This window comes from Dromiciops gliroides, chromosome 2 (genome assembly GCF_019393635.1).
Source record: "Dromiciops gliroides isolate mDroGli1 chromosome 2, mDroGli1.pri, whole genome shotgun sequence".
Classification (NCBI taxonomy): Eukaryota; Metazoa; Chordata; class Mammalia; order Microbiotheria; family Microbiotheriidae; genus Dromiciops; species Dromiciops gliroides.
Genome location: NC_057862.1, coordinates 439317169 through 439596451, shown reverse-complemented (window position 1 = coordinate 439596451; position 279283 = coordinate 439317169). Strand labels below are relative to the sequence as shown.

At 41.2% G+C, this 279283-nt stretch overlaps 4 protein-coding genes and 1 pseudogene across 6 annotated transcripts; 2 read left to right on the top strand and 3 right to left on the bottom strand.

Annotated features, from left to right (window-relative positions):
• Positions 1-13390: 13390 nt before the first annotated feature.
• Positions 13391-46384, top strand: LOC122744096 (DEP domain-containing mTOR-interacting protein-like). Of its 2 annotated transcripts, none has more exons than XM_043989440.1 (9): positions 13391-13573; positions 26859-27037; positions 32617-32740; positions 36242-36420; positions 37243-37425; positions 38031-38171; positions 39066-39136; positions 41836-41940; positions 43568-46384. In XM_043989440.1, the coding sequence occupies exons 2-9, from the start codon at positions 27001-27003 to the stop codon at positions 43691-43693; spliced, it is 966 nt and encodes a 321-aa protein (XP_043845375.1). In that variant the 5' UTR covers positions 13391-13573; positions 26859-27000; the 3' UTR covers positions 43694-46384. The 2 variants fall into 2 exon arrangements, with proteins under 2 accessions (XP_043845375.1, XP_043845374.1); XM_043989439.1 differs by having other exon boundaries at positions 13392-13742.
• Positions 46385-51994: 5610 nt separating this feature from the next.
• COL20A1 (collagen type XX alpha 1 chain) lies at positions 51995-128051 on the top strand. The gene is made up of 38 exons (XM_043986075.1): positions 51995-52056; positions 53869-53962; positions 67550-67660; positions 68875-69018; positions 69883-70035; positions 72022-72177; positions 73196-73315; positions 75643-75807; positions 80566-80730; positions 81037-81194; positions 82190-82319; positions 83208-83374; positions 83739-83862; positions 84217-84356; positions 85637-85766; positions 86645-86787; positions 87276-87408; positions 92925-93067; positions 93496-93625; positions 99338-99376; positions 101200-101338; positions 101875-102017; positions 102793-102902; positions 105169-105327; positions 105489-105566; positions 106392-106478; positions 110003-110056; positions 113576-113671; positions 113833-113886; positions 114067-114120; positions 114336-114389; positions 117366-117437; positions 119399-119434; positions 120257-120323; positions 121145-121324; positions 124457-124534; positions 125006-125161; positions 126915-128051. Exons 2-38 carry the CDS (start codon positions 53881-53883, stop codon positions 126932-126934), a joined length of 4170 nt encoding a protein of 1389 aa, XP_043842010.1. The 5' UTR covers positions 51995-52056; positions 53869-53880; the 3' UTR covers positions 126935-128051.
• Positions 128052-135311: 7260 nt separating this feature from the next.
• On the bottom strand, positions 135312-135722 carry LOC122743843 (annotated as a pseudogene).
• Positions 135723-146802: 11080 nt separating this feature from the next.
• On the bottom strand, positions 146803-204648 carry CHRNA4 (cholinergic receptor nicotinic alpha 4 subunit). The gene is made up of 6 exons (XM_043982180.1): positions 203889-204648; positions 201991-202142; positions 192247-192291; positions 191993-192102; positions 158153-159533; positions 146803-148274 (listed from the first exon to the last, which is right to left on the bottom strand). Exons 1-6 carry the CDS (start codon positions 203971-203973, stop codon positions 148149-148151), a joined length of 1899 nt encoding a protein of 632 aa, XP_043838115.1. The 5' UTR covers positions 203974-204648; the 3' UTR covers positions 146803-148148.
• On the bottom strand, positions 189042-191003 carry LOC122740242 (eukaryotic translation initiation factor 3 subunit L-like). Of its 2 annotated transcripts, XM_043982183.1 has the most exons (2): positions 190633-190709; positions 189042-190552 (listed from the first exon to the last, which is right to left on the bottom strand). In XM_043982183.1, the coding sequence occupies exons 1-2, from the start codon at positions 190707-190709 to the stop codon at positions 189229-189231; spliced, it is 1401 nt and encodes a 466-aa protein (XP_043838118.1). In that variant the 3' UTR covers positions 189042-189228. The 2 variants fall into 2 exon arrangements, with proteins under 2 accessions (XP_043838118.1, XP_043838116.1); XM_043982181.1 differs by having other exon boundaries at positions 189042-191003.
• Positions 204649-279283: the final 74635 nt, after the last annotated feature.

The window sequence follows — 279283 nt, the reverse complement described above, 5'->3', positions numbered from 1 at the left end:
CTCTCTCTCTCTCTCTCTCTCTCTCTCTCACACACACACACACACACACACACACACACACACACACACACACTCACACACACACACACACACACACACATCTTGACATTCAATGCCCTTTAGAACTTGCTTTCTCCTACCATTTCAGGGATAGACCCTCTGCCCTTCCACACATTCTTGAATCCAGTGACTGGCTTTGATAAGACACGAAGCATTAATAAATACTTATTGACTGTTAACATTTTGTGCATTATGAGTAGCAATCTGAACACCTTGTTCAGGAGAGAACTGTTTGGGAAGAGTGCTGAATGAGAAGCCCCTCAAGGTTGTACACTGGAGCAGGAATGCTTAATACCTGGGAAGATGCAAGAAAACATTTGTGATTTGTGAGGATGCTTTTGTTTGAAACTACTGTGGGCATCTAAAAAGCATAAATTTTCATCCCCAAGTCCTAATACTGATATTTGGTGGTTAAATTTCAGTTTGCAATTAATTATTCTGTCTCTTTACCAACACCTTAAGGTAAACATTTCCCTATTGTTTTGGGTCTACTATTATCAAGGACATCAAAGATACTTGACTAAAGATAAAATACAACCTGAAAGCACCACTGGCCTGGGTTCTAAGCTTTGCCACTGTGAGAGTCGACCTCTGATGTATTATCTTTCTAGCTCTTGGTTCTTTCACCTGTAAAATGAAGGGCTTTGGATGTCCAGAGTCATCTTTTGAATCTAAGATTCTGTGCTTCAAATGCAATTCAAAAAACATTAAGCATGTGCTGTGTGAAAGGTTCCATGTTTTGCAGTGGGAATACAAAGATCCTAGGGAGTCTAATGAATAGAGTAAGGAGAATGTCACATACAAATTTATCATTTCAAGGGAGAATGCGGTAAATTAAAAGAATTCAGCAAAGTTCAGTGATATATGGGATGGGGGAATAAGTTTGAGAAGAATGAGATGTTTCAAGGGAAGGTTTCCTGAAGGACCTCATATCAAAATTGGGTTCTAACTTAAATTACTGAACACACATTTTAGAGAAAACAAATCATTGTGCGATTTAGATAGTGTATCTTAAAGGGATTCTTCTTTCAAAGTGTTGGTTAAGATATTTATTGTGGGGGGCAGCTAGGTGGTACAATGGATAAAGTACTGACCCTAGATTCAGGAGGAGGACCTGAGTTCAAATGCAGCCTCAGACACTTGACACTTACTAGCTGTGTGACCCTGGGCAAGTCACTTCATTTATTAACCATTTACCATGTACCAATCACTACTGGGAATACATAGAAAGATAAGATGCTGTTCTTGAGATTTACAGTCTAATGGGGAAGATAACATGCAAACAACTATAAACTATAAGTTGGAAGTAATCAACAGACAGCACTAGAATTAGGGATTGAGAAAGTGGAGTTCTTGTAGAAAGTGGAATTTTAGCTGAGACGTGAAGGAAGCCAGAAGGCAGAGATGAGAGAGAACATTCTAGGTATGGGGACAGCCCGTGAAAATGTCCAGAACCTTGAAATGGGGTATCTAGTTCAAAGAACAGCAAAGAAATCAATGTTAGTGTATCAAAGGCATAAGAAGACTGGAAAGGTAGGGTTATGAAGGGGATATATACTAGAGATGTTGCAGAAGTAAAATTGACAGGCCTTGGCAATAGATTGGATATGGGAGGTGAGAAAGTGAGGAGTTGAAGGTGATCGCTAAGTTGCTAGCCTGAGGAACTGGGAAGATATTGGTGCCCTTGACAGTCATAGGGAACTTTGGGAAAGGGGAGGGTTTAGGGGAGAAAATAATGTTCAGTTTTAGACATGTTGAGTCGATGTCAACGGGACATCCAGTTCAGGTTTTATAATAGAAATTTGAGAGGCTGAAAGTTAACAGAGAGGTAAGAGCCGGATAAGTAGATTTGGGAATTGTTAGCATAGAGATGATAATTGAATCCATGGGAACTGATTTATTTTCACCAAGTGAAACAATGAAGAGGAAGAAGAGGGCCAAGGACAAGAGTCAAGTGGGACACTCACAGTGTGTGTTACCTGGATCAAGCTTCAGTAAAGAAAACTGAGGAGTGGTCAGGTAGGCAGGAAGAATCACAAAAAACATGGGAAAGTTGTGTCAAAGGCTGCAGAGGTTAAAAAAAAATGGATGAAGATTGAGAAGGCTGTTATATTTGGCAATTAAGAGATGGTAACTTTGGAAAGAACAATTTGAATGATGAGTTTGGAAAGAGTTTACTGCTAGCCCTGACAGAATCAGTAGTTGTACATTTCCAAGGGATTTTATGTATAAGTTAGGACAGGTAGTATGAGTTCTTTCATGGATATGAGAAAACTGAGAGCCAGAGAAGGTTTACTCCCCAAGGTTCCATTTCTCTTTTTCCTTTTTTTTTTTTTTTTTTTTTTTGCAGGGCAATGAAAGTTAAGTGACTTGCCCAGGGTCACACAGCTAGTAAGTGTCAAGTGTCCGAGGCTGGATTTGACAGGGTTTCATCTCTTGTAAATGAGAGAGAGATAAAGAATTCTTACCAGTGTTTTGGTTTTTTTCTACTATACCAATACCCTTTTTGTGCATTCTGTTCTATTAGAGCAGAAAAGGACCTCTGTAGAAAACGTGTTTCCATTCCTTTTAATATCTAAATAGATGAAGAAACTACTGAAGTCCTACTCTAGTAGGTGCAGAGGTGACCCCTAGGGTCCTGAAAGCAGTGCCAGTGGAAGCTAAGCTCTGGCAGGTCCTTTCAAACTAGAAAGACTTCAGATAGGGTCCTGCTCTTGTTTCCTGAGGAGCAATTACCTAAGTTTGAAGAGGCTTATTATACTAGGTTTGATACAGGGTAATGGATTTTGGGAGGGGCGTGGCTCTCAGTACCTCAGACTACTCAGTTGTAGAAGGACTTACCTAATTTGCACTGATGTAGAGAGTACCCACACAGAAAATCACAAATACTTGAAGTATATAAGGAAACTCAGCCCCAGAGAGATGTTCCCCCCAATCCCTCGGGACAGTGAGGGTTAAGTGATTTGCCCAGGGTCACACAGCTAGTGTCAAGTGTCTGAGGCAGGATTTGAACTTGGGCCCTCCTGAATCCAGGGCTGGTGCTTTATCCACTGCACCACCTAGTTGCCCCCCAGAGAGGTTGTAACTTGACTATTCCCAGAGCTGACTTTTAAAAAATTGAATTATGTTGAGTGGCAGATGAAAGATGAAATGACTGAGGAAACAAATGTTTGAGCTTCTGAGCATATTTGTTAAGCAATGCCTGCTAATTACATAACAGTAAGGACCAAGTCTCCTCAGCTTGGTACTGGACCCTGAATATAAGAGGAGACAGATTGTTAAGTGTTAAAAATAATCCCAATAAAAATCTGATTTCTAAATTGAAGGAAAGATTAGGGATTTTCCAAGTTGGGACGGGGAGAGTAAAGAGGTGCAATTCCCTGAAATCAGAAAAAGGGGTGTTTCACTCCCTGCCAAATGTCATGGGAAAAAATGACTGGTACAGGGACAATTTTCAGATAAGACATATGGGTTGCTTGAGATGTATAATTGTAAGAAAATTCCTTACATCAGTCTTCAGATCCAAGTGGCTTTCAGTTCATCATACCCTAGAACTTTAGTTAAGGGTGTCTAAGCAATTGGTAGAGGCGGTCCAGCTTCTTAATAGTACAGGGCTAGGTTCAAACGATGCAATAAAGTTTTCTCACAAGACAGAAATTGCAACCAGACCCGTAATTGAGTAGAAAGGGAATTGAGCCAGCTCCAGAACTGAGTCACAAGATGGAGTCAGTGTGGTTCACTCAATTCCCACTAATACTTGCTGTTCTTAATTCTCTCAGATAAACCATTAGGTTGGGGCAACTAAGTGGCTTAGTGGATAGAGCACCAGCCCTGGAGTCAGGAGAACCTGAGTTCAAATCTGGCCTCAAACACTTGACACTTACTAGCTGTGTGACCCTGGACTTCATTTAACCCCAATTTCCTCAAAAATAAAAATAAAAAATAAAGTTAGGTTTCTAGTGCTCCTATTTAAAGGAATATAATGGTAGCCCACTCCTTTAGCTTCAACAAATATTTGTGTCTATTAATTTTCAGAGCATAGGCATTGAGGGAGATATAAAAATAAAGTAAGACATGGAGCTCAATAGTTAAAGGACATAACACACAACTAAAATACAAACTATATAATGCATACATAAGCCAAATGTTATTGATTGCAGGGGAAGAAGAAGGATCCTTACTCACTGAAGGAATGAGGAAAACTTCATGGAAAATGGCATTTGAACTGGGCCTTAAAAGAACGTGAAACATTTCAATAAGCAGAGAGAATGAGAGCGGGGGGGGGGGGGGGGGGGTGTTCCAAATATAGAGAACAACAAAGGAATAGTGGATAAACTCAAATGTGCATAGGGCAGGCGAAGGGGAATGAAATCAGTCTTGTTTTGATGGAGTGTTTGCTGTGGAGGGACATAGATAATAGGTGAGGGAATCAGAAGAGTTAAGTCCTGTGACCTTGAATGTCAAACAAAGAGGTTTGAACTTTATTTGAAAGATAATAGAGAGCTCTTGGTTTTTCCCATAAGGATTATTTGGCTGACCTGTCTTATTAATTATGGATCTTCTTGGTACCCTATAATGTTCTGGATCTTGTAATCAGAACAGTGTCATTTTACAAGCAGGAACATCTAGAGAGTCAACATGTATGGGGAAATTCATCTTCCACTTGGACCTCTGCAGGAGACCCTCCATGACAGACAGACAGACAGGGGCAAACATATGGGGCTAACATTTGGCTCCATGTTTTATGCCTTGCCTAACAATAATGAGGATCATGGGTCAGGGGAGCAGTTAAATCTGGTTTCATTCATCAAAAAATCTTAACATGTAAATGAAAGTCTCCTTGTTGCTAATGAGCCTTTAAGATTTTGTTTTCCTGTACTGCATCAACTATGGTTTTTTTGTTTGTAATCAGCAAACAGTGGAATCTTGTATTGTCTCTCTGTGCCTTTCTGTGATTACCCAAGAGGGAATCCTAATAATCCATGCAGGGAAAAAAATAAATGAATTAAATATGCTTATTGTTCATACTATTGAGTTAATACATGCATCCAGGATAGGAACTGTTGATGGACATTAAACTGGGCATAAAATTAAATGGAAGAAAAAAAGTGGGCTGTATTGCTTTTGGGAAATTTTGCAGTGTTTAATGTAACTACTCTAACACATCTTTTTAACACCAATATTCTCCCAGTGATTCTATATAATTGTGAACCTTGAAACTTCACAGTCTCTGAGGAATTAACATTTCAAGTGACCCAAGGAGCGGCAGAGAGATGCATGGTGGGCTTAAAAATAGACTATAGTATATTTCCATTGATGGCCTACATGCAAAAAAGGACATAAATCAGGAAACCTGATCAGAAAAGGAATTGGGTCAGTCACATAGCCAGAGTGAGAGATAACAGATGGATAATCTGAAATGCTCCATTGGTACTTAAAAAATGTAAAAGGACTTTAGAGAAAGCTCCAGGATGTTGCTCAGTTCTGCAGTGACTAATACATGATGGAACATGGACAAAAATTCTATTGGATAAGAAGGTATGAATGGGCTTCAGTTTGTATCAATAGATGAAATATTTTAATCAAGGTGATCATGGAACCATTAAATGATGTTACGAAGGGAAGGGAACAAGCATTTGTTTATTAAATGACTATGCTCCCGTCACTATGCTAAGTACTTTACGAATATCTCATTTGACCCTCACAACAACCCTGTGAGGTAGATACTATTACTCCCATTTTACATTGAAGAAACTGAGGCAGAAAGAGGTTAAATGACTTGCCTATCACCACAAAGCTAGTGTTTGAGGCTAGATATAAGTCTATGTCTTCTTGACTTCATGCTCTGTACTCTATCCATTGTGCCACATATCTACCTCTAGAGTTGAGAGTGCCATGATCAGGACTTTGCAAAATAAGATTCGTTTGGCAGTATTGTGAAGGGTAAATTGGAGTGGGAAGAGATTGAATTGAAAAAATCTTAGGAAGCTAATGTTATTGTGTGGCTAAGTAGTAATGAGGGCTTGTGTTCCAGTAGTCAGAGTTGAGGAAAAGGAGCTGAATTTGAGAATTTTGGAAGTAGACTTGACAAGACTTGACAACTGTTTGAATGTAGGAGGTAACAGAGGGAAAGTAAAAGTGAACAGTGAAGATTTTATCATAGTTAACTAGGTTAGTGGTGATGTCACCAGGCCCAAATAGGGACACCGGAAGAGGAAAGCAGGATTTGGAGAAGAGAGAGTTTTAAACCCAAGTTTGAAATACCAATGGGACATTGTGAGAGAGTCTTGCTGGCAGTTTGAGATATGAGTTTAAAGGTCATAATTGGGTATAGAAATTTAGTGTCATTCATCTGTGCAAAGGTAATTCTTGAAACTATGGAAGATAAAGGAGATTGCCAAAGGAGAAAAAAATACACACACACACACACACACACACACACACACACACACACAGAATGGGAATACCATTATTTTAGTGTTGGGCAAAAGAGAAATAGGCAGTAAAAGGAATAAAAAAAGTGTTAAAAGAGAGTAGAGATGTCATGGGAGTCTTGGATTCTGGGTTTCAGAATTAAAAGAAGGTATCTTAAAGTTAATTTAGTCTAACCCCCTCAATTTACAGATAATCCCATTCTTTTTTGGGAGAAGAATGTATCCAAAAGGAGGACCTGGTCATCAGTGTCAAAAGTGAAAGGCCCATACAGGAAATTATAAAAGACAAACACAATTTCAGCTATATGAAAAAAATTGCACAAAGAAAAGCATTTCATCCTGAATAATAAAATGCTTGTTGGGGGAAATCTTTTTATTAAGCATAAAGAAAAAATTAAGGGGCAACTAGGTGGCCCAGTGGATACAGTAGCAGTCCTAGATTAAGGAGGACCTGAGTTCAAATCTGGCCTCAGACAGTTGACGTTTACTAGCTGTGTGACCCTGAGCAACTCACTTAACCCTTATTGCCCTGCAAAAAAGAAAACAAACAAGCAAACAAAAAATTAACCATCTCTGATAAAAGTTTGGCATCCCAAATCCAAAAGAAGTTGACACAAATTTATAATGTTAACATCCATATTCCAACAGGTTGGTGAAAGGATATGAAGAGTGTTCTGTGGAGAAACAAACTATCAACAACTACTTGAAAAAGCATCGAAAATCTTTAACAGAGAAATGCACATTAAAGCACCTTTTAGTTATACCATCTTATACATTTGTAAAAGATGAAAAAATGTTAATACTGGTGGGGATGTGGGGAAATTAGCATGTTAATTCACTGCCAATAGAGGTGTGGATTGATTTGTTTTAGAAATTAATTTTGGAAACAACAGAACAATAAAATAAAAGTTACAAAAAATGTTTAATACACTTTGACCCAGCGATTTCTTATTTAGTTTTGACCCTAAAGATATTAGTGAAAGGAAGAAAAGACCTATCTATAAAAAAAAAAATTGCATCACAATATTTAGTAGGGGGAAAAGGAAACTGCTCAGTGATTAGGGATGAAAAGGTAAATTGTAATATATGAGTGGAATATTAACTTTGTAAAGAATGATCAATATAAAGGAAAAATAAGGGGGGAAAGTAAAGTAATTAAAGGGGTGGGGAGCAAGAACAAAAAAACAACATACAGTACCTGCAACTATGTAAATAACATCAAACCCCAGCACAATTTAGGACAAAATACAAGGGGGTATGTCTGCATTGTTCAAGTTTCTTTTAACAATTGGCTGTAGTAGGGTATGTCTATAAGATCATTTGAGGGCATTTTATTTTCCCTTCTCCTCTTTGTTAGTGATTGTCATTATTATAATCCTGCTTATATGGTGATTTTTTGATTCTTATTTCTATGTCTGAACCCTTATATTATCAGTTAAAATGTATCCGTGAAAACAATTTGGATACAGAATACAGAGGATTCAGGCTGAGAAAACTAACAAAAGTTGTTTAGACTTGGTGAGAAGTCTTGGTGGCTTTGGTTTCAGTAGAGTTGGTATGAGAACTTATGTCAGTCAGTATTCTGTGCCAGGCACTAAGCTAAGCCCTGTGGATATAAATAAGAAAGACAGTCCCTGCCGTCAAGGAGCAGATCTAAAGGGAGAAGACAGCATGAAGGGAAGCTGCAAAGAACAGAGCTGGGGTAAGACTGAAGGGAAGGCACTACACACTCTCTGTAAAGGTCCCAGGAACAGAGGGTACTAATGAGCTATGAGCACCACACCTGATATGATTTTCCAGGATGATGAAGTTACTAGAGGCATGATAGAAAAGTTCAGAGGAGGTGCAGCCAGGTGGAAAATGAAAAAGCTTCAGGCCTAGACGACTTTTTCCCAAGACGTTTAGTAATAAAAGGGAGTAAGAGATGGGAAGTGATCGCTTGAAGAATCTAACAGATTGTGGAATTTGGGAGCTGTTTGATTTGCTTTCCCAGGGCTTAACAGACCTACTATGTTTGAAAGCAGATGGGAAGAAGCCAGTAAAAAGCCAGGGGATGATAGGTGGAGCAAGGTCTATAATAGTCAAGGATACAGGTAAAGGTACTAGCCTCATTGAGGAGTAAAAACACCTCTTCTGAGATGGAGGAGAGAGAATAGATGAAAACATTGAAAAGTTTTGAGGTATGGAAGAAGAGGTTAGATGCATATTCCATTAGATTTTTAAAACTATTATTTTTGTGAACTTGACAAAGCTAATTAAAGAATATTTTAAGGTACAAAGAACAAAAAACTGCATTTGAAACTATAAATCATTATTTACAGCATGTTTTAAATACATAACATTTAATATGACTGTAACAAAACCGCCTTGTTTGTCTCCCTTTCTGAACTTCCTTCTGCTCTTTTCTGTGTATTTTTAAATGTTTCATTGATATTCTTCTCTTTTTTTACATCACTCACTATTCACTATCTCCTTGCCCACCCCCAAATAGAAGCTCTCCTTTGTAACAAATAATATAAGTATAGTCAAACCAAATTTACCTACTGACTGGCTGAAGGTGTATATCTCATTCTACATATTTACTCTATTGTCTTTCTCTGCCCAGAGGCGCTTCATCATCAATATGAAGTCAAGATTAGTCATTAAATTGTTTAGTTAATTCTTTTAAATTAGTTAAATTAGTTAAATTCTTTTAAAGTTGTTTTCTGTTACAAAATTGTAGCCATCATATAAACTCTTCTCTTGTTCACCTCATTGTTCATGCAAGTCCTCCCAGATTTCCATAAATCTGCCTATTTCATAATTTCTTATAGAATATTCTTTTATACTCATATACCCCTATTTATTGAGCCCTTTCCCAACTGATGGACACTTTTTCCACCCAGGTTTCGTTTGGGGTTTTGCTATTATACAATGCTGTAGTATCTTTGGGGCCCAAAATACAGTTTAATTCAGGGGAATGTAGTTCTAAATTGATTTCCATAATGGAATCAATTCACAGCTTTTCCAACAGCCTCTCCAACAAGTGTAATTTTCCTTCATAGTCAGCATTTTAAAATCTGATGGACGTGAAGTGGAATCTCAGGGGTGATTTAATTTGTCTTTCTCTTGTTAATGATTTGGAACATTTTTTAAAAACATGGTTGTTGATTGCTTGCATTTCTCTTTTAGAACTGCCTTGGAGAATCACTTATTCTTATATATTTATATGGGTGCCCTGTTTATCTTGAATACCAGATCTTTATCAGAGAAATTTGTTGTAGATTTTCCCCAGCTGTTCCCCTTCTAATTGTACTGATTTTGTTTGTGCAAAAGTGTTTCAATTTTATGTAATAAAAATTGTCCATTTTATCTTGACTGATCTCTGGCCTCCGTTTAGTGTTGTCTGGTATGTGGGAATGAGGGTACAACTGGGAGCTTGGACTGGAAAGGTTTGAAATATTTGATTTAGGGAATGGGATAAAGATCTCATAATGCAAAAATTCATTACCACTCTCTCATCTACCTGTTTGTAAATGTAGGTTTTTACATATATATTGTTTTCTTAAAGAGGAAGCCGGGAATGTTCACAGTGGGGTCTTACTGGAGACAATCCCTTCTCCCCAAGAGCCTTAGAGTCACATTAATCCAGAAAGGCAGTTGTTTCAAACCAGAGAAATGGGGTAATTGAGAAGGAAATGGTGCAAAATTAAAAGTGAAGCTCAAAGAAGGGGTGTATCACAATTATAATTGGAATTCACATGTAAATGACATCTCTTGATCTACAAAGCACTTTCCTCACCACACCCCCTATGGCTAGATAGTTCAATCACTAATGTCCCCTTTTTATAGATAAGGAAAAGAGGTTTAGAGAGATTAACTGAGTTGACTGTGGTCAAACAAGTATTAAGTATCATAGCCCGGATTGTAACTGATCCCCTGACTCCAAAGCCAACTCCTTCTGCTCCATCATGATGGCATACGAGGTTAGGCACCTAGTGCCAAATGTCATTTTGTCCAAACTGAAGGAGACGGTACCTCGACTTCCAAACCACAGGGCTGGGACCCCCAGATTGTAGGAAGCATATTCAGTAGACAGGGAAGCCCCAGTTCAGGTTTCCAGCTAGTTTACCCTACAAGAACATCTGTTGTATCCTGGGAGCATGTAGGCGTCAGTTAGGGTTTTTATTAAGCTTAGGGGCAGATGTGGTTTCTAAACTGTGTGAGTCCTCCAAACTGCATCACGGACTAAAGTTCCCCTGAGGGAAGCACCAAACCTGGGATCCTTCTGTAGCCATAAATAAAGCCTTGTGAGTTCATTTCCTGGAATTAAAATAGAATAATTGAGTTGATCTGAAATGAAATGTTCTGACAGAGATTAGCCATTAAATAATAAGAAATTAGTGAAATAAGACAATTGGTTCCTGTTGATTGTCCAGAGCCACTGTTAATTAAATCCTCTATTTTGGGTTCAGATAAATCCATTTAGGCCATTGCTGTTCTAGGATTGCAGTTATTTATTGGTTTCTGGTGCTGGGGTTGAGTCTCTCCCTCTCTGTGGCCAGGTTCAGTTCTATTATCCTCCAGTCATTACTTACTAAGAACCTACTATGTGCTCAGCTTTGCTGGGTACTGGGAAAGAAACTATACAAGTAGAAAGACACTTGTAGTCCTTGGCCTCAAGGAGCTTCTTTAGTTCAGTCCAGTTGGGAAAACACAAGAACTTGCTTGAAGCAGTGAATAAAAAATGAGACAGTGGAGGCTGACGGCTAACCTTAGAGTCAGGAAAACTAGGGTTCAAATATCACCTCAGCATTCCTTGGCCATGCCAGGATGGGCAAGTCCTTAGATCTTTCAGGGTTCCAGGTAATCATCTTCATTCATAGAAGGAGCTCCCTTTGTTTAAAAAAAAATCACAGGAGAAAGAAAAGAAAGAGGGAGAGGAGAGAGGGAGGAAAGAAACAGAGAGAACTTGTATATGTATGTATATGGTGAGCTGATTCACCAGAATATTTGCCCTGCTACTTACTGCCGGTGTGACCTTAACCTCTGTGGACTTGTTTCTTTGTGAAAAGTGGATTAGGTAAGGGGGGTAGGGGTGGGGGAAGGAAGAGAATTTGGAACACAAAGTTTTAAAAATTGATGTTAAAATTTGTTTTTACATGTAATTTGGGGAAAAAATAAAATAGAAAAATTAGATTACGGAAGGGGAACTGTATGGTTTCTAAAGTACCCTCCATCTCTGTGATTCTATCATAGACAGGTCAGATAGGACCAAATTATATACAGTCTCACAGGCCAAATTCAACTTGCTACCTTCAAAGGAGCTAATATGGTATAAAGAAAATAACATTAGAATCAGGATGGAGAGTATTTAAATTGATTAACTAAGGCAAGTTAACTCCTCACCATGGGCCCCATTTTCTCTTATGTAAAATGTTTGGGTAGGGCCAAACATAGCACTGTATGGTTTTATGCCCCTTACCCCTCACTTCATAAGAGAGAAAAGGAAGCACTTTCCTGAGCCAGTTCCCCTTTGCAAGTTCATGAATCTGGCTCTTTCTCTGACCAATTAGTAACTAATTACAGACTCTCCAAACAATGGTACTGGCCAATGTCATCTGTTCCTGTTCAAAGTTTTTCTGGTGCCAACTTTAACCCCAGGTCATATGTTCTTTTTTATACCCAACAGTGAATAGGCTTTTAAGATTGTCTACAGGACTGGGCAAAAAAGATTTGTACTCTAGCATACACACTTGCACACAATATGTTAGTAAGAGAACAGCAAATATACATATACATTTACTTGTACATACACACATATATTTATATAATGTTTGAGGCTAGCAAACTAAATATTTGTTAACCAAAATTATAAATAAAAATGTTTATTACTTTAAAAAAAAAGTAGCTTCCAGATTTAGTTTCTATTACTCCTGGAAATAACTGTTCACACTTCAGGCAGCAGCTACCTAGCTTTTGCACCCAGGCTTCTGAAGGGAGGAGAGAAGGGATGGCAAAGTCGCTGGCAGCCTTGAACCCGTAAAAAAAAAAAATTCTTAAGCATTGACAAAAGTTTTGAGTAAGTAAAGTTTGTCTTTCCTCAATATAGACCTCCCCCTGCAATAGTCTCCTATCCTCTCCCGCATTATGCTTCCCCCAATTCCTTTATCTATTATCTTTATCCTTTATCTTTATCTATCTCAGGTGTCAATGCATGAGAATAGCTTTGTGTGAGTGGGAGGTCGAGCATCTCAGTAGATCTCATTGGTTACTAAATTAAAGTGATGAAGCTCTAATCCTGAGCCTGGAGAGGAGAGGATTTTGAGACGTCTGATCTACAACCAATTTACAAGCCTTCTCTGGTCTGTACATATGTACATACATATGGGTGGTTGTGAATTAGTCACGGTATCTGACATTAAAGTGGGAAAGGGCCCTAGAACCCAAGTAGTAGGAACCCCTCATTTTAGAAGTCAGGAAACTGTCGTCCAGAAAGTAACTTTCCCAAGGTCACGCTAGTAAGTGGAGGAGCTGGGATTCGAACCCATTCGAGGGCGCAGACTGTGTAGAGGACATGGGTTCAAATTCTGACTGCCATTATGGGCGGGACCTTCGACATATAAATTGCAGTAACTCAGCCCCTGTTTCCGTATCCTTAAAAGGAGGTGGTTGGATTAGAGTCTCCCTAGAGTCCCTTCCAGCTACTTAAAAGCCGCTGACTTCTCACTTGCCACAGCCTGTGTGTTTTGGGGTTGGAAGAGTGGAGCAGAAGGCAGAGTGAAAGGGCAGCAGAAAGGGTTCTGGGGGAGCTCTAGGGGCGGGGTCCAGGTGGGACTGGGGACAGGGCGGGCCCCAGCTCCGGAGTTTGCAAATCAGAGAGCGGAAGACTCGGGGCTCCTCCTCAGCCCTGCCCCCTAGAAGAAAAACTTGAGCGGCCACTCGTCCGGGCACCTGCCCTTGAAGAGTAGGTTGGCGGAGTTGTATTTTTCTGGTCGGGTCCGGGGCCACTAGTCACCACCATAGCCGCTGCTGGCTCCGGACCACCCAGATCCACGAGAATCTGGGGGAATGACGGGGTAGGAGTGAGGAGCGGAGAGGTAAGGGCGCTGTGCTCCTTGGAGGTGGCCGCACCGAAGGCGGTATAGGAGTCCAGCCCTAGGGTCCGAGTGGAGCCAGGGGCATGGAGGGCGGGCCCAGTAACCTTCGGAAGAAGGCGGCGGAGCGGCAGCACCGGGCCGAGGTGATGCTGGCAGGGGAGCAGCTGAGGTAGGTAACTATAGCAGGGCGAAAGGTACAGAACTCATCCCTGCCTTACAGATGACCCCATAGGCTCACAGGACTTGGAGCCGGAAGGGACCTTAGAAATCCTCTAGTTAAGCATCCTCTTTCGATCCCCGCCCCTCATTTTACAAATGAGGAAACTGAGGCTCAGATTGGTAAAGTGACTTGTTATGGTCAGTTGCGAAACTAGTAAAGTAGTCAAGCTGGAACGCGATCCCTCCTCTTCCAGCTCCTTCTTTCTCAACAATACATCATCAAGAGAAAAGTAAAAGTGGATGAAAGAAAAGCTGCTAATGAATGCGTCGGAAGAGCCCTGATCTGACTCCTGGGAACCAACAGGATGGAAGGGGCTCAGCGGCTGAAGTGGGTTAGAGACAGGGGGCCGAAGAGAGTTGGATGGGGCTGGGGGAGGGCGGGGGCAGGCAGGCGGGGCGAGAGTAGAGGGATGTGTTTGGAACAAGAGCCAAATGAGAAGAATCTTTTTCTCTTAGTGTGGTGTTTCTGATCGTCTGTGTGTCCTGTGTGTTTCTAAACTGAGAGTATTGTACGGGTTGTCTAGGGAAAAGGCAAGTGACGGTGTCTCTCCTTCCGTGTGTCTCCGTCTCCGTCCCTGTATTTCTGTCTCTATCTCCCTTCCTCCCCTCCTTTCTCCCCCTTTCCTCTCCTTTTCTCTCCCCTCCCCCTCTCTTTCTCCCCGTCCTCCCTACTCGTGCGGTATCTCCCTCTCTTCCCCTCCCCCTCCTGCTCTCCCTCTCTCCCTTTCTGTCTCTCCCCAGGTCTCTTGGACCCTACCGAGCCAGACTGAACCATTTCCCTTCCTCCATTACAATGCTGTATATTGCAACTCTTTACCTCCTTTTCCAGACTGAATTAAGAATTCTTTTTCTGTAAGGGCTGGTGAAGCTTTCTCAGATTGGAGAAATGGACCTGTTGGAAAATGTTTAACATTTGGCACACGTTGAAGTTTAATTTGCATTATTAACATCACCTCATCATTTTCTTAAGTCTAGATAATCAACAAAATAATAACTCCACCCCTGATTTGTAGTATTTGCTGATTTTCTAGGTGTAAATATATACAACTGAAAATTTAAACAATTGGGCTGGAGTTAGAATATCCCTGTAATCCCTCAAGCAAGCTTGATTGAGAGGTCTTGAAAACATGAATTTGAATGTTAAGAGTAGAGAGCTTTCCTCCAGCCCACTGTTTCCAGCCCCTTCCTTTTCTTTCCTTTGGATTTGGAACCGGGAGGATGGCCCTCCTCTTTCTTTGCTTATCAATTATGAAGAGTCCAACACTGTAGAGAGAATTGGTCTATTATCCCCCTTCCCTAGAGAACTTCCAGTCCTATGAGTTATTTTTTCTTTTAACTTTTTACCCTTGAGTCTGTCCTTGGCTTTTTCCCATAACATTGGCTTCATGCCTACACCACAGGCCCAACACACACACACACACACACACACACACATACACACACCTCCTTTCACAGCACATACAAGAAAAATGAGAAATTTTGGTGCTAGAAGTCAGTCACTCAGTAAACATTTATTAAGTGCCTACTATGTGCCAGGTACCATGCCAAACACTGGAGGAACTGTGCTAAGCTAGAACACAGTGTAAAATGAAAAAGTCTGGGTCTGGTGTGAGATCTAAAGGGAAAAAAACCTTGTCTGTCCTCATAATGGTGCCCAGGGTGTGGTCAGGTTAGAGTGAAAACAACAGAGCTGGATTGGTTCTCTGTAGTAGGGAAGCTCTGAAGAGGAGGAGGAGGAGAGACTTGATGAAAGTCTGAAGTCATGGAGGGATTGTCTACTCAGGGGACTGAGAGATGCACTCTATCTTAGGGAGAGTTCTAGTACAAGTCAGAGGCCATGCTTGCTTCACTCAGCAGAGTAAATTTAGAGGACTCACAAGGAGAGATGTGGGCTAGGAATATAAACTTTTAAAGAAAGTTCTGAAAGACAGATTAGTAACCACTTACTGGGGAGTTTGAAGGGTTTTGAGAGTGGTCAGATAACTGTTTTTATTTAATGGAAAGAATCTGGAGTTTTAGTGGACAGCAAGTTCAACATGAATCAACTGTGACAAGGCAGCCAAGAAAGCTGATTTGATCTGAGACTTCATCAAGAGGAATAGAACAAAGAAAATGAGACTCACCATGTGCTTTACTTGAGTCAGACCATATGTGAACTATTGAGTTAAGTTTTGGATGCCATATTTTAAGAAAGATATTGATAAACTAAAACAGTTCCAAAGAAGGATGACTTTATAGATCAGTGAAAGGGTGTTTAGTCTGGAGAAATGAAGACCTATGGGTTAGGGGAGAGGAAATCTGATAGATTTCTTTTAAGTATTGGAAGGGCAATAATGGGAAAGATGTCTTAGATTTGTTTTGCCTCACCTCAGAGAACAAAACTGGGAGCAATAGGTGGTCATTATAGAGAAGTAGATTTCAGCTCTATAGGAGAGCTTCAGTTCCCCTTGACTTTCAGTAAATCTTCTATTCAATGTGAAAGGAAATGCATTTTTTTTTTACTTAATAGTATTTTAGTTTTTTTTTCAATTACATGGAAACATGGTTTTCAGCATTCATTTTTGTAAGATTTTGATTTCCAAATTTCCCCCCTTTTTCCCCTTCCCTCTCCCCAAGATAGAAAGCAATCTGACATAGGTTATATATCTATAATCATATTAAACATATTTCCACATTAGTCATGCTTTGAAAGAAGAATCAGAACAAAAGGGAAAAACCATAAGAAAGAAAAAACAAATAAAAAGTGAAAATAGTATGCTTCAATCTGCATTCAGATTCCATAGTTCTTTTCCTGGATGTGGAAAGCATTTTCCCATCATGAGTCTTTAAGCATCGTCTTGTCTCATTGTATAGCTGAGAAGAACTGTCTTTCACAGTTGATCATCACACAATGTTGCTGTTACTATGTACAATGTTCTCCTGGTTTTGCTCACTTTACTCTGCATCAGTCCACTTAAATCTTTGCAGGTTTTTTTCTGAAATCTTCCTGCTCATCATTTCTTATGTACAATAGTATTCCTTTACATTCATATACTACAACTTGTTCAGCCATTCCCTCAATTTCCAATTCTTTGCCACCCAAAAAGAGCTGCTATAAATATTTTTGTACATATGGGTCCTTTCCCCCTTTTTATGATCTCTTTGGGATACACACTTAGAAGTGGTATTGCTGGATCAAAAGGTTTGCACAGTCCCATAGCCCTGGGCTATGGTTCTAAATTGTTCTCCAGAATGTTTGGATCAGTTCAGAACTCCACCAACAATGCAATAGTGTTCCAATTTTCCTACATCTTCTTCAACATTTATTGTTTTGAAATGAAATATATTCTTGAGTTCATTGTGTATATTAATGCAAGAGATTAAAATAGATTGATTTTTCATAAAGAAAAGTAAGATTGGATATTGCAAAAAACTGTAAAATCATTGATTGTAAATCAATTCCCAAAAATCAAATAAAAATATTCTTGATATGCTTTTAACAGCCCTCTCATAACCAAGGTTGGGAATCCTTAGACTAATAATCTGTGAGATTTCTTCCAATTCTGAGATTCTGTGAGTAGATTGATGCAAAGGACCTGCATTCCTATCTCAACTCTGCCACTCAACTCTGCCATTTAATACACAATTTGCCATAGGAAAAGCACTTCATCTCCCTAGTACAGTGGAGAGAGTGCTTGCTTTGAGGTCACAAGACCTAGGTTCAGATCTCAGTCTTCCTCTTTGCTACTTGTTACCTTCAAGAAATCACTTAAACTTTCTGTGACTTCATCTGTGAAATGAGGAAGTTCTATTACACATCTTTTAAAGACCCCTTCTGACTCTAATTCTGGGATCCTAAAATCTGGGCTCTAGAGGATTGACATCCCCTTTTCCATCCAATCTCCTGATATCATGTCTGCAGGGACTCAGGGTCTGACACTAGTATAATTTTTTTTTTTTGTGGGGCTCTGGGGGTTAAGTGACTTGCCCAGGGTCACACAGCTAGTCAAGTGTCTGAGGCCGCATTTGAACTCAAGTACTACTGAATCCAGGGCCGATGCTTTATCCACTGCGCTACCTAGCTGCCCCCACTAGTATCATTTTTGAAATTGTTTTGGTTGGATGTGACCCAATGATACTTGCTCTGTGTCTTCAAATATTTGGAGGGCTATCATGTGAAAGAAACTGTGACCCATTTAGTCCCAAGGAGCAAATGAGTAGAATTTTCAAAAATGTAAATTTAGGCTTGAGATAAGGAAAGACTTCCTAAAAGCTACAGCTATCCAGAATAGAATGGGCCATCTTGAGAGGTGATAGATTGCCCCTCGTTGGAGATCTTCATCCAAAGTCTGGGTGAACACTTGTCAGATTTATTATGCTGAAACTTTTTGATTATGGATTAGAGTAGATGACTTATGAAAGATTCCTCCCAATTTTCAAATTCTGTGATTTTTCACAGGTTTATATAGGATTCAGAGGATATGGTAAGGTGAATAAATTATGGAAAGGAAGAATTTCTTGGGGGGGAGAGAGAAAACCTTGAAGCAATCTGTAAGTGTCTAAGGGGACTAAGTACTGGGTACTCAGTTCACTAGGGCACATCTAGACTGTTAGGTCTAGAAATGCCTGGAATTTCAGTGCATGAGAGCTTCCTGGGAGTGAGTGAAAACTCGGAAGACTTTCATTGCTCTATTTCTTGGTCCTCCCACCCTTCCTCCAGGTCACTGACATTCTTCTAGGTCATGTTAGCAAAGACCTGAAGGCCGTGGAAGTAAAGATCATGGTCTGGGTATCCACCCCTGAATGCAAGTATAAGGTAGTTCTGAGGTGGTGCTTCAAAAGAAATACCCAGAACTCCTGGTGGGTGAGGGTGACTTGTATATTCTATTGAGAGGATCAGCCCTGGGAAGATCCTATTCTCAGAAGTTCTAGAAGAGGTGGAAGGAGGGACATTGTAGTTATAGCATCTTTTTTTTTTTTTTTAATGAGGCAATTCGGGTAAAGTGACTTGCCTAGGGTCACACAGCTAGTTAAGTGTCAAGTGTCTGAGGCTTGATTTGAACTCAGGTCCTCCTGAATCCAGGGCCGGTGCTCTATCCACTTTGCCACCTAGCTGCCCCATAGCTATAGCATCTTATTGTTACCTAGTACCTTCACTGGTTTGGGAGCAAGGAGGCCCGGGTTCTAGCGGTGCCATTAACCAACTGTTTGGCCTTGAACAAGTCATTTCTCTCTCTGAACCTCACTTTCTTTTGTTTACAAAATTAAAGTGGATCAAGACTTTGGTTAAGAGAAAATGTTAAATTAAACTAAGCTAAGTCAAGCAGAGAAGGTTCAGAGGCACCTGAAAGAATCCTACAATTCTCTCTACTAGGCTCTGGCCGAGAGAAAGCCCAGAGGATTTGTAGGAAGAAGCTTTGATCCAAAGATGCCCAGGGGGCCATAAGTCTGAAGAAATCTGATTTGAGACACTCCAGATGTTCTGGATATAGTGCTAGAAATGCTAGGGAAGATAGGAATAAGTTACTGGGGAAATGGGGATAGGCAAAGAAAAAACAAAATGATTGCTTCTTGTAAAAGATAGAATTGTCTCCTTAGAAAACCCTTGAGGTTCAACTGAAGATTAATTGCAACAATTAGTAACTTCAGCAAAGTAGCAGGATATAAACTAAACCCACACAAACCATCATCCTGTCTATATATTACTGACAAAACCTAGCGGGAAGAGATCAAAAGTAAAATTCCATTCAGAATGAATACAGGGGGGCAGCTAGGTGGCACAGTGGATAAAGCACTGGCTCTGGATTCAGGAGGACCTGAGTTCAAATCCAGCCTCAGACACTTGACACTTACTAGCTGTGTGACCTTGGATAAGTCACTTAACCCTCACTGCCCTGCAAAAAAAAAAAAGAAAGAAAGAAAGAAAAGAAAAGATAGTTCCTTTCCCAGAATGAATACAGGATGCATAAAGGATTTGGGAATCCATCTACAAACACAAGGACTTTATGAATATAACTACTTGCTCGTGGCTGGATCATGCCAATATAAAGGGGTGGAGTATAGAGAACTGTAGGATTCAGGTGCCTCTGAATGTTCTCTGCTCATCCAGTCCAGAGACTAGACAGCTTCCAGTTTGTTACCTGGCTTTCTCTGGCTTCCCAGGTTGGGAAATTCCATAGGCTTTTTGACTGATTTTTTTTTATATGGTTCTAGTCCAGATGAAGGCACTTACTATAGCTTCTCGTTGGATTTCTTGATTATTATTCAGTCTGTTGCAGTTTTTAAATCTTTTCTGGGTACATGTGGGAGACTTGGGTTCTTCTGTGACCTTTCATGGAGCCAATGAAAAAACAATACCACGTAAATTATTTTACTTATTCAGTGCCATACTAACCAAACTACCAAAAGGTTACTTTATAGAGCTAGGAAAAAAAGAGCAACAAAATTCATCTGAAGGAACAAAAGATTAAGAAACTTAAGGGAAATAATGAAAAAAAAAGTGGGAAGAAAGGGTGTCTGGCAGTACCAGATGTCAAACAATACTACAAAGCAGTAATTATCAAAACTATTTGGTACTTGAGGCAGCTAGGTGGTGCAGTGGATAGCACCGGCCCTGGATTCAGGAGGACCTGAGTTTAAATCTGACCTCAGACACTTAACACTTACTAGCTGTGTGACTTTGGGCAAGTCGCTTAACCCCAATTCCCTCACAAAAAAAAAAAAAGAAAAAAAAAAGAAAAAACTATTTGGTACTGGTGAAAAAATTAAAAGTTGGCTAGTGAAACATCAGGCACACAAGATCTAAAAATGAATAAACAGAAAACAGAACGTTCAATAAATAAAAAAGACACAGATTACTAGGATAAAAACCCACTATTCCATTAAAACTTTTTGGAAAATTTGAAACCATCCTGACATAAGTGAAGTTCAGATGATCATTTCATTCTATATAGTACAAAAGTTCCAAATTGATGCATACCCTAAATACAAAAGACCACATCATAAACAAATTAGAGGAGTAAGGAGATACCTTTTACAACTATTGATAAAGAGTTCCCAACCAAACAAATTTTAGAGAGTACCACAGGAGGTAAAATAGACCCCTTTGGTTATATAACAATGAAAAATCTTTTGGCACAACCAAAATCAAGGCAGCTAGAAATACAAGGAAAATTGGAGAAGAAATTGTGAAAAGTTTCTCTGAAAAGGCCTGATGTCCAAGATAGATGGGGAACTTATTCAAAGAATGAGTCATTTCCCAGTAGGTAAATGGTTCTATGGTATAAACTGACAGTTCTCAACTGTCAAGAGCTATATAAAAATAATCCAAATCACTAATAATAAGAGAAATGTAAAGTAAGACAACTCTGAGGTTCTGACAGACAATTTTTGGAGTAAACGTTGGAGGACAGGTACCCTAATAAGGCAGTTAGGTGGTATAGTGGATAGAGCACTCAGTCTGGAGTTAGAAAGACTTGAATTCAAATTCAGCCTCAGACACTTACCACCTGTGTGACCCTGGGTAATTCACTTAACTTTGGTTTGCCTCAGTTTCATCATCTGTAAAATGGAGGTAATAATGGCACCCTCCCTTTCAGGGTTGTTGTGAGGATCAAGTAAGATAATAATTGTAAAAAATGCTTAGCACACTACATGGCACATAATGACACTTAATAAATGTCTGTTTCCTTCTTAATGCACTGTTGATAGATCTGAGAACTGTTCTGTCCTGGAAACAAATTTAGAACTATAACCTCAAAAGTTACTAAAATGCATACCATTTAGTTCAAGAATATCACTAGTAAATATAAAAAGGAAAACAACTACTCATCTACAAAAATATTCATAACAGCACTTTTAGTTATAGCACAGCACCGGAATGTAAAGGGGTGCCCATCATTTGGAAATGGTTAAACAAATTATGATTTATGAATATAATGGAATACTATTATGCCATGAGCAATGATGACAACTAGGTGGCCCTGGAGTCAGGAAGACTCCTCTTTGTGAGTACAAATCCAGCCTCAGATACTTACTAGCTGTGTGACCCTGGGCAAGTTACTTAACCCTGTTTGCCTCAGTTTCCTCATCTGTCAAATGAGCTACAGAAGGAAATGGCAAACCACTCCAGTATCTCTGGTAAGATAACTCCAAATGGGGTTATGGAGAGTCAGACAAGACAGAAAAATGACAACAAAAACATGAGCCATGACAAGTGATAGAAGTCAGAGAAACTTGGGAAGACATATAAACTAATGCAAAGTGAGAAGAATCAGAACAATTTATACAATGACTACTACGCTGTAAAAAGAAACAAGTTTGAAAGACTTAAGACCTCTTTTCAATGCAATGAATGACCAACCACAGATGCATAGGACTGATGATAAAGCATACCACTCACCTCTTGGAGGAAAGTTAATGGACTAGACATGCAGAACGAGACATATTTTCAGACAGAGCCAAGGTGTGGATTTATTTAGCTCAGCTTCATTTATTTGTTACAAAGAAGGGACTTTTGTAGGGTGGGGTAGTTGTGGAGGGGAGGGGAGATAATGATGCCTCCTAAAAAAATCAAAAGAAAGGAAAAAGTGTCATCAAAGACCTTTTCTTTTACATGACACATAGAGCAGAAGGAAGTTCAGTGGAGACAGATAAGTACACTCATATATATATGTATATACATATATACACACACACACATATAAGGGGCAGCTAGGTGGTACAGTGTATAAAGCACCAGCCTTGGATTCAGGAGGACCTGAGTTCAAATCTGGCCTCAGACACTGACATTTACTAGCTGTGTGACCCTGGGAAAGTCACTTAACCCTCACTGCCCTTCCCCCCAAAAAGAAAAAAAAGAAATGTATATAATTATATGTATGTATGTAATCTATCTACATATCAATATCAATATCTATATCTATATCTATCTGTGTGTGTGTGAGAGAGAGACAGAGAGAGAGAGAATGACCACCCTGAGCAAGTCGGCTGACTTCTCAATGCTCTATAATTCTCTATAAGTTGTAAAGAAGGTACTTGTATTGTTAGAGGAAATTTTCTAACCTAGGTATTCCCTATATCAATGAAATAACAAATCCAGTCCCTCTCTATCCCTTTAAAAAATACAAGTTGTACATAATAGAGATTTGCATTTTCAAGTATAATCCTCTTTTTCTATTCTTCTTTGTACATGGGATTGCCCATGTTTGTTGGTGTTTGTTAAGTTCAAAAGAATGAAAAAAAAATATTTTTAAATTTAAGTAGGTTAGATTAGATGATCTATTTCTTTCTTTCTTTTTTTGCAGGTTAGTGCGGGTTAAGTGACTTGCCCAGAGTCACACAGCTAGTAAGTGTCAAGTGTCTGAGGTCAGATTTGAACTCAGGTCTTCCTGAATCCAGGGCTGGTGCTTTATCCACTTTGCCACCTAGCTGCCCCTCCCCACCCACTAATTCTTTCTCCTCCTTTTCTGAGTCTCCTCCCCCTCATCTTCCCCTATCTTTTTCCTTTATATCTCCAATGAAGATGTCAGGTAAGGGGGGATCCTCTTACTTTGACTGGCAGCCTATTCCACTTTTGGATAGCTCCAGTTGTTTGGAAGTTCTTCCTTATGGGAGATCTAAATTTACTCCTCTGTAACTTCCATCTCTATTTGCTGGGACTAAATAGAACACGCCTAATCCCTCTTCCAGGTCAGAGCCTTTTATAATGGGTGATGGGTCCATTGATCTATCTCTGTACAGCCTATCCTAAATAGGAACCTTGCAAAAGTATAGAGCTGAGTCTTACAATTGATCTCTACTGACCAAGGAAGGTCAATGTTGTGTTGCCCCTGGGATATAATATGGCAGGAAAAAAAGCCCAGGGCACCAGAGTTTGCTTTAGGCAGAGGCCCTTGGGAGGCTGTCATGGTCATCTGCCTCGGGCACTCCTGCTTGGACTTTAGCTGAAAGAGCCCTCCTTATGATTACTATAGCTGTTCTCCCAGCTTGATGAATGCTTAGGAAAGTGCAGCTCAGAGTGGACTTTCCTCAATGCTGTGTCTAGAAGGACGGTGTTAATTCTGAATGTCCATTCTGTTGATTCTGAATCCTTTAGAGTTATTGCTCCCCTCCTTGGTCTGTTTACCTTTACTCCTAACCTGCTTTCTTCAACTTTAAGAATTACTAAATGCCTATTATATGAAGAGCACTGACCTAGGTGTTTTGGTGCCTAGACACAAACATGGGTAATGAAAAGGCACAGTAGTACCGGATGAGGCAAATAAGTGGCCCAGTGGCTAGAGTACTTGACTTGGAGTCAATAAGTCCTGAGTTAAAATCTTATCTTAGTCACTTTCTATGTATGGGACCCTCGGCAAGTCACTCAACCTCTCTGTCTTAATTTCCTCATCTGTAGAATAGGGATAATTATAAAACCTACCTTCCAGGATTGCTACAAGGATCAAATGAGATAACATTTTTATATACACATATATACATGTATGTATATGTGTGTATATGTGTATATATGTATACACACACACACACACACATATATATATATATATATACTTATGCATATATATTGCTTTGCAAAGCCTTAAAGCACCACAGAAATGCTAGTTATTATTCTACCCTACTCCAGTTATGAGAAATAGTAACTCTTCTCTCTGTATCTGTATCCATTAGGATACAGTACATATATTTTAGTGCTGTGCTTTCTCTGGGGTTTGGCGCCCCCTCCAACTCTTTTTTTTTTTTTTTAGTGAGGCAATTGGGGTTAAGTGACTTGCCCAGGGTCAGGTACTCCTGACTCCAGGGCCGGTGCTCTATCCACTGTGCCACCTAGCTGCCCCAACCCCCCTCCAACTCTTAATGGTCTAATAATGCTCCGAAGGATGGCCACCACTGGCAGTTTAGGGTCCTGGGCACAGCGTTGGCTAGATAGTGTTTCTGGTTCTCTCGTTTCTCTGCCTTCTTCTCTCCAGGTTCAGTCACTGGTGGCTGGACATTCAGACTGACCCTCATCTTATACTTGTCTGGGTTATCCTCACTGTGGGACACATATCTGTCACTCCTGAGGCTGGAAGGGAAGCATTGTGGAAAGGGGCAGATCCCTGAATGAGATCCTAGCATAGGAACCCATCTGTGATGTCTGAGACAATGGGGACTTCCCACATGTCCACTGGACTGTGGTGAGGTATTTGGGGTGAACAATAGCCGGGGCCCATACAGCAGGGAGGAAGGGAAGTCTCTGCAAAAACATCCGGGTATTTTTTCCTCTTTCTTCCCCGTTCTCCATGTACTGGGGGTGGGGAAATTCCCCCTTGCATCTGAGGACTATGGAATTTAAATGTGACCCTCCAGGCTACAACTTCAGGCCATAAGCCACACTGATGAGGGACAGAATTATGGAGCTAAAGGCTTGCTTTCCTACCCCGGTGACTCAGTTTGAGTTTTGGCCTCCTAGGGACCAGGTTCTGGGACTAGACCTTTTAATCTGTGACTGTCTGACAGTTTATATCACATTCCTCCCAATCCCCAAATAAAGAGAGGTACAATTTCTCTCAGACAAACTTGGATGCATTAATCAGGAGACAACATTGTGGGTGCTGGGAAGTCAGGAAGACCTGAGTTCAGATCCCCTATCTGTCACCATGTGACCCTGGGGAAGTTGCTTAACTTCTGGGACCCGAGGCAACTCCTAAGGACACAGATGTATTGGAGGCTTCGGGATTCTCCTTGCCAGTGAAATTATATTTCCTTTGCATTAAGCAAAATCCAGGACAAAATTATCCTTGGCTTTAGTTGGGATTGAGCTGGGAGACCTTCTAAGATCTAAGGGGAGACAGAGATTTTCTGTGTGAAGGAGAAAGACCTCTGTGGCTAGTGTTATTGACCAGAAACCTGTTTAAGCTGCCTCAGGGGAAGCATACAGTGTTGGTTGCACTGGACAAATGATTGCAGAGTCTTGTTTCAGGCCAAATAAAAACTCCAGAGCTCTCACCTGATGATGGGGAGCCAGTCAGGTAGAAACATGTCAAGGGTGTGGCCTGTGTGGCAATAGCCACACAGTGTGTGTGTGTGTGTGAGTGCCTCCATGTGCTGTGGATGTCATGTTCTAGTAGGGATCGAGGGATGTTGACTGTGCATAGATGGGATTTGAGGGGCTCAGATGAGGACATAATTATTCTTATTTTGAGGCTCTGGAGTAGTGACCACTTAGTATTATGGGAGAGATGGGGGATCTTAATGAAGGAGAAGCCGACAGGGGTGGGGAAAGGTGGGGAGGGAGAGTACTGAGCAGCTGTTCCCACAGGACCCTGTAAGTTACTTTGTCAAATGCTATGGCAAAATTATTCATGGCCACAGGGCCACTGAGCAACAGTTAGTGGAATATCTTTGCCAGTTGGGGCACCCTCCTTCAGCCTTGTCACAAATTGAGAATTCCCTTCTTCCTGTCACCTGTCATACATGCAGCAAACTTCAGGGAGATGGTGACTCCTTTTTAGACATACTTTGGTGCTGACTGAATGAATGCAAGAATCATAGATTTACCATTAATTAATTGCAATCATTCATTTTAATTAATACAATTACTCAAGCATTTGCCTAGCATCTCCATTGTGCTAAGTAGTATGCATATATTGGGGACACTATATTAATCTCAAAACTGCTTGCCTAACATTCTTTACATTGTCAGTAGATGAGGCCTCAGGGGAATATTACCTCATAAAGTATAGGCAGGAAGCCATGTGACTTTAATATGGCACTCACAATGTATTCCATAGTCAGATAGAAATGCCTTTTAAATTACTGCTGTATTTTCCCTGCTGTTTGGGGGTTATCTGTTTTTGTTTTTGTTTTTTAAGTACAGACTATTTCGAATTCACTGCCTGTTTTTTGATTATTCACACTGATTTTCTTCTTCATGATGCGATATCGCTGCAATCTTTATATTTCTGGGAAAACATGGGCCACCAAGTCTCAACTTTCAGTGGTTTGTCTGTAAAGTGGCCTAACTTTCTTTAAAGAGGGTGGGCAGAGAAAGTAGATCACTTCTATGGGCTCTCCTAGCTCTTCCTCTGTACTCCTTCATCTGTTTTAGGCTTCGACTTCATGATGGGAAGCTCATCAAAGATCGACGTTATCATCTTCGGACATATCCCAACTGTTTTGTGGCCAAGGAGCTCACGGATTGGTTGATAGATCACAAGGAAGCACCAGACAGAGAAACAGGCATTCGCCTTATGCAGAAACTGATGGACCACTACATCATTCATCATGGTATGTGCTCTCTCTTCCAACTTTCCTTACCTCCCTACTCTTCCATCTCATCTGTAGAGTCCGACAGCTTCATTTCTGAAGGGGCAGAGAAGTCCAGCTGTACATATAGTCAGAGTAGGTGGGGATCTATGTGCATTGGGAAGGGGATAGGTAGAAAATTTTGAAGAGCCTCTCCTCCCATCAGATAGTTCTCCCTCTATCTGACCTCACCTTTAATATCCAAAGTCTTATTTAATAATCTACTTCAGTGTCTCAGTCTACATCCTTCCCTCTGCGGTTGAGTTCCTTTGTATTTAAGATGTGGGGAGAACCTCTGCTATGATTGATTATTCTTTTTTTTCTTCTCTCTCTCTCTCTCTCTCTCTCTCTCTCTCTCTCTCTCTCTCTCTCTTCCTTTTCTTCAAAGGCCATGACATTTAAAAAATTCCTTCCTTCCAGACATTTTTTTCAATGTTCTTTTGCCTCCATGTCCAAAAATTTCCCCCACCCCCGTGTAGAAAAAAGACAATAGTTTAGTGTCAGCCTGTGTGTGGCTTTAGTCTTTGGAGCATGACCCACAGATAAGTGGTCAGTATTTCCCCCTCCCTACTGGCCTGCATCATCACTGGATTCCAGTTGTGTTTGAAGTTGTGACAGAAAAAGAGTCCTTTGGTAACAATGCCTTTTCCTGCTGGTGCCCTCTGGTACTTTGCTCTACTTCTCACCTGAAATTTCTAAAAAAAAAAAAAAAATGACCCCTCCTGACTCAGCTCCATGCCCAGGATCTGCCCAGGGAAGCTGCCCCTGATAAGTCATTTTGGAATCCAGATGACGATTTCATTCGTGTTGAGGTGTTGCTGGCTAATGATAGACTTAATAAGAGCAACCTGGAGAGGGTAATGCCTAACTTAAAAGAATGAAACCAGAAAGGATCATGTTATCACAGCTTTAGCATGGAGGGAGGCTTGAGGCCTCTAAGCCAATGCTTCCCCCATCTTTATAGATAAGGAAACTGGGGCCCTTGGAAATTAAGTGACTTGGCCAAGATCACACAGTGTGATCAGAGACAGTATTTGAACCCACTGATTATTTGAACAAAGGCATAAATGACATGTTTATCAAATACATAGGTAACAAAGCTTTGGGGGGGGTAGGAATAAAAGGAACTTGATAGACTAGAATCATGAGCCAAGTTGAATAAGATTAAATTTAATAAGGATATATATGTATGTATGAGAAAATAATGATTACTAATGGACTTCTTGGGGGACCCAGAGATAAGTCTTTTCTCCCCCAGAAAGTCCTGTTCTCCTTGATCTTGCCTGGGACAAACCAAAGGGAACAAAAGAAATGGAGATAGATGCTTTTGTCCAGTTCATCGAGGGACCATACCTACATAATGGACTTTGCCTTAGGAACTTGAGTAGGGTCTTCTTCCTGATATCATCTATAGAGTTCATTTTAATTTAGACCACCCTCAAGTCATGTCAACCAATGGAATTGAATGACGCTAACCAATTAGCTTTGATCAATGTATAATGACCCACCTCTATGGAAAGAGTGTAAAAATTGAAGAGGCTGAGAGCACTCTCTTTTGGCTCACCTTCTCCCTCTTAGGACAGGGTAGGTCTTCTAAACTATCCTTGGCTCTCACAAAGACAGGCTGGGTCTTCTGGGGCTTTTTTTCTGTCAGGCCAACTGACACGAGGTCAATCCTTTACTGGTATGTAATATTAATTAGTAATAAATGCTCACTGCCCAAACTGGTACAATATCAATTTATAAAAAACACAGTTTTAGCTTAAATTTTAAGAAAACACACACACACACACATATACATACACACATGCATATATAATATATATGTATACACTTGGATTAAAAAAATAGATCTCATAAATATAAGACGGGGAGGGTATGAACTAGACAATGGGTTCTATAACAAAAGATTGGGCTTTTCATCACACAATAGATTCAGGATAAGTCCTCTGACTTCAGAGAAAGTTTATGTTCCATACTGTATTGTTTTACATAGTTAATTCCGGCAATGGGCAGGGGAATATTTAGGAGTAGGGGGAATTCTTGACATGCCTCCTATGATATCATAGAGGTCAGACAATGCAAATGGTCTGCAATTTGCATCAGGGGGATAGATTGCCTGTTTTTTCTCTGCTAAGTCATGGCTGGGGTATGAGAGGGAAACACTAGGCCCTTGTCTGGTTTGTAAATTCATCTGGAGAATTCCACACTTGGTGGTGGTGGTGGTGGGTGGGGCAGGGAGATGAGAGAGGAGAGAGGAGAGAAAGAGGAGAGGGGAGAGAGACTGAGAGACAGAGAGAGAGAGAGAGAACACAATAGTGCGAGGCATATGTAAGGCAGTATGGGTATGATTATGGAGAGTTTGTGTATGAAAGACTGAATTTGAGTGTGTGTGTGTGTGTGTGTATGTGTAGGCCCACACAGCTTCACAAGCTTCTCTCTTCCTGGAGGTCTCCTGGGTGGTTCTCCTAAGCTGGGCTGTGTGGCCAGGCCATAATTATGGATGAATGATGAACAGATGCATTTGGATGGAACAAGAACCAGCTTTGACCCTTGCCCAGGTCTTGGATTGTGGTCCAGGAAGCCAAAGCCACAGAGGAATGAGGCTTGGCTTCTCATTCCTGCATCTTGGACTCTCTCATTTCCCTCATTCTCCAAATGCAAATGACACAGGACTAGGGAAACTGGTTGTCTTTAAATTTACTCTTTGCCCCTCCTTCCTGGGAATGAAAACTATGCCCTTAAAAAAAAACAAAAACAAAAAACTAAAGATCTTTTCAAAACCATTATTGTCACAGCCCCATTACTCCCTAGCTTGCCCCTCTCCCCCACAGAATCTTCCTATGGAACAAAGTTCATTTAGTCAAAACAAATAACAACATTAGCTACTTCAGATAATATATACCTCATTCAGCACCTATAATCCACCACCTTTCTCCTAAGAGACTGGAGGCTTGCTTTACCAACAGCCCTTTGAAGGTAAGATTTGGCACCACATTTACCTTATTTCTGAAGGCTGTCTTTGTTGCTTTGTTTATGTTAATGTGGTCATCAAGCCAATTTCTCTGGTTCTTGAGCCATTCTTAATGACTCTGTTTATTCAGGGAGGAGCTGTGGTAGAGAGGGTGTGACTTGACTACTGCATGGAAGTAGTTACTTTTATTTTTCCCTTCTTTTCCTTCTGGCTCACTATTCCCTGCCCACCCATTCCCTCTATCACCTTCCTCCTGGGTTCTAGGGCTGCTTTGCACAGCCTTCCCTCACTTAAATTCAATTCATTGTGAGTCATGTCATCATCTCCCCAATGTCATGGTCCTCTTCCAGAATGAAGAACAAACAGCAAACAGGTCTGACCAGCCCTTCCTGGGAAACACAAAAGTCTTATGTGCATATGTGGATGAATGGATGGATATCTAGACAGATTAGACCCCCTTTCAGGCAACATAATTTATTGAGATCCTACTGTGTATCCAGGCTACAAAGAAAGGAAAACAAAGGTTAACAACAAAAACAACAATAACAACAACAAAACCCATTTCCTGCCCTCAAGGAGCACATATTCTTTTTTGGGGATGGGGTGGGGCAATGAGGTTTAAGTGACTTGCCCAGGATCACACAGCTAGTAAGTGTCAAGTGTCTGAGGCCGGATTTAAACTTAGGTCCTCCTGAATCCAGGGCCAGTGCTTTTATCCACTGTGCCACCTACCTGTCCCAAGGAGCTCATATTCTAATGGAGAGAGACAACTATGCATAAACAAAATATATAGTGTAAACTGGAGGTTATCTTGGAGGGAATGCTTTAGCAGTGGGGAAGAGGAAAATGACCTTTGCAGAAGGAGGAACTTGACCTGAATCTTAAAGGAATCCAGTTCAAAGGTTGGTGTTGCTGGATCCCAAAGTGCATGTTGGGAAGTAAAGTGTAAGACTGGAAAGGTAGGAAGGGACAAAGTTGTAAAGGGCTTTCAAAGTCAAACAGATAATTTTATATTTGATTCTGTAGGTAATAAAGGGTCACTGGAGTTTTATTGAGTAGGGATTGGCATATACTAGATCTTTAGAAAGATTATTTTAGTATCTGAGTGGAGAATGGATTGGAATGGGGAAGGGAGATTACTTAGAAGGCATGAGGTGATGAGGGCTTGATCAAACTGTGTGACAGTTGAGAACCTTTGAGATGTGAAGGTAGAAATGACAGGATTTGGCATTGGATATATAGACTGAGTTTGAGAGAGAAATTGAGAATGATACCAAGTTTGTGGGCTGGGGTGACTGGGAGGATGGTAGTTCCCTCAACAGTAATGGAGAAGGCCAGAAAAGATAAGGGTTTGGGAGGAAAGATAATGAGCTCTGTTTTGGACATGGTGATTTTGAGGTGTCCAAATGGCATTTGGCAATATGAGACTTAAACTTTGCAGAGAGATGAGAGCTGGATATATAGATCTGGAAGCCATCTGCAGAGAGGTTAACTCTGAACACCATAGTATAGAGGGAGAATAGAAGGCCAAGAATAGAAGCTGGGGTTAGGGGCGCACCCGTGGTTAGGGGGCATTGGCTGGATGAAGAACTAGCAAAGGAGACTGAGTCTGATGAGTAAGGTTCGTATACTCATAAATAAAAAATTAAAAAAAAAAAAGAGACTGAAGAGGAATGGTGAACTAGGCAGGAGAAAAATCCAGAGAAAGGAGTGATACAAACCTAGAGAGGAGAGGATATCTGGGAGAAGGGACTGGTTACAGTGCCAAAAGCTTCAGAGAGATCAAGGTGAATAAACTGAGAAAAAGCCCATTGTATTGGTCAGTTATGAGACCATTAATGACCCAGGAGAGAGCAGTTTCAGTTGAATGATGAGGCTGGAAACCAAACTGCGGAGAGTTAAGACTGTGAGAGGAGAGGAAGTTTAAATACCAAGGATAGACTGCTTTCTCAAGTCGTTTAGGGCAAAAAGGGTTAGGGGGAGGAGAAATATAGAACAATAACCGGAGGGATGGTCAGATGAAGTGAGGGTTTGCATTTGTAGGTAGCAGACAGTGGAGGTTAGTGAGAACGGGAATGATAGAGGGGGCTATCTGCTGGAAATTATGAGAAGAGATGGGATCAAGGATGCATGTAGAGGGATTTGCCATGGCAAGGAAAAAGACAAGAGAAAGGGACGAAGGAGGAGAAAGTGGGGGAAGACATCAGTCCAGAGTTTTAGTACTATTTCTATGACTCACTGTCTTTCTGACTTTTTGCTTTTTGCCTTCTTTGCCAGTCCACTCCTGGTGGTAAGGGTTGTCCAAATGAGATCAGTACTTTCCTTGAACAAAGTATATCCTGTTCTGTGCCAAGGCCAGATTGTGGCCATGAAAAGGCCAGGGATAGAACACTGGTGAACAGCTGATCAGGGTCATTTGTCCATCTGGTTTCATAAACATCTGTTTACTTGCTTCTGTCAGTGGCTCCAGTGGTCTTTTGGTCTGTTTGGTAAGACACTATGAAGATTCTGTTCTGAGAGGGAGGGTGCTTCTTGGGTCCTATGGGTCTGGGATGCCTTGAGTGATGCTCATCCGCAACTTCCACAGTGTGTGATGAGCACTCAGACTACAAAGATGCCAAACTGCTCTACCGTTTCCGCAAGGACGATGGGACCTTCCCTTTAAACAAGGATGTCAAGGTGTTTCTTCGAGGCCAGAGTCTATATGAAGCGTATGTAGCAGGGTGGGAGAGGGGGTGGGGAACAGGGGAGATACTTGGGAGGGAGGGGCGGCAGGGCTGGATTGGGATGAATCTTAACTCTGCCATTTTCTCAATAGTGGCCCTGGGACCAGCATTGACAACAAAAGACTCCATTAGACTTTGTCCTATTTTTTTCTATACTCACCCCACTTTCCACAAACATTTGTCTACACGTGAGCACATTCTTGTCTGTGTACTTTTGGCATGTCTATTTAATATGTATGCATTTGAGCATGCCTTTGTTTAGAGTACACGTGAACATACTTGTGTGCAGTGTCAATGTGAATGCATCAGTGCCCTGTGAATATGTCAGTGTATGTCTGCCTTCAGAGTCCATGGGAATGTATGTATGTATGTATGAATGCATGTGCCAATATCTCTTTCTGCTGTGTTCACATGAGTATATTTATATGCATAGTATACAGGGGACCTTGTCAGCATTGCCTAGGCCAGTTCCTGCTTGTGTCATCTATCTTTTCCCCTACTTTCTTTTCTGGGAACTTGCTACTTCTATCATCCTATTTCTCTCTATCAATCTTATACACTAGCTCCTTTATTGATGCCTACAAACATGCCTACATCTGCCCCACTCTCAAAAAATGTGATCATGCTAGTCCCTGAAAATACCATTTATCTCTCTCCTTCCTTCCACAAATTCCTAGAAAAATAAGTTGTTTAGATTCATTGTTTCAATTTTCTCATCTCCCACTCACTTGTCTCTTTGTGATTCCATTGGTTCCCATGGGTTCAACTATCAAGTCTACACAAATGACTCTTAGATCTATATTTCCAGCCCCAGTCTCTCTCTTAAATTTCTGTACTGCCTCACTCTCTGCCTATTGGATTTTCCCAAATGAATGGCCCTCAGGCACCTCAAAATCAGTTTGTTAATCTGGTCCCAAAACTTGTTCCTCTTCCCAATGTTTCATATTTCCGTTGAGGGCACTATAATCCTTCCAGTCATGCAGTTGCAAAATGATTTAAATTCTACCTCCGCATTCTGTTCCATACACCTTTCTTTGATTTACATGACCAACTACCCTAGTTCTGGTCTGCATCTTGCCTAAACTCTGGCAAGATCCTCCTAATCGGTCTCACGGTCTCTTTCCTTTCTAATCCATCTTCCACACGGCTGGGAATGTAATATTCTAAAAGCCCACAACTGACCATGCCACTTCCCTACTTAAGAAACTTCAGTGGCTCCCTCTTGTCTCAAGGATAATATATAACCTTCCTTTGGCACTTCAAGTTCATCTCAGGCTAGCTCCATTTCAAGGTTACTTCCTTCATTTTACTTGCCTTTACACAGTATATGGATGGTTTCCAGGAAAACTGATCTATTTGATGTTCCTCATCTACCACGTGCCATCTCTCATATCCATGGCTTTGCGCAGTCTGATGACACATTGTGTCTGGAATTCTGTTCTTCTTTATCTCTGCCTCTTAGAACCAACCCTGTATTCCCTTTAAGATTTAGCTCAGGGGGCAGCTAGGTGGCGCAGTGAATAGAGCACCGGCCCTGGAGTCAGGAGGACCTGAGTTCAAGTCCGGCCTCAGACACTTGACACTTACTAGCTGTGTGACCCTGGGCAAGTCACTTAACCCCAATTGCCTCACTTAAAAAAAAAAAAAAGATTTAGCTCAAATGCCATACTCCACAAGAGGTCTTTCCTGATTTCTCTGGTTAGTGCTTTCCCTGACTCCAAATGACTTTAAAATTTTTTTTTTAATGTGTGTGTGTGTGCGTGCGCGCATGCATGCAATTGGGGTTAAGTGACTTATCCAGGGTCACACAGCTAGTAAATGTCAAGTATCTGAGGCCGGATTTGAACTCAGGTCCTTCTGAATCCAAGGCCAGTGCTCTATCTACTGGGTCACCTAACTCCCCCCACTAATGACTATCTAATCATAATTATTTTGTATATTTCTCTTTTTATCTATCTATCTATCTATCTATCTATCTATCTATCTATCTATCTATCTATCTATCTATCTATCTATCTATCTATCTATCTATCTATCTATCTATCTATCTATCTATCTATGTTGCTTTCCCTAAGTCGAGTGTAAGTTCTTTGATGCCTGGGACTTTTCCATTTTTTTCTTGGTATCCTGGCTTACAAGTGCTAAATTGATTCTTATCCAATTTAATTGAATGGACAAGGATGGTCTGGTGGATTTAGAGTCAGAGAATCTGGGTTCAAATCCTAGCTCTGTCACTTATATATGAGACTTCAAACAAATCACATCATCACTACTGGCCTCAGTTTCCTCATCTGTAAAATGAGGGTATTAGACCAGTTGGCTTCCAAAGTCTCTTCCAACCTTACATTTAGGGTACCTTGATCTGTAAAATGTAAAACTCTGACCCTATGTCTGCCTGCAATGTCCATGTGAGTAAATGGGCCGTATACATGTATGTATGTCTTTGAACAGCTGAACACTGAGTACTTACTTGTGTGTATCATGCATGGGAGTGTGGACTCACGCCTGCCTGTAGCCTCCATGTGAGCTGTGCCCGAGGGCAGTGTGCACGTGATTGCCTCTGTGTGAGTGTGTGTGCGCGTGTGAGTGAACCTGTCTTGCTTTACTTTACTCTAGTTTTCTGAATACTTTTAGAGAAACCGCTGGGCAGAGGATCCATAGGCCTGGGGCTCCCTCTGCTGACCATCTCTAAGAAGGCAGGTAGCTGTTACCTTGCTCCATCACTTTCCTGGGGATGCTAAAGTTCAGCCCCTCTGGTGGCTGGTCCTGGAGGCAAGTGTCCCAAGGCACCCACCTTGGCAGAGCTGGGATCGAGTCCTACCCTGGACCAATGAGACTGAGCCTTCTTCAGTGAAGTGCCTAGGCCCAGGACCTATAGTGCCCACCAGAGTGTTTGACCGAGCAGTCTCCTGCCTGTTTCTGTCCAGCTGGAAACACATGCACACATGCATACAAACACACACACACACACACACAATTAACAAACAAAAAACAGTGACATTCCACAATTTATACAGAGCTCTGTATTTTTCACAAACATTAATATAATTTTCTCCTCATAACAACTCTGTGAGGTAGACAGGATTTATTATTATTATTATTCCTATTTTATAGCTAGAGAAACTGATGATCCTTTCCCACAATTACATTATTTAGTAGCAGAGACGAAACTGGAGTCCAAGTCATCAGACTCCTAATATTTTTGCTCTAGCACATGACCTTCCCCAAGCTCTGGTCCCAGCTCTACTACAAATTGACTGTGTGGCTTTGGCCACCAATCACTGCTCCCCTTCTGTAGAATGAGGATTAGAATACCTGTCCCCATGCCCGGCTCACAGTGGATCTCCAAGGTTTCCCTGGACAGCCAAAGAACCAATAGATTGAAAGCATCATATATATTTCAAAGTACCATGAGAAGAATTAAGGAGGATCTGGGGTATATGTGGATGGTAGACATTTCCATTCCAAGGTGGCCTTTCTCCTTAGGTTGGTGAGTGCAGATGACTCCATCCTTAAAGTGCGAGAGGAAAAGTCTGTCAGGTACCAGCGAGCTTTTCTGGGCTGCGACATGGTAGACTGGCTCACTCAGGAGGGGGAAGCAGCCAGCAGGAAGGAGGCTGTGGAGCTGTGTCGGGCTCTCCTGGAACATGGGATCATTCAACATGGTGAGGGGGGAAGAGAGGATAAGGTACAAGGAGATGGGCGTGGAGGGGCAGTGTAGGGGCAACTTAGTAAAGACAGGGAAGTATAGCTCCCTTGCCCTGCACCCTCACCCTGCTTCTCATACAATGTAGGGCGGCTCCTACATTATAGAAGAGATGTAATACATATCCTCAAGGAATGCCATACTAATAGTGGGATTTCAGGCACCAAAAAACAATGAATCTTTTAGTAAGTCTTCATTGCCGGCTCCTGTGGGGCCACTTCTACCCTCTGTTACTCCTTGTAGCTGGGAAGACCAGGCTCTTACACATGGAACAAGACAAGACAAGAGAGTTTGTGATCCAGGGCTCACTGTGTGAGAAACCAGTGATCAGAACTGTAGGAGTCTATAGAAGGGGGAGGTCAGTGAGGGCAGGAAGTAGCGTTCTAGGGCAAACATAGGGTAATCAATATAAAGATAGAAGGAACTTTTGGGGCCCTCAAGTCTCACTTCCTCATTTTACAGATGAGGTAACTGAGGCAAACAGAGGGTAAGTGACTTGCCCAAGGCCACATAGCTAGTAAGTGTTTGAGGTAGAATTTAAACTTGGGCCCTCCTGGTTCCAAGTGCAGCACTCAGAAGAAGGACTCCTTCACAAGTGAGCAGAGCTGTTTGGTTGTGGGAAGAAATATTTTGGGAACAGGAGACTCCAGTGTTCTCATCATATTTCTTTGGTGGCCACAGAAGTGGCTTAGTCTGCAAGGGAAAGAAAGAGAGGTACCAGGTTGGGTGAGCCAGGGACCTTCTCTACCCTTTGTGACCCCTCCTCTCCCTCTCTGCCCAGTTTCTACCAAGCACCACTTCTTTGATAGCAATCTCCTCTACCAGTTCCGGATCAACTTCCGTAGGAGGCGGCGGCTCACTGAGCTTCTGACGGACAACCTCCGAACTGTTCCTGAGAGCCCTGATAGTCCCTTCTGTCTTCGAAAGCTCAACCCTGACCAGGGCAATACTAGCTTCCTCTCAGGTAACTGATCATGAATGTCCAATTCCTCAGGGGAGGGTTGTTAATTGACACATTGGCAGCAGTTCTCAATTCTTCATAAGATATCTTTTTGCTACCTAGCCAATAGGGCCATGCCACATAGGTCTCAGAGATGGGTAGACAGGTGATGCTTTTTTATATATGTATTTGAACACGAATATTGTAATACTAATATAGAAGCTGATGGAGTTTCAGATTATCTATAATTTTGTCATTTATTCAACGTAAAAATACTCAGGAATCCTCTACTCCTAGCCCCTGCTACCAGGTGTAGCTATCTCATCAAGGGAAAGTTTTGGATTGGGTTATTGTCAGGGTACATGGGATCCAGACTGTGCCCTGCTGGGAGCAGGCAAGCCTTTCTTTTTTTTTTTTAGTGAGACAATTGGGGTTAAGTGACTTGCCCAGGGTCACACAGCTAGTAAGTGTTAAGTGTCTGAGGCCGGATTTGAACTCAGGTACTCCTGACTCCAGGGCCGGTGCTCTATCCACTGTGCCACCTAGCTGCCCCTAGGCAAGCCTTTCTGAGGTTAGCTGCTTTCTCCTAACACCCTTCCAAACCAAGACCTCATCTTCTTTTCCTCCAGTTCAGCCTAACAAGGAGATAAAAGTGGTCTCAGCTGTTAGGAGAAGCAGTGTCTCCAGCCTAGCAGGGGGAGCTGGCCCCTACTACAACAGTCCACCTCTTCTGGGGCTCCCACCAGGCTCTGAGTGCAACCCCAAATCAGGTAAGACTCCCCATCCATCTCTTAGTCTACCTTAGCAGTTCAGTGGTGTGGTGTATGAGGAAGAGCCCCAGAGTCATGCACTTGCTGTGTGATCTTGGGCAAGTTGAACACATGCTCCACCAGCCGACCTTATGTCTGTGTCTCTTTCAAAGGGGATTTCCTAAGTACCATCCATCAAAGATTTAGTTCTTCAAAGTGTCACTAGGTGGCATGACTGGAGAGCCAGCACTCTGGGCCTGGAGCTGAGAGGTGTTGTCCATACTCTGGTAGTCATGAGATGCTCTAAGTGGGGTGAGGCAGATATGACCTTGCCTAACCCAGACAGTTACACAGACACAGTCATGAATAAACAAACACTAACATCACAGACTCCCAATTGTAGACATATACACTTACATACAATATCACACACTCTCATGCAAATGTCCAACTATAGAGCATTATATAGAGTGCTCTGTTGTTAGGGACCATGTTTTATCCTGCTACCCCAGAGGAGCTTGACACAGATTGGGTGTGAGTAAACAGATGAATGACATACTGCTTGTGCCCAAATTGTCAGTACTGTGATGGAGGCACAGGCTCTGCTAAAACTTGTGGTTCTTTTTCTTAAAATGAAAATCTCTGGGTCTTTGGGTCAGGATTCCTTTCCTCAGGTCTTCATGGGTACTTGGCTGTCATAGATTGAGTGTCCATTTTTCCATCCCAAACATAGGTCAATTTCTTAGTAGGGTAAGGAAATGTTTCCCCTATCTGAGATAAAAGTTGAGGATAAATTAATTAAAAGGCACGATCAGGGTTGGTGGGTTTCACTGGGGCAAAAGGATGGGGCCATTCCTTACTACTTTCTATGGGCATTCTTGAACTCTAACCCAACTACCCCTTCTTCTACATCAGTTCTGAAGAGACAGGTAACCAGTGAGGAGCTGTTGTCCCCAGGAGCCCCCTATGTGAAGAAGACTCTAACGGTAAGTGGAAAATTGTAACTAGAAATCTTAGCACCTAGAAAAAATTTGATTGGGAAGGTTGGGTTGCAGAGGATGGTCTGACCATGGGTGTAATCATGCTGGGAGCAGGGGTGGTCCGTTCTGGAGGAAATATGACTCATGATTTATTGGTTTTGGGGAGTAAAGGTAAGTTTTAGGACAGGAGAACCATGGAAAGAGAACTCTAGAGGTGGTAGCTTGGGGTCAGTCATGCTATGGACAGGTTGGTGTAAAGAGAGAAAGAAGTCTTATAGGTAGGGGTCCTGGGGAGAAATAAGAATTCCTTCTCAAATCATTACCCCCATCCACTGCCATCTTTATTCCCTGGCACAAAGTCAAGTTAGCATTAGATTTGAGTATGTGTCCCTGAAGTCCTGAAAGGCAGGAAGTTGAGTCTAGAATGAGGTTTTGTGGGAACATTCCACTATACCTGTCCTCTCTCCTCCTTTTCTCTCCTTTACATGCCCTGCTACCTATACCTTTAAAAAAAAAAACAAAAAACTTCCCCTCACTTGATTATAGGCAGGTGGGAAGCTGAACAATGTAATGGAAAAATATTGAACCAACAAAGAAAACTGGCTTCCAGTCTCAACCATCCACCATGTGACCTTGGGGAAGTCATTTCCCCAAGAACTCAGTTTTTTTTCATCTGTAAAATGAAGGAGCTGGATTTAATGAGTGATCTCTGAGCTCAATTTCAGCTCTAAAATTTCACCTCTCTATAACTTGGGTCAACTTGATTGAATAAGTTGTTGATTCCCCCTGTGTTGATGTTAACTTTGGAGGGATATAGCTAGTGGGGTCAAGGGGGTGTGTTGTGTAGTAGATCAGGTGCTGGAGCTGAAGTTAGCTGACCTGAATTTAAATTCTACTTTTGACAAATATTAGTTGTAGGGCAATGGATAAATCACTAAGCCTATCTTAACCTCAGTTTCCTTATCCATAAAAGGGTTATAAATAGCTTGTGCCACTACCTTGAACTCTCAAAGGGTTGTTGTGAAGAAATTGCTATGTAAATGTGAGTTTTCATATTACTTATCCTTAGCTCAATGCTGATCATGATTTTTATCAGTGACTTGTATAAAGGCATTGAGGGGACATTTGTCAGAGTATCTGAAGACATGAAGCTTGGGGAGATGGCTAACAAAATACTTTGATAGGTTAGAAAGAGGTTCAGGGGGAAATAAGACAAAATTTGATAGGAATGAATACAAGATTCTACCTTTGGGTTCAAAATATAAGCATCACAATTTAGGATGAGGGAGGCAAAGCTAGGTAATTGTTTCTTTGAAAAAGATCTGAGGGTTTTAGTGGAGCGCAAGCTCAGTATGAGTCAACAGGAAAACATGGTGGCCAAAAAGCTAATGCTATTTTAGACTGCATTAAGAGAAGTATTCAGAAAAGAGAGATAATAGTTCTGTTATTCATTGCCCTTGTCACCTGTATCTAGAATACTGTATTTAATTCTGGGTGTCACTTTTTAGGAAAGACATAAATAACTTGGAAAGTGACCAGAAGAGGGCAATTAGGATAATAAAGAGTCTGGAAAACAAACTATACAAGGATCAATTGAAAGAACCAAGGTTGTTGGGCTAAGAGAGAAGACTTAGAGAAAACACTGCAATCATCTTCAAATATGTGAAGGTCTATCAACTAGAAGGAATCATCATATTCTGCTTGGCCCTGTGGGACAGACAGAGCCAGGAATATTAAATAGAAGTTGCGGATAGGCAGATTTAGGCTTGATGTTCAGTGGAACCATGTTTAAGAAAAAGGAAATGTACAAGAAAAAATAATACATTAAAATTATTAGAGTTGTACTAAAATGGAATAGGCAGCCTCAGGATGTAGTGGATTCCCTTTCACTGGAGGTCTCTAAGCAGGGACTGGATCACGACCCTCTGGAGATATTTTAGGAAGGATTTTTAGTCATGGCTAGTCTATTTATTTATTTACTCATTATTTATTTGTTTGTTTGTTTGTTTTTGGTGAGGCAATTGGGGTTAAGTGACTTGCCCAGGGTCACACAGCTAGTAAGTGTCAAATGTCTGAGGTCAGATTTTAACTCAGGTCCTCCTGAATCCAGGGCTGGTGCTTTATCCACTGCGCCACCTAGCTGCCCTCATGTATAGTCTAGACTAGAAGGCTTCAGAGGTCCCTTTTGACACTTAGATTCCATCATTCTGTGTGCCAAACCTCAGGCTAAGCACCACAGGGCAGAGAGGAGGACGAGAAATGGGCCCTGCCCTCGGGGAGCTTGCAGACTAGCTGAAAAGGGACAAGATCCATGATCCAGTTGAGTGGCCTTGACCTCTGCTCTCCCCACCTTTCTCCTCCTGCCTCTTGGTTCCCCTTCAGTCTTGTGGTCTTTGTGCTTTGGGTAATGAGGTCTCATATCTTGTCACTCTGAGCTGGCAAGGGACTTTGAGGCTGGCAGCCCCCTAACATTGCATCACAGTCACAGAACCAAAAATCTAGACCTAGACAAGGCCATTAGAGGCCATGTGGTCCAACCCTCTCATTTTATAGATGAAGAAACAGAGGTCTAAGGAGGTAAAATGACTTGCCTGAGATCCATCAGATAAGATGGTAGAGTCAAGATTCCAACCTAGGTCCTTCAAATCCAGCCCTCTTTCAATTGCAGCACTATACAATAATAATCTTTTGCCTTCTTCTTCCAGATTGTAGGGGATGCTGTGGGTTGGGGGTTTGTAGTCCGAGGAGGAAGACCCTGTCATATCCAGGCTGTGGACCCTGGAGGTCCAGCTGCTGCTGCAGGCATGAAGGTACATCAAGAATGGGTCCTTGTGGCAGGCTTGAGCTTAATCCTATGCATTTCTTTTCCTATAATCTTGTCCCAAGGCCCTTGAGAGGTTGAGCTCAGGGATGGGTACTGTGAGCTTAGAATTGTGCTTGTGTGTAAAAGCTATTCATAATAGCAATTGAGTCAAATGCTGTCACAGGCTGGGGTCCCCCAAGGAAAAGCTAGGAGTCATGAAGTGCTTTTCTAGACTTCTTTTCCCTTTTTCTCTCTTTTCTTTTCCTCTCCTCTTTTCCCTTCCTTTCTCCTCTCCTCTCTTCCCTTCCCTTCTTTTCCCCATCTCTTCTCTCAAATCATTTATTTTCCTTTTCCCTCCCTTCCCTTTCCTTCCATTCCTCTCCCCTCCCATCCCACATCCATTCCTCTCTCTTCTTTTCCCTTCTTTTTGCTCTTCCCTACATTTTTCTCTCTCCATTTCCCCTCTTCAGAGTTAAGAGAGAGAAAGGGAAAAAGCAGAGAGAGAGAATGCTTGAAAGTACAACATGGTCAACCGGATGCAACAAGACAAGTTGCTCTTTGGACCAACTGACTACTAGTTCAGTATAAAGAAAAAAAAAAGGATTAGTCTAAAAATACCTTAAAACATTGGCTTCTTGGGATTAGTTGGAGGTAAGATGGAGTCCCACCTTTTCCATAGCTAACTGGGCCCATTCCTGGTAGGTCAGGCCCAAGTGCTTACCACATGAAAGGCAGTATTTCTTTCTTTCTTTTTTTTTTTTTTAGTGAGGCAATTGGGGTTAAGTGACTTGCCCAGGGTCACACAGCTAGTAAGTGTTAAGTGTCTGAGGCTGGATTTGAACTCAAGTACTCCTGACTCCAGGGCCGGTGCTCTATCCACCGCACCATCTAGCTGCCCCAAAGGCAGTATTTCATAGTGGAAAGGTCATAGGACTAGAAACCAGAACACCAGAGTCCAAGTTGTGGGTCTGTGACATAAAGCCATTTCTCTTTTAAGAACAGGTATACCCTCTTAACCCTTGACCTTGGGAAATGGTACACAAGACAGGATGATTCCAAGTCTTTCTTAGGATTCTGCTGAGCAGGGGCAGCTAGGTGGCACAGTGGATAGAGCACCAGCCCTGGAATCAGGAGAACCTGAGTTCAATTCTGGCCTCAGACACTTGACACTTACCAGCCATGTGACCCTGGGCAAGTCACTTAACCCCAATTGCCTCACAAAAAAAAAAGAAAAGAAAAAAGAAAAAAAAGAAAGATTCTGCTGAGCATATGGCCCAAGATCCTGTAGGGGAGGGTGAGCTTTCTGGGAGACAAGGTATATAGATCTCTTGTCTCAGTGCATAATGTCTGAGCTGAGAGTTTCCCTGATAGGAGAAGAAGCAGTCACCTAGTGAAGAAGTTTGAATGTGATGATTCTGGAGCCAAGGTATTCATCACATGATGTTTAAGCCAAATGAACAGACATGACCCCTTTCCCCTGCAGACCTGGTCTGGCCTTAGCAAGTACTCCAGGGATACACACCAGAAGAGCCAGATAGCTTTGATACTCAGACCTAGCTCTTTCCACTAGATATCATGGCCCCTCCCCTCCCCCCCCTTTGGTTTGTCCCAGGTTGTCTTTCTTTCCAATCCAGGTATGCCAGTTTGTGATCTCAGTGAATGGAATTTTGGTGTTACATCTGGACTACCAGACGGTCAGCAACCTCATTGTGACGGGGCCACGGACACTGATTATGGAGATTATGGAAGACATAGAGTGAAGAGAATTTGAGAGCCTCCCTTGGCAACCCTCCCCTGCTTCCCTCCCCAGTGCCTGACTCCCTTCACCAAACGGGATGGGACCATCAAAAACCCCAGACTGAAATGTATGTGGGGGAGGGGATGTAACTTTAGAGATAAACTCCAAAGCTCTGAGATTGGCCAAATTGCCCATTATACAATCATTTATTGAATATCTACCATTTGCAAAGCATGCTCTGTTTGGCATTATAATGGACATAAATGGGTAAGACATGCTCTTGTCCTCAAAGAGTTTGTAATCTAGTAGGGAGGATATTGTGTGTATATGCATGCATATGTATGTGTATACACATATATACATATACATACACACATACATATATGTGTGTATATATATACCACACATATACATATATGTGTGTATATATAAAATATGTGTGTGTATATTATATATAGTATATGTGTATAGGTATAGATATAGTAGAAGGCAGAACATGGTTAAAGATTGTAAGAGAGGAGCAGCTAGGTGGTGCAGTGGATAGAGCACGGGTCCTGGAGTCAGGAGCACCTGAGTTCAAATCCGGCCTCAAACACTTAACACTTACTAGCTGTGTGACCCTGGGCAAATCACTTAACCCCAATTGCCTCAAAAAAAAAAAAGATTGTAAGAGAGATCCAAACACACAGTTTGAAGGAGTCACAGAAGAGAAAGATCACTTTTGTTTAAAGGGATTGATCCAGGAGGCATTATAGACCAGGTAGCCTTTTTACCAGGAGTTTTCCAAAGAGATCCAGAGACACCTCTTGCCTTTGGAGAGGACGGTGTCCAGAGCTGGACCAGGTGTGGCACAAACTCCATTTCAATTGACATGAAAGATGGTGTGATGTAGTGGAGAGTACACAGGGCTAGAAACCTGACCACTAGGGTCCCAGTTCTGCCTCTGACCTCCATTCACTTGGCTCTGTAACCTGGCATTAGGTATTTCTCTCCTCGGAGCTTCAATTTCCTGGTCCCTGTGGGGAGGTTAATTCCACCCTGACTCCATCACAGGACTGTTGGGAGGCTCAGATGAGACAACATCTATAAATGTGCCTTGCAGAGGTAAAAGGGCTCTCTGTAAGAAGATGAGGACCACACAGCTGAAGCAAGGGTGAATTGGGGGATGGAGAGGGTCTGAAGTGTGTTCCCTGCCCCACTTCCTAAAGCCACAAAGACAGAACTTGGCCCCTTTGACCATCTGTCCCTGACTTTAGTCTGGCTCACCAGCTTCTGCCACCGTTCCATAGGAGGCAGAGCCTGGTTCTGAAGACAGGGGGCAAGACTTCATGGTCTCATGTCTGCCAACCCTCAGAGCTTGTGATCCCTAGAGTTCATGACTCATGTCTGAAAGGCTTCAATGACACTGTTTAGTGGCCTTTGGACTTTGGGTCTATGTGAACAGCTCCAGCAGATCTGGAGCATTCTTCACTGAGGTTAATCACATCTTGCACAAGCACAGCCAAATTAGAAACCTAGGGAAAGTGACAGGGAAAATAAGATTTTTTTTCACTAGACCAAGGGAGGCTCTGTGCCAGCAGAAGTGTTCTAACCCAAAGCTTCTTAAACTGTGGGTCATGACCCTAAATGGGGTCAACTGAACGTGGGGTTTGTGAAAAATTTGGCAACAATAAAAAGTTATGTATACCTGTTTTATAAACCTATATACCTGGGGTCAGGTACACATTTCTTGGGTGAAAAGGGGTCGAGAGTGGAAGAAGTTTAAGAAGTTCTGATGTAATCAAGAGATGGCCAGAGCCTAAGAGTCTAGGTCTAGCAAATCTCTCAGAAAGTGTTATTTCCCCTAATTTTGCTATTGATATTTTTTGCTTTGCTTCTTACATTGGGATCATTTTCTTATATACCCCTACACATGGAATCCTCCCTTGTCACAAAGGAAATCAGTTAAGCAAAATGAACCTGCAAAACAGCTATGTCTGATAGTGTGTGCCACATTCTTTGCCAGTGGTCCTCCACCTCTCTTCTAAGACAAGGCATGCATATTATATCCTCTGTTTTTGAATGGATTATTCATTGAAATGAATCTGAATTCAGTAGTCTTAGAATGTCGTTTTTATTTGCACTATGGTAGTATTGTGTTTATTGTTCCAGTAGTGCTGTTTCCTTCACTCTGCATCACTTCATCCTAGTTTTCCCATATTTTCTTGAATTACATTTCTTTATTCATTTCCTCCCTCCTTCCCTCCCTCCCTTCCTTCCTTCCTTCCTTCCTTCCTTCCTTCCTTCCTTCCTTCCTTCCTTCCTTCCTTCCTTCCTTCCTTCCTTCCTTCCTTCATTCCTTCCTTCCTTCCTCCATTTCCATCTCCTCTCCTTTCTTCCTTTTCCTTTTTTTTTTCTTTTTTGGACCAGACTTGTGACTTCTTCAGTATAGGAAACTCCTTATAAAGAAACTCTACCCATGCTGATCAGCACCTGTTCTGCATCTTACAATCCTAGGGCGTTGCCTGGGGGTGGGTGCTGGCAGGTTAATTAACTTGCTCAGGGCCACCACAGCCGGTATGTGTCCTAGGAATGACTTGAATTCAGCTTTTCCCGACACTAGGGCTAGCTTTTGGGGCACTACCCCACACTGCCTCTTGTTTCTTATGGTGTAATATTATTCTATTGCATTCACCTGCCACAATTTATTTAGTTATTAAACAATTGATAGTCACCTGTGTTGTTTACAACTCTTTTTTTGCTGCACAAAGTTATTAATATTTAATGACATGACACCCTTTCCCCCATCATTAACCTTTGTTTTATGTGCATGTGTATGTGTGTGTATACATATGTATGTATTAGTCTGGTTGTGGGATGACTGAATCAAAAAGATATGAACAATCAAGTAACTTCTGATAGTGCTCTGCAGACTTTCTTCTTTGGGGGGTGGGATGGCAGGATCAGCAATAAAGCAGTTCAATGTGAAAGCATCTTCCCCCCTCCCCCTAACTTCATGTTTCTCAGAATCAGTAGCTCTGATTCCACTTTTCTCCTTCCACATCCACTTTCCTCCTCCTAAAATTTTGACTCTAATTACTGTGGTGGTAGTGGGAGGAGCACTGGACTGGAGGTCAGGAGATCTGAGGATCCCAGCTCTTGGGTCTGCCATTTACTAGCTATAGGACCTTGGGTACGTGATTGAACCTCAGTATGTTCATCTGTAAAGTGGGGATAATATCTGCCTTCCAGCTCCACAGGACTGGTAGCAGGAAAATGGTTGTGAGATAATGGATCTGAACCTGCTGTATACTAGCCACAATGGATAAAGTTCTTTCTTTAGAAATCTTTAGAGTATGTAGGTACTACAAGTATTCTCCTTATTTTACAAATGAAGAAACAGACTCAGAAAGGTTAAATGACTTTCTGAACTTTATAGGAAGAGACAGAACTGGGACTCGAACACAGATCTTCTGACTTGAGACCAATGTGCTTTCCACTATAACAATGCCTCTATACAAATGTAAGGTGGCATTATTCTTATCCAGACAGCTAGGTGGTACAGGGAATGGAATACTGGGCCTGCAATTTGGAAGACCTGAGTTAAAGTCCAATCTCAAACACTAGTTATGTGACCTTGGGCAAGTCACTTAACTTCTGTTTGCCTTCATTTCATCAACTGTAAAATGGAGATCATAGCAGCACCTACCTCCACAATGTTCTCAATTTCCTCAACTTTAAATGAAGATAATAATAGCACCTACCTCAGAGGATTGTTGTAAAGATAAAATGAGATAACATTTGTAAAGGGCTTAGCACTGTCCTTGGTACATAGTAGGTGCTATATAACTGCCAGCTATTATTGTTGTTATTATTATATCAGAAACACCTGGGAAGCAGAGCTACCTGGAGTTAGTGGCTGGGGGTAAGGGGTTACCTGTCTTTTATGAACAGAGAAATCAGGCAAGGCAGGACTTTCTGTCCCTCAGTGTTTACTCTATCTTCTGGCTGGTGCTGAATACTCTGTTAAGAGGGGACAATATTTTTGAATAGAAGTGATAGGCAAAAGGACTGATGTAGGAGAATTTCAGGTGAGGAAAGCCCCCCTCCCAATTCAGGTCTGAACCTCCTATGCCATTTATAGCCTTAGAGAGATGTCTAGGACACTGACTGAGAAGTTAAGTGATTTGCCCAGAGTCACACAGCCAGTGTGTCAGAGGAGGAACTGAAACTCAGGTCTTCCTGGCTCACCACCCACCATACCATGCTGCTTTTCCATAGCGGTTAGGCATATACCTTATGTGCATGACCCACAGTTAGATGCAATGACTTAACATTCACATTGAGGGATAAGTGCACCTTTCTTCAGGGCAAGGAGGAGGGCATGGAGGACTTTAGAGCAAATCAAGAGGAATCCAGATGCCTGAAAAAAGGAAACATCAGGGTTGGTGGAAGGAGGGGAAGAAGAAGGGAAAAGAGGACAGAGCTCAGAATCAAACTTTGCTAACCTGCTAATTTTCCAAGGTATCTTCAGACTAACAATTTGGTTGATTCACTGAGTTTCCCACAATGCCTGATTTGGAAAATGACATCACCCCCAGACAACCAGTAGGGTCCACACTACACTACACATGTCCAGTACCTCCATGCAGCCTCTGAGACCAAGATGCAACAGAGTATGGTTTGATTTTCTGCTGCCTGTGCTATCTTGGCTAACCATTGGTCATGGTAAATGGAGAAATTTTGAATGCTGTAGATAAGTTCACTTACCTTGGCAGTATGCTCTCCAGACCTGTCCACATAGATGATGAGGTTGATGCAAGCATTGCCAGAGCTAGCTCAGTGTTTGGGAGGCTCTGAAAGAAAGTGTGGGAGAGAAGAGGTATCAGGCTGCCTGGCAAACTGAAGTATAATAGAGCCTTTGTGCTGACCACACTGTTGTATGCCTGTGAAACCTGGATGGTCTATCAGCTCCATGCCAGAAAACCTAACTACTTCCACTTGAATTGTCTCAGGAAGATCCTGAAGATTACCTGGAAAGATAAGGTACTGAATATTGAGGTCCTCTCTTGAGTGAACTGCCAAGCATTCAAACTCTATTGCAGAGAGTGCAACTCCAATGGACTGGCCTTATAGTTTGAATGCCAAACACACACTTGCAACCAAAAGACAGATAACTTACACAATGTAAACTCTCACATGGTGGTCAGAAGAAGTAGTACAAGGATACTTTCAAGGTATTTCTGAATGTAATATTGATTGTGAGAAACAGGAAATGCTGGCCCAAGACCACTCAACATGGCATGTCCACATCAACAAGGCACCATACTCCATGAACAAAGGAACCATGAGCTGCACAAATTCAGAGCTACTTCCATGCTAAATGTGTTAATGGATCACTTGTGCCTGATCAGTGGTAGTTTCTTCTGAGCTTGTATTGGTCTGATCAGCCACAGCCGAACACACCGTACCCAACATTGTGATGTCATTGGTTGTCTTTGAAAAGGAAGACCAAAACCAACAACAGATGTCCAGTACTGTGCTCAGGGCTGTGGAGATGACACAAGGTGGAGAAGATATCCTTTCTGCCTTAGAAGAGTTCAGTCTGCTTTCACTTACTGTCTCCAGGTCTTTGCTCAGTCTGTCACCCATTCGCCTCTGTCAGGTGGTATCCCTAGCTTCCTTCAAAGCTCAATTAAAGCACCATCTTCTATATGGGGCCTATACTGATTCCCTCTGTCCCAATTGCTTGTACTCTTTCTCCAAAACTATTTGTATATCTTTTGTATACAGAGAATATACAAAACTCTTTTCAGCATACCTTGCATTTCCTAACCTGTGTTCATATTGTCATCCTTCCCCAATAGAATGTAAGTTCTTTGAGGGCAGGGACTGATAAACATTTTTTTGTTTTTATGTCTTCAGTGCCTGGCACTTAGTGACCTTTTAAAAATACTTGTTGAATGAATAAATGAATGCTCAGTGAGAAGAAAATCTTCACATATTTGAGAAGCCAAACAATGGGGAACCAAGTCATGCTAAGATCCTAATGGTGAAACAGAAGTTAAGGCTCATAGATTTAGAACTCTAAGGAGGCTCAGAAATCATCTAGCTTCACTCTCTCATTTTGCGAATCAGAAAGATGATGCACAAAGGATTGTGCTAACTCACTCAAGTAGTAAGTGTCAGAGGTTGTGTTAGAACTCAGATGCTCAAACTCTGGATTCAAGCAGTTGGAATTAAAGAAAAAAAGGATGTAATTTTTATACCAAGGAGGACTTCCTGGAAGAGGAGGGAATAAAGCTTGGCCTTGTTTTAGGACACATTTTACAGATTTTTTTTCCTGTGTACAAATGTTTGGAGTTTTGGTTAAGGTTTTTATTCTTCTGTCTATAATATATTTTTACACTCGTATCTCTCTATGTCTTAACTCAAGAGCTCCATAAGGGCAGGATGATTCTGAAGAGCTCACCCTGTTTGATAATGTGATTAATAAAGGCCTTATATTAACAAAGACCTTGAGTTCCAACCTCTTGAAACTGTTGTTGCTTAAAGAGATTTAAAGGAAAAGGCAAAAGGACCTATTTGTATAAAACTATAGCACCGGGGCAGCTAGGTGGCATAGTGGATAAAGCACCGGCCCTGGATTCAGGACAACCTGAGTTCAAATCCAGTCTCAGACACTTGACACTTACTAGCTGTGTGACCCTGGGCAAGTCACTGAACCCCCATAGCCCTGTGCAAATAAAGCCCCGAAACCCTCAAAACAAAAAACTATAGCACCTCCTTTTTGTGGTGGCAAAGACTTGGAAATTGAGGGGATGCCCATCAGTTGGGGAATGGCTGAACAAGTTGTAGTATATGATGGTGATGGAATATTATTGTGATAAAAGAAATGATGAACAGAATGGTTTCAGAAAAACCTGGAGAGTCTTACAAGAACTGATATGAAGTGAATTGAGCAGAACCAGGAGAACAGTGTACACAATAAGCAATATTATACGATGATCAATTGTCGATGACTTAGCTATCATCAAAAATATAATAATCCAAGACAATCCCGAAGGACTCATGATGAAAAATTCTATCTGCCTCCAGAGAAAGAACTGATAGAGTCTGAATGCAGATCAAAACATACTCTTTTCTAAACTTATTTTTTCTTGGGGTTTTTTTTTGGTCTTTGGCTTTTCCCAAAACACAACTAATATAGAAATATATTTTGCATGACTGCACATGTATATTCAATCATTTCAGTAATGTCTGACTCTTTGTGACCACATTTGGAGTTTTCTTGGCAGAGAAACTGGAAGGGCCTGCTATTTCCTTCTTCAGTTCATTTTATAGATGAGGAAACTGAGACAAGCAGGGTTAAGTGAGTTGTCCAAGGTCACATAGCTAGTAAGTGTCTGAGGTCAGATTTGAATTTCTAATTCCAGTGCTGGTATTTTATCCACTGAGCCACCCAGCTGCCTACTGTATGTGTATAACCCACTCAAATTGCTTGATTTCTCAATGAGGTGGGAAAGAGGGAGGGAAGGAGAGAATTTGGAACTAAAAATTTTAAAAACCAATGTTCTGGAGCGGCTAGGTGACACAATGGATACTTACTAGCTGTGTGATCCTGGACAAGCCACATAACCCCAACTGCCTAAAAAAACCCCAAATGTTCAAATTTTTTTATGTGTAATTGGAAAAAATATCAAAAATCCCCCCAAAATGCTGTTGGCTTTTTGTTTTTTTGCTGTTGGCTTTTAAAATTTGAAATATTTTTCTCCATTCTCCTCAAATTGGGTATTGTTCTCAGACAACAATAGCCTCTACCTTCATCTCCAAAAGCTTCATATTTCATTTCATTTAAATTTTTTGTGGGGCAATGAGGGTTAAGTGACTTGCCCAGGGTCACACAGCTAGTAAGTGTCAAGTGTCTGAGGCTGGATTTGAACTCAGGTCCTCCTGAATCCAGGGCTGGTGCTTTATCCACTGAGCCACCTAGCTGCCCCTAAAGCTTCATATTTTAAAGACTTTCAGGGAAACAGAATCTGCCATTCTTTGCCTTAAATGGAAAGGGAAGAAGGAAAGAGAGAAGATGGGGGGGAGGAGAGGAAGAAAGAAGAGAGGAGAGGAGGAAGGGAGAAGAGAGGAGAAGAGGAAAGGAGACATAAAGAGGAGAAGGGAAGAGAAAGGCCTGGGAAAGAAAAGAAGGGGAGGGAAAATGAGAAGGGAGGGGGATGGGTATTCTATCTTGCTTCATCAATGATGTCATGGTCTTCAAAGGCCTTTCATAAGGTCCCCTGGGGCCAGACCAGTAGCAGTTTAAACTTGCCTCCTTTCTCAGACACCAGGAATGTAGATGGACACATCTTCCCTCTTGGACAAATCTGGAAGGAAGTTTCTTTGAAGGAGAAGGTCTGTAATGGAACCCAATACCCACATATTTTAGGGTCATTTGTCAGGGTGGTGGAGTTGGGTAGAGGGGGGTAAGGGAGTGCAGAGGTTGGGGGTAGGAGGAGATTAAATTCTGAGGGGCTGTCCAGCGCAGAATGAGAAGTCAGGGGGTGTGTAACTGTGGGTGAATATTCCAACTAAGATAGACACAGAGACCAAAAAATGTTCAGCAAGTTTGAAATAAAATTTAAATTTCTGGGAGTTTTTGAACTTCTAGGAGTAGAATTGTAGAAAAGACTTCCCAGGAAGGAAGCTGGCACTAGCAAGGCTGACTGATTATTGAACACCATATGGACCACAAGGAAAAGCATTGGACCCAGGGACTCAGGAGGCCTGAGTTCCAGTTTAAACTCTGTATGGTCTTTGTACCTGTTAGAACTTTTCTGAACTTCTACAATAGATATAATGACACTTACCTGACAGGTCCTTAGTGAGGATAAAATGAGATCATAGATATGTAAGCGCACTTAAGGGCAAAGCACTTCCTAAAGAAATCAAATGTTTAGTGCTTCACAATGGAATGGGAATCTGTAAACAGGCTTGGGGTGTGTAATTGGGGGGCTAAAATTCCCCAAAAGGCACAGTTCAATCCAATATCATACTGCTGGGCATTTCATAGATCAAGGCTCCTGAGGACATGTGCAGGGGATCCATGAGGGTGCTGACTTTGGTAACAGACTGCGATTAGCCAAAGAGATCCCTGGGGACAGTGAGTTGAGGGAAGCTGTGAATGGGGTCCATGAGGGTTCTGAATTCTCACAGTTAAATAGTTAGGGTTTGAAGTAACTGTAGTCCTTAGGATTAAGGGTCCTTGCTCTCACAGTTATAACAGCAACGTCACTCTGGGATACTTTCATACATGGATAATCAAGGCATCACAAATTTAAATTTCCCTCAAAGCTGGAGGCAGAAATTCCAAGGATGTCCATGAGCATAGATTCTATAAAAGTTGACTCACCGAGAATAGGCAGTATTGAAAACCGTGATTTTGTTGAGTGTTCCAATGGGTTGTCCTGTTTGCTTGTAACTGCTAAATCCTCTTCCCTCCCCTTCCCACCCAACAACTTCAGGATTTGTGTTCCCCTTTGTACATCTCCACTCCCAAGCAAGATCAGAGATTTACTTGTCCTGAGTGCATGACTATCAAAGGAAAAATTCTTCCCTTACCCACTGAATCCTCTCTAGCACCAAGGGATAGATGACCATAAATAGGACTTCCTGACAATTAGAAAACTGACCCCTTATGCTATTATTCCCCAGAGGCAAAAAAGAAAAAGCTGTATCTGGGAGATTACATCCTGATAGCTGGCTGGCCTCTTGGTATCTGTCTCTCTGTATGTTTGCATGGGGATAGGAAGACAAAGATACTAATAATTGGAGGGTGAGAGGAAGAGAAGAAAGAAATTGTTTTCATCCTGCCTAGAGACAGGAAGAGGAACCAGCCGATACTGAGATGACCCTGACAGTCTAGTTTCTACAACTGTAGCCTCCAAAAGGGTAAGAATACACCTAAGCACTGGTGTCTTTTAAGAATGGTTGGAGGCTGAAGGAATGGAGCAACTATCCCAGTTGGCCATGCTTCCTCAAGGAGATCGGTCTTTGGAACCAAATTCCCTTCTGATTTCTTCTCCTTAAACAAAGGACCCATTGGTCAGGATCCCCCCAAGACATGAAATTTGGAGGAGGTGATGGCTTCACATACCTGCAGGGGGATTTTTGGCTGAGAGATGACACAAAACATGTGCAGATGCTTTCTTCTGTCTCTTTTCCCAGGCCCAGAGTGCCATGACAGCCCAGGTATGCATCTGCATCTGGTTGGTCTGGGCCTCAGTGTTGGACCTCATTCATGGACAAGGACCCAGCCTAGGTAAGCAATAGAATCCTAGAATCAGAATCTCAGTATTAGAAGGAACCTTAGAAGCCATCTTAGGGCAGTTGGGGGTGCAGTAGAAAGAACATGGGAGGGAGCGGCTAGGTGGCGCAGTGGTTAAAGCACGGGCCCTGGATTCAGGAGTACCTGAGTTCAAATCTGGCCTCAGACACTTGACACTTACTAGCTGTGTGACCCTGGGCAAGTCACTTAACCCCCATTGCCCTGCAAAAAACCAAAAAAGAAAAAGCAAAGAAAAGAAAGAACATGGGGCCTGCAGTCAGGAGGACTTGGGTTCAAATCCAGCCTCAGATACTTCCTGGTTATGTGACCCTGGGCAAAAAAACTTAACCCCTAATGCCTCCAAAAAATGTCATCTCAATTAATTTTCCTTTCCTGAAGGAATCTCCTCCAGGCAGTTTGTTCCAGTTTATGCCTAAAAACGTCCAGTGACAGGGAGCTCAGTACATTCCAAAGCATCTCTTTTAGATGCTTGACCGTTAGCTCCTGCAGTTAGAAAAGTTTTTCCTCACATTAAGACAAAATTTGTCTTCTTTTAATTTCCACCCATCAGCCTCAATATTGCCTTTCAAAGATAAATGAAAAAAGTATTTTTCCCTGCTCTAGAAGATGTGACTTTTCTCTCTGGAGTAAGATTGCAAAGGTGTAAACTACGAGCCTCTGGGCTACCTCAGTCACCATCACACAGTCAGAGTTTTAAGTGTGGAAGGGACCTCAGAAGAATTTTAGTCTAACTCCTTCAACTTACAGATGGCAAAACTGAGGCCCAGGGGGCTGAAATCACTTGCCCAAGGTCACACATATAAGAGAGGTAGGTATCAAAGCTAGGATTCTAAATTCATTTCTCTTTTCACCACATCCTCATCCCTGGCACCCAATTCAATAGAGAATTAGCAAAAAGACTTGGTGGTATCTAACCCTGATCCAGTGTTGACTATACATTTTCAGAGCCAGTGGACTAGATACAGGTCCAGGATTGGATTCTGTGATAAATGTCAAATAATCAGGGCAGCCTAATTTTCATGGGTAGCCTTCAATGCATTTGGAATGGGGATGAGAGAATTGAGTTTTCACTGAAGTTGTTGTCTCCAGAGGTAGCGCATGGATGAATCCATGCATAATGTTTGCTTTATGAGCAGAACTTGACTGCCTGCTCACAAGTCAGGGCTCTGTCTGTCTGCCTAGGAACAGCACTGGGGTTGGATGCTGACTTCAGCCTGTCTACACAACAGTGCTAGTTAAATTTGATGTAAAGTTTAATTTTATCCAACGTCAAAAAGCCAGGATTGGATTTTCCAGCTGCAAGCTTCAAAATGGAAATTTAAGCTGAGGGTAAGGAAGGATGATTAAAATCAGTGCTAACACCACTGGTGAATGTAGTATTGCCTGGGAGGAGGGGAACTCAAAGAGAATTCGATTCCATGCAAGCTGCATTTATCAAACACTTCCTATAAACCTGACCCTATATAAGGCACAGTTTGGGAGACAGAGGTGTACAATGTGGACTATCTTTATTTTAAAAATGTTAATTTTTTAATGAATTTATATATCAGTGAACATTTCAATATGCAAAAAAATACAAAAAGAAGATTGTATAGGAAATGGAAAGCTTCTATTACATAAAATTTGTTTCTTCATATAATTTCTGTTATATACAATTACTAGGATATATATGAAGTTTAACATCCTAGGAACAAATTGCCTTTTTGTGACACCTTCTATGGATTTCCTTTTGTTTCATTCTGTGTATTTTTTAAAGATTTTATGTTTCTCTTTCTTCCTCCCTCCCTCCATGCTTCTTTCTTTCTCCCTCTCCTTCCAGTCTTTTTCTTTATTATTGCATATCTATTGCTACTCATTATCCACTCCCCCCCAAATTGAAGGTCTCTCATAACAAATATGCATAGGCAAGTAAAACAAATCAACATGCTCACCATGTTTGGTAGTACATTTCTCATTCTGCACCTCTAGTTCACCAGATAGGGGACATGCTTCATTATTAGGCTTCTGACATCATGATTGGTCACTGAACTGATCAGTCTTTCAAAGCTACTTTCCTTTATATTATTGTGTTCATTGTGTCAAATGTCCTCCTGGGTCTGTTCATTTCACTTGGCATCAGTTCATACAAATCTTCCCAAGTTTTTTTGAATCATCATGTTTGTCATTTTTATGGCACAATAATACTCCATTTCATGGATATACCACGATTTTATGACATTCCTTTTTATTCTCTTTTCTTTAGTAAAAAGAAACTCCTAAGTAAGAAATTATTGAAGAAAATATAATGTAATCCCCTAGCCATGGAGAAAGGATCATTAACCCCATTTTATAGGGAAACTGAAGCTTGGAGATGAAGTCTTTTAATGAAAGTCACACAGTTTGTAAGTAGCAAAATGGAGAACCAAATCTAAGTCTTCCTGACTTGAGAGGTTCAATAAATTGTCCCTTATCTCATATTTACTCTTCCAACTTCTGAACAAGAGGCAGGCTTTGACTCCAAGCTCAGAAGGTCAAACCGGATCCTCTTCTAGATGGTGTCACCAGGCTGGGGGTGGGGTAGGCATGGGGCAAGGAACAGAAGGCTTTTTAAAGAGATGAGCCCATATGCCCTGAGTACACAACTGGCCTTTTCAAAATTTTCACCTCAAATTCTCTCACTGAGGAAATTCTTGCCTTTTAATTTGAGGGCTCCCAAGGAGACGATCATATCCTGAGGAGAGAGAGAGTTCTCAGATTCTTCCATCTGTGAATCCCTCCATTGTCCCTTTTTCCTGCCTCTCTTCCCCTTGTGGCTGTCCTCTTGAGCACCCTCCCTTACATATCTATTTTCAAAGCAGTTAGAAGAAGCCTAGCTCTGTTCCTAGGTCAGGGTAGTCTAGGGAGCTAATGAATTTCATCCTTGTTTTTCCAAATAGCTAACCACATAGCACAAGGCTTCAAGGAGTTCCTGCTAAAAGTAAGGATGTTGACATGTCCTTAACTTTCCCTTCTAGGAATGGCTCCTTAAAACTGACACTGTCCTCAAGAAACCTGATCCTGAAGTGGAATATCCCAGGGTCTTGGGCATTGCTATTCTCTCTTTTCTAGGGAAGGAACCACAGGGTAGTTTCCCCCAACTCATGCTGAGTGTACCTATGCATCTTCTGCATATCATCTTTGTCTTCCCAGTCATGAGGACCTGAACCTTACCTTCGACTTTTTATGGGGAGAATGGACAAGGGGTGAGAAGAGGGAATTAGTTTTCCTTCTGGATACACCAAGTATGCTCCCTTGTATCCATAGTCTGTTATTCACTGTTTGTGAATTATTTATCTGGGAAGCTATTTCTTGATATTTTCTTTTTAAAAATAGATTTTATTGATATCATTTATTCTTATATCACCCACATTTCTCACTGAATCCCTCTATTTCTTCCTTTTTTCTTGCAAAAGCCATCCTTTATAATAATAGTTGGTTTTTGTTTTTGTGTTTGTTTGTTTTGTGGGGCAAGGCTGATTAAGTGACTTGTCCAGGGTCACACAGCCAGTAAGTGTCAAGTGTCCAAGGTCGGACTTGAACTCAGGTCCTCCTGAATCCAGGGCTGGCACTTTATCCACTGTGCCACCTAGCTGCCCAAGAACCATCCTTTATAAGAAAGAATTTTAAAAGGAAGAGAAAAAGTGAGCAAAACAAATCAATACACCTAAAAAGTCTGACATTATTTGCAGTGCTTCACATCTATAGACCTTTTCCCCCCACCTATGCAAAGAAGCAAGGGCAGATGTTTTCTCATATCTTTTCTTTCAGACTAAGCTTGGTCATTATAATTTCGTAATATTCAATTTTGATTCTTCTTCCTTTACATTGTTGAAGTTAATGTGTATATTTACCTTGTCCTGCTTATTTCACTTTGCATCAGTTCATATAAGTCTTACCATGCCTCTCCAATTCATCATGTTTATAATTTTCAAAGGCCATCTACTTAGTGTTCTGGTCTTTGCTACCACAAAAGTGCTACTATAATCATTTTGGAATATATAAAGGCTTTCTTTTTTTGTCACTGATCTTCTTGGTGTACATGCCTAGTGGTGGAATCTCTATGTGAAACCTGTGGATATTTTAGTCACCTTGTTTACATAATTCCTAATTGATTTTTAGAGTGGATGTGGCAGTTCACACAACTACCAAAAATGGCATGTCTTTCCATAGCCCCTCCAACAATGACTATTCCTATCTTTTGTCATCTTTGTAATTTTCCAGGTGTAAGTTGAAGCCTCAGGGTTGTTTTGATTTGCATTTGTCTTATGATTAATTACTAAGGTTGTTAATAGTTTTTCTATTCTTATTTTGAAAATTATTAGTTCATATCATTTCACTCCTTCTCTGGTGAGAGATGACTTTTGGATTTATATACTTCTGTCAGTTGTATATATATCTTGGATCTCAAACTCTCTTTTTTTTTGGTGGGACAATGAGGGTTAAGTAACTTGCCCAGGGTCACACAGCTAGTAAGTGCCAAGTGTCTGAGGCTGGATTTGAAGTCAGGTACTCCTGAATCCAGGACTGGCGTTTTATCCACTGTGCCACCTAGCTTCCCCTTAGATTTCAAAAATATTATCAGAGATTTTTGACAGAAAGGCTTTTCATCCCAGTAAATTTCTTTCCTTCTTATCCTAGATGAACTAATTTTGTTTGTGCAAAAATATTTCAATTTCATGTAATCAAAATTATATATATTATCTTTTGCTATTGCTTCTTTTGATTGTTTAAGAATTCACCCTTACCCATAGCTGATGAATTTCTAACTACAGGGTAGGCCAAAAGTCATGATGTTTTAATAACTTTTTGAAAATTATTTTATCTTTTTTTTACCATTTACAAGATTTGATTTCTTACACATAATGTAAATTAATTTCCTATATATACTGTATATGATACTATGGTACTGTAATTTAAAACAAAAAAGAGTCTTCTCCCTGGTACCACTCTTTTCTTCCCGACTCTTCAGGCAATGGAAGTTCAAGGGATAATAGGATTTAGAGTTTAAAATAACCTTTGAGGTCATCTAGTAGAACCTAATTTGACTAATAAGAGAATTAAGACTTTGAAATAGTATGTGATCATCCCAAGGTAGTTAGTGATAGAGTAAAAATTCAAACCCAAGTCCTCTGATTTCAAATCCTATATTATTTCCACTATAGTCAAGGAGAGAATTACAATAAATAGTTATTCAGTGAGGCAATATTATGTGCTAAATCCTGTGGTTGTCCTGTTGATTCAAAAGGAGTAACATCCCCTGTCCTCAGGGAGTTAAAAAACTAACTGAAGAAATGATATTCAGAAACATTTACAAAACACTTTTGGATAGCATATTATTAAATAGTTATTTTTTGTTTTGTTTTGTTGGTCACAATGGTAACTATGGAATATTGAAAGGCATCTACCTCGTAGTGTAATTCTCTCTAGGGATTCATAGCAAGGACACAGATAAGAGGCAAGTGGGAAGAATGGGAGAATGATGATATGCACCAGTGGAGGGAGTGCCAACACTGATAAGCTAATTGATCCATCAAAGGACTCATGTTTATACCTAAGTGTTCACATCACAGAGTGTGTACTGAAAATTCTTTAGGACTAAGAGAAGGGGCTATTTGTGGGGGCTAGGAAGGAGAGCAGGGAAGGTAGGTTATGAGTTGGGCTTTGAAGGATGAGTGGGATTTGGAGTATTTTCTCTTTCATTTGATAATTCTGAAATTTGGCTATAATATTCCTTGAAGTTTTCCTTTTGGGATCTCTTTCAGGAGGTGATTGATGGATTCTTTCAATGATGATTTTATCTTCTGATTCTACAATTTCAGGGCAGTTCTCCTCAATAATTTCCTGGAATTATTGGTGTCTAGACTCTTTTCTTATTTTATTTTATTTTTTTTTTAAATTTTTGGTGAGGCAATTGGGGTTAAGTGACTTTCCCAGGGTCACACAGTTAAGTGTCAAGTGTCTGAGGTCAGATTTGAACTCGGGTTCTCCTGCCTCCAGGGCCGGAGCTCTATCCATCGTGCCACCTAGCTGCCCTAGACTCTTTTCTTGATCATGGCTTTCCGGTAGTCCAATAATTCTTAGATTATCTCCCCTGGATCTGTTTTCCAGGTCAGTTGTTTTTCCAATGAGGTATTTCACATTTTCTTCTATCTTTTCAGTCTTTTGATTCTGCTTGACAGATTCTTCTTGTCTCATGGAGTCATTAGCTTCCATCTGCCCAATTTTAATTTTTAAGGCATTATTTTCCTCAGTAATCTTTTGTACCTCCTTTTCCATTTCGCCATTATTTTCTCCCATTTGGCCAACTGTATTTTGTAAGGAATTGTTTTCCTCAGTCAATTTTTGTACTTCTTTTTCCAACATAACTCTCATTTCTCTCCTTTCTTTTTCCATTTTTTTCCTCTACCTCTCTCATTTTTTTTTGGAGAGACAATTGGGGTTAAGTGACTTGCCCAGGGTCACACAGCTAGTAAGTGTCAAGTGTCTAAGGTCAGATTTGAACTCAGGTCCTCCTGACTCCAGGGCTGGTGCTCTATCCACTGTGCTACCTAGCTGCCCCTCTCATTTGGTTTTAAAAAGCCTTTTCAAGCTCTTCCAAGAAGGCTTTTTGGTTTTGAGACAAGATCATCTTCCCACTTGAGTTTTCACTTGTAGGCATTTTGACCAATTCATCTGAGTTTGAGTTTTGGTCTTCCCTTTCACCATAGAAACTGTCAATGGAAAGGGTCCTTTTTGGTTTCTTACTCATATCGTAGCCTATGTTTAAACTTATAAAGTTGAAGTCTGCTCCTGGCACACAGGGGTCACTGTTGTAAACTTCTTACCACTCTCAGATGCCCCACTCTCAGCTGTGTCGAGCTACAGCTGTACTGAGCTATCTTCACCTTTTGCCCAGGTGCGACAGACCTTTCCTGAAGTCTTCTAAATTATCTCAAGTAGGAGGATTGTGTCTTTCTGTCTTTTTGTAGATTCTGTAGTTCCAGAATCTGTTTAGAGGCTTAATTTAATGTTGTTTTTGAGGGAAACACGGGAAAGCTCAGGCAGTTTCCTGGCTTCTCTCGACCATCTTGGCTCCAGATGAGTGGGATTTGAATAAATCCAGGGGAAGAGAAAAGGTAATCCAGACTAGAGGAACAATTTGAGAAAGGCCACAATGATGAGGATAAGATGGTGAGAGAATAAAGAGCTGGGAGGGACTTAAGAAAACACTTAGTCCCTGTACAGGTTTACATAGGAGGAAACTGAGGCCCAGAGAAATTAGGGGACTTTTGCTGATGTTACCCAGGTCTTACAACCTTCAAGCCTTGCTCTTTCTACTAAATTTGTTCTTTACTTTCTTCAAATATAAGCCCTTCTACATGAAGACTTCCCTGATCCCCCACTAATGACTTCTCCCTTCCCAAACTTTCTTGGGTTTATTTTTGGCAAACTTTATCCCATGTAAGCTTATTGATGTGCATATTCTTGCCCCTAATAGAATATAACCTAATTGATGTCACAGATTGCTTCATCCCTAGCAACTGGCATAGTACCTGACACATTGTAGGCACTTAATAAATTCTTATTGCTTGATTGATCAAGGGAATGGCTGGGGGATGACTTCCCTTCAGCAAATATCCCAGGTTAAGATGTTGTGGGATGTAAGAGTGAACTATAGGCATGTAAAATTTTACAATCTAGCTGAATCAGAGAGAATTAGAAGCAAATCTCTACTCTCACCCACTGCCCATTACCTCAGAACTAGTTGCTGTTCTAGATTATCAGAGCAATTTTCCCCTCACACCCCATTACCACATATTGATCATGGAGGCTTCTATGCTGGCCTAATAGAATCTAATTCAGTTCAATAAACTTTTTTTGTTGTTGTTTTAGCACCTACTATGTGTAGGGCACTATGCCTGTTCTAAAAGTGAACCTGAGAGTAGATTTGACTGGTAAGAGCACTGTAAGCTTTAATGCTATAAGTGTTCTTAAAGATCATTTTGCAAATGAGGAAATTGAGGTCCAAAACAGGCCACCCAGGTAGTATCAGAGATGGGATTTGAATCCAGACCTCCTGAGTACAAAGCCAGCACTCTTCCCACTATACCACTTTTATTGCACCTTGATGTCTCCATTAGAAGTTGCTTGCCCCTATGTTGTGTCTATGTGTTTGTGCTAGGAAATCCACATCTGTGGCCTACCCTAGGGCCCCAGGACTGGGACAAGCTGCCAGCTGCTGTCTCAGCTCTTCCTGTCATAAATAATTTCTCATGCTCTGCCAGGCTTGGAGTCTCCTCTCTGCAGCTGGCCTGAACTAGCTTCCTTGGGGGGAAATTTACTCCAGCAACTGGAAGTGGTGCCCCTCAGGATGTCCATACCCCAGGTTTCCCATTTCATTTCTCACATTCAAGGACCATTTTCAACTATGGATGAAGTTATGGATTTATATGTTGCTTTGTGGGTCATTTTCCATATGAATCTGCCTTCTTCAGACTGGGGCTCTGTGATAATAAGGTTGAGTCTCTGTCCTACTCCCATCCCCCCCTCCACTTCCAACCCCCAGAATACACACCCATAGAGCTTTTGAGGGAAGAGCTATTTCCTCCCCTAAGACTTAAAACATTTCATAGCATCACCTTGTTTATTTACCTCTTCCCCAAATTGTCATGCCCTATATCTTTATAAGAAAATTTCAAAAATAATTTTCTTAGGTAATATTTTATTCAAATAAAATTAAGAATTTATTATAATTTTTATAGCTTAGAAATCTTCAACACAGCATAAAAATAACATACAAGTATTCATTTACTAATAAATTAATTTATGATGCTCATGTTTATAACCCCTACAAAATCCCATAATAATATTATTAATGTGATGAGTGTGCTTGTTTTTAAGCCCCAAGTTTCTCAAACTATGGTGTCATTGATGATATTGTTACTTGTTTTTCAACCACTAATATAGAAACCTAAAATTAAAAAAACCTCATTTGATGGTAACGATATATTGCAAATAGTGTATGGTATCACTTAATCTGACAAACAATAGGACCCTTTATTTTTTTAATCATAAAATATTTTATTTTCTAATTACATGTAAAAATAATTTTCGACATTTGTTTTTATAAGACTTTTAGTTCCAAATTTTTCTGCCTCCTTCCCTTCCCTCCCCCTTCCCGAAGACAGAAAGTGATCTGATATAGGTTATATATGTACAATCACATTAAACATATTTCTGTAATAGTCATGTTGTGAAAGAAGAATCAGAACAAAAGGGGAAAACTTCAAAAAAGAAAAAAAAACAACAAAAAATCAGAAACAGTATGGTTCAATCTGCATTCAGAATGTACAGTTCTTTTTTCTGGATGTGGAGAACATTTTCCATCATGAGTTCTTTGGAATTGTCTTGGATCATTGCACTTCTGAGAAGAGTCAAGTCTATCACAGTTGATAATCACACAATGTTGCTGTTGCTGTGTACAAAGTTCTCCTGGTTCTGATTACTTCACTCAGCATCAGTTCATGTAAGTCCTTCCAGGATTTTTTGAAATATACCTGCTCATCATTTATTATAGCACAATAGTATTCCATTACATTCATATACCATAACTTGTTCAGCCATTCCCCAATTGATGAGCATTTCCTCAATTTACAATTTTTTGCCACCACAAAGAGAGCTGCTATAAATATTTTTGTACATGTGGATCCTTTTCCCTTTTGCATGGTCTCTTTGGGATATAGACCTAATAGTGGTATTACTGGGTCAAAGGATATGCACAGTCCCATAGCCCTTTGGGCATAGTTCCAAACTGCTCTCCAGAATGGTTGGATTAGTTCACAACTCCACCAACAACCCTTTATTAACTCATAGCCCCCAAATAACATTTTCTGATTCAAATGTCTGTTTCAATTTACGGTCATAGGACAAGTATATTAACAATTCTTGTTCAGGTGGAGCAAGGCCGAATGTATCATAATCATCCATGGTAGATTAATTCCTTACCATTAATATTTAAAACTATGTATCAAACATAAAGTAAAAATTTCTTCTGTTGACAGGTCAAGTGATTAATAATCAAATCTTTACTCCCTTTTGTTTCACTTGACAGCTTTTTAAAATTAGAAAAGAAAATTATTGGTTTTAAAATGTATTGTTCATTGCTCTCTTTGGGTTTTTTTGGGAATGTAGTCACTTTATCTTTCTGGGTCAGATCATGAATTTCAGTCATGTTAATTAATTTATTTAGAATTTTACAAAAATATCCACCAAATATGGAGTTTGAGAAGGAAATCTCCGTTAAAAATTAGTTTGCTTTGGGGGCAGCTAGGTGTCGCAGTGGATAGAGCACCGGCCCTGGAGTCAGGAGTACCTGAATTCAAATCCGGCCTCAGACACTTAACACTTACTAGCTGTGTGACCCTGGGCAAGTCACTTAACCCCAACTGCCTCACTAATTAAAAAAATTAGTTTGCTTTACCTTCATTATTATTACTAAGAAAAATGATGACTTCCTTTTTTAGGTTAAACTTCCTTCAAAAGAACTGTAACTTGAGAAAGCCATCATGTTTCATAGTAGATAAAAAGTAGACATCAGTTGGGAAGTCCTGCCTCTGACACATATTGGTTGTATGGCCTTGGATAAGTCACTTGAGCTCTTAGTTCCCTCAGTAAACTCTGTAAAACTATATATTTCAAAACAAATGTTATTTTGCATTAGCAAAAGGAGTGTTCTCATTGGGAGTAAGATATACCAATGAATTCTTAGGTCTATCTCAAAAAAAGTAGTTCTTTAATCATATTTCTTTTTTCATTTTCTTTTTAAAAAATTTTTGCGGGGTAATGAGGGTTAAGTGACTTGCCCAGTGTCACATAGCTAGTAAGTGTCAAGTGTCTGAGACCAGATTTGAACACAGGTCATCCTGAATCCAGTGTTGGTGCTTTATCCACTGTGCCACCTAACTGCTCTTTAATCATATTTCTTAAAACATACCATTCCCTGTGAAGTATTCAACGAAGTACCAATTTGTAAAGTAATACTTGTAGATTTGTGTTTGTCCTAATAGCTATTGAGCTCCTTCAGTATTGAGTCCAATTCTTTTACATTATATAATTTTCATTAAAAATTTCATTGATTGGGGCAGCTAGGTGGCACAGTGGATAGAGCACTGGCCCTGGAGTCAGGAGGACCTGAGTTCAAATTTGACCTCAGACACATAACACTTACTACCTGTGTGACCCTGGGCAAGTCACTTAACCCCAATTGCCTCACTAAAAAAAAAAAAATTCATTGATTATTGTCAATCAATTTGGAAAGTAAAAAAACTGCATTAGCATCAGACCAACAACATAGCAGACATATGTAATCAAATGATTGCTCACTCTACTTTGCATCTGCTGCTCTCCCTGGTTTCAACTCCATGGAATTAGATACCCTTGCTATGGTTCCCTTGGACAATCTCCCCACATCCCATTTTCCTGCTTCCTTTTCTGTGTTGTCTTCCCCAATAGATTGTAAGCTCCTTGATGTCAGGGACTATCTTTCTTTTTCTTATTTGTATCCCTTAGCACAGTGTCTGGCACATAGTAGGTGCTTAATAAATATTAATTGAATTGAAAAAAATGAACATCTTTAAATGTGTTGCTTCATCCACTTCCAATGCAAAATAGGAAGATTTTGGTTTGTCAGTTAATTAGTTACATGTAAACAATTCTCCTTCCCACCCTATTATCAGTCTGTAGAACCCTGCAAAGCTGCTTTGCAAATGATCCACTAAACATCTTCCCTACTATATCAATAGCTTTATATGGTACTAACATTTCTCTTCTCAACTGAGGCTTTCTACACTTAGGAATTCTGTAAGAAACTTTTTAAGATGTGAGAAATCCGTTTGATGCCACAGACATTTAAAATTTTGTTTTTATATTAAAAGCTTGGAATTTTCTTTTAGAAAAATATTATCTCATCTTGCCAATATATTCTGCATGTACACTTTCAAGAGACTTCCAATTATTAGGTTTCATGCTATCTGCAGCTGAAATATTTGTACAAAGCAAACACAGCAGTCTTTCCACTTGATCAATAGCAGTAAATGTGAATGCCAATGAAAGAATGAGTAAAAATAATGAAAAACAATTTATTAAGTGCCTGTTATGTACAAAGGACTGTGCTAAGAAAAAGGGATGCAAATACAAAAGTATTACTGTCCCTACTCTCTAGGATTTTGCATTCTAATAGGGGATCTGAAGGAAGAGACAACAGAAATAGACACAGGGTGACCAGAGACAGGTATTTGCATCTGAGAATTCACAGAGATGGTGAGTAGAGTCAGAAGGCAGTTGACTAATATGCCAATCCTAGCAACAATGGCAATGTTGCCTTCCCAGAGGAGGGGGTGGGGTGAGTAATGACAAGAATATAGCTGTGGTGGAATGTAAAGCATTCCTGGGACTAGTTATATAGAGTGGATCATGTGAGCTTGGGCTCACATACTCACTAGTAAGGACAGTTGGTGGAGCCCCAAGGAGGAAGCATAAAATTGAGGAGTCACCCAGGTCTCCAGTGATCCAGCAGTACAGAGGCTGCATTGGTAAGGCATGTGACAACAATATGACTGGGGTGGAATATAAATAAAGTGGATGATATGTTCTGAATTTGAGGCTTTTTACATTGTTTTTTCATTTTCATTATTGAAACTATAGTTTTGCTTTTATTAGTTTCATATGCTCCATGGGATTTTCTTTTTGAACCATTTACATAGTCATCAATCCTTAAGACATGGATTTCATATTAAAACAATTAGAAACAAATAATTTAAGACTATAAATTTAAAATGTGTTGAAAATTAAAAATAATTAGCTATAACTTCTCAAGTAATTTTAAGCATTTAGAATTAGGGAGGGATTGGTTTATATTGTGTTTTTCAAAATGAATGATGTTGAGAAATATGAGTATTAAAGTACTTTTAACCTTACCAAGAAGATTGTTTAATTTGGAGTTTATGCATTTTACTTTCATATGTAGCAAGCATCAGGACAGCACAACTCATCTGTGCCCTGAGTCTGTTCTGACTAGTGATGGTAGCTGATAGTATTTTCCTTGAGATTTGACACATCTCACACCTACTCAGGTTTGACCTCATTTACTCAAACCATAGCAAATAACTGTCAGTCAGTCAGTAACCATTTATTAAGCACTTACTATGTTCCAGGCACTGTGCTAAGTGCTGGAGAAATACAGAAAAGCAAAAGAGATTTCCCGCCAAAAGGAGCTCACAACCTAATTGCTGCATTGCTTTCATTGTCAGAGTGAATTCATTATGTTAGTCTCAGTCTTGTTGGCTTTGATTTAAACTTGATTTTCACTGAAAAATGTGGAAGTATTTTATGCAAGGAGATGTATTAAAAATATCCAATAATTTGTCCATGCTTCTGTGTCTCTGTCCCTTCCTCACAAGATTTAGAAGTTTCTTAGTTTGGAAAACTCTGATGCAGACTGAGGTTACTTGAAATCAAGGCCTCATCTTTTCTTCATGAGCTCAGGGACTCTGACTTCTCCTACAGGGACTAGTCGACTGAGGCTGACTGTGCTGTCTGAAGACCGACTCCAGATGAAGTGGAAGGAATCAGAAGGAAATACCAATGGCTACAAAGTTCAAGTAAAGCCCATGGCAGGTACTAAAGGCATAATAGGAGTGGGAGGGTGTGTCTGGGGATATCAGGCCATTCAAGTGAATAGACTTGGGCTGGGGCATCCATATCTTCCTCTTTGCCCTTCTTGGCTAGGGGAAGCCCAGGGTCGAGATATCTATTGTCCTCAAGGCTGAGAAATTGGGACCTAGTTTTCCAAGCTTAATTTTTTTTTACATTTTCTTTAGATTGAATTCGTTTATTAATTTTCATTCAGCAAATTTTGTTTTCACTTGTATTAACAAAGCCCCAGGCTTGGTGTTGAGGGGGATACAAAGATGCCTAAGGCAGTCTTTGTCCTCAATGATCTCATAGTTTTAAATAAGATAGAGGTCATATCCTATATATGATATGATAAAGATGCTTAATAGTATTTGCACATAGCAAGTGCTTAATAAATATTTATCCAAGTGAGCTTTTGTAAGTCTTCAGAAGAATCTAGAATGTCATTGTCAGAAAAGACTTCAGAAGTCATCTAGTCCAGCACAGATCTGGTGCGTGAATTCTCCCTGAGGAGGGATAGATGATTTCTGGCCAGGGCTATCAAGGAAGGCTGAGTAGAGGATGTGGCTTCTACACTTGAATTATAGGAAGGATTTAAAATAGGTAGAGTTGTTGGGGGAAGACATTCAAGTCTTGGGGAAAGAATGAGTAAGATGCAAAGCCAGAAAAGCAGAGTTATGTTCACAGGATGGAAATCTGTCTGGTTTGGCTAAAGCATGGAGTACATGAAAGGAATTGTATGGGTAATCCACACCTAATCCAAAGCCCAGTGTATCTAATTTCTCTATATCCCTCATCTAACCATTCAGAAGTGTGTTCAGAGACATATTGTGAGTATTCTCTCTCTGGTTCTATTTGGAAGCAGGTTGCTGGGGGAATGAGGGAAATTAAAGACCTGGATGTCCTTTAAGTGGAAACCCCAAACCCCTGGATAATTAAGAGTAATGTGTTGGGGCAGCTAGGTGGTGCAGTAGATAAAGCACTGGCCCTGGATTCAGGAGGACCTGAGTTCAAATCCGACCTCATATACTTGACTTACTAGCTGTGTGATCCTGGGCAAGTCATTTAACCCTCATTGCCCCACAAAATAAATAAATAAATAAATAAATATATATATATATTTTTTTAAAAAGAGTAATGTATTCCCACCCCAACCAAGATGAAGCTTTTTACTATGACTACTGTTTCTCTTTAAGGGGACTCAGAACAGGAAGTAATGCTGACTACCAAGACACCTAAAGTCACTGTGGTTGGACTGAGCCCCACCAAAGAATACACACTCCAAATATTTGCACTTGGTGGCTCCCGTGACACCCTGCTGGCCAGGCGGAGGTTTGTGAGTAAGTTGTTCCTGCTGGGTAATATCGCCAGTGTCTTCCTCTGAGGTTTTCTCTTACCCAACAGCCTCAGAAATGAGCACAGACCCCAAAGAACCCTGGTACTGGACTAAGAAACCAGAATGAACTTAGACAGTCTGTACTCTGAGAGTCAGTGTGGTTTGTAGAAGGATTGAATGGAAAGAACCTTGAACTGGAAGTTGGTAGACCTCAGTTCTAAGCCCAGCTCTGTGTGGGCCTGTGAATTGCTGTGTGACTTTAGATATTATTCCCTTTCGATGAGCCTCATCTCATCATGAATGGAGTGATGGGCTTAGAATAGATGGTCTCTAAGGCCCTTTCCATCTCTAAAGTCTTGTGATGCCCATTGAAAAGCCTCTCCTTTTCTTAGGTGGGGTTTCCATAGGACTCTGACCATATTTGGGATAAGTAGACCCTCATTAGAGGGGAAGCAAGAGGATGAAGTGAAGTATTGAGGAAAGGCAGCAGAATCCCATGCAATAGACTTATTGCCTCTAACAATAGTTGTGAGATTATCATCACCATTTTAGAGATGAGAAAACTGAGGATAGAAGAGATTAGGTAGTTGGCTCAAAGTCAAGTCAAAGTCACACAGCAAATCTGTGCAAAAGGAATCAGCATCTATAGTTGTCCCTGATTCTCCCTCCTAGATTCTATTAATTGTATAACATTGGGTAATTCCATTCCTTTGAGTCTTAGATTCTTCATCAGTAAGGTGAGAATAACAGTAAGTATTCTTCCCACCTTACTGTAATATTGGATCAGAAAAGACACCGAATGTGACAGTTTTCCTTGTATTCCAGCCACTGGACTTTGACCCAGGGTAATGTTTCATATTAATTCTAGTTGAGGATTTGAAGAGCATGGGCAGGAATAACCGGAAGCCATCAGGGGAAACCCTGGAGCTCATTCCCCCTTCAGTGGGAAATCATGAATTTGAGCAGATTCCTGAGCTTGAAACAACTTCACCTACTTGGAATGGAGTCTCTCCCACTTTAGGTAGGTATAGACCCAGGGAGAGGGTTTGGAGGCATTGGGGCAAAGAAGAGCAGTATGGAGTCACTTAATTTGGGTTTCCTCAAGTTATTTCTTGGACTTCAACATTGCTTCATGGTAATATCATTGGTTGAATTCAGCCCACACCTAAATTATGAGTCATCTATGCTATGTTATCACCATCATCATCCTTGTTGTTGCTGTCAGTACCACCATCATTACTATCATCATCATTATTAGCTGACATTTATGTAGTGCTTTGTATAGATTATATACTTCAATCAGCTAGTTTATTGAGCACTTCTATATGACTGTTTGCAAGCTAGGGAATTTGGGGGTTACAAATGAGTAGAAATACATTCTCTTTGTATTTATGGATAATACAATTTAATTCATCTTATACTCAAAAGAAACACCAATTATATCCTACTTAGTTGTAGGAGTTCAGAGAAGGGACAGAGTAGTGGTGGAATAAAAGATCTTACAAGTCATAGAGAAGACCCAGGAGGCTCAAGCCCCCAGGTTCCAGTTTTTAGCCCTGCTTGTTTATCCTTAGATTTCTCCAAAGGATACTTCTTCTATGGATCCTTCTTCTCCCATACCTGTGCCATGTGGGGCAGGAAAAGTCATAGACAAAGCTGCTGAAGGTTTCCAGGGGAAGCATCCTTCAAAGCCAGCCCCTACTCCAAGTAACACATGGGAGATGGTCCCCTTGATGACAAAACTTGTAAAGCCCATCTAAGAACTAGTGGGTTCAGAAAGTCAGGGCAAAAAGTTGGGACTCATCCTCCCAGAGTTACAGGGCTGTATTTTCTTCAGCAAACCAGCAGCTCCCCAAGGAAAAAAGAGCTATATTTTACTACAAATCAGAACAGAGGGTAGTTAGTTTGATGAAGTAAGATGGAATATTAGGGAGGAAAGGAAAGAAGAGGTAAATGCTTATTATTTCTTAACTTCCTGGTCTTAAATCACTATATGGATTTGTTGGGTAGATTTGCACTTCCCCCATAATATTAAAGTATCCCTAATACCAGGAAGATAGACAGATAGATGATAGAAACACATGCAGATGTATACATATACAATACAAACACATCCACATACATGTACACACAATAGACATGTATTGTGTGTATATATATATAGATTGAGTAATATATACAGTATAATATGTGTACATACATATATGTACATATCTGGCAGTTAACTAGCATTTATTATAAACTAGCATTCATGTGCTAGACACTGTACTAAGTTCTGGGGAAACAAAAAAAGTCAAAGTACTTGCTCTCAAGGAGCTTACAGTCTATTGGAGAAAGAAAATGCAAACAACTATGTACTATAATATACAAACATATGTTATATATATGTACTATATACATAATGCATACATGTACGAATAATACATAACACAAAAATGAATACATGCATGCATTCATATATGCATACATGTCATGAAATGAGAGGTTCCCTAAGGTCTGGGGCTATATTTTCTCCAGCAGACAAGCAATTATACAAGATGAAAGAGCTATATTTTGCAACAAATCACAACAGAAGGCAATTGGATGAAATATAAACCTCTTTAGCCAGGTAACTGTTGTAATCAGTACCCTTCTCATATGAACAGCCTGAGATGCTTGAAAGGATAACCTGCACAGGAAAAGTTAAAAGGCATAGAGGCCCCACACTCAGGGGATTAGGAGCTGTCCAGGGTTCTGGGAGTACCCTACTCAAGCTCACCCTTGCAGGCCACATGGATACAAATGGAAAAATAGCTAGATTTGAAGCCAAAGGACTTTGTGAGTTTGAGTCCCAGCTCTGCTACTCATTACTTGTGTGGCCTTGGGAGAGCCACTTAGATTTCAGTTTCCTCACTGATCAAATGAAGAGGTTGGAGTGGATAATCCATAAAGTCCCTTACAACTCTAGATAAAGAATCCTTTGATTTCTCTGCTTCTGTCTTAGCTGTCTCTACCTCTTTCTTCCAAGGTCCTCAGTTCCATTGCGATACCTCCATTCCTGTGGATATAGTATTCCTGGTGGATGGGTCATGGAGTATTGGGCGAAGTAACTTCAGGCTCATCAGAGAATTCCTGGCCAACATCATTGCTCCTTTTCATATTGCCCAAGATAAAGTACGAATTGGTAGGTACAAGATTGTTCTTCTATTGGCCCTTCACATGTGCTTGGTGATAACGACTGTGGTTCCCTAACAATGATAACCAGGAGTTGGGCTCACTCATTGCAGGACTGATTCCTCTAGGTTTTGAAATTAAAAATATAAAAGAGCTTCCAATGACCATAAGTGATGAATTAAGTGGAAACAGACAACAGCTTAATGCTTTGGAGTGACATCAAATGTGCATCCTTCAACCAGAAGCACCCCTCTTCTTTAGCTTTCCCTGGGGAACTCTTTCATTAGCAAGAGGAAGCAGAGGCTGCACTGCTTTCTACATTAGTCTGGTCAATTAATCACATGGCAAAGTGCTGGAGACTTTCCCCCTCATGGAACACCAAAGAGTGCTTGTGCAAACAAAATGTTATTTCCCACCTTCATATCTGGTATTCTTAACCTGGTATATGTGAGCTATTCCCCCCCCCCCAAAAAATATTTGGGTAACTTTATCTCAATATACTTGATTTCCTTTTAAATTCTATATATTTTATACATTTTAAACCATTTTGAAGGAATCCATGGGCTTTACCAGATTGCCAAAGCAGTCCATGACATAAAAAAGGTTCACAACCCCTGCTCTATAGAAACACCCTTTTGACTAAGGGCAAGGGCCTTGCTTTGAACCTAGGGAAGTGGAAAATTTCCAGAAAGAAAAATGGATTCCAAATTGGAGATATGGTCAATCCATCTATTCTGTGCATCTAATCTAATCTAATCCATCTAATAGGACCTTCTATCTGGAAGGGAACTCAGTAGGTTTGCTATAGGAGAAATTGGTATTTACCACCTCCAAGAGAAATGCAGGAGTAAAAAAATATTAGGATCCTACTGAAGATGTCAGTACCACTGAAGATGGCAGGAGAAACTACTTAGGGAAGAAAATAGCACCAAGGGGAAGCAATTTTGTTGAAAAGTATATCTCCATCTCCTTTGTCATTGTGCATCCTTCAATTGCCATCACTTGTGGTTGCCTTCACCTTTTTCCAGGTTTGTCCCAATACAGTGGAGATCCTCGAACTGAATGGGACCTAAATTCATTCAGCACCAAGGATGAAGTTCTAGAGGCTGTGCGAAATCTCCGTTACAAGGGTGGTAACACTTTCACAGGTACCTTAGCAACATTTCTTTATCACTCACAATAAGAGCTATTCCTCTCCCCTTCTTCCTTGCATCCTATTAAATATCATTCCCTAAACATACCTTAACCTAGGCCTCTATCATCTGCAAATCTTGGCACTCCAAGAGGATCTCCTTTTGGAACGATCGTGTCATGAGTTCCGAGACCTTACTGCCTTTCCTCTGCCATCTTGGCTCCACCCTGGAAATTCCAGGACCTCCTTTTACCTATCAGACAAGTTGTTTGTTTAGAGCATGATACATCTACATATTCAATCATACGTTAGTTTGTGTATGTTCAAAAGTATTTAAAAAAAGAAAAGAAGTACTTTTAAGCTGTGTATATGTGTGTCCTTGTTTCTTTTATCAGATTGCTACCAGGGGCATAAGTGTTCACAGAGGGTGAGCCAGGTGTGTTGACCCACCAGGGCACAACAAGTCTATTATGTATTCATGCCTATGGCAGGGACCACAACTTTTTCTGCTATTTTCTCCCTGGAGCACCTAGTAAGGGGTGCCCAAAATAAAAGAGGTTCAGGACAAAGGTCTGACTATGGTTAAGCAAGCATGCATTAAATATATACTACTTTCAAGCCCATGTGCTAGGCACTGGGTCTGTAAGGATGAAAAATGTCAGAGGCTCAGCTCTTAAGGAGCTTACAATATAGTGCAGGGAGGGCTAGGTTATGATGCACACAAAAATATGACATAAGGTAGACTGCCATGGGACCAAAGTGCTCTAGAAAGATTTCAGAAAGAAAGGATCACTTTTAGTTGGAGGGATTAGGGAAATTTTGGGGGGAAAGTGGCACCTGATCTGAACCTTGAGGGAAGAGAACATTTTTTAAAGGCAAAGACAAGGAGAGAATGCATTCTAGGTTTACGAAATCTATATGAGGTAAAGTTGGAAAAGTCAGTTGGAACAAGGTTGTCGATTGCCTTAAATGCCAGGCTGAGGAGTTTGTATTTTATCCTAAAGGCAATAGGAAGTCACTAAAGGTTTCTGTTGTTGTTGCTGCTGCTTTTGATGTTGTTTTTGTTAAGTGGTAAAAGGGCATCATAAGACCAGTGCCTTAGGAAGATGATTTGGTAGCAACTGTATGAAGGTAGGCTTGGCAAGGGAAAAGATGGGAGTCAGAGAAGCCAATTAAAAGACTATTGCAGTAGTCCAGGCAAGAGATAATAAGGATCTACACCTGCATAGGGATTATGTAAGTGGATAGGAGGAATCTTATGTGAAAGATATTGGGGAAGAATTGACAAGACTTCACAAGTGATACAAGTCAAAAAGGATGTTATAGTTTCAAGCCAGGAGAACTTTGAAATAGGGGCAGGTTTAAGGGAAAGAGAAAGTATTTGTTTTTTTACCTACTGAATCTGAGATGCTGAGAGCACATCCAGTAATCACTTAGTGGGGCAAGCTCAGTCTTCTGGTAAGTCATTAGAACTGAATATATGGGGGGGGGCAGCTAAGTGGTGCAGTGGATAGGGCACTGGCCCTGGATTCAGGAGGACCTGAGTTCAAATCCAGCCTCAGACACTTAACTAGCTGTGTGACCCTAGGCAAGTCACTTAACCCCCAATTGCCTCACTTAAAAAAAAACAACAACTGAATATATGGGTTTGGAAGTTGTCTGATTAGAGAGGGTAATTCCACCCATGGGAGTAGCTTAGAATCCCAAGAGTGAGAGTATAGAGAGAAAAGAGGTGAGGGCTCCCAACAGAGCCTTGGAAGATCCTTAGGCTTAGGGGATAGGAGATGGACACCGAACTGGCAAAGACTTCAAGAAGGATCATTCAGATAGGTAGGAGAAGAACCGAGAGATCGTGTCTTGAGAAATGAAGAAGGGGAAAGCATCTAGGAGGGAGAGTATGGTTAAAGTCTTCTCATCACTACCAGACATTTAGAAACTTTTATTTAGAAACTTTTGTTTCAACCATTTAGGAAATATTATTTTTCTGATTATAAACTCTATCTAGAAGAGAAAAGAAGGGAAGCCATAATCCTTGACCATAGAGAACACAAATTAAAGTTAGAGAGGGGAGATAAACCCATCAGAATAGCATGTATGACCTGTGGAACCCTTGGTAAGTCATTTTAACCTTTCAGCCTCTGTTTCCTCCCCATTTAAAATGTGAAAATCTCCCTTCCAACTCTATCATCCTATAACCCTAAAGAAAAACTTAAAATTTTGATTTTAAGGGTTCTAGGAGTTCAGAGAATGAGGAAAACACTGTGGGCAGGAGCATTTGGGGTTGGTGTCATGGAAGAAGTGGTATTTACATCGGTTTGTGATTTTGCACTATCCTCCCTAAAGGTCTTGCACTGACTCATGTACTACAGCAGAACCTGAAGCTTGAAGCTGGGTCACGATCTGAGGCAGTTAAAGTGGTGATTCTTCTGACTGATGGCAAGTCCCAGGATGATGCCCAACTGGCTGCTCAAGTTCTCAAAGACCTAGGCATGGACATCTTTGCCATTGGTAAGATCCTCCTTAGAAACTGGCACTTGACTCTCCTTTTTGGAGACACCTTTCACCAGCCACATTATTAGAGTAGAGAGTATAGGTTGGAAAAAGACCTCTGACATTTTATGATAATCACTCTCCTACTTCCAGGGAATGCAAAGTTCAGATTATTAATGTTCTTTATTTTTCATGAAACCCAAGTTCCTGGGTTGTTTTAGAAATCTGGCCAATTGGCATCAAGAATTGAGAAGTGGGTGAAGGTTTTCCTTGGTCTCTCCTTTCTATCCTAACTGCATAGCATCTTCTGCCCCATGTAGGAGCCCACTCTCCCTAGTCCTCACCATTACTATCATGAATCTGATCTCAGGAAAGTCTCTGTCATTGTTGCATTAATGATAGTCATGTTCCTTCTCCAATAGGTCTCTGCATTTTAAGCCTTTTCTCTGGTTGTATGATGACAGGGATTTGTCCCAGTGGCAAGCAGATGGGAGGGAACACTTTATTTTCTCTGAGCTGCCTTCCAGCTCAAACATACAGTGACTGTGTGGGATAAAGTCACTCAATCAGTCAGTCAGTTCATCAGTCTATTATTCAATCAGTTAGTCAGCAAGCATTTATCAAACACTCTATGGGCTAAGGGCTATGTCAAGTGTTAGAAATACAAAGAAAGATTGGGGAGGGGGGTTTCTTGTCTTTGAAATAATCCTTTGAGTGTGTACCCACCTCTTTACCTCTTTTTAAGTTTGGTCTGGACCCAAGGTATACATTTGCCAGTGGTGCCCTGGTCATGCCTTGTATTCCTGCTCTAGACTGATCTGAATGTTGTTTTGAGAAGACACTGATCAGCAATTATCTTAATAAGACAAACAGAGACACAGAAACCTCTCCCCAGGCATCTCTGTACACAGTGCAAATCAAATGAAGGTGATTATAGTTATCAGTTGTGGCACAATTTGGCCTCTTAGTGTGACATCCTATTAGTATGACGTGGGTGTGGGGAAGTAGCTGGAGCCTCCAAGGAGTAGGGAATGAGGAAATGTTATTTTTAAAAGAATGTTTGGCTCTGTCCGTGTTTCACTGTCTTTGTCTCAGAATCTATTTCTGTAGCTCTATCTATCTTTGTCTATCTCTGTCTTTCACCCTCTGTGAGCATCTTTCTCTTCTCTTTTCACAAACATGCATACATACTGTTTGGAAATAAAGATTCCTGCTTTCTTTCCCCAAAACAAAACCAGAGAATGTTGTGAGCCTTTGGAGAACAAGGGATGGTATAATGTGCTCTGGCCTAGGGGTCACAAGAGATCAGAGTTCTGCTTCTGGCTTGGTATTTGGGCAGATTGCATAGATGGTCAAAGCAACTTCCAAAGATTCCTTTCTTGCCCAGTGGTACAATGGAAAGAGTTGTGGCTCTGCTAGCTAGCATGCAGGTCAGAGGATGTGGGTTCAAATCCTGCCTTTGACACTTTATATATGATTTTGGGAAAGTCACTTCATCTCCATTGGGACTCAGTTTCCTCATTCATAAAATGAAGGTTTTAGGGGTTTTTTAGATGATCTTTGATATGCCTCCAGATTTAGATATTTGATCCTCAGTTATCTAGGGTTTAGGGCATGTACAACAGGATGTAGCTCAATCCAGCATGTAGTGGGTTTTCACCACTGTTCTGCTGTCAATCCTGTGTCTCTGCTTGACAGTCCTGGACATTACCATTTCCTTTTCTCTGGCACTGGCAGAGGGTCAGGCATCCAGCTTGAGGTATCTAGGTGGTGCAACGGATAGAATTTCAGGTCTGGAGTCAGAAGACCTGAGGTCAAATACAGGGTCTAGACATTTACTAGCTGTGTGACCTTGGGTAAGTCACTTAACCTCTGCTTGCCTCAACTGTGAAATGGGGATAATAAGAGCACCTACCTTCCAAGTTTGTAGTGAGGATCACATGAGATAATATTTGTAAAGTACTTAGAACAGTGCTTGGCACATACTCAGAACTATATTAAATGCTAGCCATTATCATTATTTTTGTTAATAATAATAATTATCTGAGTAAACTCCATGGAGCTCAATTGTAAGCAAAAGGGGAGGCAAGTGTATGTAGTAGAGTAGAAAGGGCATTGGAATTAAAGCCAGAACACATGTATTTGAGTCTTCGCTTTGCTAGTTACTGTTTGATCTTGAGTTAAGGCACTTTGCCATTTGGGGCCTCCGTTTCCTCATCCATGAATCTGTGGGATAAGGTCATTCAGCCACTTAGTCAGTGAACAGGCAATTATTGAGTGCTTACCATATGCTAGGAACTCTGTTAAACACTAGGGATACAAAGAAAGGCAAAATACAATCCCACTCTCAAGGAGCTCACATTCTAATTGGGGAGACAACATGCAAATCACTGCCCATACAACATACTTACGGTATAAATCAAAGGTAATCTCAGGGGAAAGGCTTTTGGAAGGAGAAAGAAGGATCCAGAAAAGTCCTTTTGGAAAAGGTGGGATTTCAGCTAAATTTTTTGTTTGCTTTTTTGTGAGGCAATTGGGGTTGACTTGTCCAGGGTCACACAGCTAGTAAGTGTCAAGTGTCTGAGGCCAGATTTGAACTCAGGTCTCCTGACTCCAGGGCCGGTGCTTTGTCCACTGTGCCCCCTAGCTTCCCCTTTCAGCTGAATTTTGAATGAAGCCAGGGAATCCAGGATGCAAAGGTGAGGAGGGAAAGTATTCTAGGCATGAGGAATGAGGAGTGAGGAAATGGAGTGCTACGATGTGACAGGAATCCAAGGAGGCCAGCATAGCCGGAACATAGAGAATGTGGAGGGGAGTAAAGTGCAGGAATACAGGAAAGGCAATAAGGGGTTATGTTGTAAAGGGCTTTAAATACCAAGCAGCATTTTATATGTGATCCTTGATGTAATAGGGAGCTAATAGACAATGAGTAGGAAGGTGAAATGATCAGGCCTCCACTTTAGGAAAATCACTTTTGTAGCAAAGTCAAGGTTGGATTGGAGAGTGGGAGACCTGAGGCAGGGAGATGAATGAGAAAGCTATTGCAATAGTCCAGGTATGAAGTGATAATGGCCCATACTAGGGTGAAGGTTAAAGTAGATGGCATGAATAGAGAGAAGGGGACATATTCAAGAGATGTCATGATGGTAGAAATGACAATTTGTTATTCAGTCATTTCAGTCGTGTCTGACTCTTCATGACCCCATTTGGATCTTCTTGGCAAAGATACTGGAGTAGTTTGCCATTTCCTTCTTGAAGAAATGACAATACTTAATTTAAAATGACAATTAGATTATGTGGGGTGTGTGAGTGAAGAGGAGAGGATGACATCAAGATTGTGAGCCCAGTAAATGGGAGGATGTTGATGCCCTCGACAGTAATTGGCAAGTTGAGATGAAGGTAGGATTTTTTGGGAAAAGATAATACGTTCTGTTTTGTGCATATTAAGTTTGCAACACCTACAGAACAACTAGTCTGAGATGTCCAAGAGGCAGTTGGCAATGTGGGACTGGAGCTCAGGAGAGAGATTAGAGTTGGGCCTATAGATCTGGGAAACATCTGCATGGAGACGATATTTGAACCCATGGAGGCTGATGAAATCACTGAGCAAGACGGTATATAGAGAGGAGAGCCCAGGGCAGAGCCCTGTGGGACATATGCCCTTAAGACTTTCAAGCATTTTCTGATCAAGATGGTTATGCTAAACTGCAGTTCTACCTTGGAGAAGGATTCCTTATCTTCAGAATGCATCAAACTACTACTACACAAGACACTACTGTGTCCATATTCCTAGCATTAAGTGGAAAACAGAGATGCATAAGATGTGATATCTGCCCCCAGGAGTCTCACAAGCTAGTAGGGAACATGAGATACCTATGCAAACTAGTCTTCTGCAATTTTCCATCCTGCACAAAAGCATGTACACACCATTCCTTCCTGCATTCTGTGCTCTAAGAACTGTCATCAATCAACATTACAATTGCCTCTGTAAAGGGGGAGTCAAAGGAGTACCCAGTCGTTTCACTTACCCTCTCTAGGTCTTCCCAGACCAAAACACACCCTTCCTCAGCCACCACTCCCTTGTATATGTAGTCTCCTCTTGTTAGGAGGTAGGCTTCTTGAGGACAGGGACTGTCTTCCTTCCTTCCTTCCTTCCTTCCTTCCTTCCTTCCTTCCTTCCTTCCTTCCTTCCTTCCTTCCTTCCTTCCTTCCTTCCTTCTTTCCTTCTTTCCCATATTTTCATAAAAACATCAGTGTAAGGGGCAGCTAGGTGGCACAGTGGATAAAGCACTGGCCTTGGATTCAGGAGAGCCTGAGTTCAAATCCAGCCACAGACACTTGACACTAGCTGTGTGACCCTGGGTAAGTCACTTAACCTCATTGACCTGCCAAAAAAAATCAGTGTATAAGTAGGGCTGTCAGGGTGGTACACAGTGCTATCTCTGTGTGTTACAGGGGAGGAGAGATAACTTGGGAAAAGAAAATCAGAGAAAGCCTTAGAGGCAGTTAGATGGCACTGTGGATAGAGTGCTGGGCCTGGAGTCAGGAAGACCTGAGTTGGACAATGGCCTTAGACACTTACTATGTGACCCTGGGCAGATCACATACCCTGTTTGCCTCAGTTTTCTCATCTGTAAAGTGAGCTGGAGAAGGAAATGGCAAACCACTTCAAATGGAATCTCTAAGAGTCAGACATGACTGAAAATGACACAACAGAAGGAACAGGGTTCTTAGGTACATGCAGCACTTCCACCCCCAGATTTGCTCTTTGTGTAGGAGTGAAGAATGCTGATGAGTCTGAGCTCATGGACCTGGCCTCCCTACCCCTGGATGTCACAGTTCACAATGTCCAGGATTTCCCTCTCCTTGGCAACCTGACCAACAGACTCATCCGACTCCTTTGCTGGAAGATCCAAGAGAGAAGTAGGCGCAGGGACCTAGGTGAGGGCATACATTTGTCGACAGCTTTGCCCCCTTGTCCAAGCAGTGACCTCACTGTGGAAATGTGGTATCCACTAGACAGCAAGACATTGTATCAGTGGGTGATGGAGGGAACTTCTTTTTCAGTCCTTTTTCCCTGCCAGCTCCCAGTTCTAGAAATGACCTCCAGAGGGAGCTGAAGGAATTGTTAATGGAGAAACATTTTGGAGACCTGTTTTAGGGTGGGTTTTTTTCTGTGTTTGAGGAAGTAGCATATTGAAGGGAGTTAGCCCTCCCCTGCTTCCCCTCCCCTACACTCACCCACAGGTGTCCCGGCTAATAGATGGCTCCACCCAAGCCCTACGAATTTGATTGTATCGGAGGTGACAGCCACAGGGCTCCGCCTGGCCTGGACCCCTCCTCTGGAGCCTGCCAGGAAGTACAGGATCGTGTATCATCCCTCCAGAGGTGGCACACCCAGGGAGGTAAGAGGAGCCAAGAGAACAAGGATAATCAAAACCTGCAAATAATGCAAAAGATTCATCTGGGCCTTTGGTTGGAACCATTCACTCGTGGCAGAGCTCAAGTTCACATTTGCCTTCTTTTTGTCCCCCTCATGGTGGGATAAGGGGTGTCTGAACAAAGAAGACAGTGGTTAGAAGGGAAACCAGGAAGCAGGATAATCAAACATCTGGCTAAGCATGCCTAGTTCATCCACTCTTTGTTTCTATTCATTTGGTATAGCTAGAGTTAGTCCTAAAGTTCCCAGATTAGGGGTTAATTTGACTGATATAACCCTGGCTCTAATCTGTCCCCAGGGCCCTTACAATAGAATAGCCTCTAAATCTTGGCCTCTGAGTCCTACTCTTGAGCATAGATTAGTTTTCCAGGAGTTGGATTCTCATGAGTTTGGGGTTCTGATGAATTAAAGTTTGTAATTTTAAAAATGATGAGCAGGATGCTATCAGAAAAACCTGGAAAGACCTACATGAACTGATGCAGAATGAAATGTGCTGTATACAAAATAACAGCAATGCTGTAAGATGATCTGCTGTGAATGACTTGGTTATTTTCAGCAACGCAATGATCCAAGACAACTCTGAAGGACTTATGAAAATTGCAATCCATCTACAGAGAAAGAACTGATAGTATCTGAAAACAGATCGAAACATAATTTTTTGATAGCTCCTTAAATAAAGTTTGTAACATACACTAAAAAAAATCATAGGACATTAGAACTGGAGGGGTGTTTAGAGATTATCTTGTTCCAACTCCTCATTTAACACATTTTTAAGTTGGGGCCCAGAGATGTTCTATAACTTGCCCAAGGTCAATGAATAGGAGGCAGAGCTAGGGCTAGAATGTAAATGTCTTGGGCCCAGTGCAATAATTTTTGACTACGTGCTATATGGGAGGCCCTCTCCAGCCCCACTATTGCACTGGAGTCAGGTTGTTCTGTCCTCACCTCTTTCTCTTGCAGGTCACAGTGGAAGGGGCTACCTCATCTGCCCAGCTGCTGGATTTGACTTCCAACACAGAGTACTTGGTTACAGTGTTTCCTGTGTATAAGAATGGTGTTGGAGAGGGGCTCCGGGACATTGTGACTACATGTAGGTTAGGAGCAGCTCTGTGCTTAGGTCTTACCTTTGAATTTAAAGAATTGGACCCAGGGACCTTTGAATGTCAAGGAGCTCTTAGCTTCTTCTCCAGGCTTTGGGAGATTCATTATAATGCCAGATCTTATGAGAGGATCTAGTCCTATTCTAGAAGCCATATTGAGAGTTGTCAAGGGGGAAGGGCCTAGGACTGTGGATTGGGGGGGCTCCTGCTGACTGCTGACTTGCTCTGTTTGTTACCCTGGACAAGATGCAGCACCTTTCTGAGCTTCAGTTTCTCCACTTGAAATATCATAATTATGCAGGTGGACCTCAATTCATACAATAGAGAAAGCATCATGGTATGGTGCAAAGAGTAACCAGACTTGGGGTCAATAAACCTGGGTTCAAATACTGGGTATGATGCTAGCCATCTGTGTGGCTGTGGATAGCCCACATGATTCAGGCTAAGTTTCCTCATTTCTAAAATGGGGACGCTACTTGTATTGTTTCCCTCACAGGGAGGTTATTTGGAAAGGGCTTTCTAAAGCTTCAGATGCTATAGAAATTTAAGTTATTGCTGTCATGTAAAGAATGTTATTGCCATCTCCTCATCCCCGACCCCAATTCATCCCCTTTGTTTTGTTTTTTGTTTTTGTTTTGTTTTGTTTGTGGGGCAATGAGAGTTAAGTGACTTGCCCAGGGTCACACAGCTAGTAAGTGTCAAGTATCTGAGGCCGGCTTTGAAGTTAGGTCCTCCTGAATCCAGGGCTGGTGCTTTATCTACTGTGCCACCTAACTGCCCCCAATTCATTCCATTTGTAAGATTGATTTCCATTATGAGTTTTCTTAATGTGGGGCCCACCTGTCCTGCCTCTCTGACACTGTGCTCTCCTTGGACAGTACCATTGTCTCCACCAAGCTCACTGACCATTTCCAGCGTAACCCACAGTAGTATCCACTTGACCTGGCAGCCCACAAATAAAGCTACCCACTACTTGGTCCACTGCACTTCATCAGCTTCCCCTAGAGAGCAGGAGGTGGAGGAGGAAGAGGAAGGTGGTAAAGAGGTATGTGCCAACTTGTTCCTCAGGAACTCTCACTTGAAGTGCTTGCTAGGGTCCTGAGGTCAACCCAACCAGTAACTTTTTAGGGGTGCTCCAGACCAGCCCAATCTACAGGAGGATATTGTAGAAATGATGGTGGAGAGCTTCTTTTTATAAGACCTGAAACTAGTTTAACCCCCTTATTTTAGAAATGAGGAAAGTGAAACCCAGAATGAGAAAGTCACTTGCCCAAGGTCACACAACAAGTGAAAAGCAAATAATGGGAAAGATGGTAGTGGAGAATTGGGGAGTCCTAGGGTGAGGGTGATGAATACTCAGCTTGATCAAACCTCCCACCACAATAGTCTATTGGGGTCTTATGCTCTAGGTTCGAGTGGGGGATCCTGAAGTTCTGCTGGAAGGTCTGGCTCCCGGCACAGAGTATAGCATTGCTGTGTATGCCCTCTTTGGGGAGGATGTCAGTGAGCCTCAGAGCATCCGAGTCAAGACCTGTGAGTGACACCCTGATGATTCCTCTTTCATAAATCCCCTGTTTCTCCCTTTTTATTTCTCCTTTTGACTCCACCCCCCCTCCAAACTTTGGACAGCTCCCTGTCTTTCCTCCATCTTCTCCTTAAGAGGCATTATCCTCTTACAAAAGGAAAGTGGTCAAGGAATATATCATAGAGGAGCAGGGGAAGGATCAAAACAGAATATTTCCTTTCAGATTTGTCTCCTTCTTGGTCAAATAACCCCCACAATCTAACACAACCTTAGTATATTTACTTAGAAGACACATTCAAAGTTATATATTAGAACCCAAATCCTCACAGTCCCTGACTAAGTACATGATGCTGAATTTGTAGTGTCCTTGGAACTCCCCAAACACCTGAGCTTCTCTGAGGTCAGCCACAGCTCTGTGCGAGTTCACTGGGAGGCATCATCACGGGGGGTGCGCATGTACCATGTGTCCTATGTCTCACTGGAAGGGAACCAAGCTGGGGAGGTGAGTGTCTAACAGAAGAATATGATCTCAGTCATGGTAGGGCAAATACCAGAGGGTCCCATAGTACAACCTGAAGGCTTGGATTTCTTTCCTCATTTCCTCTGAGATGAGTGACACTCATTTTTTAATCTAGGTGAGTGACATAGAATGACAACTTAGTGGTCACCTTGGGATGATGGAATGAGAAGCCTGGAGTAGGGGGATGGGAAGGGAAGCAGTAGGAAACAGTACAGAGAAGGGAAGGGCCAAGATGCTGCTGATAGATACCTTAGAAACTAGAAAAGTTTTTAGCTTAAATGTAGTTGTGCCTTAGAAATGTGACTTACTAGTTCTAAGCTCCCTGGTTTCCAGTTCCTCTTATGATAATTTTTTAAATCATTCAAAGCTTCCAGCCTTCCTTCCCTTCTTCCCTCTGTCACACACTCTCACAGGAGATTCTGTGCTATTTCTAGTGTTTATTTACAAGGAAATGGAATAAATTCAGAAGTATCACCATGAGGTTATGTGTGATCAAAGTGCATGAAGGAAATCTACTTAGAAATACAGATAGCTCCTAAGCTTATGAGTGCTATATAATGTCTGGGTTCTTTCAAGTTTGTCTGGGGTTCAGTCCCTGTGGACTGTCTTCTAAGGAAGACACCTTCACATGACTCATGCATTTCAACTACTCTGCTCTATTTCTAGGACTGTCTTTGCTGTGGCCTGACTCCACTCAACTTTTGACTTTCTTTGTTAATCCTATTGTAGAGTTTTACAATCCATGCCAAGCACTCAACCAATCAGGAATTACCACCTGTGCTTGACTAATCCATAATCTTGGTCAGTATAGTTCCATGTACACCCTAACTAACTAGTTACAGCCACTGGGAAAGGGGAAAAGAGGTGAGTCATCATATATGCAGGTATAATCACAAGGGGCTTCAGTTGACCTAAAAAAGAAAAAAAATACTCCAAATATCAATGGAAACATACCAAGACAACTAGAGACTCTGCGCTGCAGGTTTTTTCCACAGAGGAATAATACAACTCCACAGTTATGGAGATGTACCCTCATCCATTATAAACTGTATTTTGTGAGCTCTTTTCTGCTGAAGGATGTCTGTGAACTTCAAAATACATCCTTTTGCCTGGTCTCCTGGGAATGGGCTGACTGATTTTGGGAGGGGTAGTAAATTTCATGGTCATCAGGTGAGGTGGATGCCCCATCCTCTCTGGGGGTGGGAGTGACTGTCTATAGCCTAGACTGCTGTAGAAGCCTAGAGCTTACCTTTACCTTGCAGATAGATGTCTCCAGGAATGCCTCTTCTGTCAAACTGACTGCATTATCCTCCTCCACCTCATATATTGTCAGTGTCACATCAATCCACAAAGAGGGTGATTCCTCCACACTCACTGGACGAGTGACCACACGTGAGTGAACAGAAAGTAGTGAGGTAGTGAGATCTCTCCAAGACAAAGGACAAAGCATGTCTCTGATACATCTCCATAAATAGATACAATAGAGCGAGGAAAAGAATGTTGAACTTGGTATGGGGTGAACTGGATTTATCTGTCATTAAACAGTTGAGTGATCACAGGTAAGTCATTTAATCTCTCTGAACCTCAGGTTCCTTGTCTTTAAAATTGGGATAATAAATGTTTACCCTTAAATCCCTATATAAATATAAGCAATTATTACAAGTTCCCTGCTGGCCTTGGGGAGAGAACTCCTTTCTGAGGATATAATCACAGAATTTCAGGAATCTAGATTCAGAGATGCTTAATAAATATTTGTTGAATGAAACCAAAATTTGGAAAGTCAGAAACAGAACATAAGATTATGGAACAAGATTCTAGAAAAACAAGGGTAATTCCTTGGAAAATAAGCTGTCTTTATCCCAGTCTGCATGATGGATTCTCCTGAAATTTTGGGAAAGACAGAAGAAAGGGATGACATGAAAGGGTATATGGAAAAGTTGTCATCTCACAGATCTACTTAACCCCTGCAGAGACAGAAGCCTCTTTTTGTCTCCTATCCCTATGCTGACTCCTATTCAAGGAATCTAATAATGATCATGAAATCAGTGAATTATGAAGATTGCTGCCAGGCCCTGGATTCCCAGGCTGCTGTCTGTTTGAGAGCTGTAGCATGAGTCGGGGCCAGATGTTAGGATACTGTTGAGCTCCCCAGCCATCTGTTGTGCCCCTACTCACAGGCAGCTGGAATCAGCAAAGAGGGGGCAGGACTAGTGGGCATCTTAATCACAATACTCAAGGTCAAGAGTTTTCCTCCTTTTTCTGCCCTTTAGGAAAAGTTCCAGCCCCAAGCCACTTAAAAGTAACTGAACTGCCAGGGGATGATGTCCGGCTGGAGTGGGCTGCTGCAGCAGCCTCTGGTGTGGTGGTTTATCAGATCAAATGGATGCCCTTAGGTGAAGGAAAAGCCTATGAGGTACAAGTATAAGAAGTGGGGTCCAGGTGGGGAGCATTTCAAGGAGTAGAGTCTGATAGATCTCTGTCTTACAAAGGAGACACAAGAGACCCCCCCCCCCCGCCACTAATTATCCCATGATGGGAAGACCCATTGACAAAGCTGGGAACTCTCTGGAGCTGGCCAGAGCCCTCCCTAAAGGCCAAGCCCAAGGACCAAGTATCCTTGAGTTAGACAACTGCTGCTCCTTCCCTGGAGAAAGAGTCAATAGAGTGGAGTCACCATCTTTCCCCGGCCTGGACCAAATTTCACCAGATTCTTTCAGTACACGTCTTCCTGCCCTGCACGGGAGGAATTCAGCCTTAAAAATTAGAAACCCCCAGAACCAACATCTCTTAATTGAATCAATCTCCTCAGTAGATAACACACAGATGAAATTAATCAGTCCCAGTATCTGGGAGAATGTAATCTTTATTTCTTATTCCCTCTTTTTTTTCCTCCCAACCCAGATTTCTGTCCCAGGGAACCTAGGCACTGCTACTTTGCCTGGTCTAGGGAAGCATGCAGAATATGAGATCTCCATCTTAGCCTATTACAGAGATGGGGCCCGCAGTGACACAGTGTCCCTCCGATATACTCCAAGTAAGTGATAAATTCCCCTTTTTGATCATTGAGGAGAGACTGCCCAAATAAAACTAGAGCCACAGCTCAGAGTCTATGGTGTATACCTACTTATATATAAAATATAACCAGAGGCATATTGAAGCCAGAATTAGCAAATGCTACAAATCAGGGCTTGATTGTTTTATTAATTATCCAGATTTAACAAAGTGATGGAGAAAATGTTAATAATGGAGATTACACTTAAAAGTCATCATGAATGCATTTTTTTTCAGAGAGCTGGTTGTTAAACATTTACCAGTGCACCCCAGAATATACCACCTACATTATGATTATGGTGTGTTGATCACCATTATATATTCCATTATACACTAGTGGAAAGAGAGTAGGGTCATGGATAACACAATATCTAGGAGAATGTAATCTCCATCACACACTCTCTTTTGATGGTTGTGTAATACTATAATAAACCAAGGTATGCTGGTAAATATTTAACAATTAGCTCTCGGAGGGAAAAAAGCCTATTCCTGACACATTTTAAAGTTTCGTCTGCATTATTAATAATCATTAGGACAATAAATTTATCCCTGATTTATATAACTTTTGGAGGGGGCAGGGCAATGAGGGTTAAGTGACTTATCCGGGGTCACACAGCTAGTAATTGTTAAGTGTCTGAGGCTGGATATGAACTCAGGTCCTCCCAAATCCAGGGCTGGTGTTTTATCCATTGCATCACCTAGCTGCCCCAATTTATATAACTTTTGAGGTGTAGATGCTCATGCTGAAAAAGAAACAACAGACTGACTTGAGCTGGCTCCAGAACACCCTTCAATTATGTCTGTTGGACTTTTTGATATCCTATATGATTCTCTTCCCCAACCCTGACTTCCCCTCCCCCCATCCTACTCCAACACTGCCTTAATCCCCAATGACTCAGATGGATACCAAATTGAGGTTATTCCCCACACAGGCAGACATTTGGAAAAGAAGGCTCTGGAGTTTTCTAGATTTGGTGGCAAGGTCAGTCTAAGGTTAAAATTATGCCCTAGCTCATCCACTAATGAAATACTATGCACAAATAATAAAGCTTTCATTGCATCTTGGCCAAAAGTTTTCTCATTTACTCACTGCTTGACCTTGAGAAAGTCCTTTCCCTTCTCTGGGCTTCCATTTCTTCTGTGAAATGAGGGGGTTCATTTAGATGATCTCTAGGGTCTCTTCCATCTCTGAAGTTCAATGTTTTCCAAAAGGATCTTGTATAGTTCAGGAGGCCAATAGGCTAATTGGCTCCAGGGCACTTAATTTATAGCATGGACTTTGTCTAATGAATATGACTGGTCTATGGTCAGATTTTCCACTTAACCTGAACAGTAGGCGAAGCTTTTTCTGAGCATATAAGTGCTTACTCACACAGGGCACTTAGGAAAATAAGAGGAATCACTCTGTCTGAAGACTGGTTCTTATGCTGGAGATGGCAGATGATGTTTAAAGACCTTATCCCCCCAAAGGTTCTCTTAATTAATATTTTCTGCCTAATGGTTTCACGGCCATAGAATGGATGTAGCATGTTTGTAATCTTGCATCCTCTGTACCCTTTCTCCCTTGGTCCCTGGAAGAAAAAATTGCACTGGCTTTTCAGGAAGATTCCTATGAGTGGGAGCCTAAAGGTACTGCTGGTATTGGGAAAATAGCCCTGATTTCAAGCCCATGACACACGGTTGTCTATAGATTACAGGGGCTAAGACGTATCATATTGTATAAGCTCAGGTGGGTGGCCCAGGAAGGAAATAATGGCAGAAGAGTCTCTGAAGAGGTTGTCCTAGGGTGGTTGGAGATGGTTGGAGATTTCTATATCTACCGCTGAGAATTTAGTGTCTTGTGATGTCACGGGACCCTCAAAGGACCAGGTTGATGTACTCATTCAACTAGCACCTACTATATACAAAGCTCTGGGCTAAGGACCAGGAGAGTTACAGAGAGGGAAAAGACACAATCCTAGCCTTCTGGAAACTTGTAATCTATATTAATATGTTGCTTACCAAAAGTCACATAGAGAGCTTGTTGCAGAGCTAGAATTAGCACCTAGGTCTAGACTCTGCTACTACTTTTATGTGTGACTTTAAATAAGTTATTTCTGAACCTCAATTCCCCTATTTGCAAAATGATTATCTCTAAGGTCCCTCCCAGATCTGACATTCTATGAGTCTATATGTCTGGTTGGGCGAAACAAGATACACACACACACACACACACACACACACACACACACGAGAGTTAAAGTAATATGCTTTTTTGTCTTGTTTTGTTTGTTTGTTTGTTTTTAGTGAGGCAATGGGGGTTAAGTGACTTGCCCAGGGTCACACAGCTAGTAAGTGTTAAGTGTCTGAGGCCAGATTTGAACTCAGGTACTCCTGACTACAGGGCCGGTGCTTTATTCACGGTGCCACCTAGCTGCCCCAAGTAATATGCTTTTGATCACTCAGTTTCAAAATCTCACAGCCACTCTTGACTCTTCCCTGTCCCTTACTCTCATGTCTAATACAATATTGCAAATATTGTTGATTCTACCTCCACAATATCTGTTCCCCACTCTTATGACCATCACCCTACTTCAGTCCCTCATCACCTCCTGCTTGTACATTAAATTAATTAATTCCCTAATTAAACTCCTGAGATGCAACAGAGTATGGATCGGTTCTTTGCTGCTTGTGCTAACTTAGATTTGACAATTAATGCCCCCCCGCCCCCGCAAGAGGTTCTCCACCATGCAGTACCACACCATCCATATGCAGAACTATCAGTTATAGGAAATGGAGAAATTTTGAATACCATGGATAAGTTCACTTACCTTGGCATTTTACTTTCCAAGGATGTACACATAGATGATGACGTTGATACACACACTGCCAGAGCTAGCTCAGTGTTTGGGAAGCTCTGAAAGAAAATAGGGGAGAGAAGAGTTGTTAGGCTGTCTACCAAGCTGAAGGTATATAGAACTGTTGTGCTGACCTCATTGTTGTATACCTGTGAAGCCTGGACAGCATACTAACACCATGCCAGGAAACTGAATCACTTCCATTTGAATTGTCTTAGGAAGATTCTGAAGATCACCTGGAAAAGATAAGGTACTGGATAGTAAGGTCTGTTCTCAAGGTGAACTGACAAGCATTCAAACTCTACTGCAAAGAATGCAACTCTGATGGGCTGGCCATGTTGTTCAAATGCAAACACACGCTTGCCTAAAAGACTTTTTTTAATGGAGAACTAACAAAAGGCGAGTGCTTAGATGGAGGTCAGAAGTGACGCAAAAACATTCTCAAGGTATTTCTGAAGAGCTTTGGAATCAAATGTGAAACATGGGAGACACTGACACGGGACTGCCCAGCATCACATGCCCTCATCAAAGAAAGAAGGTGCTGTGCTCTGTGAGCAGTAGCTCAAAAGAAACATGAGGCACAAATTTAGAGCCATCTCCACTCCAAATGTTCATTTGGACTATTTGTATCTGACCTGTGGTAGAACCTTCTAAGCTCACATTTGGTCTGATGAGTCAGTCAGCATAACTGGTCCTCTTCTATGACAAAAGACATTAACCACCCCATGAAATTCCTAATTTCCTCCTTTCCTATCCATTCTTCACTGTGTTATTGAAGTCATCTTCCTAAAGCACAAGTCTGACCATATCACTCTGCTCAAGAAGCTCTGGTGCCTCCCAGTCATTTCTAGGATCAAATACATGCTCCTTTGTTTGCCTCTTCACAGTTAGAATCAGGGTTGGGGTTAGAGTTAGACCTAGGCAAAATTATTGCTCAATGCTGCCCAGCCCTTCCTTTAAAATGTCTTAGATAAACTCATTTACTCAACAGTATGGATTAAGGGTGAGATCTTTCTCAGGGGTGTTTCCATTGAAAAAACAGGAGGTGGAAGAGGGAAATGCTTAATGAAAATGAGTGAATAATGGCAATCTAGGTCTTATTAAAAATTATTCATGGGGGCAGCTAGATGGTACAGTGGATAAAGTACTGGCCCTGGATTCAGGAGGACCTGAGTTCAAATTCGGCCTCAGCCACTTGACATTTACTAGCTGTGTGACCCTGGGCAAGTCACTTAATCCTCATTGCCCCACCAAAAAAAAACCAAAAAACCAAAAAAAATTATTCATGCACTCTGCACTCCAGCCAGACCAGCTCACCTCCTTACTTGCTGTTTCCTCAACTCAACATTCTGTCTCTGACTTCCATGTCTGGAATGGACTCCCTTCTTTCTTTTTTTTTTTTTTAACTTTTTAAAAGTGAGGCAATTGGGGTTAAGTGACTTGCCCAAGGTCACACAGCTTGTAAGTGTCAAGTGTCTGAGGCCGGATTTGAACTCAGGCCCTCCTGACTCCAGGGCTGGTGCTCTGTCTACTGCGCCACCTCACTGCCCCCTACTCCCTTCTTTCTTACCTTCACTTTGGGAATCCTTAGCTGCCTTCAATGCTCAGCTCATGGGCTGTTTCTATGGGAAACCTTCTTTGATCCCCATAATTTTTAATACTCCTCTCCCTCTCCCTCAATTTATCTTGAATATATTCATCAGGCAATATAATGTAATTATTAAAAAACTGGCCTCAAACTGGGAAGACTAGGGTTCCAGGTCTGCCTCTGGCACATACTGGCTTTGACTCTGGAAAAGACAACCTCTGTGCTCTGGGCAACTCTGTAAGTAGAATGTAAATTGCATAGGAAATGCAGACCTGAAAAGGCAATGCTATCATCTGGGAGTTAATGTACCAAAGAAATAATGAATTCAGTCTCTGTCCCATTTTTGTCTTCTTCCTTCTCTAAATAAAATGTAAGCTCTTTGAGGGCAAGGACTGTTTTATTTTTGTCTGATTCCCAAGTGTTTAGCACATGCCCTCCTTGTGGTGTTCAATAAGTGTTTGTGGGATTTGACTAAATCAGAACGTCACAACAATATATGCTTAAATGAAAGGGGGATCGCAATGGGTGGGAGTAATCAGGGAAGCACTCATTGAGAAGTGACTGAAGTTAAGCTCTAGTTTGTGGGATGGAAATAGGTAAGTAGGACAGCATTCTAGGTGGAAGGAACTGCATGAACAAGAAGGTACAGAGAAAGAAATAAGCTGCTCAGGGCAGCTAGGTGGCGCAGTGGATAGAGCACCAACCCTGGAGTCAGGAGGACCTGAGTTCAAATTTGGCCTCAGACACTTGACACTTACTAGCTGTGTGACTCTGGGAAAGTCACTTAATCCCAATTGTCTCACCAAAAAAAAAAAAAAAAAAGAAAGAAGGAAAGAAAGAAAAAGAAAGAAGCTGCTCAAAGGGTTGCCTAATAGATTTCCTTAAATCAAGGTACACCAGTTTTCTACCTCTCCCCTGGGACCCCCCACTATTCTACTTCCAGTGTAGTTCACATGTCACTGTCCCTTGTCCTTTTCATAAGATTGGTGAGATGACCCCATGTGTCTTAGTGACTCTTGCCACCTCTAGGCAGTCCCGTCTTCCTTTCCCAAAGTACTGTGTTCTCTGCTGCAGTGAGCAGGAATCCACCCCTGAACCTTGTGTTAGCCTCAGAGACTCCCAGCAGCCTTCGGATCCTCTGGACACCCCCTAACGACAACGTTCTGCACTATAGACTCACCTATGCCCTGGCCTCTGGCTCTGGCCCTGAGAAAACAGTAAGTTCAGGGCAGAATTGGGGAAGAATCATTCAACTGAGATTCTAGTAAGGTGGCCAGTACATTCCACTTTATAGAGGCTATCTTGTATATTGAGTCCTATGATAGGAGGTAGATGGGATCTAGTATGGGCTGGGCAAGAGAGGTGTGGGCTGGGGAAGGGATGTGGTGAGAAGTGGAGATAGGGCACTGCCCTCAAGGATAGGTGGAGCTAGTCTGTGGAAAGAGACACAGTCCTGCCCTAGGGGGTGGGCACAGGGGTTAGTCTATGAAAGAAAACGTAGCTCTACCTTTAGGGAGTCCTTAATCTGAAGGAAAAAGTGCATAACTGAACAAAGAGAACACTTTTCAATTAGTAATGATGAACAGAATGGAGACAGACATGTCCTTGCTTGCATGACAAAAATTCTTTCTGCTGGTCCCGGTAGATCATAGTTCCTGGCCCTGAGAACCACGTGACACTTCCTCTCCTGCTCCCTGGGACCAAGTACAAGGTTATGGTTTCAGCTGTCTACAGCCTGGGGGAGAGTAATGTTGTGTCTGCCATAGGAAGGACTGGTGAGTGCATCAACCTTACCCCCCCCCCCATTTCCAGGCACAGCTATCAATGGCTGATGAGCAGTAATTGATCTTGGCATTACACTGGTACAGTACTTTTAACTTCTTTCCAAACCTAATCATGTGTCAGGTCTCATTTGATCTTCCCAACAGTCCTGCGAAGTAGGGCAGGCCAGGAATTATTATCCCCATGTTAGAGATGAGGAAATCAAGGCTTCAAAATATTAAATGACTTTCTTTTGGTCCCCTAGCTGTTAAGTGGTGGATGCAGACTGATCTCTTGACTTTGGAGCCTAGGGCCCTCTCTATTATGCCAGACTTGAGTTTGCCTTTAGCATACTCTATTTCCTCTTGCTGAACCATTTCTTGCCCTTTTCCTGTCTCCTTCTGGACTCCCAATGCCCTAATCCTGCCAGAGTCCTTTCAGTGAGGGAGGAAAGACTTTGATAATCTCATGGTGTGGAGGACTAAATACTGTTTCCTTCCAAGGGTGTTTTCATTTTAAGAGGGAAACTAGAAGATCTTTACCATAAGGAATAAATCCTGGACATTTAGCAATTATGAAAAGGCCAAGGGGGAGAGATCATTAGGTATGTATATAAGGGGGAGGGCCCTTACTGTTGTTTTTTCAGTCTTTTCAGTCATGTCCAACTTTTCATGACCCCATTTGGGGTTTACTTGAAAAAGATACTGGAGTGGTTTGTCATTTCTTTCTTCAGCTCTTTTTAAAGTTGAGGAAACTGATGCCAGAAATGGTTAAGTGACTTGCCCAGGGTCACACAGCTAATTAAATGTCAGAGGCTAGATTTTGAACTCAGGTTCCTGACTCCAGGCCTAGTGTTCTATCCACTGAGCCACCTAGCTGTTCTTACTAGTGCCCCAATATTAATTCAAGCCAACTTCATTAAGCACCCTCTTATTTGCCAATTACTGTTCTTCTATTTATTTATTTAGTCATTTATTTATTTGTTTATCTATCTATCTATCTATCTATCTATTTATTTTCTGGGGCAGCTAGGTGGTGCAGTGGATAAAGCACTGGCCCTGGATTCAGGAGTACCTGAGTTCAAATCCGGCCTCAGACACTTGACACTAGCTGTGTGACTCTGGGCAAGTCACTTGACCCCAATTGCCTCACCAAAAGAAAAGAAAAAGAAAAAAAAATATTTATTTTGTGAGGCAATGAGGGTTAAGTGACTTGCCCAGAGTCACATAGCTAATACATGTCAAGTGTCTGAGGTCAGATTTGAACTCAGGTCCTCCTGAATCCAGGGCCAGTGCTTTATCCACTGCACCACCTGGCTGCCCCTGCCAATCACTGTTCTAACAAAGAAAAGAAAAAAATTGTTCTCTTTTAAGAAGCTGACAATCTAATGGAAGAGGTAAAATGTAAACTATGTCCAAATAAAATATAGACAGGATAAACTGGAGATAATCTCAGAGTAAAGGCACTAGCATGGCGGGGTGTAGACAAATCTTTCAGAAGCTGAGATTTTAGCAGCGAATCGAAGAAAGCCAGGGAATTCAGGAGACAGAAGCAAGAAGGGAGAGTATTTCAGGCAGCATGGAGGACAGTCAGTGAAAATGCACAGAGCCTGGAAATTGAGTGTCTTGTGGGAGGGAGGAACAGGAAGGACACCAGTGTCACTTGATAGCAGATTACTTTTATAAGAATACTAGGTAAAAAGGGACCAGGTTATGAAGGGTTTTAAAAGTCAAACAGAGGATTCCATATTTGATCCTGGGTATAATAAAGAGTCCCTGGAGTTTACTGAACAGAGGGGCGACATGATCAGACCTGCACTTTAGAAACATCACTTTGATAGCTGAGTGGAGGATAGACTAAAGTGGAGAGAGACTTGAGGCCAGAAGACCAAACAGCAGGCTACTGGATAGTCTAAGACTGAGAGCTGAGAGCCCAGACCAGGGTGGTGGAGGAGAAAAGAGGCTATATTACTATATGTAGGCAATCACCTAGTCAAACTACCCAGCCTCTCATCTTTACATGGGCCAGCTCTCTGTGTTATCTGACTATATCCTACCTCCATCTGATAATCCATTTTGGATGAACTCTAGCTTGTCAATGTCCTGTTTAAGTGTGAAGACCCATGTAATTATATTGACCAATTTTAGTCCCAAAGAGGAGATGAGAAAAGCATACCTCTTTTCAGAAGTGGAGAACTATATATGAGCATCATTGCATATACTGCCTGATTGGGTGATGTATTGGATAGTTTTGCTAAATTGCTTTTTTTAAAAAAAGCTTTTTTTTTAAACTTTTGTTACTAGGGATGGCTTGATGGATAAAGGTGAGGGAAGGGTTACATTTAGAAATGAAAGCATAAACACAAAAGCTATCAGTACAAATATTTTAAAAAATAAACACAATGACCAGGGAAAGGAATGAAAGGACCTTCATTCTGAACTATAGCGGCAGGAATAATGTGTCAGTCTGGATAACTGAGGTGGCATTGTAAATGCTAACATCACCTGGAAACTGATCTCTTCATTTCCTTACCCTGGCTCTCTCATCTAAATACCATTTTCCTTTAAAACAAAAAAACAAAAACCCCAAAACATTTTATTGATGTCTCTTCTCTTTTCATGAAAATTATTTCAACTTTGTTTAAATTGTTATTGTTCAGTAATTCAGTCATGTTGGACTCTTTGTGACCCCATGGCTCATAGCAGGTCAGTGCAGGGTTTTCTTGGCAAAGATTCTGGAGTGGTTTGTCATTTCCCTCTCTGTTGAATTAAGGCAAAACGAGGGTAAGTGACTTGCTCAGGGTCGCACAGCTAGTAAGTGTCTGAGGGTGGATTTGAACTCAGCTCTTCCTGACTCCAAGTCCAGTGCTCTATCCACTGAGTCATCTAGCTGCCTTCAAGGAAAAAAGAGGTTAAGTGACTTGCCCAGTCTCCTTATGTCAAAATACAAGAGTTAGGCAAAAAAAATTATGATGTAGTGATTGTAAACTCAGTGTGTACAATAGTCAGTGCTAGAAGTCCCCTGACATGAGTAGATAGGTACATTTTATTATCTGTTCTGTAGTACCTCCATTGATTTTCCTGATCATGCAGTCCAACTTTCTTCTAGTGATCTTTTAATTTACATTGTTATCATTATATAGATTGTTCTCTTAGTTCTCTTTATTTTACTCTGCATCAGATCATGCAACTATTCCCATGTTTCTCTGAATTTCTTAGATTTTCCACTTCTTACTGTACAAAAATATTTCATTACATTCATGTACTATAGATTTTTTTAGCCATTTCCAAGTCAATGGGCACTTATTTTGTTCAAAAAACATTTTCCAGAAGCCAGATACTGACAGACAGAAGCCCCATTCCGCAGAAGTAGCTGTTTGTTGTGTCCAAATTACCAGATGCTGCAGATCACAACCACAGTTCATGAGGAAAACTTAAGGTCTTGGGGATAGATTATATGGATGTCTGTGAAAATAATTGAGGAAATCAAATCTACAAATCACCCTTAACTTTTCAGGCACACCTGAGGTTTTATCTACAGCTTCCCTGGTCCCCAATTTTGCCAAGTTTGGTTTCTTGATAATTAAAAAGCAAAGAATAGCTTTCACTTGAAGTGGGACTGATTGGCCCCTTTTGACCTTCTTAATATGCTTCTATAGTTTCAGAGTTGAAAGAATCCTCAGATGTCCATCTAGTCTCCCTTCCCATCACATACAAGTATTGCCTCAATAGTATTTCTGAAGATTGGACATTCAGACTCAGCTCGAACACCCATAGAGATAGCAAATGTATTGCTTAATAATACAGCCCATGGCAGGGTGGCCCAGCTCTGCCTGGTAGGAAGTTCTTCCTTATATTGAGCAAAATCCTATCTCCCTATAACTTTCACTCTACCCTCTGGAGCCAAGCAGATCAAATCTAATTCCTCTTTCACTTGCCAGTCATTCCCATATTTTCCAGTCGTTTACATATTTAAGATAGTGACCAAGTCTCTCCTGCATCTTCTCTTCTTCAGGTTAAATCCCTCTAGTTCCTTTACCCATTTCTTATAAGACATCCAGTACCCTCTCCATGCTGGTTGCCATTTTTTAGCCAGTTTCCAGTTTGTCAGTGATCCCCTTAAAATGTAGTTCCCGGAACTGAGACCAATATGCCAGATTTGGTCTGACTAGGAAGACAGGGGAACTAGTTTTTGCTCATCTTATTCTAAATGCTATATTTCTACCAAGCAACATGGTATAGATAGGGGTAGCCTTACACATAGCCCAGCCCAGGGTTAGTATGCTTTCGCCCTTGCAGAGAAATTCTATCCCACATGAAATTTCTTTAACAGACCTTACTTTCCACAATGAGAGAGGAGGCTCAGAATGTGGATCGGGAGTAGACTGACTCTAGCTCATTCATACATGTGACTGAGATTAACAGCAGATTCAAGAGTGGGTTTTAAATTCCAGACGTGTCTGATCATTAATTGGTCTGTCTTATGAGATAGTCATCTGGCCATCACTCAGAGTGTTTGAACAGAGGCTGGATATGCATATAAGGAGGAAGTTGTGGAAGTGAGTGAAAGGAGTGTGGAGAAGGTATTTAATTAATATCTGAGTGACCTTGGCTTTGGTATGCTTCCCCATCATTGAAGTGAGGGGGTTGGACCAGGTTCTCTCTAAGGTTCCTTCTAGCTAGATTAGATTAAATCTCAGGTTCCTTCTATCATTCTGTAATCTCTAGTCCTATCTTTAGATTTGAGTTTTTGGTTTTTGTGTTTTTGTGGGGTAATGAGGGTTAAGTGACTTGCCCAAGGTCACACAGCTAGTAAGTGTCAAGGGTCTGAGGTCAGATTTGAACTCAGGTCCTCCTGAATTAAGGGCTTGTGCGTTATCCACTTCACCACCTAGCTGCCCCTGAGACTAAGTTTTAATTAGGTATGAATATTGCTTCCTGTCTTTTTCTAAACAGGTAGATGACTTTTATTTCCCCCAAAGTGGTCTTTTCGCTGTCTCTCTGCAATACCACCCCAGGTCTCCCTCTCTGTTTCCAGAAGAATGGATTTTGGCTATTCCAGGATGAATGGACTTGGAAGACTCATTCATTGGATGAAGTCTAAAAAAGTTGACAGTTCTCATTTGTGTGGAGGAAAGATGACTAATGACTAATATTTAGTTTTAGAATTTAGAAACAGGCTTAGGAAAAAAACACTCTTCTGGGCAGATATACTCAGGCTCTTAATGACCAGATCAGCAATGAGGTCAGCAGCCTAGGACCAACTGGTTAGTAGAGGAGGAAAAACTTGTAGACAATCTCCCATTTATGGATAACTGAGAGTGGTCTATATAGTGAATGAGTTTTATTTCAGAAAACATCCTGGACTCTTTAAAGGACTGCTAGTCATACCTGTGTATGATAGTATATATGTGTGTGTGTGTGTGTGTGTGTGTGTGTGTGTGTGTGTATGTGTGTGTGTGTATTCATATATTCTGGCTCTAATATTTGCTGTGTGACTACAGGAAAACAATTAAATCTCTCTGATCCTCAGTTTCCTCTATAAAATAATGATAACAGTTACATTTGCATACGAGGGCATATAAGGTTGGTAATTCCTAAACTCTAGGAACATGAGCTCTAAAATACTGTCTCAGTACCTCCTCATAACAATTCTTGGGCTGAAATACCTGGTTATCTGATTGGCTAAACTTGCTTCCTTCAGTCCTTTTTCTGTTTTTCTCTTAGCGGCTTGTCCAGCTCTCCGTGCCAACAGCTCTCTACCAGGTATGGAACCTGTTTATGTCCTGTTTCCTTGGAATGTGTACCAAGCTCTGATCTCTCAGACTCATCTTCCCTCCTGTTCTTGTTCCCGTATGCACAATGCAATCCCAGAATCTCTATCTCCTTTTCCTCCTCTTCTGTCTCTGTCTCTCTCCCTCTATCTGTCTCTTCTATGCTAAAGAATCTCTATCTCCTCCTCTTCTTCCTCTCTCATTTCCTCCCTCCTCTCCTCCCCTCTCCTCTGTCTGTTTCTGACTCTCTGTCTCTTTCTCTCTCTTACACACACACACACACACACACACACACACACACACACACAAATGCACTCACACACACATACACACATACACACCCCACCCTGTGTGGAATTTTCTTTCCAATCTTACTCTTGCTAAAGATGTTGCATATATAAGGGCTACTACAAATCAATAGAATGGTGGGGGTAGGAGTAGGAGGAAAGAGTATTTGGAAGAGGATCTTTTAAAACAAATTTACTCCTCTTCTAGGTTTGGAGATGACTGGCTATTACCTCTTTGCCTTCTGGAAGCTCTGATAAGCCAGAAACATGAATTCAGATTTCACCCTCTGCTTTATACCAATTAATATTTGAAATGAGGAGTGAGTCAGAATGCTTTGATGACTGGCTAAGACAGAGGGAAATCAGCCAGGTTGGTGTGATTGGCTCATAGTGAAAAGAAGAAACTTCTGAAAGTCCTGATAGGACTCTACTGAGTGAGAAAATAAGTGACATAAAGAGCCAGGAATGGAAACACAATTTTGATGGATCAGAAACTTCTATAATATATGAAACATAAGGTGGGACAGGCAGGGGTAAAATTGACTTTCCTTCCAAGCCTTACAGAGTCTACAGATATTTCACCTCTTTGACTGCATTTGGTACCATGTTAGGAAGGAAAAACTCGTTATGGATCTCTTTTTAACACACACACACACACACACACACACACACACACACACACACACACACACCAGCTTATTAAACTTCTGCTAGGGCACAGAAACAGATAATGTGTTTTTTGCACTGTAGGAATCTCATACTAGTAATTCTTTCTCTTCGGACTGCCTGGATGAGGAGAGGAAGGCACTAAGATGACTCTCTCTGAAGTGACTCTAGGCCCTTTCAATGCTTAGGGCCTATGGCACTGAGTAATGATGTCAGGGTAGGCCAAGGACTTGGCAACAGGTGCTGAGTGGCCCTATGCTCTGGATAGGGCTTGGCTCACATTCACAGGGCCTTGAAGTTGGCATCTTACTTAGCAAAACACTTGGAGAGGGGCAGCTTGTAGTAAGCAAGAAGACAAATAGAAGAGAACAGGGAGGCCTCCAGGGTAGGTCTGCACCTAGACAGATCTGGTACATGCTAAGATCATGCATATTAATACTATGCATGTTAACACCACTTGGGTCAAGGGAAAAAAAATCACAAAAAACTAAAGGAAAAGAATGAACCTGATAATGGGAAATTTCAAACCCTGCCACCTAGGGGATTCTCAATTTATCTCTCATTTCTCCCTATCACTCACTTTTTTTCTGTCCTCTTTCTCCTCCTCTTCCTCCTCCTCCTCATCTTCTTTTCCTTCTCCTTCTTCTCCTCCCTCTTTGTGTGTGTATGTATGAATGCATGCATGTATGATTATATGTATGTCTTTTTCCCCTCCATCCTCCTTTTCTCTCTCCCTCTTCTACACCTTGTTCTTTGCTCTATTGCCCATGCCCCCATCTCTCTCCCCATTTCTTTTGCCCTTCATGGTCTCTCTTAATCTTTATTTTTTCCCTTCTCCCTGATCATTTCCCAAATGTTCCAGGCTTTGACATGATGGAAGCTTTTGGCCTGGTGGAGAAGGAGTATGCATCCATCAAAGGGGTCTCAATGGAGCCCTCTGTCTTCAGTGGAACTCGGACCTATATGCTCTTCAGGGATGTGCAGCTGATGCGTCGAGCCAGGTAGGAGCAGGGCAGGCAAGGTAAGATGGTGGAGAGGGGGCTGGATTTGGAGCTCGTTAAGAGGATCTGTGTTTGAACCTGATTCTGCCATTTACTGCCTTTGTGATCCTGGGCAAGTTACTTAATCTCAATAAGCTTCAATCTTCTCATCTGTGAAGTGAGGGGATTGAACAAGAGGACCTTCTGAGGTTGTTTGCTGCTCTATATATGATTCTAAGATACCATAAGTCTGCTTGAAGGGGCTTCTGTATGGGCAATGCCAGAGGCCAAGAAAGGCCCCTACCTGGAAGGGCTGGGCCTTTCCCCTTTTCCCACTGAGAAGAACCCAAATGTGGAAGGTTCGGGTCAGTATATTTCCTGCAGTGACTCCTGAGCTTCAGAAAGACCTTTGTCTCCCTACTAGTCCCCCCCCCCCCATTTGCCTTCAAATAGTCTAGATATTCTGCCCTCCCCACTCCTGGGTTGCCAGTTCCCTGCTAGGAGCTGTCCCTAACACCCTTCCTGGGGTGGGTGTATCTGTCTTTGTGTTAATCTAGTGAAATCCATCCGGCTGCCCTCCCCCCAGAGCACACCATCAGCTTTCTCCTGCGTGTGCTTCCAGAGACACCCAGGGAGCCCTTTGCGCTGTGGCAGATCACTGATGAGACCTTTGAGCCCCTTCTTGGAGTCACCCTTGATGGTATTATTTTGGGATTCCTGGAGGGGCGGGGGCCCAAGCCTGTAGACAACCCTCCACCTAAATATTGTTCCCTCAGTCACTCTAAGCAATTAATCTGTGAATTGAAACTCATGAGAATGGAGCTACTTGCATGGCTGTGGAAAGCTGGGGCAGGTAATAATTTCCCATTTTAAGGGTCTGCCAAATAATATGTACAGCCAGCTCTTAAATTGTGTCAATATGCATTATCCACTGAAGGTTTTTGATTCCAGGCCAGTCTCTCCCTATCCTTCCCCACCCCATCACCCAAGGCAGACATCTGAGCAATCTCTTCCTTAACTCCAACCTCCCTCCCCCAATCCCACCTCTTTACACTACTATCCATCTAGCTTCAGTTAAAAGTCAAATAGATCAGTTGAAACTTTGCCTCCATGTCAAACATAATTAGGGAGGTGACACCATTATTTTTTAATGTGTTGTGCACTGTGCAACAAATATTTGTTACTTTTGAATCGGTCATTGTTTTGCAATATTACCCACTTGAATGAATAAAAGAATTGCCTGCAAACCTACTGTTTGCTTCTCTCCCCAGATTGCTTCCCAGCCCTCTTGCTCCATCCTTTACATAGTGTAACAATTGTGAGCACCTTCTCCACAATGAAAGTTCATTTTGAGGAACTAGTTTGGGAGTGGCTCATAGCTCCTTAATTCCATACCCGGTTATAGACTAAGGGTGAAAGGTGTGTCCAATTTGGGTCATCTGCTCTGTCATCATTTGTTTTTTTTCCCCCTACAGCTGGGAGAAAGTCCCTGACCTATTTCAATCGTGACCACAAGGCTGAGTTGCAAGAAGTCACATTTGATTTGCAGGAAGTGAAGAAGATATTTTATGGGAGCTTCCACAAGGTCCTAACTTTGAAGAGGGTCACAGCTTGGTCGCTGACCTGGGTTTTTAGCACAGGCCACTTGCTTCTTGGTCCTCTCCCATCCTGTTTCCTTGTTATGGGCCCAATTGTCTCTGACTCTGCCTTGCCTGAAACATTTCCTATACTGCATTTCTAGAGAGCTTTTTACTTTTTGTTCATATCTCTTTACATTTTATGCAAATCTTCTGTCTTCATTAGCTAAATGCTTTACTAAGTGGGGCATGGTGCGGAAGGGAGGATGACTTACCTATGATAATAATTGTAAGTGGTGAAGCCAGGGCTAGGATTGTGAACTCCAGAGAAGAAAGAACTGGGCTCTTGTCCTGGCTCTGTCATCCATCAGCTCTGGGATCTGCACCAAGCTGCTTCCCAGGCTGGGTCTGTTCTCCTTTTGTACAATAAGCAGTTTAGATTCGATCAGGGGTTCTTAATCATTTTTTGTGTCATGGCCTCTTGGGTCAGTCTGATGAAGCCTCTGGACCCCTTCTAAGAATATTTTTTTTAAATGGAAAGACATGCTGTTTCAATTAGAGGATATTAAAAAACAGATGTAATTTTTTTCCCCATCCAAGTTCAAAGACACCCTGAAATCCATTTGTGGCCCTGGATATGTAGAACCCAGGTTAAGAACCTCTGGGTTAAATGATCTCAAAGTTCCATTCTTTGATTCAATTAAATTCAATTTAACTATGTGTAAAGCATTTTTCTGGGTATTGGAGATACAAAATAACACAAAATTAAACAAAATGATGCAAATTAAAATAGTCTCTTCCCTTAAAGAGCTTATAGTCTACTGCAGGATATAATACATAAATAAATAAATATAGCATGAAGAAAACTGAGGACAGAGAAAGCACTAACTCAGATCAGAGAGAAGGCTTCAAGAGAAGATGGCACTTGAACTGAGCCTTGAACAAAGCTATGCATTCTGGGAGTTGTGAGGTCAAAATGAGGTGATGGGTATGGGGAACAGCTTTGCAAATGAGCAGTGGCTGGAAATGGAGTAATAAGTCTGTGTAGCAGCTAATAGTTAGGCTGGGCAAGAGAAGAGAGTTCATGAAATGAAAGGTAGTGGAAGCCAGATTGTGAAGGGTCTGAAAAGTCAAAATAAGGAGCTGGCATTTTATCCTAGAGTTCTCTCTAGGAGAAACAATTGGAGATTTGTGAGCTGAGGAGTGACATAGTCAGTCCTGTGCTTTTGGAAGATTGTTTTGGCTATTGTACAAAGGATGAATTCTGGAGAGGAGAGTGGCATCAAAGTGACCTATTCCAAGATTAATACAGTAGTACAGAAGAGAGATCATAAGGAGAAAATCTGAAAGAAGGTTGTTGCTTCATGAGTGGAGAGAAGAGGGGACGAGTGCAAGAGAATGGATTGACAAGACTTGACAACTGATTGGATACAGGCTGGGAGGGTGCAGTGAGAGAGAGGGATGAACTGAGGGTGACTCCAAGGTTATGAATCAGGATGACTAGGAGGAAGATGGTGCCATTGGCAGAAAAAGGGAAGTTTGGCAGGTGTCATTTAGACATGCCACATTTGAGATGCCTGCAGATTATTCAAAAAGAAATCCAGGAGGCAGAAGTGATGCAGCCCACCCCACTTCATATTGAACCCTGCCTTGCAAGAAAAACAATTAAGGAAATACATCTTAAAACATACTGTCTGACAGTATATTCAGTATTCAGCCCTAGTGGTCTAGAGACCCTTCTGAAGACAGGTATTTTGCTCTATATCAGTTCATACAAATCTTCCCTTGTTTCTCTGAATTCCTTCTATTTGTCACTTCTTTCTCCACAAAAATTTCCACATTACATTCATGCTACGGTAAAAGTTTTTTTTCAGCCATTCCCCAATCCGTGGGTACCTAATTTCACAGTCAAGACAGCTGGTAACCTTGGAGAGAGCAATTTCAATAGAATGATGACTTGAAAAGACAGATTGTAAAGGATTGAGAAGTGAGTGGGTTGGGAAGAAGTGGAGACATCCGGGGTAGATACTTCTTTCTATGAGTTTATCAGTAAAGAGAAGGTGTTGAGGGGATGGCTTTATGAGTATTATTGCCAGTCTGGAGTTGTCTCTAGCTTTGGTTGCTTCTCAGGTTCTCTTATGTTTCAAGGTAAAGGACTTCATCCTTTGGATCTGGTGGGTGGGTTTCGCCCATCAGAATTTCCATTTATATATTCAATTCCTCTGCCCTCTATAAAACACTAGGGCCAATGTTGCTTGGATCTTTTCTTGGCAGGTACATGTGGCAGTCAGTCGCACCAAGGTCAAGCTCTATGTTGATTGTCGGAAAGTCACAGAGAGGCTGATCAATGAGGCAGGGAGCCCATCAACTGCAGGATTTGTCATGTTGGGGAAACTAACCAAGACCAGAGGTCCCCGTAGTGGTTCGGCAACTGTAAGCTCAGAATCATTTCCTTCCTTGTTGGGGTTGTGGTCAGTGGATAGACAAACTTGACTAACTTCATGGCTTTGCCAGAACTCAGCCTGGTTGAGTCTAGGTTGGCCATTTTGTCCAATGCTGTCCTGATCACACTGTTACCTTTGCTGCGTTTCCAGTTTCAGCTCCAGACCCTGCAGATTGTTTGCAGTGATACCTGGGCTGAGGAGGACAGATGCTGTGACGTCCCTGCACTGGTATGATGATAACATGCCTTCATTCAGTGACCCATTCATTGACTCATTCATTCATCTCCCCATTTGTTTAGTAATTTAATAAACAATTAATAAGAACCCACTTTGTGCAAAGCTCAGTACAGTATATGAACAATAAATAAGTCATGGACCCTGTCCTCAAGGAGTCCATAGTCTACTAGAAAAAAAAATCAAATGCATAAATAACAAAGTGTGGTAAAGATCATAAGAAGGGTACAAATAAAGTGCTATACAGCATGACTAATGCAGAAATGTTTAATGTGATTGTACATATATAACCTATATCAGATTGCTTGCTTTCTTGGGGAGGGGGAGGGAAGAGAGGGAGGGAGAAAAATTTGAAACTAGAAATCTTATAAAAATAAATGTTGAAAACTAAAAAAAAAAAGACATACTTAAAATGTTAAAAAACAAAACAACCTCCCTCCTCAGAAAAAAAAATCCAAAACAACCCCCCACCCCCCCAAAAAAAACCAAATAAAGTGCTATAGGGACTCAGAGACTAGAAAATTCACGTCCAATTGAGAAGAGCAGTGGGAATCAGGGAAAGCTTCACAAGTGAGGTTGCCTTTGAACTAAGGAATGAGTACCATTGTGTTCTGGCTGGTAGGACTTGGTGACACTTATTAGTCAGGACAATTACTCCAGACAAGCAGGTACCCGCTACCACTGCTGGAGTGGGATGTCCTGGGCTAGAAAAGGTTCTTCTGGGCCCCTCAATTTACCGCCTGCATATATGGCGGTCTTCATTCACTAGGTTCTAGACAAATGTGTGTAAGTGGGCAATTATGTTTCCTTTCTTTTCAGAGAGACGCAGAAACCTGTCCTGCACTGACTTCTGCCTGCACTTGCTCTTCAGATCAGCCTGGCCCTCCAGGGCCTCCAGGGCCCCCTGTAAGCTCACCTTTCTTTTCCTTATTATATGACCAAAGACACCTGTCTGACCTAGAAGGACAATCGTAGGGGAAATTATGCTGTTGCCAAGCAGTGGGAACATCCAGAAATGGTCCCCCTCAATTCTATAAAAGCACCTGGCTGGTTCCCCAGAACTTGACCCCATTCTCGGGGATGGGTCTGACCACCTTGTAGTCATTAGGCCCTGTTCCCTGCCCCTGCTCTCACTCTTTTTACCTTCTCAGGGCCAGGTGGGCCTGAGATCACTGAGGATTTTACATTACAGGGCAGAAAGGTGAGTCAGGCCTTTCTGTCCTTTCTATGAAGCTGCTTTGGAAATATGGGTCAGATTCTGTCATGGTAAATATTGTTAACAAAGGTAGTCCGATGAAATTTGAACTCTCCGAGACCTGATCCAGTGGCCCACTAGAGAAAAAAAGCATAGAACTGGGAATCAGAGACCTGGGTTCTGGAATAGAATCTGCCACTGACAAGCTGTATGACAGAAAACAAGTCAGGTTAGCCTCCTGGACCTCAATATACCCAACTGTTACATGAAGCCTCTGAGGCACCTTCCCAGCCCTTCAATTCTATGATATGAGACATAGTAGATTGCATGTTGATCCAACAAAGAATGCTAGACACTTCATCATGCTGAGATTTGGTCAGGAAGAATTTTGACTGTGGAGCTACCTTGACCTCCTATCAGGTGTAAAATCACATTTATTCCAAAGTTTCAATCTTTCAGCATTTAAAATGGGCTCAGGTCAGGTATTAGCACAAGACCAATCTATCTCCTAGATTGAAATACATTTACTTCGGCCAAACAGCCCAATCTCTGAGCACATGTTTTGCTACATGATGACTGTGTAGTGACCCCATTACAATATCTACTGCAGGCCCAGGTTTTGGCCACCTTGACTTCATTGAGAATATTATTCCTTGTAATCACAACCGTATGAAGATTTCTAAAAAATTAATACATATTTGTTTTCTTTCCCCCTCATCTCCCTCTCCACATTGGAAAAAAAGAAAAGAAAAACAAAACCATTATAACACATAAGTATAACCAAGCAAAACAAATTCCCACATTAGCAATGTCCAAGAAATGTATTGTAAGATTATCTTTGCACAGATCAGAGCCTTAGGACTGGACACTTGGTGGGCATGGGGATAGGGAAGTGGAAGGTTGTTCTGGTTGGCAATGTATTACTTATTTCCTAGAGCCCTGGGGACCAGGCAGCCTTTCCAAGGCACTGTTTTCTTCAATCTTCCTTCATATAAAGGTTCATGTTAGGGGGAAATTAAGGTGCTTCCTTAGCTTTCCTTCCCTCTCTATTTGTGCAGAATCTGTGGCTTGTTAGCTGGGATTCTCTTTCTGGGCCTTGCTCCCTGGATAACTGGAATGCAGATAAGGCAGAGGGAGAGGGACTGGGCCTGTGATTTCATTGTTATAGGGAACTCTCCATAAGGATTACCTTACTTATAAGGTAAGTAAACTTTCTCCACCAATTAAGGTTAGCATCTGTACAGTTATCCCTTCCACATTGTGATTTTCCCCATCATGGTTCTGATATATCACTGGCTGATATAAGAAATTAGATGGGAATTTGGGGAGGAGTTTTGCAGAAGTTTGATAGCACATGAAGGCCAGCAAACGACACAGAGCCTATGATCAAATATTTTACCCAAATTTTAAAATAAAGTACTATAAAGACCCCATAAAAGAAAAAAAAACCCAGCCTTTTTTTCTGGTACAAAGGGAAAGTCAAAAAAATTTCTGTGGATTTTCCAGATCATGGTACACTGCACCCCTAGCCCCTGAAGTATGGAAGGGATAACTGTACTGGCATTAAGTTTTAGAGAGTTGCTTAAAGCTCCTAAATTAAGTATAGGAGCTACAAACTCTATTTTTTTGGTAGGGCAATGGGGGTTAAGTGACTTGCCCAGGGTCACACAGCTAGTAAGTGTTAAGTGTCTGAGGCTGGATTTGAACTCAGGTACTCCTGACTCCAGGGCCGGTGCTCTATCCACTGTGCCATCTAGCTGCCTGAGAGTTGCCTAAAGCACTGAGAAGTTAAGTGACTTGCCAAAGGTTTCATAGTCAGTATATATCAGAGACAGGACCTAAACCTAGGTCATCCTGGCTTTGAGGCCATCTCTATCCATTCTGTGACACAGAAAATGTAAGGAAAATTCTAGATGTCTGGTGGGGAGTGGATGAATTAATAATGATGGCCAAGTACACTTCTCCAGATTCAGCCCCAGTGGGCCTCACCCCTCTGTGAAAGGTCTCCAGAGATTATTTCTTCAATAAGGAGAGAGAGAGACAGAGAGAGAGAGAGAGAGAGAGAGAGAGAGAGAGAGAGAGAGAGAGAGAGAGAGAGAGAGAGAGAGAGAGAGAGAGGAGGTGGTGGTTAGGAGAGAAAGGAAATGATGGAAATGATGGAATGAAAGGAAATGATGGAAAAAGTCAGTAGTGACCCTAGTGATCAGGGCAGCTCTTTGGCTAGATGCCTAATGAGCAGAGCTCCTCATTAAACTCCCTCAATCCAAAAGCTCAGGACCAGCCACTGTTTTGTAATAACCCTAAGCACTTCTGCAGCACCTGGACTGGACAAGGGTAAGCTTCCAATCTGAGACTGGATTCTCCCAGGCAGAGTTAGGATCAATGGACTGCCATCCTGCTTCCCTGGGGGATTCTTGGTAGAAGTTCTGAATAGATTGTTCTCATCCTAAATCCAACTCTACTGTGACCTAGACAACCTCTAAACCCTAGGTTCCTTTAGGGATAATTCTTTGCTTGAAATGCCTGTTTCCAGGATTCATGATACAAAATAGTTCATAAAGCTTCATACTTTTTTTTTTTGGTGAGGCAATTGGGGTTAAGTGACTTGCCCAGGATCATACAGCTAGTAAGTGTCAAGTGTCTGAGGCCAGATTTGAACTCAAGTCCTCCTGACTCCAGGGCCAGTGCTCTATCCACTGCATCACCTAGCTGCCCCCTCATACATCTTTAAAAGCATAGAATGACAGATCTTTCCTTGGAGATCAGCGAGTCCAGCCTCCTTCCTTTTACAGAGAAGGAAACAGGATCAGTGAGGGGACTTGTACAAGGTCACACAGTGACAGAATTACTAGAACTCAGCTCTCTTGAGTTCAATGCAGGGCTCTTTCTCCTTCCTGATCCTTCCTCTTGTCTGGAAAATTTCACTCCAATTAATGGCCTTACTGGGACAAGACAAAATATGGTAAATAAACATTACCTTCCCTCCCCCTCAGCCCTGAAATGAGAAGCCTCTTTGTACTCCCCTGCCCTGGCCTGCCTGCTCCCACAAGACTTCTCACTGGCCTCTGTTGGGACTTGGGTGGTTTTTATCAGAAGGGATGATTTATGCCTAGAGGGGCTGATTATACAGGGAAGAATGAGGATGAGCTGTGATTTATTTCACTCCCCAAGGAAGGGTGGGTGACACACATAGGTTCTGGATTTGCTGGCAAGGCTGCTTTTTGTACTTCTCCAGGGCACCCCAGGGAGGAGAGGCATCCAGGGGGAGCAAGGGACTCCAGGACCTAGAGTAAGTAAACCATTAAACTCTGGCTTGTGGGATCCCCCGAATCTTTATGCAGAGGTTCTATCCAGTGCCAGACTGTCAGGGAAGCACCAGTCAGCAGAACGTGCTGCTGCAGGGGCTGGGGTGGGGGTGGGGAAGCCTCTCTTGGGAGAAGGAGGGAGGGAAGGGGAAGGAGACCCAGTTCCATTGCACTAATTAACTTTGACGATAACATTACTCCCAACACCCAGGGATGCAAAGCAGCCGAGCTTAAGGGATAAAGAATTAAAGAAGGATCAATCTCTCTGTTGGGGAAATTCTGTGCTCCCCACCTCATGATCATGCCCTCCCCTCTAGTGAATTCGCAAGTCTGTAGAAAACCAATCTAAACTTCAGAGCTTCCATGAATACTAATCATGACTAGGACAGACACAGGTTGGAAGCAGAGTCCTCTCTCCCCAGATCCCCTCATAATGATAAACTGGGGGGATCCGCCCATCCTGGTATACTGGAAGGGGAATGGCTCACATATGAGAGACTAAGGATGCCAGGAATAGCAGCTTCAGGGGAGGAAGAAGGGGAGGGGAAAAGGGTCAGCCACCAGTGGGGTCTAAAAAGGACCTGAGGTTCCTATATATACACTGATAACATACACTCTCAGCACTACATCCCCCAAATCAGGGATCCTGGGGTTAGTTTCTGGCAATAATGTCCCCCATTCCATCTTATTTTTCTGAGAAGAGGTCTGTTGGTTTTATTAGACTGCAAAAGGGATACATGCCAAAAAATATGAAGCACCCTTTGCTCTAAGGTTTCTCTTTGTTTATTGTCACAGACTTCATATCTGTGTATAAAGGCAGGAATGGGGAGAGGGTGGGACAAAGTGTGATTGATTTTCCGCAGGGCTCTGCATCTTCCTAGAGAATAGCCCCAGCCTTGTATTCCTTAGACATACTTTCTGATTCATGGTGCAGTGGGAAAAGAGGTAGATTTTTGGAGTCAGAAAGCCTAAATTAAAATCCTGGCTCTTCTACCTGTGGATGTCAGGCAATTTACCTTCTCCTATTCTCGGTTTCTTCATTTATAAAATGTTTTAGTTTTTTTGTTGGGCAATGAGAGTTAAGTGATTTGCCCAGGGTCACACAGCTAGTAAGTGTCAAGTGTCTGAGGCCAGATTTGAACTCAGGGCCTCCTGAATCCAGGGCCAGTTCTTTATCCACTGAGCCAACCTAGCTGTCCCCATTTATAAAATGAAGATGTAAGCCTTTAAATAACCTTCCAATGTGAAATGTGTGTTCCTTCTATTGGAACAATGATCCCTAAGATGGCTTTCCACTATAATCCTATGACCTCTTCAGGAGTAGTCCCTGCCTGGGGATGAGCCAGTATTTTATATCCATTCAGTTTTCCCAGGCCAACCAAAGCCTGGAAACTTCTGTGATTTCAATCCAACGCACATTTAGCAAATGCCTACTAAGCGTCCAGTGAGTTTCACTGTGAATAAGAAATAAATTTGCCCTGCTCTGGTCTTTCATCAGGTTCTGCTCCTCCCTTTAGAAAATAAGCTTTTGCCACAAGATATCAGCTCTTCTCCTCCCTCCTGGAGGAGTTGTACCAGTCAGCACCAATTCCATTTCCTGTCAATTCCTTGTTGAGAGAGAAGTAGGAAAATGATAGGGACGGCTAAGGAGCCTTAGCACCTCGGCCACCTCCCTGGAACTCAGCAGACCATAGGGAGTAGGATTATATGGTTTAGTTCAACCTCCTCATTTTATAGATGAGAAAACTGAGGCACAGAGAAGTTTAGTGACTTGCTCAAGGTCACACAGATGGTGAATGGCAAAGTTAGTGCTTTCTCTGCCTCTTGTCTTTTCCTATGAATTTAGACCTTCCTGGTATCAAGCCATAGAAGTCAGTCCAACCCTTGCTCCCCAAATAGGTAAACCAAATGAAACTCCAAGTCATCCAGGACCTCAGATTCTGGTCTCTTCGGTTAAAATTATGAAAGAGGAAACAGGCATTTATTAAACACCCACTGTGTGCCATGCACTGTGCCAAGTACTTTATGATTATTATCTCATTTGACCTTTTCCACAACCATAAGAGATGGGTACTATTATTATCCTCATTTTACAGTTGGGGAAACTGAGACAGACAGCTTAAATGGCTGATATGGGGTCACACAGCAGGTAAATAGCTATGGGTAGAATTTAAATTTAGGTTTTCCTGAATTCAAGCCCAGCACTCTATCCATTGCTGCCTCTAGTGAGGAGGTAATGATGATGATAAAAAAGATTTATGGGGCAGCTAGGTGGTGCAGTGGATAAAGCACTGGCCCTGGATTCTGGAGGACCTGAGTTCAAATCTGACCTCAGACACTTGACATTTACCAGCTATGCGGCCCTGGGCAAGTCACTTAACTCTCATTGCTCCACAAAATCAAGCAAACAAAAAAGATTTACATAGCACTCAATATGTGCCAGGCACTATGCTGAGAGCTTTACAATTATTATCTCATTTGATCCTCACAAGGCAGGTTCTGGATTATCCTGGAAGGTAGGTGCTATTATTGCCATCCTCATGTAACCCCTGTCCCAAATCCCGCTTATCCAAATCATAGCAAAACAAAAATCAGGAAAGTTATGCATAGGAGAACATATGCCAGAAAAAGCATGAGGGAGCTTTCCCATTAGAAGTGAAAAAACTCAGCTCAACCAAGGGAAAGTGTCCTTGATCTCACCCAAGGAGAAATTCCCCAAAGTCTTTAGAGTAGCAAGATGAGAATAAGGACACAATGAGACCACCGGTTCCTCTGTGGCTTCCCAGAGTCCTTTTCTTTTTTAAAATACAATTTTTATTTTGTTTTTTTCTTAATCATATGTAAACAAGAGTTTTAAAAATTCTTCTATAATTCCAAATTCTCTTATTCCTTCTCTTCCCTCTCCTTCTCCTTGAGAAGTCAAGCAATTATACATGGGAAGTTAAGTAATACATTTCCATATTAGCCATGTTGCAAAGGAAAATGCAGACCAAAAAAAAAACCACCCAAACAACTCAAGGATGATAAAGAAAGTCTATTTTAATATGCATTCAGACTCCATTAGTTCTTTCTCTGGAGGTGGATAGCATTTTTCAGCATAAGTCCTTCAGAAATTGGTCAGAATAATATTCTGACTCATCTTTTATAATCCAGAGTCTTTTTCCTCAGCAACCTAAAGTGGGGTCTGAACTCAAGTCTTCTTGACTCCAGGCCTGGCACTCTATACTTTGCATCACCTAGCTGCTTCTGGTGAAGAGTGAAAAATTTGTACTTACTTCCCTTCCATGTGGATCAGTGTTTTGGATGGAGGAAAAGGTTCACTTTGGATTCTAGTAGAATATAGCATCATAACATTATAGACATACTAGATTGAAAAGGATTTTGAAGCACTTAACTGAAGAGTTTGGCTTTTATTGGCTCACAGGGTGAAGGTTTTTGAGAGTCTATTGCAGAATCAGTGAGAAAGGATGGGGCTTCACCTTTCATATCCTCTCTGTCCTTAGGGAGAACCAGGTCCACCCGGACAGACTGGACCAGAGGGCCCTGGAGGTCAGCAGGGGTCACCAGGCACTCAGGGTCTCACTGTTCAGGGCCCTGTGGTAAGTAATCTTTCCTTCTCCCTTCCTTCCTCTTCCCTCAACCTCCTAAAAATTATCTATTTGTTCCCTTCCTATTTTCCAACCTGTTGACTATTTCTTTATACAAAATTAATGCCAAGGGAAGCCATAGGAAGGAGTCCTATTGTTTTGTTCCTGTACAGGGCCCACCAGGGGTCAAAGGTGAGAAGGGGGACATTGGACATCCAGGCTTACAGGTACCTTGTGCAGAATGGGTGCTTTGTCTAGGGGCTGGGATAGGGAAGATGGGAACCTTTCTTACTATCATGAAGTATATTTCCCAGAAGTTCCAGGACTTCTGGGACATTTGATCCTTAGGGAGTCCAGGGGCCCTGACCCTTCCTCTACACTCATATTCTGAGGGTTTCCTCCCACAGGGCCATCCTGGCCACCAAGGACCACCTGGGAGACATGGCCTCCAGGGTCCAAAGGTAAAAATGTTTTTGATACATAGAATGGTCCCTCAAAAGGTCCTCCCAAAACCAGGAACAGAAGTGTCAAAACATGTCTTATGTAGGTGCATGTGTGCCTGAATGTGCATTATGTGTGTGTGTATCTATGTCCAAGGATCCTCTCCACTCCTTAACAACCAGTTGCCCCTACTCAGTTTCAGGCTTAATCCTCAAACCCTGATTGTCATTTCCAGGGGATGAGGGGATTTGAAGGTACAGCTGGCTTTCCAGGACCTCCCGGCCCAAGGGTAAGAGGAAAGCTCTGACAGCTTCTTGTTTTCTTTTCCTTCCCTTCCTCTTCTTCCTCTCTTTGCCTTTTTCCTCCTGTTCCCCTTCCCTTCTTCTTCCCTTTTCCTTTCTCCTTCTCCTCCTCATTGCCCTTCTTTTGACTTTCCTGTTTTCCCCTTCTTCCCCTTCTCTCCATTGTCATCCCTCATTTTCCCTCCCTTCCTCTTTTCCCTTTCCATTCCCTTTCCCATCCTCTTCCTGGTCCCCTTCTCTCTTTTTCCTCTTTCCCTCTCACTTCCTCTTCCTCTGTATCTTTCCATCTCCCTCCCCTCCCTGTATGTATAATGTAATTGGAGTGGGAGGCAGAGTATAGTGGGGAGGAGGAAGAGGAAAAAGAATAAAGATGAGAGTCAAACTCCCTGGGGTCCTTGAGCCAAATGCCTTTCATGCTTCTGTCATAAGGATCACAGCACTGGGGGGAAGGTGGAGATGAAACCCCTGCTCAGTGAGTAGCAGCCTGTCACTCCTCGATTGGGGAACTTTGGTGGATGGGCTGTCAGTCTGTGCCCCCCAAGCTCCACACCTTCCCGTGATTTCCTTTCTCTATTGGATTTCTCTGGCTCCTTGCCTCCGGGATGCTGGGGGCACTGTGCAGAGAACTTTGAAACAAGAACAGAAGAATAGAACATCGGAACATCAGCAATGCCCCCAGGGTTATCCCCATAGCTCCTCCAGGCCAGGATCTAACCTTCTTAAGGGGGAGGGGGCTGTGGCAGAGGGTTTCAGGGAAGGAGAGATAGCTGTCTTCCATGATGTCATCTTCACTTTTAATTTCCTGTAGCAACCTAAGCAATTTGAGGCCTTTAAAAATCTAATCAGAATTTTTGTTGCTGTTCATTATTAGGCAATTTACTAGCATTGAAGTAATTATTAGACATTTCACCAGTGCATGGGGCCATGGGGGGAAGGGAAGAGTTGGAAGGAAGGGATGGGAGGAAGAGCAGAGGAGGATAAGGAGGGGGGGCAACCTTCATATAAAGCCCCAAGAATAATTTCCACCAGGATTTTCTGATGCCTACCACATACCAGTTTTAAGCTTGGCGATACAGCGGGAGAGTTGGAGCTAATATGGGTCTTGTTGTTAGGGAGCTCATAAGCTCTCTCTCTCTAACATAAGGGGGTACTAAGGAAGAGAAGACCCAGACAAACCCTACCTTCAGGTCTCTCAGTGTGCCTGAGAACATAAGATTCTCCAACATGGAAAAGGATCAGAGTCCCAGAGATGGACTGTGGCCATTTAGTGCAACCACTCTTATTTCATAGATGAAGAAACTGAGGCCCAGTGAGGTCAAGTGATTCACCCAAGGCTACATAGGTAGTAAGCATCAGATGTAGGATTTGAACTCAGGGCTTCTGCCTCAATTGTCCTAAAGCCAATACTCTTTCCATTACCCCATGCTGCTTCTGTAATTAGCAAACGAGCCATTTCATTGCTTTGGTGAACTCTCAGTACTCACAGAGTACTTCCTCTGCTGGTGAAAAAGGAAGTCCCCTCTTGGGCAGGTAGGTGGCACAGTGGATAGAGTGCCAGGCCTGGAGTCCTGAGTTCAAATCTGCCCTCAGACACTTGCTAGCTGTGTGACCCTGGGCAACTCACTTAACTCTATTTGCCTCAGTTTCCTCACCTGTAAAATGACCTGGAGAAAGGGCAGCTAGGTGGCGCAGTGGATAGAGCACCAGACCTGGAGTCAGGAGTACCTGAGTTCAAATCTGACCTCAGACACTTAACACTTACTAGCTGTGTGACTCTGGGCAAGTCACTTAACCCCAATTGCCTCACTAAAAAAAATGACCTGGAGGAGAAAATGGCAAACACTCCAGTATCTTTGCCAAGAAAACCTCAAATGGGGTCACAAAGAGTCAGACACTACTGAAAAACAACTAAACAACAACAACAACAAAACCACACTTTCTCATCCTGTGTAATTCTTGTCCAAGGTTTCCCATGAATCCCATGTAGAGAATCAATCCACTGAGCAGAAGTGTTTTCTCTTATTCTTTTAATACCCGAAGGGTACCATTTACATTGTGCTTTAAAGTTTGTGAAGCACTTACTTACGTATGTTAACACATTTGATTCTCACAACCTCCCTGGGAGGTAGGTGCTATGATTATACCCATTTTACAGATGAGGAACTGAGTAATTTGCCAAGGGTCACAAAGCTAATGAGCGTTTGAGGCAAGAAATAAACTCAGATCTTTGTTACTCCAGGTCCTGTGCTTTGGCCACTGTAGCACCCAGTTTCCCCTAATAGTTGGGTTGCCCATCCTCCATCCTCTATTCCCACTACACAATCTCTCCACATCCTTTTTTTCAAATGTATATGTCCTTGATTTCATGCCACTGTGGCACAAAAAGTGAGTTCTCTAGATCACTCAACTTTCATGGAGGAGATCACAATTGAGACAGGCCTTGAATAATGGGAAAATTTGGAGTATAGGGGAAAGGCATTACAGATAGGGAAAGTGGCATGGTAAAAGGCTAACAGATGGGAATAAACATGATGCTGACTTCACATGATAGAGCTGGCAGGGATCAGCCAGAGAGCATCCAGTCCACATCTCCCTACCCATATTACAGGTGAGGAAACTGAGGTTTATGTCCCACAGACAGTGAAGAGACTGACCTGGATGAAAGAAAAAGTTCATGTAAGAGAGAAATGCATAGATTAATATGGTTAGATCGTGGAGGACCTTGAATCCCTTGCTACAAAATCTAGGCTTCATGCTGTAGGCAGTGGGGGGTTCTTCTAGGTTCTTGAGCTAGGAAGGAGAACCCCATAAAGATTGAAGCCCTGGGAAGTTACCTTGGACAGTAATCTCTCCCTAAAGGCACAGTAGCATAGAGTGCTAGACTTAAAGTCGACAAGACTTAATCTTCCTGCGTTTGCTGGAAGTGTGGACTGAGATGTTGTGACATGTGCTCCCCTTTTCAGGGCTTTCAAGGAATAGCTGGCACCAGAGGCATCAATGGGGAGAAGGGCCCCCCTGGAGATGTGGGACCCACGGTGAGTATGGAGCTGATAAACCACCAGGCTTCTGAGGGAGAGGGCTGGGACTGGGGAGAATAGAATTGTGTGGATGTTGCTGAAATTCCATGGATTTACCTCTTTCTTGTGGGTTGTAGAAAAGAGACACATAAAGCAATTTGGGGGAAAAGAATCCTATTTTTAAGACCTAGATTATTTCTTTTTAAAAGATTTTTTTGGTAAAGAAAAACACCTCCAATATTAACAAAAGTTTGGAACTGTATATATCAAATTTATTTAAAGACCTGGGTAGGCTGGGCTCAGTCTTTGGGTTTAGAGCAATGATGATACATCAGCAAGACCCACTGCTATTCTGTATTTCATGATTGGACACAGGGGGCTGGGAGGAAGCAAACCTTGGCTTTGTCTCTTGGATTGTAATGCTGGATGGCTCTTCCTAAATCCTCTTACCCTGCAGCAATTCCCACTTACCCATGCTATGCAGGCACCAGAGGTCCCTAGCTCATGCAGTAAATGCCCAGCAGGGAGGGGAGATTTTGCCTAGTCAGTAGCTTGTCCAACCCTGGCAAAGTGCTGTGTGAATGACAAAGAAAAGACCTCTGAAGGCTGACTTCTCTCTGGATGTGCCTAGGGGAGGCAGAGGGTAGTTTGCACAGAAATGAACTCTTGGCCCTAGGTTTTACAAGAACCCATGTGTCCCGCACTCATGGTAAAGTTCTGACATTGAGTACCCAGTTGGAAAAGCAAATGCCAGAATGTCAGCGGTGCCCCTAAGCCCCCTAAAACTTTGAATTCTAACTGGGAGATGGGGGTCAGCCAAGGAAGGGGGGTCAGATGACCTGAGGAGGTTGTGTTATCCTTCCCGTTGTCCTTCCTGAAAGTTAGAAATGTCAATAGATACCCCTGCCCACCCTTCATAACCAGCCCATTCACTCAAAACACATATTTCAAGTGCCTACCAGGACCTTGTGAACACAAGGGCTCTGGGAGATATCAAGATAAGATTGACGTGAATGTTTGTAAATTTTATTTGAAGCTGTTTGTATTTCCAGTCTGTACAACGTGGAAGCGCTGAATCCCTAAGTTGATTCCCATCTGCATGAAGTAGGACAGCCTTTAATTTATTCTAAATTGATTTCTTTCAAATTCAAAGAAAGGCCCCTCATTCTGCTCTATGGAACTAAAGGGACAGGACTGTGACCCCCTTTTCATATCCTCTCTCAGCCTCTGTTCTTCCGCCTTGAAGAGGGTGTCATCTCTCAAGATTTCCCCCATGCTCTTTGCCTGTTCCTGACCAAAAAGAAAAGTCAGCTATTTTCTGCCAATCAAGCATTTCCTGATATCTTGAATTAGGCCAGAAGGTTGGCTTACTCAAGCCAAGGCAGGGACAGCAGCCAGGATGAGAGTAGTGTTGCAGACTCCAAGGCTCTCTCTGTGTATCTGTGCTCGCATATGTATGCACACAGCTGCCCCTTACTGAAGGCTGAAAACCTCTCCTCACATCCTCACGGACATCTACATAGCCCACATCCAAACATAAGGCACAGCAGGCTGCAGATTCCCAGCTTCTCCCTGGGTATTTACACACTCACAAGAGCAAACACAGGAATTGCTTATATTCTCTGTCTTTTGCTGTCTGCCTATGTTCTCATTCTCATTCTCTCTGTCTGTCTGTCCATCTGTCTCTCCCCATTCCCACCCAGGAAGCATTAGACCGAACCTAAAGAGACAGGGGAACAGCAGGCACTGGCTAAAGGGGGCAGGCATAAGGGGCCCTCAATAGGGGGCTTTTATATCCTCCAAAGAGCAAGAACTTAGGGTACGTCCAGAATGCCCCTGTGCTAGCCAGGGCCACAGCATCATAGCTGCAGTCACCTTGAGTGAGATTCGGATCCCAGACCCTTTTGGTTGAGTTTTCTTTCCAGATTCCTGAGAATTCTGATGATGACGTGTGTCTTTCTCTCTTCCTTCCTATTCAGGGACTCCCTGGGCCCAAAGGAGAACGAGGAGAGAAGGTGAGACCTTTTATTGTCATTTTTCCATTTCCGGTCAGCAATCCTGCAGAAGGCTCTGCCTGCCTTGTGATTCTGATTTTGTGCTGCATGCCGGTTCTCAGGGAAACAGGATCACTCAATGTCAGTCATTAGTATTGTTTGTAGTAATCATCACAACAACAATAATAAAGTATTCTACAGCTTACAGTAAAGTTTATAAAACACTTTACAATTTACAAAGCACTTTACATACATCATCTTGTTCATGTCCACCAGATACACCAGATACCAGAGATCTATGAGATAGGCAGCACTAATATCCTTAAGCCCATTTTATAGATGAAGAAACTAAAGCCCAGAAAGGGAAAGTGATTTTATCAAGAGTCACATGATTAGGGGCAGCTAGGTGGCACAGTGGATAAAGCACTGGCCCTGGATTCAGGAGTACCTGAGTTCAAATCTGGCCTCGGACACTTGACACTTACTAGCTGTGTAACCCTGGGCAAGTCACTTAACCCCCATTGCCCCTCAAAAAACAAACAAACAAAAACAAAAACAAAAATAGATGCCTATAAGAGTCACATGATTAGTAAGGATAAAAACTTAGACTTTTTGACTTCATGTGCAGTGCTGCTGCTCACCCCAGACTTCTATGTGTAATGCACACCACGCAATAGAAAGGCAGTTATTATCTGGTTATTTCTGCTATTCCTAACACGGCCTGTGGCACTGCCCATTTTAAACTTCATGGCTCACTAACTTAGCCTAACTTTCAAATTTTCTGCAGAATAAATTCTCATCATACTCTTCTGCCATACAAAAATAATAATGTTTGCTTCTCAGGGAGAACCTCAGTCTCTTGCCACCATTTACCAGTTGGTCAGCCAGGCTTGTGAGCAGTTGATTCAGAGTGAGTAATAATAACAAACAATAGCAAAATGACTACAAATCACTTTCATATCCTGCTTTAAGTTCTGCAAAGCCCTTATGTGATCTTATTTGATTCTTACAACAACCCTATGGGGGTATATGCTGTTATTATCCACATTTTATTGTTTGGGAAACTGAGACACAGACCAGGTAAATGATTTTTCCCCAGGGTCACACTCTCAGTAACTTGCACCCATTTGGGGACCTTCTCAAAATTCCAAATGATTAGGGTCTGACTGGGTCTCAATGACACTTTTCTTAGGGAAGTCTCACCCTTTGAATGAAGGGAGCCTGAAACCTTCTCCTACCCAGGATAGAAGGATGGAAAAAGCATGAAATTAAACCCTATGAGACTCTTCTTCCTCATCTATGCCCTGATCTTCTTGCCTCATAGCATCCTACCCCATAGCTACTCAAGCCAAAGAGCCATACCTTTGCCCAGTTCTCAACACATTTTGCCTTTAAATAGCACCTCCCTCCAAAATGAATATAAAGCCTTTCCTATCTGTTGTGCCTTTCCCATAGGGCAACAGGGTTCAGAGAGAATTGTTCTCCTCTTACAGATGGAGAAAGTGAGGCCCAGAGGGATTTGAGTAATTTCTTTATAGTGGTAGAATTAGAACATGACCCCAGAGATCGAAATTCCCATCCCTCCTCCCTCATTACTAAATATCCCTACTCTGTAGCCTTGTTCCTATGATCATACTGATCCATTCCTCCCCAGAATCTTTCCCTAGGATTCCAATCTATAGGCTCTCTTTCTTCCAGGTGATCAAGTGTTTTTCTCTTCTCCTCCCCTAGCTCATGTATTGAAATTTGATCCATTTCTTCATGAGAACACCAGGCCCCCAGTGCCTGTCTGGGAGGAGGAGTTGAAGTCAGGAGAGCCAGGCTTACCTGGTCTTCCTAGCCTTCCTGGCCAGAAAGGAGACAGAGGAGAGGATGGATTCCCTGGAGAGCCTGGGAGAGAGGGCTACCTAGGTAATTCTTTCTTTCTTTCTTTCTTTCTTTCTTTCTTTCTTTCTTTCTTTCTTTCTTTCTTTCTTTCTTTCTTTCTTTCTTTCTTTCTTTCTTTCTTTCTTCCTTCCTTCCTTCCTTCCTTCCTTCCTTCCTTCCTTCCTTCCTTCCTTCCTTCCTTCCTTCCTTCCTTCCTTCCTTCCTTCCTTCCTTCCTTCCTTCCTTCCTTCTTTCTTTCTTTCTTTCTTTCTTTCTTTCTTTCTTTCTTTCATTCATTCTTTCTTTCTTCCTTCCTTCCTTCCTTCCTTCCTTCCTTCCTTCCTTCCTTCCTTCCTTCCTTCCTTCCTTCCTTCCTTCCTTCCTTCCTTCCTTTCTTCCTTCCTTCCTTCCTTCCTTCCTTCCTTCCTTCCTTCCTTCCTTCCTTCCTTCCTTTCTTTTTTGTTTTTGTGGGGCAATAAGGGTTAAGTGACTTGCCCAGGGTCACACAGCTAGTAAGTGTCAAGTGTCTGAGGCCGGATTTGAACTCAGGTACTCCTGAATCCAGGGCCAATGCTCTATCCATTGTGCTACCTAGCTGCCCCCATACTCAGGTATTTTGGCTTGCATATTCTTTTTGAAAGAGGTCAGAGAATTTATGGGTTATTTGTGAGTTTAGAGGATTAAGGACTTGATTTGGGTGAAAATTATGGAAGTTAAATCTACTTATGAAAGGAAAAGTTTCCATAACAATTAGAACTGTCCTTGAATGTAAAGTGTTGTTTTAGGAGATCGTAGATTACCCACCCTGCAAAGACTGGATGCCCACTAATTGTGCCAGTTGGATTATATTATCCCTAAGGTCCCTTCAACTCTGACATTCTGTGATTGAGTGACAGGCACTATATGGGGCGCCAGAATCTTCAGGATACAACTCTTGTCTTCAGTGTGCTTCCATCCAACCTGGAATCAGGACTGGAATGGGACATGGTGGGGATGCTTTTCCCGGGAACATGCCAGAGGAAATAATATTAGAGCAGGAAGGGAACTCGGAGACCATCAGATGTAGACCTCTCATTTTGCAGCTGAAGAAACTGAAGCCCAGAGAAGGAACTTGCTTACCCAAGGTCACACAGCTTATTGGTAGCAGAGATTAAGCCTTTTCTAACACCCAGTTCAGTGTCCTTTCTCTACCATACTATGCCATATTGCCTTTTATTCAGCCCTATCTTAGGAATGGGAGGGAGTGGTGTTGGGGCGGGGGGGAGTTGTTGATGAGGAAAGTCAGGTTATAGAAGAGCCTGAATCTGCCTGTCACTGACCCCCACACTAAGTCTTCACCAACCCTCCAGCTAGTACCATTGACATATAGAGCTGTTCCTGCCTTGGACCAATGAGGAAATTGTCACATCTGCCTGCTGCCTCCCCAGCAAGCTTGTTGCATGGTAGCCCTTCAGAGAGCCACGTCCCTCTCTTACTCTGGGCCAGACCTTGGAAGCAGCTGCGTTTCTGGGAGGAGGGAGGAGAGAGGGGGGGCCCCATCAAGGAGGCTTGGTAGAGATGACCTTGGCAGGTGTCCGTCCTCCTGATTGGCTGGTGGCCACAGCAGCCAGTTTTCAATGCAGACGGAGGGTCGGAGATCAGATGCTGAGATGGATAGAGATGCGGATTCCAAGAGACACAAGCAATGAGATTAGGGCTGGAAACCTTGCAGGGGGCGGGGAGAGAGAAAACAAAGAAGATGAGAAAAAAGGTAGAAAGCTAGCCAAGGACAGACTTTGAACCTGAATGTATTTCCGTATGACTATTTGCAGGGAAGGCTGTTTTTTTTTCTCTCCCTCTGTCTTGTGCAGGAGTCCAAGTCTGTAGTTTAATTGGCAGGATTCAGCTTAGACATCACAGGGCAACTAGGATCTGTCACCACCCCTGGGGAAAGACACTGTTAAACTGTTCCTGACTTTTTTCTACTTGCACTATCACCTTTGGCCTCTTTCTCTTGTGGCACCCCCTCCCCCTTCTTCCAGCTGTTCTCCCCTGATCCTGAAGAAAACAGCTAGAGGAGGCAGGCATTAGGCAGCTGCCTATAGCAAAAGTGGGAGAAGGCAGCAACCCCCTCAATCCTGGTGCTTATTACTAGCAGAATCTGGGGGTGGGGAGAGGAGGCCCTGCGTCAGATAGAGATCAATGCAGTGAAGAGTGTTTGATCAAGAGCTGAAATGACTGTGGACCCCAGGGGACTTCCATCCCTGTCACTAGCTTGTACCATTAAGAACTGAAAGGAGACTGAGGCTAGCTAGATCAAGGTAAGGTGTACCTCACTTTAAACAAACTCAGTGGCCCCAAATCTGAAATAAAACAGCTCAGCAAGAAGATAATACTTAGATTTATAAAATTATTCACTCCAGGATTCCCCTGGTGTATACGAAATAGGATTTAATTACACAAATTAGATTTCCATAGCTTTTAAGTGGTGAATTGGCAACCTTATGTGTTCGGGGCAGGCAAGTATTTTTATACCTGAATCTCTCCCCAAGAGCCCCACGATTGATACCTTTCAGGATTTCCTGTATAACTGAAACCCAGAGCTTTGTATGACTGGGCTTAAGGCCATATATAGCATGTCTGGTCAAGGAGTCCAAAGTCTAATTTTCTCAAACTGTCTCTGATAGCTGGTTCTCAGCACTGGGTATTAGGCTCCAGCCTGGTCCTCTCTCTCTGTTGAGATGCAGGCAGGGCATAAGCTACAGAGAGACTTTTGAGCCCCCAGCCTCTGCTATGCAGTAGCTTTAATAAAAGTCAGTTTCAATGCAGATAGGTATCCCAGGGCACCTATTATTCTATTGTCTCAGTCATACCCAGTATCTGACTCCTCATCTCACTAAACAGTTCCCCAACACCAGAGTCTATGACTCCTCTTATTAGACCTAAAGGTCCCTGAGGAAAGTGACTATGTCTCTTCAGCCCACTTAAGTCCAAGAGACCCCCAAGGACAAAGCTGTGATTCACTTCAGATTACAAATTCATTGAGGATATGGGCCAAGTCTCCCCCATCAGAACATGAAATCCTTAATGTAGATGCCCTGTTTGGGGGTTGGGGTGGGTAGAGAATCCCCAGCAGAGGTTCCTCGATGCACAAAGAACCAAATTCCTACTTTATTCCAACTGATTCTTTCCTAACAGGTGAACTGGAAGTCAAAGGACAGAAGAAGGGTCCTGGTCTATCAGTGCAAGGGCCTCCTGGACTCTTTGGAAGAACAGGTGAAAATTCTTCTCCCCTGGGGCCATTAGCATGGCAGACTCCCTCAAAAGCTATGGGGAGTGTACAGCTACCACTAGCTCACATCCATGCTGTACTTTCCATTTCCTCTGCTTTCTCCTGATCTAGCAGTCATCCTCAGACTCACCAGCCCTCACCTCACCCTTGAAGCTTTGTCTGATCTCATCCTCCTATAGAAATCCTTTCTAGGATGGCCTAGAAAAGGCCAACTTACTTACTTCAGATGTATATATAATATACCAGGATTCAGCCTGGTAGGTCTAACCATTTCTGCAGTCAATTCATCAATACAGGACTATAAGCTGTATCTCCTGGTTTTTTCCTCTGATTCTCAGTGACTACCAGTTGAGTGCCACACAAGTCATGGACACTTACCAAATTAATGGGCTGGGTTCATTGATGAATAAATAAACCAATGAATTTCTGAGCTTTCTGATACTGCTTTATTCTAGGCCCATCAGGGGAAGATCTGCTAGAAAAACTGGGATCTCAGGGTTCTCCAGGACCAGGTGACCCCTCAAAATTTTCAGGGGTTGTGGGTCAAGCTGGAAAGTCTACCCCCTCAGGGGATTGTGAACCCTCAGGATGTCTCCTGGAGAATCTAAGAGGTGAGTTCAATCATCTGCTTGGAGGTATGGGGACTGAACTTTTCAGCCTCTGATTTTTCTCCCAGGGCATCCCGAGCTCAGCCTATCATCTAGCAATCCTCATCCAGGCTGAAGCAGATTGTCTTCCTCGATGATTCTGGGAGAGTGCCCAGTTGGTGAATCTAGCTGAATATACATGGAGTCTTTGGTCATCTTCAATCCACCTAGTTTCCCTTCCACTAAAAAGCCTACTGAGAAAGCCAGTGTCTGATTGTCCAAGAAGAAAACATCTTGGGGGAGATTAAAGAGAGCCCCTATAATTCCAAAGAGTGACGAATCTTGAAGAAAAGGAATAACATCTTGGGGGAGATTAAAGAGAGCCCCTATAATTACAAAGAGTGACCAACCTTGAAGAAAAGGAATAGTAGGAAAGAAGTCTGATGGGGGCATTAACCACTGTTTGTATAAACTTGCTTTAGTCATAAGACCTAGGTTATGGTTAAGCTTATAACACTATCTAGCTGTGTGACCCCAAGCGAATTATTTTACCTCTCTGAACTTTGGTTTCTTCTTCTGCAAAAGAGAGATAAAATGTGTACTGCTTACTTCTCAGGTCTGTTGTAAAGAAAATCTTTTGTATGTGGTGATATACTGAAAGGAATGAAACCAGAGGACCTGGATTCAAATCCTGATTCTGTTACTGAGTGACTTTATGTAGGTTATTAAACCTTTCTTGGAGGGGCAGCTAGGTGGCGCAGTGGATAGAGCACGGGCTCTGGAGTCAGGGGTACCTGAGTTCCAATCTGGCCTCAGACACTTACTAGCTGTGTGACCCTGGGCAAGTCACTTAACCCCAATTGCCTCACTAAAAAAAACAAAAAAAACAACCTTTCTTGGGCTCATCTGAAAATTAGGGTGTTGGATTGAATAGCTTCCAGTCATTTCTTTCTTTTTGTGGGGCAATGAGGGTTAAGTGACTTGCCCAGGGTCACACAGCTAGTGTCAAGTTTCTGAGGCTGAATTTGAACTCAGGTCCTCCTGAATCCAGGACTGGTGCTTTATCCACTGTGCCACCCAGCTGCCCCCTGAGGTCCTTTCAACCTCTAAATGCATGATTCCTTTAGAACTGTCAGTTATTACTGGTGTTATTATCATTATTATTATCATTATTGCTACTTCCTGCAGAAAGTTTCCCAGCTCATTCATTCATGATAATTTAGTTGTTTGGGTAGCTAGGTGATGCCTTGCCTAGAGTCAGGGAAACTCATCTTCTAGAATTCAAATCTGGCCTCATTCAATATTAGCTGCGTGACTTTGGGCAAGTCACTTAACCTAGTTTGCCTCCATTTCCTCATCTGTGAAATGAGCCAGAAAAGGAAATGGCAAACAACTCCAGTATCTTTCCAAGAAAACCTCAAATAGAGTCATGAAGAGTCAGACATGACTGAAAAACGATTGAACAACAACATAATTTAGTTCTCTTATCTAATGTTTTCATCTTTTTTAAGTCAAGGGACTATGACACATATAATATTGCACTTGGTTCATATGTTGGTTAGTTAAATTGACCTTTTTTTCCTCTTATATTTTTTGTGACTCATTAGGAAAAGGATAGGGAGTGGAAAGGGGGAAATGTATTGGGAAGTGTAGTTGATAGAAGAATAAAAATTAAACAATTTTTAGGAATTAGTAGGAAAAAACATTGCAGGGAGTTGGAATGATGCTGAGATTTAGTACATTTGCCTATGGTAACCCTGCTTCCTCTTGTTTCCAGATGCTGACTTGATCCCCTGATCCTGGCAAGGCTGGACCCCAAGCAGGTTCTCAGGGACCCCCAGTTTGGCTCCTGCTTGGCCTGCTTGTTCCATTCACCTTTGCCCTTCTCAACTGTGTAGGCTATTCCAGACTATACATTTTCCCCCACAGCTGTCTGATGCATCTACATGTAAGGGGTCTTTGATGGTTTGATGACAGCTATTCTGGTGGAATCTGGAAAGGTTGGGAGAAAAAGTCATGAGGGAACCTGAAGATGGAAATAGGAATGGAGGGTACAGAGACAGCAAGGATTTTTCCCCTCTCTTTATCCCTGGAGTTTGTTTGTTTTTTGTTGTTTTTGGCAGGGCAATGGGGGTTAAGTGACTTGCCCAGGGTCACACAGCTAGCTAAATGTCAAGTGTCTGAGGCTGGATTTGAACTGAGATCCTCCTGAATCCAAGGCCAGTGCTTTATCCACTGTGCCACCTAACTGCCCCAGCCCTGGAGTTTTTAGTAAGGTTCCTGGGTGCTAGTTATAGGAAAAGAGAAGGGATCTGAGTGGAGAGAGCACTGCTCCAGATTCACTTTCTATGACAACCTTACAACATTCCTGCAGTTGTAGCCTGTTTCTGTCTGCCCTGGGATCAGCATCCCTTATTCTCAGAGATTGTCTGTTCTTAGCTTCTGTTGGCTCTGGGCTGGGCAAAAACCCAGCCCCTGTCACTCAGTTGAGTCTAGTTTCAGTTATTTTTGTTGAAAGGCCTCACTGCTTTGTGCTACCTATCTTATGGTTGGTAACATTCCCGGGAGCCCATTGACATGGCTGGCTGGGCAGAGGGAAATGGAAGGAGTCAGGATACTTTGGTGATGGGAGTGTGGGAGACTTTCATGGTATGTTAGCACGGCATAAGGGTTAGGCTGACAGGGCAAGCATCTTGACATGTATAATTGGCTTATTTGGATTAAATGCTATAAGAACTGAAGGAACACTCAATGTGTGAAGGATTATGTATTAAAAACTATGTGATTTCAGGTCATCAAGAAAATACCTTGATACTTGACTGCCAGCTAGAGTGCTATGTGACCACCCATGGTTCCATCTCTCTTCCACAGCTACTTTTATCTGCAAGCTCCTTTCCCCTCTTCCCTCTTGGAAGGTGTCAACCCTTGTGATGGCCTTCAGCCTGGGCTGGGTCTACCTGGTACTTTAGGGGCAAATCCTCATCTAACTGATTTTAATAGAGAGGCAGCTCTGACCTAATAGAGAGAGCATCGGCCTAGGAACAAAGAGATGTAAGAATTTATTACTAGCTCTTCTACTAATCAGCTGCCTGGCCTTAGGCAAACCCCTCTCCCTGGGGGGGCAGTGGGGGTCATTTTCCTTACCTCTAATATGAGGGAGAAATACCCTAAATCAGTGGTATCACACTCAAGTAAAAATGGATATAAGGATTCCTTATATCCACATAAGGATCCCCATATCACACATAAAGATCCCTGCAGACTACATATGGACTTAGAAAAGCACATATTAGCATTATCTATGTTCTATTGTATTTTTTTAGTTAGGTAAATATTTTTCAATTACAGTTTAATATAGTTCGGGTAGCATTCAGGAGTGTTGCAGACAGTGGATGTGAGTTTGACAACTTTGCCCTAAATAATCATTAAAAGCACTTCCAGTTCTAAAACCCCATGATTCTATAACCCACAACCAGAAGTTTCAAGGCTGGTTGTCAGGCCTGAGTTTGGAAAGAATGGAGCACGCACACATGTGTGTGTTTATATGTCTGTGATAACGTGTATAAGTAACATTAGAGTCAGTGTGGCATAGTGTATAAAGGGCTGGACTTGGGTGTTTGGAAGACCTAGGTTCAAATCCTATCTCTTATTCCTTCTGGCTGTGTGACTCTGAGCAAGTCACAACCTCCCTGAGCCTCAGTTTTCTCATCTGTAAATCGAGGAGGTTGCGCCAGATGACTTCTAAGGTCCCTTCTAGTTTTAAACTTATTGTCCTATGAGCTTTCTTATCCATAAGCATTAAGAGTCAATTCTCCCTTTACTGTGAGAAAGACATAATCCCCAGCCTTGATTAATTTGATTTAACATCTCTGTTAAGGTGCCAGGAGATGACAGAATAAATGTCACATGACCTCAAAGTGCATAGTGCCTCACACTTAGTAGGTGCTTAGTAACTATTTCTAGATATTGGGGGAAAGGAAAGGAGCACACATTTCTTAAACAGCTCTAGTGTGCCAGGCACTGTGCTCAATGTTTTACAAATATTATTTTCTTTGATCCTCACAACAACCCTGGGGAGATAACTTATTATGATCCCCATTTTTACAGTCGAGAAGACTGGGGCAGACAGATGACTTGCCCTGGGTCACACAGCTAGTAAATGTCTGATGCTGGATTTGTACTCAGGTCTTTTTGGCTTGATAGTGCCCTATCCATTGGGCCACCTAGTGGCCTCCCATCTGTAGTTACGCATACTTTCCAAAGGTGTTTATAGAGTAGAATGCAATGACTGTCCATTTGTCCTTATTGTCCTCTCTTAACCTACAATGAACAAATATTTATTAGGTACCTCCTATACTCCGGGCCCTGCATTAAGAGCTGGAGATACAAAAACAAAAAGAAACAGTCTACCCTCAGGGATCTTACATTTTATTCCTTCTCTCCCTTGATTCCTCATATTGTAGAAGGTCAAATAATCTGGATTTTAATTCATGTTTGGAGTAGAGTGATGTCTCCCTCCATTCTCCCTCCATTCCCCAGGGTAGTATCTGCAGGGAGAGGCTGGAGTGACCTGGGAGGGTCTTTGATTGTGGATGGACAACCAGCAATGTAAAAAATCTATTGTTGGGGCAGCCAGGTGGCGCAATGGACAGAGCACCGGCCCTGGATTCAGGAGGACCTGAGTTCAAATCCAACCTGACACTTAACACTTACTAGCTGTGTGACCCTGGGCAAGTCACTTAACCCCAATTGCCTCACCGAAAAAACCAACTATTGTTATTCTCTTTATGTCCTGAAACATAAATGATGTTCCAGGTGAGGGGAGGTTCAGCAGGCAAAATGAGGACAAGGAGGAGTAAAAAAAAACCAAAAGGATGCGAAGGCAGACTAACTGCTCCTGGGTGATTAGACAAACCCAAGTCAGGATCTACAGAGAAGCTTGGTGCAGCTGCTTCTCGGGAGCCTTGTTAGATCAAGAGCAAACCCTCCTTACCCACTCTGCCTGCTTGGCTGTGTTTCCTGCCCATCCCCTCTGCCCAGGCCATGGATAGCTCTGACTGCAGCTGCAAGTTCCCTTGTGTGAACACCCCTCTGCAGCAGATTAACCAGAGTGGCGTGGTTCCCCTCCTGATTGACCCGAAGTTGTGACTCTGTGCCCTGCTCCACACAAGCCGGTTAAGTAACCAGCTAAGCATCCAGCAGGAATGCTGTGGCTTGGGGGCCACCTCACAAAGAATGGACAGGAGGCTGGAGCCAGGAGCACATGCCAAGGCTTCCACTTCCCAGATAACACGCTGACTTCTCAGAGCTCCTCCATGCTTCAGGGAACGGTGCTCAAGTGGAGTAATTGAGGATGCTGGGCCCCAACGAGTCATCTTGACATGTCTGATGGTGTGTGGGAAGCTGTTTTCTCTGATGTGTGCCACCTAGTGCTAATGAGCTCCCTTTCCAGGGGCCTGCAGCTCCAGAAGGAGAGAGCTAGGGAACGGAATGGATCTCAGGATCAACTGGGGCGGGGAGAAGGAAGAAGGAGAAAGTCTCCCCTGGAGTCCAAGTCAGGGTCAGAGATGGCAAATATTCTGTCCATTTCAGCCATCCTCTTCCTTTCTCATCTTCCCCGTGAGGAAAAGGCGTCCTTCCCTGTTCCCTTTCCCCACCCTCCTCCTCTCAATCTTAGTAGATAGAATACAAATATAGAGAATTTATTAAGCACTTACTTACTATGTGCCAGATACTGTTCTAAGCAATGAGTATACAAAACCAGGAAGATAATACAGTCCCTGTTCTCAAGGTGCTTACATTCTAATAGGGAAAAGCAAAATGTTAAAGCAGACCAGAGAGTGATTATGCCTGAGGTTCAACAAGTAATATCAGGAACAAGTAATATCAAGAAGTCATCAAAGATCCCTCAAGGTAAAGTCATCCTTAGGGGAAGAAGGCAGCTGATATGAGCACAAGCAGAAGAGTGAACAAAAAATGAAGTGTAAAAGATGAAAACCATCCAAAGAAAGACCTTTTGTGAAAGAGCACCTGGGTCCCTCTATGACTAGTTTTGTCTCTGAAAGGCAGTTAAGTTTTAAGGATCTTTGGAGGAATCTCAAGACTATCTTCTTCTTTGATACTAGCCACAAAGATTCCTAAGGTTGTATCAGTGTACCTGTGATACATTAGTCTAGGGTATTCCAACCTCTGGCCACTGAAATAAATTAAAAAAAAAAACAGGATTAGTAATTGATGGAGGAAGCATGATGTTTAAATACTCTAAGCCTCTCAATCTACTCATTTCCCATGAGCTACTCCTCCAGCTTACCTTAGTCACATACAGAGATGATCATACCCTTGATCTTGCCATCACTTACAAACATACAAATTCTATATTCAAGAATTTTGAAATCTCCTTATCCAACTGTTATGGGCCCCGAGCACTCCAGAAGTTCTCTAGGGTACATCAAGGAACCTTCTCCTTGAGAAACTAAACCAAAGGACAGACACACCTAAAGAGATAAGTGAAACCAGATCGGACTGAGGAAGCTCCAGGACCCTCACCCTTCATTGCAGTCTCCTCCACCCCTGGGAAGATAAGATTAGGTGTGGCTGCTGCCTTTGTGTCCAGAGGAGATGGCTTGAGAGATCTGCAGCCACCCCTCACCCAACTCCTCCAGTCATCACCAGGGGGGATGGTCCTCCCTCAATAGGGGAACTTTCCACAGTCAGACGACCGCTTCATCAGACCACCATCGGACCTCTATAAAAGTATCTGCCTGTCTCCTGCTTGAGGAGATTGGTATCTCAGAGCCATGCTCTGTACCATGCCTTCTCCCCATAAGAAGAAGTCCAAGGATTTCTCTCTTGGTTTCTCTTCCCTTCCCCAGCCCCTAAATAAACTATCTTATTCTAATTGCCTTTGTGTGCAAGAGGGTGTAATTCTTTTTTTGTTTTTGTTTTTTGTTTGTTTGTTTGTTTTTGCAGGGCAATGAGGATTAAGTGACTTGCCCAGGGTCACACAGCTAGTAAGTGTCAAGTGTCTGAAGCTGGATTTGAACTCAGGTCCTCCTGGATCCAGGACCAGTGCTTTATCCACTGTGCCACCTAGCTTCCCCTTGAGGGTGTAATTCTTTAAAGAGGAATTCCTAAGGACCCCAAACCCCTTACCCCATTTTCCCCATGACACAACCATAATTTATTAGCTTTTTTCTTCTCCCTCTGCCTTCCCTTATAAAGCTCTACTCTTCATCTGCATCTCTTGATCCCACAATTCTCTCCCAGGCCATCTCTCTTTCATTAACCACTCTCTCTTCTTTTCCCCATAGTGAACCTTTGATGAACTAATTCAACTCTCTACAATCCTGTCCTCTTGAATCTCTAATCCCTTTATACCATCACTGATTGCAATCAGCCAAGCATCAGCCTTGAGGTTCACTCCCACCATTTGCCACCATTGCTCTTACTCATGTACTGCTAAAACCTTATACATGTAACTGGAAAATAATAAAATACTTTTATTTTAAAAAGCCCTTATACATGTCCTACTAAACAAAGATGTTGAAAATAGTGTAACCATTCTTACAAGGGTTCACTATAAATTGATGTTACACAATCTCAACTGGTTCCTCACTGCTGCTAATCTATTTTACCTTATCAACTCACTATTCTACAGTGAATTGGCTCTTACAAATCTTTTTATCCATCCTCAAACCTCCTATGGCTTCCTCTCCCCTGACTCTTTCAGCTGAGAACCTTGCTATATTTTACAGAAAAAAATTAATCCATTCACTGTGAGTTCCCTTTTCTCCCCTCTTCCACATCTCCTATCACTCATATACATTTTGCCACTGTCCTGTCCTTCACTTCTGTCTCACATGATGAAGTAGCCTTACTCTTTACTAAGGCTAACCCCTCTACTTGTTCAAGCAATCCTGTTCCATCCTGTCTCCTCCAAGATTGCCCGCTCTGTCATCTCCACTCTTTGGCTTATTTTCAATATCTCACTGTCTACTAGCTCATTTCCTACTGCCTATAAAACCGTCACTTGGTTCTTTCAACCCCATTATCATCCTATATATCTTCTGTATTTTGTAACTAAACTCTTCAAAATGCTCTCTACAATAGGTATCTCCACTCTTTCTCCTCTCCTTCCTCTTAACCTTTTACAATATGGCTTCTAACCTTACCATTCATTCAAAACCATTCTCTCCAAAGTTACTACTGATCTCTTAGTTACCAAACCCAATGGCCATTTCTTGGTTCTCATTCTCTTTGACCTCTCTGCAGCCTGATACTTAAAAAAATTATTTTCAGTTCCAGTTCTCTTCTTCCTACCCATCCCCTACCTATCAAGAAGGCAAGAAATATAATACACATTATGTATATGAAATCATGCAAAACATTTCCACATTAGCAATGCTATGAAAGAAAAATAATATGAAAGAAAAGATATTTCAATCAGCACTGAGATCATCAGTTCTCTTTCTAGAGTGGATAACATTTTTCACCATGAATCCTTTAGAACTGTTGCATATCACTGTATTGATCAGAATAGCTAAGTCTTTCACAGTTGACTGTCTTTGCAACATTGCTGTTATGGTGTAAATGTTCTAGTTTTGTTTATTTCACTTTGCACCAATACATATGCTTTCCCAGGTTTTTCTGAAGCTATTCACATTATCATTTTTCCAATATCATAGAATTCCATCACAATCATAAGTCATACCATAATAGTGCCCACCTCCCAGGATTGTTGTGAGGCTCAGATAAGAATCTGTAGTGCTTAGCACAGTACCCAGCACATAGTAAGTGCTATATTACACATTACTCTCTGACAAATGCTATTTGATCTGTTGACACTGGCCTCTTCACTGTTCCATGAACAAGATACTCTACCTCTGGGTTCCAAGTATTGTCTCTGGCTACCCCCCATATATGGAATGCTCTCCCTCCTCTTCTCTGACTACTGACCCTCTTGGATTCGTTTAAGTCCCATTTAAAATCTCACCTTCTACAGAAAGCCTTCCCCAACACCTATTCATTATAGTGCCTTCTGTCTGTTAATTATTTCCTATTTATCCTGGATATTGCTTGCTTTGTGTATATTTGTTTGCATGTTGTCTCCCTCATTAGATTGTAAGTTCTTGAGGTCAGGGACTTTCTTTTGCCTCTTTTTGTATCCCCAGCACTTAGCACAGGGTCTGGCACATAGTATTTAATAAATATATATTGAATGAATGAATGAATGAATGAATGAATGAATGAATGACTGTAACCTTGAATAGCATAAAGATCAACAGCTGTGGAGTCAGAAGTCAGGAGTCCAAATTCCATCTCAGATACTTGTTACCTGTATAAAGTCAGACAAGTCCCTCACCCTCTCTGGGCCCTGGTTTCCTCATCTGGAAAATAAGGAGGTTGGACTAAATGGTTTCCTAAACCTCTCCCAGCTTTATATCTACCTTCCCATGAAAGCCAGCTGGGTTTGAAGTCCTTGGCCCCAGGAACTAGTTCTCTACATTGCAAAGATTAAGGAATCTGAATTTAAATTCCTATGGCATTAGGTAAGTCTCTAAAAGTCACTGGGCCAGGCAGCTAGGTGGTGCAGTGGATAAAGCACTGGCCCTGGATTCAAGAGGACCTGAGTTCAAATCCAGACTCAGACACTTAACACTTACTAGCTGTGTGACCCTGGGCAAGTCACTTAACCCTCATTGCCCTGCAAAAAAACCAAACAAACCAACAACAAAAAACCGAAGAAACCCCAAAACAAAAAAATTCCTATCATTTACATGAAGCATAAGTTCTATTAGAACTTCTATTCTAAATATAAATATATTGTCTCCAAGAATATTATTATAGGGGCAGCTAGGTGGCGCAGTGGATAGAGCACTGGCCCTGGAGTCAGGAGGACCTGCGTTCAAATTTGGCCTCAGACACTTGACACTTACTAGCTGTGTGACCCTGGCCAAGTCACTTAACTCCAATTGCCTCAACACCCTAAATAAATAAATAAATAAAACAAGTCAACAGGCCACAGTTTTCTTGTCTGTAAAATGAGGTGACTCCAAGATGTCCTCCAAGATCCCATTTGACTCTAAGTTTATAATCCTATCTTTAACAGTTCTTTATTTCATACTTTTTTTTTCATTTTTAATAAATATTTTATTTACTGACCAACAGAGTAGTTCTAAAACCGTAGCTTCTAGAAGAACCACTTGTTTTTGCCTGTCTTGTACCTCTCCTCAAACTTGACCTTGGCATCCCTTCTTGCTTTACATTTTAGTGCAGGGTCATGGAACACATCCTTGTTGACTACTGTTTTGTCCAGTGGGCTATCCACAGAGCATCTGGTGGGCATGAGGTGGTTGTAGTTATAAACTTTCATGAAGGACTTGATTTTCTATGTCTTGGCAATCTTCTTTTTGCCCATTGTTGCAGTCACCTTTTGAGGGTAGCGGTCAATGTCTGCCACCAAGGCATGGCTGTAGGGCCTGTTGGATGTCCCATCAACAATGTTCTTGACGATGGTGGCTTTACGCTCAGAGTACTGCCCAGCCAGAACTGGCACCACCTTCCTGGGTTTCATGAACTTGCCCATTTCCACACAAAATGGGATGCTCCTACAGCCAAAAGGAAGAAGGCACGCTTCCGCTCTCTTTATTTCATTCTTGCCCCATTTCTAGTCACTTCAAGAGCATGACACCTCAGCTTCACTTCTGAATATTCTACCAATTTCTATGTTGTTTTTTCTGTTTTGGAAGGGTTTCAAAATAAATGTAGCCTTGGGGTACCAATCTAACCCATGCTTTGATATCAAAGGGACAGGTGGGGAGGCAGTGCAGTGGATAGAGTGTTGGACTTGAGTCGGGAAGACTTCAGTGCAAATGCTGCCTCAGACACATGCCAGCTATGTGGCTCTGGGCAACTCACAACCTCTGTATGAGTTAGTCTCCTTATCTCTAAAATGAGGATACTAATAGTACCTACCTTACAGAGTTCTTGTGAGACTAAAATGAGAGGATATTTGTAAAGTTCTTTGTAAACCTTAATGAACTATATAAATATTAGCTGTTCTTAGTTTTTAATATTAGTAGAGAAGCAAGAATTTCTCTAAATGAGTCTCTATGGTGATTTGACAGTATAATGGAAAGACCACAGGACTTGTCATAAGAGGACTACATTGTTGGTGAGACACTCATATGACCTTGGGAAAATCTCATAAGATCTCTGAGCCTAAGATTTCTCATCTGTTAAATGGGGATAATAATATTGGACCTCACAAGGAAAGAATGCTTTGTAACTCTCACCAGGTTGTAGAAATTTAAGCTTTTCTTATAATATTTAAGGGTTTCTCAAAGTTGCCCAATGAACAGCCAGAAACTTCTCAGAGTAAAGGAGGAACTGGCGGGGGTTGAAAGAGTGATCAGGGATGAGGCTTAAGATGAGAAGGGAAAGGAAAGGAGAATGAGCTGAACTGTATTCAGAGCAAGGCTGTGCACAGCTTCACACAGTGTCAACTGTAACTATGGTTCAGGAATCCAGCTGCCTTAAATATCAAGTGAATACTGCACCCTATCCTCCAATCACCATCACCACAAAATGGAATCCCATCCCTCTGCTATGAATATTTCATTACTTCATTTGAAATGCAGATGAGATGGGGCAGAAATGCATTCTGGGCTTGCTGATGAGCTGCTGGCAGAAACACAATAACAATTCCAATTTTATATGCTCCTGTAGTATTTGTCACAGAACTAATATTAATCAGTCTATATATGACCAAGAGGCTCATGTACACTCCCATTGGCTTGTACTTCTGGGCATTTCTGTAGATGAAGTGAGTTTTACATAATTACAGAAGTACAATGCATATCTTATCAGGAATCTTCCCTAAGACATCCTTGAGAAGTCCTAATCCCGCCTTGAAGACTCCATAGTTTAATAAATTAAAACTAGAAAGGATCTAAGACAACATCTAGTTCAATCTCCTCATTTTACAAATCAAGAAAATGGAGCCTACCAGGCAGGTGTGTACTCTAATAGTCCCTGCTACTGGGGAGGCTGACCTGATGGATGGCTTGAGTTTAGGAGTTCTAAGATGAAGTAGGGCTAAAGCCTCGGGTGTCTGCACTAAGTACAGCACCAATATGGTGAAACCATGGGGCAAAGGGTCACCAGATTGTCCAACCAGTCTAAGTCAGAAAAATGGAGCAGATAAAAACTCAGTATTGGGATCAGACTTGTGAGTGGCTGCTATCCTTCTAGCCTATGTGAGATGGAGAGACCTAATGTCTTGCTGAAAAAAAAAATGAAGCTTACAGAGCTTAAGTGACTTGACTAAGGCCATAAAGATAATATATGACAAAAATGGAATCCCTGAATTCTTTCCCTTATATTAGAGTTCCTATAGTAGAAATTTCCTCCTTCCTAGAATAGCTTATTCCACTTTTTAAAGTCTTAATTGTTAGGGCATTTTTTTTGTTTGTTTGTTTTTTGTTTTTTTCTGCAGGGCAATGGGGGTTAAGTGACTTGCCCAGGGTCACACAGCTAGTAAGTGTCAAGTGTCTGAGGCCGGATTTGAACTCAGGTACTCCTGAATCCAGGGCCGGTGCTTTATCCACTGCGCCACCTAGCCACCCCCTGTTAGGGCATTTTTCAAACCCAAATACAGTGCTCTCTGAGTTCTACCCATTGCTCAGAGTTCCATTATCTGAAACCAAGCAGGGCCAATTTCTTCCCTTTAGTACATGATAGTCTTTCATATACTTGCAGTCAATGAACATGATACCATAGACTTCACCTAAACATTCTAAGTCCTGTCTACCAATTCTCATCTTGAAATAATTCCAAGGCCCCTCACCACCTGACCATCTTCCTCTGGCTTAACCTGCTTCTCACTTATCCCTCTCCTCCCCATTCATTTTTTAATGCTGTCTAGACTGTTCAACTGATGTTGGAGGATTTGTCTGTTGTAAGTGATGAGGCAATCAATGAGCATTTATCAAATACCTAGGACCTTGTGCTACACACTGTGGGAGAGAGAAGGATGAATAAGACACAGTCCCTTCTCTTGGCAATCTTACAGTCTACATCTGAAGCCAAGATTCCCACTCATGAAACAATGAGAAAATAAAACAGACAGATTATACAGAAATCTCATGCTAGGTAGTTTGTTTCAGCTAGTTAATCTTATAGCTGTTCAGATGGGTTAGAGATCCATGATTAGAATAAAATATTCCAGATAATTGGAGAGTAACATAGTCAAAACAACTGGGTTTTAGTCCTGGTTTTCTTATGAACTTGCTGTGTGATCCTGGCTCAGGTAGTTTCCCTTTCTGCTCTTCAATTATCCCTCCCCAATCTCAAATGAGAGGGTTATACTAGCAGATTTCTAAGATCTATTCCAGACCTATCTTCTCTTGATTTTATAAATCCTGTTTTTCTCATACACTTTCCCTACCCATACCCACACATGATCAGATAGGTAAATCTGGGCTTGGGTAGAGAGGGCACTAATTCTCTGGATGGAGGAAATATATGCATTTCCTGGGTCAGTTTAAAGAAATTTGGAGTTGACCAGTGAAGACTCATGAATGTAGGAATTAAAACAAAGACTTCTTTTCAGAGATATGAGTAAGACTAGGGACCTCCTCTTCCAGGACAACTTAAGGGAGAAACCAATGTGTGGGTCACAACACCATCACTCCAATACTTCTCCCACTCCTAGACTCTCCCCCAACCACTTCTCTGTAAGGAAACTTCTTTGTCTATTGAAGGCATGGCCAAGCTCCTTGAAGGCAGGGCCTGTCCAATTTTCTACTTTTATATCACCAACACTCAGCATATTTCTTTTTCGTTTGTTTGTTTGTTTTGTTTTGTTTTGTTTTGTTTGTTTGTTTGTTACTCAGCATAGTTCTTAAAAGATATTTGTTGAATGGATGAATGAATGAAAAATTGTTATGGATCTTCCTTCACCTAACTCCATAAGGCACTTATTGAACAAAGTTAATTCCATTGATCCCCAAGAAAGATATGAATCCTTTTCTAACTTCTATTTTTTCCTCTTATTTTTCAAGTAAGAATTGTTGTATAAATATGTCCCACCACTACCTCTCTCCAATTGTGCAAATTAAACAAAACAACCCTGAAAAGAAAAGCCCTCAATACATAGTTGTATAATCCAGCAAAACAAATTCCCACATTAGCTTCTCTCTCTCTCTCTCTCTCTCTCTCTCTCTCTCTCTCTCTCTCTCTCTCTCTCTCTGGTGGGGCAATGGGGGTTAAATGACTTGCCCAGGGTCACACAGCTAGTGTCAAGTATCTGAGGCCGGATTTGAACTCAGGTACTCCTGAATCCAGGGCCAATGCTTTATCCACTGAGCCACCTAGCTGCCCCCCAAAATCCATGTCTCTTTCTGCATTTTAAGTTCTTCATCTCTGTCAGGAGGTTAGTGGGGTGTTTCATCTTCATTCTTTTAGATTCATAGTTTGTCATGGTGTTAATGTTAATCAGAGTTGTGAATTCTTAGTTGTTTTTCTCTATAGTTGAAACTCAATTCTCAAGGAGTATCTGTCCCTCAAAATCACATAAATCACAGAATTGGAAGGGTCATCTAGTCTAGTCTAATCCTAATCACACTGAGCAGGAATTTTCCCAGTTCTGAGTCAGAGTATCTCTATCTTTGTTCAAGGCTAAAATGTCTCCTGAGCATAAGTCTTCTATAAAGCTCCCAGATGTGAATATTTGCTCTCTCCTCTAATTACCTTGTATCATGTTGATTTGTGTACACATTTGTACACAAGTAGAATTAAACTCCTTGAAAGCAGAGATTTTTTTCCTCTGGATTCCCAGGACCTAACATAGTACTTTGAAGATATTTATTTATGGAAATGAATTGAATTGAATCTCCAACAAGTGGCTATCTAGGCTCCATTCATTTTCCACCTGACTACAAGCTGCCATTCTTTAGATTTCTTCATCATGCCCCACCCCCAAACCTCATCTTCATCACTAAACTTCTTCATACTGCCAGACTTCATCAGCTTTGTCACTCAGACCTCATCAGCATCCTCAGTATCCTCTGCCTCTCTGATTGGACGGCAGAGCAAAGATGTTCCTCCCAAAGCCTCCATTTAAGGTGGGACCCAGAACACCATCTCTTCATTTTTCACCTAGCTACAGACTGCACTTCTTTTGATATCTTCATCATACCCCTTGCATGATTGCCCACTCCCTCCCTTTTCAGCTTCTTTTTGATTATTGTCTTTCCCCATTAGATTTTAAGTTCTTTAAGGGCAGGGATTGTCCCCATTCATTTGTTTTTTGTTTTTGTTTTTTTTTTTGGTGAGGCAATTGGGGTTAAGTGACTTGCCCAGGGTCACACAGCTAGTAAGTGTTAAGTGTCTGAGGCCAGACCCGAACTCAGGTCCTCCTGACTCCAGGGCCAGTGCTCTATCCACTGTGCCACCTAGCTGCCCCTTCATTTGTATTTGTATCCCCAGAGCTTTTGAAAGTTTCTGCAAATACATATAGTAGATAGTTTAATAATTGTTAATTGATGACTGACTCTAATTGAAGACATCCGGTAAAGGGCAACTCATTATCTCCTAAGACGGGTCATTCTACTTTTAGATACTTTGCCTCTCTGCAGCTTCTACCCTTTGCTTTCTTTTTACCCTTTGCTTTTAGTTCTTCCCTCCAGGGTTAAGTAAAATTAGTCTAATCTGTCTTTCAAATGACACCTATCCAAATATTTGGAGGAAGCTTTCATGTCCTGTGGAAAATCTTTTTTTTGGGATAAACATCTCCACTCTTATGGAATGATCTGTAGTCTTATCACCATCACAGCCCCCTCTTTCTAAGCAATTCTCTAGTTTGTTGATGTCCTTCCTATGTCCTTCTTATAAATATGGCACTCTAACTCCCTTCCATCCAAGAAGAGCCTGCTCTGGGCTTAGTTTGAGGGAGAAATCTGACCTTGTAGGATCCAAGGCAAAACTAATGTTAGCAGTGACTATCCAGGGTGTAGCAGCCTAAGCTCCAAGCCAGCTCCTAATGGAGGATGACAGCACTGTGCCAAGGCCATCTTTCAAGATTTCCCTTGGAAATGAAGCCAGGGCAAGGGAAATGGTGAAGAAATAATTTTGTTCTCCCATTCTTGGAAGCAATTAACCTGGGAAACAAAACTTATTGCAAAGAACATATTAGCTATTAAACACAGGATGGGATTTCAATGCTCCTGGAACAGGAGAAGACAATTAAATGAGGAACACTAGACACTTCTTTGCTCCTTCTTCCAGCTTCCAGTGCAAACAGGGCAATGGATAGGTGAGCAGGAGCTGCCAGCTAGGGGCAATGACAGACACCAAGACAATCCAAAACCTATTTTCTGATTCCCAAAGGAACAACCTCAGTAGAGTACAGGGGTCTCTTTAGGAGACTCTCAGCTGCTGCAAACATCTGGCAAGTTGGATGGCATTATGTAAACAGGATTGTGGGACTTAAGTCTCTGAAATCTAGCCTCTTATCTTCCCTCATTCTGTGATTGCATAAGTGCCTCCAGGCTCTGTGTAGTGGATCCCAGCCACTCATCCACATGCCTCTTGTCCCATATCATTATACACTGGTATGTCTTATCATCTAGTTTGACTTGGAAGGTGTTTGAGGTCCCTGATTCTTCTCCCTTTCCTAAAAATCTAAGAATAAGCATTTTGCTCTCAACTAACAGCTAGATATGATCCTGAAAAGATGAGTATAGATGGATTTTTAGCAAATAAAATACTATTATAAATGCATTTGTGGAATCCACGGCAGAGGTTATTAATTTTTGTTTGTTTGTTTCATGAGTGCTGTTGGCAGTGTGGTGAAGCCTATGGTAAGGTTTTGATGCCTTTATTCATAATTGAAGGAAATGGTAGATTTCAGTCAGAGGTTAGTGAAGATGCTGATGTAATATTTTCCTATCTAAGTTCACAGAGTCACTGAAATCTTTCCATGAAACCTGTTAGTAGGACACTGACTTCAGGTTAAGAACTTTTTTTTTTTTTTTGGTGGGGCAATGACGGTTAAGTGACTTGCCCAAAGTCACACAGCTAGTAAGTGTCAAGTGTCTGAGGCTGAATTTGAACTAAGGTCCCTGAATCCAGGGCCGGTGCTTTATCCACTGCACCACCTAGCTGCCCCTGGTTAAGAACCTTTGATAAGAAAAGCAAACTATTTGTCCAAACCCCTAACCCTGGCATTATTTCTTCATTTATGAATCTGAGTTCTCTTCTATCAGGTTTACTTTTAGAGAGAATCACTCACAAAAGGTACTCAGTAATTCATGTTAATGACAATAATGAAATGATCATGAATATTGATTCAGACTCCTTTCTGTCTGTCTTATGTGTGATCGAATATGGCAATTCCATGGAGAAGAACCCTTTGCCCAAAGTCAACAAGTATTCCATACACCCTTCCTTTTGTGACATCTCTTCCACCTCTCAGCCCAACTACCTTACCTATTCACGTCTATGCCACAAGTACTCCCATTATGTTCTCTCCTCCCATCACTAACTAGTTCAGCCCCTCCCAAGGTAAATATTAGCTAATTAGGTCAGCCTAAATGCTAATGGAAGACTACTCCTCAGCAAGGCAATATCTGGGCATTTATTCAGTGACCTGGAGATAATTCTCTTGCCCTCCTATTCTAATGCCTCAGAGGCTCCAATGATGGGACTATGTCAGGTCATTTGGGAGGGATAGTACAGTAAGGATGATTTGTGTGGCCCTTAAATTGACAGGAATAGGGAGTGCTGAGAGTGCTTGAGGTACATTCTGTTCACATCTTTACCATGTCCCTGTTAGTTCTTGAAGTTCATAAGGTAAGAAGAAATAATAGACAGACATGCCTTGGAATCAGTGTGGATAAATTTTCACATTTTTTGTGGCACTTGAGGGCTAGCCTCCAAGGGTAGGAAGATCTTTGGATTTTTCCTCTCTTTCCTACATGATTCTAGCCCCATTGTCTATCCCAAGGAGGACAAGACACAGGGAAATTGGAGATTCTTTATTTCATTCTCTTTTAAAATAGTTATCACTTGCTTCCTGTACAAGGAAGATTTGGATCGAAGTCCTTAGGAAGCTGAAACACCTTGAAGTTGTGATCTCTCTCAACTCTCCCACCCAGTGCCTATATTGTTTCTTCTCAGTAATATATTGGCACTAATATCTCTGAAAATGAAAGGGAGCTAGGAATTATAAAAAGTTATAAGAAATCTAATAATGATAAACATTCCATAATCCTCCAAACCCTTCCGGTATGTCTTCCACACTCTTGTTGTTGTTAAGTCATTGTTCAGTTGTGTCCAACCTTTCATAACCCCATTTGGGGTTTTTCTTGGCAAAGATACTAGAGTGGTTTGTCAGTTCCTTTTCCAGATCATTTTGAAGATGAGGAAACTGAGGCAAACAGGGTTAAGTCACTTACTTGACCAGGCTCGCACAGCTAGAAAGTGTCTGAGGCTAGATTTGAACTCAGGAAGATGAATCTTCATAACTCTGGGTCTGGCATTCTATCCAGTGTACCACATAGTTGCCTCTTCTACACTCACCACCCTACTAAAACCAATCTCTCCAAGATTACCTGTGGTGTCCTAATTACTAAATCCAATGACTTTTTCTCAGTTTTCATTATCTTTGGACTCTCTTCCTTTAGACACTTTTCCTTTTGCTCTATTATACTTTTTCTCTCTGCCTTTCTTTCTATCTTTTTGTCTCTCTCTGTCTCTCTCTTTCTCCTACCAACATTTTGCCTCGATTCATATTTAGTGATGTATATGTCTTATATATTCTATTAGATTATAGGCTCCTTGAAGGCCGGAACTGTGTAATGTGTTTTTTCTTCTTTTTTATCCTCAGCATTCACTGAAAATAGGTCTTTGGAAATATTATTTGCTTTATAAATGTTTACTTAGTTGCCTTTAATTTATTTTGATATCAATTTCCTTCCTGTCTCTCAATTTACTGTTATAGCTACAGATAGGCATAGAAGTAAAAATCTCAAAGTTAGAAGGGGCCTCAGAGGTTATCTAGGATAACTCCTAACTGCACAACAATCCTGTCTTTGACATCCCCATAAGGGGTATGTCATCCAGCTTCTATCTGAAGCCCTCTAGTAACAGAGAACTTACTGCCTCCCAAAACAGCCCATTCCACTTATTATTATTAAACTTTATATTGAGCTGAAATCTGTTTTCCTGTAACAAGCCCCATTGCTCCTAGTTCTGCTCTCTGGAGCCAAGCAAGATCATTCTAATCCCTGTTTCTTATGACAAGTTTTTAAATACTTGAAGCCAGCCACACACACACACACACACACACACACACACACACACACACACACACACCTGTTAACTTTTCCCATCTCCAGTATGAGATCAAATTGTGAGCTTCTTCAGGGCAAAGACTTTTTTTTGCCCTTCTTAGTATCCCCAACCATTAGTATTGTGCATGGTACATAGTGGGTGCCTAATAAATGCTTATTCACTGACTAAGAATGAATACCACAAGCTCCTTCCACCATTTTTTTATGTGACATGGTTTCCAGTTTTTCAATCAACCAGAATTCTTTTCTTTGGATGGACTCCAATTTATTGGTGTGATTTCTAAAACATAGTACCCAGAACTGAGCACAGAACTCCAGATGTGGTCTGGCTAGAGCAGAGGACAAAAGGGATACATAATTTTCTTCATTCTATATTCTATTCTTCTATTAATGAAGCTTGTTGTTGTTGTTCATTTTCATTTGTGTTTGATTCTTTGTGACCCTATTTAGGTTTTTCTTGGCAAAGGTATTAGAGTGGTTTTCTGTTTCCTTCTACAGTTCATTTTACAGATGAGGAAACTGAGGCAAACAGGGTCAAGTGAGTTGCCCAGAGTCATGCAGGTGGGGCTGGATTTAACCTCAGGAAGATGAGTCACACTATCTGGCACACCATCTAATTAAAAGTGATCTTTAAGCTTCATTAATAGGGCGGTTAAGTGCCACAGGAAATGGCAAACCACTCTAGTATCTTTTTGTTTGGTTTTTTGGGGTTTTTTGGCAGGGCAATGAGGGTTAAGTGACTTGCCCAGGGTCACACAGCTAATATGTGTCAAGTGTCTAAGGTCAGATTTTAACTCAGATCCTCCTGAATCCAGGGCCGGTGCTTTATTCTCTAGTATCTTTGCCAAAAAACCCCAAACAAAAAACAAACAGAATGGGGTCCTGAAGAGTTGGACATGACTGAAAAATGACTGAACAAAAAAGAGATTACTTTTACTTTGTTGGCTTCCAATGAGCTTACATTGAGCTTTTGTTGATTAAAACCCCCATTTTTCACATGAACTGCTACATAGCTACAAAATCCAAAGTTGTAGCCAGTTTAGGTAAATGAGGTTTTCATCTAATTTAAGGCCTTCCAATATAGAAAGATATTTTAATCTGATGCTGCATTAAGAGAGGAATAATGTGCTGGCCTATGAAGGCAAGAATTCCTCTGCCCTGGTGGAGCAATATCCAGCATATTGTGTTTTGTTCTGGTCACCACATTGTAGAGGAAATATTAACAAGCTGAAAAACACTAGAGGAAGACAACCAGGATAGTTGGCCTGAAATTCATTCCATATGAGAATCAGTTATAGGAAATGAATGGAATATTTAGACTAGAGAAGAGAAGACTAAGGTGGAATCAGACAGTTGTTGCCAAATATTTGAAATTGATCACATGAAAGAGTGATTAGGCTTATTTTTCATGGTCTTGGAGGGCAGCACTGCAAGTAATGGATATGTCTTTTGAAATGGCAAATTTAGGCTTTAATGTAAGAAAAATATCCTTCTTCCCAATTAAAGCTATTCAGGTACCTAAAAGTGGAATGGATTCCTTAAGGATATGGTGGGTTTCTTCTCTTTGGAGTCCTCAAGTAAATGCTGAATGACTAATTATCAGGTGTATTGTAGAGATGATTCTCATCCTGGTATGGGTAAGATCTTTCCAACTCTGACATTCTATGAGGTTAGAGGATAGACATGGGAAGGCTGGAAATTTATGTAGTGGGGAGGTTATGATTAACCCTAATCCTAATTCCTCAGACAATAGGGATTGCCAGTATGAGTGGCAACCATAAATTCCTTGCTGTTCTCATGACAGTTTTGGTGCCCTGGTAGTTAGAGCATCAAAACGGCCTTATATGGAGCTAAAACCAAGGTCTCTTCCCTTCTCTCGACAGATCAGTTTGGACTTTTTCCATGAATGCTGGAGAAGTCTTTTCCTAAGTGATGACATGTCTATAAAACTTTAATTCCCTGAAGTGTCTCAAGTACCACAATTGACTTTTGGTTAACCTATTCAGAAAAGGGACATTTTGTAGACTTTACTGAGCACCCAAGAGAAGCCATATCAGTGGTGTTAATTTTACTCCAACGGTACTGTGAAAGACAGTCCCAGGGGATGTGTCATTATAAATGGATGAAGTTTCTTCTTGACAAAGTCTGAAGCCTCTGCTTCAGATATTTCCCTTATTGAGTTAGTTTCTGTCTTCTAATGATGCCAAATCCTCAGTAGTTTCTATAAATGTGAAGCAATATCTAGTTTATTATTTTTATGAGAGGACAGAACACCCCTGCCGAAGTATCCACACCTTTGGAAAGCCATTCTTTCAATAACCTTTATTAAGAGCCTATCATGGGGTAGCAGGTAGAATGTAGAACGTGGAGTAAACCTGGGCTCAAATCCTCCCTTTGCCACTTATTAGCTTTGTAAGCCTGGGGAAGTCATTTAATGTCTATGTGCTTCAGGTGACTCCCTAGGACTTATCACATATAGGTTGCAATCTGCATTAGTAGAAGAATTCCTTACACTGAAGAAATCACAGATTCTATTTGCATGTATGGAGCACTATGCACAGCAGTGCTGGAGAAGATTTTTAAAAGTAGATAAGTCATGACCTCTTGGAGATGAGCGCCAATAAGGCGCAGGATGTAAAAGAAACAGACATCAGAAGCTCTGGGTTAGGTAGAGCTGTGATGGAGGGATAGGAGCCTCCTAATTCAATAGTCTGGATATGAGGTCTATGTCACCTTTCAGGACCTCATACACCCCACAATGACCAGGTTTAAGTTACCTGTATATGGAACCTCTAATATTTTTTTTTTCAGATTGAGGTGTTATTTATACAACAGTCTCCCCTTCATCAGACAGGTAGATCCATGGAGTCCTTTATAGGCTGAGGGATGGAATCAAGGATTTCTGGCCCATGACACCTGACCCACTTCAGCAGCTTCCTATCGGAAGCTAAACACACTGAAGTTTAGTCTCTGTCACTGAACAGCCCCCGCTCCTGCTGAAGCTTTCCTCCTCCCCTTCAGTTTACAATTGGCCCCATACCACATCCCAAAAGACAAGTAGAGAATTTGTTTACTGACAGAATGACTTAGATAAAGATATACAACCAAATCATCCTGTTATCATTCCCCAATGGGGTCCTCAATGTACACTGAACTTCAGTGCCAGAGGTTGAATACCATAATATTTCTGTTCTACTTAAGGGTCATGTCTTTGCCCACAGGTTGCAACAACATATATTCATATACTGGTATATCGATGATGACCATCATGCCAAAGATGATCTTTAATAAGATTTTTGTCCCCTTAAAATAGTCTTGCAAATCAAAAGAAAAGAAAAGCATCCACCCTCCCACATACTTTTTTACTATCCAAGGAGTAAGACTGGTTAGGGTATAAATGGAACCAGTACAAACCAAAATCTTCTCCTCCAGATAAGTAGGCTAGTGACTGACTATTTCCAAGACTGCTTCAGAATGGATACAGAAAATGGGGATAACTTGGGAGATGATGTGATCTCTGAAGATTCCCAGAGTTCTCAGCAATGAGTCATGCGCAGATATGTGATGAATTATTCATAGAGATACTTTCCATCTCACTGTCTCTCCAGGTAGATGAAAATTCCACATATATTCTAAATGTTTTTTTTTTCATTCTATTAGATCATTCCAGCCAGCCAGGGTGGAAGAAAGAGTCCCACAGTCCCCAGCAAGCAGACAATGACAAACATCCACAGAAAGATCCTGTCTATGACCATGGCAACATACTTCCAGTCTTCTTTCACCTAGAAATGGGACAGAACAGTGAGTTACTAACCATTCCCTCCAACATTCAGAAGCATTTCCTGTAAGATTCTGCTTGGGTAGAGAGAAGTTATTTTGGGATTTAATGAGAGATGGAAGGGATATGTAAGAAGTAATAGATAACCTTGACTCATGATAACTCTAGATAACCACAAACCCATTTTTGTGGGGGAATGTGCAGTCTGGGAGCCAGGTTAGTTTATGCCTAGCCTGCATATATCACTAAATCCTGGGAACATGCCCAGTACTTGAACAAAGAATAGAGAAATATTGTGTGGTAGACTTTGAGTCAAAACCCTTTTGTACATAAAGCAGAATAGCCGTGACTGCTCAGGGCCATCTTGAGACAATGTGTATCCTTAAATAAAGTTTATACAAGTGAGCCAACCATGAACATGCTCAGTTTGTCAGGCTATAAGAAGGCTTTGAATCTAGGAGCTCCTGCAAAGACACTTGTAGGTACATATACAGACACACATATACACACATTCTTTAAGCTCCACAGCTATGCAGTACACTTGCTTAGTTAAGCATTCTGTGGTCTTGACTGAGGAAGCATCAAGGACATGTCATCAGTTTCTCCCACTGCATCTGGGGCCATCTCCTGTCATCCTGATGTATATCGTGCCACTGGACCCAGATGGCTCCGGGGGAGAGAGCAATGCTGGGCACTTTGCACAGCCCTTCCTCACTTAAACCTAATTCACAGCAAGTCATGGCATCTGTCATGGTCCTCTTAGAGAATGAAGGACAAACAACAACAATAACAACCACAGCAGCCTCCATCCATGACTTTCTTTATTTCTTTCTTTTTTGCGGGGCAATGAGGGTTAAGTGATTTGCCCAAAGTCACACAGCTAGTAAGTGTCAAGTGTCTGAGGCCAGATTTGAACTCAGGTCCTCCTGAATCCAGGGCTGGTGCTTTATCCACTGCACCACCTAGCTGCCCCCATCCATGACTTTCTGTGTAGTTAGCAAAAAGGTATCCCTGAAAAAGTGTCAATTTTTTTCACAGACTATTGGCACAGAAAGGAACCTAAAAGAACATCTCACTTAGTCCCTCCATTTTACAGATAAAGAAATCCATATACAAAGAGAGGCTTCTTGTATGATCTCTGCAGTCACAGTATCTGTGGGCCTCAGTATCCTCATCTGTAAAACAAGGCATTGAATTAGATGACCTTTATGGTCTCTAACAGCTTCAAATCTTTGATCATGGCAGATTCAAGGTTGCACAGTTAGCTCCTGGGAGAATTGAGACTGGAAACCAAATTTCCCAAATCCCAGTTCAATGCACTTTCCACTGCATTGTAGGAGTTCCCACTTTTTTATTTAAATTCACTGTGATAGGAACAGGCAGAGAGATTTCTGATTAATAGGGAGGTGCACAAAAGCCTTAAAGGCTGGGAATGTGGGGGAATTGTGATGAGTTCAAATTCCTCAGCCAACTCTTTTTCTCCTGTTTGTATCTTGCCCTGGCTAATGAAGCTTCTGGGAGGGAGGGAGGGAATTCAAATTTATTAAATACCTTCTGTGTGCCAGGCATTGTTCTGTGTTTTATAAATATTATCTCATTTGATTCTCACTACCCCAAGAGGTAAGTACTATTATGATCCACATTTTATGGGTGAAGAAACTGAGGCAGACAGGGGTTAAGCGACTTGCTCAGAATCACACAGCTAGTGTGTGAGACCAGCTTTGAACTCAGTTCTTCATGATTCTAGGCCCAGTGCTCTACCCATTGTTCCACCTAGGTGCCTCCTAATCTGGGTTTTAAGTGGCCATGGTTAATTCTTGAGATGCCATACAGGTAGCATGTGAGGCATTTCTGGAGAGGGGGAGAGACAATAGTGAAACACAGAAGTGATACTGCTCTGAATCCAACTGCTTCAAAAAGTTTTCACTCTGGCCTTCACCTCACCATTTAAAGTCCCACAGTCTTTCTGCCCCTAGGCATAGCAGAGAATAGGTTATTGCTCTGTCTGTGACAAAACACAAAGAGATTTTTCTTTTCCTTCTAACTGTAAAAACTGTTATATTGGAATTGGCTATAACAGGTATAAGTCCATAGGATAGCATTGTATTTCATAGATGGGGCGAAGAAGGGTTAGTAACACTTCATGAGATCTTATAGAAAGCTAATAGGATCTTGTTAGTCTGTGTCTAAAACCCTGTGTAAAGATGAGTGAGGGTTTGTATGGGTGGGCTACAGGTTTGCTGATATACCTATATATATTCTGAGGGCATGGGTGGCTATGTCTGTCTATCTTGTATGTGGGAACCTACAAAAATTCTTGGATTTTTTTTGAGGGCTATTCAAAACTATCAGGTCTATTATCTCTGACTTGACCTAAATAGAGTAAATAAGCTGTCAAGAGGAAATATGAATGTCTCAAAAGTACCTTCTGGAAGTTTACTGTTTTGCTGTCTCTTCTTAGTAACTTTCCTCTTCTATCACTAGCTTCTCTCTCTGTCTCTGTCTCTCTGACTCTGTCTCTCTGTCTCTGTCTCTGTCTCTCTCTCTCTCAAACTGTTGACAATTCAGTTGACTTTAGATGATCCCGAGGGATTTTCCAAAGCAGGACACATTTTACTGGGGGTGGGGGGAGGGACAGATAATTCACAAATGGATGTTTTCCACGTATCTCCATCTTTATGTTTACAAATCCGGAGACTGCATAGGAGATAGTGGTCTTAGCTACTTTCTTTTTATTTTGTTTGTTTGCTTGTTTGTTTGTGTGGGGTTTTTTGGGGGGGAATAGGGCAATGAGGGTTAAGTGACTTGCCCAGGGTCACACAACTAGTAAGTGTCAAGTGTCTGAGGTCAAATTTGAACTCAGGTCCTTCTGAATACAGGGTAGGTGCTTTATCCACTGCACCACCTAGCTGCCCTGGTCTTAGTTACTTTCAAAATAGCACACTCCAATGTTTAATTCCTGTTCCTATAAAAATATTTGATGGTGTACATAGAACCCCTTTAAAATTGATGGAAAAGGAAAGAAAAGTAGAACCAGACTTCTGTTTTGGGGCTTTGTAAGTGTATTGAGGTACCAAACAGTCCTCCAATACGCTTTTCTACTCCCTCCACTTTCTTATATAATTGCTGGATTCCCAATGGTGTTAAAACAAATCGAAACAAATGTGTTTATTTAATCAGGGCCAGAGAAGCAACAAGGTAATTTATTAGTAAAGATGCTGTTTATAATCCCTCTATTCCCAGGGAAAGCCAGAAAAAGCCTGATTCCCCAGGGTATTATTTTTCCAATTTTCTTCTAATTGCCTTTTCCTTTTGTCCTCCAAACACCCCATTTCTCTCCTGAAGATGAAACACTGGAGCCAACCAAAGTGTTCTATGCTTCATCCCTGAATGTTGATCTGTGTGAAGTCTGCTGTACTCCTCAGGGACTTGTAACTCATCAAAGATGAAAAGCAGGTCACCTCAGCCCTGTGAAAGGGATCTGGAGATAAAGGGCTGTTTGGATGGCAGTGACATAGTGAGTCAAAAGAGAAAAAATGTTTTTTTTTGTGTGTGTGTGTTTTTATGTGTTTGTTTGTTTCCAGCCTCATTCCAGAGCACTTATTCTGACAGTACTTTATGTACTGATAAATGCCACATTTATCTCTTGATTTTCATTAAGATTTTGATGAAACTACTAAAGAAATGTGTTATTTCCCAAGGGGCACATTTTCTCAGATATGTGTTATGCCATGAGATAGGAAATCTTTCTTCTGTTTCAAGAATTCCCAGGGAAATCTCTCTCACTGACTGCATAAGGCATCTTTGGGCTTCAACCCTTGACATTTACTGACATGAGACATATTCTGGGGGTCCTCAAGGCAAGCTTTGTTCCTGAGTCTTCCCTCCCCATTATTCTCTGCTTTATTAGCCTATGGTTGGATTGATCTGATTTTCCTAGGGTTTATTTAGTTGTTTATTTTCCCACCCTTCATTTAAAGGGTTTGTTTTAGGATCAATTTCCAGCTAATGGTGTAGAAAAGCTCCCAATATAACTATCATAATTCTTCAGCTTGGCATTCAAAACCCTCTTCAGACTACACCACCTCAACCATCTGCACTCAGTTCTAACTCCTTCCCAATGTGTAACCTCTACTCAGATTAAGTTGGTCTCATTATCTTCTAGAAATGTCTTTCTTGTTCCTCTGTCCCTGCCTTTGGGTAGATTGATCTCTTACCCAAAATGTGTTTTCCATATCCACCTATTCAAATCCTACTCATCCTTTAAGGTCTACCATAACTTCCACATAATCCATGAATCTTTTTCTGCCTGCTCCAGCCTTTATTGATCCTGGAACTACAAAGCCCTTATAGTCTGAATTATATTATCTAACACATCATTATATTATCCGATAGTGTTCCACGTGTGACAAATCCCTTACCAAATTCCAACCTTTGACCATTCCTACCATCTACAGCCTTCTATCCTATTCAGGTGCTGCTGAATAGAACTGCAGGAAGTCAAGAAATTGAGCTGATATGGTCCACTACCTATCTATGTTACATAATCTTAATTGGATCCTCACTACAACTAGGAAATCTTCTATGTCTTCCTAATAGCTTCTCTCTTCTATTCACAACTATTCCAAACCTTTTCTTGCCTCCTTAAGTCTTTCATAGCACTGCTCTCCCCATTATCTAAAGTGAGGACATCAATTCATATTGAAAATACTTGAGGCCATTCAATGAGTGTTCCTTCTCCCTCTCTTATCTCATGTCATTCATAAACTTCCCAAGATATCTTCCTTCACTTCCCTCTCACGTGAAGAGGGGGATCTTCTTGCCAAGTCAAACCCCTCTTACATGCCTCCTAACTCCTTTTCCTTCCTGACCTCTCCCTTACATTGTCCCCTCTCATCATTCCAACATATTATTTAATTTCTCCCTATCTATTAGTTCATTCCTTAAGTCAACAAACACTTCTGTGTCTCCCCCATCCTTAAAAAACCCTCACTTGATCCATTCTTCTTCATTAGCTAGTAATCTATATCTCTCCTCTCCTTCATAGCTAAACCCTGTGAGAAAGTGGTCTACACTTGGTGCATCTAGTTCTCTGAATCCCTAAACCCTCCACAGTCTGGCTTCGAACCTTGTTGTGATTTGACTGAAACTTCTCTTTCCAAAGTCACCAATGACTTTTAAATTTTCAGATAATGGCCTTTTCTCAATCCTCATTCTTCTTGATCATTCAGCAGCCTTTGACATAGTCAGTCACTTTCTTCTCCAAGATATTCTCTTTGCTCTGGAATTTTGATGCTGCTTTCTATTGTTTTTCCCCTTACCTATCTGACCACTTCTTCTCTAACCAAAACCCTAACTCCTCAGCCTTCTTTGCTGCTTCTACATCTAAGTCACACCACCAACTCTGGATGTCCCTGTAGACTCTGTGCTGGGTCCTTGTCTTTTCCTTCCATATTATTTCCCTTAGTGATCCAGTCAGCTCCCATCAATTCAATTATCTGCTCTATGAAATAATTTCCAGATCTATATATCCAGCCCTAATCTTTCTCCCAAGTTCCAGTCTTGTATCACTAACTGCCTCTCTTGGGCATCTTGAACTGGATTTATCCTAGTCACCTCAAACTCAAAATACCAAAACCAAACTTGTTATAATTCCTATCCCCACCCCCACCCCCAATACCGTCTACTATTCTAAGCTTCCCAGTTACTGTCAAGAGTACCATCATCCTCTTAGGCTTGCAACCTCAGTGTTATCCTCAAGACTTCTCTCAAAGTCACTCCACATATTCAAAGTGTTGTCAATTCTTGTTATTTCTGCATTCACTACATCTCTCTATATGCCCCCTTCTCTTTGACACTGCCACTCACCATCATCTCATGCCTAAACTATTGCAGTTGCCTGCTGATTGGTCTCCCCACGGCAAGCATGTCCCCATTCCAGTTCATCCTTCACTCAGCTGCCAAAATGATTCTTCATAAAGTGCAGGTCTGACTGTGTCCCCTGTCTATTCAAGAGTTCCCTGTTACCTTTAGGAATAAGTATACAATCCTTATACAACCTAGTCCCTTCTAACCTTTCCAGTCTTAAACACTTTATGCCTCTCCAAGGACTCTCTGCTCCAGAGATACTGGATAACTTACTGTTCCTTGAATGAGATGCTCTCTCTCCCCTCACCTCTGCCTCTTGGCCTCCCTGGCTTCTTCCTTCAAGTCTTAGTTCAAATCTTAACTTATGGAGGAGGCCTCTCCTGTTTTCTACCCACCTTTCCATTTACATTGTACATACCTTCTATATACATAATTGTTTGAATGTTTTATCTCCAATTAAAGGTGAGCTCTTTGAGGACAAAGACTATGTATTCCCAGAATATAGCACAATTCCCGAATACCTGGCATATAATAAGTGATTAATAAATGTTTGTCACTGATTACTATCTGCTGCTACTTAGAATGCTTTCTCCTACTCCTCCAGTTTCATTCACCACTTCCACCTGTCAAGGAATAGGATCTGGATCTTTTTTGTTTGTTTGTTTTGTTTTGTTTTTAGTGAGGCAATTGGGGTTAAGTGACTTGCCCAGGGTCACACAGCTAGTGTAAGGGCTAAAATTCTAGCTATACTGTCTAAAATATCTAATGAGTGGTCAACAATAAATTATAAGCTTTAGCAAGAGTTAGACTTTTAAGCATTTATTAAGGAGAATAAGAATTTGGTAAAGAGAGAGAGAAAGGCCTAGATTCATTTATCTATTAAAGGGAGAGTGCATTTTTAGCTGCCTTCTCCTCAGAGTCCTTAGGAAAGAGAGTGAGCCAGCGCACCAGCCTCCCCCTTCTTCCTCCCACAAGCAAACATCACTTCTTGACGCCAAAGAAAAGACGCATGGTCCTGACCTCAAAGGCCCTCTCCTCATGTTGGAGCTTTCCTACAGTAAGTCTCCAGCAGGTGGCATCATTCCAATCATTACACTAGTACTTATTAAGTGTCTGAGGCCGGATTTGAACTCAGATACTCCTGACACCAGGGCCGGTGCTCTATCCGCTGTGCCACCTAGCTGCCCCCAGGATCCAGATCTTTGATTTCATTGATATATGGAATTCCTCGGGGAGGGAACTCCTTATACCAATACTGGTCAGCAGCTGCTGTGCAACTTATATTCTTAGAGTATTTCCAAGTATACTGAGAAGATAAGTGACTTGCTTAGGGTCAAACAACCAGCATGTCTCAGAGGCGGGATTGGAACCTATGTCTTCCTGGCTTCAAGGCCATCTCCCTATACACTATACCAGTAGTGTTCAACTCAAATAGAAACACTCAACCATACATAAGGCTTCTTATTGGCTGCATATGGACTTGATTTTGAAATTTAATATTATCTATGTTTTACTGTATTATTTTTATTTTGTTAAATATTTCCTAGTTATATTTTAATTGGGGTTGACGTGCACTTGGGAGTTTTGGGAGACAAATGCAGTCCATGGGTGGAGTGTTTGACACCTTTGCACTACACCATGCCATTTCTCACCAGCTAAGTAGACTGATTATTACCAACAACATCTATGTATGCTCAATCAGGAAGGAATGTCTTCCAGGAACTCATCCATATTCTCCCATTTCCAACCACATAGGGATATTTTGAAGACTTTTATAAGAAGACAAGTACCTTGCCTCAATAGGACAATTTCATAAACTGTGCTGCAGATTGTCTAGGGTTATCTGTATAGCCAATAACTTATTAGAGCTGGCTTTGTAAATGTCCTAACTTGATTTGTTCCGTCAGTATCCTTGGAATCCAAGGTTGAAAGTCCAGTGGGAACAACTGATTTTCCCTGGTGTCCCCATCATCAGCTATATCCTTCTCTTGAATAGCACCACCGATGGGTCTTGAAATAATCCTTACAGATCAAATTCCTTGACTTCACTTTAGCCTAGGGTAATAGGAAGGCCTGAGTGCTGAATGTAATGCCAGAAGACCAGGATATTAATATTGGCTCAGTCTCAGCAGTAATATAAACTTGTGAAAGTCCCTTGACCTTTAAGAACCCCAGTTTCTCTATCTGTAAAACAGGAGTGAAAATACTACTTATATTATTGACGTCATAGGGTAGTTTTAACAAAAGTGTTTTGTAAACCTAAAAGTACCTCATAAATGATGCTTTCCTTTCCCCATGTCATGATTATTGGTATCATCTTCCATGGCTCTGGAAATTCACACAGCTCTACTCACTTTGGCTCTCTCTATTATTGCAATCAATTAATCAATCAACATTTATTAAGTGCCTACATTGTGTGCCAGGAATTGTGTTAAATGCTGGAGATACAAAAAGATAAAAGAAAGTCCCTGCCCTCAAGGAATTTACATTCCAATGGGGGTGGTAACACGCAAACAAATATATACAAAGTAACCTAAGTGGCTCAATGGATAGAATGCCAGTGCCTGGAGTCTGGAAGAGTCATGTCCCTGAGTTCAAGTCTGGCCTCAGACAGTAACTAGCTGTGTGACCCTGGGCAAGTCATTTAATCCTGTTGGCTTCAGTTTCCTCACGTGTAAAATGAACTGGGGAAGGAAATGGCAAACCAGTCCAGTACCTTTGCCAAGAAAACTCCAAATGAAATCACAAAGAGTCAGACACAACTGAAAATGACTGAGCAACAACAAGTTATATACAAGATAAATAGGAGGGAGCGTGAAAGGTCAGCTTCCACTCCTTTAAGTTTCTTTCCATTCTGTAGCCTTCATCAACACAGCTCAAGACTTTGATCTTGAGACAGCAAGGTGGTACAATGGATAGAGCCCTGGGCCTGGAATCAGGAAGGCCTGAGTTTACATCCAATTTCAGATACTAACTGTATAACCTTGGGCAGGCCACTTAACCTTTGTCTGCCTTAGTTCCTTCAACTGTAAAATGGAGTTCAGAATAGTATCTACCTCCCAGTGTTGTTGTGAGGTTCAAATGAGATAATATTTACAAAGTATTGAGCATAGTTCCTGGTACATAGTAGGTCCTTTATAAATGCCAGTTTCTTTCCCTCCTCCCTTCCTTTGATCTGGGAAAAGTGTTTTGTCCAGAAGATTCTTCTTAGGGATTTGCAAACCCAGATTGGATAACTGACTGACAATTTTCCTTTTTATCTTGCCCAATTTTTCATAGGTAATACATGACAGACCCAGGGTCATTCTCATTCTTTGACCTTCAGTCACCCCCCTTTCATACTCTGATTATTGTTCTGGGATTGACATCAGTCACAAATATGAAGAGCAGTTGTATGTAGCTGGTTCTTGGCTGTATGTGGGTAGGTTAGCTGTCATACAAGTTAAATCCTACTCTGACTTTTCTCTGACCCCAACACAAGTGCAGAAGGCCTACCCCAGACCTCTTCAGGACCCTCTCCCTCCCACCATGTGAACTGAAGAAAATCAGACTCATTTAAAATTAATTGGACATGGGAAGGAAGTGGGGATGAAATTAAATCTATAGCAAACACACACACAAATCATTCAATACATTTCTTTTTTTGTTTGTTTTGTTTTTGTGGGGCAATGAGGGTTAAGTGACTTGCCTAGGGTCACACAGCTAGTAAGTGTCAAATGTCTGAGGCTGGATTTGAACTCAGGTCCTCCTGAATCCAGGTTCGGTGCTTTATCCACTACGCCACCTAGCTGCCCCCTACATTTCAAAAGTTTGTGTACATGATTTAGGGATTAGCTACTGTCTTTTTGACTCATCCATGCTATCCTTACCTGTAATCAGAGAGGAAAATAAAAAGCAGTCTGCATATCATATTTACTTAGGAACTTATCCCAGTGTGAACTTTGATTTCTGATACCCGCTATAGATTGGACTTAATAAACTCTTGTTGGTTGATCGACTGACTGAATGACTTACCGAAAAATCCGTGTCTTCCGCCTTCAAATGGTCTGCAATGTACTGCACTCCTTCTACTGCAAGCTTCAAGGCTGGTGACATGGGCAGGGCAGGCTGTTCTTTGGTGCTGTGGGGTTTGGTCACTGGATCTGAAATAGGTGCAGCCTTGGCCTTCTTGCATTTACACTTGCATGGGGAGGGCTTCTCCTCGGGTTGGACTTCATCTTTGTGGCTCCTCAAAGAGGCTGGGGAGCTGGCAGACTGTCCATTGTTTGCCTGGGAAGAGTCTTCTTGGAGAGAGCAATACTGAATGCTCCTTGACCTGCAGCGGATGCCTCCTTCCTCAGCTTTGCTGGAGCTATACATTTGCTGAACGCTTAGAGATCTGACTTTGGAGAAGCCAGAGGGATGGGTATTATTCAGAGGAGGTTGGGGAGTGGGTGAAGAGCAGGGACTAGGCTTCCCAGGTTCAGCATGCTGCAGCACAGTATACTGACCTGAGGGAGACTTGCAGACAGGCTGGGGTTTGACTGGATCCTCCAAGTGGACACAGAAAGAAGCTGCGGGTGACCGGTCTGGACTCTGGGGGCTGATGGAAGATGAAGTAACAAAGTTGGGCTCTGGCTGTGGCCAGAACCTTGGACCTCCTGCAAGTTTGTGCATGGACTCAACCAGCTTCCGGCAGTTGTCCTTCACCACACCAGGACGTTTCATGAAGAGTAAGCGGGGGATGATATCCAGGAACACCCTTCGGACCCATGCAGGCATGGTGTGTGTGCGAGGTGAGCGATGGTGGACATTGAGTACGAAGACAGTGATGATGATGGACAGTGTCACAAAGATCATGGTGAAAAGCAGGTACTCCCCAATCAGAGGGATGACCAAGGATGTGGATGGAATGATCTCAGTGATGAGGAGTAGGAACACAGTCAAGGATAACAGCACAGAAATGCACAATGTGATCTTCTCTCCACAATCTGATGGCAGGTAGAAAACCAAGACAGTCAAGCAGGAAATAAGAAGGCAGGGGATGATGAGGTTGATGGTGTAAAACAGGGGGAGCCTGCGGATGATGAAGGAGTAGGTAATGTCTGGGTAAATTTCTGTACAGCACTCATACTTCTTAATGTTATAGTTTCCGACAGCATTGATGATCACCCATTCGCCACTCTCCCAATAGTCCAACTGGTCCACGTGGCTGTGCATGCTCACCAAGTCAATCTTTGCCTTGTCATAGGTCCAGGAACCAAACTTCATGGTACAATTTTGCTGGTCAAAAGGGAAGAAGGTGACATCAATGCTGCAGGAGCTCTTATAGATGGCTGGGGGTGTCCATTTGATCCTCCCATCATAAAAGAGGTGGGCTTTGGTCAGGTGAGTCACTGCAAAATCACCATCTGCACTAGGGTAGAAAAAGATGAGAAGCCAATAAGAACATTAGGACTGTTGGTATCACTATGAGTACTGGCACCCTCTGGCCAGTCAAATCGCAATTCCTTCCTCAGTTCTAGGTTAGAGAGAAAACACATCCTATATGAGTATAAATATAGGCATAATTACACAAGTGTAATTCTTTGCAATAACAACAACAACAACAACAATAACAATAATATCAACAGTACTTGCCCTACAAGATTGTGAGGCTCAAATGGTATAATGTATATAAGGCACTCTTCAAACATTAAATACTTCATAAATATCAGTTTTTATTATTATTATAGAAAAATTATTCTCACCTTGTTCAAAGTAATTCAAATAAAACTAGTCCTGGATAAAGTCAATACTATTATTATTCTTTCATATTTAATGTTCTGTGGACAGCTGCACAGAAAGCTAAAATAACTGCTTTTTGGGGTCGGCGAATAAAAGAATCAGGATATAAATTCCTCTTCTGTAGGCACACTGAAGGAATCCATGGTACAACTCCTATAGCAGACAGGATGATGGGGATGATATGGAGCTCAGCCTGTTCTCAGATTATTTTGATTTTGTATACTGGGTCTGTTTTGAAAATTATTTATTCCATTTCATTTCAAATTTCTGAATTACTATTGTTATCATTGGTGTGATAGTGGGACATAGCTTTGTGCTTTTCAAAGCGTTTTATCCAGTTTGAACTTCACAGTATCCCTGCGAGAGAAGCAAGGCTATCCCTAGCCTGATTTTTTAGATGGGAAAGCTGAGACTTAAGGGTGGTTAGGTTACTTGCCCAAGGCCACAAAATCAGCCTGTAGCAATGACTAGGAAGTAGAACCCAGGTCTCAAGATTCCAATCCTCTTTCTTGTAGAACACCCTAACTTTCCAGTCTACAGCTATCTCTCCAAATAGAGTATATCCCAGTTATTATAAGAATTGGATAACATGATACTGGCTATGATACATAGATAACATGACATTCATGTAGGAATTAAAACTAAAAAAAAAAACACTTTCCTTATATCAACCCAGTGAGCTTGGTGCACAAGTTTTATAAATGTTATTAAAATGAGGAAGCTGAGATTCCAGAGCTTGGTGATTTGTTCAAAGTCCTGCAGCCAATAAGAGACAGGATTTGAACCTAGGTCTTCTGACCTCAACACACCAGAATGCCTCTCATGGATAACTTAATTTCAAAACTGAAGCATCAGCAAAGATAAAATTCAGTTGCCATTTTATAGCCAGCCAGGGCCCACAATGGAAAAATGTCTCTGTTATTCTATAATGGGACAGACCACATGACATAGTGGTGTCAGATTCACATAGAACTGGAGCCACTAATTCATCAACCATACATAAGGGTCCCTGTGGGTGGCATATGGACTTAGTCTGAAAATGTAATGTTGTCTATGTTTATTTATTTTGTTAAATATTTCCCAATTATATTTTAATCTGGTCCTGGCAGCACAAGGGAGTGTTGCTGGCTTGCAGCCAATGGGCTTCTTGTCTGACACCTCTTTTTACACTGTAGTGGATAGAGAGATGGCCTTGAAGCTAGGAAGACTGGCATTCAAGCCCCACCTCTTATCCATGCTGACTTTATGCAAGTCAATTAACCTCTCTCTCAGTGTTCCAGGTCAGCCATTGTTGTTCAGGCTGTCCAACTTTTTGTGACCCCATGGACCTCTGTCTATGGGGTTTTCTTGGCAAAGATACTGGAGTGGTTTGCCATTTCCCTCTCCAAGGGATCAGTGATCCAGGCCAGTGGTGTCAAACTCAAATAAAAACGAATCACTGAGGACCACGTATTGACTTAGAAAACTACAAATTAACATTATGTATTGTATCTAAAATATTTTATAACATTTCCCAGTTATATTTGGGGAAGGTATTGTTTTGGGAAGCAATGGGATTAACTGATTTGCCCAGGGTCACACAACTAGTAAGTGTCTGAGGTCAGATTTGAACTCAGGTTCTTCTGATTCCAGGGACAGTCCTCTATCCATTATGCCACTTAATTGCCCCCTCCCCCATTTACATTTTAATGTGCTTGCTACAACACTTGAGAGTTTTGCTTGTGGCCTATGAGTTTGACACCTCAGTCTAAGCAAATAAATCTCTGAGCATAAGTTTCAGAGTAGGTACTGACCTGCATCTGTAAAAGGAATTTCCTTATCCAGGAATTCCCTATTCCGGTAAAATCACAAGTCTAGTTTTGATCCCCTTTCTCTATTCTGTAATAAATTTCTGTCATGCCAGGGTCCTTCACTGATTATATTTATCATTGAACTCAGCTCTACTGACATCTAGACCTATGGTACTGCTAGATACTTTCAGGAACACCAATAGTCTAAACCTTGAGACCAGAAAGAATTTTAGCTCTGGGACTTGCCATCTTCAGAGCAGGATCCCCACTCTAGGTTCTGGATTCTCAGCTCCTCTTGCCAAGTCGATTCTATATCTAATCTATATTCACCGGACAGTGAAGGAAATACAAAGCAGTTATTAGGTGCTACTACTGTTAGACAAGGCAGGTCTCTGCATAATGGGACTAGAGTCTCCAGCAACCTCTAGTTTCTACCCTTAGCCTCCCAATCAGCCTGATTGAAGATTGTGCTGAGGCCAGTCTGTATGTATATAAAGCATAGAGGCTGAATTAGATGCACCTGGCCTCCAGGGGGCCCCACTTGAGACAAGCATAGAAGTAGAGACCCACCCAAAAAGGAACCAGATCCTTCCCAGAAGATAGCTCCCTTTAACCTATAATGCCTAACTGATACCTGAAGACATACACTAGTGAGATATAGTCATGGTTGTGCTGGAGCTAACTCAAATTGAGCTGGGAGTTAAATTTCCATTGTGAGCATCTATCTATACTTCAGAAATCAGCAAATGCTAAAAATCAAGACTTAGTTTATTTGACTTGGTTTATTGTTTTGTTGTTTGTTTAGATTTAAAAGAGCAATGGAGAAAATGTTAGTAATCAGTATTAAATTTTAAAGTCTGTCATCTATACAAGGTCCCCTCCCTCAACCAGCCAGTTCAACATTTACCAGCATACCATTGGATCTGGTCCATTGTTACCACCCCCTTTTCTTGCTTGACTATAAAAAGTCAGATGAGTTTTTGTTTCTATTCAGTCACCAAATTAAACAAACAAACAGACAGACAGACAGACAAAACTAAAACTAAGTTGTTTCTTTGGCAGGTCCACTTAATGGACTTTAATGAGGGATCAAGGAAAAATGTCTGACCTTTCGCAATGTTAAGTACACTACAAATTGATCCAAGTATGGGGTGAGCCAGTGAAACATAATCCACTGTGATGCGATCTAATGTAGTATCACCTGACGTGATCCTGTCTTGTGTGTGGAATATATCTGTTGTCATCCAACTGAGGACAACCCAACATGTTATATTCCAGCATAAACTAATCCAGACTGCAGTGATCCAGTGTACCAGAAATCTAATGAAGCAGGACCTGGCTCAGCAGAGAAAAGAGGCCATTCAAAGTTCTTGTGTCTTATTTATGGGGCCATTTTTGCATAGACAGTTTGCATCATGGTCAAATACACAGTAGTCTGTTTGAACCAACTGATCCCTCCTAAGAATACTGTTTTAAAATGCATAGAAGTACAGAAAGTACAGTGTTGCAAAAGAAAATAATTATACGGAAATAGAGTTTTCAATATATATTTTTAAAAATAGGTTTATGCACCCTAGGTATTAAGGGTGGGCCCCTGGACAGCTCAGATTGTAACTATATATGTATGTATGTATGTATGTATTTTTTGCAGGTCAATGAGGGTTAAGTGACTTGTCCAGGGTCACACAGCTAAATTTCCCACTAGTTAAAGGCTTTTTGTTTGTTTTTGCTTTTTGCAGGGCAACGAGGCTTAAGCGACTTGCCCAGGGTCATACATCTAGTAAGTGTCAAGTGACTGAGGCCGAATTTGAACTCAGGTCCTTCTGAATCCAGGGCTAGTGCTTTATCCACTGTGCTACCTACCTGCCCCAACATTGCTATACTTGATAAAATCCTGATATGACAGTAGATTGCCCCTTTCCCACTGACACCTGCTTTATACATATCTTTTAAACTGTGTGCTTCTCAGAAGGTTGAGATATTGATTATGATGTAATTAAAAGTGGTGTAGCTAGCAGTAGATGCTGATAGTGGATGTAAAGATTATCTAGGCTCCAGCTTCTTAAACTGTGGGTTGCAGCCCCACATGGGGTGGCTTAACTGAATGTGGGAGTCATGAAAAATTTGGTAACAGTAAAAGGTTTTGTATACCTATTTTATATACCTATATACAGGAGGTCATGTAAGAATTTCTTGGGTGAAAAGGGGTCATGAGTGAAAAAAATTAAGAAGCACTGCTCGAGGCAACATCCTGCAGCCAGATATTCTGTGGCTTGGAGTCACAGGGCCTGATAATGGATCACACGGTATCTTGTGTTATTCTTTAATTATTTCAGGTGTGCCTCATCTCCTTAGGAAGACTGTGAGCCTCTTGTGGGAAGGGACCAAATCATATTCTTTCTGTGTTCTCTCAGAGGCCTTCCCACAGTGCTCCATCAATTTTTGTTCAGGCTTTAGTCCTCACTGCACTCTGAGGATCTAGTCCATTTGAATCTAGCAAGCTGTTGGTCTCTGCCTTAAATATAAGAAAGTGCCTTTCTTTGGCAAGCTGACCATCTATATACCCCAGCTTTCTGTGTTGCCAGAGTATGAAGTGTCTAACAGCTGGGTTTTTCATTAAGAGATAGAGATTGGGCTGAAAGCCTAGAAAGGTTTACAGGCCACATAGGCATACGAAAGGCCAGGAATATAGTTACTTGGAGAAAAACAAAGACCTTGCCTCCTGGGTCTAGTTTTGTTTTAATGTCTCTTTTCCTCCTCGCACTCTTTTGAATGAGAGAGCAAAAGAGTTTTGGAATAGAGAAATTGAGGGTCTTCAAACCCAAGAGCCCTTGGAAGTTTGCTGGGGGGGAAAGCCTCTAGTGTTAACTGAAAACCATTTACCATGTAGATACTATGCCATGAGTTACATAGAGTAAAACCTAGGAGAAAGAGGCAGCCTTTGGTGACCATGTGGTTCAGGGAAAAGGACAATACATTTAAAGCTTGAATAGGGTCATAGAGGTTATCTCAGACTAAATCTCTAGACCTAGAAAGTTCAAGTGACTTACCTAAGATCACACAGCAAGTGGCAGAGTAGGGATTGAAACTCAGGTTCTCTGATTTCAAATGTAGCATGATTTCTACTGCACAATGCTGATGAAAAGATGGATGTAAGTCTGGGGATGGGGCAGTATTTAGCTAGAATCACTCTGGTTCTGTCAAAGAATTCCTCTAGATTACTGCAACATTCTCCTAACTGGCCTTCCTCCCTTCTCTACCAACTTCATTCCATCCTATACCCTGATGCCAATGTATTTTTCCTAAAGTGCAAGGGTAACCATGTGACTCCCCCACCCAACCAATTCCATTGGCTTCCTATTGCTTCTAGGAAAAATATAAACTTTTAGCTTTTAAAACCCTATGCCCTATCAGACCTTTGGAAAGGAAAACAGTTTTTGACCAAACAAGAGATAGAGTATATTATAAAATGCAAAATGGATGATTTTGATTATATTAAATTTAAAAATTTTTGTACAAACAGAAGCAATGCATCCAAAATTAGAAGGGAGACAGAAAGCTGGGAAACAATTTTTGAGGCCAGTACTTCTGATAAAGGCCTCATCTCTAAAATATATAGGGAATTAAATCAAATTTATAAGAATACAAGTCATTCCCCAATTGAGAAATGGTCAAAAGATATGAACAGGCAGTTTTCTGATGAAGAAACCAAAGCAATCTATTCCCATATGAAAAAATGCTCCAAATCTCTAATGATTAGAGAGATGCAAATTAAAACTCTGAGGTACCACCTGACACCTATCAGATTGGCTAAAATGACAAAAAAGGAAGATAATAAATGTTGGAGAAGCTGTGGGAAAATTGGAACACTAATGCATTGTTGGTGGAGCTGTGAACTGATCCAACCATTCTGGAGAGCAATTTGGAATTATGCCCAAAGGGCGATAAAGCTGTGCATACCCTTTGACCCAGCAATTCCACTTTTAGGGCTTTTTCCCAAAGAAATCATGGAAGGGGGAAAGGGACCCACATGTACAAAAATATTTATAGCTGCTCTTTACGTGGTAGCAAGGAATTGGAAGTTGAGGGGGTGCCCATCCATTGGGGAATAGCTGGACAAGTTGTGGTATATGAATACAATGGAATACTATTGTGCTGTAAGAAATGATGAGCAGGAGGAGTCAGAGAAACCTGGAGGGTCTTACATGAGCTGATGATGAGTGAGATGAGCAGAACCAGAAGAACATTGTACACAGTATCATCAACATTGAGTGTTGACCTACTGTGATGGACTATATTCTTCTCACCAATGCAATGGTACAGAAGAGTTCCAGGGAACTCATGATAGAAGAGGATCTCCAAATCCAAGAAAAAAAAAAGAACTGTGGAGTATAGATGCTGATTGAACCATACTATTTCTTTTGTTTTGGGTGCTGTTGTGTTTTTTTTTCTATTTTGAGGTTTTGCATCACTGCTCTGATTTTTTCTCTTGTAACAGGATTAATGCAGAAATAGGATTAATGTTATTATGTGTATATATATGTGTATATATATCTATATGTATATGTATATGATATATAGATATATAGATATAACCTATATCAAATTACCTGCTGTCTAGGGGAGGGGGAAGGGAGGGGAGGGAGGGAGAAAAATCTGAAATTGTAAAGCTTGTATAAACAAAAGTTGAGAACTATCTTTACATGTAACGGGAAAAATAAAATACCTTATATGTAAAAAAACCAAAAACCAAAACAAAACCCTATGCAACCTGACCCCAACTTAACCTGGAAGCCTAATCAGATATTATATCCCATCCTGAACTCTGTTTAAGATACAACTTCAACATCATCTTCTACCATCTTCTTTCCTGATCTCCCGAGCTGCTAATGCCTTCCCTCTCAAATTACTTTGTATTTAATCACTTTTTATTTAGGGCAGCTGGGTGGCCCAGTGGATAAAGTGCCAGAACTGGAGTCAGGAAGACTGTGTGACTCTGGGCAAGTCACTGAACCCTGTTTGCCTCTGTTTCCTTATCTGCAAAATAAGCTGGAGAAGGGAATGGCAAACCATTCCAGAATCTTTGCCAAGAAAATACCAAATGGGGTCACAAAGAGTCAGACATAACTGAAAAATGACTGAACAATAACAATTTTATATTTATGCTGTATATGTTTATATATGTACTTGCCTGCCCCATGAAAGTAAATTCCTTGTACTTGTATTCCTAGTGCCTAGCAAGCACTTGATTGATTGATTGATTGATTGGTTAAAGAACTTGGCCTGAGATAAGGAGTTTCCTTCTGGAGAGGAAATGCCCATTCTCATAGACTTTCCTGTGGGAGGAGGGAAATCAGTGAAGATTGTTGGAATTTTTCCCCTGCCCCCAGTCCATTGACTGCATATATAATAAGTTTCTGTCTGCTAAAAAACAAAAAACAAAACATAACAGAAAAGGTCTTCGGATTTTAAACTAAAAGAGCCATGGCAGAAATCACTTCTGTGAATCACAGGTAAGCAGCACCTCAACTAAGTCCAGTTCCTGAAGCCAGAAGCTAGATGCAGAGAGGGGCTCCACAATCTCATGGCCAGCAGAGCATACCTGGTGCCAACCACCAATGACCGACTGCTAAACCAGCTGAGCAGAGGATGCCAGCAGCTCCACAAACCTACCAGGGAGCAATGCCTGGCAGGTGACCTCCTTTGGCATCACAAATGTGGTCCTGTTTGCATGTATGCTGCCTTTTCTTGGCCAACATCCACTACCTAGTAATGACCTGGCTTTTATTATGCAAACATCAGAGATGCAGTAGATACAATCTAGTTACAGCTCGGTTTTCAGCAAACCTGAGAGGGAATCTCAAATAAAGGTACCAGTTCCTCACTCTAGATGGCACAATGTCATCGTTGCTTGGGCCCATAGGGGATGCTGAGTGGCTGGAGGTTGGAAGTGTTCTGAATGTATGGAGCCCTGTCCAAATTCATAGATATCCCACTCCTTCACTCTAGTCTATTGACCGTCCTCTCAGTCAACTCCCCAGAAGAAATCCAGGACTTCTGAGGACCATAGACCCAGAAAGGACACTGGAGAAAGTCTAGTACAATCTGCTCACTTTATAGGGATTTCTCTTTCTTTAAAAGATGGACTGGGGCAGCTAGATGGCACAGTGGTTAAAGCACCGGCCCTAGATTCAGGAATACCAGAATTCAAATCCGGCCTCAGATACTTGACACTTACTAGCTGTGTGACCCTGGGCAAGTCACTTAACCCCCATTGCCCCACCAAAAAAAAAAAAAAAGATGGACTGAAGAACTTTATTTTATGAACTCTCAGAGGCCTAATAACATCATTCATTCACATAATAATATGTTCACAACTGCATTCAGCATTGCAAATGATTAAGAATCAGTAGCCTTCTGCATATTGCCCAGTGGGTGGGTCTGGTAGACAATATTCCTTTACAATTACCCCAATCAGTGATGAGTCCCTTCCCCCCTCTTTTCATATCATACTTAGCTTGTACCCATCTATATTATACTTCTAATGCTATATATATATATATAAGCACACACATGTATCTGTATACATATAGTGTGTCTATTAAATATATAGATATATACATATATGTATATGTGTATATGCATTTGGGTATAAATATGCATATGTGTGTGTGTTTTATCCACCTACCAAATTGTAAGCTCCATAAGGGTAAAGACTTCATCTTATAATAGCTAAAAACTTGGTATTCCTCCCAGCATTTAATGAAATACTCTGCATCCAGTAAGTAATTTATTAAATATTTATTAAATGAATTAATTCCTTCCAAAGTAATGAATGTGAACAAGAGAGCCTTCAGGGCTCTGAGGAAGGCTATCAGAGCAATCAGAGGAGCCTTGGAAATTAGGATTCCTCTGGACTGAACCCTAATTTTGGTCAAATTTTGCCTAATTAGCTTGGCCTGGATGGAAACCTTGTACTACTCTGTATGTATCCTGTAGCTACCTATTTATGCAAATGTTACCTCCCTTATTACAATGTAAAGTCCTTAAAGGCAGGTTTATTTTCCTTTGTATCACTAGCACTTATCTCAGTGCCAGCACTTCCCTTAGTTCAGAGGAATATGAACTGGACCTGTGATTTCACTGGTATAGGGAACTCTTAAGTGAGGAAACTACAAATGCAAGTGATCACCTTAACTACAATTTATAAATTGTCCTAGAGATTTGCCTAGAGCATTGAGAGATTGACTTGCCTGGGGTCAGTATATGCTTGCATGTGCCTCTTGAACCCAGATCTTTCTGAATCCAAACCCAGGTCTGTATCCACAACACCACACTGCACATAGTAAGAACTTAATAAAATGCCTGTTGGTTGATTAATTGACTCTTAGACGGGCATAGGATGCAGGCCCAGGTAGCTCAATCTGTGGAGTGAATAGGGAACTAGCCTATGCTAGAGACTTACCCAAGGTCACACAGTTTGAAAATGTCTGAGCTGAGATACAGATTCCAGTCTTTCTAACTCTAAATTCAGCATTCATCTTTCTGATGCTGCTGAAAGTTGTCCAAGGCAGATATATTCACAGAGAGCATTAAGACTGAAAGTCTGTAAAGATGTGCCTTCTCCCTCCCCAACCCTTTCTTTTGCACCTCTCCAATAACTCACTCCCCCTATTCACTGATGAAGGAAGATGGAGGCATGGGGAGATCAAGGAAGAGATAAGATCCCCCACTTTGTAGGGGTCTGAAGTTTGAGATGATGTCTGATGCAGTAGAAAAAAACCGTGGTTGTGGAGGCAGGGACATGGGTTCTAATCCTGACTCAGTTATTTAACCACTTTTGTGTGATCTTGAGCAAATAATTTTATTTTTCTAATTTACAGTTTCCTCTTCTGTAAAAATGAGGACATTTGAAAAAATGACTTCACGTCCCTTCCAGATCTAAATCTATGGCCCCCTAATGGGAAAATGATAACAGATGCTAGAAAAAAAGGAATTAAACCCCTTCTTTCCTTCTGTTTTCTTTATTTTCTCTTTCTCTTTATAAGAGTTATCTTTGGAATGGGAAGGGAAGAACAAAAATGGCCAATAAAGAACCAAATAACAAGGCAAAATAGAAGATAGTAAGAGATCACTTAATTATTACTTAATTCCCTCAAAGACTGAAAACCAAGGAGTCCTGATGAACCATATCCAGGATACTGAAAGAATTGGAAAATGAACGACTGTCACTGATTTCTGAAAAAATCTAGAGAAGGGGAATGGTACCACAGAGCTGGAGACAGGGTAACTATATTACAGTTTTCCAAAAGGGGAAGGAGGTGGATTCTTCAAATTATAGGCTCCCAAGCTTGATATTGATTCGTGTTAATATTCTGGAATGGATTGTCTAAGGTATGGTTTGTGAACCCTCCTTATAAGAAAGAAAAGGAGGATCACTAAGAACCAGCATAGGTTCATCAGTATGGGTTAGAGAAAAGTATTTGCAATCAGAGAATTCAGGATTAAATTCTAAGTCTGTTGCTATGTTGAATTGAATCTATCTTGGTCTCAGTTTCCTCATCTGTAATATGAGGTGGTTGAACACTCCAACCCCTTGCAAGGTTTATTCCACTTCTAAATCTCTAATCTTCTTATCCTGTCCTTCCAGATGAATGACATTACCTTTCTTGGATAGGACTATTAAAATGGTAAGTCAAAGTAATGCCATGGACATCATGTATCTGAAGCTCAGAAAAGCTGCTCTAATCCAAAGTATCACAAGAATGATGAGTAGAATGTATATTGTTTGCAGGAAAGGATTATTTACTTTTATTTGTATCCCTAAAACCTAGCACAGTGCCTTGCACAGAACAGATAATTAATAAATGCTTATTGGACTGGATTAGATAATGAAACAGAAGAAAGGAGGAAGAGAGGAAGGCAAAAAGAAATAAAAAGAGAGAAAACACATATACAGAGTAGAACTCTGGAGTACATTGTTAAAGAAAAGGTTTATAACCATTTAGAGAAGGAACAATCATTATAAACTGTCACACCAGATTAACTTTATTTTCCCTTTTTACAGGGACTTTCCCCACCTAGTTATCTGATCAAGGTAAGAGCATAGACATAATATGCCTGGGTTTCTGTAAGACATTTGATGAATGTCTCATAGTGTCCTTGTGGAGAAAATGAAGAGATATAAACTACATCTAATAGTATAATTGGGTGGCTTCAGAATTCTGAATGAACAAACATTTTTTAAAAATGGTAGTTAATGGATCTATGTCACCTAGAAGGGAATTTTCTAATGGAGTGCTAAGGACCTTTGAGCTTGGATGTATTCTGTAAAACATTTTCCTAAATTGGATGAATAGATGGTGTAGTATCATTTTTAGATTGGTGGATAATGCAAAGATGGGTGGGATGTTGAATACATTGGATGAAATCATTGGGATTCAAAAAGTTCTTTAAAGATTAAAGCTAACAAAAGCAAATGTAATATCTTGCATATATCTTGCATTTAGGTGTTTTTAAAACTCTACTACAGGGGGCAGCTAGGTGGTGCAGTGGATGAAGCACCAGCCCTGAGTTCAGGAGGACCTGAGTTCAAATCTGACCTCAGACACTTGACACTTACTAGCTGTGTGACCTTGGGCAAGTCATTCATTGCACCCCCCCAAAAAAAACCAAAAACCAAAAAAAACCCTCTACTACACAAATAGGGAACATAGGGTGACATGTTAGAAGCAGTTTTGTGAACTGGGTACATTATGGCACATGAATATAATGGAATACTATTGTTCCAGAAGAAGTGACAAGATGGATGGTTTCAGAGAATCATGGGAAGACTTGTATGAAGTGATATAGAATGAAATGAATAGAACCAGGAGAATTATTCATACTATATGTAAAAATAATATTGTAAAACAACAACAACAATTTTGAAGGACTTAAGAACTCTGATCAATGCATGGATATGACCAGTGTGGAAATTTGTTTCACTTGACTAAGCCTTTTTGTTACAAAGGTTTTGTTTTTCCATCTTTTTCCTTTCTCATTAGGGGTATTGGAAGGGAGAGAAATAAATGCTTATTAACTGAAAAAACATTTAAACCTAAAAGTTCTAATAGACTGAAAGCTCAATATGAATTAATAGTTAGATACATTCATTTGGCATCAGCCAAAAGAACCAATGTAATGTTTGACTACATTAATAAAAATATAATTTCCAAAGTAAGATAGGTTATGGTCCTGATATCAAGTCTAATTCTGAACTCAGGAGCCCAATATAATTAGAAATCTAGAAACTAGAGCATATCCCTCTCCCTCCCCCTCCCCCTTCCCCCCTTCTCTCTCTCTCTCTCTCTCCCCCTCCCTCCCTCATTTAGACTATTACCTTTTCTCTGAAATTATCCTCAATTTGTCTTATTTGTACATAGTCATTTGTGAGTTGTCTCCCCATTAGGTTTTGAGTTCTCAGAGGCCAGGACTAATTTTTTTGCCTTTCTTTGCATCTCCAACACTTAGTATGTGCTTCATAAATGTTTGATGACTTGACTTGACTTTATCCATCTGTTAAATGAGGAGCTAGATGATATCCAACATCAATTCAAGCAGTGAGTCCATGAAACAAAGATTTCGTCCCAGTCAAGAGTTAGACTTTGGCTTTGAAATCTAGTTCTGCAATCCTCAGCTCCAAACCAAGCTCTTGTGCTCCCAGGAAGTGAATAATATTCATCAGCTTATACATGCTCATCTGTGATAGGGAAGGACTAAATAATGCTCATAATAAAATAATGTAGGTCCATATCATGTTTTAACTTTTTTTTTTTTTTTAGTGAGGCAATTGGGGTTAAGTGACTTGCCCAGGGTCACACAGTTAGTGTTAAGTGTCTGAGGCCGGACCTGAACTCAGGTACTCCTGACTCCAGGGCCAATGCTCTATCCACTGCTCCACCTAGCTGCCCCATGTTTTAACTTTTGCAAAGCACTTTCATATATCTAAGGAAGGATGTTCCCTTAGAATTTGCTTTTAGCTTTCTTCTCTTCTCTTTCTATACTTCCTTGGTAATCTCACATACTCCTACTTCTATATAAATGACCCCCAAATCTATATTCCCATTCCTGATCTCAGTTCTAAGCTCTAGACTCACATTTCTGACTATCTACAGCCCATAGGACATCTCCACCAGGATGTTCTCTTGGTGTCTCCAATTCAGTGTTTCTAAAACTAAGCTCATTATGACTCCCTCTGAGCCTGTCCTACTTCTGTCTTTACTATTTCTATCAGTGGCACCACTTTTCACCCATTCTTCCATGATAACCCTGGATTTATCAGTGACTCATCCCTCTCACCTTTCACATTCAATAAATTACCAGGTTCTAGGAATTTCATTTCCAGAACATCTTTTGTATTCATCACCCCCTCTGTATTATCACTGCCACCATTACTATTCCTCATTACTAGCCAACTGAACTCTTACAATCATCTTCCAATAGGTCTTCCCCTTTTCACTCTCTTCCTTATAGTCAGGGGTGTGCTAGGGCCAGCTCAAATTGGCTACAGAGAGCTATTGGTTAATTTTCCAGAGTGAGCATTTATACTTTAAAAATTTACAAATTAGGGTTTGATTTGTTGTTTAATTGATTGTCTAGACTTAAGAACATAATGGGGAAAATGTTGATACTGTAGGTAAAACTTAATTGTGTCAGGTGTATGTATGTATGTATATATATATATATATATATATATACACACACACACACACACATATTTTTTGAGAGCCATTTGGAATACATTTACTAGCACACTACTGCTACAGTTTATCCTTAATACTACTACTATCATACTTTACTCTTTTTAAAATGTAGATTTGATGATATTACTTATCCTTTTGTTTAGAAATCTTCAGTACTTTCTATTACTTTCCAAGTAAAGTCTAAACTCTTCAAAGCCTCCTACACACTCTCATGACCCTATTTCCAGATTTATTTCATATTAATCCCTTCCACAAACTCTACACTCCAGACAAACTAGATAGCTCTTTGTCCCCTAATTATATATTGAGCTATCATGTCTACTTGTCTGTTCAGGCAACTCTCAATTCCTGTAGTGTCCTTCTTTCCCATCTTTGTTGTGGAAACCAAAAGCCAAATCAAAATACATTTCTTCCAGGAAATCTTTATGGACTCCCATCCTACCCCATTCCACCCATTCCCCAACCCCACATTTCAATAACAATCACTTTCCATCTGAAACCTCATAAAACACTTTTCTGTAGCTTTCTTATATACTTAACATGTAATACTGTGTATTATAGCCATCCATGTGAGAGTCTCATACTCCTACTAGACTTTAGGCTCCACAAGAGAGCTTATCCAAACTTTGCATCTTCCTTGGCACTTAATTTTGTGCTTTCAACACAGTAGGAACTTAATAAAATATTTGGTGATTTACTCTGTTGGCTTAATTATTTCACTTGACTGGCAGAAAACATCACTGTAGCTTGTAGGACACTAAATATAATCCTCATTTGGCAGATGAGAAAACTGAGACTGATGTCAGTTTAGGTTGGCCTTGACTCTGGACTCCAAAAAACCCCAAGCCAAACCACAACAAAACAAAACAAAACAAAAACCCACTGGTCTCTAAGGGAAGCAAGGTTCTTAAGTTTTCATCATGCATATGCTACTGGTCCTTTTACCCTTCCTAATTCTCCTAATCTACCTTCTCCCATATTAGTTTAAATTACCTCTATTCCCAGCCATGATTTATTCCATCATCTGCAACTATAATTATTCACTAGCCTAAACCCTAGATTATTTTCTCTTCCCATCTCCAATATTAAACAATTTTCTATCTCCCAATCTTCAACCTATCCCCCCAAGTTCTTTGCTCTTGCTTCTGGACTGTTGAAAATCATGGGAGGAAATCTCAGAATGAAATTATTTCATATACTTTAAACTAAAGGTACAGCTCTTTAATGGGACCTTCCCTGCTACTTTTGTTGAAGATAATTTTCTTCTCTCTTCTGACTCCTAAAAGCACCACCAACCCTCATACTCAGTGCACATGACAGCCTCCTACTTCACAGAAAAGTATGAAGCCCTCCAACTGACATTCCCTCAATTCGCCTTCTCCATTTCTCAAAACATCTTCCCTCCAATCTAAGATGAAAGAAGGATGCCTTAATTCAGTTGTTAGAGTTCAAAAGGACCTCACAGATCATCTCTTCCATACACAAAGAGGAATTCTCCCTGAACAAACTGATGAGAAGTCATCATCCAGCCTCTTCCTGAAGATAGACAGGGATGATAGAATCAGAGAGAGGATTAGGAACTCACTATCTCTTCAAGTTTCCCATTAAACTTTGAGACAGATCTAAGAGTTTTCTTATAAGAAGCCAAAATCCAGGGCAGCTAGGTGGCACAGTGGATAAAGCACTGGCCCTGGATTCAGGAGGACCTGAGTTCAAATCTGGCCTCAGACACTTGACACTTAATAGCTGTGTGATTCTGGGCAAGTCACTTAACCCTCATTGCCCCACAAAAACAAACAAAAAGCCAAAATTGTTTCCCTGCAGCTTCTGCCCATTGCTCCCAATTCTGCTTTCTTTGACTCAGCAGAATGGTTCCTCTTTCTTGTGACAACCATTCAGATTCTTTGAATGAATGCATTCATGAATGAATGAATGAGAAAGGATTTTTGAAGAGCTAATCATATGTCAGACACTGAGCTAAGTAATGGGGATATACCAAACCAAAAACCAAGACAAACCCTGCCCTCAAGGAACTTACATTTTATTTTTTTTTTAAATAAAAGTATTTTGGGGCAGCTAGGTGGCACAGTGTATAGAGAACCGGCCCTGGATTCAGGAGGACCTGAGTTCAAATCTGGACTCAGACACTTGACACTTACTAGGTGTGTGACCCTGGGGAAGTCACTTAATCCTCATTGCCCCATAAAAAGGGGGAAAAATGTATTCTATTATTTTCAAGTTACATGTAGAGATAGTTTTCACCATTTGTTTTTATAAGATTTCCAATTTCAAATTTTTCTCCCTCCCTCCCCTCCTCACCCCCTCCCTAAGACAACAGGTAATCTGATATAGGTTATATATGTACAATAACATTAAACATATTTCTGCATTAGTCATGTTATAAGAGAAGAATCAGAGCAAAAAGGAAAAACCTCAAAAAAGAAAAACAACAACACCAAAAACAAAAGAAATAGTATGGTTCAATCAGCATCCATATTCCACAGGAACTTACATTTTACATATATAGGTGAGTGGTTGCCAGAGAGAGGTTGCTTTGTTCTGGAAAGTCACTGGAATGGTCAGTGGAGTCACAGGGAAATTGATTGACATGACCTTTCCAGGAATAACAATGTAGATTTGATGACTATTTCCAGGGGAAAGGTGGCAAGTAGGTAGTAAAGGGATCTTGGGTCAGTTAAATAAGATGAATTAATCAATCAGGAGAACAGAGCCCCCCATATGGGAGCTTGAGGACCTAGTCAGAGGTGAAAGGTAAAGCAAGATGGAATGGCTGGAAAAGAACCTGTGTGTAGGATGACAGATTCCACAGAAATATTAGATGAATAATCCAAAGAAATTTTAACGATAATCTCATCCAAGACCCTCATTTTACAGATGAGAAAACTGAGGCACAGAGAGAAGAACTGAATTGCCGAAGGTCACACAAGTCATGAGCAGCAAAGCCAGGGTTCAAATCCAAACTCAGACTTCAAATCCGACATTCTTTTTACTATATTATTACTTGAACACAACTATCATGTGCCCCCTGTCCCTCACCTCATGTATTCTCAACATAGCACATTGCTTTCTTTGTACATAATAAGCCTTTAGTACATAATTGTTGTCATTCTTTTCTCTAGGCTAAGCATCCTCAGGTATTTCAACTGATGTTTGTGCGACATAGTCTGTAGTTTCCTCACCACCTTCCTCTTGATTTTCTCCATTGTGTCAATGTTGTTTTTAAAATGCAGCTTCTGGAACCAAGCACATACTCCAGGCATGATATGACCAGGGCAAAGTACAATATGATTATGACTTGCTCATTCCAGACACCATTTAAAAAGAACATGCAGGCTATTCACCTCATCATTTCCCACTCAGCTGCTCATTATCACCAAAAACTTCTCATCCTGTAAGATAAAATCAGCTGTGTAACTCACATCCCCTCAGATCATTTTATATCCCAGCTGCAGAACCTTATCATACATCCTTGCTTCCTTGTGTATATTGCCTATCCCATTAGACTATAAGCTCCTTGAGAGTAGGTACTGTCTTTTGTCTTTGTTATTCATCTCTTAGCACAAGAAATGCTTAACAAATGTTTATGGGGTAGCCATGTGGCTCAGTGGACAGTGCTGGGCCCAGAGTTTGGAAAACCTGAATTCAAATCTGGCCTCAGACACTTAGTAGCTGTGTGATCCTGGGCAAGTTCATTTAACTCTGTCTGGCTCAGTTTCTCATCTGTAAAATGAACTGGAGAAGGAAATGGCAAATCACTCCAATACCTTTGCCAAGAAAACCCCAAACAGGGTCACAAAGAGTCAGACACAACTGAACAACAACAACAACAAATAAATGTGTACTGACTCTGACACTATGTGTCCCTTAATGCTGCCTTAAATCGCATTCCTTTTTTTTTGCTGCCATTCAACAGTGTTGATTGATATTGAGCTTGTAGTTTATTAGACCTCAGATTTCTTTTTTTTAATTGTTTATCTAGCTACAACTTTGCCTGTCTTGAAGAGTTGCGTGTGTGTATATGCATGTTCTTAAAATCCATGTATAGGTTATAGTATATATATATGCCTATTTTGTATATTCATTTTATGATTCTGGTGCATCAGTTTCTCAAGGTTTTATTGAATTCCATTTGTTACTCGACATGCTAGCTCTCCATTATTGTTTTATGTCACTTACATATTTAGTAAATATGTCACATCTACCTTCATGTCACTGCTTAAGAATATTGAACATAAATTTCTGAATACAGGACCATAGGCAGATACTAGGAGCACACTCTAATATCAACTCATTGACTCTTCTTGGGATCCTTGCCAAGGATAATCACTCTACCTATGTCCCTGATCCTATCTTTTCTGCCTCCTCTAGGGCCTTAATCTAGGAATCATACCTCTTCTCTTATTTATTTGGAACCTTATTTCTCCTGTAGTTATAATCTGTCTGTTTTCAAAATATGCTCCAGTTTCTCCCAGTCTGAGTGTGTTAGAATAATTAGATTCCAATGAGGGATTAGTTTTATAGAATCCTGAATTCACATAAAGTAAGAGCAAGAACAAATCATAGAGAATATACAGTCGAGCTCCCTGTATTTTAGATGAGAAGCTTAGAGAAGGAATGTGACTTGTCATTCTGCCTTCCCAATTATCATTCTATCTCTCTCTTATCCTTCACAATAAATACCCAAATTAATAGTTTCTATCTAACATCTCTACTTTCTTCTTTTTTTTTTCTGGGGCAATGGGGGTTAAGTGACTTGCCCAGGGTCACACAGCTAGTAAGTTTCAAGTGTCTGAGGTCGGATTTGAACTCAGGTCCTCCTGAATCCAAGGCCAGTGCTTTATCCACTGTGCCACCTAGCTGCCCCCTCTACTTTCTTAACATTTGCTATATCCTCAAACCTTTCAAATACTGGAAAATAGCTCTCATGTCCTCTTTGAGTCTTCTCTTCTTCAGGGTAAACACTCCCAATTCCTCCAAGTAACTATCATCTTGCATGACCTCAAGATGAAGATGGTTTGGCCACAGCTAAGCTATTAATTCTTCAGTGACCAATGACCCTTAGTAACTAACAGTCCTTCATGACTTTCCCATCTGAGATTCACACTGCAAGAGTGACTGAAGGAAATAGCCATGGATAGAGAAACTGATGAGGAGTTTAGTGTGGTAAAGACAATGGCTTCAGCTGTCTTTGACCTGTGTCCAAACAAGATGCTCCAAAAAAGATTGAAGATCTTAGATTCCTGGCTGAACAAATCTTGGCCCCAAACTCCAAGGCCAATGCTCTCCCAAGGAACCACCAAGAAGGAAGTAGGGAAAAGTTACCATTGAAGAAGATGGAAAATCAAAAGAGGCTTCCCTTTGGAGTGACCTTGGCCTATTTTTGCTTTAGAATCTTTTCTCAATGACTCCAGACCCATGTTGGATGCTGGAGCAAATTGCTAGAAGATTTAGGGACTGCAACTGGGAAAGAAAAAGAGAGAGAGTGGTAGAAAAGAGAAGATATGGGACTATGATCTTGCACAAAATTCCCATTTATGAGACAAGAGAAAGGACTACCAGAGAGGTATCAGATAAAATGGACATGGATGAACTTGAGACAACAACCACACACTGTTTCCAAAGATGGGGATGAGGGCCTAGCAAGATGCTAGGAAACCCCCACATCTCCAGATGAGTAGGTCTACTGTAAAGAAAAAAATCATATCTGTAACCCTAAAATTAAGTCCCCCAAAGGTTCACATCAAGGTATTTCCCTTGCCTCCCAAGGAGATCTCTCTGTGCTCAGGTCCCTTCCTTCAACTTGTGTCTAAGAATCACAGAATTTCAGATTTGGGGAGGAACTCAATTAGTTTAACATAACTAATATCTGAACAGAAATATTCTCTGGAACATAACCAACCAGTCATTCTGTCTCTGCTTGTAGATTTGTAGTGGAGCAGCATGGAACAAGGACAAGAACAATGGATTGAGGATCCAAAGACCTGGTTTCAAATCCTACCTTTCTCACTACCTATATGACCCTGGCAAGCCATTTAACCTTTCAGGGCCCAAGGTTCCTCATCAGCAAAATGCAGGAGGGGGCCCTCCAGCTCTAGACCTATGGTTCTCTGAAAAAGTACATGCAAGGTTTGAACAGCAATTCAATTTCTACATGAAACCTTTCCAATCTTCCTCTAGCTTCTAGTGTTACACCATTTGAAATTACATTATATTTAAATTATATATATTAAATATACACTTATAGAAGTCCATATGGGTCTCTGGATAGAATGCAAATTCTTAAAGGCACAGGGTTTCATTTTTGTCTTAGCGATGCCTAGCACAATGCAAGAGTAGACACAATAAATGTTTGTTGGTTGATACAATGTAAAAAAAATACTTTGCCAATAACAAGCTGTTAGGAAGTTGTTGTTTTTTTTTAAAGATGGAGTCTTAAATCTTGCCACTGTGACTTTCACACATTGTTCCTAGTTCTGCCCTCTGGAGCCATGGAGAACAAGTTTACTCACTCTTCCACATGACAACCCTTCAAATTTTTGAAGATCCCTACCACAACTTCCCTAAATTTTCTCCACTTTAGCCACATTTTCTTCCTTCAATCTTCACAGGACATAGTTTCCAGTGATCCTAGCTGCATTAGCAGACCCAATGACCCAAGACACAGGCTCACAACAAAAATCATCCCTACACTCTAGTCTTCCCCTCCACCCCCAATGACAAGGAGACCCCAACTCTAGACTGCAGAAGTTTGCTTGAGCAGTGGCAGATAACCAGTGTATCAGACAACAGATCTTCAGGAGAAAGTTTGCTGGAGGCCACAACTCTATAGCACCAGTACTTCAAAGCTCTGAACAGCTGGTGCTGAGCCACAGAACTGAGGAACAGAAGGAACGAAACAGGACACTCTGTTTGTGTGTTGGGTAGTGGGGGAAGGCCTCTATAGTCTTCCACTAAGCCTGAAGGAAAGAACACAGCAGTCATCTGGGGCCAGTTCTGAGCATTAGAAAATCACTTGGGGCAGACGAAAGGGGAAAGGGGAATCTACTTGTCTAACAGATGATAAAAGAGAAGGAAGAAACATATAACCAGATCAAGAGAGGAATAAAAGAACTAAAACAAAGCCTTAAAGGGAAAGGTATAACAAACAAGAAGAGGGGATCGAGGATGAGAAGAAAGCTAAAAGGAAAAGGGACACCTCAAAAAAAAAAGATTAAAGTAACTGAAGGAACATAATACTGTGTAACAGAAAAGGAGGAAAATCATCATTTGGGGGGAAAAACAGAATACAGCAATTTATCCAAGAAATAATTCATTATGACCAAGTAGAATTTATAACAAATGCAAGAATGATTAAACATTAGGAAAACAATCAACATAATTTATTGTTGTTATTTAGTCATTTTTCAGTCAAGTCCAACTCTTCATGTACCCTTCTGGGGCTTTCTTGGCAAGGATATAGAAGTGGTTTGTTATTCCCTTCTCCAGATCATTTTAGAGTCAAGGAAACTGAGGCAAACAGGTCTAAGTGATTTGCTTGGGGTCACACAGCTAGTAAGTGTCTGAGGCTGGATTTGAACTCAGGAAGAGGAGTCTTTCTGACTCCAGGCCTGGCACTCTATCCATTGCACCACCTAGCTGCCCAAATCAACATAATTAATCATATTAAAAACCAGAATGTCTAAAACCACACGACTATCTCAGTAGATGCAGAAAAAGGTTTTGACGAAGTACAATACTCTTATGCTAAAAACCTTCAATGTATAGATAAAGAGGGACCTTTAAAAATATCAAACAGTATATATCTAAAACAAAAACAAGCATATTATGCAGTGGGCATAAGCTAGAACCTTTACCAATAAATATGAGAACAAAACAAGGATGTCTGCTCTTTCTACTATTCTTTGATATAGTCTGGAAATGCTAGCAACAGCACTAAGAAAAGAAAAAGAACTAAAAGGCATAAAGATAGGAAAAGAGAAGATAAAACTACCCATCTTTGCTGATATAATGATGTATTTGGAAAATCCTAGAGAATTAGCAAACATAGAGACAAAAGTTTCAGCTAAATTGCAAGCTACAAAATAAATCCATAAAGATCAAAAGCATTTCTATACCATAACAAAACATCACAAGCAATAATGGAAAGAAATTCCATTCCAAACAACTACAAAATGCATAAAATATCTGAAGATCAACCTACTAAAGGACACAAAAGACTTTTATAGATTTAATTACAATGTGCTCCTTAAACAAATAAAGAACATTTTAAGTAGTTGGATGAATATTCAGTTCATGGCCATGCCATGCCAATATAATAAAAATTACCAATATTAATATAAACTTTTAATGTCATACTAATCAAATAACCAAATTGATATTTTGTAGAACTTGATCAAATAATAACATAATTCATTTGGAAAACAAAAGAACCAGAATATCAAGGGAAATGATGAGAAATAGGGACAAAAAGGGAATGGTGCTTTCAGGCCTCAAACTATATTATAAAACAGCAATCATCAAAATAATCTGGTATGTGTTTAAAAATAGAAAGACATGTTAATAGAACAGACAATACAAGGGAGAGTCAGAAACAATAGAACTCAATAATCCAGGGTAGAAAATACACGGTGAGCTAAAAGCTATGATGTTTTGATAACTTTTTGAAAATAATCTTTTCTTTTTTGCCATTTATGAGATTTGATTTTCATATGCAATATAAATTCATTTCCCACATATGCTGTATATGATGCTGTTGTGTTGTAAATTAAAAACAAAAAATAAAGGAATTATTAAATATTGAACCCCCTTTGTGACTTTTGGTTTGCCCTGTACAAATCACTTAGGAAAAAACTTCATTTGATAAAAATTGTTGGAACAACTTGAAAGCAGAAATAAGGCTTAGACCTAAGATACCACATTCTATAATATATTCTAAATGTATATAGGACCTTAATATTAAAGATAATGTTATAAAAATTAAAAAGAAATAGATCATATAACCTCTTATTGCTATGGGTAAGAGATGTATTCATAACCAAATGAGAGATGGAGGCAATTACAAAAGATAAAATAGATAACTGATTACTTGAATCTGAAAAGCTTCTGCACAGACAAAATGAATTCACCTATGAAAAGAAATGATGTGGTTGAATAGGGAAAAAATTTTTGTATGAAGGTTTCATATTGAAGATATGTAAATAATACATACATACATATGTGTGTCTGTATATATCTATATCTCTACATATCTATATTTAAATATACAGATAGATAATCTTTGCTAATAGATAAGTGGTCAAAGGATTTGAACTAAAGAATAATTCCAAAATATTCACAATCCTATTAAAGAATGCTCCAAACCACTAAAAATTATGTAAATGCAAATCAAAACAATCTTTAGATTTCACTTCACACCCTGTAAAATGGCAAAAATGATCCTCCCACCCCTGCAAAATCACAATATTCAATGGTGAAGGGGTTTTGGAAAGATAGGTACACAAATACAGTATTGGTAGAGCTGTGAAATGCTACAACCATTCTGGAAAATAATTGGTGATTAAATGTTCATGCCTTTTGAACCAGACACTCCATCACTGAGTTTGTAAACTATATACACTGAAATACTGATGGTAGCACTTTTTGTGATAGTTAAGAATTGAAAGCAAAGTTGACTCTTATCCAAGAGGAAATAGCTAAGCAAATTGTGGTACACAAATATAATAGAATATTACTGTTGTAAGAATTTAAGTGTGACAAATACAGAGATGTATGGAAAGAACTATATGAACTAATGCAGAGTGAAGTAAGCAGAGTGAAGAAAACAATACACATAGTAACCACAATAATGCAAATGGTAAGAACTACACACTGAACAATTAAAAGTAAATGTAGGGGCAGCTAGGTGGCGCAGTGGATAGAGCACTGGCCCTGGATTCAGGAGGACCTGAGTTCAAATTCAGCCTCAGACACTTAACACTTACTAGCTGTGTGACCCTGGGCAAGTCACTTAACCCCAATTGCCTCGCCAAAAAAAAGTAAATGTAACAAAATTATAAAGATCAAGCAGGTCTCAATTGATGAGATAGGAAAGGATAAGGGGCAGTTAGGTGGTGCAGTGGATAGAGCACCAGCCCTGGAGTCAGGAGTACCTGAGTTCGGGTCCGGCCTCAGACACTTAACACTTACTAGCTGTGTGACTCTGGGCAAGTCATTTAACCCTGATTGCCTCACACTGAAAAAAAAAAAAAGATGTGAAAGGATACCTCCAACCTACCCCTTCATGGAAGATAGAGGTTCACAGATTACATATGTTTTCAGACTTTTTCAATGTATTGATCAATTATAGTGATTTTTCACCTCTCTAAAAATATACTTTGTTAAATGGGATGGCTCTCTATAAGTGTGAGGGGGAGAGTTAATTGGGATAAATATGATGATGTAAGAAAGAAAAGATGTCAATAAAAGTATTTTTAAAGCATAAATTTTAATTATTAGTGTTTTGTTTGAGAGAACAACATCATAATGAAACTTTATAGGAGACATTTTCAAAGTATTAATTGAGCTTGATGGACAAGTCAATTTTATAGTTTTCAAAAGAATTTATATTGTTTCATTTTTGTGTTTCAGAATTTAGCATTTAACTTCTATCATATAATACTTACTGTCAAAAGGAGTCCTGAATGGCCTACTGAAATTATTTCTGTATATAGTAAATTCATAATTTTCTTTTCTTTAAGACATTTAAAAAATTATTTTAAAAAATAATCCCTACTCTACTATAATCTATTTATTTTATAGTTGGGCAAAGGTGGCCTAGAGAGGTTCATTCACTTGCCTGTTGGTGGCAGACATCGAACTCACATTCCATTGCCCTCTCCAGGGCTCTTTACACTGTCATATACATAACTATAACCACAGGAACTACACAGATGTGGAAAATTTTTGTCTTGCCTCCCACAACCACCAATAACTGGGCTGGCTTATTTTCATCACTAGTACCATTCTACCTTCCCTTGACTTATATTAGTTGTTTCTTAAAATCCACATTCTGTCTCCCATCTCCTCTGCCTCCTAGAACAGGACTTCTTAAACTTTTTCCACTCACAACCCCTTTTTATCCAAAATTACATGACCCCAGGTATATAAAATAGGTATACGTAACCTTTTGCTGTTGCCAATTTTTTTTGTGATCCCACATTCAGTTACATGACAGGTCACAACCCATAGTTTAAAAAGTTTTGCCCTAGAATGCCTAGCTTCCTTCAAAGGTCTGGTCAGGTGTTGCCTCCTTTGGAAAACTTTCTTGATTTTCCCCAATTATCAGTGCTTCCTTCCTACTGCAAATTATGCTGTATTTACTTATATGTGTATACTTTGTAACCCAAGGTAGAATAAAAGCCCTTGAAAGTCAGACTATTTCATTTTCAACCCCAGCATCCTATACATAGTAGGCACTCCATAAATATTCATTGAATTGAATTGAATCTCATTATATTTCCCTTCCAATACTCTGAGATTCAGTCAGACTAGATTACTTATACTTTCACTTTCCCAACTCCATGTTTTTGTTATTCCCTGTGTCTGGAATTGCATCCCTTATAGCCTTTCCCAGTCTTTAACCTGCTCTATGAAAGCTGCTCAAGTTTCATTCCAACCTTTTAGCACCAACCTTCATCCTCCCAGGCCTCCCCTAGCACTCAGTTAATGCCTCTTTTGTGCCCTTGTCATACAATGTTTTGTAATGTGGTATTGGTGTGCATGCCTTATCCTCCTCCTAGAGCATAAGGAGGTCATGTATTATGGAAAGTTCAATTCCCATTTATTTAAAGCAAGAGACAGAGAAATTGGGGACAAAAACTACTCTTTTTAGTCCTATAAAAACTGCTTAGTTTTAGAGCTTTGTTGTTTGTTCATTTGTGTTTTTTTTCATATGTGAAATGTTACAGCCTCAAAGCTTCCAAAACCAGACCCCACCTTCTCTTTCTGGCCTTATTTCTCCTTTTCCCTACACAACCCTATACTCCTACCAGAGTGGTTTCTTCACTTTCCCCTGAATATACATTGCATATTCCTACTGCCAGGCCTTTGTTAAGAGTTTGCCTGCCAGAAACACCTTCCCTCTTTTTTTTGTATTGTTACAAGTGCTATCTTCTTGGCGAAGCTTTCTCTGACTGCTATAGCCATAGAAATCTTTCCCATCTACAAAATTACTATCACGTCTATTATCTCTTTCCTAATACTTGACATTCCAAATAATATGCTTTGTACTCCTGAAGGGATATATTACCTTATATTACAGTTACATGGTAGCCTATCTTAGCTTCCCTTCTAGACTATAAGCTTGTTAAGGACAGGAACTGAGTCTTACTCATTTTGCAGCTAGGTGCTACAGAGCTTAAAGAACTGGGCCCGGAGTCAGAAACACTTGAGTTTAAGTCTAGCCTCAAGTACTCACTAGCTGTGTGATTCTGGTCAAGTCACTTAACTCCTGTCTGTCTCAGTTTTCTGCAACTATGAAATGGAGATCATAATAAGACCTGTCTCCCAGGGTTGTTGTGAAGATCAAATAAGATAATATTTGTAAAGTGTTAGCAAAGTACCTAGTACATAGAAGACTCTTAATAAATGTTTGTTCTTTTCCCTTCTCCCCTCTGTATCACCCTCAGCCCTTAAGTCTTGAATGATTTTTCTCTCATTTACATATCACTTAATGACTATATCTATATATACATACATACACACAAATGTATAATGAATTTCAGAGCCAAATAGAAATGACTTTTTTATTATCCATGACACCTTTCTCCCTCTGTTTTTTGTTTAATGACTGTAAGTTGACTATTCAGTTTTATGGCTGGAGGCACACAAGCCCACACAGATCACCTGCCATTTTCTTTGGAAATTAATGTCTAGGACTACAAACTGCCGTTTTCCCCTCAAGCCTCAGCTTGCCTAGATTTGGCTAGATTCCAGCCTCTGTTGCCAATTCTGAAGGATTCATTTTAATTGGCAAGACGCCTGCTGAGCTGCCTGTGTTCCATCCAGGCTGCAGAATGAAAATTGAGAGAATGGTCACTGGCAGAGACACCAATCCCTATAGGAAGTAGCTTTAGAGAGGAGCCAGGAGACTAGAAGTCCATAGCTAAACACTTCTGGTTCCCTTAGTGACAAAGGGGGTTTGGGAAAAGCCCAGGCTCTTCACATACTTCCTTGTTCTCTCGGATCTGGTAGGAACTATTTACAGATTCCCAAAGCTGCTTATCTCTCCAGCTCAGCCAAACCCAATAGAATCCTAATTCCTCCCCTAGAATATTAATTTACTTTTGATCTCCAACTGAATATTGACAATCACACATATTCTCCAGATCCAAACTGCCTCCCCTCTGGAACGGTCCTATCCCTGGTAGGAAATGGTAGATTTGGAAAGTCAAGATCCAGGTAATACAAAACCTAAATCAGTTTGGAGGCCAAAACATCAATAATAATACCCACCACTGGGGCGATCCCTTACCACATCTCAACTAAAATAATATTAAACCAACATAACATTCAACACTAATAGAATTTCTTTCTCAGCTGGGGGGAGTATAAAAATTCATTCAATCTATAGATAAACTCAATATTTCTTAATTAAATAGAATAATTTTTAGGTAAAACATATTCCCTTAGGACACTTTTCAGAGACCAGACCTTGTATTCGACTGTACTCTATGGACCTTTTATGGACAGATGGTTAGACACCAGAAGGGAAGGAATAAACCCATTGCTTTTATTTGTAAGCACTGCAGGAAAACTTTTGCTGGGCCCAGACAGCTGGTCTGGGTCCTGGAATTTGAGTATTAACATCTGGGTGGTGAATGCATTACATTTGATTTAGCTGGCACTAAGGAGTGACTAATCGGTGCCTTCCATATGGAGAAGAAAAAATTAAAATAAGCACTGCAGATTATCCCATAAGAACTATTCCCCATCCTCACACATATTGGGAAATGATCACTGAGGGTTAAGGTGAAAGGAACAGAAGATGGAGAGAAATTGGCTGATGCTTACAAGGCAAACCTCAGTTACCTGGAGGGAAGGGGAGGGAGGAGAAGAGAGTCTTGGAATAGTCAATCTCTTGAGAATTTAGGCAGATTCCAACTGAAAGGGGGAAAACAGATCTCTAAATTATCAGATTTTTTTTTCTCAACTTCCCAGGAGCCCTGAACAAACTGGGCAGAAAGGAAGCAACTTATTTATTTCCTTTGGGAACCTGGTTAGCTAGGAGTTTGTGATGACGTCTGCTGAGCTGTGTCTTTCTTCTGCCCTGGAGGAGAGACTTCAAACCCAACAGGAAGGAGGCAGGAAGGGTTGCTGAAGAGAGCAATAGCTCAGTCCCAACATCAGGGGCTCCTTATCACCTTTCCCCATGCATATTCCTGCACAGCTTTGGGGCTACCTTTTCCTTTCCCAGCAACAGACCAACATAATTGGTGCGATGAAATGAAATTGGGACTCACTACCTGCTCTGAGTATGATTCCCATGCTGATTATTGAAATGATAGAAATTTTTTAAAAGCCAGAAAGAGCACATGAGGCAAAAGATGAGGAAGTCATGCAATTTGCTAGTTAGTTAGCCTGAAATTATCTTTTCTATTCATTCAGGCACCCAACAAACATTTATTAAGTGCCAACTGTATGTAAGGGAAGGGTAGGGGCTGGGGATAAAAAGGCAAAAAGCAATAGTCTCTAGGATCTTCCATTTTGCTGTGGTCTCAGGCAGTCCTGAACACAGTTAAATCAACGTAGAATACATACAAAGAAAATATAAAGTAATTCGATGGTACAGGGCACTAAAAACTGTGAGGATAAGAAAAGGCCTAATGTAGGAGATGGCCCTTGAGCTGACCCTTTAAGGGAGCTAAGGATTCTAAAATACTTTCATGTCTGGGATATGCCTTTCACATCCAACTTGTCAGAAGGGGCTTCAAACCAGACTGAAGCCATTTAGATTTGTCTGTGGAGAACTGAGATGTCTAAATATGTGATCCAAGTAGGCTTCAGTTTATGTGTATTTTCACATTTCAAGAATTATCTATAAATTAAATCCCATTTTAGGGAAACCTCCTCTATTTTACCTAGGAATGAAGCCTTTAATAAAATGAACTAGTTAACAACACTAGCTAATTTATCTTTGATATAAATGTAGGTTCTCGTATGTTTCTCTTAAAAAAATTTTATTTATTTGTTTATTTACTTATTTACTTACTTTATTTATTTATTTGGTTTGTTTGTTTGTTTGTTTAGCAGGGCAATGAGGTTAAGTGACTTGGCCAGGATCACATGGCTAGTAAGTGTTAAGTGTCTGAGGTCGGATTTGAACTCAGGTCCTTCTGAATCCAAGGCCAATGCTTTATCCATTGCACCATCTAGCTGCCCCCTCATATGCTTCTTTACACAAAGTAAAGTCTACTTCTATTAAGCAATAAACTTGAATGGGGTAAGATAGACTAGTAGGTACAAATCACACTATTTTTGGTGGGGGTATGTGGGGGAACAGACAAAATGTCGCACATAACCAAATTCTGAAGATGTCTTTATTTCTTTTTTTTTTTTCTCTTCCTGGGATTTATTTAAACGTTCAAGCCCTTGGTTCAGAGAGACCCCAGCAAGGAGGGCCTGTTGGTCAGGATCCAAAGGTCAGGCCACTACACAGCAGCAAACGTGTTCTGCCACCTGGATGTCAGCACCTCAGGAATTCTGGACAAATGTGGCTAGAGGTGGTGTCCACTCAGGGCCTCTGGCCCATCTTCTTTAGGGTTCGGTTGAGCTCCTCAAATTTATGGATCTGTCGGATGAAGAAGTCTCCGTAGCGGCGGGCCACCTTGGTGTCAGCAATGTGGATCATGTCCTTGTCGATGTAGAAGTCCACCTCCGAGGCTGACTGGAACTCCCCGTCCAGGGCCGAGATGCCGCTCGTCCACACCAGGTTCTTCATCTTGTGCTTGAAGACCAGCAGCTGGATGCGGAACTCCTGCTCAGTGAGGTCCAGGAAGCCGGCCAGCTTGGCCACGGGCATGGTGGTGTAGAGCTTCAGGAAGCTGCGGATGGTGGAGAGCTGCGCCTGCTGCTGCACCTCGTCCGCAAACACCTTGAGTTGCTGCAGGAAGGGCTCCTTGTGGTAGTTGGGGTGCACGTTGTCGTAGTTGGGCACCACTGGGGACAGGAACTTGGGGCAGGCGTAGCTGAAGAGCTCCTCGTACACCTGTGGGTCCCCTTTCTGCATGCGCAGCATCTTGTCGCCGTACTTCTCCCGCAGCTGCAGGTGGATGCTCTCGTCGATGCGCATGGGGTACATGGTGAGGGCGATGGCCAGCAGCGCGTGCATCTGCTCGTTCTGCTTGTTGATCATCTCATACTTGTACGTTGTCCTCTGGAACATGCTCTTGGTCCTCTGGATGTAGAGCAGGATGTTGGCAAAGACACGGATGGCGTCCTGATACCGGCGCATCATCAAATAGGCAAAGCCCACATAGTAATAGGTGGTGACCTGGCACTCGGGCACCCGGGAATACATGCTCTTCTTGTTGAGCTCAATGTTCTCCAGCACCTTGATGGCCTGGTAGTAATCCCCCAAGAGGGAGTGCAGCCGGAGCAGCCCGACCAGGCTGAAGTAGCCGAGCATCTTGTAGAGGGAGTGCCGGCCATATTCGCCAGCCACGCTCTCGGGGTCACCCCCGCTGGTGTAGACCTCCAGCTGCCGGTTGATGTTGGATTTGTCTACCAGGGAGTGAAGCACATTCAGGACGCTGTGGACGTTCCAGATCTTGGGGTTAGAACGCAGGAAGTCGATCTCCTCTTCTGACTTTTTGGCTGTCTTGCATCGGTATTGGCTTAATGACTGGAACTGGTAGATGAATTCATCGATGATATCCCACAGCCACTGGTTGGGCAGCTCGAGGGGGGCAGGGCCATCAGCATTGAGGATGTAGTTGAAGAGGTTGCAGTAGTTGTAGTAGGACTCAAACCTCTGCTCCAAGGAAGGCCCACCACTGACTTTGGCATAGATGTGTCTGTAATACAGCTCCTTATACAGGATCAGGAAGACAGCATCATTGCCAACTTGTGGGGCGATGGCCTCCGCTTCTGGCCAGGGAGTGTTCTTGAAGAACCTTTCAGTGAGCTTGGTCCAGCTGTTCTCATAGATGTCCTGGATCTCGTAGACCTTCTGATCAATGACATCGCTGGACACCCGGCTGGCCTGAAGCTCATAGACTTTCTGGTCAATAAGGTCGGAGACAGTTTTGTGGAAATATTGGATAAAGTTCTTGATCACCTCAGGAATCACTTGGTAGGTCTGCTGCTCATACTGGCGTTCATAGGCCAGGTCCTGCTTTGGGTCTCCTGTGTGCATGTCATAGTCGCCGGGGTAAGCGTAGGGATCGTATGCACCCTCGTTGTCATAATCCTCGGACGGGTAGGACATGGCGGCGGATTAGAGACTCGGCTCAGAGAAGGAGCGAGCAATCGTGCTGCGAGCGCCGGCCGCCGGAGCCTGCGCAGGACCCCCGGAAGCTCAGATGTCTTTATTTCTGATGGAAAAGTCCCACAAAAGTCTTTTGGATTCAAGATCTTTCTAGATAGTTTCATAGGATTATAAACTTAGAACTTGAAGGAACCTTAGAGGTCATCTAGTTATTTTATGGGATACCTAGATGGTTCAGTGGATAGAGTGCTGTGTCTATAGTCTGAAAGACCAGAGTTCAAATCTGACCTCAGACATGTACTAGATGTGTGACCCTGCGAGAGTCACTCAACCCTTGCCTGTATAAAACTGGAGAAGAAAATGATGAACCACTCTCCAGTGTCTTTGCCAAGAAAGTCTTATGTACATTTGGTCCACAGGAAGAATGAGACATGACTGAATAACAACAACAATAAAGTCATTTCATGGATGAAGAAACTGAGATCCAGAGAAGTTAAATGACTTTTTCAGTTATACAAGCAACAAGTGTATGTGCTGCAACAGACTGATTTGCTAGAACCACAGATGCAAAGAGGCATTATGGCATAATGGTTAGAGAACTGGCCTCAAAACTAGGAAGACTTGGGTTCAAGTCCTGCCACTGGTATATATTGGCTTCGTTATTTAACTTCTCGATGTTCTAAGTAATTTGCTCCAACTACAAATTGCAGAGAAAGGGCCAGCCCTTTGTTGAGGGAATTTCTTCACGTGAAATTTCCCTCTACCAATGGAATCACAAGACTATTTTCTGTTCCCTATAGACTCAAAGAATGACATAGCTGAAACTGATGTCAGAGCTCAATACCTTATTATATTAATGAGAAAACTGAGATCCAGAGAGGGAAGATTACTTGCCCAATGCCACACAGAGACACAGCAGGGAAAATAACCCAGAGCTCTCATAGTCCAGGCCTCTTCCCAGAGCAACATGTAGCACCCTAAGACAAATGCAAATACAGAAACCACAAAAATACCTCTTCTAGCACTGGGAGGAGGGGTAGAGGGGAGGCATTATGGGGTAGAAACTCACTTGTTGTAGAGAACAATGTCAGGCCTCCAAATGAGCTCTGAAGGGATGCGGATTGAGGTCACATTTTCATAGTCCATTGGGTCCCAGCGAAGCTTGTAGTCTTGCCATTCCTATAAGCACCCATATGCCCCAGAATCAAACACAATAAAAGAACAAGATGGTTAGAAGTGGAGAAGCAGGGCTGGGGATAGGGGAAGGAGGCAAAGAGGGCAATGCATGGGGGAACCAAGGCTCAGCCCTTTTGACACACTCACCTGCTTCACCCACACATTAGTGGTCATCATTTGATTCTTTTCATCCTATTAAAAGAAAGGGGACATGAGAAAGAAGGTCATTATTTTTCTACAGAGCAGTGGAAGACCCTTAGTGAACCATTTGATTTTCTACTCCCTTCTTCCCCCATAAACTCAACAACACAAGGGCCACAAGCCTACTCTGGGACAGATGTAAAGAGAGGCTATATTACCACCTGTGGCCACACAACAGGCCCCCAGAGGACCCATAAGCAAACATCCATTAGGTGGTAGCAGGCTACCAGAGAAGAGGAGAGTGAGTTTAGGTGTTTTGTCCAGAAGAGATTCTATAAACCCTTCAAATAAAGGCCTCTGAGACAGACTTTGCCAAACCTACAGTAAACATGGACTTTGCTCCTTTATTTGGTAAATATTATATCATGAACCTAAAGTCTAGTCGAGAAATCTCTGTGTTAAACTTACAGGCCTTCCCTATTATCGAGTCACCTTCCTGAACCTTCCCACTCAAACCAGAGGAAAAAGGATTCTTTCCAAGCCTTCAGACCATGGTCTGTTCATGCTTCCAGATAAAGATCTGTCCTCCCTCTTCCACTCCTTCCCCTTGCCTTTGATTGTTGTTCCTTTTAAAAAAATTCTATCTTCTCTTTTTATGTCACCTTCCTTTCTGAATATATTCCTCCCCTGTTATCCTACCTAGCCATTCATGCCTCATTACAATTTTTTTTTGTGGGGCAATGAGGGTTAAGTGACTTGCCCAGGATCACACAGCTAGTGTCAAGTGTCTGAGCTCAGATTTGAACTCAGGTCCTTCTGAATCCAGGGCTGGTGCTTTATCCACTAGGCCATCTAGCTGCCCCCTCATAACAAAATTTAGAAGGATAATAAAATCAACTGAGCAAAACTGACCAACACATCAATTGAATCTGACATTGTATGCAACCTTCCACACCCACAGTACCCCACATCCATAGAGAGGGAAGTACATTTTCTCATTTGATCTTCCATATTAAGATTAGCGCTGAGACATGGACATACAGAGAATGAATTTGGATCCTGAGGAAAGGCAGGAGATGAAGCCTGGGAATCCAGATGGTACTTGGGAAGACCCTCTTTGTGTCTGAAATCTCTGGGGCTGAGAGTTACTACCACTGGCCACCAATGGATGCCTTCTACAAAGATGCAGTGGTAGGAATTCTAATTCCAGAAATTTGAGTCATGAAGAGGCAGTGGCAGAGTGCTGAAGGAGGTCCCATAGGGGGAACCACATGGCCCCACAAGAGAAACAAACCACAGGGACTGAGAAATAACAGCATCCAGGGTTGGTGGCAGGGTGTCAAGAGTTTCTGGATAGAGCCTCCAGGAGAGAAGAGTGAGCAATGACATAGCAAGAGAAGTGACAAGAGCCTGAGCCACAATGTGAAGGATCAAATAAGGATCTTGCCCTCCACTACTACAGTCATCTAGGTTCAACCTTGTGATTCTAACGAAACACTCTGCCTCATGCTTCTACTCTTGTTTGCTCCTGGAAGCCTAATCATTTGGGTTATCTCTTCTCCAACGTAGCCTACAGTTATACAGACCATGCAGGGGTAATTACAAAGGGTGAATGACTAGCAACTACAAGCACAAAATTCCTTTTTGGGGGAGGTCCCAAACCTTAGGGTAATCTCATAGGTCTGGTAGGATTCATAGTTACCCAGAGGAGGTGGCAGGAGTGGGGGATGGCTCAGCAGAAGATGAGAGGCCATCTGTGCAATTCTTTTGCCAAAGGGTGGTATTGAGTTTGGAGGACTACATAGGCCCCTAAAGGGAAGGGGAGTCATCTTGGTTGTTTATGTAATTCTGTAAGTCCTTTCAGTATCTTACATTTTCTATGGATTGAAGAAAATTGATTGATTGTCCTATATCTGACAAAATTAACAAGTGCTTATAAAGGATCTGAGAACTCTATGTACTCATAACTGTAGAGCCTGAGACATATTTTGATGTCTCTAGGGGGAACAAAATTATTAGGTTTCCAGAGGTAAATCTGGGTAGGGGCATGAACCAGAATGATTCATTAGAATCGAATTAGAGTCGAACTCAGTTTGTATAAAGCCAAGTCTTAACTTAGCTCAAAGCTGAGAAACTTATCAACTTCCAAAACTTTTGGTTGTCCTTTATTCTCAAGGAGGACCAATGACATCACAAAGGTGACTTGTGAGTGAATTGGATTTAAGTGAGGCAGAGCTGCACCAAGTCATTAGCTTGACACTCCTCCAGAGTCACCGAATTCTAGCGGCAAGACAAAAGTCAAGACAATTGGTGATGACCCGGGATGCAGTGGATGACCTTGGCCTTCCTAAATTAAGGCCTTTCCCAGGCCTCAGTTTATCAGGTCAGGGTGATTGGATACTCAATGACCCTCGCAATTACATTAGGTTAAAAAAGGAAGGCAGAAGAAATCTCTATTCCCCTAAAACAGCGAAAGGTCTAATTTTCCTATAACCAAAGGGCCTCCCCATTTATCAGGGGAAAGCTTAGGAGAAGAAAGGACTCATATGAGTAAACATTCCAGTGCCCTTATGGCATTAGGGGAATACTTGGACAACAACATACACTTAGTTTCTACTAGCAAAAGAAATCTTCATTCATGTCTTCACTGGGACATTTGGGATCTTTACTAAAAATCTGAATTCCAGTTCCCTTTGTCTCATCTGCGGTAAACAATGCTCTTCCACATAAAAGTCATGATTTCCTCTCCCCTCCTTTGTTCAGTTTCCTGTCACTGCTCTGAGTTTGACTTTCCATTGAAATACCCGCAATCCTGCTTGAATACCTCAAATCACTCAGAGAAAGGGAGATAGGTAGACTGATGGAAGACTAAAATGGTGCTGGAAGCTACATGTGAGGAATGAATATCCATGATACATTGCTTGAGGGAATGCACAGAGCCCACTTCTTGTATGCAAGATCCTTTCACATTCTGGACCTCACCCTCCAGCTGCTCATTCCTGGAGATTTCCTTTGCTCTAGTAAAAATGCATTCCCTGGCACAGATGGCAAAAAAATCAAATTCATTCTAGTGCCTAAAAACACATTGGTGATCCCGTAGCATAAACCTGGGTCTTTTAGCATACACTGAGACATTCACAGACTCAGACAAACACACAAATGAACATGCACATTTATACAGTCACTCATTTATAGTCACAAAACTCATACGCTAACATATGCTAACATGCTCACATTTACATATGCATATATTAACATTCATATGTTAGCACATACAACAGTTGTTTACACTCATAATAACATTCACATGCTGACACAGACACACATAGAACCATAGGTCTGTCCCCCTCATTTTACAGAGAGGGAAACATCTGGGGCCACTTTTAAACATCCTGCTGTATGTCTTGCCACCAGACCCAGACATCTCTGAAGGAGAGAGTGAGGTTGGTAACCTTGTACAGCCCTCCCTCATTTAAATCCAATTCACTGTAAGTCATGACATTGTCCTGGTGTCATGATAGTCTTCAAGATAAGGAAACTAAGGAACAGAAAGGTTTGGTGGATTGCCTATGATCACACAGTAAATCTGTGAGGTAGGATTTAAACTAGGTCTTTCCTACTTCAAGCTCATCATTTCATCCCCTATACTATTTGACTTCTCATTCACAATTAAATGCTCACTTACACTCATGCTAATGCTCACATGTTAACCCACAAACAGAATCACATGTTAACACATGCTAATACTCACACATACTCATTCACAAACACTCAAATGTTCATTCCCATATTAACTCATGTTCACATACATGCATACATTTACATAATATTACACACACTCACCAGCATATCCTCAGATATACTGTTTGCCCACCCCGGTTTTGTGCCCACTGTGTCACATCAAGGGGTGGTAAAATTAGCAGTAAATAACTGCATATATAAATAAAGTGAAGTCAGGCTGGGGAATTTTTAATGCAACTTAATTAAATTATTTACTGCCTGCAGGCTCTTTTCTGTCATAACAGGCATGGGTGTGACTGACAGAAAATGCTGGGGACACAATGTGGTTTCTGCCAACTGAAAATGCTGCAACAGACCCGAGGATTGGTGAGTAGGGCATAGCTCCCAGAGGGCTCTGATGTCAGGGATTCCAACTAGAGTAGAATGCTTATCCGTATCATTTTTCTCCTTCACAAATTTTACTGAATTACAGTGGCTGTAATGTTCATAACTGACAATGAGATAATTCCTCACCCCTCTCTGTGCCCTTTCTGCCCCTACCTAATCTTACCCCTGAGTTAATCCAGCCTCAAAGGCTCTTGGAAACAACAAAATCATAGGGTATCATGAAAAGCCCTAGATTTAGAATGGAGAGCCTAAGTTCTAGCTTGTGACTAAGTGGAGGTGAGATATTAAGTGAATCACAAACTCTCTGGGCCTCAATTTCCACATTGTAATATGGGTATGGTAACATTTGCACTACCTACTTGGCCTTCCATCAAAGTCCTTCTCTGATGCCTCATCATTACAAGTTTTGAAAGTCAATGCCAGTAAAATTTAAGTTTTGGAAGGTCCTACCTAGATATGTCAGGCCTATGATGTTGTCATCTGAAGACCAGCCTGACTAAGTTTGGAACACCTCACTGGAAGGATGATCACTGAGTGATAAACTGTTGGGGCCCTGACAATTCACAAAGATAATTTACTAAGGGAACTATCGACTGCATCAGTGGAGGGAACATACATAGTAGGGAAACCATAGATTGTAAAAATGCTGAAATAAATACCAACCTGGAAATGATGTGAAAATTAAATGAGAAAGTTCTTTGGAAAGTGCAAAGTGCATCTGCATAAAGTGTTAGCATATTGGGAGCCTTGGGTAGCAAGAATGAGGCAGCTGCCCTTTGCCAGAAGTCACTTTCTAGCCCAAGGTGGAGTCTACACATATCAAAACAGGCTTTATGAATAGGACACCAAGTTCACAGGCACCGATGTGGTACAGTGGAAAGAGATCAAATTTTGGACACAGAGGATTTGGGTTCAAAGGTTGCCTCTAACATGGTGTAACATTTGTCAAGTAATGTTGGGCTTCTAATCTCCCTGGGCCCCAGATTTCTCATATGTAAAATGAAGAGATTGGATGAGTTGGCCTCTAAACTTCCTCCCACACCAGATCTGCAATCCCATGGTCCATCTCCTAGCAGGGTAATCCAAGCAGGGGAATATTTTACAGAAACAATTCAAGGAGACTTTGAATTCCATGATGCTCTGATAGTACTAGATGGCCAGCTCTCCATTTTTGCCAGTGCAGAGTGACCATATAATATTTCATGTTTGCATATTGTTATATACTTCCCAAATCATATTCACATACATTAACCTGTTTGACCCTGGCAACAGCACAGGGAGGAGACAGTCTGATAATATAAGGCATAGAGAGCTGGCCTGAGACAGGAAGACCCACCTCTGATATACACTAGCAGTGTGACCCTAAGCAATTTACTTAATCTCTTAATGCCACCAGGAAGTTCTTTACAACTATAAATTGTAAAGCAGTTGCTATCTATATTGGTCAAGTGAGTCTCTGTACCCTGAGTTCCTGACACCAATGACATCACAAGTCTGATTTCCCTCATACTTGCCCCCACCCCCATAGCCAATAAAATGGCCTGGTGATATAGTCAGGGCACATAGTAATATTTCCACTTGAGAGAAATAACTGAGACCCAGAGAAATGAAGTGATTTGCCAAAAGGTATATGGGTAGGAAGAGAACAAAGATCAGAGAGCAGCTCCCACACTACTGTTTTCCCTAAGGATCTTCTAAGAGCCATAGGGTTTGGCAGGGAGGAAAGGGAGCCTAGCTGCATATTTTCCACTAATGACCAATATTGCACCACTTTTTTTTTTTTAACAGGCCAAACCTGAGGGGCCCCAGCTGCCAGGGCTGGACCTCTGGCAGACACTGACAGCCCTGGGAAGCTGTGGCAAGAGGGATTGCCACTCTCTGTGCTGTCTGAATATTAAATAGACAATTTCGCCTATTTAAAACAATATTTTTGTCATTGTAAATCTTTGACTCAGAATTTTATGAAGGAATCTTAGAGATCCTCTAGTTCAATCCCTTTATTTTTACAGATGAGGAAACTAAAGAATCTAGGTCCCTTGTTCTTAGGTGGTCTGAGGTGGAGAAATGGGAAGAGTGAGATGGTGGAGAGGGGTGGGGAGTCCTCTTCCAGTGACAGATCCCAGAGGAGGAGACAGACAACCAAAGGGGGCAGGAGAATGTGAGGAGATGGAAAAGGGGAAGAGACAGGGACAAAGAGATGTAGTAGGATAAGGGATAAGAAAAGGAAAGACAAGGAAGGGGAAGGTTAAAAGAAGAGAGAAGGGAAGTAGCTGTAGAAATTTGAGATAACATGTGATAAAGAGAATACTGCTAACAACTGGCCCATCTCCCTTGAGTGTGCAATCCTCTATTTTGCTGGGTGGAACTTGGGAAGGCAAAGACCTCATGCAAGCCTGTCCAGGCCACTAGAGGCAGCTAGCTGGCCTAGAGATTCTGTGCTTGATCCCTCTTCTCTGATCATTCCCTGGGAGGACAACACAGAGAGCGGCTAAGTGACCTTGGCCTAATGGAAGGGATTGATGCTGACATTGAGCAGGAATTCATTTTTCTTTCACACATCTAGGTAGCATTTCTCTGACTAGGTAGTGAGCTCAGAAAATGAGAGAGCACATAACATTTTTTGCCTAAACCTGGCTGCTCTCTCTCCTCTCTCTCTCTCTCTCTCTCTCTCTCTCTCTCTCTCTCTCTCTCTCTCTCTCTCTTTCTTTCTGTCTGTCTGTCACTCTCTCTGTTTATCTGGCTATCTGTCTCTGTCCCAGTCTTTCATTTTCTGTGCCTCCATGTCTCTGTCTCTCTCTGTCTGTGTCTCACTGTGTCTCTGTCTCTGTCTCTCTCACACACACATACATTCATGTACATACACACATCAGCCTCATTTACTTTGTTCATATACTACTTGTGTGACCTTGGACAAGTCATTTCACTTTCTCTAAGCCTCAGTTTCCTCATCTGTAAACTGAGAGGTGGGTACCTCTAAGGTATCTTCTATATGATGCTAGGCATTAGTCCATATGCCTCTGTATGTCTGTCTGTCTCCAATTAACTCCTATCCCACTCAAAAGTTCCTACTACTCATCTAAGACTTATTGTCTATTCTTTAGGCAGGGTACAAATCATGTCTCCTTGACTAGAATATAAATTCCTTGAGGGCAGAGGCCATGTCATCTCTTCCTAAATCCCATATAAAGCCCAACTTACAGAAAGTGCTCAATAAATACTAAATAAACTGAATTGCTGTCCTCTAAGTGTCAAAGAGACAATACAAGGCTATGCCCTTTTGATTCCTGCCTGCTGCAGCAAAACTCAATCAAGAAAAAGTTATATTTTCTAATCTCTCAAAGATGTGACCTTTGCCCCTGGGCACTGCCTAAACATAACCTTCATCTTCAAATCCTCAGTGACTGACTGGTACCTAAAAGGGAATACCCCCCGACAACCTATGATTGAGAAAGTAATATCTGGGACTGCTCCTCAACCCATGAAGATCCCATAATATGAATAACATCATTACAATGGCTTCCTTCCAGACCCCTTTTCTAGTTCCCACCCTAGCCTGAGCTGGGCTCAAACACAAAGCTCTAGGCTCCACAAGAAGAAGATCTTTTTGGAAAATCAAAATCCATCAAAACACTATTATTGATCTTTCCATACAGCTAATAGACTAAATTCTAATAGCAGGGCTGCTCTTAGGTCCAGCATTCTGAATTATTTAGATTTGCCACAATGGGCACTAATTTGAAAGCTACCTACAGGTAGGCCAGGGAGCCTGGCCTCAATTTATATGATTATGGACTTAGAGAAAGTCAGAGCTGAAAGGGGCCTTTAAACATAAACTGTTGGAACTGAAAGGGACCTTAGAACATAGACTGTCAGAGGTAGAAAAAAAATTAGACATGGTCTCCTCATAAAGGTCACAGGTTTTGCCATTGTTAGGGACTTTAGAAATCATCCAGCACAACCCCATAGTTTTAGAAATGAAAAAACCCCCAGAAGCCCAAAGTTTTCTATTCAATAAACACATTAAGCACTGTTCTAGGTGTCGTGTGCTCAAGGTTACAGGCAATGAAAAGAGCCAAAACTAGAAGCAGGTCTCCTGACTCCCAATCCAGTGGTAGAGGCAGGTGCTGCTGCCACACTGCATTTCAGAAATCTCAGTACAGAGATTTCTGTGTTCTAGGCTGTATACATTCACCATCCACTCAGATTGTCAACCCTAAAAGTGGGCCCACAAAATGGAGCTGATTAAACCTACCTTGAGAATTAGGAACTTCTTAGTATCTGTGACCTGGCCCATGCAATTTCAGCCCTTTGGTGTTCCATGAGGAACACAGCTGCCACCCATGACAGTAACAACTCTTAGTCATCTCTCCGTGACTTGCAAATAGTTTTTCTTTGTGTCTGGTCTATTCCATTAGCATGGATAATTGAGAACCAACTACAGTATCTATAGAGCTTAGGTCACTACTCAGTCACAATCTGGCACAGAATTTGCTGAGGGTTGTGTGTTCTCAGAGCAATGGAGTCTCTGCAAGCCTTGAAAGTAATAGCCCGCAACAGGCCAGTTACACATTCTTGTCACAGGCTTGCATTCATTTATGGCAGACCTAGGTTGCTATTCATATTATCCGAAGGAACTATTCTTGTCCCTCCCTGACAGGAGAAGGGATGGGTTGCACCACACTCCCCCCTGCTGCCTCCTATGGTCAGTGGCATGGATTTTTGAGATGGCTGGGGGTTAATGGTCAGTCTGTGGCTGAGTAAAAAAGAAACCCTAATTGGCCCAGGCAAGCATTGAACTAATGGTGACATAGGTGGCATCAATGCAGTGTGGCATTGCCCTTACATGACTATCTACAGTGGTACTTCTAGATTGGCCTTCTCCTGCATTGTAAGAGGCATAGTATAGTGGAAACTGCACTACACTTGGGGTCATGCAAAATCTGGGTTTGAATCCCACTTAGTACTTATGATACTTAGTGATGTGATGATGAAGGATTGCCTCCCACTTAAAGGATAGGTATGGTAGTCTGTGGTTTCAGCACCATGGATAGCCCCTAGTTGAGGAATTTCCTAAGGCAAGTGAACACATTTTCTGTGACTTCACAATGTTAGAATTTCCTAGACCTAGAGCACTGAGAGTTCAAGTGATTGGTTCAAAGTAATATAGCCGGGTTGTCCCAGAGGAGAGATTTCAAAGGTAGCTCTCTATCCACTCTTCAATGCCTACAATACCTACATCCCATGATTATTGTGATGATCAAATGAGAGTTATTTCTCAAGTGCTTTATAGATATTACCCATTATTGTTCCCTGGTTTCACCTACTCCTGCCCTGAGAAAAGGTGACTAGTGACCAGTTCTAGGAGTGAGTCACTATGAAACTGAACAGAACCTCACATTTAAAATCACACCTCAGTAAATGTTTCCACTCTGTTTTCTTAAGACACCATCCAATTAATGGGCCCACATTTTGAAGAGCCTCTAAATCTGGTACTTATCTGTGAGGGATGAAATGGCCCTATAGGACAAAAAGCCATTACAGGAATTTTTAGTTCCATAAACCCAACACTGCCAAATGTTTGCTGTCCAGACCCCAATCTTTCTTAGCAGTGACAGAACCTACCACATCAATGAGCTGAGCAATGGACAGTCCAAACCGGACAATGACCACATCAGAGATGTTGGCCACAGGCCGGGACCACTTGTTGTAGCCAGAGAAGAGTTTCTTCAGCAGTCTTTCCTCAGCATGGGCACGAGTCTCCACATGGCCAGATGCTGCAGAGACATGTAAAACAGAGCAAATCTGGGGTGAACAAACACCAAGAGGGGGCTGCCTATTGGAAGACAGCTTCAGATAAAGACAATTATTCTGCTATGGAGAGAAGTGGGGAATGCCTATTTACAAGCTGTGTGATCAAGAGCACATTAGCACAACCTATTTTATATGGCTTTTCAATTTGTAAATTATAAAATACCAAATGTGTTCTATTTTGTTCTCTTTTTTCCTTTAGGGGTGGTTGTGTGTGTGTGTGTGTGTGTGTGTGTGTGTGTGTGTGTGTGTGTGTGTGTTCAACTAGACTATTAGCCCCTCAAATGTTCAGGGACTGTTTTCTGAACACAGGCATTGACATGAAGTGGTGGGCTCACCATTGCACAGGAGTGGCTGGTGGGAGTAAAGTAAAGGTGTATTCCATTGAAATTAATTGAAGCCTCATGGGCTCATTTTAAGGTTAGTATTTCCTCTCTGCCCCTGGAAAAGAGAAGAATACAGAGAGATTTGCTTTACTCATTCCAGGCTAGTTGGGGAAGGCAATGAGAACTAAAGGGGGAAACTCAGGATCCCTGATGAACAGAAGATGTAAATTTCAAGAGGAACCTGCTTAGCTTCCAACATCATCATCATCCCTTGTATTTGTAAAGTACTTTCACATAACTTCATTTTATCCTCACAATGCTTACCCCCCAAAAAAATCAGGGCACACATTGTTATTCCCATTTCACAGAGACATTGTCTTGCCCAAGGTCATCAAGGCAATGATAGAGCTATGACTAAAACCTCCAAGTCCCTCATATCCACTTCAGCACTTATCTTCCCCACCATCATTAACACCATCCAACACTTTTAGAGCCCCTCCACCCAGAAGGAAGACGGAAGAGTCTCTATACTCCATTCACATTTCAGAGGACATGAGAAAAAAAGATATTCCTGGCAGTGCTGAAGGATCCCCTCTCCTCATAGTTCAGAGTCTATACAAGACATGGGCAAAGGGAAGAAAAGAGATACCAGGAGCTAAAGGGTAGGGATAGGTGGAAGGGAGTTGTCGACCTGGAGCCAGGAAGAAAGTCCATACTCCAGGCATGCCTAAGGAAGCTGGAGGGGGGCAGGGGAAGGGAAACAACAAGGAGGGGAATTGAGGGGAACTCCGTGACAGCAAGGGTGAGATGATGGCAGAGGATGTGGAAAAGGGAGAGAAGGGTTTGAGCAGTCATTGACAGTCATCCCTTCTTTCTGAGCAGAATGGGGAGAGTATTGAGAAGAGGGTATTTGGGAGTCACAATGGGGCAACAGATTGGGGATCAGGCGTAGGAGGCTTGGGAGGAGCTTATGTCAATATCCAACAAAGCCAGAGCTGGTATGAAAAAAAAAAACAAAACATTTTCCTCCTCCCTCCCTCTCCCCCTGTCTCCACCCCCCCCCAATCTCTTCCAAATGCCTTCAATCCCCCTACTTTAGCAAACGATTTAACCCCTTTTCTTCCCTTTCCCCTAGGTGCAAAACCAAAGGTCCAACAGCATTTCCTTCTCTCCTCCCACTCCCCAAAGCTGATGGCGGGGGTGGGGGGGGAGGAGGGGGGGCAAGGTTCCCTCTCTGTTATTTTGCAAAGACTAGCCAAGGTGGGATGGAACCTGAGACTGCAGGAGCGCTATGGTCCCACGGTGCTCCCAGAGTCTAGACTCCATCGGCTATTTCTTGGGGTCAGGTCTTGGGATGGGGGCACATCTAAGGGCCCGGAAACTTACCGGGCAGTAGAAGAACTCCCAGGAGCATCAGTCCCCTTAGCAGCAGCAGCAGCAGCGCCAACCCTCGGGGCCCCTGGAGCCGCATGGCGCACCGAGCTGAGGAGCCTCTAGACCTGGGCGTCTCTGGGCTCCCCCGCACCTCCCGTTGTCTGGATCTCCCCTGAGAGCAACTTCATGCCCCTTCGGCGCGATCCCAGGGCGCCCTCCACGGGGCAGTCTCCGAACACCCAGCCCAACTCCCCACCGCCCTGCAAAGCTCCGCCAGGAGCCAGCTGTCCCTCCCTCTGGCCAGCCGCCTCTTCCAGGGGCTGGCTGGCTCCCGTCGAGCAGCGGCAGCTCAGGAAGGAGGGAGGGAGGGAAAGAGGCAGGCAGGCGGAGGCTGACAGAGAGCGGGACAGAGGGAGAGGGAATGGCCCGCCAGGGCTGGGCGGAAAAGAGGTGGCCGGGACTGTGGCTCTGTGTGTTTAATCCGCCTGGACCTGCCCGCCTCCTGCAGGAGAGGAGGGGGGAGCTGCGGGGGAGGGAAGGGAGGAGGGGGAGAGAGAGGCCGCAGGGAAAGCTGGAGGAGGGCAGAGTAGCGGGCCTAGCTTTGCCGGCTGGCGGCGGGAGAAAGTTTCCCTCTCCTCCTCCTGGGGTATTGGGAGAGTTTCCGAGTAGAGCTTGGCTTTTCAGACCCGAAATCCTCAAGGCACTAGAACAGAATTTGGGGAAGCCTGACTGGAAGTGTCTTTCCCTGAAGACACTCCCTACCCAGTCCCTGACGCCACAGTCGAGCTGGAGAACTGACGGCTCTGGTGAAAGGCAGGGGAATGGTCTGGCTGACCTTTGGGATAAACGCTGGGGCCCGCCCAGTCCGCAAAAATATCAGCCAAAGAAGAAGCCTTAGATTGTCCCCTACTATTACATTTGGGGGGAGGGCATTGCTGTCGGACCTTTGGTTTTCAGTTGGGGGGAAGAAGGGATTAACCAGTTTTCTAAAGAAGGGGAATTAAAGGCATTTGGATTGGGGTAGAGGGGGACCGGAACAGGGGTGGGGGAAGGTAATTTATTTGTTACATTTTCAGCAAATATCCCAGGTCCAGTGCTGTCACTGCAGTTAACCTCTGTCGTTTCTAGGACGGATTTAGCAAACCTTTTACGGTCCATTGGTAGAAATAGGAAAGGGCCAAGCTGGTTGCCAGTCTGTCCACTGACAGCTCCTTAGAAGGGGGCGGGGAATGCCCAGTGAACAAAGAAGAGACCCATTCCCCTTGGTTTAAGGTGGAAGATTTGCAGTCTTTCTCAACAATAGTCCTATCTAGTGCAGGACCTAGCTCACTGGTCTTTGGCAGCAGCATCTCTACCTGGCCAGGGAGCTAAGCTTCTGAGAGCCACCTTTGCTAATGACAGTGTGAGCTCCAATCCAAAATCTGAGTTCCTTGGATCCATTCTCCAAAGCTTCAGACAGGAAACGACAGGAGTGGATGGAGTAAGAACACCAAGCAGTGTTGTTCCAATGCAGTTATGGGCACCTGATAATACAAACCCCTTCCCATTTATACTGAACTCTGAGAATTGGGAGTTCTTCAAATCTTTTCTGAATATCTCTGTGTGTATACACATTAAATACATACATTTATATATACACATATATGTAAATCAAAGGTCCTTTGGGAAGTCACAGAGTCTTGAGGGGTAGTTTGCTTGTAAGATTTGTTGGACCTTCTGGAGTACTCATTAAAATAGATCTTTCCAATTGTCTTACATCCAGAGTGTTGAATGTCTATGGTGGGATAATGGTCAGGGATCCAGTAAAGAAAATTTGCTGTTGAGTTTTTGTTGTTATTTGTTTCTAGGAAATGATGTTTAAAGATGAATCTACCTATTTCCAGAGAGTTTTGTCCCTCACCCCAGTTTTGAATAAAGGATCAAACTACAATGGGAAAAGGAAGGAAGGAAAGAAGGAAGACAAAAAGATTTATTAAGACCTACTATACCAGACACTGTGTAAGCACTATACAAATATTGTCTCATTGGATCCTCATAACAACCCTGAGATGTAGGGCAGCATGTAGCAGTCTGCAGAAGAGGGAAAGTTAGATACTGCTTATACAGAAAACAAGGAGGCCCACATTTCCTGGTCTCCCTGCACATCTTTCATTGACTTTAAAATAAGATTAATGTCCCCTAGACTAGAAGGATTCTCCATGGGGCAGGAAGAGAAGAATGGCTGGGATAATAATAAACATTTTCTTTTAGTATTTGGTACCTTCTGTCACTGATCACAGCAGAATTTCCAATACACCATGTTTTATGAATAATTTGAATCAGCCCTAGAGAAGTGGCAGTTTTAGAATGGGGAAGAAGAACAGCCTGGGTTATTACAGAAAGTTTCTGGTATGTTTGACTGTTGCCAGGCTCAACTTCTTGCATACCTGGTGCAAATTAATCATCCTGGGATTCAATTCCATTTTGTCACGTCCTTGCTCAAAAACATTGCCTATAGGATACAGACCAAACTCTTTACCTAGGCATCCAAGGTCTACCAAAATCTAGTTCCAACTTTATCTCCCACAATTCCATAACAAAATCTTTTATTCCATCAAATCCAGGCTCCTGACTATTCTCCAAATGTGGCATTGCTTATCACCACCTCCAAATTTTTGCTTATGTTTTTCCCCTGCTCTTTACTTCTCTTTATCTTACCTATCCTTTAATGCCTTTAGAGACAGCTGTCAAGTTATACCTCCTCTGAGAAGTATTTTCTGCCTGGCTTATTAGAAGAAACATAGGGTCCAAAATAACCTAGGTGGTGCAGTAGATAGAGCACTGAGCCTGGAGTCAGAAAGACTCATATTCATGAGTTCAAATCTGGCTTAAGATACTTACTAGTCTGTGTGATCCTGGATGAGTCACTTAATGCTATTTGTCTCAGTTTCCTCATCTATAAAATGAGTTAGAGAAGGAAATGGTAAACCAATCCAGTATCTTTGTCAAGAAAACTCCAAAGGGAGTCACAAAGAGTTGGACAAGACCAAACAACAACAGCAAAGTGTCCAAAATAAGACATCTGTAGCCATGCTATTACCTGCTCTGGTCAGACCTCACTAGGAATTCAATTCTTTTTAGAAAGGGTGTTGGAAACCTGGAGAGCACTGAGATAAAGGCAACTAACATTATGAAGATCTTAAGACCATGTCGTATAAGAGTTAGCTGAAGGAACTTGGAATGTTTAGTCTGAAGAAGAAAAGACCGAAGGGGGAGATAAACTTGTCTTCAAGGTTTTGAAGGCGTGTCATGTGGAAGACAAATTCTATTTGTTCCTCTTAGCTCTCAAGGACAGAACTAGGAATAATAGGTGGAAGCTACAGACAGACAAATTCAGGTTCTATGTAAGGAAAGACATTCTAACAGTGACAGTCATCTAAAGCTTGCATGGGTTGTCTCTGAAGGTTTTCAAGATAATTAGAGATATGTTTTGCTATGGTTTACCCTTACTGAAGATCTTCAACCAGAGATCTTGTCAGGGATGTTGTAGAAGGGATTCTCAGTTTGGCATGAGTTAGACTAGACCTATTAAGTTTCTTCCAAATTGGTCATGTGATTTAATGAATAATATGGGAGGGAGCTCCTCACCTCTCTTCTGATTTCTCTCTCAGAACCACAAAACTCATGTAAAATCCTGATGATAGACTAATTTGTGCCCATTGCACTATCCTATCTCCATCTTTCTTACCTCCAACTTTCCCATAATTTAACCTACTCAGGAACTGTTTCCAGATCCATAGCCCCACAGAGACACACATTCCCTTTTGAACAGCCCTCCCCAGCAGAAAACTCCCCTTCCCCCGAGTAACAGATGACATAAATCACCTCTTCTGCAGTAGAGACAAGGACATGGATGATATCAGGATGCATGAATTCACAACACAAAGGAAGAAGGAAACAGGTCTCCCCAGAGATTGTTCAGTTCTTAGTCCCTAAGAAAAAAGTTCGGAGAGAATTGGTGCTAAAGGATACTAAAATCCATTAGGGATCCTGAGCCTCAGGGAACATAAGTTGTGAGAATATTTGTGCTCCCAAGGACTCAAAGATGGAGAGTTGAGTACTTAATCCATAAATGGGATATATCCTGGCTGGGTCTGTTATCTTTACAATCTTGTAATTAGACTGGTGGCAATTCCCAAATCATTGTGATCACAGATCCACTTAAGTACTATTACCAGCGCCTTGCATTCAGTAGATGCCTAATATTTATTGAATTGTATAGAAAACACTTTCTACATCACTGAGAGGTGGCCAAGCCAATCAAAAATGTTTATTATATACTGCCCTCTCTCTTTAAATGCTTTGACCCTTGCCCCGCCACCATTCATATCCTGATAATCCTCAAACCTGGGTCATTCCTACAATATCCCTACTGCTGAATGTATGCAACGATGCCACCTAAATCCACTACATTCATGATATCTAAACTCAACTGGGTTTTTACTGCTGAATGGGACTTCTCCTAAATACCTCCTCCCCTACTTTTCACTTTGTCATATGCTTTTCATCATCTGTTCCAAGCCGTATCCTCTCCCCTCATGTACCCGCCTTGGTGATCATTCTCTCTCTTTCTCTTATCTTCACTCTCTCCTTTTTAATGGCTTATTCTCTGCTGCCTACAAACATACTGAAGGCTCTCCTTCCACCTTCAAATACCTTTATTTGACCTTATTGCCTATCTTATATTTCTCTTCCCTTTCACTGTCCAGTTCCTAGGAAAAAAAGTGTTTATTTGCAATTCCTACAATTCCTTACAGCCCACTCATTTTCCAAACCCTTATGATCAGTCTTCTAACCTCACCAGTATGCTGAAATTTCTTTGTCCAAGGTTGCCATATTTTAATGCTATATTCACAACCCTTTTCTTAGTCTGTATAATCCTTGACCTATCTACATATCGTGACATTGTCAGTCGCCCTCTTTTTCTGGATATTATTTCCTCCTTTGTGATACTACTTTTCCTGTTTTTTTTTCCTACCTGTCTGATCACCCCTTTTCAGTCTCCTTTGTTGCTTTATCCTCCATCCCACTCTTCCCCCTTAAGAGTGGTTAAACCCCAAGGCTTTGTACATTGGTGGCAGTTGGTCATTGATTGTTGTTCCTAGTGGCAAAGATGGAGGGTCCTTTTTTCATAACTTATTCCCAACAAACTGTGGTATATGATGGTGATGAAATATTATTATGCTATAAGAAATGACAAGCAGGATGACTCCAGAAAGGCCTGGAAAGACATGTATGAAATGATGTATAGTGAAGTGAGCAGAACCAAGAGAACATTGTGTGCAAAGACAGCAATATTGTTTGATGAAAAACTGTGAATGACTTGTCTTTTCTCAACAATACAATGATCCAAGACAATCCCAAAGGACTATCAATGAAACATACTATCCACCTCCAAAGAAAGAACTGATATTGATGGAACCGACTGAAACATACTATTTTTCACTTTCTTTCATTTTTTAATTGTTTTCTTGTACAAAATGACAAATGTGGTAATACTTTCCATAACCATACATGTATAACCCATATCTGATTGCTTGCCATGATTTATATAAAGTATAAATAAAATGTTTATTACATTTAAAAAAAATAGTTATTCCCCTTAACAATGGCTAGGAGGGATAGGATGGAAGCAGGAATAATTGTCTTGGGGGCACCTGGGCTATCTCCATCAGGATCTGAGAGGAGGTAGTGGTTGAGGTAGTTATATGACTAGTGGCATGCTAAATAGAGTGTGACTTGTCTGAATCCTGTCTCTTATACTTACAAACTATGTGGTACTGGGAAAATTACATTTTTTGCCTCATTCTCTTCATCTCTAAATTGAGGATAATAATAGCACTAGAGGGGCAGCTAGATGGTGCAGTGGATAAAGCACTGGCCCTGGATTCAGGAGGACCTGAGTTCAAATCTAGTCTCAGACACTTGACACTTACTAGCTGTGTGACCCTGGGCAAGTCACTTAACCCTCATTGCCCAACAAAAAATAAAAACAAAAACAACAAAATAATAGCACTAGATCTTCAAAATATTTCTTTCATAATACCCCCTTTTCTCTCCACCCACAGGACCACCACCATGGCTTAGGCCTTTAGCATCTGAACTATTATAATGCTTCTAATTTTTTCTCCCTGCTTTTTGATTTTTACCCTCTCCAGTCCATCCTCTTTACAATTGCAAAGATAACCATTCCAAAATATTGATCTAACCATGTCACTCCCCTGCCTTAAAGGAAAAAAAAACCTTTTAAGCGGCTCACTTCATAAACAACAAAATACAGATCTCTCAACATGGTGTGTAAGGACTTCATCACATTGCTTCAATCTTTCTTTTTCAGTTTTATTTCATATTTCATTTCTTCATATGCCAGCCAAACTGGACAACTAGCTCTTACTTAAATCTGAAGCACCATATTCTTTCTCTTTTTATTTGCCTGGGTTATCTTACATTCTTGGAATACATTCCTGAGTTAATAATTTATGAAATTATGAAGCATGCCCAGTCTTTGAGTACTCACTGAGAAAATCCTTGATGGCAACAGGAAGTTAGGCTGAAATCACACTGTAATAAGGCTCAGAGGGCATAGGGGCAAACAGTATAGAAAATACAGAAATAAGCAGTGAAAAGGGGGTACAGAGACAGACGGTGTGGGGATAGGGGAATAGAGTGGTGAAGGAAATCAGACAGTATGATGAAGAGGATGTGGACTGGGAGAGGTACAGATAATCACTCACTTAACCATGGAATAGAGTTGGGAGCACTCAGCAGGTTGAAACCAGATGGAGATAGAAAAGTGGGAATTTTGAAGTCTCCTTTTATAGGGCTTTTGGGGGGAACAGATTAACTCTTATGTGTGCCACCTTGGGGTTAGTTAATTAATATATCCAAATTATCTCAAAGTTATCCATACCTTTTGGTGTTCTGTTGGACTGGAACTTAACTGAGATTTACATATCATAGGACCAAACAGGCCTGACAGCAACCTAGGTGGTGTCTCCTGATTTAGCATGTATTACTAAAATGAGACTTGGGGTTAATATATGATATGATTTGTAAATTTGATCTTTGGGACCATCCATAACTACTTCTAGGTCCCTCTCTGCAACCTCACTTCCTACTTTATGCTGGCTATTTCCAAACTTACTTACTTACTATACTGACTAGAGGGGAAGTTAGGTGATAGAGTAGATAAAGTTCCAGGCCTGGAATCAGGAAGACTCATCTTCCTCAGATCAAATCTGGCCTCAGACACCTGTTAGTAGTGTGAGCCTGGGCAAGTCACTTAACCCTATTTGCCTCAGTTTCCTCATATGTCAAATGAATTGGAGAAGGAAATGGCAAACAACTCCAGTATCTTTGCCAAAAATACCCCAAGTGGGGTCATAAAGAGTTGACACAACTGAACAATAACAACAAGGGGCAGCAAGAGAGTGGCCAGGGACAAACCAATCCAATGATTTTAATACCAATAGAGAATGTTTTGTAGCATCTTTGCCAAATGATCATGGCTTACAACTCCACTGAATTGGCCACAACTACTAGAGTGCAGTGTGTGTGTGTGTGTGTGTGTGTGTGTGTGTGTGTGTGTGTGTGTGTGTGTGTGTGTGTGTAGGGATGGGGGCCAAAATTCCCACAATGAAAAACAGCATGGGATAGTAAAAAGAGACTAGATTTGGAGTCAGAGAGGATGAATTCAATTCCCAATGTTCCATTTACTACTTGTATGATGTCTCAGTCTTAATTTCCTCATCTGTTAAATCCAAAGATCCCCTATCAGTTGGACTTTTGGACTCTGGATAACAATTGCCTTTGTCCCATATGGTTCAGACCCACAAACTATGGTTACTATTATGCTCTAAGTTCTAACAGAAGGCCATAGGATTATAAGGTCACAGATTTAGAGCTGAAAGACATCTTAAAGTCCATCTACCCTAAATTTTACAGGTAAGGAAAATGAGGCCCAGAGAGGTTAAGTGACTTACCCAACGTCATGTGAAAAGTGACAGATGTAGGATTTAACTAAACCCAGGTTTTCTCATCCCAAAACTAGTGTTCTTTCCATTGTACCACATTGGCTCTCCAGGATAAGAGGAACTGATTCAGACCCTGGGAGTGAATGACTTGTTGATGATTAAATAGTGTGACAAAAGTTAAAAAGGAGGGTGGTATATCTAAAAGAACAAATCTTGAAAGAAACGATCAAGAACAGTACAGGGACCCCCAGATTCAGGTTATAGGGTAATCATTACTGTATTCTGATGCCTCTTTCATAACTTAATACATCTAGAAATGAATTTCTTATGAAGGATAGCCTTCAAAAATAGAGAAAATGGGGAAAGGAAGGCTGAAGAGGGAGAGCTTTAATAACACTAATGGATTTCTTAGAAGCAAGAGCAAATCTCATGTCGACCAAAAGCCCCAGTGGCTGGGCCATATAGAGAACAAGAACTATGTAAGCATAAAGGTCACAAAGGAGAGATTAGATTTGAGAGTATTCTAGGGAAGTAAAGGAGAAAGAAAGGAGGGAATAAAAACACTATTTTTAAAGGGTAGGAAAGGTTTGGCACTACATTCTTACTTGATATTGTAAAGGAAAGGAATAAATAAAACAAAAAAGACTGATGGTGGTGGTAGTGGTGATTATGATGATATTCAAGCAACTTAGAATCAAACAGGGTTATGGGGTTGAGGAACTGGTGGGAGAAGACTGGTATTAGATTAGAATAGGCAAAGCACATTTTAGAGGATAAATGCAAATTTAAAAGAGGAGAAAAATTATCAAATAATTTAATGGAAGTAAACTAGGACCTAACAATTATAACCCTAAATGTAAATGTTTTTAGCTTTTTCTTATCTTGCTGTTAAATTTATCCATGTCTCAGAAAGCAATATTCCTCAAAGCAGTATAAATCCAATAGAAAAAGAAAGAAAATAACTCAACAGATTTTTTCTGAGGTAGAGGATAGATTTGATTCATTTGTGGAAATTTATAAATGGAAATATTAGAGAAAGTATTTCTCAACACCTTTAAAAAACTTACCATGTACTAGGACATAAAAGAATCATAAAAAAGTTTGAAAAGGCAAAACGAATAACCCACCCTTCATAGACTAAAATGTATTAAGATAGCAATTAATAAAGGAAATATAATAAAACATCATATAATTAAATGAAGACTAATTAGTGGTATCTTGAATAATGAGTGGATCAAAGAACAAATTATAGAAACAGTATGTAAGTATATTGAAAAGATATTCTTAAGGATGATATAACACACTAAAACCTATGGATTGCAGCCCTAACAGTCCTCAAAGGAATACACACAGATACATAGAAAAAGAGAAGAATTGATCTTGTAATTTAAAAGATTAGAAAACAAATTAACAACTCTAAAACAAACACAAAAAATCTTCAAAATTAGAGGAGAAATAAAGAAACTTGAAAACAAAAAGACTGTAAAACCTACCAAAAAAAACTAAGCCATTTTTAAAAAGACTAACAAAATCAATAAACCATTAGCTGACCTTATGAGGAAAAGAGAGAAAAATTCAGTTACCAAAATAAGAAATAATCAAGGTAAATTCATATAGAACTGGAAAAAGAGTCTTATCAAAATATACAATAGGTGACTATGAACTTAGACTGAACCTCTGATTTTACTGGTATTGGGAATTCCTACAATCAATGCAGATCAGACCCTTTTCTGCAACTTAAGGACTTGGAGAGTTCCCTTGGAGACTGAGAAGTCATTTGCTCAGGGCCCAGGGATAGGTTTCCTTGAAGCCAGCTTTCTCTTTCTCTATGATACCAGGATGTCTCCTATATACAACTAAATGTCCATAAAATGAAAAATTCAAAGAAAATGTATGTGTATCTTTAAAATACATAAAATATCCATTTTAATAAAACAAGAAATAGAAGTCTTACTCTAATCTCAGAAAAAGAAATTGAGCACCCCATAAATGAATTTCTAAAGGGAAAAAATCCCTGGGCAAGATGAATTTCCGAGTGAATACTAGCAAACATTTAAGTTTTAATGTCTTGTATGGTACAACATAATTAGTACTCAAAGAATCAGAAATTGTTACAGTTTGATAGGACTTCAGTGATCATTTATTTCAACTCTCTCATTTGACTAATGAGGAAACAGAGGTTCCATGAGTGTGTAATGTAATTAAGGGCAAACTCAGGATTCAAATTCAAGTCCTGTGATTTTAGATCCAGTGCTCATTCCACTATACCATATTACTTTTCATATTCTTCCTTGTAGGTTTATTCAACTGTCTCATATTTGGTGTCCCACAGAATTTATCTCTACAGAGGAAGAAGCTGAGGCTTGACCAGAGTTGCATAGTTAGAGTCAGAGTCAGAACCTGAATTCAACTCTTTAGAATCTAAGACCAATGTTCATGCTACAAAATATTGCCTCTCCTCAGACTTCTCATTCCCTAAATTTATAAATACTCTTTGAGTTTTACTGTCTAGGAATCCCTGGTTTTTGCATTAAAGGTTAATAAAAGGAATTGGAAACTTTAGTTATTGTCTTAGAAAGGATTTCATTTGGGGCAGCTAGGTGGTGCAGTGGATCTCAAATCTGGCCTAACACACTTATTAGTTATCTGACCCTGGGAAAGTTCCTTAACCCTGATTGGCTCCTAAACAAATAAATATTTTCTTTAAATAAAATATTTCAATCTAGTTGATGATTAGAGAAAGAGAACACACACACACACGCCATTTAATTTCTAGTCCTGGACCAGTCACTAATAAGGTATATGACCTTTAGAGTTTGAAAACACCTTAAAGGTCATCTAGTCCAATTCCCCCATTTTACAGCTTAAGAGACCAAAGTGAATTGAGGTTAAGTGATTTGCCAAAGGTCACAGAGGCAATGAATTGCAGAATCCAGAAATAAACTGAGATCTCATAATTCCAAATCCATTACTCTTTCTGCTAGATCAAACTGCCTCTCCTAGATGTTATTGTTCAATCATTTCAGTCACATCTGACTCTTCATGACCCCTTTTTGGATTTTCTTGACATTTTACAGATGAGGAAACTGAGTCAAATTGGCTTAAGTGACTTGCCCAGGGTAACTAGAAAAAGAAGGGGTCACGTTTGCAAGTATGAACAGCTAATTGGATTGAAATATATTAAGTAAACATACATTTATTTGACTGACTCTTCAGGGTTCAAAGAGGTCTGGAGGCATGAGAATGAACTGGAAGATGCCAAAATATTCTTAAGAAAGTACAATTTTACCACAGAGGCTAGCAGTAAAAACACTTGAGGAGTTTCTGAACAAGCTCTCTGTCTTCAGTGTTTTCCCTTTCATTTATCTGAACAACAAAAATGACCTTGTTCCAATATTTCTCTCATTTAGAGCAAAATTGGAATGGAGCTGCCTGTGTTATTAGCTAATTTTCAGTGTTTGAATTCTGCCCCAGACAGTCTGGGGAAGGTGTGCTCTTGGCCAACAGGCCTATTTCTCTTTTATTTAAAATCCAAGCTTGGGGTTAGCCCAATCTGCAGGAGCCTCACAACTGAAAATTGCTGTATTTCATACCCACCTGACCCAGCTATGTTTGATTTTCTCCTGGATTCTTTTAATATACCAAGATTAATTTGATACGATTCATTAATTTATTTAAAAAAACCTGAGTTATTTACCAGGCATATCCCCTCCCTCTCCACCTGTTCCCTGCCTGAAAAGGGCTAGTCATGGAAACATAATATTTATAAGCCTGAATTAGACTATGTATTACTCCATTTTAACTGTAGCCCTCCCTCTAGCAGCTCCCAATAACCGATGCTTCAAAGAAATGCAAAATGCATGCCCATGATTCACCCAAATAATTAAACCAGGCTGTGGGCAAGAAGGAAGACACTTTCATGCTGCTTTAGCAATGCTTGCTCTGCCTGCAAGCAAATATGTGTGTGATGACTCTAGGTTTATAATTTCCACGGGGTCTACCTCAGCCTTCAGGGTCTGTGGGGAGGGAAAAGGAGGGGAGGGGTTGAGTAGATATAGTGCTTGTCTCACAGATTTCCCCACTTGACAGCTAGTCCCTGGTGAATAGCTTTACTGCTGACCTCAAATCCAGCCAATAGGTAAATGGAAAAATAATTTTCTATTTCTATAGAGGAACAGGTCTATCTAAAGGTGACTTTCTGTGTGTGTCTCTCTTTGTCTCTCTATGTTTCTGTCTCTGTCTCTGTCTCTGTCTCTTTCTCCTTCCCTCCCCAACACTAAGGACATTTCTCTGACAATGATTATTAGTGTAAACAAAGGGTTCTATTAAAAGTATGAAATAAGCAGCAACCAGAGTGGAAAACTCAGGCAAGATGAAAATGGAGTAGTTTTGCAGCAAGGGGACTCAGGAGGGAGCCCAGAGTAGGAAGCAGGGAAGAGTGGGGGGTGGGGACAGAGAAGCACCTACCTAGAGAACGGCTATGAACCAAATAGTCTGAAAATGAAAGAATATGCTTACAGGTAGTGTTCAGTTTGGGAAGGCAAGAAAATGAGTGAAAGGTGATTTAAGCAAGTATAAAATAGAATATAAAAAATGTGGGGTTGCCTCCCCTGATTCAATCAATGACCAGAATCAATGAGCTAAAGCAGACAGATAATCAAACTACAGGGCCTGCCCCTGGGATTGATTCCTTGTGGAATTAGTGCAGCCAGGTAAAATAAAAATCCCTGCAGATCATCCTTTCCCCAGACTCCAGTTTCTCTTCTTTTCTGCCACAGATAACTCACCTGGAAGTCCTACCTATATTAGATTTATCTCTATTGCAGCTCTGCCTTCTAGTTTGCAGGTCCAGAGTTATGGCACCAACAAACAGTGGAGATTAATATGTCCTGTGACCTCATATCTTTCATCATTCACCTACCCTTAGGGATGGCTGCATACACACACAGAGGGGTGATCATATAGCTGGTGAGATCTATATGGGAAGCTTTCTTTAGAGAATGGTTCAGAGCAGGAGGAGTGATGAGAAGGGCATTAAAATTGAAGTGTAGGCCAGAGGAGGGTTTCAAATGGCCCCTTTTCACCTCATTGATTTCTCTCTGCTCATTTGTTAGGTGACATAAAAGTGAATCTAGTGATTTCCACCTATTTGGGTTGGGGCAGGTCAATACTATATAGTCCTACTGATAGATGGTCCTGCTGGATGTGAAATGCTTCTCATGGATATATTCCATTATATAACAATAGGATTATAAAGATGCAGCCTGTCCCAAGGATTATGGTCTATGATAGCTGAATAGAATCCCTGACTCTATGGTTAAAAACAAAAACTCACCCAATATACTTCCAGTGGATGTCATTCCATGAATAGCCCCATTGAGCCAAGTGAATCATCTGAGATTCTTCTCTTCTTGTTTGGCAAGAATTGGTGTGTCACTACCACTATGTGCAATGACATCCATAACAACAAAAGAAACTGCTATGTAAATATAATGACCAAGAAGCTTGATCTTAGAGAGGACTTGAGAAAGTTCACCTGTCTCCCTTCATTGCAAATGTGGAAGATTAAGGCTACAGAATATTCCATATACTGTCAGACTCAGTTGGATGTATTTATTAGCTTGATCAAGCCATCTTTTTTTCTTTCTTTTCTGGTGTTTGTTATAAGGGATAACTGGATAGGAAACAGGAGGAAGACATATTCAGAAATGAAGGTGATATAAAAATAAAAGCTATCAGTAATATTTTAGAAATAAGGAAAAACTAGTGTGTGAGAATATCAATCTCTCATCATGAGTGGGTCAAATGAAGACTGTAGACAATATCAGTCATGGTGTAAGCACCAGCCAATCAGATCACCTGTAGTATTAGCCCATCAGTGCCATTTATGGGAAGTGCAGCTTCTTGGATGAATGGGGAATTTGGAAAGCTAAACCTGGCTTCTGACCAAGATGCTGAGCTTTCATGACTTCTGTTATGTAGAAACCTGGATCACTTATGAGGAAAGTAATACTGGCCCCCACCTGCCTGTCAGATAGGGCATGTGCTTAGAGGCAATGGCTCTAAATTCATCAGAAAAGGATTCACAAAACCCCAGGCAGCTTTATGCCAATGATGTTGAGGCAAGCTGATGGGTTTGTATTCTATTTAATACTGATATTCAATTGATTTTTTTTATATTCATCATCTTCAAATACTAACATTTCACGTCACTCCTCTGGAACCTAAAAGACAGTTCTCCATCTTGGCTCACCACACCCCCCCTTCTCCAAAGAAGATCATCTAGGATCCAATGCTGATAAACACCCCATTCCCCCACCACTCCAGTAGAGAACAACCACTTCAAAATAGGCAACAGAGTTAAGTTTCCTTGCACATCTAAGACTCTTCAAGGTAATCATTATGTAATAGATTTAGAGCCAGAGGTCACCTAACCCAACACCCTCATTTCAGAGATCCTCAAAATTGAGGGTCAGAGAGGTTAAGGGACTTGTCAAAGGTCTCACAGGTGGCAAGTGGAAGATACAAGAATCATTTTGCCTTCATTACTCACCAAAAAAAACAAATATTAATGCTGATCCCTTCCTAGAAAAGTGTTGATTTTATCTGGCTCAAGTGGAGCACTCATAACCACTCTCAGTAGGCAGGTGCAGGTGCTTTTATTTTTATTTTTTGAAAATGAGTCTCCCTACCTCTTACCCAGGCTGTAATGACAGCACACTCATGGCCTGCTCCAAAAACTAATTGGCAGGGAAGCTTTCACCTGTTCCACATTTCTGACCCCAGCCCTTAGGCAGCCCAGTAGCCATCTGCTCCCCAAGGCTCACCATATTGGTATAGAGATTTAGTACAGAGATTTGATCTGCATTAGGCCTATGGAAGCTCAAAAATCCAGACTCAAGCAATTCACCAACCTTAGCCTCCCCAGGAGCTGAGACTGCAAGCCAGCAGCACCACTGCTACTTTTATCGAAATACACATTGAGTCCCCTCCTCTTCTCTTCCTCCCTTACTTTCTCACCAACCCTGAGTAAAAGTATTGCCATGGTCACTCTGAGGGGTCTTCCAAGAAGAGCAATCAATCAAAATATATTTTATAATAGATTTCTCTGTGTTAAGTGTTTGGTACACAAAGAAAAGAGAAGTCTTTTTATCTATTCTTTAGAGGGCTTCTCCCTACAACATACCCAAGTGGGGTTTCCACCTGAGCAAAGTTCTTATGCCAGGGACTCCATGTCTCAAGTCAATATACCATCCTTCTCTACCACTCCCAACCTCCAGTAACTTGGACAGCCAGGATCACCTGTCATAGAAACTCCCATCTATTTTGATCTCCAGCCTCACCAAGGGAGGTGTTAACCTGGGGCCCTTCCTTTATATTTTTTCTTAGGACTCTCTCTAAGCTGTTCCTGGTGGTGTCTGTGGCTCTGCATGTATCACTGCTTGCAAGTGAGGACCTCTTGACATCTCTCTGCTTTTACATGCCAGGGGGCTGCCCAATACCCTTATCAGCAGTCCAAGCATGGGATTGAGGGATGTTGTTCTTCTGCCTGCTGCCCTTTCTGGGTTGAAAGTCATTGCACCGCATCCTGCTTGACTTCAACAATTAGTCTAGGAGGAGTTCTTACTGATTTGCATGAATGGAACACAGCATTTGAATCAGGTAATTGCTTTTACTGTCTATACACATTAAACATGGCTTCCTACACGCCTCCAAATCCTACTCAACAGCCCAAAGTGAAAGCAGCCCAAAGAGGTGTTTTTCATTTCTTTGTACTTAGCTATTCTTTGGAGGATCTTGCCCTGTGAAATAGCCGAAGGTACCTGAGGCTTAGTTCAGCCATCTGTGGAAGGTTCTTGTAGCTTCAGAGTGTTATAGCACTCAGGCCAGGCCTAATTCAACCTAGCCTGGTGCTTCAGGTTTGGAATTAGAATGAAACAAGGACCCCACGGGCCATCTAATGGTTAACAAAATGAGGATTCCTTAGCCATACCATGAAAGGATATCCATCAAGGACAGAGCATTGATACATCTGAGCCCAGCATCCCTGACTCTCAGGTGGCTATGCTAGTGTGCTGGTCATACCTGAGGAGGAAACCCTACCTCTTAATGCACTGGCTTTTTGAATCTGTACTTTCTTAAGTTAATTAAATCATGAGGACACTTTCAATTCCTTCTACAGAAAAACTAGTCTAGCCTAACTGGCAGCTATTGCTTTTACCTCAGGAATGTCAAGTCAATCATATCATCCTGGCATGTCACAAAGACTTCCAGAGCATATAGTACCATAGGACCAGAAAGAAGTGATTTAACAAAAATAACAACTGACATTTATATGGTGCTTTAAGATTTGTAAAACACGTTACATTATTGTATTTGATCCTCACAACAACATTATGAAGCAAGTGCTATTTTTACTCCTAATTTACAGAAAAGACCGCTGAGGTTAAGAGACATTAAGTGTTTTGCCCAGGGTCACATAACTCACAAATATTGAGGCGGGCTTTAAACCTGGATATTCTTGGCTTCAAGAGCTCTTGGAAAGAGCACTTTCCACTATTCCATAGAACCTATACCTCAATTCAATTTAATAAACTCTTTAAAATTCCTACTGTAAGCTGAACACTGTTCTTGGGGCAAAAGAAGATACCTAGTTTGGATTAGATATGGCCCTGGCCCTCCTGAAATATATAATGAAATAAGGTATAGATTTAGGGTTAGAGGGGACATTATATATTGTCTCTAGTTCAACCTATTCATTAAGATGTGTTATCACTACTTTAATATTTCTCATATACAAATAAGCATAATACAAAACAACGCATAGCTGAGGTGAAAACAAAGTGTTATATGAGGTCGGGGGTCAGGGAGAGAAAGGTCATTACTGACAGGAGCATCTGGAGAAGGATGTTATTTTAGAGGATATGGTATTTGAATTGGTCTTTAACAGGCTTTGCAGACATTAAAGCCTATATAAATGTCAGCTGCTTACTTATTGAAAGGACGAGGTGTTTAAAAGACAGGGGAAGGATTGCATTTCCAACACGGGCAACAGCTTAAACCAAGACACTTAGGCGAGGAAACATGGGACCTCTGCAGGATGTGGTGAGTCTTCCAAACTGAGTGGAAATCTCTTGCCTCCCAGGCCAGTATTTGCATTGCAGTATGCCGCCTCCTGGAAATTCACTCATTTCCATTTTGATGCTGCTGAAGTTGAGTTGCTCTCAAGTTTACTCCGTGAGCTATGTGGTACTCAAATTCCTGGCACATCTTCCTCAGCTAATTTTCTTTTTAAAATAGTTTTATAGATGCCTTTGTTCTTTCTATTGCAGTCATTTTCTAGTCTAATCAGCCCTACTTCCCTCATGCTACCATCACTTAACTCTCCTTTGTAACAAAGAGAAACAAAAATAAAACCAATAGACACAATGCATAAGCAACACTTTACACTAATAGTTTCCGATCTCTTTACTAAAACAAAGGAAATGTGTCTCATCTTATGTTCTCTCTAACCAAGATAGATCATGACATGGAATCTAGGCTCAGCTGCCTTTTTTTTTTTTTTTTTTTTTGGCGGTGCAATGGAGGTTAAATGACTTGCCCAGAGTCACACAGTTAGTGTCGAATGTCTGAGGCCGAATTTGAACTCAGGTACTCCTGAATCCAGGGCTTGTGCTTTATCCACTGCGCCACCTAGCTGCCTCGCCTCAGCTGCCTTTTAATGTCATGTTTATGAGATTGTAGTCATTATGTATATTCCTATTCTAGTTGTTTACCTCATACCACACCAGTACATAGAAGTTTTTCCACATTTCTTTGAGTACTTTATATTATTTTTGACACAATAGTATTCTATTATATTCACATACCAAAATTTGTTCAGCTATTCTCAGTTGATGTATGCCCACTTTGTTTCCAGTTTTCTGCCAATACACACACACACACACACATGCTGCTATAAATATTTTGCTACACATGGAATCTTTCTTTCTGTCTTTGATGTCCTCAGATACTTACTAACCATGTGACCCTGGGCAAATCACTTGACTTCAGTCTGCCTTAGTTTCCTCATCTGTGAAATGGGGCTAATACGAACTCCAAATCCCAAGGTTATTATAGGGCTAAAATGAGATATTATTTGTAAAGCACTGTTATGTAAGTGCTAGTTGTTCAGTATATAGTTATTTGTGGGATTACTGGGTCAAAAGGCCTAAAAGATTTGATGATTTGTCCATCCAGCCATCTTTCCCAACACACCTCAGATCCCATCTTTTCCCATTCTGGACTATTTGAATTCTTGTCATTTTCTTTCTTCCTCATCCTCTCATCTTTTCCCAGCTTGTCTCATTAACTGAACTGGACTGAGTAGAGACACCAGCATCCAAACAACAAAGTGCAATAAAAAGTCTCATTCTGCAGAATCAGGTTCATGAAAATGTCGCTGGATAAAGTGAAGCAACCTCTGGAAACAGACAACCATGACACATTAAATTAAGATTTCAGTAAACTGATTTTGCCTGAGGCAAGAAGCTCACCTCTGTCCCGGATAGGATAAAACCCTATTAAATTTCTAAGGAAAGAATGGATTAGAGATAGCAAGGTAGAGTACCCAAAATATTTGTGTTGGAGCCAGGAGATTTGACCTAGAGTCCCAACTCTGGGACTTAGTAACTATGTGACCCTGAAAAAGTAATTGAACATCAACGTCCCTCTGTTTTCCCATTCCCCAAAGTGAGAGTAATAATATCTATTACCTCACAGATTAATTATGAGTAAAGTACTTGTGAGTAATATTTTATATTAAATATGGGTAATTGTCATTTATTATTAATATTCTTGACTAAATAAGTGGCACAGGCAGGTTTGGGAATACCTTTGAACCAGGGAATGCCTAAAGGTTTAAATATATTTTCTCCCCAGGGCCTCCTGATTAAGGTAACCCCTGGCCAGCCTGCTCAGTTAGGACAAAGGGAAACAATTCTATCCAAAGATGCTAAAAAGCAGTTTCCTAATCCCTAGGGCTTGATAAAGTGAATGAATAGCCCCATCCACCCTAGTCCTATCCAAAGCATGGTTTTGGAGAGGTTTCTTGTTGGTTTCCTGCTGCATGCAGAGATTTGTTCTCTGGGACAAACACTTTCATTTCCAAACTTTTTATAGCAAGCATTGTGAAAAAGGAGAACAGGAGCTTAAAAAAAATAACCTAAGAGGAAAGTTGCTTTGTTACTTTCACTAACATCACCTCTTGGCCTCAGGGCACGGACTCCAGGCAGCTTCTATTTTGTTTTATCACAAGGCAGAATGGCCCTGCTGAGCCGGAGCAGCAGTCAGATGTAAACACTGCCTGGTCCCACTATTCCTTTTGCTGACATGGTCGGCAGAAACTGATGCAACGGGCTCTCTCCTCCTAGGTGCCCATGGTGCAGGAGCCAAGTGAGTGTCAGGGAAGAAAAGACAGTCCTCAGGGACCTTTGTGAAGAACCACATGCCAACAAGCCAGAGGTACAGAAGAGACCATTGTCCCCAGCTCGTTTTATCCGACCTCTAATGATTTCTCATGTAAGGCTAGTGGGGATGACAGCATATCCCTCCTGCCAGGGACTCAGGAATGATGGTCCCCTGAATAATGGGAATTTCCTGATTATCTCAAAGGCTTCTTTGGATCAATATAGCTCCTGACCAGTTTGCCCTGGAATGGGAATCACCATTCCCCAGTAATAATGTGGGCCTGAGGGGGTAAATTCTCTGGGCCTAGGAATTGCCCCTGAAGGATGCCTTCCTGGTTTGATTTTAATCATTTACTCTCTATTCACTGACACACTGAGCCAGGCTCAGACTGTGGCTCTCACTTGTACCTCAAAGAAGAACACAGTGGATTTATTGCTTTTCTTTTGGACAGTGTTAAGTCTCACTCCAGTGCAAAGGCTGATTTTATGGAATTCTCCTTCCATGCTCCAGTCACAATGCCTAGTCACAGAAGAAATCTCTTGGAGCCCTAGCTTTAGCCTGGAATGAGGAGACACAACAGCAAAGGGTCTAAGCGAAGGGGTCATCAATAATGTTCAGTGGAGCCTATTGCCCTGATTTTATAAACTGGATATTTTTCAATTCAATAATTCAATTTTAAAAGCTGAATATTCATTCATTGGAGACCTGGTTGGTCTTTATTTTTGTATCCCTGGGACTCAGATCAGTGTCTTGTCCATTGTAGGTGTGTAGGATCTGTCAATGCTCAGATCAAGCACCACCTCCTACAGAAAGCCCTCCCTGATTTATCTTTGTGCTCTGGATTTGCTTTCCCAATTACCTTGTATTTCCACTTTACATAGTTCTACTGGTAAATGTTATTCTCCCCTGCAGAATAAAAACTACTTGAGGGCAGGAACTATTCCACTTTTGCCTTTGTATCCCCAATACCTAGTAGAATGTCTGGCATATAATAGGAAGTTAATAAAGTCTTCTTGCTTTATTGCTGAATGGATGTTTATGGAAATAAAACTTCATTAATTCTGCAGTCAAAGGACTTGGGTTCAAATCTCACCTCTGATACTTGCCTTCTGCATGACCTTGGGCAAGTTTCCCAATCTCCCTGAGCCTCAGTTTCCTCATTGGTAAGAAGAGAAATGTTGAACTAGATGGCCTCTGAGGTCCCTTCCAGCTCTAAGTCTGTTAATGGAAGATGCTGACCATATTAGTTCCACCTTCACAGACTAATGATCTGGGCCACCAGGAAAATTAGGAAAATTTTGTCATTCAAGGGACTTCTTTAAAGGATACCTCTTCCACTCCTCCCCACAAGTGGAGAAGCTCTATCCTAGGGGGAGGGATCCTTTGCTATATTTTGCTTAGGGGTCTGGAATCCAAATCTAGATAAATTGGGGAAAAACAGCCTCTGGGTGGGGATGTGGTTTGCCAAGGGAGAGTCATCCAATCCTCTGACTGTTTCCAGGGGGAGATTACAGAGAAAAATTACTTAGGATTCTGGGTCCTTGGTCTTGGTGGGGATGCAGGGAAGGTAAGAACCATGTGCTTTGTTTCTGACTTCCTGTTATGTCATTCTCATATTAATTCAAATTCTCTTACTAATAGGCTCAGGAAGGAAAGTGAAAGTAAAATGTATTCAGGCAAGATAGTGGGGAAAGGCAAAAAGTAAGTTAGTTAGGGTCTTATAAGCTAGCTGATATGTGCTGTGGATAAGGGGAGGAAAAACAGAAGCTCTCACCATAAGAGAATAAAAGGATGCAAGGGAGCATCACCAGGCACTGGCCTTCCCTGGCTCAGGAGGACCCTTGGGGCTCAGAGTCCATCATTCTAACTCTAAGCATATGGGATGAAGGTGATACTTGGCCAGTGGACCCTAGAGCAGAGTTAACTTCAAGAGTTAAGTTGTATCTTTGGTGTTATTTGAAGGGATCCTGAAAAGGTACCTAATGCTCCAAAGTATCTCTTTGAATTCTCTCCCTTGAGCCCTGATTGGTGAATGTCTCCAATGTGGCCCACCATGCCAGGTCAGCTGTTCCAGTCATGTTTCACTCTACTATCCACCCATTTTCTCATCAAGCTGCTTTGTTGCCTCGCATGTGCTCTCCCCTAACACTCCCCTCCCCTTACTTCCATTTCTAGAACTATTATCAAAGCATCATTGCCTCTGTTACTAGAAAGGTTTGTCTCCTCCCTTGTGTCTTCAACTCACCATCCCTATACTCTACAAACCAACATTTTTGTTGTTGTTCAGTCATTTCAGTCATGTATGATTCTTTGGGAGCCCATTTGGGGTTGTTTTCTTTGGCAGGGATACTGCAATGATTTGTATTCCCAGTTCCTAGCAGAGTGCTTGACCCATACTAAACACCTGATGAATGCTTTTCATTGATTCCTCCCCCTCCCCCCCCCCCACTCATGTTCTGGCATATTTTGTGAAATCTTCCCTTTGAGTTTCATTCCTTGAGACTCAGATATTATCTTTTTCAAAATGAAGTTACCCCTGGAGGAATAATACATTAAGCCACTATAGTATCTAATTTACAAGATATTATCCAAGGTAGGAACTGGAGATATGATTATCTCCATTTTATAGCTGGGAAACTGTGTGGTTCAAAGAAAGGAAGTTACTTGCTTAAGGTCATATGACTATTAAGAAGTGGAACTAGAATTTGAACACTTGTGTTCTGGCTCCACATCATAGAATTTCAGGGTTGAGAGTATGCTCAGAGCTCATCTAATCAAAACTATGCCTGTAGTGGAACAGTCAATCAAGTAATTATTCAAAAATATTTTAATATCGTCAGTGATGGGGAACTCACTGTCTACTCTGGCAGTACATTTTGCTTTGATTTCTTGGCAACTTCAAACTATTGTGCTTTGGACAAGCAGAAGAAGGTCTATACCTCTTCCATATTTGTTGTTCAGTCATTTTACAGTCATGTCCAATTCTTCATGGCCCCATTTGGGGTTCTCTTGGCAAAGATACTAGAGTGGTTTGCCATTTCCTTCTCCAGTTTATTTTACAGATGAGAAAACTGAGGCAAACAGGGTTAAGTTTCTTGCCCAGAGTCACACAGCTAGTAAGTTTCTGAGGCCAGATTTGAACTCAGGAAGATGAGTCTTCTGACTCCAGGTGTGTATTCTAACTACAACACCACCCAACTGCTCCAGTTACAGTCTTCAAATACTTGAAACAAGCCATTGTATTCCTGCTTAAGTCCCTTCCCTATCATCATCCTGTTAACACTCCTCTGGATAGACTCTTGATTACCTATGTTGGTTCTGTTAACATCCTACTGTCTCCCAACCCAATGCAATAAACATTTGTTAAGTACCTACTATGTGTTAGGTACCATGCTAAGCACTGGGAATACAATCAACAAAATGAAAGACAGTTCTTGCCCTCAAAGAACTTAAAATCTAAAGGTAAAGACAAGACACAAAAGAAGGCAGGAATGAGGTGGGGAGAGAAACCAGAGGGTATCTTGTTCCATGGAATTGAAACCAGGCAGAGCAACAAATGCAAAGCAGAATGAGTTGAGAGTCATTTCTGCCCTCTAGAAATGAAAGCATTGGGGGGAATTTGGTACTCCACCTTTCAGCCATCCAATCAAAGGGGAGAGAAGCTGAAAGAGGTGGTGTTAGTCAAGACTTGAATTAGAAGTATGGGAACAGTTCAGAAGTGATGAGCTTTTCCAGGGAGGGGCATCTTATTAATTGAGAGTTAATTAACTTCCATCATTAGTGGGAATTAATTTTTCAAATTCTTCTTCCAGTGAACTGAGGTAGGACTCTGAGCAAAAGGCTATTTTACTTGTCTTCAGAGGGTAGAACTAGGATCAACAGATGGAAAGCGCTAAAACATAGTATCATAAGACTATATAAAAAGCTGTGGATCTCCATTGCCTCCACTTCTGCTCTCACTCCTCAACACTTTACTATCTGGCTTCTGACCTGAATTAAAACTGTTCTCTTCAAAGCTGCCAATGACTTCTTGTTTGTTAGGCAATAGGAGTTAAGTGACTTGACCAGGGTCACAGACCTATTAAGACCTATTAAAATCCCTTTGGGGTTTTGTGGGTTTTTTTTCCAATGAGTTTTGTTTTGTTTTGTGGGGCAATGAGAATTAAGTGACTTACCCAGGTCACACAGCTAGTAAGTGTGAAGTGTCTGAGGTCGGATTTGAACTCAGGTCATCCTGAATCCAGGGCCAGTGCTTTATCCATTGTGCCACCCAGCTGCCCCCTCCAGTGATTTTTTAATCACTAAATCAGAGGCTCTTTTCTCAGTTCCTATCTTTGACCTCTCTTCAGTATTTGATACTGCTGATCCCTCTCTTTTCTTCGATGCTTTTTCCTCTGTGTGTTTTTATGGCATTACTCTCTCTTGGTTTTCTGCCCACCCATATGTCTACTTCTCACTTTCTTTTGCTGGTTTATGATTGATATAATTCTCTTAAACTGCGATTATTTTCCCAGCTTCTTCTTTTCTTTCTCTACTCTATCTCACTCAGTGACTTCAACAGGGACCATGAGTTTAATTATGATCCCTGTGCAGATGCCTCCAACATGCAGAGGGCTAGATCTAACCCTAGTCTGTCTCCTAAGCTTTAGCTGCATATCTCCAATGGTCCATTGAATATTTCAAACCTGATACTCCCAAAGCATCTTGAATTTAATATATACAAAACTGCACTTATTATCTCCTCCCCACAAGCCACTCATCTTCCAAACTCCCCTACTCCTGGCCATCATACCACCATCCTTCCAGTCAACCATGTTTGCAATTTTGACCCTATCCTTGACTCCTCACTTGCCTTCATAACACACTGCCAATAATTTGCCAGATCTTATTTGTTTTGCATCCACAACATCTCTCCCGTGTGTCCCTTTGTCTTTCTTCACACAGCCACTAGCCTAGTCCAAGTATTGATCACATTTGGACTATTTCAATAGCTTCCTAATTGATTTCCATGCTTCAAGTTTCTATCCTCCCCAGTGAACCCCACACCCAACTGCTCAAGGAATTTTCCTAAAATGCAAGTCTTACCTTCCATAATACAACCATTTGCAACCTACTTTCAGAACTCTGCTCCTAATGAACATTTTGCTCAGGGAATCTAGAGACATTTAAGTATAGTGCAAATCAAGAAGTGAAGGAAATAGTAAACTCTTGTAAGGTGAAAGTCAAGTTCACAGTTGTTCAACTTTGACTTGGGAGTAAAGGTTCCAGCATTTTTTCTCCTTCAGATTGCTGTCCACTGTATCACTCTCCCTGGGAGACTTTAAGTCTTCACTGTATCACAAAAAAATCATATAGGATTGGAGGATTGGGGTATTAGTAGAGATCTTTAGAACATGTATCCTATCCACTTTCCTCCTGCTGCCATTTCGAAGTTGAGAAAACTAAGGTTCCATAAAGGTTGATATATGACTTGACTTTCAAAAAAATTCAATATCTATGGACCACGCAGAGCAGAATTTTTAGGTATTAAAATATGTGCATTTGTAAAAAGTCATCTTAAAAGTGGGGATTGTTATCCTCCCCTCTAGCCCCATCCCTGTCCCAAAGGCATTGTCTTTCTAGCCTGACCCTAGCTACCCTTTACTTGGAGAGATGAGGGCTGACAGCCCAGGACCTATCTCTTTCTCTCCCTCCTATCAATAGCTGATGTCAGAACTCAGAGCATTTAGATCTGGGAGCAGAAGGCCAAGGACTAAGGACATAGAGCTGAATTCTGACTATAAGAGATTCTCTACTTCCATGTAGGAACAGGGTGAGCAAATGTCATTATATAGAATTAAATATGAAGTTACTGAAACAAGGATGATTTTCCTCTCCCTCTTGTGATCTGGACTGGATATTATACAAACAGCCTCTTTCTCTGGAGCAGAATATCCCTGAACTCATGGGAGCTTTTCCCAGGAGACCAAGTTCCAGCACAGTGACAAAAGTCTTCAGTTCCTCCTACTTTCTCCTGTTTCCTGGAGGGAAAGGTCCAGCAAATACCCAAGACATTTTGCAGAGGGGTTTGTTTGTTTGTTTTTTCTTTTAGTGAAGAAGGGTTATCAGAATCCCAGAATCTCTTAAATAATTTATTGGACGGCTACTGTTTGCCCAAAGTTATGGAAGAGATATAAGAATGCAAATATCCTACACACAGACCCCCCCCCCATTTCTTAATGCATCATTTCTATACTTCTATTCTGCCCTTATCACCTTCTACCTTATATCATATTTATGTGGGTGCATGTCATCCCCTCTATAAGATTTTAAGGTTCTTGAGGATAGAAAGTCTCATTTCATTTTTGTGCTTGGCACCCGGTCATTCAAGAAATAGAATAAACATGTGTTGAATTGAACATAGAAATAATTAGCAAACAACAAAACAAGATAAGGTGCAATGAAGGGACAAATGCATGGTATGAGCAACAAACAATATAAAAACTTATCAAGAAGGCAATCCATGAGAACAGGAACAAGGAGCGAAGACTTATTGGAGAAAATTGAGTGGAATCTAGCACATTTAGTGTCAAGGAGAGTGGTTTGACGGGATTAGAATAAATGTGGTATAATAGATGAATAACAGATAGATAACACATGGCCTGGGGGTCAAGAAGGGCTAAATTCAAATCCCACCCTACAAAAGCTTACTATCTATGTGACTCTGGGCAAATTGCTTAATCTCTCTTTGCTTCAGTGAGTAATTTGCAAAATGAGGGAAAGTGGACTGGATGGCCCCTATGGCCCCTTTCAGTTCAACCTCTATGATTCTTTATTAGGGAGGAATAAGGGATAAAGCTGCGTGGGGTGAGATGACCATACTTCAGAGAGACTTGAAAACTAGGAATAGGGATTAGAGTTTAACGTGGTAAGTAATGGGAGGCTGCTATAGACATCCTAGCCGGGAGTGCTTACCCGTGCTCCCAGAGGCTCTTGCTGCAGATGAGTGCTGATGTGCTGCCAAAGGCCCTAGACTGCTCACTCACTCTCAGGGAAGGCCAGGGCTGAGGCACTTTATTAAAAAACAAATCAGACCAGATGCCAAGAAGACATTATTTTAATTTCTCAATCATTTTACCAATGCAAGTTGCTCATTTCCATGAAGCAATGATCCCTGAGGCATGCTGTCACCTGACAAGAACAGGAAGGGGGGTGGAGTGGGGTGGGATGGTGAGGGTTGCAAAGTAAAGCCTGGGAAGGGAGATGGCTAAGAATCTTTTCAGGATGCTGTGTGCATATCCCAGGGCTACCATCTGAGTTAGCATCCAGAAGTGATTAAAAAACAACACCATCAGTGGGCAGAGGCCCAAATCCTAAACCCTGGCTCTCTGTGGCTGGAAATCACCCCAGAGCTGGTATCTTTGTAAACCTTCTCCCTAAAGCTAGAAAGCCCACGTGACTGGGCTTGTTTCTGAAGCTGCAGGCTCCAGCTGGATGTGTGTGTGTCTGTGGGGGGGAAATTGGGGGGATGGTCGGGAAGGAAAGAGAATGAATCTTCCTGCAGAATTTCAGAGCATTTCAATTGAAAAAGGAGTAGTGAGAGGGGGAGGGGGAAAAGCTTAGGAGAGGGAGATGGATAACTCAGGATAAACTTCAAATTCCCTGGTGCCACAAGCAATTTCTACATTTGCGCAACTTGTGATTGGGGAAGCTTGAGTTTGTGTGCCATAGTGTTTGCAGACACATCAACCTGTAGTGCTTACTTAGAGGGATGTGTGTCTCTGCACCTTGATCCATAATTTGGAGGCTGAGTTAAGGGTGAGTGATGCCCTGCTGAGTTTATCCACAGGCACAGTGTGTCCATGGGGCTTAAAAATGTCCCCAGGGCTCTCCATAATCCCAAGACCCTGAAGACTCCTCTCAGCCTCTTCTCAGGAGAGACTTAAGTAGAGAAATATGATCCCTACTTCTTATACTTAGCCTGCCTGTAAATCTTCCTGGTATGAGTGGGGAGGGATAAGTTGTGCTTTTGTTTATTTTATGGAGACTCAGTTTCCCCATCAGATAAAGGATCACAGTGTAGTGGTATGTGCACTTCCCCCTGCCCCCACCTTGGGTTCTCTTTCTCTGTAGGCACTCTCATACTACCAGTGTGCACCAAGGTTGAAAGGCTGAATCCTCAGAAGAATGACTGCTTTAACTTCTTTCAGGATTCTAGGGGTATCCTTTGCCAGTGATTATACTCTGGTAGCTCTTGAGCCCTCACTGGCATGCTTCCCATTTACAAATCAATGCAATTAGGATAATTATGGGACAATGTGTTTAAATGTTCTCTTATTCTTAGGGATCATAGGCTCATACATATAAAGCTAGAAGAGACCTCGGTGCCCATATAGCCCAATCCTTCATTCTACAAATGATGAAACAATTGTCCTTCCTAAATTTGCTGATGGACATAGGGTTTTTGGAATGGGTTGTTCCTGCTGCTAAGTTAAGCTTCTTTGCAGCTAAGCTGAGAAGTTCCCCTAAAAAGCTACTCCACAGCTGGGCCAGGTCACCATGCTACTGCAAGACTTTGCTATTTCACAAGGGACAGAGACCTTTAGCCTGGGCTTTACAGCGATGTTTCCCAGTTCTACTCTTTTGGATGGGCTCTGACATAGCTTGTAGCAGATGGCAATGCAAAGAGTCATTTGCCTGTCTTTTGCCAACCACGTCTTCCAGGTAACATGTGATAGTGAAGAGCAGTACTGTGCTGAGGATTATCTGACTCTTCTCTCAAACTCACTTAACTCTAGCCTTTGCCCAGTTTCTTGAACAGAAGTCATTTGGTCACATGGTGGAAGAAATACTTGTTCATAACCCCAAAGTTGTTCACTCGCATTTGTCATGCAAGCCCCCTTTCAGGTTCCCCAAAAGTCCCAAGACTCTAAAGTGTCCAAATAATTTTATTTACTTAATTTTCTTGCAACATCAGCCCTTAACTAATAAACAAACCCTGCCTAAGGGAGGGTATTGGGGAAGAGAAATAAAAGGAAATCCCACTTGAACCAAAGCCCCTGACCCTTTTGCCTTAGGCTCCAAAACCAGTTTCTAGAAGTTGTTCCTATTATGCCACTTTCATCATTAGCTGAATTTCCAGAAATTAATAATGGGGTAGACTTAATAGGAGAGGGAAGGAGAGCCCAGGGAGAAGGCAGACATTGCCTAGAGAAAGAGTCTAAAATTCTCAGGATCTGGGGTGACTGATGCTCTCAGGTTTTTTTGTTTTGTTTTGTTTTTTAGTGAGGCAATTGCGGTTAAGTGACTTGCCCAGGGTCACACAGCTAGTAAGTGTTAAGTGTCTGAGGCCAGATTGGAACTCAGGTACTCCTGACTCCAGGGCCAGTGCTCTATCCACTGCACCATCTAGCTGCCCCTGCTCTCAGTTTTAAACCAGGCCCAGCATATACTCTCTAAAAATAGTACTCAAGAAGCCAGCACAGGACATTACTGGGGAGGACAGACTTGGGTTAGGGTCATAGTGGGAGAACCTGGGAAGTAGGAGCTTTTTTATAAGCCGGATGAAAGAAACCTTCACTATTTAGCATTAGGAATCACAGAATTTTATGAGAAATCCTAGAATTTTAGAGTTTGAAGGAACCTTAGAGATCAAGACATGGAGTCTTCATAGGACAGAAGAGGTACATCTGATTCCTCCTTAGCAAATTTAAAAGATATAAAAGTAATGACCTATCTCTGAATGAGACTTTCTTTGCTTTGAGGGTCCCTCCTAAACTCTCCTTTCCTTTTCCTCCTGTGGTAAAAAATGAAAGTTTTTAACTAAAATTTAAGAGTTGGCTAACAATAACTGAAGGACCACCAGTTTTTGAAGGACCGACCTTTGGGGGGTGGGGAGACCATGACAAACAGCCGTGCGCCTGCTGATGCTCGGGAGAGCGTGACCAAGCACTCCACTTCCCGGGTGCAAGCTTAAAAAGGAGGAGAGAACAGAAGTGGTCTCTTGCTCTTGACACACACACACTGGCTCAGGTTTGACGGCGTGTTTGGGTGATCGGCCCTGGTCCTCGGTGGCAGCACGTGCTTGACGCTGTTCTCAGCCTGAGAGGTAGCTTTGGGATTCGGTGAGTTTTATAAAAGAATATAGAATAAGCTTAGATCTAAGACTATTTATTTGTATTTCTACTTTCCTATTTCCCTAATCAACATCACCTGTTTGTTGGCTAATTAATTCCCAAACAATAAAAGCTAAGTAATCCATCTCTAATTAAAGCTCAGAGGTTTCTTTCTCTTACTGGTCTGGGAGATATATAAGGGAAAGGTTAAAGGGGAGTTTAGTGCTCTTATATCCAATTTTAAATCTCACACTCCTCACCATACATATAGAGTAGCTGTCCCTCCACTGCCTAGAGAAAAGAATTCCTCTGCATTCAGCACAAATTGAACCTCTCTTCCTTAATGTCCCATGGAGTAGTCAGTGTGGTCCAGGAGAAGGTAGCACTGGATTCGCAGTCAGGAGAACAAAGTTCATGGTACACCTCTACTACAGACTATGTGTGTGGCCTTTAAGAAAAATCACTTAATCTCTCGATTTCTTCATCATGAAAATGAGGGGGTTGGACTAGATGACCTCAGGATCCCCTTCCAGTTCTAAATCAGTTAGTTAGCCAATGAGAGACTATGAAGGCAGAGGCACAAATCTTGTCCTCAGCATTGACTCTATTTCATTTTACCTCCATCCCATTTCTCTGTCCTTAAGCAGTCAGGGAGAGAGAGATGACAAGTTGCCCAATATACCAGAAACCATATAATCTAATGGAAAGAATACTTTCTCTGAAATTTACTTCCCATGTGACCTTAGGCAAGTCACCTGGCTTCAGTTCTCTCATTTGCAAAATGATAGTGGATTAGATGGCTTCTGAAGTCTCTTCCTTTTTTTTTTTTTTTTTTTGCAGGGCAATGAAGGTTAAGTGACTTGCCCAGGGTCACACAGCTAATGTCAAGTGTCTGAGGCAGGATTTGAACTCAGGTCCTCCTGAATCCAGAGCCAGCGGCACTGTGCCACCTAGCTGCCCCCCGAAGTCTCTTACAACTCTAGATCTATTATTTATGGTCCCAGGATGGATGTACACTGATTGTTTCAGCATTGATTCTTTAATTCCTGCCACTACCACCTATCTACTATGCAGACCAGAACAGCTACCCTGTTGTTATTGTTCAGTAATTTTCCATGATGTCCTAGTTTTTGTGACTCTGATTAGGGATTTCTTGGCAAAGATAATGGAGTGATTTGCCATTCCTTCTCCAGTTCATTTTATAGATGAGGAAACTGAGGTCAACAGAGTTAAGTGATTTGCTCCAGGTCACATGATTAGTGTCTGAGGCCAGATTTGAAAATGAGTCTTCCTGACTCCAGGCCTGACACTCTATCCACTGAGCCACCTAGCTGGCCTAGATGCTCCTAGTGGGTATGATTGGAAAGTCAGTGGAGTTTGTCTGGGCATCCATCATACCCATTTCAGCCAAGCACCCTGAGTGCTCCATATTTCCTGGCTTATAATAGTGCTCCCTCCATTCACTCCATCCATGTTTTTCCTCTCTAGAAGTCCCCTATTTTGAACTTTTCTACTTTCCTGTAGCTCCCCACCCCAACTCTACCATACGAGCTTACCTATTTCCTCCCTATTAGAATCTTACTATCTTTCAAGACCAAGCTCAAGTCCTGTTTACATGATCCTACAGCTCCCAGTAAACTCTCCCTTATGAAATTAGCACCCACAGTCTTAAAGCCCCCACCAATCATTTGGTGTTTATTGGTTATATGGGTTGCATCTTTGTTGAATTTCCTTACTATAGATTATAAACTCATTGTAAACAGAGACCATGCCTTTTCCTCTTCAATCTCCATGGAACAGAGTTTATTATTCCTGCTCAATAAACACCAACTGAGTAGCATTGAAACCTGTAAGGGCTAAAATTCTAGCTAGTCTGTCTAAAATATCTAATGAGTGGTCACTGATAAATTATAAGCTTTAGCAAGAATTTAGACTTTTAAGCATTTATTAAGGAGAATAAGAATTTGGTGGAGAGAGAAAGGCCTAGATTCATCTATCTATTAAAGTGAGAGAGCATTTCTTGCTCCACTCTCCACCAGAGTCCTGACGAAAAAGAACGAGAGTGCCAGCCTCGACCCTTCTTCCTCCCACAAGCAAACGTCATTTCCTGACGCCAAAGAAAGGCTGCATGGCTTGCCCTCAGACGCCTTCTCCTCATGGCGGAGCTTTCCTACAGTAGCTCTCCAGCAGTGGCGTCATTCCAATTGTTACAAACACAAACCTGTAAAACGTCCATACTCTTTGACCCAGAGATACAATCACTAGACATATTCTTCAAGGATATTAACATCAGGAAAAAATACCATACACACAAAAATATTTAAGCAGCATTTATAAATAAAATAGATGCCTGTAGAATGAGTAGTGGCTGAGCAAACTGTGTTATATGAATGTAACAGAATATTACTGTGCCATAAGAAATTATGACCATGAAGAATGTAGGGAAGCTTGGGACAACTTATATGAAGTGAAGCAAAATGAGGTGAGCAGAATCAGAACACCATATATAATGACTACAACAGTGTAAATTTGAAAATAAAATAACTGAACACCATGTAATTCTAATGACTAAGCCTAGTTCCAGAAAACAGGTAAGAAAAGGTACTTTCCTCCCTTCTTTTATGGAGGTGCTAGATTATTGATATGAAACATTGTATATGCTGTCAGACTTGCTTGATATGTTGGATTATCCTCCTGAACTGCTTTTTTTCCTCTTTCTCTTTAATTCTTTGTTATAAGTGATAGCTCTCTGAATGAGGAAAGGGAGGGCTATATTTGGAAGTGAACTAATATAAATCAATATACATATCAATAAATAATTTAAAAGTAAAAGTCAGTAAACATTGATTAAGCACCTACTATGTTCCAGGTGTTGTGTTATATACTGGGTATCCAAAGAAATGTTAAATATATTTTCTACTCATGGTCTAATGAGGGAGACAACATGCAAACAACTATGTATAAACAGGATAAATTGGAAAAAATCAACATCGGGCAAGACAGTAGGGTAAAAGGAGTTGGGAAAGACTTCTTGTAGAAGGTAAGATTTTAGATGGGATATAAATGAAGCCATGAGGTCTAGATGAAGAAGAAGAACATTCCAGGCATAGGAGGCATCCAGAGAAAATGCCCAGAGTAGGTGGAGTTGTGTTTGAGAAGAACAAGGAGGCCAGCGTCACTGGATCAAAGAATATCGGGGATATGGGGTAAGAAAGGTAGGAAGGGGGAAGGTTATGAAGAGTTTAGAATGTCATTCAGGGGATTCCATTTTAGATACTCTAGATTATAGGGAGCCATTTGAGTTTATGAAGGTGGGGCAGAGGGGATATAGGGTCAGACCCATGCTTTAGGAATATCAGTTTGACAATTTTGTGGAGAATGGACTGGAATTTCCATCCTGGCATGAGGTAATGAGGGTCTGCACCAAAGTGGTGGCAGTGTTAGAGAAGAGAAGGGGGCATATACAAGAGATGCTACAAAAGTAAAATTGATGGGCCTTGGCAAGATTGGATATAGGGGGTTAGAGGGATTGGGGAGCCAAGGATGACTAGGTTGCCAGCCTGGAAGACTAGTAAAATGCTGGTGCCCTTGACAAAAGAAAATTCTAATCTGTACTACATCATTTGGCACAGAATCATAATCTCATATGTTGTTCTCTAATTGCTTCCTCTGATAGTTACACTATCAGATTATTTTTGCCCATCATCCCCTCCTGTCTTCCCACTGCCCTGAGTACAACACAGGGCTGGCCAGGGATATAATAGTCCGTCAATAAATAGGATCAAAGGATTTATGAAGCAAGAGGATTTTAGAGGTCATCTTGTCTGCCCTTTCACTTCATTTATTTATTCATACTTTCTGTATACCAGAGTCACTTCCTCATACTCTCTAGCTTATAGCATTCTTCCTTGTGACAAAATAATTTCAGGGGAAGATACTAACAACAGAGGTCATCAGAGAAGACCTGCTGCAGGAGGTGGCACTTGAGCTGAGGTTTATTATAAGGGAAGCTAGGGATTTTAAGTAGCAGAAGCAAGGAGGGAGGGCTTTCCAGGGATAGAAGACAGCCTGCACAAAGGTGCGGCTGTAGAAGATAGACTGCTGTGTGGTGAACACCAAATAGACCTGTTTGACTAAAACATGAAGTTGTGAGGGGGAGTACTCCAAAAAAAATCTAGAAAGATAGGTTGAAGCCACGTTATGAAGGACTTTAAATGACAAACAGGCACTTGTATTTTATCCTAGTCAATAGGAATAACTTAAGCTTCTTTAGCAGGGGAGTGACATGACCAGAGAACTATGTTTTGTTTTGTTTTTAGTGAGGCAATTGGGGTTAAGTGACTTGCCCAGGGTCACACAGCTAGTAAGTGTTAAGTGTCTGAGGCTGGATTTGAACTCAGGTCCTTTTGAATCCAGGGACAGTGCTCTATCCACTAAGCCACCTGGTTGCCCCTGAGAACTATGTTTTAATGTCACTTTGGCAGGTGTGTGGGGAGAAATTAAAAATTAGAAAACTTTGGGGCAGCTAGGTGGTGCAGTGGATAGAGCACCAGCCCTGGAGTCAGGAGAACCTGAGTTCAAATACGACCTCAGACACTTAACAATTACTAGCTGTGTGACCCTGGGCAAGTCACTTAACCCCAATTGCCTCACCAAAAAAAAAATTAGAAAACTTTTATAGTAGCCTGGGTGAAATGTGATGAAGGCCTGAACTAGGATGGTGGTTGTGTGAATGTAGAGAAGGGAACACAAGAGACGCATTGTGGATGTAGAATTAATAAGACATGGTGACTGATTTGACATGTAGTGTATAGGAAAGAGAAGAGTAGAGGCTGACCCCAAGGTTTAGAAGCTGAGTGGGTAGAAAGATGATGGTAACCTCCACAGAGGCAGAGAAGTTAGGAAAAGAGGTGGGTTTGAGGAAGAGAGATAGTAGGATTATTCAAAACAATTCAAAGCAATACAGACTTTAGTTCTCTTGGAACAAGTAGAAAAACAACTACTAGTGAGCAAACCACTGAAGCCATGATGGTTCGACTGTTAGCAAGGCCACTGGTTTAAGTCAGCAGCTCTAGACCTAAGGCTCTTCTTTCTCAGATGAGTATTTCCTGACTCCCTCACCATGCGGTGTGAATAATAGGTCACAGTCCATTAGGCATCTCTGGCCACTTAAACAACTGAAGCCAAATGATTAGCTTTGTTGCTCCTGCCTTCACAGCAATTCTGGTTAGTACATTAACAACTAGTGCCTTTAGCAAAAAGAATGACCCTCATTCTCCAGAGGTATGAGAGGGAAGCATCCTTGGATATTCAGGCATTAAGTCTTTTAAAAAATTTCTTACAACTTCAATTTTGGACACAGTCATGTGCAGATTCAATGGACTTCGTGGCTGCCTGGATCTCAAATACAAGCACAGATACAGTACAGGAACCAAGAGCAGCTAGATAGCTGGGGGGCCATTAAAGAGTCAATGGTTGGATGGGGCATTCATTATTCAATATTTTGAACTCATCTTTCCCCTCCTCTCACTCATTTCCTTGCCTTCTTTCTTTCCCTCTTGTATCTTCCTCTCGTCTTCTTTTCTCTCCTTTTTTCCATTCCTCTGCTCTCTTCTTTCTCCTAATCTCATATCTTCTCTCTCAACCCTATATATTTTTTTCCTTTCCCATTCCTTTCTTTCTCTTATTGGCTCTTTCTATATCTCCATTAACTCTCTATTTCCTCTCTCCTATTCTCTCCTCCTTTTCTTTTCTCTGCTTTATCTTTCTTCTCTCCCATTATCCATTTACCTCCCCTCCTTTCTCCTCTCTACCTCCATTACTCTCTCTCCTATATAGAAGACATCTACCTTCTTCCTCCTTTGCCCCCTTCCTTTTCTCTTTATTTTTTTAATTTAAAAAAAATTTTTTAGTGAGGCAATTGGGGTTAAGTGACTTGCCCAGGGTCACACAGCTAGGAAGTGTTAAGTGTCTGAGACCAAATTTGAACTCAGGTACTCCTGACTCCAGGGCCGGTGCTCTATCCACTATGCCACCTAGCTGCCCCTCCCTTCCTTTTCTCTTCATCATCTCACCTTCCCCATCCTTATGTCTTATTTTTTCATATTTCTTTTTTATGTCTCCTTTCCTCCTTCCTTTCCTTTCCCTTCCTTTCCTCCATTTTTATTTTTCTTTCCAAATCATCACCTCTGTCACAAAAGTTTGAAATGTACAAAACATTATTTCACATTTAAGTTAAAATAATTTGAGTAAATAAGGTCATGGGTTACTTGGGATTTTTTAGCCATGTGGCTCTGGTTGAATTCCAAATACAAATAGGAATAAAATCATTTTTTATTCATCTATCCCTTTGGTATTACCTGAACCCCTTCTCCCTACCCCACCCCCATCAACATGGAACATGGAGAACTGACTTTGACTAGAATTCTGAGACTGAATATTCAAATCTCAATGTCTTTCATAGAATCATAGAGCTTTAGAGCTTGAAGGAACCTTAGAGTTCATCTCATTCATCTGTAATAATGAGCTTAGAGAACTGGCCTTTTCTGTTATTAACACAAAGAGGTTTTTCTCAGTGAAACAATCAATAGGGCAGTGACCCCTTTTCCTCCAAGACGGATGACTTCTCAGTAGCAGATAGGCTGTCCAGGGGAAAAGAACCTGGCTAACAAAGAAACATGCAAGAAACAACCTGCAAGTAGACAATTATGGAATGGGGTTTATCAATGGGATCTCCACAGACATGTAGCTCACTCACTTCATAAACATCTTCTTATTTGAGCCTTGTTACAGCCCTGTGAGGTAGATCAGATAGGTGTAGGCCTCAAGGCCCAGTGGAAAGAGTGCTGTTTTTGGAAAGTCTTGGGTTTGAGTCCTAGTTATATAACCTCAAGCAAATCATATAACTCCCCGGGCCTTACTTTACTCCTCTATTTAAAAAAGAGTTGAACTATGATTTCCAAGGTTCCATCCAACTTTCAATTCTAAAGTCTTATTGTTATTCCTCTTTCACCAATGAAGAATTTGAGAATCAGAAAAGTTAAATGATTTGTCCATAAATTGCATAATAACATAAATTGCAATAATAACAATAAATAATATTTCTGGAGTGCTTTGAGATACTTTACGTAGTAGGTTGCAGGTCCAGGATTAGCCAAGAATTTGGATTCCTAGTTTTATGCCGTCTCCACTCTACCACACTAAACATTACAGGTTATAGATTTAGGGCTAGAAGGGACCTTAGAGATCATACAATCCAACTCCATTTTATTTTTGAAATTATTTTCATTTTACTTTTTATTCTGAACTTAAACATTAAAAAGAACATCTCCATACTATGGGAAAGGGAAGAGAATAAGCATTTATATAGCACCTACTATGTTCCAGGTACTGTGCTAAGCCCTGGACGAATACTATTTCATTTGATCCTAATAACAATCCTGGAAGGTAAGTGCCATTATGATCCCCATTCTACAGTCAAGGAAACTGAAGCAAACAAAAATTCAATAACATGCCTAGGGTCACACAGCTAGAAAGGATTTGAGGACAAATTTGAACTCAGGTCTTCCTGACTCCAGGCTTACTGCTCTATCTACTGTACCACCTAGGTGCCATCAAAAAGCATGAAAAAGCAGAACATAAAAAAGAGAATTCAATATTGAACCCTGAATCTACATCACACACTACTTGCTTTAAAAAATTATATAGTAAATTCTATACTTTATTTTTCAAAACCATATTTCTTGTCTGCTTCCTTCTGAACTTCTGAAAACTCTTCTGTGTATTAAGAAAATGTCTTAATGATCCCCTTTGGGGCATCACTATTGCTAAATCCCCCTCTTCTCATAACTCTCTTCCTCCAAATAACCAAGAATAAGAGGGAGAAAGCTCTTACATAAAATAAGCATATTCTTTACAATTTTATTGTCCTTGAATAAATTGTTCTTCTCCTCCTTCTCCTCCTCCTCCTCCTCCTCCTCTTCCTCCTCCTCCTTTTTTTTTTTTTGGTGGTGGTGGTGGGGAATGAGGGTTAAGTGACTTGCCCAGGGTCACACAGCTAGTGTCTGGAGGTGAGATTTGAACTCAGGTCCTCCTAAATCCAGGGCCTGTGCTTTATCAATTGTGCCACCTAGCTGCCCCTCTCCTAGTTCTCCTCACTTTGTTCCACCTATAACTTCCTGAGATCATGTCTTTGAACATTTCTTCCAGCGGAATAATATTCTATTACATTCACGTTCAACAATTTGTCCAGTCATTTCCCAGTTTTCTAAAGTAATCTAAGGTGTCCCTTATACCCTTAGACTCTATTTCTTTTCTTTTCTTCCTCCTTCCCCCACCTCCATTCAGGATCACCTTTGCTTTATTTGTTCCTGTCTTACCCTGGTACTATCCTCCCTCTTAACCCTCCACTCCAATCTCTGCCCATTTCTCTGTTGAGAATGATGTATTTCTTGACTAAACTGATAATATGTGTTCAGCCCTCCTTTGTTCATTTCAGATAAGAGTAATAAATTATGACCCAGAGAAATGAACTCACTGTCCCAAGGTGACACAGAGAGCAACAGAGCCAGGATTCAAACATAGGTCCTCTGACCCCAAATCTAGCCAGCTCTCTTTTCATTGAACTGCATTGCCTCTTGTCTTACAGTTATCCTTGAATTAGCAAGAAGGCAAATGTCTCTAATCATCTCTTTTGTTGTTGTGTTCCACAGCTTCAGATATATATCAAGTTCCAAGGAGATAATTCCACTATCAATTTCTCTTCCTGCTACAGGAAGACTGTGAAACTAACCCCCCTTTTCATGAAAAGGGACTAGGAGACACTAGAGGAGAGATAGTCTTCCCACTTAGCACAGGAGATCGTTTGAAAATCCAATTCTGTTTCCTTGTTGACAAAGACATGTCCACAAATAGCCCATCATGTCTCTAGTTCAAAAGCAGTAATGTCAGTTTTAAAAAGAAGTGGGAGCCAATAAAAGATCATGCCAAGCCCATTCCTCTCAGAGGCTACCTGGGAATGGGCCCAGGAAGCTTCATGAATATTCAGTGTGGCTTTGATGGATTGCCTTTGAGTATTTCTAATTATCTCTAATTAGACTAACAAAGCTTCCTTTGCAGACTTCAATAATTCACACTTTCAGAGTCTCTCTCTCTCTCTCTCTCTCTCTCTCTCTCTCTCTCTCTCTCTCTCTCTCTCCAATTTGCTGTATCTCATTCATAGAGTATTCCTGTCCCAGTATAAAAAAAAAACTGGATAAAGAATGCCCAAACATTTTCTATCCTTCAAGGGCAGATATAAAGATTAATTCCTGTTTAAAAGCAAGGGTATATCTTAGATTCCATTTCAGTGTATGATTGATAATTAGCCTTCTCAGAAGCACATGACACATCTCTATGTCTTGTGCCCAGTTCCCAGGGCAGCCCTGGATGCTCTCCCAGACCTAGTGTATAGATAATTACTCTGACACCAGTTTTCAAAATTTAAATACATTTCTTAGGTATTAAAAACACAAATTGTTATCCCATGAGTTATAAAGTCCTCCACATGTTGAATTAATTCATTTTTGTTCAATCCCTGCTACTGTCAGTATTGATTTTTATTTTATTATTTCCTATTTCAAACTATTCTTTTTTATTAAAAAAAAACCAAGTCCAGATTCTGTCTAGAAACACCCCCATCCTCAGATCATCATGCACAGCTCATTAGTTCCAACCAGTCTGGCTACAATTATGTAACTGCAGATCACTGTGACTTGGGGAACACTCAGCAAGTTTTCCCAATTTAAGGAATGAGATGGGCCTTACAGTTGTGAAAGCATTTTCTTAAAACCACAAAGGAATTCAGTGATAGCTGCAAGCCTCGACAGAAAGAGGCAGAGATGAAGTTTCCACAAAATAGAAGAAACTGCATTCTTCTTTGTGTGACTGTAGAAAGCGTCCATTGTCTTGGAGTGGCATGGCAGCTTGAATTCTCTTCCTCACTGTTTTTTCCCTATCCCTGCCAGTGACAGCAGGTTCTGAGTCCAATTCACCCCAGCTCTCAGTCTGAAGAATTTAAGCAGCTTCAGTGAGAGTAACTTGGATAGGAATTGGCTGGTCAGATCATGTGTTAAATGCCTAAGATCTCTAAATTCCCTTATAGCTCTGACATTCTGTAATCACATGGTTCTCAGCCACAGAAGATCTGCCTTCATGCTTAAGTCACTGATCTTTGGGCCTAAGAAGTTTCAGTGTGCCTACAAAAACTTAGAGGAACATTTGGACTTTGGGTTGTTGCTATCTGACATGGAGTCCCATGCTTTCCTAGACATGCCTGGCCTAGCTAATGAGCTGGATAAACCTTGATCTAACATCAGAGCCATTTCTAGACTAAGCAGTGATCCACTGTAACAGATGAGAATGCAGCCTGTTTGAAGACTCACTTTCTGTGTGTCTCCCACTGAAGTCGGGAGTGAAGGTGAGAGAGGGAGACTATGAAGAGAAAAAGCCAGGACAAAAGGTATGGTGAAAAGAAAGTAGCAATCCACAAAACTACCACCTTTGTATTCTCAGTTCATCTTAATTTCAAGGATCACACACAGAATGACTGACCTGGAAGGGATATCAAATATCATCATCTTTATTTTTATGGATGAGGAAACTGAGGCCTAGAGAAGGTAAGTGATTTGCCCTAGGTCACACATCAAATTAGTTGAAGAACTGGGACTACTAGGATTCCAGATCTCTTAACTTCCAATACAGTGCTCTGTCCAAGGTGCTGCCCTAAATGCTTTGGATGACAACTCAAGGTCCCTGGTGGTTCTTTGCTCTGTGACTTCAATTACATGTCCTAGAGGACACAAGGACCAAGGACATTTCCTGGGTTTCTGCTGTAATATCTGGGGGAGGGAGGGTGCAGTCAAGGACTCGATTTAAATGCGTAGCTTTGGTTTAGAGATCTTGGCAAAAGGAAAACAATTTTCTTTATTTTGAAGAGAAGCAGTCCTAAGACAATAAAAGCAATCATGGAATTATAGCAAAACCCCCCCAAAACCAAAAAACCTCATGGTCTGGGAGGGAGTGATCTACTTCACTCTAAGCTGTTAAGAGCAGATATAACCTTACAACTAAATGGCTGTATGTGTGTTTGTGTTTGTGTGTGTGTGAGAGAGAGACAGACAGACAGACAGACAGAGAGGAGGAGTTGTAGTTTTTGTTTTTGTTTTTGTTTTTTGTTGGGTTTTTTTGCAGGGCAATGGGGGTTAAGTGACTTGCCCAGGGTCACACAGCTAGTAAGTGTCAAATGTCTGAGGCCGGATTTGAACTCAGGTACTCCTGAATCCAGGGCCACTGCTGTATCCACTGCGCCACCTAGCCGCCCCCAGTAGTTGTAGTAGTAGTAGTAGTAGTAATAGCAGCAGCAGTAGCAGTAGTAGTAGTAGTAGTAATAGCAGCAGCAGTAGTAGTAGTAGTAGCAGCAGCAGTAGTAGTAGTAGTAGCAGCAGCAGCAGCAGCAGCAGTGAAAAGAGACAGATAGAGACTGACAAAGAGAAAGACAGATAGATGCACAGAGAGCACTTCCAGTGAAGAACTTTTCCCTACCAGTGCAGCTTAGCACCTTCTTTGAAACATTGGACATTTGTCCAAGGCCATCAAGAGGGAAAGTGACAACCAACATGTGCCAGAGGTAGGGCTTTTGTCCAGGTCTTTCCCACTCACTGACCAGATCTCTATAAAATAACCCATGATATCTCTGGATTCAAAAAGTTTTCAATCTGTACTGGTATAGAATTTTCTATACCAATGTATGTGGAGGGGGCAGGAGACAGGAAGGAAGAATGAAATCTCTTGAAATCACTTAGTTGGAGATACACAAATACTAGATGGATGATAGAGACAGAATTGTTTAAGCACATATTTATACACTAAACACTTACATATCTACCATTATTTGGTTTGCTTCAAAGAATATGCTATAAGTATACAACTTTAGAGATGGAAGAGAATGTATATGGAGCAGTAGATAGAGCATCAGGTCTGAAGTCAGGAAAATCAGGGTCCAAATCCAGCCTCAGACACTTAACCAGCTGTGTGACTCTGGGTAAGTCACTTAAATCTCTGTCTTCCTCAGTTTCCTCAGTTATAAAATGGGGATAATAATAACCCTTACATGCTAGGGTTGTTATGAGAATAAAATGAGATGATATTTGTAAAGCACTTAAAGTATTAGTAAATGTTCCTTACTATTATTATTAAAAGAACCTGAAGAGAAGAAAAATGATTTCTTCAAAGTCACACAGCTGAAAGTAAAAACAAAGCCATCCCTGTTTATCCAAGTTCCCCACCGAAATCTGTATTTGTATGTTTTCTTTTCCTTTTATCAATCCTGATTTTAACTTCCTCTTTACTTCTTCCACTTTGTTAAAAAAACTGAAATGGAAAACAGTCCTAATATAGTATTGCATGAATATGTGTATATAGATAGATATAGATATATATACACACACATATGTATGTATGTATGTATCAGGACACACATTCCTGAGCCATTTTACCAGTATGTAGGTGAAGACTATACTTGAACTGCTTACATCATTCCTCTAATGGAAACCTTCACTGGTCCTCCATTACCTAGCCTATAAAGTTCAAATTCCTTTACCTGGTATTCAATGTCTTCCACAATTTGCCACCCTATATTTTTAGACATATCTTATGCCACTCACGTTCCATACAATTCATAATTTGGTTCAATTTTACTCTTCCCCTCTGAACACATGCTCATCTTCCTGCCTCTGCTTTTGCCCATGCTGTGCCCTATATCCTATTCCCCCCTTTTGTCAAATTCTTACCCAAAATAATTCAAATTCCACTTCTGGGAAGGCTTTCTGGATTCTAAACAATGGATGATACTTTCCCCCCTCAGACCTCACTTCTTTGTACCTCTGTGTAATGTACTTACTGCAGTATATTGGTATACTGGTAAGTGTTTAACAAGTCACTCTGGGGGAAAAAGTATGCCAAAACACTTTAAAATTTAATCTGCATCACTAACATTTTCTCCATCACCTTCTTAAGTCTAGTCAATTAACAAAACAATAAGTCAAGCACTGATTCATAGCATTTGCCAGGTGCCTCATAGGTCTTTGCTCTGTGACATCAGTTACATGCCCTAAAGGACACAGGGGGAAAGGATATTTCCTAGGTTTCTGCTGTAATATGGGGGTGGGGGAGTGCAATCAAAGACTTGATTTATATGCTTACAAAACTGAACAATTGGCTCTTTTTGAGCTCGTCCAAGCTGGCTTCAGCCCAGTCCTGGATAGCTATTCATGTTTTGTTTCTTGCCTCTCAAGTAAATTGCAAATTACATAAGATCTGAGACTATACCTCAACTAAACTTTGGTACTCAGGACACTGTACTGCACATTCAGGTGAATGAGTGAATAGAACAAATGGTTAAACATTACTAGCTATAAAAGATCAAATGAGGAAAAGAGACAAACAGTATAATCATAGGACCATAGATTTAGAAGCAGAAAATATCATAGAAGTCACCCAGGTCAATCTCCTCATTTTACAGGTGAGAAACTGAGGTCTAGAGAGGAAGAGTGGCTTGCCAGGTAATAGGATTCAAATCTAAGTCTTCTAACTCAAAAGAATGCTCTCAACACTCTAAATTCCCTGTCCTCTTACTGCAAAATTCAGTCCCTTTCAGAGAACCATGAGATCTATAAAATGATGTAGATTAAGGAAAACAGAACCAATAGAACAATATACATAATGAATACAACAATATAAATGATAATAATGCTACAAGGCAGCCAAACTGATGAATTGTAATAAGAACTCCCAGTCCCAGGGACCTGATAACCAAGCACCTCTCTCTCATCTCAGTAGAGAGGTGGGGGACAATGAATATGGAATGCCAGCAGATGCAGTAGCCATGTCCATTAGTTTTGCTTAGTATTGTTGCAAAATAGGGCTCAATGGGGGAGAGATGATGAGAAATCACTATGGTGTAAAATAAAAAGCAAAAGCAATAATAAAACTATGGGGGGAACAAATCTTCATCAAAAACAGTGAGCCTCAGCCCAGTTGTCTGCAGCCCTTGCCTCCCAAAGCTACTCCCCACAAGGCTTTCATCACTGATTCTGACCCACTATACACAAGTCTCTGGTTGTTTCTCTGGAGATAATGGGATACTGCTTTCTTTAATCCTCCCTTTGTAGAACCCCTAGACAGAAAGAAGATTCCATTGAATCAAACAGGCACATCGCAACTGATATTTTCTTATATCCTCTATGTTTCCTGCTTCCCTGATACTGCTTCTTCAATTGACTCAAATCTTTTTTTTTCATTGCAAAGTGTGAATGATTATTTCACTCAATTTTGAGATTTAATGAAATGAGCAGGATTAAGATTAGTGGTGAACATGAGCCTTAGGGGAAGGCTTTTCAGTAAGAATGAAAAAGCTCTTGTACCATAAGTCAGATATTGGCCACATTTCTCCATTCTGACCCAGCTTAGCACACAGTCCTGGAGCCATGGTGGTGCACAGTGGTCAGAATTCCTCACACAGGTAAACCCCATGTGCTAAACCCTGGACAGTGACCATGAAGAGGATGATTTGTGATAGTAGAAAGAGGATTGGACAGGCAGTCCAGAGATCTGATTTCTAGTTGATTCAGTTCAACAAATATCTATTAAATGCCTAGTAGATACAATACCCTGTGCTAAATGCTATGCATAGAAAGACACAAATGAAACACTCTGCCCTCAAGGAGGTCATAGACTACTAGTAATATAATATGTACACAAGGAAGTAAATATAAGATTTTTAACAAGGAGAGAACACCAAGAAGTAGGAAGATCAGGGAAGGTTTATGAGGAAGCTGAATTGAGGCTAGAATGCATTCCAGGCATGGAGGATGGTCTACAAAGGTAGTACATAGTATGTGTGGAAACCCTATCTCTAACACTGACTACCTATGTGGCCTTGACAAGCCATCTAACGTCCATGGACCTCAGTTTCCTGATCTTTAAAATGGGCTAGAAGAAGAATACTAGATGGCCTCTAAGTTCTCTTACTCCTTTAGAGCTGTGATCCTATAATTCTATGATCCTGGGTTGAATTTAGAGAACACATAGTAGCCTAAATTTGCTGGAGCATAGAAGGCATGAATAGGAATAATGGGGAGAAGCCTGGAAAGGTAGGGTGAAGCCATAGTGTGCAGATCCTTCAGTGCCAGGCTAAGGAGTTTTTATTTTATCTTAGAGGCAAGAGCAAACCTTTAAGATTTTTTAGGCAAGGTCAGACAGACAAAATTAATTCACTAGGTATTTATTAAGCACCTATTATATGCTAGACATTTATCACTGGAAATAAAGGGAGAAGCAAAAAAAAATAATCCCTGCTCTCATGGAGCTCATGGTCTACAGACAACATGCAAACAATTATATATGAACAAGATACATACAGGATATATTGGGGAAAATAAGTAGAGAAAAGTCCCTAACATTAAGGGGGAGATTGGGAAAAGCTTCTTGCAAAAAGTGGGACTTTATCTGAGACTTGAAGGAAGTCAGAAAAGCCAGGAGGTAGAGACAAGAAGGGGGAGAATTCCAGAGATGGGGGAGAACCAATGAAATGCACAGAGAAGGAAAAGAGAGTGTTGTGTTCTAAGAACAGGAAGGAGGTCAGTGGCACTGGATAATAGAGTATACAGAGGGAAGGGAAGGGAAGTATAAGATGAAATTCTCACCTTATGAGACACCTGAGGACCCATGCCAAGTAGCCTCTGTATTAGGCATCCCCCAAACCCTTACTTGGCCAGACTCAAACCCATGCCCAAACTTTGCCCAATACCTTGTGCCACCCAGAGTGATCTCTGCTGGGCTTGCACATTGTCAGTCTTCTTCCAGTGACCTGAAATCAAACAGGACAGGGAAAGGAAAAGGTATCCATCCAGCTTCCCATGTGCATGTCATTTTCATACTCCTCCCTGACTTTTTCCTTAGCCCGTCTTCTCCCAAATAAGTAAAAGATAACTGGCTTAAAACAAAAACAAAAAAGGTCACAGACTTCAATTTTTTTATTTTTATTTTTTGGTGAGGAAATTGAGGATAAGTGACTTGTTCAGGGTCACACAGCTAGTAAGTGTTAAGTGGCTGAGGCCGGATTTGAACTCAGGTCCTCCTGAATAGAGGGCTGGGGCTCTATCCACTGCACCACCTAGCTGCCCCACAGACTTCAATTTTTAAAACCCTACCTAAAATGAAGCCATTTCCTTTTTCATCATATCTTATTATCAGGTGAACTGTTCCTGATAATAGAAATTATCCTGGCCAATGGCTTAAGATAGGATCATTCCCACAATATGGATCCAACTGCTCCTGGGCACCATTAGGATTACTAGTGCCTAGTCTCCTTTGCACAATCTGGTCTCATTGCTTAATAATTCCTAAGCTTCCAGCACCATGCAGAGAAACCATCCTAAACACACTTAGTCAGGTGCCTGCTGCTCAGACAAGCTACCACCTGCCACTTGCGTCCCACTCATTGGATTTGTATCAATGCACAAACTTGCACAAATGTGTCATTCACTGGAACATAAATTAAGTCTTGCCTTTCCAATCTAATCTGATTTTCTTTTCTCTACTCTATAGTTCAGTCATTCCTACCTACTTGCTGTTCTTCACATGAAACACTCAATTTCTATCTCTGTGCCTGTGCCCAGAACACTATACCTAGTGTTCACCCTCCTCACCTCATCTTAGAATCCCTTGTTTCCTTCATAAAGACCCCCATCTTCTACACAAAACCTTCCTTGATTCCCCTAGCTGCTAGGGCCCTCCCTCCCAAAGCTATCTTGTATTTATTTTGTATGTATTGTATATAATTACACATGTATGTATATGTAATATATATGACAGGTTATTTATGTATATATGTATATGAGAGGGAATATATACACATTTGTGTAGATAAAGATAGAGAATATATATACACGCAGATATACATACAGATATATCAATATGATATAGATATGAGCACAGAAACAGACACAGACATAGACACTGACACAGACATAGACACTGACACAGACACAGAAATAGATACAGATACAGATACAGATATAGATATAGATATAATACCCTTTCCACCATATGAATTTAAGCTCCTTGAGAGAAGGAACTATTTCAGTTTTATGCTTGTGTCTCATGTACCTGGCATAGTGCCGGGCACAGAGTAGTTTTTTGGTAAATGTTTTTTTTATAGATTGATAGATTTTGATAGATTAGTTTTGTATTGCTTTCTTTCTTCATTTGTCAAGTAGGCAATGAAGGAACTTTTCTTATGCTATAAGCTGAATAACCTTTGGATACATTTGGATACACATGACTATCAAAGTACCTATGAGTTGTTTAGTGAAATGATGGAAAAATTTACTCATTACAAGTACATTTAACACTCAAAATTATTCTTCATTGAATAAATCCAAAGTCTTTGCAAAAGTGGAGGACTTGAAAAATTGTCTGCAATAAGATATCTCTGACATCAAAGAGTTCTGTTAAGCAAAATGTTTGAAATTGTATCAGTATATTCCAAATTAAATGTTCAGGTTTAAAAACCAAAGGAAAACTAAATGTTCCAGATTCACAACTTTTGGCAGAATTCAACTGAGATGTGTTGTGTCTTCCAGAAGCAATAAAATCTATAAAAGAAAGGAAAGAAGAGAATTACTTGATGTGGAGCTAGAAGGGATCTTACAAGCAATCTAGTTTACCACCCTCATTTTATTGATAAGAGTTGGGGCCCAGGGGCTCACCTAAGATCGTACATATAAGGAGTAGGCAGAGGATTTGAACTAAGATCCACTGCCCTGTCCCTTCAAACACTGGCTATAAGAAAGGAGGGAGAGTAGAAAAGGATAGAGAGGGGGAGATGGAAGTAATAATAGCAATAACACAAGGTGTCCTAAACATTTTTAACAACTTAAAACTTCACTAAGGTTTTTGAGAAATCCTATATATTATAGTTCTCTAAGGTCATCTGATCCTCAAAACAACCTTATTAAGTAAGCATTTACCAAATGTTTTTCTTTCCACTTTACAAGAGAAGAAACTGGGGCTCAGAGACATTGTCATATCTAAAATCACAAAATTAGAAACTGAGCTTCAGTAAATTGCCCAAGGTCACACAACCAATGTTGGGCAATATCAAAGGTGGAATTCTGATCTGATCAGAGTGTCTCCTGATGCCTACCTCTACAAAGCAGGGTGGGGGGGTGGGGAGAGGAGGCTGAAGTCCAGTATGCCTGGATGGTTTGACCTCTGCATGAACAGACTTGTCCTTTCTCTGCAGTAATGACAGGTTGGTCAGCTCATCAAAACCCTTCATACTCAAATTCACATCTAAATCACACTTGCTTCTAAATGAAACACCTCAGCAAAGAGCCATGAGGAAAGACAGAGACAGAGGGGACACCAGTTAATTAAAGCTTCTTCACTTCCCCTTCCCAGAGCTTCATTAGTTGAAATGCTCCCTCTTCTCATGTTTATCTCTTGTCTATCTCCTATAGAGATGTTTGCAGAAGCTGAGCTGCATTCAGATATAATTATGAGTGTGTAAAATCCTTTCTCTCCTCTAAGGCCCTGAAAATATAGCTATGAGGGAAAGATTGCGTCTGGCATGCAGACTAGGGTTTTCTTCTGTTTTTAACTCGATGCTGACTTAAATACAATTCTTATGCCTATGGCGCTGGCTCCTGTACACTCCAGGAAGACTATCGGGTGGCAAGCCACCAGTGGACAGGAGAACTCTAATTTCTAAGTGCTGTACTATATATGCAAAGAAATTGGTCTATTGCCATACAGTGGGAAATCTCATTAAACATTATTCCTTGGCAATATTCAGGACTTGGCAATAGGCACAATCACCTGTTTCTGTGTTTCCTTCCTGCCTTGGAGGGTTTTCAAATTGTAGGAGCATCTTGCTTTTCCTCTGGGGTTTTAAGAAATGAGTGGAAAGTCCAAGTGACAAACATGTCCTCATCCTCAATGTTGTTCTCCTTCCTCTGTGATAATATCCCAGCAGCGAAACTAACAGCTCAAATTAGATTCAAAGAGTCTCCAAGCTGGAGGTCACCTTAGAAGTTAACTAGTCCAACCCATATTTGAACAAGAATCCTCTCTAAAATATCCACAATAATCCCCACTACTTTCTCCTGGAAGACCTTCAGCGAAGAACTCACTAATTTCTTAGGCAGTTTCTTCTACTTTGGGACAGTTCTCATGGTTAGCTTTTTCTCTCATCAAACTGATATCTGCCTCTCACACTTCTGCTTTCTAAGTCAAGTAGAATGAGTCCAATCCCTATTCCATATGAAAGTTCTTCAAAGCTGTCACATCCCCTCTACACCTCTTCTTTAGGCTAAATATGTTCAGGTCCTTCAGCTCATCCTACTATAACATGATCACCAAACTTCAGCATCCTCATTACACTTCTCTGGTGCCTTCTCACCTGTCAATGTTTTTTACCAAAATCTGGCATTGAAAATTGGATGCAACATTCCAGGCCCCATATTCAGTATGATATATTTTTCAATGCAGCCATAAGCCAAATAAGCTTCTTTGACTCCCATGTGACACCATGGGCTTATGTTGAGACTACATTTCATTACAAATCTTATCTCCTTTTTCCATGTGGGTACATCTACACCATCCTGTACTTGGAAATTGATTGTTAAAATGTAAGTATACTATTCTGCCTTCTAGGATCAAATAAAAGTAGGCTAATTTCTCTCCAATCCCATTTTTCAGAATGGTGGGATGTAGTTCATTTGATCTTGGAGACCTGAACTCATTAAAAGGAGCTAGCACTCTTGGGGCAGATAGATGGTTCAGTGGAAAGAGCACTGGGCCTGGAGTTAGGAAGACCTGAGTTCAAATTCAGTCTTAGACACTTACTATATGACCCTGGGCAGGCCACTTTACCTCTTTTTGCCTTAATCCATTGGAAAAAGAAATGGCCAACTACTCTAATATCTTTGCCAAGAAAATCCCATGGACAGTATTGCTGTGCTATGGTCCATGGGCTCTTTATCATTTTTTCACTTTCTTGTGGGTGCTAGCTCCATGCTTACTATTCTTGGTCTTTTTTCCCAGTCTGAATTTTTCTCCTTGAAATAGAAAACAGAGGCAAAATAAAAGTAGAGTATTTCTGGGTTTTCCCATCATCCTTGACCATAATTCCACCCACCTTAAATAGGTGGCCTTTTCCTTCTGTGACCTTGACAATCCAGTGATGCCTTTTTTCTTATTTCTTTTGATGGTGATGCTGGGCTTATCATTTTTCAAATCCAAACCATTTTTGTTAACAATTTTTCCCTCCCACTGAGCTCTATGCTCCTCTATATGGAAGTACTAATTTAAAATGTCATTGGTCTTAGCCTCATAAGGAACTTATTGGAGGTGGGGAAGGGAGAGGAAAATATGTTGGTATTTTGATAAATCTATGAATGCTTATTTATAATCATCATAATAATATGTAGCTCCAAGGATCCAGCCCTTAGAAAGGACTTGAAAAAGTTCAAAGAGAGAAAATGACTCATGACCCTAAAATGAAGAAATTATTAGATTTCTAGCTAAAAAATAGGAAAAGGTGTAATTGGACCATGGGGGTATCTATCAGCTTAGTTCATCCAATAGTAAAGTGTTAAAGTCAGGTCTACTTGATAATTCATACTGATAAAAATAAAGCAAGGAGCAGTGGAGGCAGGATGTATGGCAGGCCCACTCTGTTGACCTGAGTCTTATGGCCTGAAGACCATATGGTATAGCTAGAAGAGGGAATATTTTTTTTCACCATTAACAGCTGAATTAAACAAGAGAAATAGCTTTGGAGCCCAGATGTGACAGAATTATCTTTCACTAAGAGTTTATGGAATAGAGGCTTTTCCAAATCATGGTCAATGGGTTACGGTCAATAGATACCAATATGAACACCCAAGGGCATCAGGAGGAGTGAAAATCTTACTTAGAGTTAATTATTCCATATGCCATATTGAGAAGCATATTTCAGAATTGTGAGTATTAGGGAGCCTTGGAAATCTAATTCTATTTCCATGGAACTAGAACTTGATAACTAGCAAGGTTCAGATGGAAGAGAACACTTTTAAGCAGAGGGAGCTAAGGAGAGTAGGCAAATGGTCTGTGTAGTAACAGGATCAAATAATAAGGAATATTGTCGAATATGAATTGTTATCCTTTTCATTATGTTACTGTTCCCTGCATTTTCTCATCCTAATCCACTTAACACACATTTTCTTTTCCTCCATAAGACTAAAGTCCGGGGGGTGGGGCGGGAGAGAAAGAAACTGCCCAATCCAATGAAGATGGTAAAGTGGGATTATTCTCAGTCATTTATATACCCATCAAGGACTGAGTTGTGAAATCTAAACACCCCTGAGTTACTAGAGCATCTTTATGAAGTTGGCAACTGGTAGTTAGGGCTTGATAGATTGTGATAGAAACACCAAAGATCAAGTGAGCTTTTGAGAAATGTTTGGTAGGGTATAGCTAATCGAGAAAGACAGTAGACATTTGACCAAGATTAGTTTATAAAAATGAATTTCTATAGGTTTCTAAGATCTGCTTAGGTCTACAGTCTGTTGTTTATAAATAACAAGAAAATTATAATAAATTGGAAACACTCACCACCCATTTCAAAAACAAAACACCTCCCCACCTTTTACTAATCTCTGGAGACAAAAGATTTTGATTTCAACTCATTCCAGTCCATACTGCTAAATCAATATAGCCCTTAATCTAGGGAAGCTATAAAAGGTGTGTGTGTGTGTGTGTGTGTGTGTGTGTGTGTGTGTGAGAGAGAGAGAGAGAGAGAGAGAGAGAGAGAGAGAGAGAGAGAGAGAGAGAGAGAGAGAGAGAACTAGCCAAATACTCTGCTATTGGGGCAGCTAGGTGGCCCAGTGGATAAAGCACCAGCCCTGGAGTCAGGAGGACCTGAGTTCAAATCTAACTTCAGACACTTGACACTTACTAGCTGTGTGACTCTAGGCAAATCACTTAACCCTCATTGCCTTGCAAAAAAGAGGTAGTTACAGGGAAGCCCACGTGCCCACAAGGGCTTTGTCCTAAGACCACTGTGGCATCCAGGGACTCCTGGGTTCAAATCAACATCTGTGCAAACAACTTCATTTGTAGTCTTTTTATCATTAGAATTCGGGTCAATGACATTGAGCAAATAAAAGTTGCATAAGTCTGTTATGACAATAACAAATTGGTGGTTGCATTATGTCCATCCCTCATCTATAAAATTGGATGCAGAACAAACAGAACCCAGTGTAGCAGAGGGTTTTTTGTTTTGTTTTTGTTTTTTCAGGGCAATGAGGATTAAGTGACTTGTCCAGGGTTACTCAGCTAGTAAGTATCAAGTGTCTGAGGCCAGATTTGAACTCAGGCCCTCCTGAATCCAGGGTTAGTGCTTTATCCACTGCACCTTCTAGCTGCCCCCAATAACAGAGTATTTGGCTAGCTCAATTTCACAGGTGGCCTGCTAGGACCGCACAGGGCCAGCTTCCACTGTCCACCAGAATCCTACTTTGCATGAGAATGGGATACCTGGGAATCTCAAAGGAGAAAAACACTCACTAACCTAGGATTCATTTCAAAATTGGTAGTCTTGGGGCATCCATTTCCAGAAAGGTGTGAAGAAGCTATGTATGCTCTTCCCCAGTGGTCTCCAGGCCTCATGTTGTTCCTATCTAATCCATCAATCACTTCAAGGTCAGTGTTATCACTCTAGTGGAGAATGGGTGGTTGAGTTGTGAGAGTAACAAACAGCAGATGTAGTCTGGATTACTAAAAAGGACGTTGGCCTCTATCCTATTCTGGGGCTGCTAGAAGGAGGGGTACAGAATCATCCTTATATCACTGTCTCCCCAGATTGAATAACTCTCATCTGAAGACTCAGGACACATAACCATGAGGTCAATGAGAAGGACTGGCAGTTGGATGTGGCTTGAGATGATTTGTATTGGATGCATTTTATATCATGTAATCTGATGCCTTATTCATATTTTGATCCTTTCCATTTTAAATGGATTGCTTTTGTTCTCAGCTCACTTTGAGATTATGCAAAAAATTCCCAGGGTGGCAATTTAGTACCATGTTATATTATTATGAGTTAGGTGATTCAGTGGATAAAGTGCTGGACCTAGAGCCAGGAACATTTGAGTTCAAGTCTGGATTCAGACATTTATAAGTTGTATGACTCTGGGCAAGGCACTTGACTTCTGTCTGCTGCTGTTTCTTTATCTGTAAAATAGAAATAATAATAGAACTTAACCCCAGGATTATTGTCAGGCTAAAATGAGATCATATTTCTCAAGTACTCTGCAAACCTTAAAATTTAAAGACTTATTTAACTAAAATACTGTTTTTGTTGTTGTCATTATATGAATTTGCTCAAGTACCATTTAAATACTTATTCTTTTTATTACATCTACTCTATTAGCTATACTTGCTGAAATTGGTATGGTGTTTGCTGCCCAACAATTCCAGGAGAAAAGCAAGGAGTAGAACAGAGGTCTGTACACAATATTCATAAATCTGACCAAAGCCTCTGACGCTGTCAGGATGAGAGCTTGTGAAAAATCATGGCAAAATTTGGTTTCCTGGAGAAGTTCATCAATATTGTCCATCAGTTCCATGACAGCATGCTCGAATAGGTTCTATATAATGGATGATGCTCTTGTGCTTTCCTGGTCACCAGTGGAATGAAGCAGGGCTGTGTGCCTGCTCCCGTGCTTTTTAGCATAATGCTTTTAGTAATGTCAGATGCCTTTACCAAGCACGAAAATGGCATTAAGGGCAGCTACCACACTGATGGTAAATTATTTAACTTGAAAAGGCTACAAACCAAGATTAAAGTGGAGTGACAGTTGGTGCTCAGCTTTTTTTCACAGATGATTGTGCATTCAGTGAAGCCTCTGAGGATGAGATGCAACAGAGTATGAATTGATTCTCTGCCACTTGCTCTAATTTTGGCCTGACAATTAACACCAACAAAACAGAGATTCTCTACCAGCCAGCACTGTGCCATCCATATGAGGAACCCTTGGTTACAGCAAATGGAGCAATTCTGAATGCTGTGTATAAGTTCACTTACCTTTGTAGTATATTTTCTAGGGATGTACACATAGATTATGAGGTTGATGCATGCATTGCCAAAGCTAGCTCAGTGTTTGGGAGGTTTGGAAGGAAAGTGTGAGAGAGAAGAGTTATAAGGCTGCTTACCAAACTGAAGGTCTACAGAGTTGTGCTGACCTCACTGTTGTATGCCTGTGAAACCTGGACAGTATACCAGCACCAAGCCAGGAAACTGAATCACTTGTTTTAGGAAGATTCTGAAGATCATCTGAAAAGATAAGGTACCAGACAGTAAGATCTGTTCTCAAGCTGAACTAACAAGCATTCAAATTCTACTGCAGAGAGTGCAACTTTGATGGGCTGGCCACGCTGTCCAAATGCCAAATGAATATTTACCTAAAAGACTATTTTATGGAGAATTCACACAAGGCAAGTGCTCACATGGAGGTCAGAAGAAGTGATACAATGACACTCTCAAGGTCTTTCTAAAGAACTTTGGAATCAATTGTGAGTCATGAGAGACACTGGCATAGAATTACCTAGCATGGCATACCAGAATCAAAGAAGGTGCTATGCTCTCTGAACAAAGTAGAATTGCAGTCGCTCAAAAGAAATGTGAGATGAACAAATTTAGAGCCATCTCTACTGCAAATATTCATATGGATTATCTGTGCCTGACCTGTGGCAGAGCATTCTGAGTTTGTATTGGTCTCATCAGCCACAGTTGGACACATTGTATGTTGACCCCAATAAAGTGATATTTTGGTCTCTTTGAGAATGAAGGACAACTAACTATAATCTTTCTTATATCATAGGTGGGAAAATAGGTATATGGCAAAATAGTGGCATTTGTTGGTAGGGCCAGGTACTATTCTTCAGGTAGAATTTAACAAGGGCCAGTCTCAGAAGGATTCCCTGCAATGTCACTCTCAAACATTTCTTTAAGCTTTTTGTTATCTCCCTCACAAGGATCTTCCTTCCCCAAGTTTTCCCCTTATAGTTCCCCTTCCCAGAATCTTTCCCAGCATTCCACCAATATCCTTCCCAAGGGCTCTACCAGGCCCTCTGAAATGTAAACACACATATATGCACCTATGCACACACACACATGAATGTACTCACCCCACAAATGCATGCACACACCCATGTCCAGGCACACAGGAGCATCCACTCCATTGCCTCTGAGGGATGTTCTGACTTTCCTTGCTTTGTGACTCCAGAGCTTTGCTCATCTACACTGGAATGTCTTTGGACAGTTGAATCACAATAACATAAGGAAACAGTGAGGTTTTGAGCTCATTAGAATACATAGAAGTCAAGGGCTATGTTCCTGGTATGTACACATGATAAATACAGAAATATGGGTCAAGAGAGTGAATTTGCTCACTTCATTTAGCTTTTGTTCTTGTTTGACTTCATTGGCAAACCAGTAAAACAGGACACAGTACACATGTGTATACACACACACACACACACATGTCAGGGATTGCAAGTGAATCCCACAAGGTGACAGAACATAAACTTAGAGCTGAAAAAGTACTTTAGAATCCAATCCTATCATTTTATTTTTTGTTTGTTTGTTTTTGTGTGTTTTTTTGGTGTGGCAACTGGGGTTAAGTGACTTGCCCAGGGTCACACAGCTAGTAAGTGTTAAGTCAATCCTATCATTTTAAAGACAAGGGAACTAAGACCCAGAGAGATTAGATGACTTGTCCATGTTCACATAAGTAGTAAATGCTGAGATATATCCAACACCACATAAGTCAAAGTGATAATAGTAATTATCATAATGATAAAAATAGCCCACATTTGTGAGTTCTTTAGAATTTTAAAGTGCTTGGATTCCTTGACTTCTTTCAAGGCAGCTGAAATCCCACATTCTATAAGATATCTTTCTACACCCCCATTCTTGCACCCAATGCCTTCATTGTAAGATTTCTATCTATTTATAATGTATATATCTTGTATGTATATATTTTATATGTTTTCTCCCCCATTAGAATGTAAGCTCCTTGAAGGCAGTATTACTGCCTTTCTTGGTATTCGCCCAAGGTTGACACATAGTAAGCATTTAATAAATATCAATTGATTCATTATTTAATTTGATCCTTAGAACTGCTATGTGCAATAGGCATAGTAGGTACTTTATTTCCCCATTTTGGAGATAAGAAACTACTGTTCAGATAGCTAAATCACTTGATCAAGGTCATAAAGTAAGTAAGGGTTACAACTGGGACTTCAACTCAGGTCTTTTTTTAAAAATTTTTAAATTTTTGTTGGTTTTGGGGTTTGTTTGGGTTTTTTTTTTTTGGCGGGGCAATGCAGACTAAGTGACTTGCCGAAGGGTCACACAGCTAGTAAGTGTCAAATGTCTGGGTCCAGATTTGAACTCATGTCCTCCTGAATCCAGGGCCAGTGCTTTATCCACTGCACCACTTTGCTGCCCCCTAACTCATGTCTTCTGAATTCTACCCCATTGCTCTTGCCAATGGTCCAGGATGCTACTTCCTGTTGTCAATGAGATCTTCTCCCTCTCTCCTGCCCCTCTCTCTTTGTGTCTCTCTCTGTATCTCTCCATATTTTTTGGTCTCTCTCTCTCTCAACAGCCTTATGGACTTAGTCTGTTGGGCAGTCTCTGCCACACTACCAAATATATCTTATTGAAAGGGGGAAAATATGAGAGATTTGAAAATCTAGATGTGGACTTTGGGGTGGAAGACTTTCCATTTAACATTCTCCTGAGATGAAGGGTCAATGAGTTAGAAACTTATGGAGAAAATAATAAGCAAAGTGAAGAATTTTTTTTTATCCTGGAATAAAGCAAAGCACCAGGCAACAGCTAATTACTCGGGACTTCTTTTCATTGTAGCTCAAAATGTGATAAATAAAAGGGAATTCATTCTGGGTGCAGTGCCCTTTCAAGAGACCTGTGAAAAGAAAGCAGGTGGTGATTTCAAAGGTTTATGTGCGTATTTGTGAGAGCATCACTGTCACTGCCAGGTCTGGGAGGGCACTGGATAGAATTGGCCTTAATTTCATATGGAAAAAAGAAAGACAAAGAAAACCTAAACTAGCTAATTATTATCATCATTTAAGATTTTGCTAATCACTGAGAGAGTGCTAAGGCTAAATGCCCTCCAGTGCTGGTATTAGAAGCCAAGAAGGAAAATCCTGACTATTTTTCCTCTTAAGACCTTGCTGGTTAACATGTCTGACTAAAGATAAGTGTGGTCTGGAAACTGGACAGAATCCCTCTAAGGTTCTGAGCTGAGAGGTTGGGGAAGATAGATCAGGAAAGAGGACTGCTCAAGGAAGCCATTGGGTTCTTCTTCAAGGTTCTGAGATTCCACAGAAATGATGTTCTAAAAAAAATTAAAGTGAGAGGGATAATTTATGGGGCAGAGAAAATGCATACCTGAAAGGCATTGCTTCTGCAAAAGCATTCTGCTCTGCCTGAGGTTCTAAACACACAGAATATTTGGTTGTATAGTGAATGCTCCAATCCTTTATCATTCTTCTGTCTCACTTGGACCTTTTCTTACCTAGGTAACAAGGGAGAATAAATAAGTAATGGGTGAGGCTGATCTGTGATGGAAACTAGTGGGAAATGGGGTGAAGGGGATTAAGAGCCAGAGGAAAGTGAATGGTGGCAAACCAGGTGAAGAGAAAGACCCTGGATGTTTTGGTCTCATTCATTATGAATGGGCAATAGGACAGTGAAAAAAAATCAAGACATCAATTGAGAATCACTCTCACCTTGCCAGAGAACATAATGGACCAGGTAGCCATACTACAAAGCTGGGATGCCAGTAGAATTGAAAGGCTATTACTCTCTGGTGTTTCCTGGTGTCTAGTTTAGAGAATGTAGTGGCAAAGCGGATGACATAAAAGTTATCTATCTTTGGTCAGAGTTGAAGAGAGGAAAAGGGAGATTCTAGAGAGTCAGATTCAATATACTGGGAATATAATAAACATATTTCCCTAGGCTTCTTGTATGGAGACTACAAACCAAGAGGGTGAAAAAAACCAACAACACTGTGACTACCACCATCCCCAGGGTATTTTGGCCCTTCATATCATAAGGGCCTCTGACACAATGGCCATATATTTCTCTGCTCTCTTTTATAAAATATAGGAACATGATTGAGCTTTGTGGAGCAGAGACAGACATTCTATCCAGAAAATCAATGTGCATTCAGTTATAAATGGCCTTAGTGCCTGTGAAGGGTAGGGATGGGGGGGGGGAGGGTGTGCCTGTGGGCTATATGTCTATCTCACAGTTCTTCATTCCTTTAGGCTCCAAATGCCCTGATGAATTTCATTTACTATCAGGAAAGATCAACAATGGTTCATATAAGGCATGAGCATCCAGCGAGACTCCTCCTTCCAGAACTGTCAGATGGAACCATTGTCATCAAATAAATGATGCTGAGCTAAGCTAAGCTTCCATAAACCACAATCTCCTTCACTATTAGTCTGAGTGGCTGAGAGAGAGATTTTATTTTTGCTCAGGATATACATTAGCCACTTCTGAGAAGGCTGATCATACTAAAGTTCTTTCTAAAGATCACTCATCTTACACCTCTAAGAGATCAAGTCTTAGCTCCCCACTTGTGCCATTTTGCTTAACTTCTTTTTCTTCATCAACAAATGTTGGACTCCCTCTGCCCTCCCCAACCACCAATAGAACATAATTTATTCAATGACGAAAACTATTTTTCATTTGGTCTTTGTATCTCCCATACCCAGCATAGAACCTTGAACATTGCAGGCAGTCTATCATGTTGGTTTGGATTGGTGGAAATTATAATGCTTACCCATCCTTCCTTCTAGGACTACTCTGAGGCTTGACCATATGAAGTAGCATTCTTCTCTGAAGTTCAGAGTCAGAGTGCTCTAAAAACCTGAGTTAGAATATACATTTCTTGTTTTTCTTCAGGGCAATGAGGGTTAAGTGACTTGCCCAGGGTCACACAGCTAGTAAGCGTCAAGTATCTGAGGCTAGGTTTGAACTGAGGTCTTCCTGAATCAAGGGTCAGTGCTTTATCCACTGTGCCACCTAGCTGCTCCTAGAATATACATTTCTTGAGGGCAGGGACTATATAATCGTCTGTATTCCCTGTGCTTAGCATGTGGTACATAGTTGGGCTCCTGGTAAGTATTTATTGATTGATTGGTTTCTTAGCTTCTAAATGATATTATCTATAAGACCATGCTCTTCTATGTGTATATTCACCTTTCACTGACTCCTAGATCCATATTTCTAGGTGATATGCATTCTTTTCTATTATTCCAGAGCCTGGGGCAACTTCTAACTGGTCTCACCTCGTTAGATCATAGATTTAAGGTTGAAAAGATCCTCAAAATTCATCCCGCAGATGAAGAAACTGAAGCCCAGAGTGGTTAAGTGACTTGTGCAGGGTCATTTAGTTTTGAGGCGGGATTTGAACCTTGGAGTCTTCCTGGCTCTAAGGCCCATGTTTTCTATACTACACTGCCTCCCCTTGGAAGGTGAACCTGCAAAGTGTTTCCATTGACTCAAGGTGGTATGAACACAGGATAGAGATTTTGGGAAAATGGAAAGAATGTCCTGGCATACATATTTAAGCTATCTTTCTGGCCTCTGAAATAGATTTTTTTTTTTGCTCAGGGCAATGGGGGTTAAGTGACTTGCCCAGGGTCACACAGCTAGTAAGTGTTAAGTGTCTGAGGCCAGATTTGAACTCAGGTACTCCTGACTCCAGGGCCGGTGCTCTATCCACTGTGCCACCTAGCTGCCCCTGAAATAGATTTTTAAAAAAGCTCCCTCCCTGAAAGAAAGCACAGCAGTATCCAAGCAAATGATGTTAGGGAATTTCATCTTTTTAACCTCTGGAAATGACAGAAAAATCCCATTGAGAAAACTCAATTCTCACCTTTTAGAGGACTCATTTCTCTATTTTACTCACACTTATGCTGGAGGTAGTGGTCATACCAGTATGAGAGGAAGATAAGATGGCAACTGGATAAACAGTCAAAGCCAGCTCATCCACCAAAATCCAGAGCAGTAAGTCAGACAAAAACAGATTTGAGTGACTACTATGTGCCAGACACTGTGTTAAACACTTGGGATATAAAGAAAGACAAAAGATAGTCTCTGACCTCAAGGACCCTGAAATGGAGAAATGGCTGATCTGGGTCTCTTTAACTGGAGGTTCTTGAAGGAGGGGCGCCAGGGACAGAGGGTACTGACAAGATGTGAGTTCCAGGACTGAAATGATATTGCAGGATACAGAGGTTCCTAGGACACAATGGAGAAATAGTCCAAAGGAGTGCAGCCATGTGGAGAATAAAGAAGTAGGCCTTGAAAAAGAAGAAGGAAGAAGATGAGGAAGAAGAGGAGGAGGAGGAGGAGGAGGAGGAGGAGGAAGAAGAAGAAGAAGAAGAAGAAGAAGAAGAAGAAGAAGAAGAAGAAGACCGCTTCCATGTAGTCAAGAGAGCTCCTTCCATAAGGACAGGAACTGTGGCATTTTTTTTTAATTTTTCCATCCCCAGCAACACAAGCCAACAATGCACAGGGAGAGATGGTAGATAGAGAACTTACAGCAGTCAGGAAGAGCTAAGTTCAAGACCTATCTCTAAGGTATGCTAGCTGCATGACCTTGGACAAGAATGTACATCCATGTATCCAGGCAGCGCTCCCTAAAGCTATAAATTAGAAAACAGTTGTTGATCTTCATTGTTAGAGGGAGTTTCCTTGATTGCTTTCTTGGAGTTCCCAATACTAATGAAATCACAGGTATGGACAAGAAAAGAGATCCCTTAACACCAGTGCCTTACACAGAGTAGGAGTTTAATAAACGGTTATTGAGTTGAACTGGACTGAATTGAACAGTCCTTGGGCTTCATTTAATAATCAAGACCATTAGAAATAAAAATAGTACCTGGCAGCATGAAGTCTCTCTCCTGGGACTTGGTGCTTTCAGAAGAGACTGAGCAATCAGTTTGCCAAAGGCAGAAATCATTTGTAGCAATAGATCAGGAATTATATCTTTGAATCTCTTCTTTTCAGGTAAGCTGCTCTCACTGATCCTGCCATCCTGTGTTCAATCTCCCAGCATCCCTTTCTGCTTTTGTAATGCTTTAAGTTCATGTCTTATCCATAAGTCAGCAGGTGCTGACAGGTTAGAAAGAAGAGAAAAGCATCATTAACATGAGCATCCTTTATTTTACTTAAGATACATAGTCTGCCACCTTATGGAGTCTTTGAGGCAGTTGACACAAAAACTGCAAGGTGGTGTATTTAATGATGTGCAAAGGAAGCAGAAGGAGGAGATGCTATCAGGCACCAGAATTAAGCAGACTTGAAGGACGGGTGATATACCTAGCTCTAAGTCTTTCATGACCAAAGGGGAACACACTAGGTTCCATAATTTCAGTTTATTTTCAAGGAAACCATATTGTGTTGCCTCTTCCCAGAAGTGAAACTCTTTTCTGGTCTACCAACACTAACACAGAAACCATCTGTCACTCTCCTCAATGTCCATCCCCCCAAAACCCCTACTTGTGAAGGTTTCTGCAGTCCACAGCAGTTCAAAGACTAGACTTCTAGGTTTCCTAATACTTATTCAGTGGGCTCTAGCAATGACTTACCAGTAGCATCTCCTCTGCCACAGGAGAACTACTGAACTGCAGGTCTTTTTAAATATATGCCAGATTTACCTCTCCTCTTCACAAGATTACATTAAAAGATCTTTCTGCAATATGTATTCAGTCTGTTACACCTAGTGCTCTGACATTCTTCCTTTGCAAACTGTCTATCTATAAACCATCAGAAAGTGATTGTTAAATACTTATTTAGAAGGTACATTACTGAACTAAGAAGACCCTGTCAAAGCCACCTAAGTTTCTGCGACAGAAATGCTGATGCTTAGAAACAGGCCAAACAGGCAGGACCATGATTGCTGCATTCCTAAATCTGAAATGAAAACAAAAAAGAGAAATTCTAAAAAATAATGAAGTTCCAGCATACATATCTTTCACATTTGTCAATGACTTCTCATTAGTGTGAAGCATTCTGGGCTTCACTTCCAGGCTGGGACGTAGCAGTCTCACTAGAAGGTCAATGCCTGGTTTCAAATCCCCCTCTTTAGAGGATTTTAGAAACAAACTCTCAAGTATTCAGAAAACACAAGACAAAAAGGTAAGTGTCCTAGATAATGGAAGTTATCTTTCTCTACCCAGGTTTCTTCTGTTACTGCTGGGTATCCCCTGAACTCCAAATTATCTATAAATCAGGACCTTTCCAAAAACCTCAATTTCATTGGTGATTATAATGATGACAATGATAATTTTGTGGTGCTTTAAGGTTCACCAAGTTCTTTATAGTCATCACTGAAACTTTACAAGAACCTTGTAAGGCAGGTGCTACAGATATTCTTATTCCCATTCTACAGATGAGGAAAATAAAGGACAAAGAGGCTCTAAGGGATATATCAATGGTTATATTGCTAACAAGTGTCAGAGATCGAGTTGAATCCAGGACCTACTGATACCAGGAAGAGCATTATTATCATATGTCCTTCTCCTCCCAAGGGGAAAAGGCAACCTTAGGGTCAAAAAAGAAATAATTCCACTGAAGATCAAATTTGTGGAAACGGGAAAACAGTTGGATACTAATTACTCCTTTTTCTGCTTCTGTTCTCCAGCCCCTGATAACCCAGTAGCCTGGTTTCCCTAGCTTCCTTCAGTACCCATGGTTTATTAGTTGCTTAGATGCCCTGTTATTAAATGGTAGCCCAGTCCCCCGTTCCCTTCCATCTCTATGATTAGCTGCATATGGTTTTTGATGAATATTTACATGATGATGGGAATAGCTATCAGGAATAATTAGGGTTTCTATTTCCTGGGAGGAGGATTGAGATTAAAGAGAGAGAATATCAGGGCACTGGCCTCTTGGGAACATGCAAATAGTACTGCCTCTTGTATTTCTAGTGAAAGCTGTAGTCATTCTTAGATTTACTGGAAAGCACAACTTGTGGAGGACTCTGGGATACTAAAGATTCCAAGAGCCTGGTGGTTAAACATTTACCAGCATACCTCAGTATTGTTCTATAAATAGTGCTTGAACTCAGCAGGAGTGCAGTAGGAGGTTCAGGGTGAGCTGAAAGCGAGTTTGGGTTTTGATACAGCCTTTGCTAGAGCCAAGGAGATTGTCCATTTTCCTCTTTCCCTATTCCCTTGTCCTTGACCTTTAATAAAAACCTGATTTGTTTGTGGAAAAGAGACTGTTAAGCTCCTTTCTTATTGGCCTGGGAGAAATCATTAAAAAGGGCAGTTTGGAGGGGAGGAAGCTTTGGATCTAGAGGTCCCTCATTATTTTCTGAACCCCAGTATTACAGTGAGCCACCCAATTAATTCTCCCCATATTAAATTTGGCCCCTACAAGGAACTGAAGTCAACAGAATACTGGAGGACTTTTGACTGGAGAATAATAAAAGTAATAATAACTGCATTTATATAACACTTTAAAGTTTTTTAAAATAAGTTTTTATCAAGCACCTGTTCTGTGCCATGCCACACACTTTACATATATCTTACAATGACCCTAGTGGGATAGGTGCTGTTATCATTCCAATTTTACAGACATGGAAACTGAGACAAACCATACCTAAGTGAGTTGCCCAGGATCATATAGTTACTAAATGTCTGAGGACAGATTTGAGAACTCAAGTCTTCCTGATTCCAAGGCCAGAGCTCCATTTATGGAGCCACCTAGCTGCCAAGTGCTTTACATTCAATAGTTCACTTGGGTCTCACAGATCTTCCTGAGGGCCTTTCAAATCACAAGTGCTACACTCACCAGAATTTTCTGCTTTGAGGTAACCCAGGCTGCTGTGAATTAGGGAGGCACCCAATGGTGAGGATGGGAATGGGGGGCAGAAAAGGGTAGTGGTGGTGCTAAATCCAGACTACCTTATGTTATTTTTTGATCCAATTCTGTAATTTCATCAGTGTTGGGAGTTCCTGGTGAGCAAACTACCTCTGACAATGGAGATCAGCAACTCAATGATAGCTTAGTCTTAGAGAGTTGCCTAGGACACTGAGCTGTTAAGGGATTGGCTCATGAAAACACAGGTAGTTTATGTCAGAAACAATACTTGAATCCAGGTGTTCCTGATTCCAAAGACAACCTGTGAGTGATCCATTATACCTCTGCTGCCTGTTGAGGGGACTCATACACACAAACACACACACACACCTCTTACCCTCATCTCTCCTCACAGCCTCACTCACCTTCACTCAGGTTAAACTTTTGACTGCCCCCTCTTCCTTCCATACCCAACCGTATCTGGCTGTTTTGTCTTGGCCTCTTTCCTCCTTCTAGGTGGCCCTTGAGGTGAGTTTTAACCAGATTTCATCTGCAATGAGGTGGGGGAATGATAACACACATATCTTCAAAGGGAGAGAAGTCAGCTTATCAAATGAATGCAATGGTTGTCCTGAGCCAGAGGCCCCAGAAAAATATCCTCTCCATCATTAGTAACATCAGCCAAAGGAAGGACACAGGGAACGTACTAGATGAGCATCCTTCTACTCCACCTCACAGGACTGACCAGGGCTAATGGTTTCAATGACTTCGACATTATATTTGCTGGTTTGGGGATTTCCAGAGAAACTTCACTTTCTATCTGGCCCTTTTCACCAGTCTTCATTATTTTTAAAATAATGATAATTCAGGGCTGGAAAAAATTGGTTGAAGGTCAAAGTGATTGCCAGCACACTTTCAGTGGGAAGATGGAATAATAAACACTCAATTAAGATTAATGGACTTTCTCTTGGTCTTTATTTTCTCTCCTTTAAAAAAATCAATCCCCACTAAGGCAGAAGAACAGAGTTTCCCAAAATAGGACTGAGCAGATACCACTGTGTTCATAATATTAATAGCTAAAACGATTCAAGAATGACCTCCAACCTCAATGCTTCATAAATTCTGCAGGTGATACTGGCCAACAGGACCAAAGAAGGGTTCAAAGGGAATGGAAAGCAGGGAGGGAGGGACAGAAAAGCTCCCACCAAGTCTGGACAGTCACTGAGGGCAGGCACAGGCAAGTGAAAGTAGGTCATCTTTCAAGAGAAAATTTATTTTTAATGTCTAATTGATGCTCTTTTCCTTTTCTCTATCACTATCACTTTCCAATGATTCACTGCCTCCCCTGCAATCCTACTTTGTGATAAATAAGGGCCAGCAAAACAAATGAATATATTAGACATATACATATAATTCCACACCCATAGTACACCACTTCTACTGAGAGGCAGTGGTAATGCTCCACCTAGTTCTCTAAAGTCATATCTAGACATTGAATTAATTAAAATTCAGAATTATTTCAATGGTCTTTTCCTTTATACATTATCATTTTTATGAAAATTGTTCTTCTCATATTGTTTCCTTCACTCTTCATCAGGTCATATCATACAAGTATTCTCAAACTTCTCTTAGATCTTTATACCATTGCATTACAAGAAGAGGCAGTTTTCAGGAACAAAAGAGTAGGACTGCAATAGCCTTTCAGGACAAAGTCCTAAAATTAGTGTTTTCGCCAAACTTGGGAGAACCCAATGGGAAATAAGAACTATTTATCACCTATTAGAGGTAATAAATAAAGGATTCCTCCTCAAGCGTAATTCCAATCAAGGTTGAGATTTTAAGGACAAATTTCTTGAAGAAATACTTAATGGGCAGAAATGAATAAATCTAAAAATGTACCTTGCAATTCCCACAAGGATCCACAGTCAGAATGCTTCCACTTGGTAAGCTGACCACTCTTCCCTTAAAGACACAGATTCTCATTCCCCTACCTCACATCACCAGACCATACCATAGAAAACATACTGGGATCACTCAGATTTAAGGAGAAATCACAGGGGAACCAACATGTATAGTTCTACAAATGCTTCAAGAAATGCATGTAATGCCACCAGAAATGATGCCACAGGACTTGACACACTTATGGTGACATTTGGGTAAGAAGTTCAGTGGAGTATCAATCATTCAATTGAACATTCATGAAATTCCTGCTACATACTAGGTAGTCCACAAGTATTCAAAACATCACCAAAGAGTGACTGGGGTTCTATAAATATAATACTCAATAAGCTACTAAATGAAGCTGGAGGAAATCTCATAACCATGACAAATGGGTACATTACAAATCCATGTTATCTAACCTCAACTGGTCCCTCACTGCAGCAAGACAGTACTTTTGTTCCTCTCTGATTCTTTATCTCACTCCCCAAAGAAGCTATTCCAAACCTTCTCTTCCCTCCTAAAGTCTCCCCATATTCCCTTCTCCCTCTCTTAGCTTAGGACTTCACCTCTTTAATGAAAAAAATAGAGGCTGTTTGATATGAACTACCTCCTCCCATCCTTTTAATCTCAAAACTCCTTGACATAACTTTTCACTCGTTCCTCCTTTCTCCCTTTCTCTGAAAAGGAGGTGGCCCTTCTCTTTGCCAAGGCCAACCTCTCTACACACGTGATTGATTTTATTCCATCCTCTCTCTACAAGATTGCATCTTCTATCATCCTTCCTCTCTTAAGAATCTTCAAACTATCAACTGGTTCCTTTCCTACTGCCATCAAACATTCCCAAGTCTCCCAACCCTTTAAAAATACTATCCCCTCAAGTATTAAAAAAGAAATGATAAATGGGATGCTTCCAGAAAAACCTAGGAAGATTTACATGAACTGAGGCAAAGTAAAATGAACAGAACCAGGAGAACATTGTACACAGTAACACCAATATTGTAAGATGATCAACTGTGAATGACTTAGCTTTTCTCAACAATACAAAGAAGGACATATGATGAAAAATGCTACCCACCTCCAGAGAAAGAACTAATGGGTCTGAATATAAATTTAAGCATACTTTACATTTTTCTTTATTATTCTTGGAGATCTTTTTTTTATCTGCATTTTCTTCCATGACTGCACATGTGTAAACATTATTAAATGGCTTGCCTTCTTGGAGGGCAGGGAGGAAGGGACAGAGAGAATTTGGAACTCAAAATCTTGAAAAATGATTTCTCTTTTATGTTATGTTACTCCATTTTCACCAGTTACATGTAAAATAATTTAAACTCTCATTTTCAAAAATTGTGAGTTCCAAATTTTCTTTCCCTCCACTACCTTTGCATTTTGATATAAATTATAGATGTTCAGTCATGCAAAACATATTACCACATTAGTTATGTTGTGAAAGAAGACACAGATCCAAAGGAAAAAAACAAGAAAAAATACAGAAAGTGAAAAATAATATGCTTTGATCTGCATTCAGACTTCATCAGATCTTTCTCTGGAAGTGGATGACATTTTTCATAGTTGATCATCATATAGTATTTCTGGTACTGTATATAATGTTCTCCTGGTTTTGCTCACTCCACTTTGAATCAGTTCATATAAATCTTTCCAGGTTTTTCTGAAATCTGCCTAATATAGCACAGTAATATTCCATTATGATCATATACTACAACTTGTTCATCCATTCCCCAAATGATGGGCATCACCTCAGTTTCCAGTTCTTTGCCATGACAAAAAGAGCTGCTGTAAATATTTTTGTACAAATAGGTCCTTCTCCACCACCTTTAAAAAATCTCTTTGTGATACATACCTAGTAGTGGTATCACTGTATCAAAGGGTATGCAGTTATGCCCTTTGGGCATAGTTCCAAATTGTTCTTTAGAATGGTTATATCAGTTCACAACTCCACCAACAGTGTATTTGTGTTCCAATTTTTCCATATCCACTCCAATAATTATTATTTTCCTTTTCCTTTTCTGTCATATTAGTCAATTTGATTGGTGTGAGATGATATCTCAGAGTTGTTTTAATTTGCATTTCTCTAATCAGTAGTAATTTAGAGTATTTTTCATATGGCTATAGATAGCTTTGAATTCTTCATCTGAAAACTTCCTGTTCACATCCTTTGACCATTTATCAATTGGGGAATGACATGTATTTTTATAAATTTTAATCAATTCTCCATATATTTGAGAAATGAAGTCTTAATCAGAGACCCTTGCTATAAAATGTTTCCTGGATTTCTGTTTTCCTTCTGTTCGGAATCAGCACTATCTTCTGGGAGTTGCTGAGGACTAGAGGAGATTGACAAACTTTGCTGCAAAGGAGACTAGAAGAGCAATGGGTTGAGAGAGTCCCAATTTCATTAGGGGACACATTATAGTTAGAATCTGGTGGAACCCTACCCAGGACATAGCTATAAGTGACTGAAACTATTCAGGTTTCTGAGGGCAAAATTTGATTATGGTTAAGGGAGCTGGTATTTCCTGTGAGGCTTGATATGGCTTCCATTTGTTCTTGTTGTTTTCATTATTCAGTTGTTTTTAAGTCATATCCAACTCTCTATGATCACATTTGGGGTTTTCTTGGCAAAGATACTAGAGTGGTTTTCCAATTTCTTCTCCAGATGATTTTATAGGTGAGGAAACTGAGGCAAACAGGGTTAAGTAACTTGCCCAGGGTCACACAGCTAGTAAGTGTCTGAGGCCAGATTTGGATTCATGAAGATAAGTCTTCCTGATTCCAGGCCCAGCATTCTATCCACTTCACTACACAAATATATTCATTCTTTGAGCCATGTGAACCTTCTACTTATGAGGAAAATTCACAGAATTTCCTAGCTGGGAAAACCTTAGAGGCTCTCTAATCTAATCTTTATCTGAAGAAGAATCCCCGTACAATTTACCAAACATGTTGGTCACAGAATATTAGGTAGTGTCAGGTAGCGAAATTCCCAGGCTATTTGGATGAGGGATATAAAAGAGAGATAGACAGAAAGACAGTGACAGAAACAGAGACATAGAGGTGAGCATGACTGCCTAAAGCATGACTCCAGTACCCTTTGCATTATGGAAGAATCTCTGATACAAGAGTAACATTGGTTTATCATACCTTCAAAGAAAGAAACAATATCCATTATCTCTGATAATCTTTCATTCTCCCTTTATATGAAGTGTTTACTTTGAGGGATAATAGCCATTTGTCAGAACTAATTCATTAACTCATTAACTAATTGGCAACCATTTATCAGAAGGTTGGTTCCTACGGCCCCTAATCCTGCCTTCCCACAGGGAATAGCTATAAATCTAACTACTTTTCATTTTGAAGTGGACAATGAGAATTCAACATTTCTTGACAATGGAAGATAAGAACCAAGCACATTATTTAAAACAACTTCTTGTAGTTAAGATCATTAACCTGAGACTTTCTGGCTGCTAAAAGTTGATCCACATGGGAAATTCCTACTTCAGTGGTCCAAGGGCAGAGCCTTGTCTTCCCAAGACCAGACACTCCATTTTATCAGATAACATAGAGGAGATCAGACTCTCAGCCACCTAGTCACACTAAGCAAACTCTTTAGAGACTGACTTAGGAACCAGGATGTCAGTTTATTAATTTTCTTTTTTTCTGGGGCAATGAGGGTTAAGTGACTTGCCCAGGGTCACACAGTTAGTAAGTGTCAAGTATCTGAGGCCATATTTGAACTCTGGTCCTCCTGAATTCAGGGCCAGTGCTTTATCCACCATGTCACCTAGCTGCTGCCCCCCCCACCAGTTTATTAATTTTATATGAAAAACATGTTTGTCAGGAGAAACAGGATGGGCATTTTTATAGGGCATGGGCCTCTGATGGGCAAATCCACTCAGAAGACCAAATTACAGATCAAGGTTCTTAGTGAGCATAGAACCAGAAAAAGTACACTGGTTGTTGTCAAGTGAATATTTTAGATCAAGTAAATAAAACTTCCAGTTCTTTTGTTCACTGCCCCAGGGAACCTCCCCCTTGGACAAGGAAGGGAAGGAACTATGATATAGTGTCAAGGGGGTTAGGACCAGGTTCAGGTCTGGGCTTTGATGTATCTCAGTCCTATGACTACATGCAAGTCATTTAGCTTTCCTGAGCATCAGTTGCCTCATCTATAAAATGGAAATGATAATACTTGTATTACCTACCTCACAGAGAAGTTGGGAAGAAAGTACATTTTGGATATCTAAGTAATTTTTCCCCTTTGACATTTGGATCTGTCACTTTGACATTTGAATTTTGTCACTGTGTAGAAACTCACTCATCTTGTGATCTTAAAGAGTTTTCTTGGGCCACTGAGAGGTTAAGTGATTTGCCCACATCACAAAGATGTCAGTGGCAGGACTTTGCCCTGAGTTTTCCTGACAACTAGGTCAGCTCTCTGTACACTATTCTATGTTCCCTCTCTAGTTATTATTACTATTCTTTCATATCCAACTTTTCTTTTTTAATATTCTTTCTCAGCCACTAAGAACATTTGACATTATAATGAGACCTCCTAAAATTAATTAAATCACAGCTTATCTATCCTTAGTTATAATTTTTAATGATCTTTGGGAGGCATCCTAGTTTTATCAAGCAAATTTACAAATCATCACGTGGGGGATCAGTAGCTAAATTTGTAGCTCATTGTTTAGGACAGTCTGTTGACTGGAGAGACCTCCACAGACATCTAATCATAACCATTTTGCTTTGATCTTTTGTAGTTTCGATTTCAGAGGGTGATATTTCTTACCTTTCCCCCTAACTTCTGATGGAGTCCTTTATTTAGATTTGGTAGCCTTTAGGACACTAGGGGTACTTCTCTGATTCTTGTTTTTCTGACCCTTGAAATGGGCCCAATTCCTTATCTCTTCTCTCTCTCTCTCTCTCTCTCTCTCTCTCTCTCTCTCTCTCTCTCTCTCTCTCAGGAGCAAAGTACAGCCCCTAGCCCCTAGTCCAACACCCCACAATCCCTGGTCTTGCCCATACCACTGCCGTGCTAGGTGCGAAGGCAGCAAGACTGGGAATTTTAATTTATCATCCACCCTGTGCTACCCTGTGGCTAACCAATCGCTATTAACTTTTGCTTTTCTTAGCCATTTACTCCTAGATGCATAGGAGTAAATTACCTGCAATCCTTACTTCATATTCTCTTATCTTCATCCTCCTTAACACTTTACCTCCCATGTTCTACTCCAATTCTGTCCTCCCCTTCCATTATGACCTTTGACATTTTCATTCCATAATGAACATATGTATATCTTTTCACACTCCTTCCTTCTATTTGTACTCACAGAGACCTGGCTTCCCCCATATGACACTGTATACCTGACCATACTCTTCAGTACTGTTCTTATCATATCCCCACTTCCCAGTCAGACTGGTCCTGGAGGGGAGTCAGAATATTCCTCACTCCATAATTCTACTTCAATACCCTCTCTTTGCCTCCATCACTCAGCAACCTTTTTTCCTTTGAAGTTCCTTTGAAGTTCACTCTATTAACATTTTTTAGTTAATATAAATTATGATGGCTGCTATATATTGGTTCTCTGATGATTCTCCTTTTCTTAAGAAATTCAGCATCTTGATCACTGTCTTTCTCTCTTCTCCAATGCCTGCTCTTATACCAGAGAACTTCAACAATCATGTAAATAGTCTGTCAAACGTTTTAGCCTTCCAGTTCCTCAGTCTTTTTGTTATCCTGTTACCCACTCTTCCATTCCACCCCAGGCATTCACAGGAATGGCTATACCCTGGATTTTATCATCACTCATAAGTGTTCTACTTCCATGATTTTCAAAAAAAGAAAATTTGGATATTTCTTTATGTGATCATTCTCTAATATCATTCCATCTCTTCCTGTGCTTCATCCATCCTAAACCTAGTTGCCATTCTCATTTGTTACCTGCAATTTCTCCACTTCTAAATATTTTCTTAGTTCTCATCTTAGTACTTATACTGAGTATATTATACCATTGACCACATAACCTATATTGTCTCTCCTCTTCATTTTTGTGACACTACTCTCTCTTGGTTCTCCTATTCGTTTGACCACTCTTTCTCAGCTTTCATCAACTGTCTCACCATCCATACAATGTCTTCTAACTGGGATTATTTTCTGATGCTCTATGGTGGTTTCTCTTCTCCTTCTTCTCTCTTCTCTCTCTCTTTGTAACCAATCCTGGACTTTCTTGAACTCTGATTCTTCATTACTAACTGTCTATTGGACACAGCAAATTGAGTGTCCCAGACACAGCTAAAATTCAACATGTCCAATATAGATCTCATTATCATTTTCCCCAAATCAATCCTTCTACCAATTTTTTTTCTAAATTTGTCAATAGCACCACCATTCTTGCTGTCTTCCAAGTTTATGAACTTGAGATTACTATCCATGACTCATTCTTCCTCATACCTCCTATCCAGTAATTTGCCAAACCTTTAAGTTTATACTTCAATTACATCTCTTACTTCTTTTCCCTTGCCTCTACTTACACAGCAACCACCTTAGTTCAAGACTTCATCGCCTGTATCATGGACTATTGCAGTGGCCTCCTAATTGATCCCCCTACCTCATGCCTTTCCTTACTCTAATGTTTCAAATGAATTTCCTTCAGTGCAGAATTAACCATGTAACTTCCCTACTCAGTAAACTCTTGTGGCTCCCATTTGCCTCTAAGATTAAATAAAAACTCTTCTGCTTGACTTTTAGTGCCCTATAATATCCAACCAGTCTTCCTAGTCTCAATATACTTTATCTTGTTTTCTACATTCTGTGGTCCAGTAACTTTTTATCTGTTCCTGACACAGGATACTGCATCTTTGATCTTTGTGTCTTTGAATAAGCTGTCTCCTATGCCTATCATGGCACTTCCTCCACAACTCAGCCTCAGAAAAATTCCTTACTTCCTTCAAGATGTGTTCAAGTATCACTTTCTACAAGAAATCTTCTGGACTCCTCTAATTGCTGGTGTCCTACCTTCCTAACTATCCTGCATTTGACTAACTTGTATTTATTCTGTATACACTTATGTATGTATGAGTTGTCCTTCTTGAAAGAATGTAAATACCTCAGGAGCAGTGATTGTTTCATTTGGGGGCCTTTGTGTCATCAGTGCCTAGAACAGTGTCTGACACATAGTAAACACTTAGTGAATGCTTGTTGATTGATCGGTAATTGCACATCATTCCTGAAAGAGAATTGGATAAGCATTCACATGCTCTTGCATTATCTAGAGGTCATTCTAATTTACAGAAACCTCAATTTGCATCAAGGCAGTATTTCTTTGTGGGACAGACCAGAAAGAGAAAATAAGTGTTTGTTCTAATTGGAATATATCCAGGATAAGGTCTAAGAAGAGGGTATGTATCCACAAAGGGAGAGAAGAACAAAAAGTCACAATAATAGAGAGAGATATGGAGGGAGGGGAGCAAATAAATAGAGAGAGGGAAAGAGTGGGCAGGGAAGAAGCAAAGACGCTGGAAATAAGAAGAGAGGGGGGAAGAGGGGGGGAATAGAGAGAGAGAATTAGGGAAGGAGAGAAAAGAGGGAAAGAGGGGAAGGAAGTAAAGATATGGACAGAGAGGAGTTGAAGAAAGGACAGAGGAAGGAGAGTAAGGGACAAAGGAAAAGTACTGGAGGGAGGGTAGGGAAGAGAGGGAGGAAATAAGAGGATGGGAATCAGGTAAAGAGAATATATCTAATATAAAATATAATTCCAAATCCATAGGGCTCAATTACTTGTATTTTAGAGCATAAAAGGACCTAGCAAAAATGACCCTAAAAAGGACAGTAACAATTTCTGGGGAAGCCCCTTATTTAGATCCTGAGATCTTCTGTACATCAAAAAGTCTTTGCTAGTCCCCATTTTCCTTATCACTAGAACATGAATTCCATTTTCTTTAGCACTCCAGCCTGTAGGCTACAGCTGAATAGCTGGAGAGTTAAATACAGTGGCATAGGGAGGAGTATGCCTATAGCCTCAGCAACAATGACTGACTGCACAAAGAAACTAGCTGGGGGGGAAAGGGAAACAGTTTTATTCAAGTAATCAGTTACGCCAAAATATTTTGAAATAAATGGCTTGATTATATTCAACTTGTCTTTTTCCCAATTGGTTTGTATATAAACATAACATATTTGATTTTATTTGCAATTTTTTTTCCTTTTTTTTTTGTAAGCAGGCTTGTGATTCCATTGGTGTGGGGACCTCTCCAAGAGGAACTTCCTGTACCTATAGATATGGGCACCTTCTCTGCAATTTAGTCTTAGATTATTGGAGGAGAGGGAATGAGGAAGGTCTGGTAGGTTAAGAGATCTGCCCAGGGTCACACAGCTAGTATGTCAGGGGCAGAACTTGAACCCAGGTCTTCCTGGCTCTGAGACAAACTCACTATTTACTAGGCTGCCCTGATTCTCCTTTTTCTCTTCTCATGTATAGAAGAATCACATGTAAAACCAAAGCACCCAGAGGAAAAGGAACAAGATGACCTTTTAATTCACTGTCCCTCATGGACCTGATCTGTTAACAGGTAGCATTTCTTTGTGAGAGAGAAAATGTGTCCCCAGGCTAGCTAAGTTCATGGCTCTGGGGGCAGTGATCCCAAAGGTGACAATTCCAATCCTTTTGCAACATCCTATTAAACTTGAGAATGGCTGCACCTTCCACAATCTCCTTAGAACCTCTCAGGTAGAATTAGTGATTGTCTTCAAAATTTTCTTCCATCATAAAGACCCACCATCCCATAAATAGGGGTGGAAAATACTTCCCATTTGGACTTTACTAGCTATGTGACTGTGGACAAGTTAATTAACCTCCCTGAGTCTTGTTTCTTCATTTGTTAAATAGGAATAAGAAACATCAAAGAAGGATGATAGGGCTGATTTGGCTTTTCCTTTTTGTCCTGACCCCTACACCAGGTATGAGAATAAGGATCTTACCACAGAAATTAGTGCTTATTACTTTGCAAGGGATGTGGATCACTGATTCAACATTCAATTTAATTCATCAAGCATTTACTAAGTCCCTACTGTAGGTAAGGGACTATCTGAGACCTTAGGGATGCAAAGACAAAAATAGAAACAGCCTCAACCCTTGGAAGCAATGTCTACACAAATAAGGAAGGAAGGAAGCATTTATTAAGTGTCTACTATGTGCCAGATCCTGTGCTAAGTGCTTTACCAATATCATCCCATTTGATTCTCACAACAACCCTGGGGGGTAGGTGCCTTGTTATAACAATTTTACATTTAAGGAAACTGAAGCATATAGCAATTAAGTGACTTACCCAGGATCATATGCATGTGAGGCTGGATTAAAATTCAGCTCTTCCCAATTCCAGGCCCAGTTATTTATCCACTTTACTACCTAGATACTTTAAAATGAGCAAATACAAAGTAAAAACAAAATGATGGGTGGGCAGAGTGTTAACTAACAACAAGGAATTTGAAAATCTAGGAAAGGGCTCTTCAACTGAGCTTGCGATGATGCTAGAGATTCCAAGAGGTGGAGGTGAGAACAGAGAACATTCTAGGCAGGGGGAATCTACAAAAAACACAGGGACTGAAGATGGAGTGTTGGGAAACAAATAGACCTTCTTGTCTGAGACTTGGCATTTGTGAGGAGAAGTATGGGAAATTAGTCTGAAAAAAATTAAATTGGAGCCAGATTGTGAGGGGCTTTAAATGTCTAAAGTGACTGGTTGCATGAAGCCAGTAGCCTCCTTCCTGTCTTTCAAATATTGATTTTAAGGCACCCTGGTGTTTCTTGATGCAGTGAAAGTAGGATGAACTTAGCCTGGGGTGTGTTAACCACTGAAGTGCTAATACTCTAAGAAATGAACAGCACCTAGAAA

Coding starts and splice junctions, on each gene's coding strand:
- COL20A1 (XM_043986075.1), top strand. CDS start 53,881: ATGACAGCCCAGGTATGCATCTGCATCTGGTTGGTCTGGGCCTCAGTG. Junction 81,195..82,189: donor GAGGTGGCACACCCAGGGAG/GTAAGAGGAGCC, acceptor TTTCTCTTGCAG/GTCACAGTGGAAGGGGCTAC. Junction 114,390..117,365: donor CAGGACCTCCCGGCCCAAGG/GTAAGAGGAAAG, acceptor TCCCCTTTTCAG/GGCTTTCAAGGAATAGCTGG.
- LOC122740242 (XM_043982181.1), bottom strand. CDS start 190,923: ATGTCCTACCCGTCCGAGGATTATGACAACGAGGGTGCATACGATCCC.
- CHRNA4 (XM_043982180.1), bottom strand. CDS start 203,973: ATGCGGCTCCAGGGGCCCCGAGGGTTGGCGCTGCTGCTGCTGCTGCTA. Junction 202,143..203,888: donor GGGAGTTCTTCTACTGCCCG/GTAAGTTTCCGG, acceptor ATGTCTCTGCAG/CATCTGGCCATGTGGAGACT. Junction 192,103..192,246: donor CTAATGTGTGGGTGAAGCAG/GTGAGTGTGTCA, acceptor GGGTGCTTATAG/GAATGGCAAGACTACAAGCT.
- LOC122744096 (XM_043989439.1), top strand. CDS start 13,657: ATGGAGGGCGGGCCCAGTAACCTTCGGAAGAAGGCGGCGGAGCGGCAG. Junction 27,038..32,616: donor CCACTACATCATTCATCATG/GTATGTGCTCTC, acceptor CAACTTCCACAG/TGTGTGATGAGCACTCAGAC. Junction 36,421..37,242: donor ACATGGGATCATTCAACATG/GTGAGGGGGGAA, acceptor CTCTCTGCCCAG/TTTCTACCAAGCACCACTTC.